Genomic DNA, 275,062 nt, shown 5'->3' on the forward strand with positions numbered 1-275,062 from the left:
TCGATAACTGGTGCTACCTTTATATTCCACTTTGATAACGAGTTCTAACTCGACTAAGCGCTCGAGTATCGACTCCGTTTCCGAACGATTCAGGCCGTAGCGACGCTGAACCATGTGCGAGATATGATCCAAATCGGGTCGCGCTTTTCGGTTCCTCAACTGGTCGATAACGCCTAGAATCGTATCCTTATGCTTGACCGCCGGCATGATCGTCGAGTTTGTGCACTTTGTAGCTTTTTCGGCGGCGAAGAACTGCGAGATATTCGGTAGATTTTTGCGCTCGCCGGCGTGCATCACAATACGCACATATCTAATGAGACGCGCTATCGAAATTCACAGAGCGCATGCGCATCGATCGAGTTCGTCTGCTAGCTCAAGATGGCGACAACAACAAAACGCACGCAATGCGAAATACCGGCCTCTTAAAGCGCGGCGCATACAATCCGAAGGTATGTTTTGTGCTGGTTGAACGCGTTTCAATACGCACAAAAACCTGTTCTATAGTCGGTGAATAGAACACAGCGGATTATACCGGGCGAATTTTTAGCTCAGGTGGACTTAAATACACATGCAGCATTCGGCGCGCCTTTGAAAGTTCTTTGTCCGCTTATACTCACACTCAACACACACATGCGCGACTTGTTTTATTTATAGGTTTGCGTGTGTAAATCCTCGCCAGCTTGCTCGAGCCTAACCGTGTAGCCGTGCCGTTAATATCGATTCGAAGGTCCGTCGTAATATGCGACGCCGCGCCGATCTGGATGCGATGGCGAAACACGGGTTGCGGCGGCGGCGGCGCGCGGATATTTACGAATTATTGATTACGATCGGCAAACGAATATAAACCCGATGAGGGGTGCGCGGAAACAACCGTCTTCCAGCGTTGTCGATAACGCGAAACGCTTTTCTTTTCGCTGGGACACGGCACAAACTTTCTAATGATGTAAACTATTTAATTATTGAAACAGTCCGTAGAAAATCGCCAGTCGAAAATAAAAGGTTTCGTGCTTCTTTTTGGCAATATAAAAATCCAGGGCGGATCTAGTTCAAGGGGGTGCCCTGCGGCCAGAAAGTCTTGATTTTCATGCATTAATAAGAGTGTTTTTATAGGCACTGCATGATCGTCTCGTAATGTACCTTGTGCTTCGATGAAAGCGTTGAAAAAATGAAAATGGCGCTTTTAAACTGTAAAAAGGCTTATTATCAATACGAAGCAAATTTTCCAAGGGGTTGCTTTGGCACCCAAAGCATCACCCCTGGGTTCACCCCTGAAATTATGATATGCGAAAATGATCATACATAACCTTGATGAATTGTGACATCCATGAATTCATATTGATCTTTTTGGACTCTTGTCTTGGCGTATTTGATCGAATGCTTTTGAAGATAAAATTTTACGTTAATCTTATTCCCTAAAAAGTTACTCTGATGTCCGGCTTTCGAACGGGGGATAAGCGGATCGAAAACGACCGTTAGTAGTTTACTCAAAAATGCACCTAAAGCTTCCTTTTAGTATGAATGGAGATTTTTTTCCCCAACGAGGCGCATGCAAAATGCGAACGAGCTAACTAGGTGAGTCAGACCAAAGGGAATTCGATTAGTAGGCCTAGCCGGGTGAAGCATAGCTATCGCGTGTGTACGTGTCTACACAATTTGATACCCGAGTTATTCTGATTCGGCGGCCAGCAGATATTTCACCGACGGATTTACAACGAAAATAGCGGATTCCATAGATCGACACCGACTCATATTTTACATAATTAACGAAGTAATTTGATGCCCGTTTAAATCACAATGACTCGATAATGCGACCGCGCGCGCGCGCATCTCGCGATCTCTTTAAAACCTGTTGCTAAGGTGATCGCGTTTTCCGACAAATTTTGTAATTGCAAATGACACTTTCTAACGCTTCTTTTTCTGGGAACTTCATGAATGAAAAATTGTCGCTGAATTTCTCGAGTCAGACGATCATCAGGCCCGCATTTATCGAGTTTGGGTCGTCTCCGTTTGCGGATTCGGTTACAGTCAGTTACATTTCGGATTTGAAATAAATATGGACGACTCGGGGAACATTACTGGAAGACCGATATTAATCTCAGCTACGAGCAATCATCTCAACGTTGTTGCTCGTAGATCTCAGTAATCAGAGTTAACATGTAAAAACCCACAATAACCGTCAGCCAATAGACGCTTTCATATCAACTGCACTTTAAGAACGTAAGGAAAGTTTATTTAAACGACGACAGACGCTAGCGGGTGTTACATTTTTGACGTCACGCGCAAGCAGCTAACCGTGACCGGCATTAGATGTCCAATGTGATGCGCGTGATATATATGTATATATATATATATATATATATATATATATATATATATATATATATATATATATATATATATATATATATATATATATATATTGCCTGATGAGTATAGGCTACTACAACACAGCGGTATATATATATATATATATATATATATATATATATATATATATATATATATATATATATATATATATAGGCTACTACAACACAGCGGTATATATATATATATATATATATATATATATATATATATATATATATATATATATATATATATATATATATATATATATATATATACCGCTGTGTTGTAGTAGCCTATACTCATCAGGCAAACGAAGGCGCGCGCCTATTCTAACGAGATTCTTCGATTATTGACAAAGACTATACGGCGGCTTTTTTCATACAGCCGACAGACGCGTTGGCGCAATAGAGTCGCGGGCGGAATATTTGTCCACGTCAAAATTTCGACAACGCTTTTCGAACCGAATCTCGCGTCGGAACAACAACGCTGTCACGTCATCGCTGTGACGCAAACGTAGAGAAGGACGTCGCCGACAACGAGATTTTTCTCATCGATCGTCACCGCATCCGCTGGCGTGTAATGGGATACGCGGCGCGGTTATGTCGTTGATGTGTTGCCATAGTGGTGTATTCCTAATTCATGTGTATAAAGTACCAGGCCGTAAAACCATCGGCCTCAATTCGCTCGGAAATACGCCGTTCGAGTAGGCACGTACTACAAACCGTAGAGTCCACGCTCGCGCTCGTCACACGGATTGTTACGATGCGTCATATCGGCCGTCATTTAAGAGTCAACAATGACTTTCTACTTCGGTTAACTTCTTGCGCTTGACGTACGATATGACGGCGGTGCATTATGTATACGGGCTATTCATGTGACACAACCGCGCGTCGTATTTTGATCAAACTCAGAAACTGCAATAAAATGTTACAATATTCAGCCATCGTGCTCACTAGTTCTATAGTCTACTTACTCTACCCACCTGCTATTGTAGGTCAGATCAAAATAATTTCAAATCCCCGTGTTTGTTACTGTATATCATTCTTATGTTATTTTGGTTTCTCTGAAACTATCCGCGAAAACTATCAGAGAAAAATTGTTGAATCATCAACTGTGGGTTTATACTTATCAACTCTAAACACCGAGATTGATATCAGTCTACCGGTTTTGTTACTGTATTCACATTCCCTCGACCTTTTGTACCCGTGAACTCATGTGGAATTTATTTAGGAAGTTAGATGCGAATTTATCTTTTTCAAATTTCGTCTTCGAATTCCGGATTAGAAAGGAAAGTTAGGAATGACGATATACAGACAACCCCAGATATACCGCCCTCCCATTTACCGCGACCCCGTCTATACCGTCAGGTTTTCTCAAAGTACATCTCCATACAAATACATAGTAAAACACCCCCGATATACCGCCATACTCTCTATACCTTGAAATAACAGGACTCAAATTGCAATGGATTTTCGCAAAGTTTTGTATTTATTACATCATTAAATAACATTTCGTTTATCAAAAATATCAACTTTCTGGATGATAAACTCTCACGTATAAGATATTTGATTTTATTCGGCAAAGTATTACATTACTTGTATGACATTCACATACATAATGACAGTATATGAAAGACGGCTGAATAATACACGAAATTAAAGGTGTCGTTACTCGTCATGAAGAAACCGTTTTCTTTCACTAAACATCCTAATTAGGTTTTTCCCTTATAAATATAAGGAATTGCCAATCAATAGCGACAGCAGTGCGCGAATTTCTTTAATTACATCATAACTCGATTGAATACTTTTCATATTGAAATATGCCTTGTCCTAAAGCTCGTGTTCGTAGCGTTAGCCGATGATGCGTGATACATGTTCGACGGTGTTCGCGCTCCGACGCGAGATACACTCGAGCGTGGTCGCGAAACGCCCGATTGCGGTCGTAGGCATCGATTTTTCGGGCCTGAAAATACGATTTAAGCATTACATTTCGAGGAAGGCTGATTCTTATCATATGGTGGCTGATTCAGGCCACGCTGAGATATTTTTCAAGCACGAGAAATCTAAAAAAGATTCATTAAAGATTTTATAGCGAGAACAAAACATTTCGGGCGAGAAAACAAAATTTGTGTTTTGTCGCGCTAAATATTTGTTTTCTCGCGCTAAACATTAGTTTTCTCGCTATCAAATTTGTTTTCCGAATTTTCGTGTTCGAAAAAATCACGGGGTGGCCCGAATTAGCCACCATATGATTCCGAATCCGAAATGGGTATTTTAATCTAGGCCACTTCGCCTTCATTTTACGAATTCTTTGGATAGTAACTCAAACTTAACGAAAGTAATCTTTATATCGATTCAAACGTCTTGTTTTGCGGCGTATTTGGAAAATAATTGATATGATATTTTTTATTGAAATTCTATATAACTAATACGGACTTCTTCATACCTTTCGAAGACGGTGGTCGACTATTGTTTGCGGCTGGTTGCTCATAGGCTACTTTGGGCATCGGGTTTCGGATAGAGCCGATGCAATCGGTACCGCGTTTGAAATAGTTCTTAATGCGTCGGTTGGCCACGTCTGCGTCCGGCTCGGTGGTCCGGCGCAGCTGGCGACGCTGCAGCTCGACCATGTCCTGCCGAAACAGATTCCAGACGTTGTTGCGTAAAAACTTGCTGCACAACTCGACGTCGGTCGGGTAGAACTTCTCGAGTTTTTTCACTTTCTCTTTCGTCGCCTCATCGCTCAGGGCAATGAACTTGGACATGGGGACGCGGATGACTTCAGCTCCTTTGCTCACCAGTGAGAAATGTGTGCCGTGCGACATCAACGACGATATTCCCTAATCAAAAACAATATTGCTTTTTTATCGCGATGACAATGCAAATAACCGCAAAACAGCGATTTCAGATTACTGCAGATAACTAAAATCCGAATAAAAGATGAATGTAGCGAACGAATCAGTTGGGCTTAAGTAAAATGGTACCTTGTTTCTCTTTAATTGGCCGGGTCATATTTTATACCGCGATAAAATTTGTAATCAGTGTATTTCAGTTACTGCCGCGCCAGTTAGGGTTAGCTTGGTCATGATTTTAAAACAGTAATTTACAGGGTAGATAGGTGGCTTGCCGGGTCAACTAGCATTATTAAAGCCCAGCAGAAATGAGAAACAAGGTATCAATTTTTCGGCCCCTAAACAAGCATGTAAATAACTATTTCTGTCACCGCTCTACGGTTCGTAGAATTAGATCAATCACGACGTTAGAAAATTGAAATAACACCTACGAACACGTGACCAGGGATGCAGTGGTCGACCTTGACATAAACGCCGATTCCCACGTAGTCCTCCTTTTCGTCATCGTCGAGCATAAACGGTTCGGTGGCCACGGGCTTCTTGCGTTCTTTGGCCGAACACCTTACGGTAGGGGGTAGTAGTTTACTGATGCGCTCGAAAGGTGCCGGATGGGCGTTCGTTAAGCTGACCCGCGGTCTCGACGTCTGGGGACGTTTGCTCAAAATCGGCGTCGTCGGTACTTCATCGGTCGGGGTTTGCGGCTTCGATAGAGAACGCGTGGTCGAGAATACGAGATCGGCATCGGTGAGCGGTGTCCGCGGTTCGACGATAGCCACCTTTCGCCTGGGAGTAATTTCTGCATCCGTAGTAGTAGTAGTTTCCTGTTCATCCGTTGTATCAGGTGTATCACTCGCGAATGTTCGATTGGCCATCATTATGTTGCGCACGGTACGCCGAAGATGTAGCCTTAATTGTTGCGGGTTCGTTATCCGGACCGGTGGAACGGGTACTTCCTCCTGCTTCGGAGTTTCGCTTTTTGTAGCCGTCAACACGGTATTCCAAGCGTTTCGTCGCAGAAAATTTACGGACGTCTCCATGTCCAAAATGACGCGTTGAAGGCCGTTTTGTGGCGTGGGATGAAGCGGTTTCGGGACGAATTTGTGGAACTCTGGACATTTAGTGAGATCTACCAAACGCAGTATATCGCAACCACCCTGAAAATAGTAAAAGGTTTTGTTTGTACGCATGCGGGCGATAACAACATTCTAAGATAGCAAGTCGTCAAGCATACAGTGTAACCTCGTACGAATTTTGCGGGCAAAGGCGGAATTGTCGTATTAAACGAGTTTCATCTTAAACAGAATCGTATTAACCCATTAGCACTCGTGAATTTCACTATGTACTGCTAAGTGTCTCTTACTCCCGCAGAATATTCAAGGGAAAATCCATCATTAATCACAAAACAGAATAGCTCATTTCCAGTTAATGTTTACATGTATTACAAGTTTATGTTATTTTGTAGTAAATAGTCAAGGCTTTCATTATGATATGAGATTCGATGAGGGGGACCACCAAATGTGACTTTTTGGCCCACCGAAATTCATCCAAACTTACTTGGATATAAGCGAACGCTCAGATCTGTAATGTTCACACTCAAAATACACGAGATATTTCAAGAAGGAATTTCGAGGACACGGGTGTTATTTGTTATTAGCGGTGGGGTTCGAATCCCACTAGAACCGTTTCGCGTATAGCAGACGAAAGACTCAGGGCGGATTCGGGCGGCTTGAGATAGGCAGGACGATACGGGCAGCTGGAGTGTTAATGGGTTAATGAGGTTCAACTGTAGTTAAAAACTTGTTCGATGCATCTCTCCTCAGTGTCTCAAACAATACGAATGATATCAGGTTACACCACGCACGTGCACGCATACCTTACTGACGAAATAAAGCCATTCGTTTACTTTCGTGCTTTCGACGATCAGCTTATTATAGCGGAATTCCTCGATTCTGCTGACGAAACACAGGTCCTCGATCAGCCCCGGTGGCCATGTACTGAACAAATCTAAAGATCTGTAATAGTCAAACACGAAACACTTAGATCGTGAGAGACAAACTTCGCTTTGTCTTAATTTGGCGAGGGAAATTTTAATCCGTCTCCCTCAGCCTAGACGGCTATCCCGCAGCGGTGATTATCTGTTCGTCTTAAGAGTAGAGAAAATGCGCGTGTAAACACGGAGAAAATTTCAGTAGTGGATTTTCGTGCTCTTACCGTAAAAACTCCTTCCTGTATTGTAATTCTCCCATCATGACGTCATACAGCCCGTGCTCCATGAAGTCCTCTCTATCGACGGCTAGCAATTCGGTGTCTTCGAAACAAACTATGGAAGCGTTCCTGGTGGTATTTTTCAGCAACGCGATTTCCTAGAAACATTAAATCAGAGAATGATCATCGTTTACTGCGATTCGTAGGTGGAGATTTGAAACTTATCTTTCGAGAAAATTGTCGCGGCCTATACCCCGAATACTTCTCCTTTGCGTAGTATCGACACTTCCGGTCGGACGAAGATGCTGTCACTGTCGGTATCGAACACGACCGACACTGCTCCGGAGAATATGAAGTAGAAACTGTGGCCCACGTGACCTTTCCGCACGATAACTCGCTTCTTGTTAAAACTATATAGATAGATGATTTAAAAAAAGGTCCGGATTAAAGGGGAATGATTTGAGGAGATATTTTCTCCCATTACAGAGAAAAGAAACATCGGTTATTCCGGATTCCAACGTCCGAAATTTCGTCACCAAATTATTCCTATTTTGGGTTCAATGATATCATTATTATTTTTTTTCGTTACATGGTTTTCTGTGGGTGGAAAATTCTTGATTCTCGAATTTAGAAAAGAAAAACTATTCTTTTTACTACAGTGGAACCTCGATAATACGAATGTTGAGGGCAAAAGTGAAATTGTCGTTTTAAATGGGTTTCGTATCATCTTAATCTTGATTGATATAAATATGTTAACCGGGGCCAATCATCGTGATAAACGGGTTTCGTCTTTAACAGAATCGTATTCACGAGACTCCACTTTACAGATCTTCTAAACGTTATCACGCTGCAGTTTTCAGAGAGACAGCCAGGGAAGGTTTTTTCAAATTTTGCAATTCGCAGCTATGGAGAAGCACATTCACATTCATAGATATCTTACTTGCAGTAGCGCACAACGCGACACAGTAGATATTGCATACGTTGCGTGTATTTACGGAAACTGTGTAGTCCTCGCATGAGACTGGCGATCGATGCGAGTTCGTCGTCCGTTCTTTTGTCGGGTCGTTTTTCGACCACTCGCTTCGCATAATCCGGCCAAGTCAACTGGAAGTCGAAACGAACGGTCAAGCGAATCGGTAGATTCACCAGGAAAAGAAGAACTCAAAATGCATATTACTATTGCATCGATGAAAATGATTCACATTTAGTTCAATTTGAAGCATGATCTAAATAACAGAACTGATTTTAATTTTTTTAAATTTTGTACATTTTTCTGCTCTCCTTTGACAGTAGATTCATACTTGCACTTGAATCTCATTTTTCACGTTAAATCTCTTAAATAAATAGTTGTTTTCATAACTGATACCACATGATCGGACAACAAACACCTCATAAACAGGAATTTTCCATTTCTTGAAAACGCTTTCAAAATACGCTTTAGAAGAAATATATGACCAATTCTTAATGTGCGGACTCGTCTCATCGATCCGGGGTTTGTGGGTTCGAATCCTGGTGGTGACGGGTTCGCAGTCGATGTCACTTCTCTGGCCTCTTACCCCCACTAAAAAGGGTTAAAGAAAAAGTGAAGCCCTAATACCGCCATGCGTTACGTCCAGATGGTTGAAAAAATATTCTACCTCAGCTTTGCGTTTGAAATCCCTCGGGTTGAACGAAACTTCTTCTAAATTACCATCTTCGTTTTGTGTGACACCTAATTTCCTTTTCGTGGGGATGTCGATGTGCATGCTTTCTAAGTCGATGTAACCAGACCTGCTGTACTTTCTCAAGGCCGAACACACGGCGCACATCATTCGCACAACGCGAGCCCATTTTCGCCATATCAGTATTGGCTGTTGATGTATACGGAAAGTCGTTTGTTGTATGCGATTTCAAATCTTCTAGATTCAAACGTTTCGTAATGGGGTATCGGCACAAACCAGACTCAATTATACGTAGTTCTTTTTCAATTAACTTTTATTTTTAGGCTCCGTAATGGAAATGTTGTCAAATAAGTCATCAAATAGATATAAGATTGACATTTCCAATAAGTGTATGGTATGGTTTTATTAGAAATTTACTAATGAGATTTAATTTAGAATTTACTAATGAGAAACGATTGATAGAACACTATATCCGTGTTGACGCGATGTAGAGAGAATACCACAATTATAACGAAAAATTCCGAAAATGAAACTTCGAGATATTAGTTTATTTCAACGTTTCGACTATATCCTAATAGTCATCTTCAGGAATAATGAAGATGACTATTAGGATATAGTCGAAACGTTGCAATAAACTACTATCTCGAAGTTTCATTTTCGGACTTTTTCGTTATAATTGTGGGATTCTCTCTACTAATGAGAAAAGTTGACTCGAATTCAATTGAAATGTAGAAGAAATTGAAGCGCGGTTACCGAGTAACTACTAGCGAACCTGGTGGATCCTTACCTGCCACACGTGGAATCCTCGATTGCCACAGTAGCGGTGTCGGTACCGAACTGAAGTAAAATTCAATACTTACCCGTGGTTTGTTACGTATGTCTATTTTATCTGCCGCTTTCTGAAAAATTATGGAATCAAAACTTTTTTTCAGAAAATTCGAAACATGATATATATGCAGAACTTTAAAAGTCATAATCTATGGTTAGAAAATAAAAGCAGACTTATGTTTCGCTTAGCTGTTTATGTTTCTTCTGAAAATAGGAAATATAGCTGAAATAGATATTTTCAAAATGAATGAATTCACGATTTTTTTTTCAACGTGCGGTTGAAATATGCCGTCCTCGGTTTCACGTCGTCACTGCTATCAAATGTTGCGTTCGAAAAGGCCGAACATCGCCATAAAAAATCTGCATTTCATTTCCTTAACAATGATGAATTAAGTTTTTCAAGCAAGTGACTATATCATCCCACAAACGGAGTGTAATCGTAATTTGTAAATTTCTGTAATTTTTTGCTGTCGACAATTTTTGTATCCTGCGCTCGAAAAGATTGTAAAATTTCTGGAGCAATGAATTTATATCTGAATCGAAATCGGGGGACCGCTCCAAAGTGGGCGCCTAGAGAACCTGGAAACTTATACCGTAGATATGTGAGTGAATGATGGCATTCATTGCGGGGTTAGTGATATAATGGATTAAAGGCTGTGTATATCTATATACCTTCGATTTGTTTTGTATTCCGTCGGTGAATACATCGTCGTCTTCTTCTACCAGGGTTATCAGAGTGCTGGTCGATTTCGCGTGCTTAAGACTGGGCTGTCGCTTTTTCGGAGTCGGAATGTTCGTACCGCGAAGGGCGAAGTGCACTTTGGTCGCCGCCTTCACGGCTGCCTTTCGGTCGCGGTCACTTCTTTTTATATCGGACATTTCGGTGAACGAAAATACTGATTAGTATTTGTGTATATGATTTACAGGGTATATATGTTATATACAGGATTGTTCACGATTTCTCATCTACATAGCATATCAGTAACATTTCTCAGAATCTTATTCCGTGATTTTACGTTTTTCGATCAATGTTCGAAACTTAAGAACTACGAAACACACAGATTATCAGAGCTTTATTCCACATGCCGCTATCATCATCATTATCATCGATGTCCTGTTTTTCTTTCGATTATTTTTTTCAATCCAGAAATTTCGCCTATCTAGTGTTCAAAACTTACGTACCAACTCGCGTTAAAGGTATACAAATCCGATCACGCCGTTCGTGTTAAGGTGATATAATAAAGCAAAAAAAAACTGTCAAATAAAGAAACTGTTAATAATTTACGCTATTTAAAACACTCTCTGGAAACACCCGTAGCGCGTACGTACGCATATATAATACAGTAAATATATGCATATCTGAGGCAAGTGTAGTTTCTTACTTTACCTTATTGTAAGAAATAACCAATAGACAGTACCACGTCACGGTATCATGTTTATTGGGGGTACTTAGTCTGTTTTGTTCGTGACTAATTTGCTGTCGAGCGCCGGCCAACCCAAACGAAAAATTCAATGCGCGGATTACCGAAACTGAACGAGGCCCTCGGGTCGTGCGCTAATCTAATATATATATAATGCTTTACAAAATCGTCGTTTACCGAAAAACGACCCGCGGGGAAAGTTTTTTTTCTCCGGTTTTCGACGTCAGTAAGTTAATAAGCCGGCGCGTACGATGAAAATGACGACGAAAATCGAAATCGTGTTGTAAATAGCCAACACAGTAAAACAAAACATGAAGAATCATCAGGGAAAGAAAAAATTTATTCAATATTTCTCTTCGGAAGATAGCCGACTTTGTTTTCTTTTTAATTCCCCGCATAATCTATTGCTTCAATGATTGTGATCATATTTTTTCACAAAAATATTCATAGACGATGATGGTCTCCCAATAGATGCCTCTGTGACCTGGCTGCTTTATCCAAGAAATGCTCTTTCTTTTCTTCTGGACGCAGGCCTTACGATTTTCCTAGATCCGCCCCTGTCTGAATACATTTAGCAGAACTGTTGCGTTAACTTCGATTGTATTAATGGTTCAATTAATAAAATGGAATGTTGCTGCTCGGCTCAAATAGCGCATGATTGCCAGATCAAGGTGAAAGGTCATTTTCTCGTTATGAATACATCAATAAGTATAGTGTTGAAAAGTATTTTAGTTGAAAGAACTTGGCGATAGTGGTAAATACATCACCATCTATCCACGCCACTATGAACAAATCGTAGATAACAGGTAGTTCGATCGAGTCGTTCATAAACTAGCTCGCCACCTATTGAAATAATACAACATTCACCGGAGTCGATATGAGCTTAAAGCCACGGAGCTTTTGGACAATGCTCGTATCTGAAATATTGGTTGAACCATGACGTAGTTCAACGTTTAAGTTTCGGTTTTATTGCAATCATTAGAATACGATCGTCACAAAGGTCAACATAGATAGTGCGAAAAGAAACAAAACAACAGAGAAATAATGTATACGAAGCTATATGAAAAGGAATTCAATCAATAAGTTGTCTATTGAATTTGGACTTTGGGTTGCCATTTGGGGGGCTTTAGAGGTATAAAACTTGAAGATATAAGAAGTAACTTTTAGCCACTTTTAGAAATTTCTGCAACAAACCCAACATCCGAATTGTTAAATTCTACAAACGATGGTATCATTTCTGAAACTGCTAAATTCATACATGCCGGTCTCAAAAGGCTTAAAAGTTCAAGTTTGCATCTATTTTCTTTTTAGATGACGATTTTATTTTTGTAGATCCGCTATGTACCGAAAGTTTTGGTTGAAGTGTAATAAACTATCGTATGGGGTTTTATACACCGGAATTCGAGCTAAATTCGGTCCAATAAAAGTATCATCCTGTTCCAGGTGACATAAGTTTTAAAACATTTAAGTAATGTTGATAACAATAAAGTCATAGTTAAAGACTCATAATAATCGTCAAGTAAAACCATGGGCTATAGAAAAGTTTGACCCGAGTGGGAGTTGACTCAGAATTCAAAATTAGACCGTTTTCAAAAGTTGAATTTCAACACAAATAACTTCTGAAAAGGACCTGTTTGGTGTTGTGGTAATAAATTACTAATCTTCTTCTTCGACATGACCGTATACTATCGGCAAAAAGATATTCACGATTATTTCTAGGCAGCCTTGCGAAGCATGATCTATTAAGACGTACTGAATAGCGGCGCACGATTTTTAAGCCTCGGGAACAATAGGCCGGATCGTCGTCAAACAGTACTGTCCTATTATGGCGCTGAACACGTTCGTCGATTGGTAGTTAGACTAATTTCCAAATATTTGTGTTGCGAACGAGCGAGTTTCGACGAACGCGGCACGGCGCTCAAAGCGAGATAAACATCCCACATCGGCAGCAAAATCGACAGAAATAACGACGCCGGGTACCGCGGTCAGCAAACGTTTCATGGACATTATCCGTATATGACTGACTCGTAAGAAATTTAATCTAGGTAAGGACATTTTCGCTTCTAAATGAAGTAACAAGTCCATAGGGTAATAATCCAGGTATGTGGTAAATGGATATCTACTTAGTTTATGGTTTATGTATTTATGTTTGTTCGAATTCTTTTCGAGAACTTAAAAAGAAATTTCAATGAAATGCGTGGAATGTGCATATAGTTCACTGCTTACCAATTGACTCCAAAAGGGGATTATCTACAGAAATGTGTTAGTATGCGTATGAGTATTTTGTGAATGATTTGATTCTTGTTGATAAACACGATGAATTCTTGTCCATATAAACACGACGTATTTAAACATTTTCTTTGGTATGCAATTGAGACAGTTTATTCTACGTCGAGTACTTTTTCTACAAAAAACGTGATGTCTACCGAAAGATCTACTTCATTCCTTATCGATAAAATATATATTTTAGACTGATTGTCGAAATACATATCATTATTGATTCTATCGTTTTTATTGGCCAATGCACGATTGTCTAAATTTTGTGTATTTCTGGTCATATTCCGCCTACAACGCTGGAATGAAAAGCATTTGAACGGACTGTTCACACTTTGTAATTACGATGCCCAACACTAAAAACTGAATTGATACGATTGGGTTTGAATTCCGACAATGTTGCCGATTGAAAATGGGAGATACGAAAGCCCAAAGAACTAAATCGATACAATCTGTGTTCCGACCACATGTTGCCGATTGAAACTGGGAGAAACGAAAGCAACCCCCCCCCCCAAATGATCGACTTTGTACCCTAAATGTTACCTAGAAAACCTACACCTATTTTTGTAACGGAGTGTGCTTTCTTTGGAGATTTAACAAGACGGAACAAAACAATTTGTAAACCTACTCCGAAATTCAAGAAGGTTTACCATGTCATTTAGTTCATATAACCCAAATACCTCCAAGAAGCTAGCAGTATTCATTTGAAGAGGCAGATAGCCTCATCACCTACGAGTAATCACCTTAAGATATTCGCCGTAGGTCTCATATAATCAGCGTTGGGTACATCTATTTGTGCATCTATCGATACATACTTATGTGATGTGTAATGTAAACGTTTTATAAAAGGAAATATTGTACAATTTCTGTGTTTATGAATCTCATTCGCTGGCGTTGTCACTTCTGAATCGGAATCTGTACCAGTAATTGATATTTGTTTACGATTTGTCTTCTGACATGCACGCGTGAAACTGTAATAACTTTCTATCGGTTGTTTCGTTTTGTCAGTGATCCATTGTATTCTTCTATACATGAGTCATCGCGAACTGATATTTGTCGCGCTCAAACACCGCGCGCGAGTTTTACGCGAATCCCATTCCATGACACTTCAAAGTGTTTGGCTATTCCGCTCGTTACTATGCGCACTACACGTAGAATTACCTGCGTCATACTACGTGCCATAGTCTCTCTCAGCTAGATTCCGTACATGGTTTTGTCGATCATGATTATTACTACTATCATTATCATTCTTATTATCATCATCGTCATTACATCCAAAAAGGGCATTCGAATCGCCGCCAATGATTTTCTTTTTTTCTATAATTAATTATATTCTATTTCTATAATTCCCTTCAATCCGAATGTGAAAGGCGCAGAAAACCCATTATCATTGCTAAACAGCTATATTTAAGATGATAATTATCACTATCATTTCTTTATCCAATAATTGTACGTACGTGACGTCAACAATATATACATGCATAAAGCGTTAAGTTTTTTCCTTGTATTGTATCATAAAAAAGTACTTGTTGAAAAGCTAATAATAATCTATAAATAGTTTAGTTTATTATTCTTTATCAAAGTGTGTACTAGACTAGTACGACGGATAATCAAGAAAAACTCATTTTAACAAAATAATTCAATACAGCATTTCATATTGAAAACATAGAAATATTGTTGATGCGGTAGCTATATTTTACTCTTTTTCGTCGCCTTTTCGTCGACGTATACACGTGCCATGAGAAAAGTTAGTTTTTAAAATGTTGTCGTTTCGAATAAGATTCGTGTAGATTTTGTATTATTGGCGTTCGCCGCAGTATATGTTGTTCTCACGTTCCCGTCAATATATACCGTTAAATATCATTGACGCAAGTTCAGCGTTTTGTATGGGCCAAATTTCTGCATTAAATTCTTTTTCTTTTCCCCACCGTAGTCTACAGTAAAAGAAGAAGACCCATTCGTCGTTCGTGATATTATTCTGTGCACAGAATGAGGCCAATGGAACAATGTGTACAAACGACAGCTAACTTAATATCTGGGCAGTAAATTCTTTGATTTTTTGACGCCGTTCATAAGCCGTTACAATAATATTTATATACATTGATACCTGGTAGGCGTTTTACAAGGGGTTCTGTTTGAGTCGATGTGCACTACGTTGTCGATATTGACGTTTTGAAATAACAAAGTGAATTGTATCGTTTATTTTGTAGTTGAATATATTTCATAACTCTATTTATTTTTTGATAACTTTTGATAATAATTTTTCGAGGATGTGCACTGGGTGCAACTGCTTCATCAATATAGCGGGCGAGACTGGTTGCCGGTAAATTCAATTCAATTATCGATATTTAAATTCAAAATAACATTATTCATCCTTAATTCTTTTTTAGATGTATTTTTCAGTTTACGCATTTTTTCATTAATCATTATAATAATTATTATTATTATCATTATTATTATTATTATTAAGCAACATACGTGTGTTATTTTTCAAGGCGTCAATAAACTTTCTCAAGTTAGTCTTCTTGCTAATAACAATTAACGCAAGCGATGCGCCGAATATTACCTAGCTACGCCAATCCATGGATACTTCATATTTTGAAGTCGAATATGACGCTTGTGAGCTTTATGTGACGTTTCTGCACTACCCTCCACACCTAGGGAGTTGCCCTTTCGAACGGTCTACTTTGGACGTGATTCTGGGACAATCTTCCACTATTCAACTTAGCTCTAATGTGTTTGTTTATGAATTAGCTATAACTAATAGCGGCTATTATAGGCATATACATATAACGATCAAATATACGTTCGCTTCAATACATTGAACCGCAAAACTAATATGCTTTTGCGGTCTGCAAACTCATCGTATATCCGTGCGACCGCAATAGATCTGGTTCGTTAAGGTTCATTAAACCCTATCATTTTTTGTGCCGTTGCAATTTTCTCAGTCGTTTCGTATGTTTATTCTCTATTTTGATATGTTAAGCCCTCAATGATAAGCATATCAATTGCGGTTAAGACGTCACACGTCGGTGACGTAAATCACGTTCAACTCAACTATCGTAACGCGATGTAGATTGGGAATTTCTCGCGAACGGAATAGCGAAAACGCTGACGCACGCGCATGCTTGGTTCAAACAAAATTTGACCAATTGTATCGTCATTCATATTAGAACTTTTTGTTGCCGATACGAAATACTAATTCAAGAAATCATATTTATCTATCTAAGTGCATTATCAGATTTATTACTAAGGCCAGTCGGATGTGATTTGTGATCAGCCAGAACTACAAAATAATGAATTCAGTTGAGCATAACAATCGTTTGTATCGTAGATTTCTACGAAATAGTACAATCGAGAAGAAAGACAGATGTGTCTATTACAAAAATATATTAAAAAAGCTTTTAAAACGCGCAGAGAACGATTATTATGCAGATAGGTTACTGGCAACAGAACATAAATTGAAACAATTTTGGAGAATAATAACAATATTGTGGGCAAAACAATAAAATGCTGATAGACTACCTGATGCATTTGAAAAAAGTATATGTATATGTGTGCGTGGCCGGGTGCGTGGGTTGCGAGTGACTCTGTAAGGGGGCTCTGATTCAGATCAGTCATATTTCGACAAAACTGGCACTCTCTTGTATATCATTATTACTATATATTGTTAAAAAGGTTCATACGCAACCTTGCAAACTTTTCAATCATAAACTGTTTTAAATTGAAATGCAAAATAAATTCATTCATTCGACAACTAGAAAATTTGCGCTGTGTCAAATTCGACAAAAATCATCGATTCGTGGAGTATATTCGCTTTCGGACTGTCACGGGCTCAAGCGAAACCTCTCTCATCAGGTGACGGCATTTCCGGGAAACTAATGCATTATTTCCACGAGTGAAAAGTCTCATTTCTAACCCCGCATATCCGTGTTCGGCCCGTGCTTCCGGAACTCGTTAGTTGACGTACGCGTAACGCTTGTAACAGATAAATGTCTTCGCCTTTTTACGCCCGCGGTTGGATTCGGGAGACCCAGGCTGAAATCGGTTATCGGAGTTAGTCGACTATTTTACGAACTACAGGAAATTGATTGTCAGTAAGTCGGAACTATGGTCCGGAAATAGTCGACCACGTGACCGAGCACCGGTCGCTGTAGTTGGGACATAGTTCCAAGATTGCCGACAACGTGTAATGCGTTGTGACCGAACCATAGCGCGTTTGGTTATTAGTTCCGCAACTTCTAGTCGAGTGTCGACAAAAACCGTAGTTCGCCCAGGTTTACACATATTTAGCGTACCAGATTTAAGATGAATAAGACTTGGACCTTCGATTTTTAGACTCATTGTATTTTTAGATTTAGACTGTGCTCTGGGCCCGATTTCACGAATAAGTTTAAGCCTAAAACGGTTAAGTTTGAATTGTTGTCCTCATTGAAAACATGAAGTAACCAATCAGCAATTACACCAAAAATTTGAGTTAACTTCTTTTGTGAAACTGGGCCCTGGAAATATCTTTGAATTTTGACTAGGACGGGTTCTGTATAATTTGATTGAGAGTTTATCAAGATGTAACTGATAAAGATTATTAAGACATCTGGCCTTCCGTAAAGGGGTATCAAACAAAATATATAATCATTTTATGTTATTTTCGGCGTGTAAAGCCACGTAGAAATATATTCGATTGGTATTGTTCGTTCCCAAAAATGAACATTTCCAAAAATCGTACGTGCCCGATAAAACGTTATCGGTCGTAATCATTTCTACGTAAACAGTTTATATTTTTCTCTAAATCGTCGCAGGTATTTCGACTGAAAACCATATAATATTCCTTTTTCTAGATTCATCGGTTCATTTTTTTCTATTCACATCGGTATGCGTATATAACGCTTCTTTTTCGAAGTAACTGGTTAACGTAACAATCAAAAGCTTTTTCAATTACGGTTTTCGATAGAACGATATTTCGATGGGCCACATTCGTCGACGATTCCCCATTATGTCGTCGATCTTTTACGTCAAAGCCACGGCATGACATTCTGTCACAGTCACAGTGGTTCTTTTGTGTTAGATTTCGTCAGAAAACTGGATTGAAAAAATACAATTGTTACACATGTTCACGTCGTTTTATGTATATAAAGTGATTATTTTTGTAATTCGAAAGAAAAATAACCACTAGATATACCTAGCGCCATATAGATCTGTCAGTCATTCCTCTGAACGAGTTTCAGTTTTCTAGTATTTTTGCGCGTTAAGATCCGCCGATTCATTCAAATAGCTGATGGAAGAGGTCAGGGTTAAACAATAAACACGTGACCTAAAACAGCACTACACTACAATCCGAATTCGAATCCACATGCTCCAATCCAATGAGTATCCACACTTGAATTGCTGATATCGACGCTTGTCGAAAATAATACACACAGGGTCGGAGTCGGTCTAGGTGGGTCTATCACGAAAGAAGGCAAGCCCATACTTTTGTCTTAAGCAATCGCCACGCTTCAACGGTACCAGTAGTGTCCAAAAGGTAATAGATTAAATTTATAGTGTATGTCTATATACGTATGTTTATGTAATTTGCCCATCTATGTATGTATTCACACATGAATTATAATTTTGTAAAACTTTAAGATTCCTGAATCCTCCAAACAACCAAGATCAATCCGCAAAGAGACACGTTAGTTTACGAGTATGATGATGATTCCAGTTTATTGACGATAGTGAAAGTGTCGAATCGAGAGTCAGATCGAGAGTGACCCCGAAAACATATTACAAATCCATTTTATACATTTCAATGAAGTATAAACAAATACTGTGTAGTCATGGAGTTGGTCAACGACTGCCTGATCATGCTAATCGCGCATAATCTGTTTGACCATCTCCATGACTATAATACTAAGACTATAAGAAGCTTAACAAATATATAGTAAATACGGCTTATGCCTAACATAGCCCTCCCCTTTCTTAAAAGTTCGACTCGAACTTACAAATAAAAAAATTACATTAAAATGAAAGCATTATACAAGTTTTATAGTTGAGGAAAGGGGGGTTAAAAAAAAAGAATTTTAAATACAAAAAAAAAACAATTTACATAAACAAAAAAAAAGGTAATAATATAAAATACATATGTAGATAAAGATAACGAATATGCCAAATATAAAAGAAACTGAGTACCCAAAGACGGATGAAGTAAATTAACGAAATAAGTAAACGTTAGTTTACGAGTATGATGATGATTCCAGTTTATTGACGATAGTGAAAGTGTCGAATCGAGAGTCAGATCGAGAGTGACCCCGAAAACATATTACAAATCCATTTTATACATTTCAATGAAGTATAAACAAATACTGTGTAGTCATGGAGTTGGTCAACGACTGCCTGATCATGCTAATCGCGCATAATCTGTTTGACCATCTCCATGACTATAATACTAAGACTATAAGAAGCTTAACAAATATATAGTAAATACGGCTTATGCCTAACAATTTTGTAATTTGTTTCTGCGCTCTAAGCAAATGTCTTTTTGTTGAGCAAAATAAACTAAACTAAAACTAAACTAAGGAAAATCGGGAGGCCGGCGTACGTGTAAGAAAAGGTTTTTTTCAGATAAAGCAGATCTGATGATATCGGTGAACTGATATCAATCTCATAAAAACCCACATTATATGTGTAGAAAAGTTTATTTTCTAACAGTTGCGGGATTATTTCTAAACTCCATCATCATCAGGTTGAAACGGTCTTTGTCGTGACGAGAAGAGCAACCCGAATGGGAAGGCCGGGGTCAGGAACCCCGAGACCGCCCCCCCCCAAAAAAATCCGTCCCTGTACGCAATCACACGATTTTCATCGCATGCAATTAATTCCCAGAACAAGAACACGTTTTGAGAAGTTGAGAGCAACATACAAAAATGCACCAGCCTCGTCAACACCGATAACTAACAACAGTGGGATTGAATTCACCTTTGTTTTACTTTCTGTTCTGTATCGCGGCGGCTCAGTTTATGTATCCCGTCGCTCGGGACGACATTCTCCTGGATAGTAAATGCCGTCGTTGTTAATAAAGGGTCTGTATTGACCCGGCTCATGTCATAGGCTACGTTACACGACGATTACACGGCATCCTATTGCAACCGTTGGAGAAACCTACTGAGGATAAACGTCGAAACTTCGAGGGTATGGACTGTAGATGTGTTTTTGCGTGTAGCGACTGCTGATGTACTTTTGAAGATTATCAGGGCGATGGGATAATTAAGGTAATGAAGTATACCTATCAACTCGTATGCTTTAGGTTATACAGTGCGAGCATTGTTTGCAAATACTTATCTCCAAATTGAAGGGTGTTTCAGGCACTCGAAGTTTTATAGCGAATCGTAATCATCGTTTGTAACTAACTGTAACTTTATTTCTTCGGGGATTGAAGTGCGTCAATTTTGCGAAGGAAATACTTTACTGTTATTCCCTTTGATTAAAATGTAATTTGCGTCGACGATATTCGCGAGCTCGATGAAGTTCGGGTTCGTCGTAAGGTTAATCGCTTTCCAGAGCGCATTTTTCATTTCGTAGCTATCACGGCTATAGCCAGCTATTTGACATTAATTGATTTACATCATTATCACGATATGATATCATATCCGATCTTTATTCGTCGATGTATTATGATTACTCGTAATATGGCGTGCATAACGGTAATATCACGGACGGCATAACGATGTACAAATATTGAATGTTTCGTTTCTCGTCAACGAGAAACCGCTGCCTTTCCCTTAACGTCCTTATGATATATTTCCCTGTTTCTCATGATTAGATTGTGAGATCTAGTGCCCAATAAATCTGTGAATTTGAATAGGGATAGATTTTGACTAAGATGTTGTTGGAGCAAAACGTACTTGCTGAGTCGTTCGCATACAGCATGATACAACGTGGTATTCATCCTCAATTTGGTTATTCTTACACAAAGCACTGATACCTTTCTTGGGGTCACTCGCCTGGCCCTTCTGCAACATAACTATAAGTAATGGTTTCTGCAGCGGAATTTACCGAGAAAATTGACCATTTGCCTGTTATGCAAATCGAGCTAATTTTCATATTGGAAAGTTTGTTTAAATGTTTTTGATAAAGGTAACACTTGGGGCTATTTCCCGTTGTTTGTACCCGTTTGTCACAACCGATAAATCAGTTGTTCTACGCTTTCTAAAATCATATGAACACGTTATCAACTCACGTCAGAAATCACCCCAAGGGTTAAGAGTTTTTGTTGAGATGAAATAGATTTACACGAGAATTTTGCGGCCCATAGGTAAAGCTTGTACTCAATATATTGAAACTGCGTAAGATCAAGAAAAAAGTTCCCCACAGTGATAATAATACGTATTCATAATTTCACCATTTCCACCTACGCATGTAGATTAAGTGGCTACGCTCGTGATGCAAACATTCCTGCCACTGTACTACCATATTGTCTTACGCACATTGAGTTCTAGTCAATTTTTGCATCCGTAGAACAATAACTTTATTCTATGAAAGAAAAGGCTCGACGTAAAATGGGCATGTTTTTAGACTATAACTTTCGTCTCTCGAAACGCGGGTCAAATTGCAGCCAACAAGATCTATTCGGCCCCAAACTGCCACTGTTTTTATATTTGGTTTTTAATACGCGGAAAGCCACAATAGTAATATCTTTATCTACGAAAACCCGCGGGCGCTCTAGCGTAATGTCGAAATCTTGGCTCGCTCTGAGCGATCATTGACGGACGCGTAAATGAACGGGACGCGCGCTCGAGAGCATAGATCTTTCTGAACGTAGCGCGGACTTCGGAATTACATCGTAGACTTAGCAACTGCGTGAAGTTAGTTTCATTTTTCGAGTGATGGAAAAAGCTCAATAAGATGGTGAGTTTTACTCGGCTTCCGGCTTATTTTCCATCGCCAGATGAGATTTCTCCTAAAATTCCTCCAATAAATTTCCGAATAATTTCCAAACCGCGACTCAGTTATTTTGGAAAAAAAGAATATTATTTGAATATCAAAGCGAAGCGTAAAATGGAACCGTATCTTTCGTTGCTGCTTTATGACTATTTTCTAAGGTGGTCAGAAGTATATCTTCGATATTCAACATTCGGAGAATACTTTCGAATTTTGGTAATATAGTTTCGGATATGATTTACTTTACGAGTTAGTATATGATTAACAAAAATGTACACGGTATATCATACGCAATTTCTTAATTCTAAACTATTGTCTTTTTGTACTTTGAAATGTTCGAAATTATTATAGGCATAACGGTATCATAGCAAAGTCAAAATGCCCTATGTCGTCCACTAGTCGTACGCTATGTTAATTGCTTTATTGACAAAGATAATTTCAATACTACTAAAAGGCCCTCATGAGCGAAATCCATTAGGCGTCAAGTGCGTTTATTTTGCAATTTACCCGAGTCCTAAGAAACGGCAACTGTTTTCAGTGTATAGATTTCTTCATGCGAGAAGATCTCCAGTGTTTATTTCCTCTTACGAAGCCCCCGACGAGTGTGCCTTGCCAATGGTCTCGAGGTGATGCGTAGGTCGGCTCGCCCGTTTACGATTATTGTCCGAATATTTTAGAGCACCGACGCACCCCGGGTGGGAATGGGTCTTGTGAGAAATAGCAGGGTATTCATTTGTGTTGAGGGTTTTGTCGGTTTACCGATTAATACGATATTTCTTGATTTAGATAGAATGCACCGAAATGTATATCTACATTATATGTTGATTTTATTCGAATATCTTCTTTCGACACATATATGTATTTCGACCTATAAGCAAAAACCGGCGGTATTAATTCACACAATATTTGATACAATATCTATAAAAAGAAAAACCGTCAATGTACGTCTCTATTGTGGCCATTTAAGCAAATCGTACCGATTAAATTGGAATGTTCCAATTTCGCTGAAGGGAAGTTGTTTTTTTTAATGAGATAACGAACTTTTTAATGGTATAATGCGCGCGCTAGTTCGTGCTTTGATTCATCGTCGTTGTCGTTCATTATACAGGTGTGGGTATTCAAGACTCGTTCGGGGAACATATTCTTCGATGTTTCTTTTTCAATAGCTTTGAATACCCGCCATATTCGACGCGATGATCGCGTCTACACAAATAAATCATGCGAATTAATGCATCGATGACAAACATTTTTTCCTATTACGTATTATACATTTACCATTTAACCAGATCCTAATCACAAAACCTGCCCTAACCATCTGTATAGTTCCCAAAACCGCATTCCTTTCAATGAAATGGCGTTCGAGTCTTGTTATCAATTCCGGATATCGTTTCTTTCTCGTTGCAGGCTAATCCTTCATCGACGAACCCGAATCCGATCGTAATGACACAGGAAAAAGACCAGAAAGAGCCGAAGGCGCCTTCGCCGGCTATGGAGGAAAAATCGAAGTAGGTTAAGATTACTAACGTTCGAACGTTGGAGTAAGCAGACTGATAACTCCTTGGAGTAATAATTTCAAATGATTACTGCAAATTCTTATTTACTATTTATTTTTTTCAATCATTTCAAATGATTACTCCAAGATTACTCCAAGCTCTAACATACAAGCACGCATAACGTTTAGACGAATAACATGGAATGACTCTTCAAACAACGTAGGATTCGTATATTCGATGTAATAAGACATAATTTAGATACGGAGATTCTACTTCAATGATTGCATTTTCCACCTGATGATAGAATCCAGTAACTCATTCGAAAAGACATTCTCACAATTAAGACTTTTTTGATATGAACATTTTAGTCCAAATCGGGGTATAGGACTTCTTCAGTAACCATAATTGTGTTTTCGTTACACTCTTGGTGCTCTGATTTCATTCGTCAGTTTATTAATTGTGTGCTTGATGTGTGAGTGCGATGAATGTAATATGGATGATTTGGGTGAGGCCCAGATAGACTGTTTCAGTCGCTCCGTATAGCCTCCATTATTCTGCTTCATTTTTCTTCCTTATTCTATATGTATAACATCATCCAATAATGTGACACTTTTATGAAAATGAATTTCAATTTCAATGTTATTCTCACGGATTAAGCGAAAATCAGGAATACGTTCTAGAAGGAACGCTATCTTACAACATAGGATTGATAGGTAATGGAACATATTGTTATAGTTTACACTACAAAGCCTAGTAAATGTATTGAACACAAGACGCATAACATCATGTCCCATTAATCAACATTATTATGCCGTTCGGCCGGTGAAAAAATACTCGCGTCGTGGCTTTGACTTCGTGGCGCATATTAAAAGCGTTTTGAAGTCAAGTTTTGCCTACGCAGATCAAAGATATAAATGCCTTATATCAAAGTATTTTTACATGTGTGTGTTCCTTCGTTCTGATTCTGCTGTATAGAAAGAACGTTTTTAAGAAAAACGGCTGAAACATTCTCTTGTTGACCGATATTCCTAATTTCCATACACCTTGAGCTATTGTTCATACAAATGGTATGTTCTATTCAATTCTTCTCTTTTTTTCTAGGGCTGCTTATTCTCGTTTGTACACGCTAACTGTTGCTTCAAAGCAGTCCTTCATTTAATACTATAACAGCCTTAATGTATATTGTTTATTCATTAATCCTGTTGGAATTTCATATAGAAAAAATCATATCGTATCAAACCAATGTGTAGGGACTCGGTTAGCGGCGTGATGTAGGATAAGGCCACATAAAATCCTAAATCAATTCAGTTTTTTTTGCTCCATTCATACGTATTCTATACTTCGTTATCTAAAGACTATTAGAAATACATCGATTGGGCTTCCACAGCAATACACTCGTAGTAGAATCTAATCGATTCGCCACGCAGTTGCCGTCGGTAATTCTTTTTTACTCAGTAGACAATATCGATTTTTGACAGACATTTCATGTCGTGAATCTTCGGCGTGTGACATATTTCGGTTGGTCTTTTTAATTATTCGGATTAGCGGGTAGCTGTGGGGGTAAATAAAATCTCTGCCGCGCAGACCGTGCGCTGTTTTGCGGGCATTTCCTACGTCGGTGTGTTGATCGCATTAGTTTCGGATTAATCGGTTGACGACGTGCCCCCGAAGCCGGTAATGGCGTCGCGTTAGCGGCGTAATTCCGCTGTATCAACAGTTGCAGGAGATACAGCCGATCGATTCGAGATTATGCGCCGATGAAACGAACGCTAGCGCAGGTCTCGTATATTCGACCGGTCGTGACGAGCGCATTTCCGGAGCAATTATCGTTCGAATTACGAGACGTCATTTTCTCGATGATTAGCACCAGTCTGAGTGTGTTCGTCGTCGTGGCGGACTTCTTAAAATAGATCTAACGAAACGAATATTTCATGAACTTACACGTCTCAAGATGTACTCCAAAATGGACGAGTTTCCTTAGATTGGTCTACCGACAAGATAGAGCCAGGTACACGTACACGGTTCAACATGCGTTGCAGCGATGAAAGGAAGACGTGTCTTTGTATTTGGTTACTTTGTTTACTTATGCCTATGGCTCATCCTAGAGCATAGGCCATCAAATAAGTCAACTCTGGTTTCTTCTGTCTCTACCTGTGTTTTCTACTTGGTGGTTCCACGTGAGGCCCATGTTTTTCAGGTTTTTAAGAAGATCTCGTCATCACGTCGGTATCGGTATTTTTTTCCATTTTGGAGGGTAACACCCCTTCAAGATATAAGCTGCGATCACACGAGAGTATCTTTGGCCCGACCAAAACCGCCGAACCAGGCCCGAGCAAAATTTTAGTGAGTTACAATTGAAAATTTGCGTTGATCTACTTCCCTAACGTCTCCGAGATATACCGTTATTATTGATCAGTGACGCTTTAGGTGACATACCTTCCAGTGATAAGTGATAAGAGCTCATTGGTTCCCCGACCGCATAGCGAGATTCTCTAGATAAGTCATGTAATTCGTAAATTCCCTTATTCGTTAGTTCGCGTACTGGATATATGGATATTCTATGTAATGGCTGACGAGTTTTCAAAATTGATGACAAGTCTAGGAACACGAACATTAGATGGTTTGTCGTAAGTAGGCAGTCGTGAATATATATATTGCATGGCACACGCTAAACGATTGCGTCATAGTTTTTCCAAATTTCGGAAAAAGACTTAAAACGAAAAATGTGCTCGGCAAAAAATCTGCCACGAAACCGCTGCAATAGGTGAACATTTGAACCGTAGACGTAAATACGTAAATGTGACCGAAGCAAGTTTTAGAAGTTGACACGCTAGCCGGTGGAATCAATATTCGTTAAGTCGAGACTGATTTATCAAATATTGATTCTCAACTCTGTCGGCGTTAATCAAAAGTCAATATGCAGAGCTAACCGAATACGATGTTAGTAGATGGAAAGTCTAAATGGGAAAATTCAATAACGATCGTTTCTCTGACATCGTCGCCTGACCACGAGGAAAGCAATTATCATCGGAGTTCAAAATATCGAATCTTAATCGTTGAAGGCAACAGTCATTTTGTATTATTCAGACGTACACGTCGCTCTGGCAGCAGCCACAACTAATTAAACTTACATCATCGCTTCTCGAACTTCATTATCTTAATGCGTCTCCTGGTATCAATATATGATAACGTAATTCGTTCATTCTCTAACGTTTTCTTTGTAACGCATATTTTGTTCTATATAGATGCTCCACCTCTGTAGCGGACGAAGAAATCACCGACGAAACCCAGCAGATGTCACGCATGGACTTGTACATAGACATACCTAGTCCTGAAAACATTTTACCCCATATTGATCTAATAAAAAGGTTAACTCACTAACCACTCACTCAAATTTAGAATCTCTACTTCACTTACGACTTCTCAAAAATGGAATTCTTAATTTCCAGCACGCACTTAATGAACACATTAATTGGCATTGTTTTTAACTACTTATGCACATATCGTTACGTCACGCGTTCGTGTGTAAACAAATACCAAAGCGTTTAGCGTGATCTATATGTGAGTGATAAAAATGTCTCGCCTTCTTGTCATGCATGTCCTATCAGCATTTACGTACGCGTTATCCTTTGCAAATGGATTGATCTACATTACTTTCAGGGCACGTCGTCATATAATGCAAATTTGAATAGTTTGTAAATACATGTATATATCATACCATCGTGTTGCTACGCATTTGAACCCATGGTCTTATTTTGAAATATTCCGTATAAGGTTTAATATGTATAGTTATCATTTTATGGTAAAATACTCATTATACTACTTGTAGGCAATAGCCTTACATGCCTATTTACACAGTTTAACATATCGTCGATGATAGAGTTGGAACACGAAAATTTCATTTATAATGTTGCAATATTGTTAAGGTCATAGACGGACAATTTCAAACTTTGGAAATGATTTTGATAACGACGCTACAAGTTGATTACACCGTCAACACGGTGTTTGTCGCATGGCTTTGGTTAGCAAAGTAAAGTATTCGACACTCAAAGTTCTTCTTATCTATTTCATTCGTTGATGAATTCAAATGTTGGCGCGGATCGTGTATGGCTGATCGATTTCATAATGAATTACAATTGATGAACCTTTCCGTATTTTTTTACAGAATGATTATGGAAGTAACACCGCAGAAGAAAGGCGGCACCTTTCACTTCCCATGGGGAGGCGGTATTGTAGTGCCGTTCGGGCTGTTCGGGAAGAAAGAGAGCATCGTAGCTAAGATGATCGCTCCCTCGGAACGCCACTTGCATATTCCAAAAATGAGACCAGACGAGAAACTCCTTAGCGAGGTTAGATTGACAAATTTACATAAAAGTAGTTGAACACTTAAAACCTATTTTCCCTGGGTAATATAGTTCTCTAGACTGGTGATCAACAACTCGGGTTTTCTCTAATGACATCATTCTGGGATTCCGATCGGGTGTTGGTGCCTGCCCTTGACTCGGTTCAGCAGGTTATTCCAAACATCAGAGGAAACCCCAGTTGGTGAACAAGTCTAGATAACTAGATGAATGCTCCAGTAGGTTAAGCTTTAGCATCCATTAAAAATTAATTTAAATGGTTCAACTATAACAAGAAACCGGGATAGAAGAATCTGCACAATTCTATGTTTAATATAATATGCTTTAAATATATTATGTAATGCTTTTGCATTCTTGAAATTGGATATACGTAATGATGTACGCGCGCAAATTCTCTGCATTCTGCTCTTAAAGTACGCATGATCAGCATAAATAAGACTTTGTTTTGTGTCACTGGGTTATTCATAGATGAAATATCAATGATTTATTCATCCAATGCGATTTATGTCATTATGCCATCTGTATCGATCATGTAACCGCGCGACATCCGCCTCCGACAGTGCCACACTACGGCACAATACTCACCCGCAATACCACACGTACGCACGTTCATAGAGTCTTTTTTAAATCATTTCAAAAATAAATTTCATATTGCAATATGCTTAGTTGCTATGCTATGCTCATTAGCTGTTATTGCTATGATGCTACGAAATCATAGTGACTTTTCATGCTGTCATCGAAATACAAACCAATGCATACGGGATATAAAAGCAGGGTGGATCCGGGATTAGACATAGCGGGATTCCGAGGTAAATGTTAATCAGCTATGTAGCAACTTTTCGGGAGATTTCTTTTTTGGGGGTTAGGAATTTGAAAAATAAAAGCCTCCAGATGCATTTTCCTGCATTAAACCAGTTAACGAGATTAACATTTAGTGACGGAGGCGTTACTACTGATTTGGAATAGCAGTGTTAAAAGAAAAATAATTTTTTTCAGAGGGGAGGGGATTCCACCTGACACCCGGAATCCCCTCCTGGATATATCCTGCATATGAATGACGTAGCATTTCGAATTCGTTTTGTAGGTTTATCTGATCGCTTCAAAGAACTACACGTTCAAGAAAGGCCTGACGATCGAAATTCCCGTGTATGACGAAGATCTGACACTTTTCGAAATGAGACTCATGTTTAAAAAGAATGGATCTGAAGAGGATTGGACACAATTGGATTTCACCTTTAACGTAAGCTCCTAAAAAACGTACCTAGTCGCGTAACTACTTTCAACTGATTAAACTGGTTTTTTCCGAGTTGGCTATCTCGGAGTAAAACTCTAGAACTTTTTTTGACGCCATGAAAACCGTAACAATAATGTTTATATACATTGATGGAATGAGTTATCTAAGGGGTACTGTTTGAGTCGATGTGCACTGCATCATCAATATTATCGTAATAATTACGATTGTGAATTTTGGTAGGTTATTTTGTAATTGAAAATAATTCATAGTATCTAACTTTGATAATCCTTTTTGAGAAGATGTGTACTACGTCATCAATATATTGGGGCTAGACTGGTTGCCGATCAATGCAATTCAATTAGATATATCCAAGCTCTGAATAACTTTATTGATCCTAAATGTTATATGATGTTCTATCATATGAAATGAAATTCCATTCAATTTTTTTCTAGAGTCGGTGAGATAATCAGTTTGAATAGATCAATTGATTTAAAGCCCATTTCATCGGAATTTAACACCTAGATTATTATGCCTTGATGGATGATTGGTTATAAAATCCGATAGAAAGAGCGAAAAACTGGTACTGTTACGCGGTTCATTCCTTTTGTCTTATATCCGCATTCTCATCGACAGGCTAATTCGAAAAACGTCAGTTTGATCACCGATAGCCTGGGGATGTTTGTCGTGACGTCACGGCCAAAAGCTGAACGATTCGAAGTGTCGCCGAACGGAATACTGTACAACGCCAAAATCAACCATCTGATCACTGTCCGATTCCCGAAAAAGACCGTCGACAAGCCGATGAACTGCGAAATACAAGTAAGTATAGAGATCTCGCACGTGTGAAGCAAAGTCGCTTCATACATGAAGGAGTTGCTGATAACTTATTGATTATCACTACAAGTATATATGACTTAAAAACTCTCTAGTGGGCGAATGTTTTTTGAATGGTGTTGAAGCATTTTTTGCTTTTTGTTCACTTTTATCAAAGTTCTTAAGCGAGCGCTACTTTCAAACGACTGTATGACCGCTTCCTTTCAACACAGTAAGACATCTCTAGAGCGTACTGATGCAGGTTGAGCAGTCAGCAGGTTTGACTTGTGGAAATCGAAGTTATGAGTCTGGCACCTGTCAGGCGACCACCCTTGAAAAATCATCGATTACATCGTCCAGCCCCATTTGACAACGACAGTGAAAGAGTTTTTTAATATCGATATTTCTATCACGCACCGATTGTGTTTGACCAATGAATTATATCAATTGACGATACTTTAATCATGAATTAAGATACTTCCTCAATGTACTAAATTTGACAACAAAACTACCAATGCAGCAAACAAAAGTCGAAAATATTTACAATAAGTGAATGACCCCCGCACGGTTCCCACTTATGAAACTCTGAAAAAAATGCTCATTGATGATGAAAAGTCCATTAAAACACAATTTCGACCTAAATACATATTGTACACTCAATATAGATAAGAATATGAAGAATACCTATGATAGCAACATAATTTGGATACAAATATCAAACACATGCTCGGGTATGATTGAAAGGACAACCCCAAGCCGAAGGGTGAACTAACCAGATATAAATGTTTTGTTTGTATGCATTTACTCTCTTATATATAGCCTGTCGTATGCATTCGGTGAAATGAATTTGAACATTATGATGAAAATGCATTTTTTGCTAAATAAAATGATATCGCATTTTTTAGATTCACAAAATACCACACGAAAAGATCGAACTCGCTAAACAGTTGTACGGTAGCGAATGCAACGACGTGCTTTCGATATCCGAGTTTTACGACGTGCAATGCCCCGACGAGTTCTATCGGGAATTTCGTCGAGCCGTGTCCATCAAGATACCACTCCTACGACACAGCGACAGCGCCGATATCGAACAGGCGACGACGCTAGATGGCGAATGCGTCGACCGACCGGGAACCGGGCAGACGGAAGAAGACCTTGAGGGAATGGCGGTTATGCAGAAAAAGAAGGACGGATGGGAACTCGTCGAAAGCAATTTGAAATTCACACGGTCGACGATTACCTTCGATACAAAAGCACTGGGCCGGTAAGCGAATGTATACCTTTTAGATATAGAATATAACAGTGGAACCTCGTTACAGCGAACCTCAAGGGACGAGAAAATAAGTTCGTCATTGGAACAATTGCATTATCTTTTTTTTTTCATATGAAGTTTATGATCAAAAATACCAATACACGAATACAGTATACACACTAGCAAAGCGTCAATCTGACATTTTATGCCGTGTTGAATAAAAATAGTTTTACATAATATATTGTCACGATGTTTTGAAATATAAAAATACAACAGAGTGTTAGTTGTGTCATTTACGGGTTAAGGTGGTTGTTTTCTGTGCTCATATTTCCAGGGACGGGGTAAATATTCATTACATATTATTCAGATTTTTCCGAATGAAATTGGCAGTATTTGATTTTTACTTATTGTTCGACATTGTTCGAAGTTGAGATATTTGTCGCCATGAAGAAGAAAAAAGCATTTTGATTTGATATTAAGGGTGTCAGATATACTGAAAAGATTGTTCTGTTCAAAAAAGAGATAGAGTTGGAGAATTGCAGTTATTGCATGATTGCGTTTGTATTGTTCGGTAAAAGCGACAGTTTGTTTTAAGAAATCCTTAAAATTGTCCTTTTGGAATGAAATCCTATGTTCGTAATAACCGATGAATGCTAGTCTATCCAAGGCCGTATTAACGAGGTTCCACTATACGAATGTCGATATACTTTATGGATGTAATTTGTCATGTATATTCAATTTAGATTCTGTATCGTGCGATGCAAGCCCGGTCGCAAACCCAGACTGAAATTTGCGCTACCGCATATAGAAAGCCTACAAGAGAAAATACGAGGGGAAATACTGACTTTCGTGCATATACAACCGAAACTATGGCGAATGCTGTTCGAAGTTGTCGATTCCGAACTAGAGGACATTATCACTACCGAACGAACAGAAGCCGGTTGGAAGCGCGTCCCGAAAATACAAAGACCGCCGGAAATCAACGACGAACCCGAATTCCAATCGAGACGAATGCGACGACACCGCGCATCGATCGCTTCGAATTCGGACTCGCAATCGAACGAAACCGACGCGTTGGCGTTGGTGAACGGTTCCACGTTCATGGTGGCCCTCGGCAACGGTATACAGATACGCGAGAATACCCCCGATGAGCGGAAACTTCTTCAATTTCACCAAAAAATGACCGACAACTATACGTACTTCGAGGTCGTACCGGATGCGCCGAAGCCGAAGCCAAAACGCGTCGAGTTCGCCGACGAGCTCGCCAACGAAAACAAGGAGAACAATAACCTCGACCCGCTTGCCGCTGCTACGACGAGCCAGAAACACTGCAGCGGCCAGCTGGCGGTGATAAATATCTATCAATACGACGCCGAGGAAGAGCAGAAAAAATTCCCCAATCGCAACGTGATTCGGACTTACAATCTGAGCATGAACGACGCCGATATCGCCGAATACCATCGGCCGCCGACCCCCGAACCGGAGCCGCAACAAGAGGTGAAAGCCCTCAACGAGGTTATACACATGCCTCAGACGAAGACAATCGAAAACGAGACGGCGACAGTCACCAATAATAAAGTGAGGAACTTCAACACGCCGTCATTCGCTAGATTGACCAAGACACAACGTCCAGTTCAAAAGGGTATGTATCTTCATTGGCAATATCATCAGCACATCATGAGGGTGTATGCCGAGTAGGAGATATGTGAGAAATGTCGTTATATTACAGATATTACAGCGAATATACCTATATACAATGTTCCTCCCAATCGACATTGTCGGTTACTTCGTGGAACAAAGATTAGAAATTCAAATCACATTTCTAGATATTTTGATATTGATTCCCGTTCAACGATATCCGGCATTCTTCACCTCTAATTACATATTGTGTAATCTCGTTTCGTATTTTCAGTTTCCAAAGAATCGAAAGTTCTCACTAGCAGAAGTATGCAGATCTTGGCGCGGGAAATCGAGCAGGGCCTGACGTTAGCCGTCCACCTTGACCTTCCCGATTCGGCTATCACGGGGATCGGGTTCGATTCGCTTTCGAATGGACACAGTCTTGTAGACGTTACGTACAAGGTGTTGTTGCGCTGGAAACGCTCTTTCAAAAGCAAAGACAGAGACCAACAGGTCGATAACCTTGTTCTCGCGCTGAAAGAGATGGGCCGATTCGACATCGCGGCAGTCGTAATGGACCGACACCGACAAAACGCTGAGCTTTCTCCCGATTGCTTCAAATATTAAAAGATCGGACCTGTTTGTGATGGGGTGACAGTTTAAATAGTTCTCAAACATTAGTGATATACGTCTCACGTCGAGGATTTGTCAATTGCAAAATATCAAACGAACAAACGTGCTCATCGAAATGGATTCATTTTCCGATTCGAGACGACCGTCGTATAAGGCAGGATGATACGAGTTATTGTGATGATAGTTGAATATCAAGTGACGCTCAGCGCGATAGTATTCATAAATTTCCGGAGTAGAACCTATACGCAGATTTATCTTTAATGTAACTTGTAAACCGATTTAAGAGGAAATAAGCACAAATAAGACGTCGATTCGTCGTGTGATAAACTACTGAAATAAAAGCATGCCTATTGTGATTACCATTGAATTATTATTACGCTTTTTATTAATGATCCATCCTCGCTTGCCAGGGTTTGATTGTCTCCCGCCGGAAGCTCACGCTAACACAAACCCTTCATTGGTCTATTACACTGCCAAAAGATTGAGCGGATAGGTTCCCGCTCAGCACCCACCAGTCTATGTATCTATCCAATTGGATCGTGGTATTTATAGAGCAAACGTCGTGTCGGTAAAACGCATCTAATTGGCGAGATATATATAGACTGGTGGGCGCTAAGCGGTAACCTGTCCGCCCAAATCGTGGGCGATGTGATAGACCAATGAAGGATTTGCGGTCGGGTTTGTGTAGGTGTGAGCTCCAGCGGGCGGCAATCAAACCCTGGCAAGCGAAGATATTGTTGATCTTAAAATAGGGATTGACCCTCCTATTTATTTAATTGGTAGACTTCGTTTGATTTTTTTGGTGTTCCTTTCAGCATTTTTCTCTTTAAATCGATAATTGGACATTTCGGTTCCGGTTCATTCAAACGATCTCCCAACCAGCCTGAACCGGCAAGCGACTGATTGGGCGTATCTTCTCGTTAACGATAGTAACGGATTCGACAGACCCGGAAGCAGTTTCTTTCGACGTTTCTTGGTTAAATTAAGCTTGAGACAGAGTGAAACGATTTTTTTTACCTAGCCAAATCTTAACTCATGGCCGTCGAACTCGGTTCACGACGCTGCGTATATGACAATCTCGTAGTCCATACATATGACACTCACTAACAGTAGCGTCATTTTCGTAATATCTTGAGCTATGATAATCTATATTCAACTTCATTGACGTAAGTGAGCGGAACTGTTGTTGGAAATTGCGCATTTTTCGAAGTCACCATCTTCCCGTTGTTATCTATGTTTATCAAGGAAATGCCACCTAGACCACTTATATATGATTCTAAATTACTGTTTGTGCAAAACCAGGTAAGTGCGATATGTACCCCACACCTACACAAATGAGGATTGCATACCACACGTGAGAGGGGTGATTTTGAAGTGAGAATTGAATGTACTGTTATCACTGACGTGCATTCTATTAAATTATCACCCCAAAGTCGAATACCATTTCAACTATCAATCATCGATTAGGGGAAGATGCTATGAGAAGGGTACATACGAACTTTGTTTATTATCTACTCAAAATGTCCTCCTAAGTAGCTGTACTAACCCGCGAAGGGCCATGGACCTTAGGGACGCTTCTTGCTGGATGGGAATAGCTGGTAAACTAGAGAATGAATAAAATTACCCATTTGCGTTTCATCGACACAGTGAGGTAATATCATAATCAAAGAATCAAGACACACAACGTTTAGTCCAGAATTCAATTCAATATCCGCTAGAAATCATTCTCAGAATAAAATGAATTCGCCCAAGAATAAAGATAATGAATCTATTTATCCGTAAGAAAAACCGAACTCGCAAAAATGGCGATAGTATTTTTTTCATCATATTACAGAAGGTTTTTTGACGCCGTAAAAACCGTTATGATGACGTTTATAATTTTCATGGCCATTAAAACACGGAAGCGCTCAGATACATGATGATTTATGATTACATTTCAATATTCCACCCTTGAGCACTGACCTTAACCCACAAAAGATTGATTTAATTCATAGATGATGAATAATCAGTCATACACCAGGTAACATATTTTCTGAGACACTTACATATGTATTATTTTTCAAGGGGTCAATAAATTTTCAAGTTAGTTTTCTTGTAAAACTAATTAGAAATTTGCGCGCTTATTATTTGTTTTTGCGTGGTAAGATTTGTTTGTGATCGTTCTAGTGGAGGATGAAAAAAAAGAATACTAATATCTACCAAATCAGCCACCATAATATTCAGAAGGCATCGCATCGCAAGCGCAATCCCTGCGTATCGGTGAACACGAGCCACCAAAAATGCATTCGATTTTCATGAAAGTGGAACTTTCTGTAAGGTGCCCAAGCAAACGTCGGGTCGTGAGAGTACTCACGCAGGAAATTTTTGAAAAAAACACCTTAAGTGCAACAATTTCACTAATTCTATATGTTTTGGGGAGAAGGTTTTCCTTATTTTCGTACAATTTTTCCAAAAATCAAGTTTTGAAGTATGCGCATATTTCGAGCTTGTACGAATGAAAAAGTTTTATCAATGAGTAAATCTTTTCAAATCGATGCTCAAATTTTCAGATGTTTTGATCGGTGACCCTTACAGTCCCACCTGCCGGGGACGAAACATGGGGTTTGATTTTGAAATATTAATGATAGTAATTAATAATAGTGTAGATATATAGTTGTGTGATCGGCTGTCGAATTTTGTTTAAATCGAAGTACATAATTGGAAGATGCTAATGCAAGTTATTATGGTGTGTTTGAAATGAAATGAATCCTCAAACGAAATGAATTCAACAACTAAACTATTGTTCAAACTTGGCCTCTTTATTCAAGACTATTAACAAACTAGTGCCGCGAAACAAAACCGTAATAATGTCGCATAGTGCCGGTTTGCCAGAAAAATTGGAAAGGAACAATCAAGTAATTCATCTACTTAAAGCGAGGAAAACTGACAAATTTCAAATCAATTAAAAGTGAAGCTACTGTACACTGGTAGCGAAAGTTCGTGCGTCAAATATACTAGTTAACATCTGAAGTACTACTCCAGGGGCGGATCTAGGATTTTCCATGGGGGGGGGGGGGGGTGTCCAATGAGAGAAAGGGGCACTTTTTACGAAACACCACATAATCTGAATACTTCCACAACATTTTAGGGGGTGCTTTCGGTCATTTCATGCGTTGAAAAAATATTATAGCTGGAAAACCTTGGTCAAAAAAAATTTTGTGGGGTGACATTTTGAGGGCACTTCAAAGTTGAGGGGGGTCTGGACACCCCAACATCCCCCCTAGATCCGCCCCTGTACTCGTCCTGTTGTATTGAACATTTACCAAAACTATCGCTCCTAATAGCAAGAATGTATTCCTCCACAAACTCAACTGCGAGTGAAACTCTATGTATGGTGTGAAACACCATCAGGTACTTAATAACGATTAAGCGTGAATGAGTTCGAAATGAAGAGCTATAAATCCTACAGCGCAGGGGCGGATCTAGGGGGTCCAGAATATTAAATAAATTCTTCTAATTTTGTTTCAGATATCAGATTAAGCAACCATATCATAGGCTTCTAGCGAGGTTTTAGATATTTTCATAGAAATGCATCGGAAAACATGCAATTTCCGAAGGTTTGCAGGTGTTTTAACGAACTATATGTTTTGATGAAAAGAGCAAGGGCCCGGGCCCCCCTTGCAGGATCATCCCCAAAATCCATCTCTTAAAGTGCTAATCTAAATCAAAGATATTAACCAAATTCTAAAGGAAACCGTAGCAAACCGGACTTCAACTTACAACATGGTGCCGGGACATCGTGTAACAATATTCGTCGGCGTATTCACCAACACGTTTCATTTCATAAAGATAACCATTGGCACCGAAGACTTTCAAAATCAGTATTCTCTTTATTAACGAATAATCTTAACGAAGCTTTTACAAGATAAATGGCATGGTACGCGTTTGGGTGGAGATATCTAACCTTCATTATGCGCCTGTTTAAAGTAATAATGGAGTACTTTGATGAATAGATATTAAATATCAAGGCTACAAGTTCGATATTAAACATTTATTCACCGAAGTACTACAATTAACTGTACAGCCGCACAATATCGATTTTAACAATATCTCTCGCTACCTTTCGCTTATATAATACCGCTTATAAGGCATTTCCCTGTTCTCACGATTAGAATGTGGGAGCTAGTACTCAATAAATCTGTAAATTTGAATACAGCCGGATTCGGATTCTAGCTAAAATATCGCAAGACAATACGTTCCTTTCTAAGTCGGATCGCATATATTCAGTTACAGCGTAGTATTTTCAGTTACTTTGGTTGTTCACGCATTCGGTTATAGATACGGCCTTTGTGTGCGGTTAGTGGCGTAGTTCATTTGCCACTTTCTTAAGTTGTGGCTTCAGAATTGACTGCGACAATTGACAATTTTTTCATCGTGAAAAACGTGATCATTTTCATGGAGAGATTGTTTACGTTTTAATAAGGTAACACTTTGGGCCATATTTCATTGGCTGTACTCATATTTGCATGTACTAATCTTTGATCCTTCGTTCTACAGTTTCTAAGGTATATATTCAATTTGCTGTAACAACCAGATATTGCCGAGGTTCACATTATTAAACTCTTCGCAATTCAGGAACCCAGTTCACGATAATTGAACTGGTTTGCATTTCATCAAATAGAAGTTAATTCACTCACCGCTGCGATGTCCGGTGAAGTGACTTCAAAATCAATATAAGTTATTGAAAAAAGTCAACTACTTGCAGTTGGGCATCAACGCTAATGGAAAACGACCAATTCACAGTACAAAATTGCGTACATTAATCGGTACTTACTAAATCATTATTTTAGAATAGATTATATCTACTGACATCTAATTTCATCATATTACTATGGTCATGAAGGATACTCTGTACGACGAGAATATAGGATGACGGTTTCACATATATATATATATATATATATATATATATATATATATATATATATATATATATATATATATATATATATATATATATATATATATATATATATATATATATATATATATATATATATATATATATATATATATATATATATGTATATATATGTATACAGCGATTGTTACAACAAAAATGCTTCCTGCCGAATATCCTATCCAATGCACCAGTCAGCGAACATTTTAGCGAACATGGTAGTATTTCGCAAGTTTGACAAATCATCCCATGTCTTTGTTATGTCAATCTTGCGCAAAAACGGGGGCTGGTGAAAGCGAGTTCGTGAGCGATACTGGACCCCTGGTAAGCGAGGAAGGACACATTGAGGACGCATGTAGAAGTAAACGTGCACAACTGAAACGACATTCAGAATTCCATCAAAATCAATGGAAAAAGTTCCTAAAAGCCTGAAATAATGTCCGAAATTATGTCTAAACCTGCAGGTGAATGTATTCTTTCAATCCATACCAAGAACACCCATTTCCAGTGTCATTCACCGGGATCATTCGCGTTTCACAGAAAGCGAATAACTCACTTTCTACGATATATAGATATAAATCCTATAATCTTGTATTGGACGAAATTTGCGTAAACAAATCGACCCGTCGTGGGACATTTCTTTAGAGATTAGTGGACATAGTGGACAGGAACGTGGTCACCAGGAAAGTCTTCAAGGCTGCCCATTCGACTGTTGCAGTCACCGCACAATAGGACTTTTCCGCGTTATCCAATCTAGTTGTATGATCTATCAAATCGTCAAAGGTTCGTGCTGAACGGGATATTGTCCGGACAACCTCATCCGCCGTATCTAATATATGCTGGCCCAGGTATATGCTTGCCAGGTCATAAAGGTTTCGATAGCGTTAGATGTTCGTATTATCATAACACGTACTTTTCCTTGCAGAATTGACTCGAACCTTCGTTATCTGTTTGCTAGATGACGATTCACCACTGTCGCGTAACTGACTCGCGGAAGGCGTCGTCGTTGCGAAACGATCGACCCCTGGAGATATCACGTTACTCGCCGAAAAATACATCGTCGGATTTCTCGGGACGAGCGTTTGACTCGTCTGCGCCGACGTCAACGCGACTACACCATTCGACAGCTGAGGTGACGTTTCGTTCCTCATTAAACATTTGAAGGCGTCTCGAAATGCTTGGTGATAATTCTTGTTACAGAAAACGTATATGATCGGGTTGATGAAAGAGTTCGAGTAAATGATCAACATAACGCTATGCCTTGCAGCGAGGTCAAGGTTTTTACCTTCGCTTTTGGTCATGGCCTTCCAATACAACGCCAAAAACGGCGTCCAGCATATTATCGAAGCGAACACTAACGCGCACGTAGTTATAAGAGTCCTTTTCAGATAAGCGTTCGATTCTCTATGACTCGGTATATTCATACCCGTATTTCCTGCTATTACTCGATTCTGTTTGTACAATATGCGTATCATGTCCGCGTTAAGGGTCAAAAGACCCAGAATCGGCACGGTTAGCGCTAACGTATTAGTCACGTGATTTGCCACGTTGCTTACCGCTATGTAGTGACAACATTTCGGGGCCGGGTCTGCTGATGTCATACGCCCCATCACGTACACCGTCGGAATGAGCCAACCAATAACGATTGTCATGGTCGTTATTCTATCGGCGTGTTTTCTGTAGAAAGTCGAACCTCTGACTGCTATGTATCTGTTAACGGTAATGCATAGCACGTTACAACACGAGGCCATTAACGAGAAAGTTACTAACGTGTGCATCGCCAAGCACAATCTGATACTCGCGTTTCCCGGTTCTGATGTAAATAGCTGGACGAGCGGAAATATGACGATACCGACGATCGTGTCCGCAAGGGAGAGACTCACCAGAAGGCGATCGAAGCGCGTTCGTAGGTTCTTATACGCTATAGCAAACGCCAAGACTAACATGTTGCCCGTCAACACGAAAAAGGCCATGAAAAACATGGTGAGCAAAACGATGTGTTTCATTCCCGACCCGGGCGGTAAGATGTATCTGGAACAATTCACTCGGCTGCCATTTCTTACCTCGTCAACGTACATCAGACTTCCCATCGTGAACTAGTGTAGATTTACGATGAAATCCCGATATATTCGTGTATTCCTGCAATGTACGAAACATGAATGAAGGAATCGTTGCTTTTTTCGTTACTATTTTCTGTCGTTACTTAACCCTCTAGTGCCTGGGCCTGAAAAATGTACGATATCTCTTATTGAACTTATGTTTTCCGCATCGTCTAGCAGCATACGGCACGAATTCAGTATCAATTTGGAAACATTCACAAATTTCCTCATAATTTCAAAGAACTATGAGGACATAAAAGTGTAGGTAAAAGCTTTAATTTATGAAGTAAGTTAGTATAAGTGAAGTTTATTCTGACCTTGAATTAAGTACAAGAATGCTATTAAAATATGTTAATGCAGCATATACAATTGACGCTTTTTCACATTTGTCTCAGTGCTTAAAAACAGGAATCCCTTAGTAATCTGGATATAGACGAATGGAAGTGCAATCTTTGCAATTCTGGTGACATCAATGATGAAATGCATTATCTCCTGTGAAAAATCCTCAATGACGAGTATGGCCACACAAACCTGGCGCCATCTATCATGAAAACTATGTACAAAGTGTCGAGGAGCTTCCCAGGCAATTACTTTGGATACTTTGATAACTTGAATGGCAGCTAATATTAGACATATTTTTGTCCACGTGTGTGGACCGGAGGTCAAATTATCAAATTATTCACAGTTCATTTTTCTTCTGTTCAGACTTTTTTTCAAAAACCAATTTGTCTTATGCATTTACGTCATCGCGGTTAAGTCGACGAAAGTATATGCAATTTTCATGCAATCCTATGATTATGTCGTCTCGGAGTCAATACGGTTGTATATCATATCGACGATTGAGGTTGAAATGACGTTTTGTTTCGACAGTGTATGTTTATTCTTAAAATTCTAAAATTTCGGACGAATCGATCTAGGAAATTTGGAAGGCCGGGGTACGAAGAAAATAAAAAGATTTTCTCGAATAAAGCAGCCATTTCATAGGGCTACTAACTGGGTCCCGACCTCGTTATTTGATATTCTGGTCCACTACCTTGGAATTCACTCGATCCAACTTTAAAGGAGTCGAAGAGTATCTACGTTTTTAAAAAGAATTTCAAACATCATCTGTTAATGGGTCACTCTGTTTAATGTATATTGATCTGAATTTATTGTGCCTTGTCATGATTTCCATGCGTGTGCTTGCCCAAGTGTGATAGTTTGGCGAAAGGTTGTGTGCATGTGTGTGCGTGTGTGCGTGTGTGATTTTCATGGGTACCAGGGCCCTGTTTTATGGTTACAAGTGTTTTACTTCTCCTGGTATCCATCGACTTATAATTACCATATTATTTTGTGTAATTTCCTAATGTAATTTAATTTGTAAATAAAGAATAATAATGATGATAATATTTTAGAAGAAATGTGCGCGGAAAGATGAAATTTCCGAAAGGATGTGTTTCAAATAAGCAGGTTTTTACGATCTTTGGCCTGGCGAAAAGGGCAACCTCAATGGAAAGGCATGGGTCCGGACCCCCAAGACCACCTCCTAAATCCGGCTGGCTATATTATACGGATGAAATAGGACAGTAGACATATGGTAGGCAACAGCGGAATAATTAAAGCAAGCAACATTTAGTTCAAGAAGTGAATAACATCCTTGGATAAACACTATTGTGTTCAAAACGCGGATTTCATTTTTAAGAAATCGACAACCTGCCAATACGCAAAATCTAATCCTGGACCTAGTATTCGCGTGATCGCTTCAATAACCACACGACCACGCAGAATATGCTGACTTCATCCCGATAGGCAAGACTGGGTTTGGTCTCAAGTCCCACATATCCTGATGCCATCACGTGACTCGCCGCTGCGCCCGTGCAGTGCCATGACGTCATTATCGGCCAATCATATTGGAAATCACGTTTTATTCCAGCGCAGGTTATTCTACAGAATACATACGTGAATTTTCCTCAGCGATTGCCAGACTAATAGGTTAAGCTTCGTCCACACTTGCTTCTAATATCGGAATTACGCGTGTACGCTACGATCGAAAAACGGGATCAATACATAGTTTTCCGCAAAACCCGGGTTTTAGAAAAAGAAAAAGAAGGGTACACTCCTCATTGAACCCGCGTCCGCCTACTATTAGGACTGTATTTTGTATAGTGTAGACGGTAAACCCACGTTCAATGCAGCGTTCGGGCGCTACAATTGACATTGAATGCGAACTTCGTGGATTCGTACTACCGAAGGCGGGTTAACGTGTAGATGCTACTCACTACGAGTACATTACACGGCGCCACTCACCCGGGTACATTGAAACCCGGGTACAGTGAAACCTGGGTTCAACGAGCTAGTGTAGACGTGGTTTATGTGATGTCATCAGGTTCAAATCCCTGAGACGCATTTCCCAAGTACTGCCGCGTTTTGAAGGATCTCATCTTTGAATCGAATTTACGTATATTATAATCTCTATCTGGACACTTGAAACCAGGGCACTCCAACCAGGCTTTACGCACGCGTGAAATCACGCATCGAAGATCAATTTTGCCGGGAAACATGGGATTCGAAACCACGCCCAGGTGTTTGTATTGTGATTACGTCATGATTTCCCGTAGACATGTGATTCGTGAATTTTCCGTCGTTGATGAGATCTAAAGTCTCGGATGGTACCTATATTGCTTGAACGAAATCTTATGCCTAGAACGAAATGTCACTTCTTGGAAGGTTTCAAACCTAAAATCCGCGTTTTGGACAGAATATCCTATATCTTGAAATGAAACAATCATTCTTCCTTGAATTATGGATATAACGTCAAGCATTATTTCTGCTTTTGTGGCGTAAAATACAAACATCACATGGAAATATCAAAGCGATTTTAAGTTCCATAGGTTTAATTGCGGGAGAGTTTAATACTAAATTGTTAAATACTAAATAATAGCAAAACGCAACTATCAAAAATTGATTTTAAATTTTAAAAAAAACCATGATTTTACTTACATGATTCGGTCAATCGATTTCGACGCATCTCTTCGAGTCCTTTTCGAGTCCTTTTCACGAAATGAATAGATACAAACTAGCAACACTACTGTGGCAAGCGGAATTCCACCATAATCCACCAGGTGTCGCTAGTGTACAATACGACGTCATTCAAAAATTTAATCAGGCAATGAATATCGATCCAACACCTTAAACAAGCTAGCGTATTTCTTTGGAGTTTTGATTAAAAATGAAAATACAGGGTGTCCCATTAATTACTATACATAAAGAACTGCCTGTCATTTTCAAACCGCTTGAGATAAATCAGCCAAATCGTCAGGAGAGATGGACTATAATAATACTTTTCACCACAAAAATTACTTAACTAAAATCAAATTACTTTACAAAATATGCTGGATGGGAGAACCTTTCAATTTTATCACATGATTCAGTCTATTGTTGAAATTTCTCAGTACATTGACAATCATCTGTGTTATTGCAGTTGTTTCTCTTTAAATCATCAATAGTTTCTGGCTTGTTTTGGTACACTGTGTCCTTCAGCTAGCCCCACATGTATCCAGTGGATTTAAGTCAGGCGAGTATGGGGCCCAGTCGTTTACAGTTTGGAGCGCTAAGATTCTGTCACCGAAATGCCTATGCAGAACATCAATTGTTTTGTGTGCTGAAAGACATTGCACACCATTCTGTCGGGACCACACAGGATTGAAACATCCTCTAGACATCTACGAATTTTGTAATGGAGTACTGAATCAGCATCTTATGATAGCTGGCTCCATTCATAGTCAGCATTTCCTTTTTTGTCAAAAAGGTATGGCCCGATTATAGGCCCACTGGATGACCTACTGTATGGCAAATCCAAAGATCACACCTCGTAGACAACAGACAGCTCACTTGATGACATTGATAAAGTGGCTTCTCTGCAATCAAATAGGGATTCTTGACACCAAAATCTATGGTTCAGACTGACAGAAAGATTTGGTTTCCTAAAACCAGCATACCATCTAGGCTTTTTGTTTCAGATACATAGATATGATTTAACAGTGATATATTCTTAATCACAATTATACAAAATCACTACAACAATTTAATCACTTGCTAGGAAATCACTAAGCAAATTACCATAGCAACCACGATAATAATCAAAAAGTACTGTTACATCTATCATTTGGTGGAAAATCGAAACATTTCATTAAGAAATGTGGAGGATACAGGCAGTTCTTTATGTATAGTAATTAATGGGACACCCTGTAACTATGATAATAAATTTAGTTTATTTCACTTTGTACTGAAGTTTATTTTGTTAGTCAACTGGGCCAATGCCCACACGTAGTATTATGTATATTATGTTAGCTTGGATGTGCTCCAAGATACTAGTTATTGTTAAGAGTATCTCCTTTTTGATTTAGACTTGTCATAGAAAGAGTTCCTCAGGAACTCCTGTTTTCTTTTAAGTAAAAAGACAAATGTAAAAAGTGTCTTAGATATTTCCTCAACCTTCAGTTTAAAGTCGGAGTGTGAACAATATTCAACATTCTAGGAAGTAAAGAATTTTAACAGAAAACAAAACTATCGAGCAAATGATGTCGTCCCGAAATTTTGACATTCGAGAAATTACTGCTGACCTTACGTTAACGTAATTTTTTGTACTTACTCGTTCGGTTCCGGATCTAGGAGCTCGATAAATCGCTTTACTGCCGCCTGACGAATGAACAAACGCGCATCTTCACGTCTCCGATAATTGAGATTGTATCACCCGTAAGTTACGGCTTTAGTGAACCCGGCGCTGCTGCAGTTGCCTTAGAATAGCGCGATGAGACAACGCTTCTGTAAGTGACGAATATTGTTGATACATTAATGTCGCGAGGTTTGCGTGTGAATGTGTCGAATGCGCCATAACCAGCCTTTTCTTATTTCTATGGAAATCCTTCTCAGCGCGAGAAATGATAAATTAACAAGTTTACCCGGTCTGATTACGAAAGTCATGACGTTTAGTCACGCTCATCGGTGCACAGAGACTCACGTTTCTAGGATCAGAGGCTCACGTTTCTATCACCGTGCTTATATTTAAGAGAACCAGAATAGCCTAGTTAGCCGAACCCCATAGTCGAAATCCATGAAAATAGATAATCCGTTTTTAGTCCGGCGTATGTAAACCAGAAGGGCTCACGAATTATGGAATATCGTTTGCGAGGAATTTGATAAATGGCTGAAATATTCACAGGGAGTTGAATACGTTCTGGGGTGTACAAATTAGTCTTTACCATGGGCAACAATTGCACTTTTGCTAGAATCTGTTGTCAAAGTTTTACTACGTTGATGATTCCAGGACCTTTTCCATCCTGTAAATAAGTTTGATTTATCTTTTAAGCGAGTTCGGGAGCGATACTAGCCCCTGGCAAGCGAGGATGGATAAATATGAGGACGCATATAGAAGTAAACGCGCACATGTAGAAGCGACCGTTAGAATTCCATCAAAATTAAATGGAAAAAGTTCCCAAAAATCAGAAGAATATAGAAGCCAGCCCGAAATCCTGTTTAAACCTGCAGGTGGGCGTATTCCTTCAATCCATACCAAGAAACATCGGCCTTCACCGAGATCGCTCGCGTTTCACAGAAAGCGAAGAACTCTCTCACATAAATGATATTTAGATCGATGAATCTAAATCTTGTATTGGACGAACTTTATCGTAAAATCAACCCAGTTTATTTCTGTCATATTGGACATACCCCTTTTAAATCGTATGGAAATTCCGTCGATATATAGGTACCCATTCTCGTGGACGGGCTAAGATAATGATACAATATATAGTCATTTTCGAACGAGCCATCTTCGTCAAAAGTGAGATTTTTTTTGACGCCTTATAAAACGTTACCATTATGAAATCTAAACAATGCTAACCATTCAGCGTCATTTTACAAACGACAACCGTAAATCGATGTGCAAAACGTCACAGGTTTATGTGTACACATACAAGCCATTTGGCAAAATATTATTGATAAAGATGTAGAATGGCTCCCTGTGATTATATAATGACCTATATTTTAACGTCGAAATGTTATATTGTATTGAATATCATGAGAAGACGTATTGTAATAGTAAAGGATGTATGATTATATCAGGAGCGTCAGGCATAATAGAAATGATAAGTAAATCGGATTATTCGGTTAAATGGCGGATGTATACACGATTTGGAAGTCTGATATAAAAGTCAGACCCTGACATGGGGATGCTAGTGGAATGACGAAGCTATCTACGATCTGAGTAGGGCCGGCGTGAATTTCATCGGCGGCTACAAGCGGTCTATATAAAAACGTGTAAACATATAATTTCAATATTCAAATGTTTTAGAAAATATGTTCGATATTAGAGGTATGCAGGTTTCATGAGATTAGCAATTTATAATAGCATAACTGTCATATCTCATTCGCGGGGGATATATTTTTCATTATCCATTCAATCTGGGGGAATTAATTTTTTCTTCATATTTCAATGTAAAGGTCGATACATTTCCAGTGTAGAGACCCTCCTAAAACCAATATCTGTTATGAAGCTAATAGGTATCTCTACCAGAAAATGTTAGTTATAAAAAGTTTGGACCTACGGGTGCAAGGTAGGACCCCCCAAAACCTGAGGTCAAGTTGAGGTCACGCAACAAAAAAAAGTCGCCGACAACCAGTACATACTGCCTGTGTGTGTAGAGTATATACAATCGCTTGTGAGCTCTCTATAGAGCATGCTGACTCAGTGTAAGCAGCCAGACTCGACTAGTTTGCCATCTATCGGGGGTAATAGGAACCGTCACTTGAGACGTGACCACGCCCCAGTCTCTTTGTTTTAGCTGTCACCTGAGGCGTGACGACGCCAACCGTAGAGATATACGGCTCCGCGTCCACTGATGGCATGTGTATAAGGTGACAATTCAATTCAATACTTTATTGATCCTTATTTCATTGAAATTCCGGGATAAAATTCCCAAATTCAATAAAGTTACAAATTTTAAACTAAGAAAATACAAAATACAAGACACACGGGTAATTCATACAGAATAACATGAATAAGTTATTTAAATGACAACTTCAACCCAGACTCAAGTCTAGGATATCGAGTGACAGCCAAACCGGGATCCCGGTCGACCGGGCCGGCTGGCTACACGATATGCTCGAAGTCATGATGAAGCAGACATCAGAAGAGCTCTTTCTTCAACCATGGAGGCAATGAAGTTGCAGACCAGCTTAGAGGCAAAAATGAATCGAAATCGGTCACAAGTTGACAATTTTTTTTAAAAATTAGACCAGTCGAAGACTGTATCATCTACCCAATCGCCAAATCTCATAATTCCCCAAATTTCTTAAAACTTCGATTTCAAGTTTGCAATTCCACATTAGCTTATCCCAGAAATTTTTCGCAGGCGTCAAATAATTTATTAAAGTTAATTTTCTTGTTAATACTTTTTGGCACTTCTGTTCCAACTCACTAAATTTGATAAGGACGTTATGAAAATATATATGCAATGAATGTTAAACAACATATATATAATTATGAAGCATGATAGGGGCAGTGCCCAACCTAATCTGTATTGCTCTAGTCCTATCGTTAACCGCTCATTGTAATGATACTATTACTAATTATATTAAAGGCTTTATGCAGAGTTAGAACGAATAAATGATTTAGAAGATTTATTCCTTAAGATAGAAAGTGTTTTCCCTAATTTGCAAAAATTTGTTGAAATTTTTTTCATCCGACCTCCCAAATTAGCGTGAGGGCCATAGCAACGCGCTTAACAACGAAATTACGCAATTCGTAAATCGCACGTAAGCGTATCCCTTCTAAAAATCTCAGCCATATATTATGTCTGGCAAACGAAATTCCAAATTTCGAAAAAGCAGCCGTGCTGAACGAAAGTATTATGGGCAACTTCGCAGAAAGTTGTATAAAACTCCGACCTGCGATTGTGACAAATTATGGTTCAAACTTAACGTGAAAAAACATTAAACTTTATCAGGGTACATGTCACAACGTCGGATACCGCACAACGTTCAAGTCGCAAGTTGTTGGCATCTGTGTGAGTGGAGTTTTTTGCACCCTTTATCCATGGACATGTACACATGGTGATCATAAGTGATCTTAGTGCCTAAAAATGAAACACGAGTGAGTCTATATATTGTCAAAGTTTCCTCCAACGTTTTCAATTGTGAAATGAAATGATGTCGACGATGTATAATCTGCTTATAATATACACCATCTGCGGACCATATGGCGCTGTTAAAAAAAAATAAAATCGGACCCCGGCTCGGAAACAACACATTTCCATTTTACGTCGAGTTACCCATCGTATATAAACGTAATCGGATACAGACTATGCCATAGTTCAATCGAGGTGCACGCGGGACGACTGGGATTGTGGATATTAAGTCCTATTTTCTTGCTTGCTGCTACAAGGAAAAGAAAAAACGCAAAAAAGTAAATATTGAAACACCATTGATGAGACTATATCCGCATTGTGAAGATATTATTGCGGAAAATCCCACAATATAGACGTATTCCTGAAGATGACTATTTCTAGTAGTCGAAACGTTGAATAAACTACAGTCCAGCTCAAGGAAACATTTTCGAACTTTATTTTCGTCAATATTGTAGGATTTTCGTAATACTAAATTTCATAGAATATTTTTTGCAGAATCTTTTATTGATATTCGCTTAAGCGCATGGTGTATATACATTAGCCCTGAATAGACCGGAGTCAATCGTTCGGCTACGCAAACTTAGTGACACAGTACAGCGTGAGTATAGTTCAGACTACATCTCTTTGGGCTCCACGAAGAGTCACCGCGTCTCTCCTTGTTATCGTAACCATCATGGTCTACAAAAAGCCACCCCTTCTCTTTCGATAAAATAATCTAAAATAACCCAAGCTTCCTCGATAATTTTTACGTAAACGCAAAGGTTTCAAGATGAAACCATACATAAACGAGACGGATTTCTAAGAAAGTATTCTCTAAAGTAGTACTGTTATACGAGGTCCCGGGAGCTATATTTGGGATGTCCCAGGGGATTAAAACTTCACAGTGAGCCGATATTTCCACTAAAGCACCTGAGCGAGAATAACAAAGGACTTGCCTGGACAATGCTTTATTCACAAGAGAACGAACGTTTACACAAATATACGAATTCCAGATCCGGACCCACTTACCAGGGGAGTCTCATCACAGTACTATAATCTTATATAATAATACCTAATTGTCGAAACCGACTGCTCGGTCGTTACTGCATGTATCGCCCTGAAAATTTGCCCGGTGGTAGTGGGCCCCTACTCAATTCACGTGCATTGAATTTATGAGTCGAAAATTCTACGTTTAAAAATCACCCTTGTTTCCACGAGCTTTCCACCAGTAAAAATGAATAAACTGTGATAATTAAAGTGGATTTTAGTAGGCGTTCCGTTCCGCAAACTACAGTTACCCCTCGTGAAACTGTATTTCCCGGAACGGAGCGGAACAAGAAAAATTGAATCATGTTGATATGGTACTCTGTGTAACAAAAACGAATAAATCAGCGCAATATACGCTAATGAAAGTGGATTTTAGTAGTGTTCCGTTCCGTTCCACAAATTACAGTTACCCCGTAGTGAAACTGTATTTTACAGATTTAAGGTCACCGGCTGCTTGAAATACAACTGTAGAGCTGCCACAAAGCCATATTTTTTGCTGATCACACAAAGGGGTGGGAGGGGGATGGGACGACCCCCTTTTTGAACCAAATTGCCCTTTTAGAAATGGTAATGACGTAATTTGTCCACTATGACGAAAATCGTTTCGTTCCGTTCCGGTAATTACAGTAAGCCCATGTTACAGTACAATGTAGGTACGTAACATACGAGTTGTAAACATCTTAATGCTTAATCTAGCTGTTACATGACGTTTATTTTAAATCGAGTTGTAAACATCTTAATGCTTAATCTAGCTGTTACATGACATTTAGTTTAAATTTATTAGCATGTCTGTGCGTACACATTAGCTCTGTCCTCATGAAATCACAGGACTATGAATCCTTATTAATAGATTTAGTAAAAGAAAATCATAAGAAAGTACAAAAAATCATCAGCCATTTTGGGAGATATCTCCCTCTGTGAGCATCTTCCTCCGCAGCTTAGATGATCTCATTATCAGCCCATCAGATAGCTATCCCGTTTTATTTTAGCCTGGGGTTAATTCCCATTTATAGCTCTGCCGTGAAATTTATTTACCTCAGCGATTATACGATGAGCAATGTGATTGGTGCCGTAAGTTTTCGTGCACCAAAGCTGCGCGTGTACCTGCGCACCCTGTCTGCTGTGGCAGAGGTTCGTGCCGTGGCTGAGTGTAGCGATGCCATTAGGTTCGAATCCCTGCCGTGGGAGGATGCTCATCGAGGGCGGGTCTAGGATTTTTGTAGGGACGGTGTCCTCAAAGTAAAAATGGACCATATGAAATGTTGCTGTATAAGGACGACGCAAGCTGCGTAGTTGCATAGCCCTTACGGCCAATGGCCGTGAGAGGGTACTCAAGGGGATCTCCTGTACTCGCCAAAAGAAATTTTTAAGAAATTTTGAGGAGAATTCCGTTAGATTTCCACGAGGTTGAACAATGAAATCCATGAAATTAATCATGAAATACACAAAACCACATTGTATACCATTGTATATTCATCATTTTCCACTTCTTTTTGTTTCATACTTACCTCAATTGAAAAGGTCACTTTCAATCCACCCCTGTGTAATATTTGGCAAAATTCCGCTTAGAATTCGGTGTTTCGGCGTTTCCCTAGATAATTTTAAGCAGGGGGATACATCTACCGAGAAACTGAGTGTTAAATACAGTCTACATAGTAGTTTTTGAAAGTGATTTTTAAAGATGCTTTTCCTGATGCTTTATTCACTGAAATACGGTTTCAGTGCTTATACACAATCCCAGAAAGTATACTTTGTTTCTCATCACATTCCTTATGCAATCCAAGACGATCGGTGAGAAGTATTCATTTTCAAGAAGTTAAAAAACCCGATATAAGGGCACAAAAAGACTACCTAGTTTCTCAAGAAAGTCAAATGCCACCCGCGTCAGGAAATCCCTAATTGAAATTTAAAAGACAAATGCGCTCGCCCGCATCGGCAAAGCATCGGTCGTCTTTTTTTTAATAAGAATTAAAACCCGCTCGCCCGCATAGCTGAATGGTATAGTGTAAATCAGTGGTTTATTTCTGCGGGCGTTTGTATGCTCATCCTCGACGTACTGGTAATCCACATCTAGTGAAAATGATTGTCTCAGTTTCGATTAAATGAGTCGATATAGTTTGATTTTATAGGTTTTGAGGAGCTACTTAATTCTGAATTACTCGCATAACTGGCATTTTTTGGCATTAGTAAAAAAACTTCCCTCTCGCGGCTGTTCTATAAGTCTCGGGTTGAGCCTTTTACTTGAACCTTTTTATTAAAAAAAAGCAATAAAAATAAAATTCGCCCACCTTCGTCACTTTCCAGAAAAAAAAATCTGATGAGAAACTAGGGTATTTCTTTGTGTGGCCTAAAATCTTCGCTTGCTCATGCATTTCAAGATGCGCGAGCTGTCCCATAATACATTATTAGCACTGAAAACAAAATCATAGCTTTTCTCCTGTAAATACCTCTTAATAATCGAATGACACAGATTTATTCACAACGAGAAAATTCCATCAACAATGAAATAGACAACAAAATAACCATCAATTCAAACCAGACATACGTTTCTCTCAATGTCTTAAAACATATATATTTCTTACTGCTTTTAACTGAATGCTGATGTCTGTATAATTGATGAGAAACTAAGATATATTTTTTTTGCCTATGAATCTACAGTACTGTATTTCAATTTACAGAAGGAAATGTTGGCTAGAGCCTTGTTTCGGCCATTCGCTCGCTATGTTGCCGTGTTTGTTCTTGGAGCAGTAATGGGATTATACTTCGGTGTCATGATGGGCGCGCAAGATCGAATATTCAGTTGGAAACGCTACCGAAGATCAAATTCAAATGTAACTGTACTCACAGTTGAAAGTATACCAGGTATTCCCGGTGATCAAAACACTATCGACAATAATGGTAACAACTCAGTATTAAGACGAGCACAAACATGGGACGATTATCGCGAGAACCATTCCAAAGGTATTGTTCTTGGATTTTGCTATCGTGTCAAACAATTGCACTCAAAAGTTAGTTACGAGGATTGGAAAGCCCGCCGCACACGGCACCGAAAAAACGGGGAAGTCATTACACAAAACACCGAACAGAAAAACGTTTTTCGCGAAACAAGCACTGCTTGATTTGCGAAAAACGTTTTGTGTAGTCGAAAACGTATTTCGTCCCGTGTGCGGTGGATGTTTTGTGTTTGCAAAATATCCACGGCTGAATAACCAATCTGCGAGCAATAATGTATAACATGGCACTACAAAAGTTGATGTGAATAACTGCCGTGTCCGTTGAACGTTTTATCGTTTGCGGGCAAAACGTTTTACGAAAAGCGTTTTGTGAAAACGGTGAAAAACGTTATTTTCCGTTTTGGCAAAACAAATGCTATACCGTGTGCGTTAGGGTTTAGGCTCCATCTAAATATCATAACGATCTCGATTAATAAAACACTATATCCGAGTTGTGACGATAATGTAGAGAGAATCCCACAATAATAACGAAAAACAGTCCGAAAATAATTCTGGAGCTAGTCGAATAAACTAATAGCTGCAGTTACATTTTCGGACTGTTTTTCATTATTATTGTGGCCATGGTCTCCGATCCATCGGTCCCAATAGTGGCATTATAAGGTAAATTCATCACGCCACCATTAAAACCGTATGCCTTGCAGTCATATTCTTGCATCTTACGTTTTAGACGATCGAACTGTCGCCGACACTTTGTTCGAAAAAGTGCGTGTCTTCTGTTGGGTCATGACTTCGCCGATGAATAGGGACAAGAAAGCCGTGCACGTGAAAGCAACGTGGCTCAAACGATGCAACGGCTACGTTTTCATCAGCAGTGAAGATGACCTATCTTTACCAGCTGTCAAATTGCCAGGGGTGAAAGAAGGTCGCAGGTATTTGTGGGGTAAGACTAAGGCGGCATTTAGGTACATCTACCAGCAACACTTGAACGACTACGACTGGTTTCTGAAGGCTGATGACGACACGTACGTTATCATGGAAAACCTTCGCCATTTGTTGAGTTTCCACAACAATTCAGAGCCTGTCCATTTCGGCCGCCAATTACGTTCACCTAGGGAAAGGACCAAACAGCCGTATATGAGCGGAGGTGCCGGGTATGTGTTAAGTCGTGAAGCAGTTAGAAGACTAGCCGAACACGGACTTGGCGCCAGTAACAAATGCGAGTCAATCGAAAGCATTCCAGAGGATTTCAATATGGGCAAATGTTTGGGGCTTATCGGTGTAGTTGACATTGATACGAGGGACGAGTTTCAACGAGACCGCTTTCATCCTTTTCGACCAGAGGTCCATTTGTTTAAAGGTTATTTGCCAAAAGACTTCTGGTTCTGGAAATACATCGTTCATCCTTCAGAAATAGTGAGTATGCCTAACCTACACCCATGGAAAGAGAATACATAACTAACTGATAAATAGTCAAAATTTAACGTTTACGATAGATATAATGCTACGTTATACTCGGTTGTTTTCTAAAATGAATGGTCGGATAATGTTGTGAAATCCAAATCTTCTTGCAATTCCACCCAGTAACTATTTTATCCTCGGCCTTATTCGTTCTACGAATGTTCCGAATGTTTCACACTTCTATCTTTTGTGATCTCTCTTTTAGTGTTATTGTCTTTACAGCTACATTTCGTTCCACTCTTCGTCTTAGAACCGTCGATACATTCATTTTGTTTTTCCTCGAAGTCAAAACCTGAAACTTATATTCTGATTTCCTACATTCACAAAATTCCAAAGCTAGTAGTCCATTCCCATTTTAGTAATATTTATAGTTACCAGGGCCGTACCCCGAATTTTAATCATTTTTGGGAAAGGCAGAGATACCCGGAAAAATGCAGTTCTATGGGATATAACAATATAACATATATTTGCAAAAAGGACACATTTACAAAATTTCTCGGGGTAGGCAACTGCCCTCTGTCTTCCGCTAAACAAGGCCCTGCGTCCAGTTTTATAGACTGGTACCATCTCAAACCCAGGAGTTAACTCAACTGAAATTGAAATGAGTTGGCCCCTGGGTTAAAGTCAACACCAGTCTGTAAAACCGGGGTTACTAATAGCTCTTATTATTTCCGCACAAACGCCCAACTTGAGCCACTTCTTAGTGTGCGCAACACGGTGTGGGTACAGTGCAGTTACCTCTGACCAACCCATTCCACTATTGGCCCAACAGTATAAACTTGCAGCATTGAATGTATCCTACCTATATCATTTCAGGGACCAGGATGCTGCAGCGATTTCACTATCAGTTTTCACTACATCCAACCGAGCAACATGTACGTCATCGAATTTTTCATATACCACTTGCGGCCGTTCGGAATTTCGAAACATTATTCTCTTCCCCCGAACTTCGAAAGCAAACGTGAAACGACGATGGGAGTGAACGGCGAGTTTCGTAAAACGCCATGAAAACGGCAACAACGTTAATAATACGATTGACTTGTTCGGCAATATTGAGCAATAATTTGTATATTCTATTTCATTTGTTTTTTTAATCTCAAGCTATCAATAAAGTTTCCAATTAGTTTTCTCGTTACTAATCGCCTTCCAACTTCTTATCCTTACATCGTTCAACATATTCATCGTTTAACATTTTCATGTTTCACGTGTCCATCTTTAACAATTACGTCATCGTAGCACACCCGTTAGTCTTACGATTATATTTTCTTTATCTGTTAATCACCTTTCGAATCAATCATTCCGGAGGTTTTCACCCGCCACCATAATCTCATGTCTGGAGTAGACGGCGGCACACGTGATCTGCACGCCCTTTGTTCGTGGTTGAACACATCTGTCGCGATGCTCAATCATGTCTTATGTCCCACATATGCATCAGTATATACAGCACACAGGCGTTATTACATACGTATCATAACGTACCAGATTCATAGGAATGTACGTATTACTTGCGTATGTATCATATTACGTACGTATCATGCTCAAACCTCATCCTCTACCGCGTTCATTGCTATATACACGACATTAGTCATTAGATCATTGGTAGCTTGTTTCGCCTTCATTCACCGACAACCAGTTCCAGGATCCTGGTTCCGTAGTTCTAGGTTCTATTTTTGACATTAGAAAGTTTGAAATAAATTCGATCCTAACTGGGGTGCATGATATAAGGCTGAAAAATGGATTGATACCTTGTTTCTCCTTTCCGATGAGCTTAAAAGTTGACCCGGCCGGCCGCCTATCTACCATGTACATGTCATACCATAACATACGATAAAAGACCCGGCAGTTAAATGAACTGATTACAAACTTTCTTGCAGTTTACAAAATGATCCGGTCGATTAGGGAAAACAAGGTATCATTTTTAGTCTAATTGTATAGCTTGATCTATCCCATCGTCTTCATCAAACCAGCAATTTAAGTACATATTCGTACTCCGTCTAATGGATATAATAATATATTTACAGATACCCTAAACATGTAGGCCTACATGGCCAAATGGACCAAACGGAAAAAAATGTCGCGTAATATGAAATATCTGATATTGCTGGTAGTAATCAACGTAGTAATAATCATTACGATAGTATGTCGGTTTCAAAACATTCAATCCATAAACAACACCCAACGAGGACAGCCGTTACTAACCTTGTTTACGTCGATGGGTAACGAGAGATTCTACGCTCTGAAGTATCAGAACGCGTTGCATTTATGGCCAAAAATCGACCCGAAGATTGTACCAGTACTATTTACGGACAATGACATTCTAACGGAAACCGCCATTGAGAACGGGTGGAAGGTACTTCCGATTCCCCGCAAAGCTTCAAACCGCCAACCGTATCTGAAAGACATGTTCGTCAAGGTCACGGAGGAATTCGATTCATTGTTTTACGGGTTTGCCAACGCCGACATGCTGTTTGACGGCACTCTGGTGGATACGCTGATATGCGTAGGCAACAAAATTGTCGAAAACAGTGAATTAATGTACAACAACCTGATTATTGGACAACGCCGCAACCTGGTCGTCACCGTTCAGAAGATCAGTACAATCGGTGAGGTCGAGCGACTGTTCATCTCCGACTCGACGGAGTTCGCTACAAACACTCAGGATTACTTTATCACGACTCGTACCGGCTATCCGTGGAAAAGTTTGCCCTATCTCGTGCTGGGAAGGCCGGGAATCGATAACTGGATAGTATACGACGCGAACGCAAAAAGCGTCGTCGTCATCGACGCGTCTAAAACCGTACACGCGTTACACCAGTCCAGCCCCGAGGGTCATTACAACGGATTCGCGCAGGCCGACGCCGACGTCAATCGGATGAAATTCTATAACTTAGGATTCAACGCCAACATGGGAACTACCGATTGCGCCGAGTTGGAAACTGAATCGCAACTCGGCATTGTGGCGCTTATACCGAAGAGAAATAAGATATGTAATTAATCCACGACCAGATGTCTATGAAGAACAATTTCAGCATAATCTATAGACCATTGCCGCGTATATATCGATTGTCCAGTCATTTGTTAAATAAAACTATAGGAAGCTAGGAAAACCTTCCAAGCAGAGAAGGGAGATCTATGTACAGCTCTCTGCGTCCAATGTTTATAAAGAACAATTTTTAGCATAATTCATAGACCATTGCCGGTTATATTTTGATTTTCCAGTCCTTTGTTAAACAAAGTACAGAAAACCGTTCAAACAGAGAAGGAAGATCTATGTACATGTACAAATTTCTTCGTCAAGTGGTTAATAAGAATTTCAGCACAATCAAGAGATCATTGTAGACTTTTTTGTCCTGTGTTAAACAAAACTATTGACAGCTAGGAAAACCTTTCAAACAGAGGGGGAAGACCTATGTACATGTACATCTTTTTACGTCCAATCATTTTGATTCGGGTCCTAGTGCGCACAGCGCTTTTCATCATTAAAGCTATAGTGTATGGTTTTAATATTTCGTTTCAAAACGGAACAATTCTAGAGCAACTGAAGGGTATCTACATGTACATATAGCATTCATCGCATTTCATACAAAACACAGAATACGTACACGGATCGAATTCAAATTGCGCTGCGAAATATACAATGGATCGGATTCATTGTAACAAAAGAAACACCCAACTGATCTCGCGCGAAGCGACTACATGTACGAAAACCCCGATGAAACAAACACCAAAATCTAATCCAAAATTTATTTTTACTGTCCTAGAAATATGGAATATTCAAGTCGTGCCTATTTCGGATCAAACGATTAATCAAAGGAACCGATAAACCAGTATATAATAGTTTTAAAAACACCAATTATCTTTATGATATTATTGTTATCATTATCATATACATAAACAACTATTTCGGAATAGTAGCAGTTTCTAGTAACACCTAGCGTAAGTCGGATTTTTTTGGACCAAGAAAAATCCTGTGACTTAGGACAAGTCACATTTTTAGCCTATTTCCGAAAACTACGACTTGAGAATTAATTTCTGTTAACGGAAAAATTATATCAATATCTACAAGAAATGATTTAAAAACGATGAAACATTTTGGGTTTATTTTTCTATTCTAATACGCTAACCGCAACTGAAATAACGACTGGTTGACATGTATCGTCGATTTCGAGCCAGAAACAACAGGATAATATGGTATCTCTGTCGAACAAAGTTTCTTAATTTCTAGAGGAATTTCTTTACTTTTGCGCATGTCTATAGGGGTCCGAACAAGGAAGCAATCAATCAGCAATGGGAAGAAAAAAGTCATCTGACTTATGACGGGAGATTTAGTGATATTTTATTCAGGTATTAGAAGTACTTCGACTAACATTATCCGCCTTTGGAATATAAATGTCTTTGGAAACGAGAAGGAAAAATCGGGACGATCTTTAAACATTGATTAGGATATAAGCGATTATCCGACTTTCGCCGATCTGACTTACGCAAGGTCTACTGTAGTCAGCTAGCAAAGATTGGGGGCCGGGAACCCCCTAACTCTGTCCTGACTCCGAGTAAACGTTAGTAAGTTTATTCATTGTTATTTTAGGGATTTACTCTTCGGAGATCTTCCGCCGAAATATTTGACCTCTTTATCATTTTCTCTTTATCTTCGTCGCTGATAGGATTCACGTCGAAAGGCGAGTCCTTCCATTTTTTGATCAGGCGGCAACGTTTTCCCGATTCCGAATTCTCCAGGACGAAAACGCTTATCTTGAAGAATGGGTAGACTCGTTCGCGATAGATGTTCAAAGTGCCCCAGTGTGAATTACATTTGACGCATGCAATTTTTCCTCGTTCGTCAATCTCATCGTAGCGCTGCGCTTCTCCCTTTCTATGACGGTAACGGGCATCGATTTCATCCGTCAATATGGTGAAACCGGAGCAGACCTTGCGAAAATCACTCGAGTCGCAAACGTACATGTCACAATAGCTACAGTAAACGCGATAGAGGCCCGTGTCCTTTTTTGACTTCTTTTCAATGCTTAATTTTCTCAGCCGTAACTCCTCTATCTGTAGATTTCTCAAATCCAATTTAAAACGTGCATTATCCTCTCGATATTTCCTCGTTATTTCTTGAATTGCTTTACGCATTATCTGTTCCCTCATTTCATTGACTTCTTCTTTACGAGTCACCTTTTCTGCCAAAGCGATCACGACATATCGGCTGCCTTCTTTCCTCGCACGGCCTGAAAATATTTTTTTCATATTTTCAATGTTATTTTTCTTGATTATCTAAGTTAAAGTACAAAAGTTTATTACGTGAACATAACGACCTACCTCTAGTCTGAACCATGGCGATCTCGTTTGTAACGTGATTATAGCGAATCACCAAACTACACTGTTTGACGTCTAAACCCTCTTCAGCGACAGTCGTGGCAACGAGAACTTTGTGATCACCGTCGCTGAAGTACTTCAACACATCTTCCTGTTTGGATTTAGTCATTTCTGAAAAGTAAATAATACGAGTAAATTTCCAACACTTTGCAACTACCGACAACTTACGCCCGCCGTTCTCACCCTGTCCGACCAGAAACTTAGCATTCAACTGCTTTAGCTGTTCGTCTTCATTCATCCAGTCCTCCAGAATTCTGGCTAACTCTCTCGTCTTAACGAATACGATCACGCGACATTCCGACTGATATTTGTGATAGCTCCACGTCAGCAAATCTTTGAGTTTTGTCATCAACGGATTTGTATAGCGTTCGTCATCGACTCTCGTCGACAATGCTTCATATACACCTAAAAACAGACCCATCGACATGATAACTTTATCAAACGTTGGTTTTCATTTTTCATGTTAGGCTGACTTACGTCCATAGGATTGCTGCAAGAACTTATCCAATTTACACGGTCTACCTTGAACATTTATCGTCGGTATAGTTGCGGCAAGAAAACCCAGTGCATCTCTCGACCGGGATTCAAGATTCAACAACAATGATTGGTGATAGTACTGGAAGCGTAAAATAGTGTTCCTTTATGTACGTTATATCTTAATAGGTCTGCTTCTAATTCAGCCAGAATTTGATAACGTGAATAATAACTGTAATACATTACCAATACCTTAAGGTACTTGATGCACGCGTTCAATTGTTTCCGAACCTTTTGCTCATAGATTGTGGGAAAAATTTTCTCCATTTCGCTAACCCATTGCGTGTACTGGCATTCTTCTTTGCCTGCGGGGCAACTGTGAAGCCGCTTGCAAAATCCCGGTATCTCTCGATCCATGTCATCGTCGATACCTTCACGAATGAAATGATAATGCTAAATGAATCTGCGGACAATTTTTGCGCAATTCTAAAGAACTATGATATGATCTTTTCGACCGTAAGTAGATTCATTGCATAATTATGCAAGGATGAAATTACAGAAAGTGAATCAAATTGTATGTGTCGACAATGATACGCTGACTGGGATATCACATTCGAGATCAAGCAGTTGGAAATGGACCGTTTATACGATTACCTTTGATTTTTTTCATCTTTCCTTCAATCGCAGTCATGACTTCCAATACGCATCGTTGAAAAATATCTTCCGCTCGCGGCTCGATCCTTCTCAGCTCTATAAAATAGTCATACCTTTCGTCTAAACACCAAAAGTCATTATTATATCGAAGCAGTTTCATTTTTTTTTAAATCAGCTATATCAACGACCCCTTTTCCATATAATAGTTGACTCCTCCTGAGCGCCTGGTAATTGCTCGAATGTTACTTTTCCCCAGGGAGAGATGACTGATACATGGATAGAGATATAGGCTGGGGGTAATATAATACCAAGTTTGGAGCGCATTTGAACATACTCTAGTTTCGATACCTGCGCTATATAAATGACAATTATTATCAATTATGATAGTTGGTTCTAATGCTCCCGTTGATACGTAACCCTTATGTTCGTACTGTGCTCGTCCATAGTAAGTCGATCTTGATGACACTTGGGTACGATGTTAGTGTATGTCTAGCTGTGCAGTGCAAAAATGGGCACAGCTGCATGATCTTGAAGATGACCTCGTAACAGAGGAACGGGGTTGAAATTCAAAAAGTTGTCAAGGCAAATCACCATTGATAAAACACTTAGTGTTTTATCAATGGTGATTTGCCTTGACAACTTTTTGTAGTGACTACATCCGTGTTGTGACGATTCTCCATTCCTGAAGATGACTACTAGAATATAGTCGAAACGTCGAATAAACTCCTAGCTCTAGGAAACATTTTCGGACTGTATCGTTATCATTGTGGGATTCTCTGTAATGCCTAGGAAAAATCATTGTGGGATTCTCTTTATACTGTACTAAAGCATGGGAATTTCGGAGTAACAGATTTGAGCCTAAGCCCGAGAACCTTTTGTCACCTGTGGCTCGTCTCTATGCAACCCCACCCCTTGAAAATTAGAATAACCATCGATCCCGCCCTTTCTGAGCAAAGATTAACCTGATTTGATTTTGTTGAGGTCGCTGGTATTGTTCGGATCCAACGGTGGACACACCATGAGTGAATCGAGATTTGCACACATCCTCATGATGTGCTCGACTGCTTTCTCCAATGTATTCGATTTGTTGGCACCGGGAGAAGCGGTGAGTCCAATTATCTAAATCATAAATCATACATCAAGCGCCAGAATTCAAGTTTCAGGAGGCAGAGAGTGAGAGAGAGACAATGAATAAATACCTGCGGCAGATATTTGGATTTCTTCTCCAGTTTTTCTGTCATATACAGACACATAATTTCATTGTAAGGGTGGCCCTTGTCCGTGTGGTGACACTCGTCGAATACGAACATAGAAAACATATCGATAGATACCCTCGTTTCGTTTTCGCTTTCCATCATTGCGTTCAGAAGAACTTGTGCGGTCATGACGAGAATACGGTAATTTTGCACGAGTAAATGAAACGGCCCGTGGTCTCTGGTCTCACCGCTAATACCGAGGCTTTTGAATTCACCTAAGTATTCCTCAAAACGTTTGTGCTGTTGCAAAATCAGCGAAACGCTCGGCACAAAGAATATAAGTTTGTTTTGTTCATTTCTTTCCAAATGTTTCTGAAAGTAACAATTACGCGTAGTTTTTAACATTCTTTCCATGCGCAATATCACCTGTATGCTTGACCAGCTCCTTATCAGTTTACGTAATTAAACGTGGAAGTACAGCATTAAGTGGTTTGTGTCCTCAGTGTGAACTTATTCATATTTTAACGCGTCTCTTCTTATACATCTTTCTATTCTTCTCATATACTCATTTGACAGGGTGTATAACGAGTTCGAAACTCGGGAAGGACAGATATATCTTCCTGTTACATACATTCTATAAACAGGGCCGGCAAAAGAAAGTTGGCGGCGCTAGCGTTAACCCTGCAAAAATAGGTGCCTATTTTGTTTAAGGGCTTCATGTACTGGAGAAATATTCGTAAATGGTTGCATTTCTAAGGCTTATGGGCTATTTCAGACAATACTTTTCTGGTATAATGATTCAGGTTACTTTGTTTAAGACGCTGCGGCTGTTTTAGAGTCGATCACAAATACGTTGACACAAAAAATTCATCATCGGCAAAATTATTGGCCTGGCCAAAGCCCCCGCTGCGCCACCCCTGATAGACTAAATCAAAAACTTTCAGGAAAAAAATTAGATTCATATAAAAACAGCGAAATTCGTTGTAACGTTTACCTTGCAAATGTCCAAAGCCACGAACGTTTTACCGTAGTTAGTTGGAGCTACGATGATCGTATTTTCCCCGCTGTTCCCCTTTTCGGCTAGAGCCATCTGATGCGAACGCAACTGCAATTTCTTTTGCGTGGGCTTACTTTCGTTCCCTGTAAAACGTTGATGAAATGAATGAAAAAATTACAATCAGAAAGATGTTTGTTGTGCTAACGTGAATTCTATTAATAGGTCGCGTAACACGATTCACCTTCGTTAAATTGACCGCCAACGGCGTTTGAGAAACTCGGGATTGCCTCGTCATCGTCATCATCGCTGCCATAATCGGTGCTAGAATCATCTGGAATGAACGACGTCAACGGTTTCTTAAACTACAAATGCAATCGAAGCTATTAAAAAAACAATAGGCTAAACAATTATAGCTTGTTTCTCCAAATCGGCCGGATCTTTTTGTGAAAATGCAACGAAATTTGTAATCCCCTCAGTTTACCTATATAGCTTGCGCGGGTCTGTTATGGAAAAATTGAATGATGAACTTAAAGTAATGTACAGGGTAGAAAGGTGGCCGCTCGGGTCAACATTTAAGCAGAAAAGGGAAAAAAGGTATCAATCTTTTTAACCTAATTCCAGAACAAAATATGCGACATCTTACCATCACCCGCGTCATCGTCAGACAGTTGGAGTTGAGAGAGATTCAACGTTAGTGAACCACTGCCGAGACCATTAGGCTGAGGTTGGGTAACGCCGCGTTCACGTTCATTTTCATTATTAACCTGGGGATCATCACTTCTGCGCTCGCATGTTTCGTCTAAACGTTCGCCTTGGACCCTTTCGATGTCTTTGTTACCGGATTTAGCTATACACGTGCAAACAATGAAAGAAACTGATTTTGGTATCGGACAGAACAACCGACCATTCACAGATTTCCCATCTTCACTCGCCAGGGTTTGATTGCCGAAGTTCACACCAACACAAACCCTGTCCGCAAACCCTTCATTGGTCTATTGCATTTCCCGATATTTCTTCGGCGGACGGGTTGCCACTGAGCGGCTACCAGTCTATACCCTAGCCAATCTGAAGCGTAGAGAATCTACCGGTGAAAAAAGAACGCATCTGATTGTTTTAATACATGGACTGGTGGCCGCTGAAAATTTTGGGCAATGATTTAGACCAATGAAGTGTTTGTGAGGGGCCAGTGAAGGGCCAGTGTGTGAGCTTCAGAGGGTGGCAATCAAACCCTGGCAAGCGAGAACGCAAATTTGATTTGAACACTTTATTTTTCAAATATAATTTACAGCATAGTGTACAAAGCATGATACAAAATACAGTAAATTAGACCTGGAGGGGCCTGTAGAAACTAAGGAATAGTTTGTATAAAACAGGTCCCTCAAAAGAGAAAAGAAAAAAAAGAGAAATGCAATAAAGAAAATAATATGCTCACAGTCAACCCTTAACACACAAAATGCAATCAAAGTAAACTATGATAACAGCTTGATTAAGATATAATCATTTAATAAGCCAGTTATTTTCTGAAATATTCCAAAAACAATAATTTTAGTTCGAATAACTGTATGATAAAATCAAGCACAAAGTTGCTTTCTATAATTTCTTAGGAACAGTTTAGAATTTTCCATGTTTTTTAGATTTTCACTGATGTTATTCCAAAGTAAAGGGCCGGATACTTTTACTGAAAATTTTCTTCTTAGACTATTGAAAGAAAGTGTTTGTAAATCTTGACGTCGCCGAGTATTGTGACTGTGGATTTGAAAATTTTGGTTCCAATAATTTTCGAATGATTTCGGTAATTCGGAGTGGACAGATCTGTAGATAAAAGTACCTAGCCGAAGTTTATTAATATCTTTGAGCTAGAGGATATTAAGAGCTTTGAATATAGGGTCAGTGTGCGCCAAATAATAGGAATTAGAAATTAGCCTGATAGCTCTTTTTTGCAATACAATTAATGGCTGAAGTTTATTTTCAAAATTTCGTCCCCAAACTAAGTTACAATACTGGAGGTAAGGATCAATAAGCGACAAATAAAGGGTACGAAGAGAACTCACTGGCAGCTTATGTCTTACTCTATTTATTATACCAATGCTTCGAGAAACTTTTTTTTAACTGATTTTATTTGATCGTCCCAGGTTAAATTTCTGTCAATAAAAACTCCAAGAAAATTTGTGACATTGACTTGTTTGATCTCTATATTGTTAATTGATATTCTCAAGTTATGTTTCAATAGTTTACCGAACACCATAAATGACGTCTTCTTTACATTCAATGACAGCTTGTTTGTTTGAAACCAGGTATACAATTTTGATAATTCAATGTTTACTGTACGTACTAATCTGTCTAAATTAATGTCACTATAAAAGGCATTTGTGTCATCGGCAAACAATATAAGTTTTAACACATTAGAAAATTTAATACAGTCGTTTACATATAATAAAACAAGCAAGGGACCTAAAATTGAGCCTTGGGGTACTCCAGTTTTAACGGTACATAACGAGGATTTATAATTTTGAATTTGAACAAATTGTTTTCTATTCTTCAAATAGTTTTCAAACCAGTTGTTAGAGATGCCTCTTATTCCATAAAAACATAATTTTCTTAATAAGATTTCGTGATCAACGGTGTCAAAGGCTTTTGATAAATCTAAGAATACCCCAATAGTTGATTTGTTTTCTTCTAAATTTTGTGAAATTTCATCAGTTATCAATGTTAAGGCCATGGCAGTTGAATGGTTCTTTCGAAAGCCGAACTGGTTTGGTTGAATGATATGAAACTTGTTACAATATTCGGTTAATCGATTATACACTATCTTTTCGAGAATTTTAGAAAAGCAAGGCAGTACGGATATCGGTCTGTAATTATCAAAAGAGTCATTATTGCCAGCTTTATAGAGTGGACGTATTCGCGCTACCTTCAGTTCAGCCGGCACTATACCGGAATTTAAGCTACAGTTAAATATATGAGTTAGCGGGTATTTTACAGAATCAATTATTTTCTTAACTACTTTTACAGAGAAACCATCAGCACCAGCGCCTTTGCTGGGTGAGAAATCATTTACAATCTGACTGATTTCATCAGGGTGGGTCGGGAAAAAGAAAAAGTTTTCATTTACTGGATCTGTCAGATATTTACTGAAGTGGACACCTGTATCTGGTATTTGATTGGCTAGGTTGCTACCAATATTTACAAAGAAAGAATTAAATTCATTAGCGATATTTTCATAGCCGTTTACAACGATACCGTTCCTTTTGAAAGAGCAAGGTAATCTACACCGATCATTGGAAGATTTTCCAATTAGACTGTTTAAGATATTCCATGATTTTTTCATGTCGGATTTGGCTGCAAGTAATTTAGTCTCATAATACTTTTTCTCAGCATATTTGAGTGTACGAGACAAGGTACGTTTGTAATTCAAATAATTTTTCAAATGTGATCTATTACGCAAAGATTTTCTGTACAAGCGATTTTTGTGTTTAATACATTTCAATAATCCAGATGATAACCACGGTTTATGTAATTTATTTTCGTTTATTTTACGGGGAGTTGAAAAAGGAAAACATTCATTATATAATTCCATGAATTTAGTGTTAAATGCGCTGTATGAGAGTTGCGGGTCTGCGTTACTATAGATATCCGACCAATCAGTGGCCAGAAGAGCTCTATTGAATTTTGAAATGTTACGTTCACAATAGTTTCTGTTCGAAGTCACCTCTTGGTCAATTTTGGGCTCAACGTGATTTTAGACAGTAAAAATAGGAAAATGATCCGAAATATCCCTGCTCTTTTCGATGACTACACGCCTTTTGAATTAATACGTGAAGCATTCGTGATTTATACATAATTTGCATTATCAAGAGCGCGAAACCAACTGTACGCACTACAATACTTACCTGCCATAGTTTGTTGGACATTTAAACGATTGTAAGCTCCATCGGGTGCTCGGCACTTTCTTTGCGTTTCTTCATTACTACTCACCGAATGATTAGCGGCGAGTTCTACAGAGAAAGATCCAATTAGAGCGCAGTAGAAACAATTGTGAATAGCTTTGTTAAAATACGTTTTTCTAAGTAGGCCTAAATACAATTATATTTTGAAAACAGGCCGGGACATGTTGAAATGGAGATAATGTGCAAGCCAAAATTCAATAGACACTGAAATTGCTTCTTGGGAATTGCTTCTTAGGGATTCGAACCCGATGGTATCGCCACGGCATGAACCCCTGTCACACTAGACCGAGTACACAGGCTCATGCGCAGGTTGGCTGCATGAAAACTTATGCACCAATCAGATTGCTTGTTGTATAAGCACGGAAAGAACTATAAATGGGAAAACCCGGGCTGAAATGGGACAAGCTGTGCATGCAGGGTTTCGTACCGTGGCAAATTTCGATGCCACCGGGTTCGAATCCCTGCCGGGGGAGGAGAGGATGGGGTAAGTATAAAGGAGCCAGATGATTCAGTGCAAAGGTTAACAGTGCAACCTTATACTGGATTCTAGCAGAAACGGGTAGCCAGTGAAAGTCCCGATGTGATCAAATTTCTGAGTCCTCGATATCAAAGCTGAATTTTGGAGAATTTGAACTCGTTAAGTCTGCAGATAATCCTATCAATAAGCTGTTGCGATAGTCAATGCGAGATAGGTGCCTGGACAAGAGATTCATTTGCTTCAGTACTCCAGCATTTGACTGTCAGTGGTCATTGTTGCTTTTAATACGGAATGAAGAATGCAGTGTAACGTAACACACGGACTAGTGACACAGTGACTTAGATTTTCTTTTGAGATATTTAAACCGTTTACCTTGGTCGTTGTTCATGTTATTCGTGTTTCGGTCATTTTTATTTTGAGCACCAGTAACGACATTGGAAGCACTGGGAACCGACGTCGCATCTCTCTCGCCAGATTCGGAAACTAGGTAAAAGTAGTATATATCATTTGCATTATCTGAATAATGTAATGGTATATTTTCAATGGCTTGTCGCTTGTCATCTACGACGATAATTGGAAACAAACAAAACAGTTATACTGTCAAAAAACGTGGGTACTTACAACAAACAAAGTCTTCACGAATGCTCCCCAACTCGCTATCGTCTAAACTCGTGCCTGCTTAAAAAAGTGATGTACATGTAATATTGTATATCGCCAAACAGCGAATTAAATGATTGAAACCGGTTTTCATTGAGTTTTGGTGAAAATTATCTAAAAATAAAACTAGTCCTGAAGTATTATAAATACCACGTTGTAATACGGAAGCTGCTTCTGCTTGTTCTTTATGCCACTGTTGCAATGTGTCGGAATTCGCAATGTCTAGATCAGTATTACCATCTTCAAAAACCAATGATTACAATCGAATGAAGGTAAACTCGCACCCGCCGAATATATATCTAGTAGACATGAAAAGACGTTTTTAAATACCTTTTCGCATGAATCCCGCTAATTTGTCGTACAGCGAATTGCAGCCATGCTTTTCGAGGATTCTCAGAAACGAAACCGGCCAATCTGACTTCGTTCGCGCTACAAACGCCAACAGAACATCCATGGCTGAAATTCATATATGATTCCATTGAATAGTTATATCTAAATATCAATTTCAAAGTTCGTGACGATACGTTCATCAAAATAACTCACGGATACCTGAAGTGTTTCCATCGTTCTCCAAAGTTCTTTTAACTTTCTCGTATTGGGTTCTGTTTAGACACTCGTTCTTTAAGTCCAACAAAAGGCCACAATTTGCATCCAATTGAATTGTATCGCAAGCTTCATCGAAATTCAAACGAAGCAAACCTTGGAAACAGTCGTAACAATACACATCTTCATTCAATAACAATTTCCGAATGGTTTCATACTCTGAAATATGACCACTTGTAAATAAAACCACTAGAAGTTCATCATCTATGATCTCATACGTAAAAGTGTACGAGTAATAAATGGTCAGAAATTCGAATTTTTGCCATGCCGTGTCAACCTGTTTCCTTTAACGCATCGATTAGGGCGGCAAAAGAGCCCTTATCCCAACAATCCAACAGTCCATCCACAAATGATTCAGCGGCATCTTCATTTCGGCCCGCTCGTTCATGTGACTGGATCTTACGTACCCATTCTGTTAGAGGAATAAATGCATTGAAATACCAAAATGATACTGATGGACCTAATTTTGCAGGACAGAACTCATTTTCAACATATGCGGTTCCATACTCCCAAATCAGCAGTCTAACATTTCTCCTCCCTATCAAGCATACCATACCCAAAGCGGGGAACAATGTATGCGTTCTTTTTCAAGCTTTCAAGTACATAGCCTACCTTTGCTTAAATGATGCGGCATGTAGCAAGTAAGGTGACTAGGTAAATGGATATCCCGAAACCGATCTCTGAACAATTCTATCATCAATTTCTGCTCTAAAATTAGATTCTATAAGCGTATTTATATTATCAATGATTGATATCATATCAGATGGTTCAGTTAGACGAGGTCATTGTCCGTTGATGCCTAATGTATTATACGTTTTACATGGTTTATACGAACCCCTTTCGAGTCGAGTGTTGTCTATGTTCGGAACGCTGTTATTTTCGAGACCCGCAGCGCTATTCATCTTCGTGTCCAGTCCTGATCCGCCACTCAAGGAGAGTATACTTTTTTAAAAGATATTCACTACAATGAATATAGCAAAGATGCGACTCCTAGAAAGTGAAACAAGGCGCGGTCCAAGAACTTTGTGGCCCAAAACTGCTAAGATGATTGTTTATAAGCCGACTTACGAATAGTTTCCAATGAAAACCAGGAACACGAATGCGCACCTGGTGAAATGCTTGACAATCTGGCAATTTCAATATTCAACACCCTCTGGTGATTGTGGGTTTCAAAAATGCCTAGGCACCAGTATCACGGAAATACTACCATGTCATTCTTCAACACCCCCTGGTAAAACTCCCCACAATCATAGAACATGTCACGAGCTACGAATTTGAAATTCTATTCATGTACCGTATATATTTGAAGTTCCTCTAAAATTGATAAACTCACTGCTGTTTTGGTTTAACGTCGTAGCCTATTGGTTGCGCTTATTTAAGATCACCGAGCTGCGTGAGGATATTGCGGCACCGATTGGGGCTCAGGACTACGACTTTCAGCTAATCATAACCCCAACGCCTTAATGCGCCTCCTTAGAATTCCAAGTTCTAATTTGTCGGCCTCCGCCACCACCATGTGAACCCAGCTAAATTTATGGATCCGCCCCTGACTACAAGTCCTCAGTACATGAACAATCAATTAATATTCACTTATATTATAGGCTTACAAGTGGAATTATTTGATTGCAATTTTACACTAAATGGTTCTAGTTCTTATAGGCCTATATGCCATTGATAGGCCTCGTTAATATGATTAGGAATGCCTGATGACCCAGCCATGTAACTGCTTACCTTGTCTCGTGTGTACGGTACTGCGTCTCGCGTTATGCTGAGAGGCGTCGCAATACACAGTATAAGGTTATGCGCGGTTTACAGTACTTGGTAATCGGTTTTCCCCAGTCGTATTTTAACGACACGAGTTCCCAGCAATCGATTGTACGCATTGAAAAATTGTGTAGATACAGGCCTATATCAGTAGGAAATGATAGCGCTACCTAACAGGACATTTTGATGATCTCATTTATTGTGTTAACATCCATCGGTTTGGCGAGTATTCCACATCTGCAAGTAGAAACCTACATATCACGCTGACTCTAAGAGGTAGGCCTTATTTTTTAACAATTCCAGGTAATGATAGGGCACCTTGTCAAACGAACCTTGATTTCTAAATTTAAATGATAACGCATATAACGTAGGCTAGATTTGGTTGGCTTAATCAGAATATAAGCTGGGTAAAAGCAATAACTAAAAGACCCAATTTAGTCCTAATACAAAGGCCTTTTGTTAAGGTGAGAAAAAGCGAATTTCTACCAACATCGGTCTGGTGTCTCTTGTCATTTTCTATTGTCAAAGCGATTGAATTATGTGGAAATGTTAAATTCATTTTTTTAAGTTTGTATTGGTGGTATTACCTACAGTATGACTTGCGCCGGTGAAACGAGAACCCAGCTGGGAAAAGATGGCGAAGAAAGCTGTTGTACGTATATTCGAATATTCTCCCCAAATAATCGACTCCGTTGTTGCATTGGGAGGTGCTGGCATACATTGATTTTTCTGCCCCTGATAGTGAGTCATGGGAAAAACCCATTACCATGTCATCGTAGAACCTTCATATATAGGCCTACTACAGTGGCGTGTAGCTAACTCGCTCGTGTGTGGAGATAGATATGTAACCCATAAATTACGACTCGTCTCTTTGTAAAGATTACATCACGTACCTATATCGCAAAGAACAAATTGATTTTTTGTACTCAGTTATCCTACTGGACCCATGGTCTTTATTTGCTGATATTTGGTATTTCTCATAGTATTTCGGATAAAAACCAAGCACCTGGGCGCTTGGTCTTTTCGCATTGCACCTTATTTTCTGTTGCGAGGTTTTTTTGAAGAAAATATAAATCAACAGGTTCTAACTTAAAAGTCTCGATATTTAATTATTGTTCATATCACGCTTGCTAGGGTTTGGTTGGCAACCCCAACACAAACTCTGGCCGCAAACCCTTCATTGGTCTATTACATCACCTTAAATTTATTGGGTGGACAGGTTGCCGCTAAGTGGCCAAGTCTATCAGATGCGTTGTACCGATAGAGCGAATCAACCAGTAAAAAACAACGCATCTGATTGGTTTAATACATGACTGGTGGTCGTTTAGCCGCAAAGCAGCCACCTGTCTGCCCAAGAAATCCTAGACAATGTAAAAGACCAATGAAGGGTTTGCGGCCATGGTTTATGTTGACGTGAGCTCGGCGGACGACAACCAAACACTGGCAACCGTACATGATTATTGCTAGGCTTACACTGTCATAGTCTCCTTACATGAAATTGCGAATCCCCAGTTTTTGTTCTCGCCATCGGAAAATGGATATAGAATATTTAATTGACTAACCACAATCAATTGCGCAAATGTAACTAATGACGTGTTCCGAACCGTTCGATGATTGTGGTGAGTTTCACGGTTTTGATTACTGCAATTTTGAATATTGAAATTATGCATTTTCCCTGGACCACTAAATGTACTTCAAAGGTTACTGCTAAATTGTCACGAATGTTATCGCTAATTTCTATACAAAATCTGAAATATGTTTGAACGTACTATGATATATAGATTTTCTTATCGCTAAATCATTCAGGGCAAAAATATCTGATAGACCATGTGTACAGAGATCGATTTCAAGATATACCTATCCCTAGCTTCGTTACCCACTTCATGCCGCATCATATAACCGAAGGTACGTACGCCTACGTCGGATTGTCGTCCGTTGAAAAAATGTGTGTTTAAAACTATTTGTGGGGTGATAAATACCAAAACTTTTGGTATCCTTTTGGCAAAATAGCTGTCTGCCCAAAGAATTTTTTTCAGCATTCTGTTGTTTAGATTATAAATTGATTGTAGAATGGATATTGAAGATATTTAAATCTGAAGAGGCAGGCAATCACGAGGCTGCTGCGAAGCTATTTGTGGATGGAGTGCTAGAATGCTGGAAGGAAGGGTCGTTTGTTGCCCTTATCGGCGCGTTGGAACAAGCAGGTATAATTTCGGCTATTGAATGATCCGAACATCTTGATAAGCTCTGAATGTAGGCGGATTTACATTTCTTGTTTCAGAAAACGAAGTACTTTGTCAATTGCTCAAGAATGATGACGTTTTCAATTATGATTGTTTCCGAATATTGGTCAGCTTGAACATGAAGCAAATCTGCGAAACCGTGCAGCTAGACGTTAATGCTGGTTTGATGTTAGATCTGAAGCAGCTGTGTCTAACTGAAAGCCAATACGAGAGAGTTAGAAAGGTGTGCGAGAAACAGGGAAACACTGCAGGTATGACAGTCTGGTCCTTAATAGCGGGCACCATCCTCGGCCCATTACGATTGTCATTTGCCACACATGTACATTCGATATAATTGAATTTCAGCGGTGAACGTACTCGTGACAGATTTGTTTATATCTAGAACAAAACCGAATTCGCCAATGAAATTTCTTGACATACTCAAAAAGAATGGCTGCGACTTGATGTATGACGAATTGACAAAGTTCATCGGAAAAGGTAGCTTATAATTTAGCTGTAGTTGACGGTATTCATGATATTCCCACTCCGCGAGAAATGGGAAACGACGAGCTTCGTTTGAAGCAAAACAAATAAGACATGTAGTTGATTGATGAAACTCTAGTGAGTATAGATTTTTTGGTACTGAAACATTTTTAACGAAAAGTTTGGCCAAAAATCGCCAGATATAGTATGAACATATGATATCCACAACTTAAGTATTGTACGTATTTACATAAATACGGTCGGTCCCTGGAGGGAAATCCTTTTTGAAATCGCAAGGGAATGCTTGTCTTCGATGTCGGAAGGAGCGGAGGCAAAGCGTTACTGACAATCGATAAGTATCACGAGGCTCCACGTGATCTCGGAAAACATTTGATCAGTTCTCTACAATAATAGAATTACATATGCATTTTTTTACAGACGATACCGATCACTCGGCCAAGTTGGACAAGTGGGAAATGTTGCAAACAGAAAAATCTCGGAACGCCGAACCTGAATCAGATCAACATATAGACACCAGTGAGTTTTCTCGTTTGAATTTAAAGTTATGATTTATATATAATTCGTTTTTGAATCAATACTAATTCAAGAATAACAATGTTATCAAATATCTATATATCAGGTTGCGGTGAAACATTATCTGTGGACGTGGCTGGTGAGAATTCAGAAGAAACGCAACGCAAGTCCCTCTATGATTCTCCGTATGAGGCGGAGGCAACTCATATCGATACGCCACAAAATGCTAACAACGTAGCGACGCCTGGTCAGCATAAATATCCAATCGTTTATCAGTGATCTTAACTTGCCAAATATTTTTCCAAAGGCTCATGAATTTATATTTTCTGGCAGGGATTAGGGGACGGTCTCGGGGGTTCGGACCATTCAGGTTGCTATTTTCATCAATTTAAAGATCGTTAGAAGCTTCAAATTTGATGCTCATCCTTTCGGAGATGGCATATTTTCGGGGTTTTTTCTTGAGTATCTATCTACCACTGTAGTAGTAGCATATGACATGGCTGCTTTATTCGAAACATGCCTCTCCTGTTCTTCTGAACCCGGCCTTCCAATTTTCCTTATATAGATCCATCCTTAAATATTGTATTTTACTCGTTGCTTATCGGTTTATATTCCACTATCTTATACTCATTGACCTGATAAAATTGCTATGGTTAGTTAATATCAACATATCGAATAAAACATAGAGCTAGGTAGGAGTCGTCGATATTGTTAAAATGAAAAACATAATATGAATGAAATACATTTTACAGACGAAGAAGAAGATCCAGTGCAGATTAAACAACTAGAATTGCGTGCTCAACAAACACGCCTCGCTGAGTACGGTAACAGTGGCAAAAATGTTATCATCGTTGCTCCAACTAACTTCGGTAAAACGTATGTTGCTTTGGATATGTGTAAGGTAAAAAGTTGTTTTTCGTAATAAGACGCATTTACACGGCTGTACGTGTTAAGGTCTCTGTAATATTTCATTCGAATACCTCGTTTTTATTTTAAGAAACATCTGAAACGAAATGAACAAAACAAGCTGATATTCTTTGTGCCTAGAGTTCCCTTGATTTCGCAACAGCACAAACGTTTTCGTGAATACCTAAGTGAATTCAAAAGCATTGGAATGTGTGGTGAGGCGGGAGATCACGGGCCGTTTCATTTACTTCTGCCAAAATACAGAATTCTCGTGATGACTCCCCAAATTCTACTCAATGCAATGAAGGACGAAAATAGAATGGAAACAAAGGTGTCGATCGATATGTTTTCTATGCTCGTATTCGACGAGTGTCACCACACAGACAAGGGCCATGCTTACAATGAAATTATGTCGTTGTATATGCACGAGAAATTGATCAAGCAAGCGAATTATTTACCTCAGGTAAAATTTACATAATCGAATGGCAGATGTTTTAGCCTTTTTTTTTCAAAAGTGAAGGCCTTGAAAATCATTTTGGTAATAAACTTTGTTTATTTGACTAGATAATCGGACTCACTGCTTCTCCCGGTACCAACAAATCGAATACAATGGAGAAAGCAGTCGAGCACATTATGAGGATGTGTGCGAACCTCGATTCGATCATGGTCTGTCCAAATTCGAATGCGGAGAACTTGCAAAACGATGAAATAAAAACAGGTACGTCATAATTCTACATATAACGCTGGTCGAAAAGGTGTTAGGTTGGATAGCAAATAGTTAATGAGTTTAAACTGTAGTGCTATCACATGGCGAAGTGTAACTGGATTTCGGGTTGAAGATCCGAACACAAATATAGTGTCGTCGTGTATTATCCAATATCGTGTATTGCCTCACCACCCAAGAACATATTAAACATGTACCTGGCCTGATCAATGCCTCCTGAGTGCCGAGTACTGTAGCCAATGATGTAGCATCTCCTCGTGGAGAGACAAGGATATATCAAACAAGGGAGGGGTAATGATACCCGTATGAATGTCACTGGTCACAGGCGCTTCGGGTATATCGGTACTTGCGCTTAATTTTGTATACACGTATTATCAATTTATCTTTGAAAATGCGGTGAAATCTTCAGAACTAAGAACAGTCACTCCCCGTAAGCATGATATTTTTCAACAACGCATAACTGATGTCATGATCCGGATCGAGTCGAAAATTAACACCTTCGCCGGTAATGCACATTTTAATAAATCTTTTTAAACAATTCGACCGTTAGTTATTCCGTGTGCTCCTAACAGCATTCGTGTCGATTATTTGCTCAGGTGTCAATAACGAAACGGCATCAAAGATTCCCGAATACATCAATTTGCTTCGGAGTTGTCCTGCCGCAAAGAACGACTGCCAATACACGGGATGGATCAGTCAAATGAAGAAAATCATTCCCAAGCTCCAAAATCCACTTTTGAACGATTGCGTCCAGTATTTGATGGTATGAATTTAGTATTTGCGTGGCTGCACTACTTTCTATTATTTGAATTGCATTTTCGAGTACATGTTTTAAGTAGATTTCAGTAGCGGTGTTTGTTCCTTGTAGCATTATCATGATTCGTTGTTACTGAATGATAAATGCCGTTCAAGAGACGCGCTAAACGACCTCGAGAAACATTTACCTTTAAAGCTGTTGGACATGCCGATGGAAACCCATCGGTTTCTGGAGCAGTCCTATAAAGGTAAGTTTTAATATTAAATTCGTACGTAGATGAAAAATGGTTGATCGAACAACGAATAATGGGATCTTACGTGCGCGTTATTATGTGCTATTTAGGATTACACGAAGAATTACACTCTAAAGTCGATGAGGAATGTTACACGAACCCATTGATGAAACTTCTTAAAGATTTGTTGACGAAGAGCTATTCCCAATATCAGTCGGAATGTCGCGCAATCGTATTCGTCAAGACGAGAGAGTTAGCCAGAATTCTGGAGGAATGGATGAATGAAGACGGACAACTAAAACAGCTGAACGCCGCGTTTATGGTTGGACAGGGTAGGTACAACTATTGGAGTGATAAATTAGTTAACAAGTAGTTTGCATAACAGGGAGGGAAGCCAGAGTTCAGGGCAGTGGCTGAAGTTAGTAAACAACCTACGTAGATGCTTACGTCGCACATAAGACACTGAATAGAAGATAGGTGAAAGTATCGGATTAATCGGAACCCACAACGACAACACGAGGGGAGAACGCAACGTGGCCCCCACAACACAACGACCAGGATAGTGCCAAACTATGCACAAGCCGCTGGAAACTTACTCGCTTATATACCTTTTCAGAAATGACCAAGACAAAACAGGAAGAGGTATTGAATAATTTCAGCAACGGTGATCACAAAGTTCTTATAGCCACGACTGTCGCTGAAGAGGGTTTAGACGTCAAACAGTGCAGTTTGGTGATTTGCTACAATCACGTTACAAACGAGATCGCCATGGTTCAAACTAGAGGTAGAACTATAGGAACTATATATATCTTTTCCATATTCCGAGACATGAGATAATCGTAAATATTATCATAATATTTACGATTATCTCAAACATCATAATGATGACCTATGATCTATATATTTAAGGCCGCGCAAGGAAAGAAGGAAGCAAGTACATAGTCATTGCCGTGGAAGATAAGATCACGGCCAAAGGGGAACTCAATGAACTGAGGGAACAGATAATGCATGTAGCGATTAAATTCATCACGAGAAAGTACGAACGAAATGAGGAGCAATTCAAAACTGATTTAGAACGCTTGCAGACGAGGGAATTAAAGCAGAAGCAGCTTAGCCTCGAGAAAAAGCCGAAAAAGCAAGAAGATCCGTTCAAAGTTACATGCATCAATTGCTTCACGGATGTCTGTGAATCGGTTGATTTTCGGAAGATTGCTTCTGGTTTCACGATAATATCCGATCACATCAATAAGCGTTACAAACGCAGAGCTGCAAAATCAAAGACGTATTGCAACATCGAAGAGCGGGGAAAGATCGAGTGTGCCGCCTGCGGACTATTGTGGGGATCTTTGAACATCTATTGCGAACGGGTGTATCCCTTCTTCAAGATAGAAAATTTCGCCCTCACGAATTTGCGAACTGGCGAGACCTCCCCCCGCATAAAGAAATGGAAAGACTCCCCGTTCGCTGTGGAACCCGTCGGCGATGAAGATATAGACAACATGATAAATAAGTCTACTATTTCGCCCGAAGAACTCCGTCGACTAAATCCCTGAGCGTCGACGTCTGGATGTTTAACAGTTGTGCCGTTAGTCCCTAATTCCTCGATAACTTGCGCTGACCGAATGAATGAACAAATTATCATAATCATCATTAGCAATTCAGTGCCTTTCAATTCGATCCAATTTTAGGTACCAGGTACCAGTATAGCAACGCATGAAAATTATAGCGATCTGTGTGTATCAAATATGTTTTCCAATTGGAACAAGGTTTTTATGAATTATGTCACCGCGTCCGGTTCAGTGATCGGAGAGGCTATCGTTAGGTGTGGTACAGGTTTGTTCGAAATAGAAAAGACCCGTCTGACTTGAATACTTCGGTACTGGAAAAAAAGTATCTTAGCTTGGCGGCTTAGGATGACATACTAATGTCGCCTAGAGGATGTTATTATCATTCATCAGGCAAACATATTTTTCAGTACGTGTAACCCGGTTTGCTTCTCTTTTGATTTGCAGCGTTTCGAGTCCTAACTTTATTTTGAAAAAATACCTCGTGTGCAATAATCACAATAATCACAATAATCGTGGACAATTATTTTGAATTTAAACGCTTCAATAAAAACATGTATCCGAATTCATCGTTTAGTACATTTATTTCAATTGACATAGAATTGCATGTGGACCGACCGAATTCAATCTTTGCAAGGTCGTCGGAACATTTGACCGGCTTCGTGTATCCATTTGTTGGCCACTGAAAATGAAAGAGAAGCTTATAATTTGACGTTAAAGTTGAATTCATTCCTGACTGCAATTGCTGCGAATAAACCATTTTACAGTTGCTAGCCGCCATTTTGTTAGGGTACTTTTGTCCTGTATTGTTGGGTCATTATTTTCTCCATTTTAGAAACTATTTGTGATGCGTGTTTTATCATATCTCATCTGTCCCTGGATGGATTTTGACAGTTTTAGCAACATTTAAACCGTGTGAATCTCTAGTTTTTTTTTTTGCAAAGATCATTTTTCAAATTTGCAACAATGCGACATGAGAGCGATATAAAAACCCTTTACCCCATTTTGTCCCCATTAATATTGGACATCCGCCGTGTGTTGTACTGAAATCTGGTGTCCCGTCGTCGAAAAGGTCGTACCAGAAGGCGGCCGCTCCTTTCGTCGCTGGTACGTATAAGTCGATATCTGTGAAAACAGTGGCGCCCCCTGCAGTGACATCGTTCAGCTAGAAAATACGATTGATCGATAAAGTCAAATGAATTGGTAGATTCGATCAACTATCCGGCTAATATGGTGGCTGCAGTAACGTAACATTCCGGGTATGCAAATGGGGGCACCAGAACGCCAAAAACACGAAAAGGAACGGCGAATTTTCTCTAAAACTCCGCAAAACCTACGTAAAACATCCAAGTTGCCATTCTGTTTCCGGAACCGCCGAAAAATCGTGTTTCACCGCCAGTGTCCTAGGAGAAACATATACGTATTAATATTGCAATATGCAAACGCAATGATGGAATATAATATTGCATGGGAACTTGAAATAACGATATTTAAGTCGATAGTTACGAAGAAATCGTGATGGGGCGTGAATAGGCCACCGATGCCATAGTTTACGACCTGAAACGTACGTTGTCGAATGTTAGCAAAATCGCGTTTCAAAATATTATCGAAACAAGTTTACTTAATCGTTATCACCTCAATCATAACTTAAATATAACTTTTAATCGACCCAAGTACATATAGGCTTACAACCTCTAGAGGGTTGGCATCCCTTTACGGTACGCATGTATTCACCGAAGAATCGTCTGGCAATTTTGTTACGCAGGATCTCCATTAAGGAATATTCTTTATCTTTCGATAGGGATTAACATTTTTATTCATTTGATTGATAGACTTCTTAGATACAGTACAGATACAGTCGAGTGTGATCGGCGGTCGAAATTACACGAATGTTTTTGAGATCAAACAATCTTCCATCAGCCCAACCGGCAGGCGACTGATTGGGTAGGCTGCTTATTTGATACATTAAAATTTTAGCGATAAATATACTACATGCAAGGTTGAAGATCATGTCAAATGTGACTCGGATTGCGGTTTTACGACATTCAAAAATTAGCATTAGTGCACAACTGATGTTTTATTAATAGCAATCGGTATCCTTTAATAGTGAGAATCTTCACGAAAGTGTGCTATAAATGTGGAATGAATGAAATAAACTTTATAAATAATACATGTAATAAAAAACAGATTTGTAGACCGCACTATAGGCTACAAAACAGATTAACATCGCTAAAACAATGTGCTTATCCTTTACATATTTCAGAAAGTCCTATCCGATATTTTTATTATTCGAAGTTTTAGGATGCCAACCCCCTTCGTCTGTTCATCCAAATGATTTTGTGTTGCAATAAATCAAGATACGAACCTGCAATGGCTCTGCGTGTGGAATTCCGGGGCTCAGCGCTACGCTTAGTCCGGTAACTAGCATTATTCTGTTGGAAAGTTTTGCAATGAGACCGCTATCCGCTAACCAAGCCCTAAGACAAAACGAGCGAATATGAATATCATGAGAAACCATCTTTTTAGACTTCGCCGAGTTCGATTAGATTCACCGATTTTGACCGATAACGACAGGACGTGTTCCTGCCCGTACAGGGGCGGATCCAGGGGGTTCGCTAGTTGCCGGTGATGCAGTAGATTTTTAAGATCTGCCTTCTCTGGACTAAAGGGTAGAACGAAATTATGAATTTACTAATTATGTAAGCTTAGTGACCCGCTGTAATTACTTCAACCAATTAGGCCCATGACCCAATCAATACATAATATCAGAAAGCATCTCGCAAAGCTAATTCTTAAGGGCTTTCAGTCAACTGCCATTTGAATCAGTGTGAACCCCTGGAACTGCTCCTGCCATGACTTAATTAGATAGAACATGTTTTGTTAACTCACGTTTGGCTGATCCTGTAGTCAACGTCGACATGTATATTAGTACCCTGGCGAACTGTGGATTGTTCAAACTGGAAAAAAACCAATGTATATTTATCAACTATTGACTCGGATTTATGCTGTAGATGCAAACCATCTACTTCTGGTGTTGATAGTGGTGGTTATCGAGCGGTATCTAACGGTTGACTAGGTAAGATCCCCCGGTAATCCCCGGCAAAAAATCCCTATTCCCCGTTGAAAATTTCCACTGGGTCCTCTAGATGGTAAGAATTCGAATTATTTTGCGGTACGTGTGCGCGTGCGTGAGATAGAACTGGCTACATTCATTCAGAGACAGTTTTGACGAAGTTAAAACCGTTACATACGATGGCGTCATGGGGACATTAATTTATTTTTATTTTCATTTTTCCATCTACGTATTTATCTGCGCGTTTACAAAGCCAAAATTACTTCATTAATCCTTGATACGTGTATTAATTGATCATATTGTATTTTATTCATTGTCGACAATATCTAACGCAATATCTGTTAGTTTTCAACGCGCCAATAAACTTTCAGTTCGTTTTCTCGTTGTACCATGCGGAGGGTATGTCTATATCACTACTAATCCGTCCAGATGTCAACAATGGATTTAGTTTTTAAAAACAACACAAAAGCTAAAGGATTTTTGTTCGCAGCCAGGGATTATACCGTTCGTAGTTGGAGCAATATGCGAGTGTATAAGCTATTGAAGAAAAATTCGATAGTTGAACTGTGTATTCACATGTGTATGTATTTTAACAAATAGACATAGACTATTGAACAAATTAGTACACATAAGAAATATACGTGCTAAACAAATCCGATAAAAAAGTTTTGAAAACATCGAGAAATTGCGCTAACGCATAACACATTATTTCGTAACTATAAGTGTTAGATCTAAGGAGGAGCTAACCATTTTAAATGGATAATGGATGCAACTGAATATGCATTCCTTATCTTCTAACGGCGTAAAGACACAATAAATAAATTGCAAGGTGCTTCAGACAGCAGTAAGAAGCATTTCAGGCGTACGCTATTGTGTAAGAATGGACCACAATGAGTTATAATGCATCGTCACCTGGCTGAAATAAGATCGAAAAGCGATTTATGTGTGCGCGTGCATTTTCATCGGTTCATTTTGAATAATGTTATTACCGATTCGATAGAGTATGATATAAACTCATGTCGGCCATTTGTATGAGTAAGCACGAAAAGTAACCGAGATTTCGAAACGTTTTATGCGTCGAAAGATTTGGACTTAATGGCGCTTGAACATACGATTTGCATCTTTCAGATGCGCGTTTTAAGATAGCTATATACTTTTCGACGAAATACAAACAGGTTACAAACCTGTGGACCGGCTAGTTTCTGCACTTGCTCTATTTCTTCGTCTGATATGACATCGTGGTAGAGAAGAACTTCAGGATCTGTGGACAACCGCTCAATTTTGGCTTTGTAATACGGGATGCGCGTATCTTGGTAAAAACACCGATGTCTAGATAGCCCATTTGAAGTCTTGTATGAAATATCAAGTGTATGAGATAAAACGTATTAGATTCAAGTGGAATATGAAATTAAGTCGTTGAAAAGTGCTTGTGACACATTTTCTTTAACATGCCCTTATACGTAAGAGGCACTTATCCATGCGCTTGATTTTTCGGGGGAAATACATGTATTATTGATAAAATACGTACATTAAAAACGCTAGTTTTCAAAATATCATAGGTTTTATTTCATTTTTTCGGTGATCCGGATCAATGGCCACCTACTATAAGTGGAACGTATTGAGAAATATTGGGAATAGTAACACCCCTATACGTAACTTTATTTGGTTCATTCCTACACAGCGATTCATAGTGCTCTCTCCTCCTGTTGGCCTGAATTCCGAATGTTGCTGACATATTGAACTTTTCCTTCAATTCACTCTTCTTTTCTTTCAATTTCTGTAGCATCCGAGGACTATTTTCGCCAGCTGTTATATACACACATCAGTATTATATAGACAGTAGGCAAATCTTCGAAACTCGATGCGATTAAGATTAGAATGGGGAACCCGCAACACCAGCTATGCCACGAGATGCAGTAGCGTTGTCAAAATTAGTTCATGTTCAATTTGAACTGACTCCCGAATCCATATATTATCACAGCACCCACCAAATATACAATAAATTCACCTGTTGGATCCTCGCCTGCCATAAGTGGAATCCTCAATTGCCACAGTAGCGGTGCGGGTACCCCATTAAGAAAGCTGTTCTTACCCAGGGCTCGATCTAAAATTTCAAGCGCCTTTTCGAGACCACCATACTACAATTCAAGGTAGGAAAATTTATCCAAAATATATGAATCCAATAATCAATATCCATTTGATCTAGTCAGTTTCGAATTGCAAGATACTTCTCAAACAAGTTTAAGACCCACTATATACGAACTTGAAAAGATTAAAAGTGGATTTTATCCATCAAAAATTAATATCAATAAACACGATGTCTCGAACTCTCGCTAGCGGTCATCGACAGCTACTAACTTGTTCTCCCTTGAACATATACCCCTCGTTTCTTTAGTTATTCCCTCACACCTGGCGATGATCCCTAGCGAGAGTTCGAGAATTGTCTTGAAAAGTCTTCAAGAAATTACAAAACCCTTCCAAGGATTCGGTCTAGAAAAAAACGAAAGCGTAAAAAAAAACAATTTCCAAATACGCTTGGAGTCAATATTTCAATACCTGATCGTATGCATCGGCAACTGCTGCGAAAATACGCGTGTTGCCTATTGAGGATTCTTCACCATTTTCGAGCATTTCCAACAATTCGCCATACCACGTCAAACCAACCGAATACATTTGCAAGTCAATAGCCTTCGTACCGATGGCAAAAACGTCATCGGCGTCCAATGGATCGGCTTCTGCCGGCGTCAAACTGTCGGTAACCAAGTGTCCAGCGATTAGTTGCTTGATAGGGATGTCGTACGCTCGTCGGAGACGAATCAACGTGGCTATGGTGAAGGATATGTCACCGTCTGTGACGTTGGCCACCGATAAGCGGTCCCGGGCTAATTCCGTGAAATCTGTAATAATTAAGACCCGGTTAAAATGGAATGAATCCCCATAAAAACAGCAGGCAAAAATTTGAAACATTGAACGCGCAGTCATCGATGGTATCGTTTTTATAAAACGGTTAGTGTAGGTCATACGTGGGGAGAATGTGCTCATCGTTTACAAGAATAAAGCGTTTAAGAGTTCGAACAAATTTTGCGATCAAAGGAATTACCTAACATAGCCTGGCTTGAATCTATTCTCGGATATCTTGTCAATGATTCTACGTAATGAGGCCAGTATTTCCCTAGTCGTACTGCACTGTGGTAAAGTTGTATCGGATTATCGGTAAGATGATCCCCGGTCGCTATCCGTGATGTTTCGATCGATTCATGAAATCTGAAAGAGGACCAGAGGATTTTTGCTGCTGCTTCGTACTATCACGCGCCTCGTGGTTTAAGATTTAGTTTAAAATGTGACGTATATACATTGAAGAATCATTTAAAAATGTTGTTTTTGTCCAACAAGATACGCGTATTACGCAGAGACCACTTAGAGCAACTTAACCCTAACGAATAGATCTGTACAGGGACTGCATAAAAAGATCTACGGTGATTTTGTGCAAATCTTAAACAGAGTAATGTTCAGGGCCGGGTGATCTTTTGAGCTCAGCAGAAATGAGAAACAAGGTATCAATTCTTTAGGCTAAATTTTACGAATGGATGACGCCTTCGTATCGATAACTGATAGGGTGACAAAAATGTTTCCTGATAAATAAATAGTTCTGTAAGTAGAAATAATCCATCACAAAAACAAAACTCCATCGAAATATTTTCCTATAACTAAGGATACCTTGTTGACTAAGGCTAGGAAAATTCTCTTAATCGGCCTGGTCACACTTAAGAAAACTGCAATAAAATCTGTAATCAGTTCATCTCTATAACTGGTCTGTTATTGTTACTCGACTACGATTTTAAAAAAGAGCAAGGTAGAGGGCTGGGCCATCTATCGAGCTCAGCGGAAATGAGAAACAAAATATATCAATTCTTGAGATTAGATTATCTTTTCTGTGATAACGAATGGATGACGCCTTCGTATAGTGGCTACTAGGTAATGCACTAAGGGTATTGTCGATCTCGCTTCCCCAAAAAATATGGTTCGGGAGAAAATGACCCACGAGTTAACGAAGCATCAATTCTTTAACCTAAATCATCTTTTCTGTTATATGGATGACGCCTTCGTATCGTGACTCTACGGATGTAGTCAATCTCTCCCCGAAAAATATGGTTCGGGAGAAAATGACACGATATATTTACATATGGAAGTACGTATCCCGTGAGTTATTGATATCCGATCATATTTGATTATTCGAATTAAATCTTCATGTCTAATATTTCTATCCCGTTTATGAATCTTGTTTCCTCACCTGTTAAAATCTCGTAGAGTCGGCGAAGTCATCGCGTCCAAATCCGCGTTGTCCAACATTTCCCTGGCCGCTAAAATCAATTCGTTTTCGATATCTACGAATATTCGAGCTCCGTTGGGCGTCGAAAAATTACTGATAAGTGCCCGGACATTGAACGCGCTGAAGTAAATCACTAAGTTGACCACTAGAATATTCGGGGCCGGAAGCATTTTCCACCGGCAATATCGTCTCAAAACGAATGATAATAATCCCGAATAGAAATACCGTTGTAATACTGATTCAAATATTTGTTCGATTGTTAATATCAGAATAAAGGTTTGACGTTTGCAATCGGTAATGTTGGCCGAGGTAAAGAGATAGCCGAGATAAAGTATTGCCGAGAAGCTCTTCGCGTGATTCAAGATTTACGACTCGCATCTGAACACGCATTTATTTGAACTGAACAAAGACTGTGCGACAGGTTTCCTTAAACGGATATGTAAACGGATATGCGGTTAGGGATATACGCCGAATAAGACAAAAGTCAGGCAACGTAGATTTTTTCAAATGATACTACGAAGTCTTTTTTAACCATCAGCTAATATTAAGAATCTCGAATGAGCCGGAACCGAATTTTTCCAATTATCTACTTCGATTTATACAAAAGATTCTGTAAACTCGACCGCCGATCACATTCTGTACTTCGATTTCCAATTTCAAAATAAAACTCCCCGTTACGCTCTCGGCAGGTGTGGTGGGTTTGTAAGGGACAACAAATCAAAAAAAAAAATTCAAACGAAATCTACTAATGAAATTAATAAAAGGGGCAGGGGCAATCCCTGTTTTAAGATCAAATATTTAGAATCTCAGCTATAGAGATTTATCAAATGATATGTGAATTACAGGTCAGATTGTGCAACAGAATATCGACCATTTTATTTCATTGTCCACAGAAATTTTTGATTACATTGGTCGAATAGTTTCCGCTCAGTTACAAAATTCTTTCGCCATCGAAAAATCGAGTACTCTAATTGATAGACAATTGTGCATTCAAGCACGAAGTTTAATAAATCCTTATAACTGAGACCTTCTTCTTTCGAATGCTATCTTACCGTTTTTGTTCATCTTAATTATCTCAAATTTGATTATGCGGGGAGTTTGTATGTTCGGACTACCTCGAATATCCTCGCTTGCCAGGGTTTGATTACCTATGCCGGAGCCCACGCCAACACAAACTCTGGCCGCGAACCCTTCATTATTACACCGCCCAAGATTTCTTGGACAGACGAGGAGTCGCTCAGTGGCCACCAATCTCTGTATTCAGCCAATAAGACGCGTTATTTTTCATCGGATGATCTGCTCTATCAATACCACGCATCTGATTAGCTAGATACATAGACTGGTACCCGCTGAGCGGCAACCTGTCCGCCCGATAAATCTTGGGAGCATTAACAGACATTAACAGATTGCGAGCATCGGCGGGCGGCAAATAACTTCTGGCAAGCAAGGATGACCTCGATGCGATCAACTTTTGTTTATTTGAAAAGAACCTTGTCTTACAATCGTTTTATTAATCGTAAAATCGGGGTCCGTTTCATCCTTTAAGGGGTAGTGGGACAAATTACCTTTCTTTATACACCAAAGAGCAAAACACCTGGGGCCAGTTGCTCACAATTAGTTAGAGTTGACCAGTGGCCGGTTGTATTTAACCAACCGTTGATAAACTGGCCCCAGAAAGTGAACGAAAGTATATAACACGTATTTAGCGTAAAGAGATCTCAGCAATGATTCTTTTTTATTATTGCAAGGAAATATTACATAATTCAACGGTTATCAAACTGTACAGTTTTATACATATAATATATGTGTACGGAGAAGAATATAGTCACGCCATGTTTTCGATTAGTAGAATGGCACATGAAATACAGACCAATACATACATAGATTTGTGTACATCATCAAAATAGAAATTTTCAGCTTGTGTTCTAGATACTCAGAGTGCTTGATATTGTTTTTGTTTTTGCTTGAAAAAATACATACTCTTTGGCAATTTAGCAAACGCGTGAAGAACAGCGACCAGTGAGCCACGCAGGAAAGTATTTGATAAATGTAAAATAGTTTCGCAATCGCAATAAATGACCCGTATTATTTATAGATAATAATGGTAACAATAATAATGTTTATCTTTGAATGTCGTTATTCCCTTAACAGACTCATAACGCTATACAATGAGAGGGAATGACACGGAAGATCGACCTATCGATACGTAACAACCAAAGAGACCAGTTGCTGAAAGGTTGGTTATCCAGCAGATAAATACTATAGTAGCAATGAAGTCACTGTCACCTCTCCGCTGCTTTACTCTAACCAACTTTTCAGCAACTGGTTCCAAATGTCTATACAAATGCATAAATAAATTAAGGACAACAAAAATATCCAAGTCGTTTAACTAAACGTGTGATTAGATGCCTTTTGATTTCGGTAATTGTTTCCAAAATACCCCGAATGACTAAGTTTCATGAAACGTTAAATGTCGAAATGCTTAGCAAATTTACACAGACAAATATCATTCACGAAGAATTTCAGAACCTTGAGCGTCAGATATTAGGCAGTTTCAGAGAAGTGAATGGACAAAATATCATGTATAATATCAAGGCAACTGAGATCTATTGGGGCCGGACAGGCAAGAAAATGGGAGTTTCTGTTCTCGAGACGTTCGTAATGGCGTATGCATTTTGAATATATCATAATAAAACATTACTATACGATCATGGCAATTTCTGAAGGCGTCCAAAACGAACATTTTGAAATTTCAGCATCGTTATTTTCATTTAGCTGGGAAATACATTTCCACGTGCAATATTAATTCAAAAATGTCAACATCGTAAGTAAACTTTTTCAATCGGGGGATTACAACGCACCTGAAGGTCACACACGAACCAAAAAGTGCGTGGCACACGCAATCAAAGTCACCCCGTGTGCCAATCAAAGTCACCCCGATTTTCTTTCATCGCGTGTTGCCGTTCGGCAAAATATCTATATCGTAGTTGATGCTTTTTGCCGCAGCGCTTAGTTCGCTCACAAGGATGCGGCAAACATCTTTGCCGATGCGTGAGCGTTTTTCCTCGAAAACTGATGATAGTGGCTATTAGAAAGCACCTTCGGAAAAGAAAATCGTTCATTTGATAAAAATGGGTATGATTTTGCGATTTGAGCACGCAACTTTTGCTCGTGTGCGGAGGGCGCGGCATCTATTGTTCTTTGTTACAGCAGCAACAAGCGTGTTATTCTTTTCGTTGTACCAAGCTATCGATTAAGCTCGGATGCAAGGTTGTAAAAAAAGCAGTCGAATTTTCCAGGATTAAGTGGGTCGGCTATCATTCATTGGGTTTGGATCTATTGGATATCGAACACCTTTTTTGAAAATACGTTCAGAAAAAGTTCGGTATACGATGATTAAAAAATGGCATCCAAATTGCCAGAAATAACATCGTCGCAATAATAGGATCTGCGAAATCACAAAGTATGGCGTCGTCGATAAATTCAAACTGGTGCGCGACCGTTAGATATCGCGCGACAAATCCGTAAAATGTCATTTCTGAAAAGAACTTTCCTGCGACAGGTCGATATGCTTTTATTCGAATAATTTCTCAAGTACGAGATTACGATTCATGCAATTCTATATTTTTGAAGTTGGGTTGTATAATCGAGAGATCTGATTATTCGTCCAGTCGTCATTCGTCCAATCGATTCTTTTTTCGACGAGACGGATAGTACTTTATAGGTTAACTAGTTTATAAAGTCTATAAAGTACTATTCGTCTCGTTGTTTTTATTCTACACCAGGTTAACACACGGCTCCTCCGCGAATCTTTTAGTAAGTCAATCCGCCAGGTGGTAGTGTTGGTCAAGACCGCGCGAGTCTTCCCCATCTTGATATGCTCCAGCGCCGAGACGCCGGCGCAGAAAGGAATATTCTCTATCGAAACGTTTTGCTAAACCCACCATTTGTGGCGCTTAGTTTTCTGAAGCCGTTGCTCATCGTTGACGCTCGCAACGAGAACGACACTTTTCCGCAACGGGACTCGTGTATCTGAATACTATCCTTAGCGCAATGGCGACAGAACAGCGTCACGAACTGTTTCCTGAACAACGTATTGAATATGAAATACAGAATGAAATTCACAGCCGAATTGACGAGAAGCAACAGGTCGGTAAACTCGCGTATTCCGCGTATCAGATAGTCCTCTTCGTAGTAGCCGAAGCCGAAGAATGTCGACATGATGGCGTCCGGAGTGACGCAGATAAGGAACACGACGATAACGCAGACGAGCATGATAGTGATACGGTGGCGCGAGAACACGGTCCGGTTTGCGCGCGTCCGGCGCACGGCGTAAATGATTAAGAAGTTTAGAATACAAAGTACGACGAGCGGTATGATAGAACGAAGTAGGTTCTGTATCCAAGTGTAAATAGTGCTGAATTGGTAATTTTGCCATAAAGTCGTCACGTTCAATTCGACCTCGTGGGCGGTGACGCTGTTATTGTTGTTCGGCATCGTGCAGTTCTTCACCGTGTGAACGGTCTCGTAACGTAAAGCAAACGGAATGCACAGCACCGACATACTGACGTACACTATCACCGTGTTAATCCGCGCGCGACTCAACGTGCACAGTCGTTTAGCGTGCGCCGGATGGCACACAAGGATGTAGCGTTCGATGGCGACCGACACGGTCAGCCAGGCCGTCACGCACGCGGTCGTATTGAACACGTAATGCGCGTACGGATACAAGTACGCGTACCCTATTTTCCCGTTGACCGAATTAATCCTTAACGTCAAAATCACGGCGAAATAGCACAAATCGGCGAGCAATTTGATCGTGTCCGAAACGGCTAACGCCAGCAGATAGACGTTCGTTGAGTTGAGCAACTTACCCCGACTTATCACTAGGATACTTATCACATTGCCGGTAATCCCGAAAAAGCAGATTATCGGATAGCAGACTAATCCGGTTATGAATTGCGCAGTGGCGTAGAACTCTTGGTGAGGGTGGCCTCCACCTTCGGTTAGAAGACGCATCGTTCCGGTCGTGGAGTTTCCTAAGTTACCATCGGGTACCAAGGCGTCTGCAAATGTAGAAGATGTCATCGTGATAAAGAATTACCGAAATTAATTTAAATACGTTTCTGGTGAAGTAAGACCCTTAAAACTAATATATGTCATGAGGCTAAGTATAAAACCTGACAGGAAATGTTTGGTATACGAAGTTTGGACATCGGGTACTAATGCGTACCTCAAATCTAGAGGTCAAATTATGGTCACGAACATAAGTTTGTTTACGTGAACCAGTTTGCTTATCATCCGAATACAATTGTTATTTATATCAAAGATTGCTAGCGCTTGCTGCGAATAGCAGCGCATTTAAACGACTGTAAGACAACACTTGAGTATGCTAATACAGTTTGAGCAACCGGATTTGACTAGTTCGCCATCTAGCGGAAATTTAGGTTAGTAGGTCATGTCACCTATCGGGTAGCTGCGCCCGAATCTATCGGATAACATCGACATCGCCCAATTTGGTAACGACGGTGAAAGATACGAGGACACTGTCGGCGTCGTCGCGTACCACATTTTCGGCGTAGACGTTTTTCGTTAACGCGGTTTTCATTAATCGTACGGGCACATAAACCGATATTCTAGGGCCACGGCATATAAAGAAAAAGATTCATTTATTCGCAAATGGGATTATTCGACTGAATACACATGTAAATATTCGCCGAGCAATTTGTTTTTCCCGATTTGAATACATAAACCCCCTTTTAACTTGATCTCATATATCATTATCGGCAGAGAGAGAGCAATACAACGTCGCCGCGTGCCTAGCTGTTAAATGCTTCTAATACATCTCATCGCTCATATTAATCCACCTTCCGAGCTTTTATTGAGATGGGGTATTTTATGCGGTGTCCGAGATGCTGGTCAGGAATGCAAACATCAGCAATATAGCGGCGTTAATAAAAGATCAAGTATACATATATTATATGAGACCATTGCCGTTAGGTATAAATCAGTGATCGCGTGAGTGCTTCGCATGTGTCCGAATATATCTATGGTCTTGATATCGATGTCGGCCATCTTGGCCTCTCTTTTCGCTGCATATTATACCTTGGGATATACTTACCGCCACTGATATTGATGAAGTTTCTTAGATAACTTTTTTCTAGTAACTCAGGGCCGTACTAAGCATTTGAATTTTAGGGGGGCAGAGAAACCCGAAAAGGGCAGTTCTAAAGGATATAACAACAATGGTTGCAAAAAGGGAAATTTTCCAGCATTTCTGGGGGAGCGACTATCCCTCTCGCCGCCTGCTAAATACGACCTTGTAACTTGACGCCGCGACTACTCGACGTTCAGTCGGAGCTAAATGAAAATATCATGCGAAAAACCGTTTAACCTTTACCACTCCTGTATTCGCAGTCCTAGTCGCCGATTTATCGGCCAATCTACGCATAAAATATACACTTTAAAAAGATCTTTGCCGCAAATAATGCTTTATTCAGCGCTAATGGCCGTTCGTTCGCGCAACAGCCTCGGCGAAAACAGCCCTGGTCTTGAACACGGTGCATAACATCGTCTCCATCACCTCCATCGCTCTTTAAATGCACTCGGTAATGCACACTGCCGGACAATGAAATTCACCATAGAATATAAAGATAGCCATACTACCCAGAGAATCCACTTTACTATTCATATTTACATCATATGCAACAAGTAGTAATGTGATTTTATGAGGATTACGCATATGAATCAGAACACATTTCAGAGCCGGTAGATTTTGCAGTTTCGTCATGTAATATTCACTTAATGAAAGATAATAATAATAATAATAATAATAATAATAATAATAATGATGATGATAATGATGATGATAATGATAATAATAATAATAATTAATAATTATAATAATTAATAATAATAATTAATAATAATAATAATAATAATAATAATAATAATAATAATAATAATAATAATAATAATAATAATAATAATAATAATAATAATAATAATAATAATAATAATAATAAATAATAATAATTAATAATAATAATAATAATAATAATAATGATGATAACGATAACGATAACGATAACGATAACGATAACGATAACGATAACGATAACGATAACGATAACGATAACGATAACGATAACGATAACGATAATGATACTGATAATGATAATAATGATGATAATAATTATAATCATAATTATAATTATAGTTATAATTATATATATAATAATTATTATAATAATTATAATCATGACAATCTTTATTTTCAGTGAAATTATAACATAATATAACACTTAGTTTTATGGGTACATAATCTAATAGATATGTAAATATGTTACAGAAGTTATTGTATCAACGAAGGCGCTCGAAAAGCAAAATGCTTGTAAAAAGGGTCACCTCAACGCACCCCTACAATCACACATTAAAGATAAATATGTCTAAATGATACTGGAATGACGAATAAGACTTTAAGAGGAACGATTCATTAGTTTATTCATCGAAATCAAAACTAGAAATCAAATCTTCGATTGCGGGGTCTTCGCTTCTACAGCAGGTCAAGACTGGCGTTCATAGTCTAATATAATCTCAACGAGCTAATGTAGTAGATAAGGTCGAGATGCCCCCGTAGGCAAACTAAAACTTTCCGCAGGATTGAGAGAGAAGTGCTCTTGTGGACTCGATTAATGACAACGAGTGGGCAAGCTTCGCCAAGGGTCGAAAGGATGGCTGCTTAGAGAAATGATACTCCAACAGTAAGAGCTCGACAATTTATCATACGCGTCGCTCGGCGAACTTCAGTTGAACCGCTCCATGGCAAAACGAATCCTTTAGCTCATGAATATGCAGATATGAAAATGAGCGTGATTTTATGAGAAAAGTTCGTTCGAATGAGGTATTCACAAAACTAGCTATCCCGACAGATGACCTGACGAGCAGTGAGTCATCCGTTGTCAAAATTAGTTCATTTCCAATGATTTTGAACCGGATTTTTTTTTTTACTCCTGAATCCATATATTATCACAGCACCCACCAAATATACAATACTTGCATTCTTCCACTCAGATATCGATATAGTTTTCTCTTAGATAATTGACTCATTTAATAGAAAAGTTCATTTAGGTTTGATTGAAATGTAGAAGAAATCGAACGCGGACGACCAATCTAATGGCATAACTGGCGGATCCTCGCCTGCCAAACGCGGAATCCTCGATTACCACAGTAGCACTGCGGAAACCCCATTGTTCTTCGATGAGCTGTGTCTCCGCCGCAAATATCATCGGTCATAACACCACCGACTGTAACTAGGATTTACGATAATTTTTCCTTCAAGACCAATAACGATTTAGACAATACGATCCTAGTTTTTTCATATATCGAAATCAGCATCCTTTTTATACCACAATGTCACCTTCAAAATTATGGAAGTTTTCGCCAATGATCTTGTTTCTACCTTTTCGGATAGACTTTGCTGAAAATCCGGACATCTTAATAGCTGCGATGTTATCACTGTTTCTGGTGGAATGGTCTGTCGAACTTTGATTTTATAGAATCGTATGCCTCGCCGATCAATTGCCTTAGATATCTAACTACAGCCTATTGGCTCGCGCTGTATCCCTCGGAACCAACATCATGTATAGATATTTAAAAAAAAAATTGTATCGATTATCATTTATATTGTATGTACGGTTTACAAAAGACAAATATCTATCTATCAATAATCAATACAAATCATCGCTCATCATTAGGATAATCAATTGTTTTTTTTCGCGGCTTCGAGGGTTTAAATTAATCGTAGAAACCTATATAGGCGTAGTCTGATCGAAATACGTGTTTGTCAATATTCAAGGACACTAGAAATGGTGCCGTACAAATGCTAACGTCTATCTATGATAATCCCCTTTTCGAAACCAGGAAATGATCAGTGGGTCGTTGAACTGATGATGTGATTTTCTTCCAACGAAATAAAAGAAAAAAATTCAATGCAATAAACGAGTCGATGATATGTGGAAAATGTTTGAATTTCTCGGAATATAAAAACTTCGCCCTCCATCTGTGTTTTACAAATGTAGGCAGTATTTGCCTGCATGTAACTTTACACACACGCATATGTATCATGTATTTCTCCCCGATACTTGTCGCACATGTGGTACCTAACTGGTAGTCAATCGGCCTACACCACAGGCACTCGAGGCTAACGGCTTGCCGGAATTTTTCTATAGTGTATAATTCCTGTTTTAAAAATTGCTGGGATAGCATCTGAGAGCACCTAAAATTCAAAATTTTTGCAAGGAAGGAGCGCCAACAACACCCTACCCCCACACCAGGGCGTCGGCATTTAGCTACTCTGGCGGATCAATATTACTTTGAACATTTCTCGAATTTGACCCCTTGATCCGCCACCGATTTACGAGATCAAGTCGCAAGATCTCTCATCTCTGAGATGCTTGACTACTGGCTGTTTACTCCTCCTCGGCGACAACAACAGTCGACTATAACTGCGGGCGCTAATGAATCGAGTCTCCTGTTAATCAGAGTTAATTGTGCTCTTCGCAAATGAACGACCCTTTGAACGTTCGTCTTGGCGTAAAGAGCGAATGCTTTATGGCAATAATGCTTATCCCAGATATGACATAAAAATGACGAAGCTGAGCTCACAAAGCATAATGCGATTGTTGAATCTATGAATATTGTCGTGTTTGATATCGGAATATATCGACGAAGCAACGCCCTGAGTGGAAATGTCAGGTCATAATTGAATTTCTTGTCTAGACTGTCATTTAAGACGACGGTTACACGCCTTCCCATATTGGCGGACAACGCAATGTTACGAAATGTCCACCGATGTCCGGATATACAAAGCCTGCAACTCGTGTTAATCATCTGGTAAATGTGGCCAGTCGAGGTAATTACTCATGCTTACCCTTCTACATCCGCCTAAACATACGATGCGTAATGTATTATGCATTATAGGTATTGAATTCAAGATACGGTCACAAAACTTAAAACCATGCAGTTGATTTTTTTTGCAGTTGATCTATTACTTATATTTTGTTTGATTTACGATTTAAGAAATAACGAGTTTGACTCTTAATTCCAACTGCGGTGATCGCTATTAGTTTATATACAAAACTAAAATGAGAAAGGTTTTCCTATAAAAAAAAGAAAATAATCGTGGATTCGACATTGATTGCCAAAGTGTTAAGAAGCACGTGGTGGATTTCCCAAGATAGTGACGGAGATGAACGTGGAGGTTCATTCAGCGTACCACGTTTACGAAGTTTCACACCGGATATCGATTTCAAGGGGAGGTACCCCATTTTCGAGATATTTGTCATCATAGTATAGATTATTGCAGTTCCCTGCTAAAATGAGTCGACGAGGCTAAAAAATGATACCTTGCTTCTCCCAATTGGCCGGGCTATTTTATAAATGGTAATCAAATTTGTCATATAGCTGGCGGTTGTGGCTAGTTTGATCACGATTTCAAGAAGAAAGATTAATGTACAGGGTAGATAAGAGATCGGTCGGATCAACATTTAAGCTCAGCAGAAAGGAGAAAAAAGATGATAATAATAACATTTATTTACATACCGCATTCCGCTGCGTATTAGAGCGGTTTACATATACACATCATCGACATTTCAATGAAATGTTGAAAAAAAGGTAACCTTTCACACCGGACTTAAATTCTTCAAAATTTGTACGGGTATTTTTAGCCTATCATGATGTCCCGAAATTAGTTCATTTTCAAGTAACTTTGATCTCAATTATCGGTCTTCTAATCCAAAAATTGGGCAAATCACGCATCGAAATGAACTTTGATTAGTCTTGAAAGTTCATACGTGCCACGATTTAGCATAGAATTTGAGAAATTATTGTTAGATTGTTATTGGGTTTGGGTTTCATTGTACACTAGCGAACCCGGGCAGATTATGGCTTCTGCTTGCCACTGCAGCATTGCCGGATGGGAAACGCGCGTGTACATTCCACTCGGCTACGTTCGGATAGGCAATTATTACGAAGACCGATACGTCATCAAGATTTATCGTGTCGAAGCCAAAAGTCGAATTCGGTGTGCCAGCGATAATCCACACGGCCGAGCTTAATTCGGGGGCGCGCGGGGCGTCGCTGCACTATTTAATTGCGAATCAACTTCGATAAACTCAATTTCAATTTCACCACCGCGGCTATGCGCGCGATATCACGGGCAGTCTGCGCGATAGCAACCGATTCGTGTGTGAAGAAGTGAATGTACAATATGTAATCAGAATTGGACGCGGAACTAATTCTCGGATTTAACGCTATGCGCATATTCGCCCAAGTTAACAGGGAATGATACTGACGCTAGACTGATATTTCCCTTAATATTAGATGTGATATTATTACATTTATTGATACGATATATCTAGTTTTTTTTTTGCTGAGAAATTCGAGATTTTCGAAAATGGCTACGATAACGGCGTCGTCGGCATGGTCTTGTCGGAATTTCGAAATTTTTTAGCAAGAAAACTAGATATTGAATTGACATCGTTTGTCAAACTTTTTTGCCAGACTTTTTCGCCAGGGATAGAAAAAGTCAACTACTCGAAATGGGAGTTGAAAATATCATACCCATCATAAGATTTCATACCCTTTTACAGAAGGTCATGCTTTGTCTTTTTGCAACTTCATAATATATGATACATATATATTGTACTTTAAAACAAAGCCCGTTGGAAGGCCACTACACACTCGCGAAACTGGTCAACGTATGCGGGTCTGAGAGATTTATCGTCGTAAATGACAATGTAAATATCTCTCGTTTGCACCAGACGCATTACGACTTAGCCTCCAGTTATAGATTGAGCATTACGGTGGTCTATCATTGTAAAGGGTCACATATAAAAATGTAGATCCCCTAAGGTCACGACGGAATGGAATCGATTGTGATAACCGCCGAGCCTGGTCATCGGGGATGAAGAACGCGATCTAAAAGGCAAGTGTGTCACAGTTCGGACTAGTCTTCGTTCTTCTTGGTGTTTTTAGAGGCCGGTAGCGTTTCTTTGATTGAAGGATTGAATCAGGTTGGCCTCTTTAGGCTCTGCCGCGGCGAAAACGGCCCCGGTTCGCATCTTAATAATAATGGTAACCTTGATAATTGTGTGACGTACAGGATGCCGTATCATTCGCAGGCGTAGTGCGAGTTCGTAAATTTCTGATTTATCATTTTTTCACGCCGTAAAAACCGTTACAACAACGTTTTTATACAATGACTATGCGTTGCATAAGGGGATCTGTGCGAGCCGGCGTACGCCACGTCAATGTTGACACTTCAAAAGTAACCAATGACAATTGTGAATTTTAATCGTAGCGTTCATTTTGTTATCAGAATCTATTTCATGACTTATATTTTTATGCAATAGATTTGCATATGTCTTTATAATGATGAATTTTGGGCGGACGTACACTACATCATCAATGTTGGGGTTAGACTGGTTACCGGTCAATTCAATTCAATCGTCGATATATTCAAATTCAATTAATTAACTAATTGATACTAAACACTTTATCATATCATTCATTGTCGATAATTAATTGATAAATTAATATCAAACACTATATTATATTATTCATTGTCGATGATATAAGGCAATAAGTGTGTATCATTATTCTCCTAGACGTCAATTAATGTTCAAGTTAGTTTCCTTGTTTAGGTTGGGCATAATAAACCGCGATACTATTTGCGAAAATGCATTTCCAGGTACCTGCGCATTGGCTGTGTTTGACTGTTGAACAACTGACAATCAAGTGAAGCAAGGACGACGAAACGCTTTCGCTAATAAAACAAAATGACGAGCTGTCAGTAATTAAGTCAAGTGCACCGAGAGGCCGTAAAAAGATACCGTTAATGACGACGAAGATCGTTGTTCGTTGATGCTTTCAGAGACTCGATAAATCGACCCCGGCTGCACTGGCGAATATAAGAGATTTTTACGACGTACCGAACTTGTAAGGACTAATTTCTGATGTTGCTGTTGTTAAAAGCAATCTACTACACGCCACCTTCACCGTCCAGTGCCCTCAATTGAAGACACATATAAGTAGGTTCGACTTCTTGCTCTTGCCTTTTTTAATCTTCTTATTCTTAAAGCTCGCTCGTGTATATGCACGCGTGTAAGCGCTTTTTCGACACCACAAGCGCTTTTTCGACACCACCAGAGGACGACTCCCCTTCTTTGAGTTCCGCATGTTCCCAAGTTCCGCATTTTTGTTCTAAATTTTGTTTTTTTCACATCCAAGAAATGTCAAGAATAGTTTGCCTTGAAGATCCAGACACCTCCCCGCCCAGCTTCAAATTAAGACTTTTAAGAACATTCAACCAATTTCAAGGATTCAGAAATGCTCGTTTGCCTTCGGCGCTCGGCGGATACGGTTCACGGCATTTCAGACCCCCTTAAAAGAATCCTAGTGTCGACGCCCGTGGAAATACAAATCGGAAAAGGGAACATGGAATTCGATTGTTTTGAGCACCCACTCACTTTTATTAAGCAAAGCGATGATAGCAGAATACGCGAGTTATCACTTTGCCGCTAGTGTGCGGGGGCTTTGCATCTATCTCGCAAAATAATAGTGCAATTCGCAAAAAGCGGATAAGTACTCGCGCGCAGGAATTGAAGGCACACTTGAAACGAAATGCGGGAGGGACAGCGAAGTACATAGTTTCACGGCGAAACTGCCAATTCGTTCGCAATAACACATTTCAACGGCAGATTTTTATGTTCGAGTACTAACGAAACGAGGCGTTTATTGTGTTTCCCATAAATATTTCATTTGGTTGATATTACGTTTTTTCTTTCTTCTAAAAGGTCGTTAAGGTCTGCGGACAGATCCCTCGTTAATCTAAGTCGTGCGTTAATCGGCGTGTTGATTGCCAGTTACTACATGACGCGTCTATTAGGAATTTGTTCTTAAATTCGAAGTTGTATCGATCACTTTTATATTCGAGAGCGTCGAAATAAATCGGAGGAACGACCAAGGCAGTAAGTTTATATAATCGTGGACTCTAGTTATAAACCATGGTTTAATTGTTGCGATGAATTTCTATCACGAATTATCGATGTTTGATTAGGTTCCAATTGGATGAATGAATGAATGATTATAAACCTGAATTCCTCATTTATCCTGACTATATAGCAGGTATCGTTTGGGGGAAATGGCGTTGATTCCACAGAGGGTGGAAGTGATATAATTTAGGAGTGGCAGAGGAACGATTTTAAGTGACTCTTCTCCATCAGTTAAATGCGTTCACAAGATACTCGGTGTTAATTAATATTGCTTTCACTCGCTTAGTCAAACATACATGGAAAACGGTGACGCAACTATAGTCGTGTTAATTATCGGGTTAATGGGTAATTTTGAAAATAGATATGGTAGAGAAATACCATCCTCGCTTTGCCAGGGGTCCGGTATCGCTCCCGAACTCGCTTCAACCAGCTCCAGTCTAGCCTCACTACGCGTGATTTCGTTACTGGCGCATGACGTAATATATCGCTAAAACGTTCGTTGATCGGTCCATTAAACGGGAAATCAGACAGAAGCCCAAAGTCGTTTGTAACAAGCCCTGCGATTGGTACGACCGGATTCTGGTCGGCTAGTAACGACTCCAACGACTCGCGAGGTCAAGGGGTCCGGGGACGGCTTGACGGGTGAAGATTAAAACTATCATTCCCTCGTTGAGTTCGCCACAAAATTTAAATAAAATCGAAAATGCAGATTTCATGTTCAAATTTGTCAATTATCGGAACCATATCTACCAAAAGAAATCTTCAGAATCCGTGAATTGTGTATTCAAAATGATATCAAAGAAATACGAAAACTGTTTTTCGTTTTGTTGCGCGATGCTGGTGTGAACCACACCTGTTTATTTGATTAAACGTCTACTGCTGGCATATTAGGCCTAAAAGTTCAAGTGTCAACCGGTGCGATGTTGGGGTGAACCTCAGCCTTTTGAGTGCACTGTCGTAGGAAACTTCGTCCGTAGTAAGTCAACTTGGTCTGATCCCTTACGCTAAAAAGTCAAGCATAGAGGAAAATATCAATAAAAAATCGAGACAACAAAATGTGATAATCGAGTCTCACTCAGTCGCGACACGACTGGATGGTTGCAAAGCAAACGCCCGCACCGAGACAACTTGCCGAAAATAATCCCTCGGTGTCCAGTGGCATCCTTTGCGTATAAAGTAGGCGAATTCGACGTCCAATTCAAAACATTAGGCTTAAAGATGGTACCATATTAGTCCTTATCGGCTGGGTCACTTTTGTAAACCGCAATGAAATTTGTAATCAGTTAATTTCTAAAGCTGCCGGGTATCATAATGTTAGCCGTGTCGTGATGTATCAATTTTCAGCCTTATTGCTGTGTGTATCGAATATCGGATCGTATATACGTCGACATGTTGACTTTCAATCATTACCGAGTTCTATCGTGATTGAGGTTGGTGTACGCGCGATCTAGCGTTCCGCATTCGACCGCATTTAGTGGCTCGTCGACATCTCAAAATCACTTAGAGAATCTTGTCTTGCAAGTAATGCGTGTCAACAGCAAAGCCTGCCAACGACTTACGAGTGCATGACGTGTGAGCCACGGAATGCATCGACGAAGTCTATGCATGCGCAACATGTTTAGACGCCTCGATCGAATGTGACGTTTTTCGCCCGGCCTTTGTTACTGACACTCCTTTCTTAAAGAATCTTCTGCAACGGTCGATTTGCTTACGAATAATTCGTCGAACGCAAGATCAAAAATCGTAAACTTCTATCATTTTCATCAAGTTGGTTTTCAATCGAGGGATCTATGATCCGAAAACTCTGGACGTCGGTTCAGTAATGGATTCTTTTGTTCGGTCAATTTACCCGCCAGGTGGTGTCGTTGGTCAAGTCCAGGGGTCTTTACATTCTAAATATGCTCCAACGCTGTGGCGCTGTCGCTAAGAAATAACTCCGAAGTACGCAAGCGTATTTGGCGTCAAATTGTTCAACATTATGATGACTTGATCGTTAAAGTATGGCAGGGCCTTGACGAAGACGATGACGAAGAACGCCTGATGATCAATATTGTATCTCGTATTATAGCCTGTATTTTCATAGTTCGATTGACGAATATCCAGTTTGTGCAAAAAGTACGATAAAAGTATGATTTTAGATCATATCATTACGCAATGAAAAGCATCTAACAGAAATCCGATTATCAAATATAATGTAGAGCACAGTAGAATGGACCAACTGTTACCTTTTGGTTTCATATTCGCATAATTCAATCTAACGACGAAACACATGTACTCAACCCGGCACGTAGTTAACATCATAAACAAACTCAACATGGTTCCCGCTATCCACTGCGCTGACCAAGCCGCCCAGTTTCACGGGGCATTGATTACAATGGATTCTATAATGAAGTCATAAGCAAATCGGGCTCCGGGAAAGAACGACCAGACACACGTTTATAGTGGTGGCAAAACACCGCTGTATATCAGCGGTAATAAAATATATTTTCCTCGAAGATATAGACACACCTGTCGATATTAGTATTTATGTTCCGACGGTTTATACAACAAAGCCTGACGTAAAGGAAACAATTAGTTTAAAGGAAAAACAGCTGCCTAGCTATGCTTCAACATGTCGAAGGGCTTTTGTTCTCTCGTTCGAGAACAGCCCGCTAAACAATTATCTCCAGCTCGTGCGGTGTTTGTTTTCGGTAGCAAACGATCTAAAAATACGATCAGTTTGAACTTGTTGAAAAAGATATTCAAATCAGGGCCGATGGGATACAGGTCGCTTGAACAACGATGGATCTCAAGAAGTCGGCCAATGTTTAAAGAACAACACACATTAGTGTGGAGTAATAATGTGATATTTTTAATCTTACTGATGTTGCTTGTGAAGTCGCTGTAAATTTTAAAGCTTCCCCTTCCGCTGGTGGTGTAATCCCTTTTCGTACTCACGTCAATTGAAAATATAGAGGGGAGCAGAAAAAATGAGATCAAGATCATTAAAATATCGCAAAGGCTTAGAAAGGAGCGCTATTTCGTCTCGTATCATCGCAAAGTGAAATAATCCCCTGAATGACGATGTAAAGAGCCGATTGTATGCTGCAAACGTAGATGAAAATTACTATGTTCCTCGTCGTCATAATCATCTTCGAGAAACAACCTTCGACATCCAAGAAGCGCATCTCTAAACTGTATAGCTTTGCTAGATATCCAAGCTAATGCAGGAACGTTAAACGATAAATTGATATATGAAAACTACTACATTCTCTAGAAGTACCTAATGTGCGCAGTATTAAGGAAAACGAGTCGTTTTTCAAAATCATTTTTGTTTTTACGGGAGGACCCCTAACCGCCTTTAATGAGCTGATCATTGAGCTATGATTTCTAGGAATATAGTCAAATTCACCCCTGGATTTTTTTCATGGTTTAAAACTTCAGATTTCGACAAGAAAATGTGTGAGCGTGTGCGCGCGCGATGTAGAGTACTAAGACATGATACATTTTACGCTTAAACATTTACACGCCGTTGTGTTTATAAGTGTACTTTTTTTCCTGTATACCTGAAAAACCTTTATTCACTATTAGCTTCCACCATTAAACAACAATTCCCCGTTTCATCGGGAATGCGTATACCTCTGATGACAATTAGGGAAAAGAGGATGATGAAGATGATATTAATTGTCGGGGAAGGTCACCAGCGAATGAATTCTTAATGGCGCCATATTTTCCTCTACGGCAAGAATCTTTTTAATGTTCGCTAATTGCAGTCGAAGCGCCGGGCATATCGTATTACATTTCGGCCGCACTTACCTATACTCCGTCGGCGTAATTGAGATTCGACGACGCACTCTTCAGTATAAAACCGTATAGTAATAGTTCGAGGAAAAATTACGACGGATTTTTTTATTGTTTTACTCACACGCAAGGTCGGGCGAATAATTGTTACATGGAATTTTGTGTAAGGGTTGAAAATGATACCTCGTTTATCCGAATCGGTCGGGTCATCTTGTAAATCGCAGTAATATTTGTAAAGCCCGAAAACGGCACCGAAAAATACGTTTTTTTTTAAACGTGTGTTATGTTTTGGCGAAACAAATGTTATTCTGTGTGCGGCGGGCTTAATCAGTTCATTTCTATGATCGTGATAGATAAACAAATAATTTACAGGATAAGTAATATATGTACGGGTCAACACCTAAGGTCATCGGAAAGGAGGAACACTGGGTATCAATTTTTGGCTCAATCACGTTTAACGTTAGACAACGCAAGCGATTTTATGCAAATTATTCATTGTACAATCCATCTATCTATTTACACGCGATATTAACTCGCTCGATGCAATAATGAAAACAGCGTCAATTTACAGTGCTAAGTTGATCGAATTGTTGACAATCGAGAGCAATCGAATTTAGGTGATTGAGTCAATTACTATATGCCGTTGAAGTTCGATCAAAACCCGATAGCCCTAACCTCGAATACAATGATTAAAAGCCTATAATGCGGCAACTTTGAATCGCTTATCACCCAACGCGTGTGCTTCCGCATTTTATGATTTCGATTTATGATTTACGATTTCGAATACGGCAGCATCGATGGAAAATGGCTTGATAAGCCACGATCAAACGTGGTGAGTTGACGATAAAAATCCACTTTTTACAGATTTTAAAAATGTCAAAAACCGCTAATCTATTGAATGAAAAATTATATCAAAAGACACGACGAGATCCATCGCAAAGTGCGAGGGATAACTTAAGATAACTTAAGAACACGGAATGTTTTATATACAGGGGAGGATTCTAGGACAATTGCCCCCGGACAACTAACCCCCGGACAATTGCCCCTCGATAATTGCCCCCCGAATAAAATCCTTTTTTGATTTAGATTAACACCACCTAAATTCTTTACTTAGAAATTCATTTGTATATTATTGAATATAGATTTATAAGATATAGAATTACCGATGTTGTGTGCAGATCAAAAACTTTAAATCAGTTCTTGTGTATTTATAATTCACTTACTAAATTAAAGGAAACTTAATAAGTCCACTTATAATTGCATTAGTTAATGTTGGCTGAATTATTGGAATTAGTTTTAGTGTTACTTTAGCCAATCAAAAACTTTAAAGCAGTCCAAGAGTAATTAGCTAGAATTAGTTTACTTTGTCTAATTAATTTGAAGTAAAATATCCGTGCTACATTAAAAAGATTAAATTTGGGGGGGGGGGGCGATTGTCCGGGGGCAATTGTCCTGATACCCATGGGGAGAACAGGTAAGTTTCTGAATAAGTAGGAAGGAAAACTGCCTTAAAAGTACGGAATATTGACCCAATAATAAGATGAAAATCTACTTTGATACAGTATTACAGGGTTGGAAATCGAGAATGTATTCAAATAGAAATAGAAGACACAACGATGTTTCGAACTCACACCAGAGATCATCGTCAGGTGTGTCTCAGGTGCGCGATCGAAACGTCGTGTCGTGTCTTTTTTATTTTTGTTTGAATAAATCATTGATTTTTAAAAACTTTTAATCTGTATATAACGGGATTTAATCCCATTATCTGCTCTCCACGCTTGAGGGTGTTCATTCCATTATTGACCCGTTGAAACGGTGGACTAGTAGCAGTAAGGTACGGAGTTCGAGATGGCAAAACGGCAACGCCAACGCGTACGTTTAAATCGATACGGAAGCCCATTTGGGCAACAAAAGATATTCCTTGATGTATTCATATTTCGGGGTCTAAGAAATATATCTATAGGTAACATACTACAGAATAAAGCCTAATAAGAAAACGACCTCATCGGCCGAGGCCGACGTTTTACTCATACTATAGAATTTAACTAACCTTCGTCAATCAGGTATTCCGATTCCATTTCGATTTTGACTAAACGCTGTTCGCTATTTCGACATGAATTCCGCACAGTCAAACAATCAACACGGCGCGTATGTATAAATCCGCGCGAAGGAAAAAAGGTGATAATAATCTTCCCGACTATGATAGAATAAAGAAATAAGCCGCGCTAACGCGGGCATTATCACGTATCATCGGCGCGATAATCAATCTTAATCGAAGCGCTTTCGTATCGAAAAATCCGCGCCCGTCATACGACGACGGAGCATTCGTTTAATTGCGGTTAAACCCGCATCGGATCGGCGTTACCGCGCGGTATCGCGCCGTTCTGTGGAGTCGATCGGCAGTAGCCTACGCCGTATCTGATGCGTCGATCAAAAGCCGATTTCTGGAACAAGAGGACGATACCCCGCGGCGCTATCAGCTCTTCGCTCGAAATCTGCCGTTGACATGAATATAACGAATTATATAGTTATCGTTACGTCACTCGTTGTTAATCAGTTCTTACGTGTGTAATATTGGTTTTAGTGCGCGGTGTATATCGCGTCGTTTAGATGGCGTGAATTGGCGGCCAACGCGATTACGTATAAATCCTGCGACAAAAGGTCAACTGAAAGTCGTGGTTGCGCAGCGTCCGATGGAATCCGATTATTATTCAATTGTTCATCGATGTAACACTATTTATTAAGCGTTCGCAGTCGATGGCGTGATAGATATTGTTTTGTAGAAGGGTCAATGGTTTCAACAAATGACATGTGCGCTTTAACGCTTTCATTTAACTCGCGAACGCCCGACTTCCGGTCTAATTAATTACCTAGGTTACGTTGTACCGTACTGTTAATGCGTGGCTAATTGTATCGTGATGAAATTGATTGATACTAAAAGCATTTAAGCTTTGGCGCTTTGCGGTCATTGCACAATCAATAGAAGTCAATTGAAAAAATACGTTATAGTACATTACATAAAAAACTCGGTCTTTTAGTTTACGAGCAAAACGTGATCTTATTTTGCGGTAACAGCCTAGTGTTTCACTAATGCAACATCTTCGCAAGACACACTGAGCGACACGAAAATGGGGAACCCGTAAACCAGCGCACTGAGCGGCACAAAGCTATACTACCAGATCAACATGAATGACTGATTCATTTAAAAGAAAGGTTAATTCAGATTTAACTGAAATGAAGTAGAAATCTACTAGCGAACCTGGCGGATCCTCGCCTGCCATACGTGGAATCATCGATTGCCACAGTAGCACTGCGTAATCACGAAACATCGAATCGCAAACATCGAATCTGAGAAGCAAGCTACGGCCATATTATCACTGTACCTGAAAATATGTGTTTGTAAACATAGACCTAACACTTCGTAGCGTGAAGTCTACCGTATGATGATGTCCATTGGGTTTTGACTAATGAAATGATTTCTATCGGACAAAGAAAACTCCTGATGTTACAGCTGTACTAAATGAGAAGAAATCCTACGTGACTTTCCACTATGTACGTCACCAACTGTATTTCTATTTTTCAGCATTTGATCAGAATTATCTAACCGAACTAGTTCTTATATTGTAAATTGATTTATTGAGTTTCACGGTCGTATGTTTTCCTATTCTTACGATTACTAGTGTTTTGCACGCGGAGGCTTTTCTCGCTCGTCCAACACCGATGAACAATAACGTTTCAGAATATGACTCTCAGATTGTTACATTCCGCGCAATATTCTGCTCGCTTTCAACAACCACTCCTGAAACCGAGTTTGATTTTGATACGAACTACACGTTCGTCTAAAAAGTAGCCGGTTACAGAAACGCCGAGTAATTACGACGTACTCGAAATTGATATTTCCCCCACAGAGTTATCGTTGCATTAAAAGCATTTTCTAAATTTTACAAGCTGTCGTTCCATTAACTTATCGAAAACTAGTGATTGTAATCACGCTTACATCTGTACAGATAATTGGGCTCCCACAGTATAGGACCAGAACGAAGAGGGCTGTCGGCTCTGTGTTTAGAGCAACATCGAATAAATATTAAATGTCATGGATGTATTATATAGGCCCAGAAAATGCCCCTAGATGATAAACATTTGTTGACAAATATTTAGGCTTTTCTTTCCAAATTCACGACGGCTATGCGTGTTTGGCGACTGCAACAGTCATGGGGGGAAATGGTCGTCAATATGCTTAATTCCTTATTACTTTTACTGATGATAATTACTCCCACTGTGGCAATCGCCATTGATGGGATGGTGAGTTGATCATCAAAGCTCAGATTGACTTTCGGCCTGTTCAAACAAACGAGCCAGTCATGCATATGCAGTGGTCGACAATGTAAGGCGGCAGTTGGTGCGTGGAAAAATACATGTATTAATTGCCGGATGAATCGTGTATGTTTATAAGGCAGGGTATTCGAGGATACCATAGAATTATAAGCGAACGGGAAAGCCGACTCCTTACAAATCCGCTAGACAGCTAGTAATCCTGTGTTTTGTTCAGCGCCCTCACAGAATGCCAACGAATCACGAATCGTTTGGACTAATGACAAGAAAACTAACTTGAAAGTTTATTGACACAAATACGTATATATCGCTTTTATCATCGACAATGGAAAATCTGGTATAATATTAAGGATCAATAACGTAACTTTGAATTTGAATATGTGGACCATTGAATTGACTCGACCAGCAACCAGTGTAATGGGGCAAGCCCAATGTAGGGGGTTTGACAATTTCAAATGGCTCAGGATGAACTTAAAAAACGGCGGCTTTTTCAATCGGATTTATGTTGGGTCTAGAGGGTCCAGAGGGTTAGGATGTAGAAGTCCCAGGGGGTTAGGGTAAGGCTACAAGTAGTTAAACAGAAGCGATTCCGAAAATTCACAATTTAAAACGCCAATACTCGATGACGTAGTGCAAACAGGGAACCCCTTGAATAACGCATACTAGGTATCGATGTTATATAAAAAATATTATTCTCACGGTTTTTACGGCGTCAAAAAATCTAAAAACGAATGCAAATATCGTCTGTGCAGGCTGCAGGCTTTGCATTCATTACTGACACCGACGTGTTCGTATTGTTTGTTCAAGGTTGTTGGTAAGCGATGTACGAAAAATTAAACGCCTGACTAGCGTCGCACGTCCATATTTTGATGTTATTCGGTGCGGATTATTTTTGACGGCAGGTGCCACGCGATTGCGTTTATTTTGCAGAGAAATCCCGCATGGCGCATTTAACTACAGGCGTGGCAATATCTACATTGATTCAGCGGGCGAATCTCGTGGTTTATGGCAGAAATCTCCCTCCCCCATTCGTCGTTTGGTCGTCTTTGCTGACGCCACTTTCCCACTCGAAACTTACTAGACGCCTAGAACGGACTCGTAAATCTACGTACGTGTGAAATGATACGCGGCAAAATTACTAGCCAGCGAGCCTCACCAGGAACTGCCACCTGGGTCACTACACAATGGATATTTCTTTAAAGTTAGCACGTTGGAAGATCGAAGAAGAAATAGCCAAAACGATAGACTCGTTTACTGATGACGAGTCCATTCTAACGCCACCGGATCAGTGGAGATACTTTACTTTATTGATTATATCTTAATGTCTCAATTTCGCTTTTCGACCCATTTTGTCTGTGCAAATATCGGCGCCCGTTGTATGCATAGACTATGTCAAATACTGAATTTGATAACCGTGTGGTATAAACCTAATTGAGCATGGTTTCTGTCTAACTGTCTCGGGTTAACACGTTGAAAACAAAATCCTTAATTAACCACCTTTCACGATTCCCCACGGTGTGATGACTTACTGCGTTTTCTCAGCGCAGTTGGGATCGAAACTAAGAAAAGCTGAGAAAGCCGATATTCAAAGATCGGTGAATTGAACAACCCCTAAGTCGAACGTTTTCCACGCGCTGAGTGGTGTATGTACGTATATACTGTTTACCCACAGAGTCGAGTCGTTCAATCCATGATTTTCATTCGGGCGCTATAAGCCTACTCAGCTGTGAATTGTGCGCAGCTGCCGGGGTTTTTTCATTAATCTCCGCAATAAATGTGTTCAATAATGCCGTCTAAGCCCAATCGAGAAAACATTCGACGCACGGTATTACAAGTTTTATCGCCAGATTAAAACCACTTAACTGTGCGAAACTGCTGTAATAACATATTTATGGATATACGCTTGAATTTACGCGACCACGGGCGGGCGTATATCCCTTCGGGAAGGTTTCCGGGCGGTCGGTTTCCACTTCCGCTGAATGATATCTTTTGATGAATAAGGAACACGAGTTTTCTTTGCATTTTTTATTAGAGTGTTGATACCTTTTGTCGAGTGATGTTTAAAACAAGAAAATTGTCTTGGAAGTCTATTGACGCCTTGAAGAAAAATAACACACATATTGCTTTATATCGTCGACAAGAAATAGTATGATACAAATTTAAACCATATAACATAAAAGATCACTATCACTGAATTAATTTTGGATTTGAAAATCAATAAATGAATTTACCGGCAACCAGTCTACCCTCGATATACTGATTACGTAGTGACCATCCCCTCAAAAAGTATTTATCAAAATTGATCAAAAATGAAATAATACTTATCAAATATATTCAATTATGAAATAAACACCAAAGTTCACAATTGTAATAGTTATTTTGAAACGCCAATATTGATGACGTACATCGACCCACAGAGAACCCTTTAATGGAGCATACTGGACATCAATATACGTATATAAACATTATTGTAACGGTTACTACGTCGTCAAAAGTGCATTCGCTATTCAGTGTAATGGACAATCACTGACTATTTCGGAAACATCTCGGTCAATGCAATTGACATCACAAGCTTTACCTTAAAAACCACGATTCGCGTTGTGGGTGCAGCAATTCGGGGAAAATTGGTAAATGACGATGAGAAACAGAATATACGCCGAGGAGGTTTATGTCACTTAAACGAGCATAATTATCTATAGGGACTCCGAAGTTATACTATCATAGTGACGTTAGCCACGAAGATAGATGTCGTAAGTTCTCAGATGATCAGTTTCCTTAGTACTAATGCGGCTTTAACTGTCGGCCAAGTGGTTAGTTGTTTATGTGTTTCCTCGCTGACGTCCATCAGACGGCAGTCCGGGGAAGTTCTTGCGTCTCCATTAGGATCTGTTGATAGCGCAAAGGAAAAAGGAAACGATAAATTATTCCCCATATTCCGATGACCACCGCTGCGACGACGTAGACATGTGTGACCATGTGTGGCGTAATCGAGAATACAACCTCCGCATTCTGTTACTGAATCGATAGGAGCACGTGACCTTGATCTTTTAGCGATGAAAGCGTATCGCCCGAATGGCCCCCGAATACTGAAACTGATGAAGCGAATTGACACAAAGAACGTCGGAAATTCAACACTGTCTCGATGAAAAAGCTGCGTATATAAACAGTTTCTGGGTCAATTATGTACGTATCCTTGGTTTGATACGATCTCTAAATAGACATTAAGATACTAGCGAACACTCCCCTGAGAGATTTGGGCATTTTTTCATCTAAATAGAATGCTCGATTTATGTCCATTGAACGACAAAACATCCGACACGGATGAGACGGGATTGCCTCTCGAGGGACTTTGTTTATCTTAAAACGCGCCGATATAGAAGCTGTGAAAATTTGAGCAAATTTATTTCCTTATTTCTTCAGCTACATTAAGCAAGTGTTGACAGTAGTTTAGTAGCCCTAAAGCATCTGGCATCAGGACATGTATAATCATAACTTCTTCTTCTATGTCTGACTTCTTTCTTGTGCCCTAGTACAGTCCAGGATACCGATATTTGACCTGGCGCTTATTACGTTGCTATCAGAGAATTCCAAAACCGAACCGTAACACACTGGAACCACACGTTGGTACGATGCCTTCCAACATAAGTCCCAGACATACACTATATACATATTATATACCACTATTCGAAATGTCCGGACTTACTTAAAGTGGGTCATTAGTAAGCCAAAGAGTTTGGACATTACGATAAACGAAATCCATTACTGTTGCCCACATGATTTGTATAAAGATTGTACTGGCGCTAATTTTTGCTACTTTCCACTCATCTCACGATAGTCACCCTCGACCGTCTCTTCACCTCGGTGCGATGATTTTTCCAATTGGCCACCTTTTCGTTTATCTCGAACACAGGCGCGGTAGCGATTTCGTCGTAATGGCATTCGCGTGTGATTTGTCGTGATACGACCTCAATTGTGGAATTCTTCAAATTCACCGAAATGAAAAGAGTTCGATTAATTAATTCGATTCCGTAGACACAATTTATTACAGTTCCACAAGATCCATGCCTGATTCAAAGAAATGCCATACGCATCAAATCTATTGAGCTCTGTGAAATCGTTCTGCGCAACGAGCGAATACACTATACACTTTTTCGCGTATTGCTTCCAGTCCGATTATTTACGGTGGAGAGCGGATTTAAAAAAAACTGCTCTAACAAGCAGCCAATCCCGTTTCAAAGTTGTCAGGCTTGCTGTGACGATATTTGCACCGCCACACGAGCCCTGTGTAACAGATAATACGGCGCGCAGTGGGCAAACGAACATCGGGAAAATTATTCGCCTAAAAACCGATATTACAGATCGATGTATCTCGTATACAAGAGCGAGATAGTTTGTTTAGTTAGACGTGTTCGATGCAGGTCTGTTGCGTACTGACCGCTTCCTTGTATAACTTGCAAAGATTTTTGCGCCGGCCAGTCTTCAGAATCGTAGCCGAGCGATCAGTTTAGCTCACGAGGACTTAAGGCATTTAATTTACTTTCTACGAGTGTAGTTTAATCATTTCTACACGGAACAATTTCATCAAAGACGTTCACCAAGCCTTATATCGGCACACTCGAAATTTTCGAGGACCTGGGCTAGCGAAATTCTGCCATCGCTTATGACGTGCAGCCCGACATCAGTTCTGGTTTTCGCTCACTAGATTCCACATTGTTTTCATGATTTCAAAAAAAACAGTCAAATCCGTACCTGACCTATTAGGATCGATCTTGGTTTATCTAGAGACGTGCTTCTCATTTTTGGATGTGGGGGCTAAGACCTATGTCAATCTCATTCGAATAAACTTGTTATATTCAAGTATTTGTCTGACATTTTAGTGGTGCCATCTGGTGGGATAGCTCGTGGGCCGGCGGGCAGTCATTCGCATACTATTTTGCATTAATCAATCACTAGAGCTTGGAGATAGATATTGTGTGATAGCATACCCAGTTAGTTGCCTGTCTAATATAAACTTTAAAGTCACAAAATACAGAATATAGCTCAACAAACTACAAAGTGTGTACCCTGAATCTTTAAACGTGCAGCAAGAATTATGCGTTTTTCATAAAGCTTCCATCTCATGATACTCATGTCGCAGTGTTGCAGATTTATGGGATGAATTTGACGTGATAGAAAACTAGAGATTCGTGCAGTTTAAGCGTCGTCAGAGTTAAAAATGGTTTAACATACGGCCTTCGACATTTAATGGATGACGTATATCATATAGATACTTGGACCATAACTCTCAACGATGTTGAAAAATTCATTACTCGCGAATAGTATCGGATTCGGAGAGGCTGTTCTGCTTCTTGTTTCAGGCGAAGTCTCATTACTCGCGATATCGTTATGGTAATACGAGTACTCTGTCGTTAGTTTGAAGGGCGCGTAAGAGCGACTGATCTGTTTGCGGTTTGTTGCGGAGATTTGCTCTTTCGAGTACGCCATCGCGGGAAATCGTCGTGACCGTAATGATTACATAATATACGCCGGCGAAGACGCTAACTCGAGATAATAGTCGTATGGAAACAAATTCTTTGATATGGCTAGTATATCGGGATTTTCTAATGTTACTGATCCGTTTTTATCAACGCACACCGCGATCGATAAGCAGATCGCGACGGCGATGGTTTCAAACACGCAGAATTAGATAACGCTCGAAAGAAAAACGAAGCGAAACGCACAAAAAGCGTGAATGGTTCTTACGCAGACACGACTACGTAATTTGATGACACGACGCGTTGTACGTAAGAATATCACTCCAACCAGAATAAAAAATCGACCGTTTCTCGCGCCCTTAATGAAAATGTGATGTCATTCTTTGATAGAAAAAGAGCTTAGCGCACCTAGCACGAAATGAACATGACACAACACTTTTTTGACGCCGTAAAAATCGTTATTTGAATACATCGAAATCTTGTGTGCACTATATAAGGGGTTCAGTGTGAGTCGATGTGCACTACGTCATCGACTGGGTGCGCAGGTACGTGCGCAGGTTTGCCACAGGAAAACTTGCGGCACCAATCAGATCGCCCGCTCGTAATACAGCGTTATTGCATTTACCGCTACAGCGCACCGTCTTGGAAGCAGTTAACACTGTCGGTGGACACCCGAATAATACGTATGACGTCCGAGTGTGCCATATCGGACGCAATTAAAACTCTCATTGAACGACCAAATGGCATTTCGCAACAATACTTGTGACGTCCGTACACAGTGCATCGTAAGAATTCAGTTCAAAACCAATCTAGCCACGGTTTAAAAGCGTTTAAAACCTGACTCCCATGTATCGCTAGAATGACAAACCGGGTCGGTCACCCAAAATAGGGCACTCCTCTTTGTTACCGGTTTCATTAAGTGCCCTAGCATGCTGCCTAGCCATGGTTTTCACTGTATTGACGTAAAAAGCCGTCGAGAATCGTCGGTGAAGGAATAGGTTACCGTCACTCACCAGATGGCGCCACAAAACACTGGGTCATTCGTAATGAGAATCAGTTCATTTTCGATGAAACATGATTTTTAGGCTTCCGAATTCGGTGTGAGGTAAAGATTTCGCTAAAAATTGATGAACTAATAAAAAAAGTTGACTCAAATGTAGAGTGAATCGATACGCGGTAACCCGCAGTGCCACTAGTGAACCTGGTGGAATTCTCACTTGCCACAGTAGCGTTTCGGGTATCCCATTGTATAACTAACGAGGACGACACCGAAATGAAACACTTAGATCGCGTTTCACGTACGTAGCGTCTGGAGTAAATTCGATTTTAACGTTCGATAGAATAACCCATTCCGCTGCCTAAAAAGTGCTCATTTGCGGAATTAAGTAAACGCGTGTACGTAGAAATCAGATTTATTTCGTTGTGTCTCCCAGCTAACAACGCAGAATTAGGACATTCGCCGTATTTCGAAATGGACAGCCTGTTGTGGCAAGCATTGTTGCGGTGACGTACACAGCGCGTCAATCTGGAAGCGGTTGATAGATCACCAGGGGCCCCGTCATTCGGATAATACCTGGTCGCACTGAATGCGGTTCCCGTAATTCCCCCAGTAATAACGCTTTATGAGAAAGCCGGCAGCTTCCTGACGGCCGCAAAGGCTGCGAGTTGATTGCATCGGACACCGCAAATTAAAAAGCAGCTGGCCGCGGAAAATTGCTATCGGTAATACGAAAATGAAAAAGATTATTTCCAGAACGAGCTCGATTTCATTTGGTTATCCGGTAGAGAGATCTTCCATGAAATAGAAGCCCGCGTATAGAGCATTGATTTGAATGAAAGGAAAGGTTCGTTATAGCCGTTGTCCTCCACCACCAACCAGCAAATATAGTACATACCCAGCGAGTTTAAGAGAGTATTAACTATACTTCAAGCCCTTAAAATACCTAAGATGTAAACATTTTCTATTTCGAATATTCAAGGGCGGATCCAGGGACCCCTGTCGAGGGTAGCACAGGGCATTCCGAATTTTATAAAATCACCTTTATGCTGCAATGACGTGAAGAGCTTTCTAGCAAATTAACCTGCATTGAGATGCAGTTTCCAGGCAATAAAGACACAATCTTGAAGAATTGTGTTTTTGGTTAAAATTATCTACCACGTCTGGTAAAAATGTGCCCTTTACTTTATGGGCATGAGAAAAAAGGCACAAGATTTTCGCGACGGTACCACGTGCATACGGTGCTACCGTATGAATCCGCGCCTGTTATTAAATACCCGAGTGAACGGCGTGTGAGTGCAATGCATGTCGTATGGATTCTTCTGGGTGTTACGGACTAGATAAACTGTGTCAGTCTCTCCGTGTAGCCCCATTATCCTGTTACATTTTTCTCCTTACGTTATATTTGTAACAACGTCCATTCGCAACATTTTCACGAACATAATTACCAATTACAATTTCGATGAAGAACTGTTACTCCAACTACCCGGTAATATTTTCCCCCATTAAAACCAATATTCGCCGTGTTCTAATATGCCTCGGTGTATACGGAAATTGCAGGTACGTACGTATAGGCATGATTACCCCCGGATAAGACTAAAGCGGCCGGAAAATTACTGATTCAACGACGACTATAATCATCTCATGTTGCGCAATATTTCAACGGCAGCAGTCAGCCGGGGGAAATGTCGACGGAGATATCGATGGCCAAAGCCGTCGTGAACAATATGGGAATAAAAATAACTAGCGTGAATGTCATTCTACCATCCATTAATAAATCTCAAGTATACTCATCGACTCGCTGTAAACGCAAAATTGAATATAAACACGTGGCGATGCCGTTATCACCAAGTCAAAATTGACATGAGAAAATACGACACCTTCATTGATAAGGGAAATGCGTGGCATTTTTTTCCTCGAGTAAATTCCATACAATCATCGGATAGTTTTAACAGTTTCATCTTAGACTAATTTTTTTGTGGGAGCAAAACAGTAAAATATATGGTCCCGTAATAGCATTTGTTTTGATGAAATGTCACCCGAATCCAGTTAAACAGTTGTGAGTTAGAGTTAACTCTGAGTTAAAGTTAGTTCATTTTCAATGAGTTAACTCTGAGTTAAATCTTAACTCTGAATTGTTGAACTAGACCCCGAGGCCTGCATTTTAGTTGGATTCTGATAATATTATTCGTCATTGCCAAATCTAATTCCCGGCTTTTCTTATACCATTTTCCTATATAGAAGTGTTTGCTCAGCACGATCACGTTAACACGAAACTACCGGTACTACGATGTAAAATTCTACGATCTCCTATTCATTTCTATAGTAATTCTATAGTAAATATACACGCTAAGTACGATAGTCCATAATGACTTCACCCATGTTTTAAAGTTTGACTTTTCCGCATTATTTATTGCGTCGTCCGACGGACGTCAAGCGTGTTGGTATTTTCTGGCAGTTAAAGCGACTACCAGCAAGCAGTACGGTCTTTTCAGGTAATCATGGAATCGAGGTAATCAAGGATATGTTTTTATCAAAAGGGTTAAATACGAATTCGGTTTTTTCGATGATTTTTTATTTTCCCACGGGCGTCGTTCTAACGACGTTCGACCTTATATGATTCCACTATAGGACCTCGGCGAAGTCAGTCGGGTGCGGACAGAACCTGTGTCGTTGTTTTTTATGGTCAACTGTTAATTACACGGCTGGCTCGTGCCGAGTACGATTTATCACGACTGGAACCATCTGTTACGGCAAAATGACCTACGATTCGATTACACCTAAGGACCCCGGGGACTCACTGGTGGCGTTGTGACTAGTGGTTATAAAACCATTTCGAGATGTTAGCTACGCCAGTGGTGGTTCTTGACTAAACGTCAGTGTTCGAGATTCATTTTCTTCTTCAACGGTAAATCTAGACCGATTCAATGAGCGTCAACCCTAGAGTAACAGTTTGGCTATAAACATGCCGTATCATTTCACGTGTCTCCAGCATAGCGCGGATAAAACACCGCGTCACGTAGGCTCATATAGGAAAATATATTACCAATTTCGTCTCGACGTCTTAGAGTTTAGGCGACTTGATAATAATACGTCATGTACGTGGTTTACAGGCGGACGGCCGGGCCAACATTAAAAGCTCAGCAGAAACGAGGTGTAAAATTGTTTTCCTACTAGTCACATTTTTCGGTGCACTTTACAAGAACTAACGTTCTTTTTGTTAAACAACCACTTATTTTGATTTTCGGAAGAATACAGTAAAACGAATCGAAACTAGAAATATATTTCATCGGCTTAAGACGTCAAATTCGAGCTTATTCAACAGTCGCACATTTTTCGCAAATGAAAAATAAATCGTTAAAGAAAAATCTTTAAAGGATAAATGTCGTCGACGACGACGAACATTATAATGTTCCGATAAACAACGTTATTAACTCAATTAGTTTTTTCACACGATCAATCATCGATGTTTATAATTTTCGCCGCTTCGTTGCATTCGGGATTTTATCAAAATACGACTCGAAATAAGCCCACAATATGAGTGACGGGTAAAATTGATTGCGTTTCTTTTGATCGCTCTAGCGTTGAAAAACATTTCCGTCCTTTTTCATTCTACATTACATATGTATATGCTTAATACAATATTATATAGATTACAGTAAATACAAATATCTTCTGGGTTTCAGATAAGCTCAAATATCGATCAACAAGCCCGGTGGTTACCGTTTCAAGTTACATCGAGGAATTCAGTTCGATAATTGTTCAGAACCCCGCGAGGAAAGAAAAATTAAATTTCAGAATTATCAATAGATAGAACCTCATCCCGTTCGATTCGGCCGAAAATCAGATTAGATTTTCAATTATTTCCCCTATCTATCGGTTTATCGGGTATCTCAGATTAGCCTTTATACAAAATTCCGACGCGTGACAAACCGCTTAGCAACATCGCCATACACACACATCTATATACACGGTATTTTGACGCGGAATACGGACGTGTTGCGCCGTTTCTGAAATCGATAATGCTCTGGCGGCTTCGGCGGCGATCCCCCCTCCTCTTACCGCACGGGTCCATTAAATTCTCGTGCGTTTTTACAGTTAACTTTTACGAGTGCTCGTTATTTCCGGCATGAACGCTATAATAATAACTTCGCTGACTTCGCCGAGTGAGTTTTGTGGCCGCACTTCTGTTTCAATAACGTCAAACGTGTCATAAATTCCAATGAATGAATCCGTTTTCCACGCTGTGACTTTCCCTCCGCTTGAAATTTCGTAACGCATCAATCACACGACAAATCGCTTATAGCGTGTGTAGTGGAGTGACGTGTCGACACAACGCGATGGATGTGTTCGATTATGCGTTCCGCACACGATTTTACGTCCGGGGTGTTTGAAACTGTACAACTCCGGCAGACTAGAAAGCGGTCGGACAGACGACCGCGTGGTCCCGGAGCCGAGTCGACTATGATGTATACAACATAAGGAATGTCTAAATTAGATTTCATGCGACAGGTCGATTATCAATCGCTTCCGAATCAGACCCGCGCCGAGTGGGGGTTCGAGGGTAGCGAACGAACCCCTAAAACTTTCAAAGTACCCCTCAAAAAGTCAGTGTCAAAAAGTGTGGGTCAAGATTTTTGGAAATTTATCGCGCATACAATTTTCATAGTTTTTTTGGAAAATGAAAAGTAATTCCTTCTCGATGATTTGTTCACTTACGCGCGCACTTCAAATTCAAGATCTGTCCTTTTTCAATAGGAACGTGCCCATTTTCAAGGTGAAAAGTGCCCTTTTTCTTGAAATAGAACATTTTGTTAACAGTGTCGTTGCGATAGATAAGTAAGCTTTTACGTTACAGCTACTCTCAAAAAATATCGTTTTACAAGTGGACGATAAGAAAGTAACCCATTTTAAGATCGCTTGTCAGATTCCCTGTTGTAGATTTATTAGCCACACGTGCTTCAGATTTGCAGTGATATGTGACAATATAATCACACATGAGAGTTAACCAGGATTCGATAGTTGTATGTACCAGCTCGACCTTTTGTCGACCCAGTTCGGGCAATCTTCTGTCCACACGTCATTACCGTTTAGACACATTGCTATCGCCTCATAAATATTTGAAACTCTTTGTTTTCAGAGATTCTGGTGACGATCTGAACGCATTTAACACAGTCTTAAACATCGGGGGCCGGTTGCATAGTCATGGCTTAGACTTAAGACCAGTCTAAGACCAACTTAGTTCTATAGCCAATCCAACAGTTTAAGACCAGTCTTAAGATTTAAGACCACTTTTGGACTTAAGTCACGACTGTGCAACTGGCCCCTGGGCCCAGTTCCATAGTCTCGAGTTAAGATTTGACTCCCAGTTAAAACATTGAAAATGAACTAATTTCAACTCAGAGTTAAATCTATTTCACAACTGTGGAACTGGATCCTGAGTTTCTGTAAAGCGTACGTATTGCGGTCTAGTTCCAATGACACTCATAAAGCCTATACTTCAAGTTATTCAAACCCGTCGCGTGTCTTCGTGTGATATTTGTCATCTGCATTACTTATCTAATTATTGGTAATATCGACTGATACTCGAACTTAATATCGCGATATCCGAGTTATGCGGAATGTGGGTTCAAGACCCAGTTATAGAACACAACACTGTGACAACTTCTTTCCGCTGGGAAAAAAATCAGTTTCCGTTCGGTTTGAAGATGCTTGATTTCAACGATCGAGATCCTGCCAAATGATTATTACAGATTCGGAACAGAAATGCATAGTTCTGATCATTAAAAATCTAAAGCTGGTTAATTTGATATTTCTTTACACGGAATTTTCTTGGGAGACATGCTAATAAAAGGTTATCGGCACGACCTAAATGTCATATCAATTACGACCACACGGAGGCTATTGAATTCGAGGTTTAAAAGGATTTGCAAAGATTTCACCAAAGAAACCGCACAAAAAGAAACCTTTTTTGGATGTCCATTATAACTGGAGAGTCGCACGGAAGTATCACAATCATATCTAGTTTCAAATAAAGTGGAAGACTTATACAACCTATAGCGCTGGTAACGTGAAAGTCAATTGGATTGAAATGAAGTCCTTATGTATTCAGTGTCTACGTACACAACAGTGAACATTTGAGTTCACAAGGAAATAATTTGGAAAAAAATGATGAAGTTCAAAGGATACATTCAAGGGTGTATCGAAGTGGGCCAAAGCTACCCTTCTTTTTTGCGGATAGAATTTTTCATAACCTAGCTTAAGAAAGTAACACATATACGGTGGCAAATCATTGCCAGTCGTCTAGTTACTCTAGATGTTCGGAAAACGACCAAAACTTTTGAAAATTGTCTTTTGTCTTTGGGGAGGGCCCCTAAAACCTTTACCTTAAGGACTTCGCGCCTACGGTCACGCATCTAGTACGTGTATGCAACAAGGCTTTGGATTTGTTTAGCCCCCCACCCCATTCAAAATCCGTGGATCCGCCTACGATATTGGTATTCCTATCCATCATCACGTCGTCTAGATTGTAGCTTATCGCTATCGCAAAGGTTGGCGTCGAAAAAGTGTCACCGTTTTCCCACTAATGAATACCGGAAGAAATCCTATATGATAATAGCGGATTACCCACTGAGTGCTACTACACTCGTCGAGCTTGTCTTATCATTCAACGTATTGTCGCCAGTTCATGAGCGCTGTATGACGCTCGCAGCGAAATTTCATTATTATTTACTACCGTTCTCGATAGCTGCATGTCGTGTAATTATGTGAATGCCTTTTTTGAATTTATCCGATAACAAGAAACCTGGCGGCGAGGCTCAATTTTTCAGATGTCAACTCCGTCTGTAAACACGGTAATTGTAACCGTTCTCGTGGAGCGGCATGGTTTTCTGGAGGATAATTGGCGTCGAAAATGTGTGTTCTTTGTTTCGCCGAAGCTCATTCCCCGAGGGTGCGCTTCGCTCTTTTCTCTTAACCGTTTCGACAACAACGTGATGGTTTTTCTGGGTTTTCTTAAATCGAAATTAGAAATGCAGTTCTCGTTGCGTTCCGATGGGTTCATATCACTACCACGTAAGTCGATTAAGGGATCAGCACTGTTCTTGATACGATGGACTATGCAACGGGCCCGCATCTCCGCAGTGTAATGTGACCTCCATAGGACCGCATGCATCGTCTCGTGGAGGGTTAACGCGTTCGCCCGTCAGTCAACTCGACAAGAAATTCTGTTTCACGCAGATGGGGAAACTGCGACCTCCTGTGGCATTCGAGGATTCCACTCATGGCAGGCGAAGATCCGTCAGGTTCGCTAGTAGTAACTCGGTCTTCCGCGTTCGATTTCTTCTACATTGCTATTAAAACTGAATCAGCTGTTTCGTGAAAATCAATAATCAATGAAAACTATTCCGATATCTTAGAAGAAAAATGAATTCATGTATATATTGGTAGGTCATGTGATAATGTATTGATTCGGGAGCCTAAGAATTCAGTCAAAAGTTCTGAGAAAATGAACTAATTTCGTCAACGTATGACTGAGCGCTCGTCACGCTAACCGGTAAGATAGTTGGTGTTGCGGTTCCCCATTCCATAATTCATGTCATATGCGATATGAAATACGACCGCTGCAGCAGATAAGATGACGTACAAAATCAGAGTCGACTTGAAAGTCACTTTAAAACAGCTGGCTATTTCCTACGAATCGAGTAATATTCACTCTATTGATATCCCCCCGGAATTTCACTTCAAAAACAGCCGACCAAAGACCAGAACGAATTTCTACGGTCGGATTTTACACATCGTCTCGATTTCGTTTGGAATGAGTTTCTTCGGCTTTCGAAACGAAAATTGGATTAGATATCGCAGTTCTGCGCAATGCTATCCGCCTTACGCCAGACTTCGTTCGTTCGATCTGATCTAGCCCGATCCAGAAAACAGCGCACAATTCATTTCATCTATAGAAACAAACGAACACAACGCGAAAAAGAATATTCATCGATCATGATAGAACAGATGAAGAATACGATGTGCGTTGCACGCTTCGGTAATTTCAGCCATCATAGCGTCACACAATATATACACAAATTGCCCGTCTGGGCTGTCTATCGTTTTATGTCACCAGCAACCAAAGGCAATACCGGTATCTTAATATACGTCCATTGTCCGTAGAAAGAGAGATGTATTGCTCGGACGGAATAAGTGACAGATCATCTAGTTTCTATACGTACCCGTATAGTTATGTTTCATTCGCCATATACCAACCCATGGTTTCCATAAACGAATTAAGAGTCCATGTTACGACTATTACTTTTCTCGTCCCCGTGCTTAGACCCACTAGAGCACACCCCAGTACATGTCTACATCATACTCGGATTTGTGGTAACTTTACAGGGCCACGAATTTTCATTTTCCTGTGAGCTTTATATAATGTAGCTTGGTTTACGGGGTAGACCTATTCAATTATCACTTAGAGGAGGAAATGAAAGTAGAAAATCCCTTTGTGAGATAAAATCACTTTTTGAAGGAAGAGGAACTATCGATAGAGCAATATAAATATGCCCAAAATGATTCTTGGAACATTCGAATTCTGCACACTGCGATCAAAAAAGAACCTCGCATTTTTCAATTCTTATTCAAGCCCGGATTCTCATTCGGCGGAGGCGAAAAATATTTTTTTGCTCATTTTGTCACCGAATTCGTTCCACGGACGGGAATAAAACAAAAAATTCTTTTTTTTTACTTTTCTTCAAATTTCGGTGGCGGTTCCAGTAAACCAAGCTATTAAAAAGCATTTATGTTTGTGTGTATTTTGTTTCATGTATGATGTGTGTATCGGTTTCTTTTTGTGTTGTTTTGTTTTTGTCTTAGTTAGGTATTGTAAATGTTCTTGTAATGTAATGTATTGTATTGTATTGTATTGTATTGTATTGTATTGTATTGTATTGTGTAGTCTCTTTTTATTAACATGTCTTGTCTTAGAAAGTTTGTTCTTTATAGAGTTGGTAAAGATTAATTGAACTGAATTGATTATTCATACGAAATATGAGTATGCAATCAATAACGACGACCTATATTCACCATGTCTGGCGGTCCAACAAAACTACGTCCCCGGATTCCCGGTTCGATTACACAATACGATCCCGTGGTGGTACTGGTGCCGGTCGATTCTTTGAAAAAAAAGATGTTCTAGAAATCTATATCCGGGCGAACCATCATGAGAAAACAATCAAAACGAAACGTATGGAGCAACCGATATATTGATCGAAGATACGGCTAACCTTTGTCTCAGACGATATTGTCATGTGAAATGACCAAGGTCAATGTGATATTCGTGGGAAGCTTTATCTTAGCGGCTCATTGCGCGGCAGACCATGAATATCGGAGAAAAGTGTTACATATCTTGGATAAACATTGCGCACAGACGACCACTGAGTGAAAGAAACAGACTCGATACATGAACTGCTAATTTCTCTAACGATCATCAGATTTCATAGGATGTTAATGTATTGGGATCAAGTCCGATATACGGCATTATTGTGCAATGTGTAGAGTTATTTTTTGAGAAAATCGGGGAATTTGGAAATATACTACTGCGCAGGCTGAAATTATGAAAGAGTGAAACTAATAGAAGTTGACAGGTCGCCACCCATTCCCATCGTTTACACAAACTGTCGACTGTCAACGGTCATTTGCTGTGTTGATGCTGACCGAAGAATGCAGTATGACTCTACACACTCACTATAATGCCATATACTGGACTAGCTCCGTATACATCGAATACAAAACAAGTCGAATTTTCAAGCCGAAAAGCGGCATGTGACTTTGGTAACACTCATTCCCCCTTAGGTCGCCTCGTCCCTGCGGTTCCATTTGCTGACATTTTGTATAGATTGACATTTAAGAATATTCGATAGGTTTTGTTTGTCGGAACGTAAGAAAGGCCAACCGGAAACCCATCTCAAAGATTGGAAAAGCTTCGCGTGACGCGGCGCTGGTGAAAATATATACGACATTCCATTTTAATCTAAAAACTTTCCGACGAATCGATATCGGCGCAGTAAGCGAATATGTTTTTAATCGAGTGGCATCGTCGCCAGCACATCAGAAGCAGACGGAGAGAGACTTAAATCTTTTGTTCGAAAATCTCCGTCCATCGTCTCAGTTTCCTTGTTTTGTATACACGTATACATTGAGAGAATTAATATTCGAGCCAGTGCAAAAAACGGCTATGGTTTTGTGGTTTTGAAGAGATCTTCTTCAAGATCGCAAAACCACATCAAAATCGGATGTACTGTTGTCTCCCTTCCTTTCTTTCTCCCTCCCTCCCTCCCTCCCTCCCTCCCTCCATCCCTCTCTTTCTCCCTTTCTCTCTCTCTCTCTCTCTCTCTCTCTCTCTCTCTCTCTCTCTCTCTCTCTCTCTCTCTCTCTCTCTCTCTCTCTCTCTCTCTCTCTCTCTCCCTCCCTCCCTCCCTCCCTCCCTCCCTCCCTCCCTCCCTCCCTCCCTCCCTCCCTCTCTCTCTCGCTGCGGCTAAATTGTTAGCGGCTTCCTAAACTCTGTAAATAAATATTGACAGTGAAACGTTGTTTCGAAGAATATGATCCATCATCTCAGGGATAGTTCCATAGTCATTGCTTAGACTTAAAACAGAATCGAAAAGTCTCGACTATGGAATCGGCCCGTCAGGAGAAAAACCAATTCGGCTGATGACAGACACATCAACCAGCATAAATACAATAGACCTTTCAATCATTCAGTATATATATCGCGGTGTTTTAAAACTGCGCAGATGTGAAATATCTCTTTCCTAACAACTATCGATTCGACGTTCGTTTTTCGTGCACTCGCGTAACCTTGTCTGTTTTGTCGCTCAGAAGTCATTTCAAATTGTCGTTGTTCGTTAAATCACATGTATGCCGATCAGCCAGTCGGAAAGCAAATACATCATCGCCAACTGACTGGAAGTGGAGCTTCTGTGTAGGCGATGATTTGTAGACCGAGAAAAAGAAAAGATGCAAAAGGCTATGATGAACTTACTGCGATTCGCCCTATCGTGTTCAAACAAAACTCAGCGACAACTTCCCCACAACAATACCATAATCCGGAATACATAAGCCACTATTACTCCGTACTAACAGATGTTTTGTATAAAAAAAAAACATCATACATATGATATATATGTAAAGACTAATTTCATGTGACACCTGGGGCTGATATACAACTGTAGTTACAAGCTGTCTGCGAACCTCGGGACGTTTGTCATGACAAAACAAATTTGGTGCAAGACCTGATTAACTGTGATTTATTATGAATTGCGTTGCGATTTAAAAAACCGATCCGACTTCGTGGAATTGGCGACGATTTTATTGCGAAATACGTAAGATCCATAACGGTTATTGGGTTTCCTTAAAAAGAAATATTTCGAATATTGATAATGTCATTTATATAACGCAGGTATCCTAAGCGGAGTCTGGAGTTCAAACGCGCTCTAAATTGGTATTATCAACCCCAGCTTAAAACTTTAAGCATATTGCCTATAGGACACTCGGTAATGTACGGGGTTCGAACCCACGACCTAGCTTCGAAAGCTCTAACCACTCATCCATACCGCACGAATTCGGTACTGGTATTCTACAATGGGACAACGATTCATCCACGATTACAAAAAGATCGTTATCGCAATCGCAATCTGGAGGTATCGTGAAGCAGAAACAGATGGTCGGCCAGTTGCGAAGTCCAGTGGCAATTGAATCATGGGTGTCACCAGAGGGATTTCAGCAAATTCGAATTTACTATCTGGTCAACTCGGTACCATGCACCGATTCGCCGGTCAGGCCTCCATACGCTAAGTCCAAGAAAGCAACGGTAGAATTGAAGGCAAATAACATGATGTTTAAACGATCAGCTGAACTGTTACTTTTGATGCGAAAATTAAGCATGGAAACTTGATTCTGCTTTCTATCAATGTAAATATGCCTAGCTACAACTCAATGACAAACTCTGTGCATCAATATTGGATTTTTCAACGAAAAATTCAAATATAATTCACATATGAATGGGTAGTTTTTTTATAGATATTTCAGACATACAGAATATTTTTTTGGATGATCCATACTAGAATTCTGAAGCATTGATAGATACAGATAAATTCGCGGTCTATGCTGCATTTACGTTTCATAACTAGATGATTACGTCCGATGATTGGATGAGTTTAACAGCAATGAGAATTAGGCCGTGAAATTGAAGAATCATTTCATTCGATGTTTAACCCGCAATGGCGTTTAGTGTTTCGGTGACGATGGAAAATACATCAACGGTCTTGCTTCACCTCAATGCATCAGACGTCACGACGGAAAGAGGAGGGTTTGAACCTCATCCGCGATGTAAATACATACACCACGCAGATTATAAGCCGTTTCACGAAAACCTTTATATACGAGTCATGACTTATATCATTTTTAGTGTGTCTGTTTCTGGAGTCTTTTCAAATTTGTTTTCTTTTATAATTCTAACCAAAGAACGTTCGACTAACACGAGTATATTCTATTTGAGATGTTTGGCCGTTGCCGATCTGTCAACAAGTCTGTCTTACGTGTTCATAGAATTTCAGTATCATCTATATGGTCACACTTTGTTACTGGACATGACCGCTAAATTCAACCACGATATGAAACGTCTTTATTCGTACACACAAAATCTTAAATTCATATTCGGATCGTTTTCTAGTCTGATAACAGTGCTAATAGCTTTAGACAGATATATCGTAGTTTGTTGGCCTCTTAAAGCGGTAAGAATTATAACCAGTAAGAGAAGTTATATCAACGTCTCTTCGATTGCGATAATTTCTGCAACTGACATCATTTTCAGAAATATGTTTCGGTATAAAACTCGTCGTTACCGTAATCCATGCACTGGACACGAGAGATGGACTCAGAAGTATACAGCGTTTGGCAAAAATATCTATCTGAGATATTATGCGACGTTTGTTCGGGCTCCTTTATTTCTCTTCGTCCCCACAGTGATAATGGTTCTGCTAACTATCCGATTGATTTTCACGTTGAGGCGCGCAGGAGCAAAGAGAAAAACCATGTCTACAAATATTCAAACCTCAAACAGCAGCGACCGTAGTTTAACTCTGACGTTAGTTATCGTTGCCAGTTTCGACTTAATCAAGCGGACACTCAGTTTGAGAGGCGCAATTAGCAATTTAATACGCATCATTGGAGGCCGATATAGGAAATCGACATATATTTATCCGGTGCAAAATTTGTTACGAATGATCGTAGCATCTTGTAATTTCTATATTTACTGCGCTTCGAGGCGTCACTTTAGAAATCGACTTCGAACAATGTTTAGCTGTTCCAAAACTAAACATTTTCAGTGAATGCAAGTGAATGTGGTTTTTTGAACTACAACCCCAAGTTTTTGATCCTGACATCATGGCGATTTTTCTCGGTGAGCTCTTCACCCCGGAAATTGATAGTTTGATTCGTCTCAACTCCAGAACAGGTAAAAGTAGATCTGCGGGCTCATATTTCACCGTGAAAAAAATTACTACGCGCTGATCGATAGAAGGTGAAGTAAATTTCAGAAATCGACAATCGGCAATCAGAAACAACCCAACCTGATAGTCGACCATTTATCGAGTCGACAATCGGCAATCAGAAACCTGAGTTTAAGACTAACAATCCGAAGAGCAGGCCAGTTCTATCAAACAATAAATAAACTATTTCTGAGAATGGCTGGAAATATTGGGCCATGGTGTTCGTGTTTTCGCATTATAAAGTACCTTCAGACTTACACTATCTGTTTACCTTGTAATTTTCTAGCCAATATAACGTCGATCGATAACGGTTATTGGATTCTTTGAAAAAATTATTTCGAATAATAACAATGTCATTTATATAGCGCAAGTGTCCTAAACGGAGTCTGGAGTTCAAACGCGCTCTAAATTGGTATTATTATCCCCAGCTTATAACTCTATTCCATGTACAGCCATCTCTCCCTGGGGAGAAGTAACATCCGAGCAACAACTATAGGCGCTCAGGAGTCATCTATCAGGCCAGGTACCCATTTACTCCTGGGTGGATAGAGGCAACGAGGATAAGCGTCTTGTCCGAGGGCGCTGCGGTAATGTACGGGGTTCACGCAATACTATACATCAACTTCGAGCAATGTTTTGCTGCTCCAAAACTAAATACATTCAGTGAATACAAGTGTTGATTGTGTTTTATGAGCTACAAGGTTTGGATCCTGGCATAATGACGAATTTTCTTAGGTGAGCTCTCCACCCCAGTAGTTGATACATGTACTTTGAATCCTTCCAGTTACAGAGTTTCTTTCTGTAGTTCTTCTCCCAGCTCTCCAACCCCGAAAATTGATAGATTCAATCCTGACAGTAACAGAGTTTCCTCCCTGAGCTCTCCAACCCCGCCAATAATTGATGCGCGGTTGTGCAGAAAACCCGTGATCGCCGCCGGACCTACGAGTTTAAGATTAAAAATCCGCAGAGCAGGCCAGTTCTTTCAAAATATGAAACTATTTCTCGGAATCGTCGGAAATATTGGGCCAGTTTTCGCGTTTTCGCATTACAAAGAACCTTCAAACTTACATTATCCTATTTACCCGCTCATTTTCTGGCCAAGATAAACGATATTTGAATGTAACGATTTTTCAAATGTGAACTTTTTGAAGACACTTAATAGAGTAATTTCCTGTGTGCTGATAATGAAATAAAGAGAGTCGTATGCTGAATCGAGAAACACGAAAATCATGGAATTGCTAGGAAGCCGAAAAGATTTTTATTTGGCAATCAGATACAATTTGAAGTAAAAAGGGCCGATGGTATCTCTCGTGCCTAATGGCAGTGTGAAGATGTCAACGTTTCGAGACGCGATAATTCGCCAGCCGATATTCCATAATATATTCCGCGTAACATCGTAAGTGTTTATAGTTCACTGGGTCGTAAACCGTCTAGGAAATTGCGGCGCACGCGCGCGCATACCCGCCGTCTCATTATTGCCTACTGGTGTTTTTCTTTAATTTGGCGAATTTGTTCCCGAGTTCAGGAAACGTGTTCGGAAACGGCGGAAAATAATCAACGACGCACGATGCCGAGTTACCGGAAGCGCTTCGAGAGCGGGCTGAGCAGAGTGGCCGGTGGTCATTCTTCCGGCTTACGTTCTGGTCATACACAGCTGTGCTCATCCCGTTTCCGCGTTTACGCGTGCAAACGTAACTAACTTGCGCCGTAAACCTCAATCCTACAGCGATTATGACGTAAATCCCGAATACCGTACGTTCATATACATAAAACAACGTGTTGTATAGAGCAGGATGAAACAAGCTGGTTTTAGATAATGCTGGATTTCGGAGGGGCAGGGTTTTTTCATGCACAAAAAATGGAAAAATACAGTAATAGTAACTCGTATGCTAGCGTTTTAGAGAAATTTTGATGCGTCGGTTTAGCCCGTAATATCCTAAATCTTCATGATGTGACAAGATCGGTACGTATTGACGGAATTCTAAGCGATTAAGTACGGTTTTTATTAAACTCTGCGACGATCGAGTACATATGTTTTAATAGACTTGAGAATCTTAGGTTTAATTTACGAGGTTTCGCCGTTAAGCCAACTGGAGAAATCTTTTTCCGATAAGAAAACGTGCTTTTCCTACTAAAAAATACGTCGCATGCTCGCTGATGAAATATCACAATTCCCTCGATGGTCTTAAAAATAATCTTTAACAACCCAAATCACGCGCGAATTAAATTGAAAAATTGCAATTGCTGCATTTGGAAAAAATCATTCGGAAACTATATTCGTCGGGAAAAATTGGGTAAAAACAACGCGATAAAAATGAAATCAATTGCCAAGATTGATACTGAAATCAATAGAAAAATGGGTTTGCTCTGAATTTTGTCGATGCGTTTGAAGATAAGATAGCGTTTCAACCTGTTTTTCTGTTCTCTTAATTAGAATCAATGAAACCAATTCGAATTCATCTTAAAGGAATTAAAAAGGTCCATCAATAGATTTCCAGGTTAGTCCCGATTGTTAAGCGAACGGAGCTGTGTAATTTTGGCTATTGAATTAATCTAAGGCCCATGACGCGCACGGCAGCAACATGAAAAACTCAACATGCGTCGTTTATGCATTTTCCAGCGCATCCTAACGCGGTGCGCTTTAACCAGAAACATCATTTTGTGAAAAGTTGTATATATTTCGAAGTAAGATATTCCGAGCCGGACACCAACAGCGGTCGAAAAACACGTTCAGTTTCAACAGAAAAAAATCATAGGTTTCGTGCCGGCATAAGAAAACAGAAAGGAAGTTTACTCTCCTGTAAACATGTTTTTGCTGCACCGAACAGCCGTGTTATCTCGAGAACCCGGTTGTAGGTGCTGGCCGTCTACAGGCGGCACCTATCGGAGAGTATAATTGGTTTCACGCCGTAGCTCCACAGACATTAACTGAGCAATCGATAAAAATTTGATTTCCGGGGGACAAAGGCCAAAACAATCGGCTTGGTAATTGCCGGGACTCCAGTGAAATTAAGCCACAAACGCAGCTTCAGCCCAGCCGAACAGGTGGTGGCAGCATAAAAAACTTGGTTTCTCTTGTATCAGCCTTAAGACTACATCAGTTCGTCTTTTCGTCCGAACTGGCTCCAGCTGATGTATCGTGTTCGTACTATTCATAAACATTCACCAAAACGTCTATTAAAACTACGGAATTTACTGACCGGCATAATACAATTTTGATTGTTTCCGAGTAAGCGGCATTCGAAATCTATAACCTTATTCAACTGTTATATATTGCGCTGAATCCAGTTCCACGGTTCTGAATCAAATTTGACTCCAGAGCTAAAACATTGAAAACGAACTGATTTTAGCCTTGAGTTATCTCTTACTCACAACGCGGAACCGCACCCTGTAGGTTACAAGGTCGTCTGAGATCGTAAGAAGTGGTTTTCTATGTAACGTATACGCATCACAGATCGATAGAATTCAAATCGGCGTCTGAACGACGCCTATCGCTGCGCAACCGTTTCGCCATCTGGTAATTCGTAGTCGGATGAGACACCAAACCGACAGCTATTCCGCGGCAGAATGAGTTTTTTAGTCACCGCCCTCCGTTTATTCGCCACTCCCGGCTACCGCCAAGTAAAAGCTTAGTCCCGAATTAATCAATGCTTTCAGCTTCCGGTTTTCCGCCAAATTCCACATCCGCCATCCACGTGCGTAAATCTGAACAAATCTTATAATGGTACACGCAAGTTACAGTTAAATTATGATCGGTTAACCGCCACCAGAGATACTTAAAACATGGAGATTACGAAGCACAACTTTACTTTTCGGTAGCAATCGGTCTACGTATAATATAACACTGAATACTGTAATTAATCACCTCCAATTCAACCCCCAGCTAGACTACAATTAAACTCTCGTCACAGTACAATTAGTGAATATCATAAATGATAGAGTAAACTTCTCACTACTTTATTACAAGGCATACTTTCAATAAAACAGAGTTCGTGTGTTTATAGAAAACAGAAATAATACAATAAATACGTTTTGAGTTAATTTCGGATGTTTTGAAAGAAATGCAATTTCTTAAATTCGCTTATCAGCCAAAATTGCCGTGGTCCCGATAGTAGCGGATTACAGAGATTTGACATTTTGCAAGCGAGATGGTTCCAATAAATAAAGTATTATTCGCATCGCATCTATTGCTAGTATCCTCACTGATTTTCGATTTCTACTCGTGGGTGATCAATACAAAGCCAGGTTTCTAGTCAGTTTGGAAGCGTCCCGGGGATCTATCTGATTTAAAGAAAAAAGTTTGCAAGGAATAACGTAGTTTTTTCTGAGTTACGAAATCCAAACTAACCTAGACAATTTTTGTTAATAGATATGTCCCCGGGACTCTTCTGTAGATCCCGAAGATGATTTAAGAATTTTTGACTGTGTTTGCTTCAAAATAAAAGGACGGTAAAATCATATTCTTGTACATGATAACAATATCAACGAAGAACTTTGCGTGATATTATATACAAGACTGGAGACTGAGGTTAAACAAATCTAGTGCCTCAATTGATCAGCCGCTTCTATGGACTCGAAAAAAGTAACCGAAAAATCACGATTGTCGCAATGTCTGGCGATTCCGTGCCCGAATTTACACGATGATGTAGAGCGATCATTTTTACGAACCGCGTTGCCAAAAAGTGTCGACTTTTTGCATCACGCCGGATATTTGATTATACCCACGAATGCGCGATTAGGTAAATGCAAAAAGCGGCTGTAAAATGCACGACAAGCCAATCTCGAGGCATCGTTTTCGTGACAGCCATCCGGCGAGTAATTACGCGGAAAAGCGCTTCGTTCTACGCGCAATTAACGAGTTCTTTGTACACAAGATATACACGGCGACGATGTTCTGTTGTTAATCGGTCGGAATCGGTGGCTCCGTCATACGTTGTAGAGAGAATCCCACAATTATAACGCAAAAGTCCGAAAATGAAACTTCAAGATAGTAGTTTCTTTCAACGTTTCGACTATATCCTAATAGTCATCTTCAGGAATAATTCCTTTTTTCCTGAAGATGATTATTCCTGAAGATGACTATTAGGATATAGTCGAAACGTTGAAATAAACTACTATCTCGAAGTTTCATTTTCGGACTTTTTCGTTATAATTGTGGGAATCTCTCTACATCACGGATATAGTGCTCTATCAATCGTGCTCCGTCATACGTTGTTTGTCTATACACCCTCTCGCTACACGCGAGCGCAATCCAGTTGTTGGACAACGAAAAATGACGCGTTTTTCCTGCGTTGTTGTGTCGGCGTTCTTTGTTGACGTAAAAAGTTCCCCTTTACAGACAACGTGACACAACCCACGCGTCTTACAGGTCGTGACCACCATCTCCGTTTTGTGACTACAAGGGAAACACTTGATTGATAAGAGTACTCATTTTTTTCCAAGAACAATCGTAGCTCAGTGGAGTGATACTCTTCCGGCATCTGTTGTCCAAACCCAATCACCTGAATCCTTTAGGAGGCTGGTATATGTGGCACACAACTATAACTTCTGAAATCCCGTTTCGTGTTTTCGGAAATTTATGCTATCTCTTTTATTGATAATGATTAATGTCATTAATATAACGCAGGTATCGGAGTATAGTTCAAATGCGCTGCAAATTGGTATTACATGTATTACCCCCAGCCTATAACTCTATCCCAGGTATCAGCCGTCCGGGGAGAAATAATATTCGAGCAACTACTGGCGCTCGGGAGTCTTATCAGACCGGGTGCCCATTTACTCCTGGGTGGGAAGAGGCAATGAGGATAAGCGTCTTGTCCGAGGACATTACGGCAATGTATGGGATACGTTTTTCATCGTCTTAACACATACACGCACGCATTTGAATATGTGATTTTGTTACGCACAGTGAATGGTTAATCGTTGAATCCGTGTACGTTATCTGTACTGTCCGTCATGCGTTTCATCTTTGTCGTTTGTAGGAAATCCGTAAATTCGAAGGCAAAGCAAGATCAGGTGGATTGACAACCCAACAAACTGGTTATGGATACCCCGATATTTCTCACGCCCGTCCAACGAATTCATCTTCTTAATTAACCCAGTATGGCAATAATTGAAAGACGATCATTTTGTATATGTTTGGTAGTATTACGTATCAAATAAAGGAAGGTCGTCAACGCGCCATACAACCAGAAAACCGTCTCTGTTGGGTAATGTGATTGAAGATGAAGAACATTTTCTGTTTCATTTAAGAAAATTCGACTCAAATAGACCTATTAATGGTATTGATAAATTGGATATTTCATCTCTTGCAATTAGTTTTTATAATGATAAAGCTGATATTCTAAATCTGCTAAAATATGCTAGAGAATGTGTTTCCAACACCAGTATCATTGTGAATAGGTATATGTACCGGGGTATTAATGTATTACGTACTGTTAATCAATCTTGATAACTGCTGCGGTAACTCTGAGTGTAATTTTGTGACTCTCACGTGTTTGTTCTTTTTTAGACTTTTGTAAATTTGATGTGGGGCATAAGCGTTGTACACGTTTTTACCGAATAAAGTTTGAATTTGAATAAAAGCTCTCTTTACATTTCAACCACGATGAAACATACGAAAGTCAAAACCTTCAATTTTGTTTCCGTAATGATTAAGATTTCATTATGCGGGCGATGACCAACACGGAGACGATAGAAGGATCCAGTCTAACCACTACGTGCCTAAGTCAAAAAGGCAACGAATGGCTATTTTCAGACAGGCTTTCCTGGGAAATGGCTAAATCCGATAAAAGCTCGTAGTCGCCGCTAACTATTTGCCAAATTAAGCATCGTGCGATCGTTTGAGATCATAATAGCGATACATACTTGGATGTATGAAAAGAAGAACTTAATGATCGCATGATTATTAGATCGATTTCTACATACTTTAGATAAAATTGTATCTCATCGACTGATTAGACCTTTCGGTATATCTAGGCCTACAGATATCGGTGTAGATAAAGCCGCGCATTAGATTCGTTCCCGCGTGGTATTTACGTACAGTATTATAGCTCTAACCGTATTTCGTCCATCGTGCGGATATGTCGTCTGTTCGCGTTCTTCGCTCAGTGTCGGTCCCCTGGGTATTTTTCGGTGAACTATATACGCCATCGATCAGCAGCGGCTGTACACGACGTTTGTATCGATCTGATCACACACTCTTCGTGCAGTCGAAACGCGCCGGATGATCAGTTTATCCGACGACTAAATGCCCTTTAAGGAGGGATAGCAAAACTTCGAAAGCACTTAACGTCGTTCGTGATAAAAAGAACGCCGATGTCGTCAGCTTTTGAAGGTATAAGGGAACTTGGCGACTGGTACACCGAAGACTATAGACTTATGGAGTATAGCCCTAAGCATGCATATACGTATAAAGGTGGTATAATATCTAGTAATGGAAGGGGGTAACTTAAAATACGAGTTACATCGATCCGGAATTCAGTTTCATAGGTGAATTCACACAGCCGCTGCGGGATACTGATGCTTTTATAAAGGATCAATGTCGTCGTAATCCAATCCGCAATCTCGACTTGGTTGATGCCGCGTATTCTTTCTGTTTTTGATGTTCTTTCCGATCAATTTTCTGGATGAGACCTTGAGAGATCACAAAGCCATTATGATATCTCATTTTCGTCGAAGTCGAAACGATTTCTAACACTAAAGAGGTGGTGCGACGTCGAAATTGTAGAAGTTATTTTATTGTTTGGTTCGACTGCTACCAGGTTCAAGCGCCAAGTTACAATTCTCAGATGTTAGTCATGTCCAGCTTGGAAACTCTTTCACATAGAAGTATAAGAAAAACTACAAATCAGTATGACTATCGTCGCTATCATTATTTCATTTTTACCAGTGATTTCGGTAATCTGTCTTGAAAATGGCTCGTAAATTCTGAGTCGAAATGTCGAAGAACTTTCAAAAAGTCCTCGTTTTATAATTGTGGGATTCTGTTCTATATCTAACTCATTTGATTGGAAAGGGCCTTGTTATTTTAACCAAATAAACTTGCAATAGTTTTCACAGCTTTCAGACGCAGGGGCGGATCGAAGAAAATTTGAAGCGTGGGTTCCAGAAGAAAAAAAGGTATTTCTCGAATAAAGCAGCCAATTCAAAGGTCTCAATTGGGGCTGCGCGTGGTTCAGCCCTCGGGTTTAGATATACTTGATGAAATACATCCGAAAAATTGCAGTTTCCTAGGGGATGAGTGTCAAAGGTTTCAACGATCTCTATATTGACGAAAGTGGCCATCTCACTGGGACGGCAGGGGTCCGGTTCCCCGAGTCAACACCCTAAATCCGCCCCTGTGACTGTGAGATATTGTGATGATGCGAGTCATACGTGTGGCACACCGTATTGTGTAAGATGAAATCATGAATATTCAAACGGGAAACTGCGTTGCTTATCCAACGCTTCGGTTTTCATCGATATCGCTGTAAACGCGCAATGGCCACGGTGCTCGAAAGCGACAACCGCGGCTATACATTCAGCGGTGCAACGACCGATTTCAGTACGATCAGATAAACGCGAATTTGGATGCACTCTTAGAATCCGGCAACGGATACGTATACGCCGTTATCGAAATTGGCTGACAGAAATGCCGTGCAAAATCCGATCCATCAATTACACAGTTACAAAAATGACGAAATGATAAAACAGTCATGAATGAATTACGCTGCCAAAAGCGATGGGACGTTCTTCCCGAATTGAACTGTTAATTAGACAATAATCTATAAGCTGACCGTAGATTGGCCTTGCGACTACAAGCGACTTGTTGCGACTGGCAGCAACGATTCAAATGACCGTCCCTCGAGGTCGCAACTGACCGACCTACGCGCTCTGGCGACTGACGAGCCGCTAACCGTCGCTGACCAAGGCGCACGGGCGACCCAAGAGCGCCCTTTTTGCGACCAACTGCGACTGCAAGTCAATAACAAATGTGTATGGTCGAAACTGAAAGGTTACACCAGAATTCCGTAAAAATAGCGGCCATATTAAAAAATGAAAAATTACATCGCGTCTGGGTTTCCTATTTTGTCGTAATTTGGATATTTCAATCCAGGGGCCTCAATGGGCTAGGGTCAGCAAAGAAACCATCCGATGCATTTGTTTCTGGTTAAGCCTTTCTGAGCGTATCTTTACTGGTGGACTACTACGCCAATCCGTATACAGACTTAGGTTTGTTTCTCGACATTTCATATACTAAAACGAATAAAACGGCCGGCTAGGCGTAGTTTGCGCAAAAGTACAGATTGAGCTGAAAAATAGAACACCTGCGCAAAAGTAATCATCGCTGACGATCACGGCGCTTATACTAGAGCATTATAATCCGTATATCGAAATTCACATGTTACGCGAGCTTTAAGCGCGATTGTAGTGAAACCGTCGGCAAAATTGCGTATATCAGAACCCAAGCCGCTGTATAGATAGCCGATAAATTGTGTTCAATGAAAGAAACGCTGTTTCAAGTTGTATGTGAAATCCTCGTATAGTCGGGTTAATAGTCATTGGCAATTTTAGATTATTAGGGAATAAATATTATAGCTGTATTTGACCAGTGTTACAACAATCGCTCTTGGGTGATATCGAAGACGACGAAATATTAGGGGGAAAAGGGTTTCTTGCTATCTATGAACATTGACATCTATGAACATTTTGTTACATGAAGACAAATTCAGATGAAAGAGGTTTCCTACAAATTTACTTTCTGTTACATGCAAACACAATATCGGGCGAAAAGAGGTTTCCTATATGCTATCTATGTACATTGACTTTTTGTTACATCTTATTTTGTACATGATTCAATCTAGTATTCGCTTTTATTCTCGTTTAGTTTAATGAAATCGGTGCACGGAATCGCTTTGATGGTCGAATATTACTTTTTTCCCGCGCACTTTCTTCGACGGACGGGAACGCTTTAAATCGTAGGCTTTTTTCGAGACGGATGTCGGTCCCCAAGCCCGGGAACATAAATCTAATTATCAATATAATGTATCGGTATCAACGCCGTGCATTTGGCTAAGTGCATCCCCCCATAACGTCGATGCGGAAAATAACACAGACGACTAGTCGCGATAAAATGAAGATAATCAGAATTACGAAACAAATATAAAAATGTTGAATTTATTATTCTACAGATAAATTGCGAAAGTGAACCCCAAAGTTGATAGGGAATCCGAAAGAGGTCTTACACCGGCCGTTACTTTAAAATTCAACAACAAATTCATACCGACCCATCTTCTACGATACATTCTTCCGGGGAAATTCCTGATCAAACAATCGAAGATATGGCTTTAAAAAAACCCTAAATTTTGGCATACCAGTGCCGGACCTAGGAAAAAGAAAAAAAAGGAATTTCTCGAGTGTAGCAGCCAAGTCAAAGGCCAAGTCAATTTCTGAAGAAAAACAGACGGAAGGTTGCAATTTTCGAGGCGATGACTGTCAAATTTACAGGTTTTAACGATCCTTGTCTTGACGAAAAGGATCACCTCACTGGGAAGGCAGATGACCGGACCCCTGAGTCCACTCCATATATCCATGGCATGATGCAAAGCCCTAGGTCAATTTCATGTAGCGTTCTGTTCGAAAAGTGTCCTCGTTGACTTGACGTCCCGATGGTAAATAATTGTAATATAATCATGATAATCTGCTTAATACTGTCTATAATAACGGTTGTATCGGGTTGTCAACGCCTGGTTTGAATTACACGAATAGCCCGGTGTTTGAGCCGTTCGTCGACATTGTATCTCCATTAGTTGCCAGGGCGTAAATCGTCGCATCGGTTTACGCAAATCAGTTTGCCGATTGATCGACTCGCCTCGGCCGCGCGCTTAGTTTTATCGCAAGCAATATAGAGATATGATATACACGACCGCGTTCGAACTGCACCCGGGCGACCGGTTGTAAAATGCGACGAATGACGTCGGCGAGCAGACGATATGTGCCGACATCAGAAATAAAAATCGAAACCATTTCGGAGTTTTTTCTCGGCAAAACAGATCATTTTCCGCGAATATCTTTATTATGGATTATTTCGTGACAAAATCGGACAATTCAGAGCAAATTTTCTCTGAGAACAATATATGAAATGAAATGAATGAATATAGGATCACTGGCTATTCTCGTGGTCTATTCAAAACTGAAGAGTAATTCTATATTACATGCACTAATGATCATATCGTCAACGCTAAACTCTGTATCAGCTAGTTGACAATACGAACACCGTTTAATAATGATAATGATAACGTGATTTATATGGCGTTAAATCTAGCGAAGCTGCTCAAAGCGCTTTAACGCACAGACTCTTCTGATTGAAATGAATTCATCCTACTCAGTCAAGCATTATATCTATTCTCTTTGTTCTTGTAACTGATATGTTGAATTAATAAAATTGCTCGCTTCGACTCGAGGCATTAGCTATTCAGGCAATTTCAGCTCCAGTATGCATATACAACACGCGAAGTCGACGCGACGGATAACTTTCCAATTTCAATCGGTTAACGAAAATAAAAATGCGACACTGCGCATAACGCCGAACTAACGAAGATGAAAAAGTCTATTTGTCTCCGCGTATTTACCCAGGCTATCGTATTTCTGAAATATCCTATTACGTCCTTTATTCGCGCGCGCGGAGGAAAATAAATATGTTATTACTGTTTTTGCATCGGCGACAATGATAAATGTCATATTGTGTTATTGATGATAGCGCGCGAGCGCTGTTTTCGTTTCGTCAACGGAGCGCCGATTTCCGAGAAAGGATTTCAGGTGGAATGTATACACGGCGCATATAATGCGCGTTCGCGGCGTCTTCATTAGTCATGTTAACTCATATTTTATCAAATCTCTCTCGGGGACCGCGGCGAAATTTCATCGTTGTGCCGACTAGTCCGCCGTCGAGCACATTAACCGCTCACGTCACGTAGAAAATGAACGCGTAATTAATCGGACGTCCTCGCCACCGCAAGACGCGTCCCAATACGGCCGGGGCTTAACCTGTCTAACCCGCCAACTAGCCGCGTTTGGTAGATGGATGGATGGATGGATGGATGGATGGATGGATGGATGGATGGATGGATGGATGGATGGATAGCGGTATTATATTGGTATGCATCAGTTATAAGTGCACATGCAATATCGAAACACGATGGGAAGATTCGTAGACGAGCCGTCTTAACCGGGTGAAGAATAAATACAACGAGACAAGTAGTACTATATAGGCTGACTATTTTATTTGACGCACGAGCTTTAGCTTCTAATGTATAGTAGCTTCGTCAGGTGAATGACTTGTTTGTTTGACGCACGAGCTTTCGCTACTAATATATAGTAACTTCATCAGGTGAATCTATATATAGCTACTATACATTAGTAGCGAAAGCTCGTGCGTCAAATAAACAAGTCGTTCACCTGATGATGAAGCTACTATACATTAGTTGCAGAAGCTCGAGCATCGAATAAACAAGTTAACCTTACTCGTGGCGTTATATTTGATTTCGAAACAAGAAACACCTATGTCGTAGTAATGCGTTTCGATGATGAGAAACGTACTGAAACTTAAAAATCACAAGCGCAAGTAGCGAGGAGAAAAGTGGTAATATTGTGTCGTCAAAATGGTGATGATTTTGAACAGTGTTTCTTGTTTCGGAGAAACGTACGCAGCCACGTAACGCGCTGGAAATCGTGTCCGTTACGTTTTTATTTTGTGCTTAGCTTTGGGATATTCAGTCTTTACTTAGAACCGCCGTATAACCACCAGAAATTAAAGACATCGAAAGTACATTTCGCTCCAAGCCCTATACGGAAGTAACCAGAAACATTTCCAAACCGGCGACCTCCTTCAAGACCAATAGAGAATTTTTGAGAATGATAATCTCAGGAGACCAATTTTGCAAAACGTGCTTTCGAAATGCGAAACGCGTGAATCGCAAGAAAGATTAAGTGAAACTACGGACTAAACTGTTTTATATTAGAACGTTTAGATTCTCGATAATGCAAACTTAAAAATCGAGTCTCCGAACCATTTATCGAGAATATCGTTCGCATTTATTGTCAACACGCAGTCGCTTTGGTTATCGGCAAGATCAAAAACCCAACCGGATTATTTCCGGCGAAACGTCAAAACACATTCGGACGCATTAACCCCACACTGTGTATATTGGATTCATAAAACACGATCAGCTTCTATTACGGTTTTACGCCGATTCGTACAGCGAGGAAAAGTCACAGAGATTAAGCGCGCGTTCAAGGTGCGGAAAAAAGACGGAACTATACGTGGATTTATCGTAAGCACTAAACGTTGCTTTAGGGACATGGAGTTAAATATGCACGCAATGTCTTGACAGCTTCGAAACGCCAAAACAAACCCTCCCACGCGACTGATGACGAAATAGCCGAGGAGAAAAATGGCAACGTCAATTACGTTTTTTACAGTTTTCTGTAAACTATTTCTTCAGAAAAAAAACCTTCAATTTATCTGTTGTTTGTAAACTATTTCTTCTAAAAAACCCTTCGTTTTTTCTACGGAAACATTTTGTTCTGGCGAACCTTTCATATCAACAAATCGTGTTCCTTCTTGGAATTCATCCTGGACAGCATTTCTTTCCTATCAATGGAAACATATTCGATTTGATTTGTTCACCTATTGTGAATTCGGCAATCGACCCTTTCGTATTTTCTAACATGGTGATAACAAGAAAGAACTTGGGAGTTTATTGACGCCTTAAAAAAATAACACACATATCGCTTGATATTGTCGAAAATAGATAATAACCTTATTTGTATGATATCAAGGGTCGATATAGATATTTTGGATTTGCACTTGATTATTGAATTGAATTGACCGGCAACCAGTCTAGCGCAGATATATTAATGACGTAGTGCACATCCTCTCGAAATACTTAGATAATAGAATACGTAAGAGTCATGAAATGTATCCAAATTACAAAATAACGCCACAATTCACAAAATGTAATATTATTACTTCTAAGCGACAATATTGATGACGTAGGTAGGCGACATCAACTCACACAAAATCCCTTAAATAACGCATCCTAGGTATCAGCGTTTGTAAACATTATTGTAACGGTTTTACGGCGTCAAAAAAATGTAAATCTTAAGTTTTTTTCAAAAGTTCTAACCCTACCCTACCATTCTCGACGCCTACTGTTTCGAATCCCTCCCATTGTTATTCCAACATACTTCTCCCTATTCAAATGATAAAATTGGCTCCTTGTCTAACGGCTATATCGTATTTCAAAAATATCTTGCCAAACAAACAAAAGCCTTGTGGGTGCTTTTCAACAAGACAAAGTGTTGCACTTAATCCGCGAAAACGATTGCTGGCTCACGCGATGTGTTTAATCTCTAAACAGCAACCGCTTTGGTTTCAATTTCATAAATTGAAAGGATTTTTGATTCGAGGGGAAATTAAATCTAGCATAGTAAATAACCACTCCCGGTAATATATCGTTGCTCGCGGAAATTGGATTCCGCGGAAAAGCCCAGAGAAAACGACGATCTCTTGTTGTTGCTGGTTACGTCGAAATATTTTTCTTGTCCGCTTCTTTTTCATCCTCGCAACACGCACAGACGACCGACTCTCGATGAGAACAGCGCATTATAGCCCAAGTGTTACGTACCGCAGACGATAACGATCGAAAAGAGAAGCCCCGATCTAAAGTAAAATAACAGATTGCTTTAATCGTCGGTCGATTCATGAATAAAGTATATGTTGTGCAATAGTTCGTGATCAAAACGTTGCAAACGCCGTGTCTGAGGTTCGTATATGAAAAGGAATCGACGCTGTGTTCTCTGTTTTTTTCTTTATTCATGTTGTCGGCAGCTTCGGGAATGAAGATGTGTGGTAGCTAGTGTGCTGTAGAAGAAACGCGATTTGGATCTGGCACTTGTGAAGCGTACTTCAATCCTTTTTGATATCGGAAAATCTTTCTCAAGTCACTTCTAGATTTTCGAAAAAATGAATCAACTGTATGGCACATCGTGGGCCAGTCTCCAGAATGTTGATTCACTTGTTCATTTTTTGTTTTTGTTTTCATTTTCTAATGCCGGCCCTTTTTGGATTACTTTAACCGAAATCCTGTTGGCGTCAAAGTTCGAGTGATATTCTAAATGTCGACGCAGATCCAACCACTTTTCAAGGGAGAGCGCTGGGTGGTAAATCTTCGCCCAGTATTACGTAGGTATAGATCCCCCATATTCAGTTTTCTATCAAACTAGAATCTAAAACTCAGATGAAAACCTGGATAATTCTTTTTACAACAAAATTTAGGAATACTTTCCCAGACATTTTATTATTACTTTCAACATATGATTTTCTTCATAGACATTTTCAAAACTACCATGATGTCATTTTTAATGCATGTAGCTTGAATGTAACTTGCTAAAAGTCACAGAATAATGTCATTTTTATGCGCGTAGCTTGCTGAAAGTCACAGATTATCCAAGGTGAAAATTGTGACGACCACCAAATCATGGAGAATTTGAAATTTTTTAAATCAATCAATGTTTTTCAACATAACAATATTGATTTTGTTGGATTTTGTTATAAAATCACATTTGGAGTTTTTTACCATGGGGGATTTTTACCAAGGGGGTTAGTTACCCAGGGGGGATTTTACTGGTGGGATATTTACCGGGGGGGATTTTTACTCTTCATCTTACGTTTCGGCAATGCGTGCATTCTTCCCGACGCTGCATTTTTACTATCGGAATACATTGGTCGTAACGGCAACATGCCGAGTCCCCCTGTCAAAGCGCTGGACATGTCTTAACCTGGCATAATCGAAATGAACAAATCCCGAACTTATCGGGAAAATTGTGCGTAATAAGACGCCTAGCGGACAAAATAGGAACCACCGAACCCGTATAGATATTTCAGCATCGGATAGAATCAGAACGGTTAAGAGCAGTTGCATTACTAGATACTCAATTCGAGTTGGTCTCCATTGAAAACTCTCTCGTATAAATACTCAAATCCGCGCTAATGCACCCTCCGCATTTGACAAGGCGATTGAAAACAATATCTCATCTCGCGTCTTACGGCATTTCCATAAATCACAATACAAAAAAAACCTACGCCGATCATCGATTGTAAATGCGGTACTTACCCTGTCACCGAGTGACGCATCCCGGCTTTACACGCCAAGCGAAGCGACTCGACCGTCGTTTACGGCGCGGTTAATGACCGCGTAAAGCTACCGTTAACGGGTCGTCGAGTTCCAATAATTGCCTCTTGATGAGGAACGGTTGCGTCGTCGTCTGGCTAGTTGTAGTCTCTCAATTGTCGGTTGATCCTATTACACCTGTTCACCGGCGGTAGAAGACGAACGACGGCGATCCCCGTGTGTGTCACCGCTGTCAACGGCGGCGTTACCGACGACGTCGTCGATCAGCGTTGCGAGCGCGAAAACGAGCGGACCCGTCATTCGCTGCCGGTTCGGTAATGAACGATCGACAACATTTCTCCATCCGAACGGTAACCAGATCTAATCTGCGACAGCTGCGTTTTAAACACCTCCTGATAGGCTTATGTGTAGGAGAGAGCACATGGTCATAATGTGAAAACGAAAAATATACACAACGTGAAAAATCCTGCAATAGATTCAGCCAAATAAAGAAAGTTCTATAGTGGAATGGTTTATGCATATTTCGAGCAACGTTTCGACTAAATACTATTTGCCATTACCATTTTACTATAGAACTTGTTTTCTCTTTTGGCTGAATACTATTAGCCATCATCAAGACCCAGTTCCACAGTTCTGTGTTTAGACTCAGAGTCAACTTACTGAAAATTAACTTATTTGAACTCAGACTTAAATCTAATCACAAAAGTGGAACTGGATCCCGGCGTACAGATACGCCTGATGATGGCTAATAGTAATTAGGCGAAATTTTGCTCGAATCATAAACCATTTTACTATAGAACTTTTGTGGCTGAATCTATTGTGGGATTTCTCTCGTTATTCGTATCTTACACGCGGATATTATGGTTTCTTCTCGACTCTGCAAAATATACATATATCAATGACCGCTCTACGCCCTTTACGATAACCTAATCTTAAAGTTTTGAAGTGAAAATTCCGTGATAAAAGTCATTGACCGGAGATTTCCCGCCGCGTTTTGCCTACGTAATCTGTCGTAATAATCGGATATTAGTAACAAATTAAACACAGTTTAGGATCCTAGTTTTATAAGCAAATATGTCAACGGTTAGTTGTACGTGCGCGTGAATAAAGCTGACTCGGGTGATTATCTTGAAATAAGTATACTACAGCCGCCAATCGGCTGGAATACGTGCAGCGCACAAATCACCTCGATCGCGGCGACCAGTGCGTATAAGATGTGCTGATTCTATTATCCAAACTTGATGAGGAAACGCTCTGTTCTGCGCATCCATCGCCTATTATGTGGCAATTGAATGACGAAATGGCGACGGTTCAAAGTTGACTGTTGATTTATCACTCGGTTACCGTCCATCCGTTGACAGCCAACCGCACAGAACATACGGACGCCATTTCCCGTCGACGTGTCAGTCGTATCTGTATACGTTGTTGCGATTGCTTGAAAAATATGCATATTTAACCTTCAGTAAGTTATCAATGATAGCGAAATCTAAGCAAAAACCGATGCATCTCACGAACAGTCAGTGGAGCGTCTGAAATGACGCTCATTAGCAAAAGAATTATGAAGGCGACGACACTTCAGATGACTTTCCGAACAGGCTTAATGATACGGATTGATGCAGAGTACATTGAAATGAGAATGAGTTTTTAATAGCAGATGAGTTAACGGGAATATTAACCATATATCAGATACACAACAGTTATGAATAAAAAAAAGATATAAATTGATCAATACGGGAACGGTCGATTCTAGGAGCGCCGCTTTGACAAGGGAGCATCTCAAAATGTCGATAGCTGTTTCAAAAGTAACTCGAAAAAGTGAGTTGAAGAATACACGAATGCCGAACTATCGATCATTGCTGCATGATTCGAACATTAATCAAAAAAGATGTTTTTTTGAGAAAACACGCACTCTTTACGAGAAATTTGTCGAGGCCTATTTTTTTATAAAGTCTCTTAGAGTTTTAGGTTTTTTTCACATGTTTTTAATGGTTCTTCTATTTTATTTTCAATTAAAAGTTGTTGAGAACTTAACTCTTGAGAACTTATCTTTGTCTGCAGTCTCTCATTAGAAAATCAATAGTTCCAACTTTGGCATGCGTCTGATCAAAGGTCAGGTTTGGAGTACGAAAGAATGGGGTACCAGCACACACCAGATGGAGCAACAATGCACTCAGTTTTATAGATAGTGAAATTAGTTCATTTTCAAGAACTTTAAAAACTGGATTCTTAGGCTCCGAAATGGTTTCAAAACAAGTCATCAAATAATATTGGCGTCCCCAATGAGTGTATGGTTATAGTTTTACTGATTTGCCGATGAGAAAAGTTGATTCGAATTAAATTGAAATGTCGAAGAAATTGAAGCGCGGTAACCGAGTAACCACTAGCGAGCCTGGTACGATAGCCACACTCAAACGTGGTGAACAGATGATAAGATAAAAACCCACTACTTACAAATTAAAAGAAATCTAAAATCGAGAATTTATTTATTGAAACAATCTAAAATATAAGAACACGATGATCTCTAGTGAGAGATCGAAACGTCGTGTTCTTATATTTTTGATTGTTTCAATAAATAAATTCTCGATTTTAGATTTCTTTTAATTTGTAAATAGTGGGGTTTTATCTCACCTTAATAGCGAACCTGGCGGACCCTCACCTGCCATAATCGATGTCCTCGATTGCCACAGTAGCGGTACCGGTACCCCATTCTTATTGACATCTTGATATGCTCCCTAAAGTAGGCCTACGTGTATATATGTATGTACACATGCGGTGGTAAGTCGAGTGAATTGTAAGCCAATGACCAAGCTAATACCGCGCGTAGTAATGAATGTAACGTGAGAATGGTCGATTTTCCGATACAGGTACCTTGATAAATGAAACTCGATCAAAAGCCCAATCCCATCGTCGTCGAGATTGGCATACGATGTTCTTGTCCAGCGTAATTCGAATCATCTATCGCGTCTTCGCTCGCGGTCGACCGGATTGCGCGATGCTTTTTTGCGGCCGTGTTGTTGTTGACGTGTAGTCGGAGTCGCCCCGATCGCTTTAATCATCGAATGCTACGACGGTTCCCAAGAGGAATGCCGACAAACGAATTCCCTTCCGTGCGCGGGCGTTCTCTGCAGAGTATCGTACGTTGTTAATGCCTTTTTAAAGACAATGTCGGGAGTGCATCAGACTATACGCGGGCGGTAGTTGTCGGGGACGCTGTCTAAATTAACGAAGAGATTTCCATTTTCGAGGTACGGTCTGTCCGCTCTCTCTCTCTCTCTCTTGACTCGTTATTAAGATCAGCTCGAATGATTAATTGATCTTCGAATATTTATCTCAGAAAATCGATCATCCCAATCAGCGCTATACGTTACAATAAGCGTCCCAGTAGTTTTATGAGCGACGATGACAAGAAGTTGGAATTATAAGTGATTTGTTCCCCTTCATTTCCATACCCCGATTCAAGAAATGTATGTTGACTCGACATATTATATATAACCAACAAAAAAATTGTAGGCCTACATCGAATGCGCAAGGCGAAAATGGACATGTTGACGCTGTATGAAGATTTAATTAAGACGTATTGCAGAGAATGATGATCTTTTGTACGGCATCAATGCAACTTGTAGCTCGTGTCCGGAAGTTGGCCAATTTCCTGCCATGGTTTCATTCAGCTGCGGAAACAACCAAGATAAGACCAGACGCTACCAACGGGAAAACAAAATACCGTCAACGTCGCCTTCGAGCCGAACGTTTTTCCCCCGTTCGAATCGAGTTACTTTATTCACTTCGATAGCTCGAAATGGGAAATTGGCTTTTCAGTCGTCCACACATGGTTCAGGCAAACATAGAGCGTTCAGTCTTTTCTTCGACTTAAACCCCGACTTTACACGTAATTCCAAAGTACGTTAGAAGTATGTTGCCGTTTTTTTCTCGAGATTTTGGCGTTATAGGGAATTCGATGAAATGGCTAGTACAGAATTCGGAATGAAGGAATTTGTACTGAGATACAATTCTGGTCTGGATCACTGATCGTACAGAGCTTCTGGTTACAGCAGAGGCCAACACGATGATAACTGAAGTCTGGCCTCCTAGAATAAGACAGTGTTTTCATTCACCAAGAAACAATATGGTGGTGTGATCATCATAAAATGAGTAATAATTAATGGTCGCTGTTGTGAATATCAATTTCGCCTATTCGATTTAGTAGTAGGTTTACAAAGAACCTGCATGAGTCAAAGCCTTGTCGTCTATAAGTTACTTTGTGTTACTTTACTTCTTATTGCGTAGGAGAAAATATCTCCTGTTACAACGGCGTTGAATAAGAAACCTAACACCACATTGTACATCCGTAATGCGACACTTCTGTGTAAAGTGAGCACCATCCCCCGTACAGTCGGAAGAAAAGCTCATTCGCCCCAGGTTCACCCCGGATTCTGGTTTCATATAGTCAAGGTGTCGAAGCTGACGGCGGGTGTCAAAGAGTTGGGGGGTTGTTTTTCGTCACTGTATACAACGCCGTCATAAGTGCGTTTATTCAGGTGGTAATTGCCTACGCGACGATTCGTTCCTGCCGAGGCTTTCGTCATATCACGTCGGAACAATACGGCTAGGAAATTCCTAATTTAGCGATTTCAATGTTTGAAAAATGTCGATTGAATATTTTGCCCTTTCGCCACCGATGTACATATGTGGCCTTGTCGGAGGCAAGTACACGTATTCATGATTAAACCATCGCCTCTCCCCGTTCGGATCCATTTCTAATCACCGTCCAGCGATGCATCGCAATCAATCATTTAATGTCGTTCTTATTTCACGTGAAATCAATGATTATCTGCGTCTGACACTTTTCACTAATAGAACGTACGTTCCGATGACATGGCGACGGCGCCTGGTATTCGTTCCCGTGCGTCGAGATCGTGTTTTCCGCACTCAAATAATCAAGTCTTCTTGTATCGATAGCTCGGTGGCAAACAACCGAAAGTATAATCTTTTATACACACAGCGAAACACGGTTTACACGCGTCGCGATTATTATGAAGCCGTCGAGTGTCTTCGGATTTCATTCGACGAACGAATTTTGACACAATCCAAACGACGGAGTCTGACTTTCCGAAGAAAGTGAAAGGCATCGCATTAACGCCGATTGTGTGTAATGCGACCTCATAGGAAATATCAAATCAATTTCTGCTCAAACGTTTTACATTTGATTAATGAATCTGAGTGCAGTAGATTTTAGAATAAGAATTCCAGTTGCTACGACTGTTAAACGTGGTGGTGATTTAATGGACATCTTACTATATGACTTCTCATGGGCGGAACGTACCAGAGCTTTGAGCAAAGGTCAAGCGCTGTGTTTCCCCAGATATATTTCTAAATGGAAAATGCATTCATAAAAATGTGTAAAATAATTTCTGGCAGACGCCGAAACAGCAATCGAGATAGATTTGAATTGTAATTAGTTCCAGCGTTATATGATTGATATCGCTATTTTAGAACACGGAGCTGGTGGTTGAGACTCCCTAAACCTCCCTCTCCTTGTATCCGTCCCTGCATCTTCGTCGTATCGATAATTCGTTTGTTTACTCTTGTTCAGCGTACTTCTATAGGTAATTCGAAAGCAATGGGTTACCGCAGTGCTACTGTGGCAATCGAGGATTCCACGTATGGCAGGTGAGGATCCACCAGGTTTGCTAGTAGATAGTTGATCGTCCGCGTTCGATTTCCTCTACATTTCAATGAAATCCGAATGAATTTTTCTCTCAAATGAATCGATTATTCATATATCTACACCGATATCCGAGTAGAAGAATGAAAGTATTTTATATTTTGGTGGGCGCTGTGATGGTGTATGGATTGTGGAGCCTAGAAATCTAGTTCAAAGTTCATTGAAAATTTGACACCGGACGACCTACTGTTCGTCATGCCATCTGGCGGGATAGATGTTTTTGCGGGTCACCCCATTGATGCATCGTGTAATTTTATCGGTTTTGTTATTTCTCGTAGTACGATGAAGTTTTTGGCCATGAATATAGGGAACGAAACGTCCGGCCAATGAAGCTTTTCACAGCGGGCTATTATACCTTCTACTTTGCGCTATAGGCAATATCACGGGTTTGATGTTTCCTAATTTCTTAAAAACAAAGTCAACGCGAGTCAATTGTTTTTCTTCGGAATCTTGACGATAATCACAAGTCGACGACGAAACTGATGGCGAATGATTACGGGTTGCTATTCGTAAAGGATGGTATGGAGCCGGAGTAGGTCGTTATCGCCGTGAGCTATAGCGAGATCCGAATAATGGTTGAGTTTTAGGATAGACACGAGCAGGGGTGAAAACCGCTGATTTCCGCGCGAAATGTCAACTCAGATTTGAAGTCGGTTCGTCGGTTAATCGGGTGCCATGAATAATTAAGTACAACGTCATCGTTTTGCCTACCACCATCAAAACAACGCCATTTTCGCAAATAAACACATAACAGTCATCTTTTCCATTTAGTCGTTTTCGTCGAACGTCCCCGAGCGACAGGGAATAATTGCCTTGATCAATCCCGCAAGGGAATTTAATCGAGGCAGAATTTGCTTTTATTTCTTTGAAAAGATCGCTGCTGCTTACAAACGAATCAAAAACGTGTTTGAAAGTCCGTTTCTTGCTTAATTAAATGAAGGTGAAATTGAATTGACTATTCGAACGCGCTTCTCGAGCGTGCGATCGTCAAATTGCGACGGTATCATAATATAGTCGGGGAATATGATGATAATGTATTTTTTTCAATCGAATAATATTTTCGATATAGAATGGCTATACCAGTGTTATGGCTCCGACAGAAATTATAAGTACAGATCTACAGCAAAGTATATCTCAAAGACCCAGTTCCATAGTTGTGAGTTAGAGTGAACTCTGGGTTAAAGTTAGTTTATTTTCCAATGAGTTAACTCAAGAGTTCTATCTTAACTCGGAACTATGGAACTGAACCCGGAGTAAAAACATTCGTCTATGCTTTATTCATTTTTTAACCATGCATGGACTCCAGAACTTGAGAGTCGATGGATGTATATATTCCTTGGTTCCAAAATCTAAGAAGGGAGGCTATAATTATTGGTGACATCTAGCTCACTAACCTCGACTTTTGAAACCGAATCGTTGTCGTCACCCCTTAGAAATTGTTAAATCATGCAACATGATATCTATGCCTATATTCATTGCACGCTGCCCTTTTTACAATGGATCTTTGGAGATATCTATAGCGTCAGTGCCTAATCCTAATTTCCTTGTTAATTCGTGTCTGTTCTTTACCTGTTCCCTGCGTCTTTTTCTTCTATATTACTTGCCTACACTGTCTCGCAATTACACGAACACCCATCTCTAAGACAATAATAGAGCAATCCTTTTACGCAAATTTAATCCCCGTCTGCGCAAATTACCTATACACTATTCCGGGTGGTATGCGACAGCAAGCGTTTACGTAAAAACACCTCTATCGGAGTTCTTTCTTTAAAGTCCCGTCTACATTCAGTGCTTCGTTGATTATTCTATTTACGCTGGAACGTGTTCGAAAAAAACCTACGTCGTTGTATATTAATTAAACATCTTTAGGCGGAACCATTTAACGGAAAGTTGGGCGCTAGTCCCTATATGGCATTATAGTGCGTGTGTAGAGTAACTGTGCGTTATTCGGTCATTGTTCGTAGCAGTTGACCGTTGACAATCGACAGCTAGAGTAAACTACGAAAAGAGGTGGAAACCTATCAACCTAGCAACCAGAACTGAAGTATGACAGTTATTCCACCCCTTTTACTGCTATTTCGTTCCTGATTTTCATTGTTTCTCATAAATCCATTGCGTATAATGAAGTTGCGGATGATTTGGATGATATTGGCATTTCGAAATGCTAAACAAAGATGCGCGAATGCAAAGTTGCTCATGGACATTTTGTAACGGAAAATAAAAGCGGTTCCCGGTTGCCCGGCTGGTGGCGCCCCCTTTGGCTCAAGGACAACCAGCCAATCAGAACCACGGAGTCACGTTCTTTCATTTCCGGAGCTCAGGCGTAAAGTTAACAGCGTAGAGTAAACGTTTTACTCATGTATACATAACATTCAAATATGCCCTATATATCTAGATAACTAGGGTTGGGGGTTTATGTTTTTGAATAAGTAGCTAATTAATCACACGCAAAACGTAACTGCTATATAGACGAGTATCTTTAAGAATTCAGAGTATAAGAAGGCGATAAATCATCGCATACAGAAACTGATTGTGTATATGTATACATATACGTATTCATGTCTGGCCGACACTTCAGAATGATGACATAGACACAGCGCGGAGACAAGCGTGTAAAATTCACGAGGCAAGGCGGCAAATGTAGTTTGAAAATAAATTGAAGCAAAAACGTCGTCTTGCCTACGATAAATTATTAATATCTGAAACATCCCATTCAAGTCGGATCATATCACCGTTCTGTCTGCGGATGGTTCCTCTAAGATTTATGATTCTGTGAGATTTTATGAAGTCTCAATTGACGCTTTGCGATTCGTGGTTTGCGGCGGTATAATGGATTCGCGTCGCAAAAATCATTACGCATTTTAAAGGTGTCTGATGCATCGGCCGTATATTGATACGTCTTTGTTTTTTTGAAGCGAAGTAAACATCGTCGGCCACGATTGTACAGTCGAAGCTCGTCATTACGATTCGGATTACGACAAAAACCTCAGTAATACGATGAATGCAAGAATTCCCAGCTTTTCTTGTGGAAATGTGTCCTTAGTACGCTCAAGTAAATACGGAAATTCCGGGTAATACGATAGCAGATTTTACGATCTTCTATTCATTTCTATAGTAAATAAACACACTTATAGTACAATGGTCCTGAATGAATTTGCCTTTTTTTATAAAGTTTCACTTTTCCGCAGTATTTATGAGAGTCGTCTGAGCTATCTATTGTGTGGTGGCGCTGACCACACCCAGAATAAATCTCTATGGGGTGTCCGTTGAGGTATGGAATCGTTTTTATCAAATTAATGGTCAATCCAAAATTCGGTTAGCACGATAATTTTCTTAAGTTTCTAACGGACATCGTAACAAGGTTCGGAAAAATTATCGCCCCGAACAGAAAGGTAAACAAAAGCTTAAAACATTAGATACAGATTTCATTGAAGCACTACACGAACATCGTTCTTCATCACAGCTGCAAGTTTTACTCGTCTAACATTTTTTCTAACGTTTTTTTTTTAATGTTGGGTTTCTTCTGGGTGACTAGTTCATTCGCGAGAAACCAAGGATGGGGCCAAGACGCGAGATAAGCGATATGTTATGTAAATGACCATCTGTTATTTCTGTATATGTATATAAGCAGCTATTAACAGAAATATAACTGTCCTTATGCCAGTTTCCGTAAGCTCTTAAACTGACAGCTAAGCGGGGAACTGTAGTTATCATCTCTTTATATCATCCGACTATCTCTGTGTGATCACTATTATATCATAAGCTGACGGGATGACAATCTAATCGTCCTCGTTGTTTCCCAGGCTTTATCCGTACCGTCGAACGCGCGTATAGAAAAAAGACCACCAGTCTAGAAAAACATACGTCCCCAGTTTCCTGCGCTGCAGACAAGACACTTTTAAGCCATAGGATATACGTTTTTCGTTTGCGGGGAAATTGCTCGCTCACTAATAGCTGCTTCTACCGCAATCGGAATTAGTCGCGGGTGACACCGGGTCGCTTCAAAGACGGTGGCGCACGCAGTTTCGCTATTCGAACATAATTGTTTCAAATTAGTATCTGGCGAAACTCTTAGTCGACAAACTTATAAGCGACTCGGCTCCTACAATTAAGTTTACCTGTTCGTACCAAAGAAATAGCCCCGGATAAAACTGCTGAACGCTGCCAAATTCGATCGATCGTGATTGCGCCACGTGATGACTACCGCGAATTAATCGTTTCAAAATGAGATGAACCAATTCGCCTGCAGTGCGCGTCGAGTTTCCAATATCGTGTTCGCGCAAGGTCGCCGTCAGTGTTGAAAGTTGCGTACGTGCGTCCTCGATTGATGACGATATTGATGTATACAAAATTATATAGCTTTTAGTCATTTTGTATTTTCGATACTCATCGGGCCAAACATCATTTCTTATCCTCGCCCAGCGCCAACCGGTAGGATTAGAAAAACAAACAATGCGCGAATTTGATTAAACAAAAAAATACATTTTAAAGACTATTCGTTTGCGGGCTATTTGCCACCAAAGATGGGTGGTTTACGGGGCCCGGTTCCTAGGTTTTGAGTTACAGTTATCTCAGAGTTGAATCAGTTCGTTTTCAATGTTTTAATTCTAGAGTCAAATTTAACTCAGAATTGTGAACCTGGGTCCAGGCTTTTATAAGTTGTGCACTTTATGTATATTTGATGATTATATCAGGTGCGCGGACTGACGGCCGTTCGGGGAAGAAGCACGCAATCAGGGTCAACAAATCTCTCAGCCTTAGCGTAATATGCCAACGACATATCGTATTACACTTCCATCATAAACGGTTAACCACTTTGCTTAATATGATGTATGTGTAGTTGGTGTGTGAAGAGCTGCAGAGATAATGTATCAAGTTTCACCTAAAAAAACGTGTTTGTCCGCTGAAGTCTACGCATCGATGCACCGCTTTCAGAATCCTAATTCATTGCTCGCTCAAATCCGATTCTGCGAAGTATTTCGTTATAAGGCCGAAAGATGAAATTGCGAAATAATGATCGTTCGTTCCCCGAACCGGAGGAAAAGGATCGGTCACATCGATTTTGCAGCAATGGCCGATTGATTCCGTTGATTACCGTTGAATAGACGCGTTGTGCCCGTGTTGTGACGACTACGAGAATTCTACAATATCCCATTATCCCACTTACTTATAGTCATCTTACGACTATTAGTATATAGTTGAAACGTTGGATAAACTACACTCTAGCTCAAGAAAAACGTTTTCGGACTTTTTCGTCTTTATTGTGAGATTCTCGTAATATGATTTCGTTGATGTTAGGGAGATTGGATCGAAGTAATGTATAAACAACAGATCACATTACGAATGACTGTCTAGTCTGGGGTGTGGCATGTGACAGAATATTTTTTATCATATTTGCATCGAAAGACATGCCAAAACGTGTTGCATTAAGGGGCATTCGAATGATTGGAATTTTCTTACATGGTTCCAAGTCATCCATTAGGAAATTGAACATAAAGCTCGGCTCGTGATGCTTTGTACCTATTTCAAAAAGTTATATGTTACAAGAAATCGCGTGTGTAATTTATCTAATAGCTCAGAATATCCATCATGCTTGATACGATATTCCGACTCCAACGCAATAAAGCCTCCTTATACTCTTCAAAGCCTTCAGTTCGAATCTAGAGACATTCAACAATTAGATCCTTGCCATGATGTCGAATTAGAAAATTGCAGAACTACCCCGATTGAATGTATAGATTGTCATTGTTATTATCATTATTATCGTAATTATTATCAGCATAAGGAGACGGATAGAACTTTATAGGTTAACTTATCTACGAGAAGTCTGATGTTTCGTTGCTTATGTGTAGTTCGACACCTGATGAAGTTGGATTTCTCCTGCCAAAGCTAGGCGGAATAAATAAACCGAGACGGATAGCACTTTTTATAGGGTAACATGTTTATTCGAAGTGCGGAATTTCGCGCTGATCTGTTGCTATTATTGATGAATATGGCTGATGATAGTTATTAGCCTTTTTACGAAGATGGATCGTTAAGTCGCACTTGTTACGTATGCAAATCATCTTCAAATCATGAAATTCAATTGACTGAGCCGGTAAATTTGTATAATATCGGCGTATAGATTCGCTCGTCAAAACTGAAACATCAAAAGCGCGAATCGGGTGTATTTTCGAGACACTGCCGAACACACACAAACAGATTTCCCTTGGAATCGTGGACTAACTATGACCTATTTCAAAAACGAGATTGGCGGCGAAGTATTCAACACTACGGTGAAATGAACGCCAAACATCTTCTCGGTGTTGACATCGCGTGCGACATGAAATGAACGATTCACAAGTCGTAATAATTACCTGCGCATCGAAATTCACTTCCGTTCTATGCTCTATTACGTATGACGTCATCGACACGCCGCGCCATCGCCGTAGATTTCTAATTGAATGTCTCTTTGTCGTTCGTTTCCGTTTTGGTAAAGTGATTTGCTGGTGGCGCGCGGCGAAGTTCGTAATTTCTGAAATCCGATTGTTTATGGATGTATAGCGCGGTCGCGCTGTATGTTTTTACTGTTGAAAGATGTCCTTGAATGTAATTAATTAACGCGGGTAAACACCACTAGGAAAACGGCCTACGAAATATTTGATTTGTCGTTATACTGGTTGTTTTAATGTTTGAATAAATCGGGCGTTCTGCTGAAGAGATGAGTTGTTAACACGCTATTATCTATTTACTCATGCGGATAGTAAATTAGAATGAAAGAAAAAACCAGTCACGACGCCTCATTAAAACGTAACATGATTAGTTAACCAAACAACCCGAGTAATATAATGTGTTTTCCATGCGCCAGTTTGCATGAGTGATGGATTGGTTATGTATAAAGCAACAATAACTGTCCCTTTTTTCAACTAGAATATCCGGCACTTATCCTGTTTAGATAATTTTGATTCGACCATGGACTCCAAAATACGAAAGTCCGTTAATCAACGAACAGTATACGCGGTGGTGTTGTAAATTGAAATCGGGATGTTCTGAAATAACGAAATTCCACACCTCTTCCAGCTTGAGGCAACATCTGACAAATGGATCTGGCGGAAACCGAATCAACAAGGTGAACCCATCAGCCGGCGGTCGCGCCGCGCCTCATTTACCTTTCGGCTCGATCTCGTAAAGCTTGATCTCATACGATCGTGGCGCTATAGTGCTCTCTGGAACTGGCACCGGAAGCCCGCGCGCCGTTATGGCCAATCTATATCGCGGATCTGTTATTTCGGTATGCGTCGTAGGTAGCCACGACCATAGCTATGCATTAAAGGTATTTACATGATACTTATTTGTATTCATATGACCGCTTATATACACATGTAGATATGATTGTATCGAACGGCCAAATAATGGAGAATTTTGATTCTTACGTTACAAAGTGTAATAACGAGGTTAATATGGCACGTATTATGTATCACGATTATTGAATATATATACCTATACGCCTATCTTTATCGCGAATAAATTATGATCGAACGAAAACAAAAAGTCAACCGCAGGGAGTTGATTTCTATCGCTCGACGAAAACGTTTTTAAGCGATAAGAAAAATAAATACATGTTTCAAGCCGGTATCAAAGGCTTCTTAAAAGTCAACAAAACGTCAGCGAAAGAGTCAGTGAAGAAATCCCACAATTCAAATTTTATATGAGATGATTTATTAGAATGAAACCACAACTTTCGGCTGTTGACTAACAGCCATCATCAGGTGGACTGACGGGAAAACAGGAAGTAACGCTGCACAAAAACTTACAGGACATAAACAAAAGCGATGTGTAAGAATAAATGTAAACAGAATAAGAGACATATGGAAACAACCAGGGGTACCTTAGAAACCACGAAATCTGTAAACATTCTTACACATCGCTTTTGTTTATGTCCTGTAAGTTTGTATGCTACGTTACTTCTGTTTTCTGGTCATTCCAGCTGATGATGGCTGTTAGTCAACAGCCGAAACGTGGGTTTCATTCTAATAAATCATATGATAATTCGACGACGTTAGTGAAAGAGATTACACTTACCGGGTGAATGCGACAATCGTTACTTAAATGTAATCAGCGTTCGTCGAGCGGCTTTTTATTGAAACATACATCGTCGTCGTATCATTTAAGTATTTCCACGGCCGTTTAACGGAATAGTCCCGTCGAAACAATCTCAGACTCGACGATAATGATCTCGGGAGACATCTCCGTTCAGCGACGATGAAAATTACATAATGAACGATAACGCTTTTAAAAGAAAGCGAAGTAGTGACGGTCGGACACGGTGCTGCGTAGCCGCTAGTTGAACAGCGGTTTCATAACGACTGTCGCAACGCGCTCGCCAATTCGATTTATAGCCATGCACGTGTGCGCGTTAATGAAACGGATACCATAGCCATGAAAAATGCGAACCGAGAAATCCAATTTATTAAAAAGAATCTTATTATCTTGTAAGTCGTATCGGCCATTAGTTCTAGGCGATTGCAGTCATGATGTCGACGGTATTTTAGAATACTGAACGAGTGTAAAAAACAACACCGGGTGATACTGCCGAACTAATGGCTTATCGTCTATCGTTAACTACCTGATGTCTTCTATCTAGAAGGATTATCAACAATTTCCTTTGCAAATAAAATCTTAAAAGGACAAAATATAAATCCAAATGTGTTGTTATGAGGGTTAGAAAAGCTCCGTTTTGTCCAGTGTTTTCTCTGTGGGAGGGTCACCAGAAGACACGCAAAATTTCGTGCTCCCAGCCCTCACATTGCCGTCACATTGTAAGTAAGCCCTATTCAAATTAAGTGCCCATTCCAATTTTCAGGTCCATCCCCTTCTAGACCTCTAGATTTCTAGAATTCTAGATCCATCCGGTGCGCGTCATATTTTCAGAGTAGACCCGGAAAGTATCATCAGGTTATCGGAAGGGCACTGGATACGTTATCATCATCCGGAAATTTCCTCTTCCGACGCCCTAAAAGCAAGGAATTCTTTTTTGCGCGCCAAACGGAGAAAACTAGTAGTTTTTGGCGTTCGAGGCTTCTAGCGCCCTCATTTGCATGTGTATCAGGAATTTCAGGTAATGGCCCGAATCAGTCACCATATTCCCCGCCAAGCAATATTCATAAACAACTACTCCCCGCAGACGTTTGGGGGCGTATCTTGATCTGATCCACTTCCTTTGTTTTCGACTATACCAGCGCTAGAAACTGCCTTAAAGAAGTATGTAAGTTTGTGATGTTATAAGGCGTTAACAATCTTCAACGTATACAGATTTTGTTATGCATAACATGAACACTTTCCATTTGTTTGTTCGTGCAAAACGTAAAAATATATACATATATCAAGAATGATAATAATCATAATAGTAATCTATTTCCACAATAAATTACAACATGCCACGAGGAGATATAAAAATATACAATTACAAGATATTCTAATGTAATGTGGATGAGATTAGTTGAAGCCAACAAAGGCTTATAAAAGTTTCAAATCCGCCAGCGCACATTGATTCAAACTAACTGACATACACATATATAATACGTGCACAAGCATGTCACGCACACACTCACACGAACATATCCAAGAAATATGATTGTAAAAAAATCAAAAAATTTCTGTGCTTTTACTTTGAAAGAAGTGGTGATATCCGACGAAGTTTACGGAAAAAAGTTTTTCTGTGAATGTTCGTCATTTATATTTCATCCCGTGCCTAAAAAAGGATGTCCCTTTTTTGCACCAATGATTTTACTGTGCAGTTGAATGTTGGGAATGGAAAATTCTTCGTTTAAACGGATTGCTGAAGGTAATTCAGCGATTATTCGTTTCGGCGTTCTGGCACCTTCGTCATTTGCATATCAGGGATGTTCCGTTATAGCCAGAATCAGCCACCATAGATAAAACGGAGACCAGTGAAATGGATTTTCTATCCCAAATAAGTATTCGGGTTAATCGATGTGGTACGAATGAAGTAGTTAGTACTTGACTCGTTTGAGAGACATACAAAAATGAATCGATCAAATAAAAGCAGTAACAAGCGGAAATTGATACGCTCAAAACTATCATAAATCAGGTTAAGAGCGTCTGGCGTGGTTTGGTCGCTGCTCCGTAACGCGTATCTGTTTCACGGTATAGTGTATATGCATCAAATGCGTAATGTGCACACTCGAAGCTATGGCTATGCCAATGTCATCGGAAACACTTCATAAATTCATATGGCTAAAAACGATATTTCTTGTTTTTTCTCTAAATGTATATGCGTATCTATTTTCAATCGGTCATTACGCAAAATATGTCAAGGCGTATCCTATTTCAAGTATATCTATATATAATTGACCGACCTTCCATCGCGTTCAAAAAAGATGTGCGTAAATTGCTGGCGACGCAATAGCCAGAAATGTCATAATCGTGCGATCAAATCTAAATCAATTCGAATGCAGTTTTCTATTCAGTTTGATTTTTCAGTTCAATATATTTGATTAAATCTGAAACCCCACTTCGGGTGTAACAAGCAAGACAGTTACTAAATACGAATTATCTAGTGGACGTTCTCGAATGGACATATTAAGATGAATCGTCGGTGTTGTATTTTAGAATCGACACAGCGGCGGATCCGGCTTATCTTCCATGGCTTCCGGAAGGCAATATAGATTTCCAAAATGCCCTTTTAAATTCAAAGTAGTAGATTTTCATGAAAAAAATCTATCTTTCTTTTGAGAAGATAGGTGAAGACGGATAAAAAGGCGCACCATTTCCAATTGAAAAGCCACATAAACTAATAAGAACAAAGAAAGGGGCACTTTTTCTGGGCCAATATTGTGACAAAATTTTTTAAAAGGGCAAAAAACTTTCAGAAAATCTTATCTTAAAATTCCACTTTGATTTTCTTTGTGTTTTGAGCCAATTAGAACCTCTTAAATTGCATCTCAGGGCCCTCAAACCCCCGATATTGCCTTCACGCCTATGCCACTCGCATGGCATGGATCGTCGCGTTGTGTTACACCCTTGCCCTTTTATTTAATATTAAATAGTGCCCTTTTAAATTTGGAAGGTATAGTTTAATATAGCCCATCGATCCGCCCCTGCAAATCGAAGTTTGTCAAGTCTCAGCCTTAGATGAATCGACTGTCTGGAACGAAGACTGTGATCTATCTGCCCAATGGTTTATAATCAATAGTTCGTGTATGCCGCATACGTCCTCTCGATAAGAAAATATTGAAATTTGTGCCATTGTGTCGTCGTATAAGCCGATTGGAATATGTGAAACGAAAGGAATCCTCTTTCTTCAAAACCTTCTTCCTTTGCACCTGTGTATATAAACTGGCTGCAAAGTAATGGCCGATGTGATCCTGTCACCACAAAAATACCGAACGCTTTTACGACAATCTTAATTAATATCGATACGATCACATCGCTGAGCCATCTATGAGAACCTGTCAGCGTCACGACGCATGGTAAACATCTTACAGCGTTTCCCACGTATCGATTCGGCGATGGACTTAGGCCGCGTTTGACGTTGATCCTTATTACCTTGTCAAAGTATATTTTCTAATCAGCGAACAATACGAAGAATATCAATTTATAGCCATTACATTCGTAAAGTACGTTCGGTACGCGCACGAACTGTCGGTTGAATTTTAAAAAATGAAAAAAAAATAGGCGCAGAGCAATTCGAAGCGTAATGAGAAATCGCTGGAAAAAAATGAAAACCGTGAATCTACACTTCGATAGAGTGATAGATTGAATATTTACCTAGGAAAACTTTGACGATTACCGCAAATCAAAGACACTCGAAGGGGAACACGGAAATTCAATTTCCAGTGAATGACGCTTAAGCTGTTTGAAAAAGTTTACCACGCAACGATGTTGGCGAAACCTCTTCGTACCATAAATCATTAGTTGGCATATTTTCAAGTACGAGACGGAGCTCGGTGAAAATGAGTATAGAGTCTACTAGATGCTCGCTTTACAGCAGCAACATGGATGGACAAAACGCTTTTGCATATTCTTCTTAGGAGATGGTATTATCGAGCTTCGATGGGGAACCAGTAACACCAGTTATCCCACCAGGTGGTCGTCTCGTTGTGAAATTAGTTCATTTTCAATGCATATGAACTGGATTTTTAGACTCCCTAATCCATATATCACCATAGAACCAAATATTACAGATAATTAATTTTTCTACTCAAATGTTGGTATAGTTTCATTACTGAGTGATTTATTTAAGAGAAAAGTTCATTCTGATTTTAAGTAGAAGAAATCGAATGCGGACGACCAACTATCTACTAGCGACACTTTGCGGATCCTCGCCTGCCATACGAGGAATCCTCGATCTCACAGTAGCGGTGCGAGTACCCCATAATCTGTCGGAAAACCTCATCAAAAAGAATGCATTTCAAAACGTCTAATAGACACCGAAATAGGTACTGATTTTCGCGTGTTACAAAGTAACGATTGTTGGCCCTTCATTTCATCCTCCCTCGGCAGGGATTCGAACCTGATGGCATCGCTACACTCAGCCATGGCACGAATTCCTGCCACACTAGACTGGGTGCGCAGGTACATGCGCTACATGAGCAGTTTTGCCGCACGAAAACTTGCGGCACCAATTAGATTGCTTGTGGTATTATCGCTGAGGTAAATTTCACGGAAGAACTATAAATGGGAAAACCCGGGCTGAAGTTAAACGGGATATCTGATTGGCTAATAATGACATCACCAAAGCTGCGCGTGTAGCTGCACACTCGGTCTATTGTGGCAGGGTTTCGTACCGTGGCAATCTCGATGCCATCAGGTTCGAATCCATGCCGGGAGGATGCTTCAAAAATACACCAAACATGATCAGGCGAGCCAATGAAATTATGATCTTTCGACACCCAAATCTTACTGTCTTTTCATGAGTCCAAAATATGCTCTGCAGATATTTTTTTTCAATTTTCAGCATTCTGTGTAGCGAGTCGGAGTTATCTCTACGCAAAACACACTGAACGTTCATTTGACGCTCCATAATTGTCAATTTGATTGATTGATTCGATCAGCCACTAGCGCTTACATTGAAGTTATCATTATGGACTCCTTCGGGTTTATCAATAGCAATCTCGGATTTGAAGCAAGATTTCTGACAAAGATTTCAAATGGTAACAATATCAGTACTACATTTCATTTTACTAACAAGGGATGATGAATTGAGATGTCGATGCGCATTGCTGCTTCATGACGGGTCTTGAAAATTAAGTGGTATAGAATCAACAGGGACCCATTTCACAGACATACTTAAAAGTCTCATCGGTCATGACTGAAATATTGATGATATTTTAATGAAATAGATAGTGAGCGAGCCCATGGAAGGGAATCTTCTGAGTAAAGCCGGTCGTGGGTCGGCCTTGCGACTCACTGCGATGCGATTCACTGTGACCCAACGCCGACCTACGCCCGGCATTAGACACTTATGACGACCGGTGCTTTGACGGAATTGCTCGTCAAAAAAATAATGGAACCTCGAACACAAAGACTTATTCGAAAGAAATGAATGCTTTTGTTACGAACGGTAATATCCGGTATGCTCGGGGTTTAGTTTCCCTGATACGTCGCCAACAACGCGGGAGATCGGTGACCCCTGAGCCGCGCAGACTGTACAGAAATTTCCCGTCTATCGATATTCGCTTGCAGTGTCAGACGACGCCTGACGTTTTGACACGACGATGTTTTGTGCGATATGGAACCGATGTTGATAAACATGACAATCAATCATATGCACTTGTTCGAAGATAATCTCCAGTTTCCTTATTCGCAGATGATTGAGCAGGTAGATAGAATCGAATTGATAAAAACGCGTATATAAGTTCCGCGCGCTACATCGACTATTTATCCAGTTTGGTCATATCTTCAGCTTCTGCCATATCACATATTCGCAATAAAACCGATGTACTTTCATTTGCGTTTCGAAATGTGATTCCGTTCGAGCAAGCCAACACGCGGGACAAATCAACTACTTCTACATCAACTTGTACCCGAGAAAAAACATAAAAAACATAATCATAAACTTTCGGTCTATTTACACGTAGGAAACGACCAAAAAACATTTAGAATGGACAAAATGTTCTTCAACCTTGTAATATAGTGTTATTTCCGAAATATCGATGTATTAAATTGGCAGCCAACAAACTTAACCACAATCGCCCGCCTGCCGGTTCAGACTGGTTGGAAGATTGTTTGAATGCTCTTACTATATCTGTACTTCGATTTCCGATTAAAAAATCAAACCCCCTGTTTCGATCCCGGCAGGTGTGGTGGGTTTGTAAGGGACACGAAATCAAACGAAATCTACCAATCAGACGAATAACAGGGTCTCTATTCTGAGATAGAAAAAATACTGAAGTACTTATTGAAAAAGAAAAACCCAATACAGTCCGATTGCTCACGATTGGTAGAACACTATATCCGTGTTGACGCGATGAGGAGAGAATCCCACAATGATAATAAAATTTTCACCCCATAATAAACTTATATCAAAATTCCTCTGTAAACTGGTTAAACTCAACACTTGATTTCCCCTTTGATTATTTGTTATTTGTTCTCTCATCAATTTCGTCTCTGACTTAACTTGTATTCACCTTTGTTTTAATTTAAGTGCCCCCTAGTTTGTCTTTCTTTTTACTGCTGACTTTAAGTTTCATTTATATTTATACTCACTATTGTTGTTTATAATTACCCCTTAGTTTGCTTCCCTTTAATCTATTTTAGCGTGTAACTGTTTCTACGTTAATTTTCCTTTAGTTTGTATCATCTCTGATTACTTGAATTAGTCTCTTTGTCTCTGGATTGTATATATATATCTCATAATTTCTGTAGTATCTCATTATTCCTGAAGATGACTATTAGGATAAAGTCGAAACGTTGAAATAAACTACTATCTCGAAGTTTCATTTTCGGACTTTTTATTATCATTGTGGGATTCTCTCCTCAGTCCGATTGATATTTTCCTATAAGTAAGTATTTAGATAAAGATATATATCCTGATTGGCATGATGGCCGTTTTGGGATTTTGTTTTTAGTCAAATCTAAAGTTAGTTTATATTTTGAGTTTTGTTTATAATTATTTGTAGCCAATATTTCTAGTATGTCTTTTATATACATATGAATTTGCTTATAATGTACTATTACTGTACCTCAGCGAATTCTATACTGTAAATCTTTATTTAAAAATAAAACGCTATATTTAAGTTAAAAAAGTCAAATTCTAATACTGTCCGATGATAATCTAATCTAGGTATAGTTAGTTTTTAGAGGTTATGATTGAATCATCATCGTCGTCATAGTCATCACCGCCGCCGTCTTCACCGTCACCGCCGTCGTCGTCACCGTCACAGCGGCCGCCGCCGCCGCCGCCGTAGTCGTCACCGCCGCTGCCACCGTCGTCGTCGTCGTAGTCGTCACCGCTGTCGTTGTCGCCTCTACAGGAGCGGATAATCTCGCCATTGTCGCTAAATGCGTCCCCTTTCGCGTCCCTTCGACTTTTCCACGTATAGTAGTGTTATTGAGTGTTCGCTTAGAGCGAACTTCGCCAAAGTTTCTTGCTCAACGCCTAATCGATTTGTGAAGTGGAATCCAGGGCGTCGATATGAAAAAGAATTTCTTCTTGACTTTGAAAGACTTGTGAGCTGCGTTTGCTGTACGTATTTCCGGTCTGTAAGAATATCGAATTTGGTTAGCTATCGACCTTCTCTCTTGTTGAAAAGAAGGCCCCAGAACTAGATATCAGAGTCGCTAGGGCCCAAACGAAACCGGCCTGAAAACCGATTGTCTAAAACAGAACTTTAAAAGTAGCCGAGATATTGACCGATACAGACGTATTTTGAATATCAAATCGAGCCGTTTATCGGTGGGAATATTTTTAGCCGACGGCATATCTTCAAATCTTTTGCGTGTCGATACGGCAGCGCTGTGAGTAAAAAAGGGGCGGTCTGATTCCACCGCAAGACCTGCATGTTTGTTCGCATTTCATCCATTTATTGCCGGGAAACGACGCGTGTTCAGCCTTGATCAGATTGTTTTGATCAAGACACACGTCGACGTATAATCATGTCTACATTCCGTATGTATTTTTGGTTCGGTGGACGCGCTAGACCGTCGTTTTCGATACTCGGCAGCCGATCAGTCTTTGACACGGTTAGGAGGCAGCAGTCCGGGGTTCAGCTGCGCGAAAAGGTTTAAACGGTAAACCGAAGTCCGAAAAACAAATCAAAATCAACATAAACCTTTTTGTTAAAAAGGGCGGTGCGCTAGGTCTTCGTCGATATCGAAAGAGGAAGAAAATCAGTTTTAAAATGACTGCGCTAACTAGACAAAATGCAGAAAATTGAGCACAGCTTAATCAAAGTACTTCTTAAAACATCCCCTCATCGAATGAATGGGATCTGAGCAGAAACGATTAATCAATAAGTTTGAAATGACCTTTTTGGAATCAAAAAAGTAGCGATCCCCGGCTTGATAGGAAAATCAAGCAGAGTTGACCTGAACCCTGATCGAACTCCAGTCTCATCAGTCATTCTACATCATTACTGCGTTTACGACTTATTTCAATTTCGATACATCTTTTTAATGTTTTTCATCGTCGTAAAATCTGGAAACCGGTGACATTTCAAAAGCACGCGATGTAAACATTAAAAAGACCTCCTGCATTCACGTTAATCGTGATAGCAGTGTACACACGTATTGAGCGTTGCAGGTGCGTATTTCAAAAGTAGAACGAAAACGGCGGCGTCTCCATCGTTATCGAAACAGTTGAAATCGACTAGCTTCGATTTTATCTCTCGAATTCGAATCTATCGAATTCATAACGCAAGGGAAAATCTTAACGAGGATTATAGCGTATAGCAGTTCTAAATCCGTAATGATAAAAGCGTCGGTAATTATGATGTTTGTATCAAGAAGGTGTTTTACGCTACGGTGTTCACCGGTATAAAAAGAAACCTTGGGAAACGCTATATCTTCACGCAAATTAGAATTTGGTTGAATACGATTCTTTGATGTAAATGCTTTAGTCGGGCCAGCACTATACTGACTTATAAAATCTAAATCAGGGCTAGGCATCTTTCTCTTTAATTCTATTTATTATTTAGACATAACGTGTATGTGACGATAATAAATAAATGAATAGCAGACGCATCCCTATTAATAATAACAAATGAATGTATAATGAAACTGAATTCCACTGTCAACGAGAACAACAACTTAAGAATTTACGAATTAAGATGTTCTACAATAAAATATTATACGATGAAATTTATGAAATGGAAACCAGTTTCGGCCGTTGCTCCATTCCACCTGATGATGGCTGTGAGTCAAAGAATTAAGATGTCCCGCAATAGAATTTTGAATGATGAAATTTTGAGAAAAAATTTCATCATTCGCAAAATTTGTGGTTTCGATTTCATAAATTTCATCGTATAATTTCAGATTTTCTGGCAACATTTGGGTCCTGAAGATGCTGCAAGTAATCTTAGTAAAAATGTCTGGCTGTGCTGAACTGATTTCCAATAGATGGGTAGAAAGATCCAGAATCTTCTGGGTTTCATCATAAAATCCATTGTGGGACTTCTTAATTCATCTACAGTTTAGGCGGAGTGTTTTATTCGACTTACTAACAATTAGAAGGTTTATTGACACAGGTATATATTGCTTATACTATCGACAATGAATACTGTAATATGACATTTAGGATTTCTTAGTTTAGTTTATCGACAATTAGATTAGGTTTGCCGGCAACCAGGCTAACCAGGCTAGCCCAAATATTGATGATGGAGGGCACATCAGCTCAACGCTGATTATCAAAGATATGCATTAAGAAATTTATCAAATTGAAAATAAGAGATCAGTAATATACATTCCAATCATTTTTAGGATGACCAACACGTACACTGTTATAAAACGTAGTAATAAACTTCCTGTTCAACCTACCTTGACAGCGTGATCCGTGCGGTACTTCCCACATAACGATACCGCGGTTATGAATTCGTAAATACGATTGGAATAAGTTTTCAACAGCTAAAAAAGATGATAAACGCACTTGTAATAATCCGACGATTATGTTCGCATTCGTAGATCAAAGGAATAAAGCGACGCGCGTGCGCGAGTGACTATTTTTGCTTTCACATCGAACGTGCAAAACGTGGCGCGTAACGTCCACGGCGCGAAATGCGATGAAATGTTCAATTTTCCAGAGCGCTGAAGCAAACGTTGAGACAACGCTTGAAAATTGAATTCGTAATATAGATGAATGCGACCAGCCCAGACGGCGTCGGCTTCGGCGGCGCAACTGTCATTCGGCCGCGAATCGATTTTACCCGGTTAGCAACGGTCAGTAACTTCCGCTCTTGATCGCCCGCTTTTTTCCGCTGTGACGTATAACTTAGTTAACTGATTCCGTGCTTTTCCGGTGTTCTTTAAATCACCATCGCGTCGCGAAGGGAATTCGATTTTTACTTCACGTAAATATACTCTATGGAATCTGTAACGAAAAGCAGCGACCAAGACTGAAACAAACCTTGAAAGCAATCAAGCAAACAAACTGATTCTTCTCTGTGAGCTGCAATTCGAAATGTATAGTTCGACCAAAAAATTAATTAAAATTTGCCAGGTGCTTCCTAGCGCAGTTGTGCCTTGAAATCTCTTTATCGAGAAAAATCCACTAAAGTGTATTTGTCTGTATGAATGTATGTAAGTTATTGCTGGTCCGTGTTTCTCGGAACTCCGATCAATATAGGAGGACAGAGCGCACGATTGCGACGATCAATCGCGAAAGAAAACTCGACCGACAACAACGTACAGCGTGTCGTCGGTATTTCATCGCCTTGTATAGTTTATACCTCGAATCGGAGACGACTCGATCGTGAATGCGGGAAGCAAAAATTGATGACACTTTATTACGGCGCATATTCACGCCGGGTGACATTTCACTAGACCCATTGTCATGTAGATTTATTGGCGCTATAGCTTAAGTGTTATCATCACGTCCGCCGCGCGTGAAGTACGCGCAATTCATATTTTGCATAACGTTTGCAGCCTTTCTAGTGTTATTATCATTAATGTTGTATAATTTTGAGCGAAATTGTGTATAATGGGCTCAATAAGAAGTTTGATAATCGTGATCGTCTGCCGGCAACGGAAACTGTGAAATCTGCTGTGAGGAAGCTTTGCGAAAGATGCACTCTTTCTATTCGAACGTTATACGGATGTAGTTCATTTCGATTATCATTTCGATAATACGCAATATTGACCGGAACTATTCCAGAACGAAGCCCGGGCGATTTCGCCTGAATGATTTACAAGTTGCAGCTCTGTACATGCGTTGAAATTCAATGTTGGATAACGTCACAATAATCAGTTATCAAACGAAGATAAACCGGTAATAATTCATGTTTTGTTACGCGAGCTGTCTGTTTACGATGGGCGGCTTTGTCGCATGATTTGTGGGCAACAAGAATATATCGATCCGTTGTTCGGGACGTTTAAACCATTTTCTCCGCGTCGTCAATATAGTTTAATAGTTAATATTCACTTCGAGTGTTCGGGTAGTGTTCGGGTATTGTGCGGAGTTTATGAGGGCGAACTTCGGTTTTCGTAGCTAGCCGACTAGTGGTCGGAACTGATAAACATAACGCGCTTAGTTCGGTCGTAACGTATTTCAGTGTCGGCCATCTTGGAAGTATAGGTCGGAATTACAAGTTCGCCCTATGGGTGTAAGTCTAAGGGCAAATACAGGATTTTGTGGGGTTACTCTGCTAGTCATCGCCCAGAAAATTTTGAAATATTAGTCCTGTTTTCATGTATTTTGAGCATTTAAGCCCTGTTTTAACCAACCATGTAGTTAGTAGCGTCGGCAAACTGAAAATAGATAATTCGATGGAAATTTTATTTGATGGGCTGCTCTTGCACCCAAAGCGTGTTCTGTCCCAAATCAGCCATCGCTGTTGTTTGAATTTTAGTGATCATCGCAACGACCCTTGCGTTTGTGCCTCTCTCGTGGAAACACGACGCCCACGCCCACAGCTGCGCCCATCACAGCGTCCGCGTGATCAATTAAAAATCAATTAAGTTTCTTTGGTATCTGAATATTGACCGGTATCATGTGTAGCCCCGATACATTGATAACGAAGTGCATCCTCTCAAAAATAAAAATTCAAATTTTTCAAAAATAAGATAGGAGTTAGGAAATATATCTGATTACAAAATAAACGCCGAAATTCACAATTGTAACTGTTATTTTGAAACACCAATATTGATGACGTAGTGCACATCGACTCTCGGAGGACCCCTCAACGCATTCTATGTATCAATGTATATAAACATCATTATAACGGTTTTTACGGCGCCTAAAAGAAAATGAATACCATGTGGCTGCAAAGCAGTCCCTGTAAGATTTCGTGAATACGCTTTTAATGAATATAAAATCACCAAGAATTCTTCCTCTATCGCAATTTCCTCGGAAAACTAAGGGAACTATCTTTTATTTCGAAATAATTTAATTCATTTGAGTTAATCCGCGAGATTATTTTAGAGAAAATTGATGATTGAGGAAATGCTGTTAATCAAAACGTGACCCGCCATAAGACTGAAAAGTTTTAATCCGACTTTTGTGTCGATTCATTTGTACAGAATCACGTAAAATCGTCGTTTCGCGTCGGTTTTTGTGGCGATTTCCCGTGACACGGGCTGCTATAGAAAACAGCTCGACCTCTCGACGCGACCTCAAAACCGGTGGCATTAGTGGCCACAGGCGTATGCAATCGGCAAGGATAATCTCCTCTCTGTAGACGAGAACGCGTAGCCCATTAATTGAGCGAGACATGCCTAATGCAAACCCCTTTTTCTAAAGCCACATCTCCCAAGCGTGTTCGCCATAATGCACCGTTGGCATTCTTATTACCAATTCGCACAATCGGCGAGTTCTCTACTCGTCGCTAAGAAGTATATGACATATACAATGATTATGACGGTCGTAATGGGCTACATATTTCTTGCATGCACTCGATGACAGTGATTGAGATACGTTATCTTATAGTATTTTGGTTATCTGCTATTTGTAATCACGATCTTATTCAGCGGAAGATTCTCCACCGCATACTATTTCGTTTGAAATTCGTACATTGCGAAGACACGCTGCCTTTAAAAGCCGGATCTATTTGATATGAGATTCGTAAACAGTTTCAAACTCACGCATGAACCCATGTTGTATTTTGTTCAGGAAAACGGGTGTTATGAAATGGGGTTTTTAATATAATATAAAGAGAATAAATATTCACTTCCCATCGCATGGTATCGGAAGATCGCAGTTACGTTCTCCTCATCTGGATTATCAAAGAAACGTTCGACACGGGATCGCTTCCGCTAGAAAGGCCAGCTTTCTATAAAGTCTCTTCAACATTGGCACGGTATTAACGGGTCGACCAGCACGAAAGTACAACTTTCTCCTGATCGTGGAATCGAGGCAGACAAAATTTCAGCCAATCAGTGAGCAGGAATTCTAATCATGGACTCTTACTGCACCCAAAACAATTCTTCAGTACTGTATCACTATGCTGTTTCAATGGCCAGTACCAGTACAAGACTGGCGCCTGTTGGGTCAGAAGTTCGAGTCCTGCGCAACACCATACATACTGGCCCCTGTCACCTGACGATGATCTCTAGGGTGAGATCGAAACGTCGTGTCTTAAATATATTTTAGATTAAATAATAAATTCTTGTTTTTAATTTTTTTAAATCTGTAGATAGTGGGTTTTTATCTTATTATAACACCGTACATACTTTGTTTACGTCCGATAGTTCCCGGTCTCCACGGGTACAGGTCATCAAAGCTCATAGGGTCTCCACGGGCATGGACACATAGATTTTAAATGGCCCGGACTTAATTCCATTGCGAATAGATTGAACAGTTTGAAGTTCTGGGCCAAAGGAAATCACACGTGGTTTCCACGGGTATAACTCTAGTAACATATAAATGGCGGCTGACATGTTGTGTACACGAACGGCGTTTTCTCCGTAAAAACTATGGCCAGCCTTCTCGCTCGAGCTCTAACGTGGTTTCCCGCGACGAAACCGCGGCCACCAGTCAGCACAGTTTCCGGTATGAGTCTAGTTAGGGGTAATCTGTTCATTAAAGGCCCGGGGTTGACTTGTCAACTGTCGAAACGCGTTTCCGTCGGTGCCTGATCAAAGAATACCGAACACTAGTAATTTTCTTCGACGACGCGATTCGGAGTTCGTCATATCGACGCATCGCGTGATTTAGGGAAGAAAAAAAGCTCGATGCATTTTTAGTTACGCCATGGAAGTATAGAATAACAATGAAGATTCCTCCAGCGAGGAGCGCTTTAACAGCGATCTGTTAAACGTATCGTTGTTCCTCGTAACCTAATTAGGAAACAAGAAACAAAAATACCAGAACACTGATAATTTATGTACGGTAATTAGAAGATTCGTAGAATAGCCGTGTTAACCGGGTGTAGAATAGATACAACGAGCAAGTAATACTTATATAGGTTAGCTATTTCACTCTTGACGCACGAGCTTTCGCTACTAATGTATAGTAGCTTAGGTGAATCTATATAGCTACTTTACATCCGTAGACTAAGCTCGCGCGTCGAAGTTAACCAGTTAGAACTACTCGTCTTGTACGGTAATTGGGCGTTATTCTCTACCCACGATGTACTCTATTCGATAGTGTGCATTGGATTAGATACTCATCTTCAAACTTCAAACAGTCATCATATTAAAGACGATAGACAGATCCATATACCTACACAGAACCAGGTGTCAGAACCAGAAGTCAGGTGTCCGAAAACTTTGGAAACGTTTTAAGCTACCGTCGTGAATGTTGCGTCAAAAATACAAACTTTACTTCTTAACTGAACCCCCAATCTGTATAGTATCACAGCACCAACCAAATATACGTCAACACTTTCATCCTTGAGACGAGAAAACACACAATACCCGTGTACGATGAATAACGAGAGAAATCCCACCAATAAATTCAGCCAAAAATCAGTACGCCTGACGATGGCTGATAGTATTTACCCGAAACGTTGCATGAAATATATACATATATCATTTTACTATAGAAGTTTTCATTTTTGGCTGAATTTATGGTGGAATTTCTCTCGACTTTCATTCAGATTCAATTGAAATTTAGAAAAAAATCTAACGGTGACCATCCTACGGATCCTTGCCTGCCATTACGTCGAATCCTCGATTGCCAAAGTAGAACTGCGGGTACCCTATTCGACGAAAAACCCTAACTCAATGGTGAAAACTCGACACTTTGATGAAGCGGGGAGATAGCTATTAGACGGATTCAGCGCGGACAGAATGGACGACTTCTCAACGACGATGAAATTATCGAACAGCAAAAAAATGTTTTGAATGGAAATTCTGATGATCATATACAATAAAACTCCAGCATTTTACAGGAAGGATGAATCGACACAAGATACTAGATTTAGTTAAAAAGTTTGCGTGATAATCCTGGATGACAGATTAGTCAGATCCCAGTAGACAAAACTGGATATTTTGATTGCAGTATGTTCAATTTGTATTCATTAGATACTTATTCCGGTGAAGAATAAAATAGATATATATCATGTAGAAAAACTGAATCGTAGCCGGATGACTAAGAATTAATGTCGTCGATAAGTTTACTTTTTCTTCCTTCCAAGGGTCACTGAAAAAGAAAATCAGCCACAAGTAAATATTCAAGCGAATAATGCTGGTAACTCGATAAAAGATTTGTATATTTTCTGCGGCCTGCTTACTCAAATGGTTTGATCCACCAGAAAATTGCTTCGTGCACGTCGCACCCGACACCGTGTATCCGTCTGGACAAGTCAGAATCGGTTCTGCAATAAAACCAATCAACTATTTAAAACCGATTAAAAAAACATATATATCGTCTACGAAATGTCAAAGACTTTTATTTGACTTAAAAGATGACTACAGATGACTAGATAGAAAAATTAACCTTTGAGGGTTAAATTACCGGGTTCTGGAACTTACCCCCAGCAGAATTGATACAGTACGGGGTGTCTTTTGCCCATTCCGATCCGGCCGCACATGTGACCTTTATACCGTCGGGTACACTACCGCCGAACATAGCCTCCAACGTCCCCAAACATCGTAACCCGTTTTGCACCGTTCCGTTTGGACATTGGCTTGTTTGGCCTTAAAGATTAGAACGATTAATTTTTCCGTTCATTTCATTTCAATAAAGAAAGATTTAAGTATTAAGATAAAAAAGACTATCATCCACTCGCAAACCTCTGACTATTCCGCCGTAATTAGAATCACATCAAAGTATAGCAAAGGCTTTACGAAAAAAATACCAGTGCATTTTGAGCTGTACTTACTCGCACCAAGAGACCCGCTAGAATGCGTCGATGAACCGCCAGACTGGACCCCGCCCTGTTCCGTAGCTTTCTGCATGCACAATGAGTCCGACGACATTGAAAATCCATCCGGACACGTTAGGACCGGTTCTGCAAACACGTCCCGAATATAACGTTTACAATGGTGGCCGATTCGAGCCGCATACGTATCTTTCCATCCCCCACGAGAACGCTCAAAAAATTCTAACCGTCCAAAAACAAATCTAACCGTCCAAAAACAAATCTAACTGCCAAAAAAACAAAGCGCGCAGAAATGAAATTGTTTGCTTTTGATCGGTTTATAATGGAACACCGGCACCTACCAGATGGCGCCACATAACACTGGGTCATTCGTAGTGAAAATCGGTCCATTTTCAATGAAAGTGGAACGTGATTTTTAGGCTTCCAAGTTCGCCAATTTTTAAACAAGTCATTGAATGCATATATAAGATTCGCGGGGTGTGGTATTGATTTTGCTAAAAATCTATTTACTTATGAGAAACGTTGAATCGAATGTAATTGAAATTGAGAATGAACTGTAACCCAGTGCCACTAACGACACCTGGCGGAATCCTCGCTGCTGACACAAGAAGCGTTGCCATTGATTTTGCGTTTTGCAAAAAAAACGGTTTTTTTTCACATTTTCTGGGAAAATGGAAAAATGTGGATGTGGCTCGAATCAGCTAGTTTACAGAACGTTGCAGCTTGAAAATTCATTATAACGCAAAAGATATCGCGCAAGCTCTTTATTCACACTCACTCACCCCCGGCATGGTTGATGCAATACGGAGTGTCTTTCACCCATTCCGATCCGGCCGCACATGTGACCTTTATACCGTCGGGTACACTACCGTTGAACATAGTCTCCAACGTTCCCAAACATAGTAACCCATTTCGCACCGTAACCTGTTTTCTACCGGCTCGACACGGGCTTGATTGGCCTTTAAAAGATGTAAACGATACATGTTTCTATTCAGCTTATTTCGAAACGAAAGAATCGGATCGAAGAAAAGGAATTTTAGAATCTTCGAATTCTATATACATATAGAATATGAGGCAATATCGATCATCTCTACCGGTAATCACTAAACCAACTGATCGTCACTGCTTATTATATCAACGAATACGAAGACTTGAAAAATGAATTTGTACCAAGAGATCCACCAGAATGCATCGCGGAGCCTCCAGACTGGACACTGCCCTGTTCCGTGACTTTCTGCATACATGATGAGCTACCAATCTGTGAGTATCCTTCGGGACAAGTGAGGATCGGTTCTGCAAATAGAACACCAAGCAAAGCATCTGAGGCCGGTTCCTATAGTCGAGACTTAATAGCATAAGTTGTCATAAATCTGAAGACTGAGCTGACGTTTTTCTAGATTAGCAACGTCATATCCTACTATGGTAATCTTAGAGTGGTCTTAAAGTCTAAGCGACGACTATGGAAACGGTCCAAGCAGAATAACGAAGCTTGAAATGCATCGTAAGGAAAAAATATCGCATGGTTTTACGCTCACTCACCCCCTGCCGAATTGATGCAATAAGGTGTCTGCTCCACCAATTTTGTGCCGGCCGGACATGTGACCTTCGCGCCCTTGACCGCCAATTTTTCCAAACAATAACGCCCTGCTTGTACCATGTCCGCTGCACAGTGATGAGTTTGACCTTTGATATTGAAAATAGTTACTTAAGAGTTCTACTACATTCTCTTATGTAACTTAATGCGTTATTTAAGGGGTTCTGCGTTCGAGTCGATGTGCACTACGTCATCAGCCGTTTAAAAAGTAGCAATTTCAATTGTGAATTTCGGATGTGATGGATTTTAGAGATGATGTGCACCACGTCATCAATATATCGGGGCTACATTGGTTGATATATTGAAATCCGAAATAACCATCTTGATCCTTATGATTTATATTTAATTTATATATTACTTATCGTTTGTTTTCTTGTTCATCGGGGATTCAATGGCTATTAGATATTGGATTTACATGTTTCCAAGGTTATTTTGCAAACTATCCATTTTAAATCGATATCGTTTCAACATAACTTCACCTGGTTTAACGAACGTTCTAGTCATATGTTTCACGTATCCTTCCATTGAGTTGAATTGGGTGAAATATTCCACTAACCAACTTGCGCTCCACCTTTCGCTCCCAGACAGAATGCGGAAGAAGCCGAATTTTTTGGCTTTGAGTTTGAAGAAATACGGTTTCATCTGGTGTTGCACAGGCGTTGGAGGGCTGTAGTACCCGACGACAACGATGCTTCTGTCGAAACCATCTCGTAGTCTAAAATGGAGAATAACTGGTTACAATCTCAGCTGGAAGTTGTTAAAAATTCAAATAATCAAAGCACACAGCCCAGGGAATCGGGAAACAGTGCAACAGAGAAATACAGAATCAGACATGTTCAATCCCGAAACCACGTTTCTCGTTTTACGTAAACGCACGTGACCAGGGAAACGCTCGTAAGCATTGATATTTGATTCCGTGTTTCTGCGTTTGCTGCCTGTTATCCTGTGCCGGGTTCGTTGGGCTTAAGATTATCACATCGAATCTTACGTACTCGATATTGGAGGCCATTTTCCATTGGTTGACGTAATCGGGTTGACCAGGTTCCCGCCTCAACTGCATCAACTGCATCACGTAGAAATGCTTCTTCGTTTCGTCGGTAAACTCGAGCTTCACGTTCGGGCTCGATTTCATTCCTGATGAAAATGGTGACCACTATCAATTAACACTTTGTTAACATGATACACCAAAAACAAATACGAACGGGACTTTGATTTCATTTTGATACTATGCACTAACAATGGGATACTGGGGCCGTAATCACGAAGCACCCGTAATCCCACGTGTCACGTAACTCTGCCCGTAAGTTCGCCCGTATATCTTACGTGACACGTAACATACGGGTGCTTCCTGAATACGGTCCCTCGCAACACCAGATGGCACTACAAAACACTAGCTTAAATTGTTGTAAATAGTGTATATATATTATTAATAACTTTGTTATATTATATCAAGACAAGCTTATATTTTCTGTCGAACGTAAATATTGTATACTTTACAGTCTCCCTCCATGTACCACAGAAAAGATTGTAGTGTAATAAAATCTTTATCCTTATCCTTATCCGTAGTGAAAATTGGTTCATTTTCAATGAAATTTGCACCTGAATTTTGGGCTTCCAAATCCGAAAATTATCGAACGATTAATCGGATAGATATAACATTGACATTCTTACTCAGTGTATGGTATAGATTTTACTGAAAATTGATTTACTAATCGAAATAGTTCACTCGAATTTAAATGAAATGTAGAAGAAATTGAAGTGCGGTAGCCTAGTGCCACTAGCGATCACCGAATCCTCGCTTCCCTCGGTAGCCTTGCCGGTATTCCATTGATAGCTTTTCTAATATGAATAGTTTGATTACGACTTTCGCGTACTACACTGACCTGTGATAATTACATACATCCGTGTGTACTTTGGCCCTAATCGGAATAACTGGACGAGGAATTGCAGGAATTGCACGGCGATTTGGAATTCGCCTTCACCGACCGATGCATCGACCATGAAAATCATATCCATTCGCATTTCCAGCATCAAACCTGTTATAAAATCAAGTGGATTGAACGAGGGATATGTGTTACGTTACGTTGTTAAGAAGACAATAAGGAAAATGATAAACAATAAGCATAGAAAAGTTACCGGTAAATTCGAACTGAGCTTCGCTTGGCGCCAACGATTGCATCATTTGTGCTGACGTGCTGACGCTGCTTATCACCTCGAAATTTGTAACCTTTTTCAAGAATTCCGAATCTACGCTTTGTCCAATGGGGACGATGTATCCTCGCGCGTTGTTTCGACTCAAAGTGTTTTTGTAAGTTTCGGAGAACAACGTTTTGAACTGCGGTTTATCTTGTTTGTCCGGGTTGAAGGCCCCGATCAGAATCGTAATTACACCAGCCGATGGCTCTGGTCGTTTGAATTGCCTTAAATGAATATGTAATCACCTGAATTTTACTTCAAATTATGATTTCTGTATTAGTATTAGTATTTGAAAATAACTCAATCGCGAGACATGTTGCGCCATTAGTGAATTCAATCGCAGCAATCGATGGCAGGCGAGGATCCACCAGGTTCGCTAGTAGTCGCTCTGTCTTGCGCGATTGATTTCATCTTCATTTCAAATGAAACTGAATGGATTTTTTCTTAAATGAATCAATAATTAATGAAAACAATACCGATATCTGAGAAAGAAAAATGACGAAGATAATATATAGATTCGGGAACCTCAAAATTCATATCAAAGTTCATGGAAAATGAACTAATTTTTACAACGTAAGACTGAGTGCTCGTCCCGCCATCTGGTGGCCAGTTCCCCATTCAAAGGCCCTTTTTACCAGCACAATCGGAACAGATTAGCAATTTGGATTATGTAGCCCATTAGTTTCATTTAATAACCGGGTATGTTGGTTGATGTGTAAGGAAACGTACTTGGAATTAATCAAATTGATTGCAGTTTTCACCAGTGACGTGTAGTCCGGTTTGTTGCCAGTGTACTTAATATTCTCAATCGACGTGACGTAACCCGTGATGTCATCCGCCGTCGGAGACTGCTGCTTTTCAGCCCGCGGGAATCTAGACGTTAAAACCTTTTCGGAAACACCTGTGACGGAATAATCAAGAATCATACGAGCAAGGCAATAAGCGAGGTAGAAAAAATAGCGACCTCCTTCATACGCAGATGACTGGAAGGTCAGTTTGTACGGGCTACTTCATCAAGGCGAGTTCGATTAGTCTCTGCCTTAACCGGAATTCTCTTCTCGCCGACCAGAATACGCTCCATACACCTTTCCGTAATATCATCAATCTGTTAACATGGCATAACGTGGCTGATTTGGGCCATTTTTTCTGTATAGGCACGATGACAAATTTTTAGACAAATGTTTTCTGGCGCAAGAACTCAAAAAGGTTTCCAAACGAAAAAAAAACCTTTTTGTGAGAATTCTCGCGCGAGAAAACAAAAAAGGACCAGCGAGAAAAGTTTTCTATCGTGCCTAATGCCGTACAGAAAACAATTTTAGTATCTTAGTATGGGCCAAATTAACCACATGTCTAACCTGGTATGTCTAAGTCCGGTAATCCGGCATAGCCATTCATAAAATGGAATACGTTCATTCGAAACCAGACCAACTCGCTATTCTGCGTGAAAAACTCGATCACGATAGCATTCGATATGGATATATTGAATTTCATTCTTTAATGATTAGGTTCACGTTTACCTGTGATGAAGACAAATATCCGTGTATTTCGTGGTAACTGTTTTATAGTTCGTAAAAAGCCGATCAGCATAGTTTTCGCTTTCTTGAAACCATCCAGTCCAGTTTTTCTCGAGGCGTCGACGAATAATATGAAATCTAGCGGTTTATCGACAGCAGCTACAGCGAGATATTAAGAAACAAATACGTAATGTACATTATGTAGATCGCGTTAGAAGTCGTCATTTCGGAAATCGTTCCGGGGCTTTTTCAGCGAATGATTCCGAAGGCGCAGTTTAAACTCAAATTGAGACGTATTACAGTGCAGCCGCGTGTGTCAACAAAATGGTGTCGAATCCGTTCAAATTTTCAGACAAAAAGAGGGCTACTTTGATGGTTAACAAGGTTTCATCTTGAGCGCGAGTTTCCACTACCATAGCGCGGGTTACCTGGTGAAGCCACTATACACTAGCGAAAGCCCGTACTTTACAATAACATTACAGTTACCCTTCAAACTATTGTCCTATTTGTCTTCACGTTTGCAACGTAGACAACCAGATCGGTTTCGCCGTTACGTAGTTTGGCGATATCTATCCGAATCCTTTGCTCGTTTTCCGTGTATAAAAGAAACGTTTTATTCCGAACGGAATGTTCACATACCTCCTGAGGGATATGGAATTCCGACATTATTTGCATGTAGATTTCGTAGTCCCGTTTCTTTTAGGGCTCCTACTAAGAGAAGAGAATGACAGCAAATTGAACAAATTGAACTACGAGACCTAGCTATGCTCACTGGCTTACTCGTGGACATACATCAAGTTTATTTAGTTTGTAAGTTCGTGGTTTTATAATAGAAGACATTGGTTGATTTGCTTCTTCACTGAAAATATAAGTTTGGTGGACTAAATATTAGATAGGATGAAGGAAACGAAAAAATATGTCCTTCTCTTACAGAGCTTGTATCATCAGGAAGGTGAATAACTAAGAATACTAATATTTCCGCTCACCTGGTTTTCTTCCAGTTGGTGCCCCTCCAGTTGGTGCCTTTCCAGGTGGTTTCACTCCTGTTGGTGTCTCTCCAGACGGTGTCTCTCCGGATGGTATCTCTCCATGTGGATTCCCTCCAGTTGGTGTCTCTCCAGATGGCGTCTCTCCAGCTGGATTCCCTCCATTTGGTGTCTCTCCATGTGGATTCCCTCCAGTTGGTGTCTCTCCAGATGGCGTCTCTCCAGCTGGATTCCCTCCATTTGGTGTCTCTCCATGTGGATTCCCTCCAGTTGGTGCCTCTCCAGATGGCGTCTCTCCAGCTGGATTCCCTCCGTTTGGTGTCTCTCCAGATGGTGTCTCTCCAGGTGGATTCCCTCCAGTTGGTGTCTCTCCGGATGGTGTCTCCCCATGCGGATTCCCTCCAGTTGGTGTCTCTCCAGATGGTATCTCTCCATGTGGATTCCCTCCAGTTGGTGCCTCTCCAGATGGCGTCTCTCCAGCTGGATTCCCTCCGTTTGGTGTCTCTCCAGATGGTGTCTCTCCAGGTGGATTCCCTCCAGTTGGTGTCTTTCCATGTGGATTCCCTCCAGTTGGTGCCTCTCCAGATGGCGTCTCTCCAGGTGGATTCCCTCCAGTTGGTGTCTCTCCGGATGGTGTCTCCCCATGCGGATTCCCTCCAGTTGGTGTCTCTCCGGATGGTATCTCTCCATGTGGATTCCCTCCAGTTGGTGTCTCTCCAGATGGTGTCTCTCCAGGTGGATTCCCTCCAGTTGGTGTCTTTCCATGTGGATTCCCTCCAGTTGGTGCCTCTCCAGATGGCGTCTCTCCAGCTGGATTCCCTCCATTTGGTGTCTCTCCATGTGGATTCCCTCCAGTTGGTGTCTCTCCAGATGGCGTCTCTCCAGCTGGATTCCCTCCATTTGGTGTCTCTCCATGTGGATTCCCTCCAGTTGGTGTCTCTCCAGATGGTGTCTCTCCAGGTGGATTCCCTCCAGTTGGTGTCTCTCCGGATGGTGTCTCCCCATGCGGATTCCCTCCAGTTGGTGTCTCTCCAGATGGTATCTCTCCAGCTGGATTCCCTCCGTTTGGTGTCTCTCCATGTGGATTCCCTCCAGTTGGTGTCTCTCCAGATGGTGTCTCTCCAGGTGGATTCCCTCCAGTTGGTGTCTCTCCGGATGGTGTCTCTCCATGTGGATTCCCTCCAGTTGGTGTCTCTCCAGATGGTGTCTCTCCAGGTGGATTCCCTCCAGTTGGTGTCTCTCCGGATGGTGTCTCCCCATGCGGATTCCCTCCAGTTGGTGTCTCTCCAGATGGTATCTCTCCATGTGGATTCCCTCCAGTTGGTGTCTCTCCAGATGGTGTCTCTCCATGTGGATTCCCTCCAGTTGGTGTCTCTCCGGATGGTGTCTCTCCAGGTGGATTCCCTCCAGTTGGTGTCTCTCCGGATGGTGTCTCTCCAGGTGGATTCCCTCCAGTTGGTGTCTCTCCGGATGGTGTCTCCCCATGCGGATTCCCTCCAGTTGGTGTCTCTCCAGATGGTATCTCTCCATGTGGATTCCCTCCAGTTGGTGTCTCTCCAGATGGTGTCTCTCCAGGTGGATTCCCTCCAGTTGGTGTCTCTCCGGATGGTGTCTCCCCATGCGGATTCCCTCCAGTTGGTGTCTCTCCAGATGGTATCTCTCCATGTGGATTCCCTCCAGTTGGTGTCTCTCCAGATGGTGTCTCTCCAGGTGGATTCCCTCCAGTTGGTGCCTCTCCAGATGGTGTCTCTCCAGGTGGATTCCCTCCAGTTGGTGTCTTTCCATGTGGATTCCCTCCAGTTGGTGCCTCTCCAGATGGCGTCTCTCCAGCTGGATTCCCTCCATTTGGTGTCTCTCCATGTGGATTCCCTCCAGTTGGTGTCTCTCCAGCTGGATTCCCTCCATTTGGTGTCTCTCCATGTGGATTCCCTCCAGTTGGTGCCTCTCCAGATGGCGTCTCTCCAGCTGGATTCCCTCCGTTTGGTGTCTCTCCATGTGGATTCCCTCCAGTTGGTGTCTCTCCAGATGGTGTCTCTCCAGGTGGATTCCCTCCAGTTGGTGTCTCTCCGGATGGTGTCTCCCCATGCGGATTCCCTCCAGTTGGTCTCTCTCCAGATGGTATCTCTCCAGCTGGATTCCCTCCGTTTGGTGTCTCTCCATGTGGATTCTCTCCAGTTGGTGTCTCTCCAGATGGTGTCTCTCCAGGTGGATTCCCTCCAGTTGGTGTCTCTCCGGATGGTGTCTCTCCATGTGGATTCCCTCCAGTTGGTGTCTCTCCAGATGGTGTCTCTCCAGGTGGATTCCCTCCAGTTGGTGTCTCTCCGGATGGTGTCTCCCCATGCGGATTCCCTCCAGTTGGTGTCTCTCCAGATGGTATCTCTCCATGTGGATTCCCTCCAGTTGGTGTCTCTCCAGATGGTGTCTCTCCAGGTGGATTCCCTCCAGTTGGTGTCTCTCCAGATGGTGTCTCTCCAGGTGGATTCCCTCCAGTTGGTGTCTCTCCAGATGGTGTCTCTCCAGGTGGATTCCCTCCAGTTGGTGTCTCTCCAGATGGCGTCTCCCCATGCGGATTCCCTCCAGTTGGTGTCTCTCCAGATGGTATCTCTCCATGTGGATTCCCTCCAGTTGGTGTCTCTCCGGATGGTGTCTCTCCAGGTGGATTCCCTCCAGTTGGTGTCTCTCCAGATGGTGTCTCTCCAGGTGGATTCCCTCCAGTTGGTGCCTCTCCATGCGGATTCCCTCCAGTTGGCGCCTCTCCAGATGGCGTCTCTCCAGTTGGATTCCCTCCATTTGGTGTCTCTCCATGTGGATTCCCTCCAGTTGGTGTCTCTCCAGATGGTGTCTCTCCAGGTGGATTCCCTCCAGTTTGTGTCTCTCCGGATGGTGTCTCCCCATGCGGATTCCCTCCAGTTGGTGTCTCTCCAGATGGTATCTCTCCATGTGGATTCCCTCCAGTTGGTGTCTCTCCAGATGGTGTCTCTCCAGGTGGATTCCCTCCAGTTGGTGCTTCTCCAGATGGTATCTCTCCATGTGGATTCCCTCCAGTTGGTGTCTCTCCGGATGGTGTCTCTCCATGTGGATTCCCTCCAGCTGGATTCCCTCCAGTTGGTGTCTCTCCATGCGGATTCCCTCCAGTTGGCGCCTCTCCAGATGGCGTCTCTCCAGTTGGATTCCCTCCAGTTGGTGTCTCTCCGGATGGTGTCTCTCCAGGTTGATTCCCTCCAGTTGGTGTCTCTCCAGGTGGATTCCCTCCAGATGGTGTCTCTCCAGTTGGTGTCTCTCCGGAAGATTTCTCTTTTGTTGGTTTCTCTCCAGACTGAGTGTCTCTGTTGGATGGCCCCCCTTCAGCTGGTTTCCCTCCGGTTGGCTTTTGTTTACCTGGCGTCTCCTCGCTCGATTTCTCTTCACTGGAATTTTCTTCACCCGATTTCCGTCGACTCGTAATTGACATGATCATTTTTCGGACCGAAATGAATTTGATAATGTTGTATTTCATCAGCCATCCCGGAATTCTAGCCCTCCCCAATGGAACACGAGCAAATTTGAATTTTTCCTTAACGAGTTTAGAAAAATATGGTATCATTTGCTTTGACATCGTCTCAGCAGGATTGTAACGGCCGACGAATACGATGGCTCTCTTAGGGACATTTCGAGGTCTGTAAGTGAACATAAATGAATGATTTCATCTGCACTGAAAATTCGAAGATTTGTCCTCACTCCATGGCGGGACAATAAGGGACGACGTGCATGGTTATATATCGCAGCCGATTCGTGCGTAGCGTAAAACGATGATATACGCACGTCGAAAAGATTTTTTTTTTAATATCGTACTTTGAAGATGTATATTTTTATTCGAATCGGCTAAGAAGATAATGCACAACGTCCACGATAAGCCGCCATACTTACTGAATGTCGGTAGCCGTTTTCAATTGGGTGACGTAGTCGGGTCGTCCAACCTCGTACTTCAAGCTTGCCAACTGGGTTAGATAAGATTGCTTGTCCTTTTCATCGGTAAACTCTAGTTTTACGTTGGGGCTCGATTTGATTCCTGTTAAGATGGTGATGGTGCACAAGTGATAACAGAAGTTAGTGATTCCTGGTTAGATGGTAATGATGGAATATTTTACGGAAATTTTAGCAGAGAGGGCCAAGTGCAATGTTTTCCCAGATAACTGCTTTATATAACGATGAAAAATGCATTCATAAAAGTTTATGGACTACATACAGCAATTACCAACAGATTGATATCGCTATAAAAAAATCGAGAATGGAATGGGGTCAAGACTACCTAAACCTTCCGCCTTGGATCCGACCTGGGCCCTGGTGACCACTGAAATCTACTCACCTGTAATTATAACGTAAAGCCGCGCGTATTTGGGTCCCAATCTAAATGTTCGGACAACGATTTTCACGAAGTTCACGGCATCTCGGAATTTTCGTTCGTCGACCGATGCGTCGATCAGGAAAATCAAATCCATGTGTATCTTCACTCTTGGTAGAGCTGGTTATCAATGTTGCGTTAGGAAATTTGAAAAAGAAATTAAAAACAGCGGATAAAAAACGAGAAAAAAAGATTTTTCGTTCGCTTGAAAAAATGTGGACCGGTTTTCAGAGCTGCCATCTGTTCCTAATTTTCAGTATTTGTTACTATTTCATTATGAAAAACTGATTTATTTAATGCGTACAGAAATATGAAAGATGTTACTGAAGGTCTGACTGTTGATTACTGATCAACTTTAACATTTCCTTCGATATTTCAACGGAATGTTACTGAAAAGAATTCAATTTGTTACTGATAGCACATTTTTGGAGGTTGGCGGCCCCGAGTTTTGCTCGAGCAGTCGACTAACAGATCTAGACGCTGTTAGTAATGAGTTACAGATAGGGAAAAGAAACCCCTAAGAAATCGAAAAGTGTGCTTCAACGTGGACAAACAATACACAGCTCCCGTGCAGATGTAGTGTCCGTTTTGGGTTTGGTATTGATTAAAGTGGAGACAAGGTCTGGAAACTAGAAAATGCCTGGGCCCATTGTCTAGAGACGGTACGATACGTCCCCCCCCCCAAAAAAAGTCTGTATACAAATCCTGAATTCATCGAAAACGAAAATCTTTATCAATGATTTAGATTCTGAATCAACCGCAAGTGCGTGAGTCGATAAAACTGATACATACTGCAAGGCAATGTCATTGATAGTTCGGTTCATACCTTGATTTGACTTTTCTCTACTTATTTCTTCACTCGATTTCTTTCTTTTCGATTTATTCCTATTCGCTTTTCGTTTGTTTGTTTTTTCTTTGCTTGGTTTTTCTTCACTACTTGAACTCTCTTCACTTGAACTTTCTTCACTTGAATTTTCTTCATTCGAATTACTTGTTTGGTCTGCGACGTAAAATTAAAAAGGTTGCCAACTGAAGTTCATTTTCTACGCGAGTTTACCGTAAAGTTGATTAGCTCAAAACAGTTGAAGATACGTAGATAAGAAAAGTTACCGGTATTGAGTGACGTTGATCGTAGAAATTTTCGAATTTCACTGCTAGGAATAACCCGGAAATCTGTGATCGTTCTCAAGGATTTTGAATCGACGCTGACTCCCATTGGCACGATGTACCCTCGTACGTTTTTCAGACCCAAGGTTTTAAAGAACGTCATAAAATATGGTTTATCTTCGTCTTCCAGGTTGAAAGCGCCGATCAGAATGGTCGATACACTCACCGGTGGTTCTGGTCGTTGGAACTGCCTTAAATATAAAGAATAAGCTCCACACTTTATACGACTGATCGTCCTTTCTATACTGATAACTCAAAATCGCTAAATCACAAGGCGATTTCGTGCTGCCATTGGTGAATGCCTGGGGCTGGTTTTATAGGCTGGTAATCTGAACCCTGGGTTTAACTCAATGAAATTATATCGCATTTACCCGCGGATTTAAGATACTACCAGTCTATAAAACTAGGGCCTGGTCATGGCACATCGAAATGGTCACATTAACCGATGCCCGTTATCGTAATTCAAGTATTTTAACGTACTTCGATGTGATAAAATTGACTGCAGTTTTCACCAGTAATGTGTAACCCGGTTTGTCACCCGTGTACTCAACAGTTTCGATAGATTTGACAAAACGTGTGACGTCATCCGCAGTCGGAGACCGTTCATCAGTTGGTGGAAATCTTAGCTGTATAACTTGATTCGTAACACCTGCAAAAAATCAAATTCAGAATTTACACGAATCATTGATATTTGAATTGATGATTATTTTATGAATATTCAACTTGATTGGCATCCTCGTGCAGGAGGAATTCGAACCTCGCTACTTCGATGATGTCATTCTAAGCCAATCGTAAATCCTGTTTTATTCTAACCCGGGTTTTTCCATCTACAGTTATACAACAAGCAATCTGATTGGTGCCGCAAGTTTTCTTGCATGTACCCACGCACCCGGTCAAGTGAGGCGAGGGTTCGTACCGTGGTTCGTTCGTGGGGTTCGTTCGTGGCTGAATGTAGCGATGCCAGAAGGTTCTAATCCCTGCCGAATGAGAATGCTCGATCGGTCACTGAAGCCCCAAGTATAATGATTATCAAATGGCTAAGTATTGTTTATTGTATGTCATTGAATGTCCAGAAAATGACGCTATGGAATAACTAACTTTTCAAATCAAAATGTTTATCAGTTAGGCCTTCTGCAAGGGGACTTAACAGAAATATATGTTGTATATTGATGGGCGCTTAACAACAATATATGTATTACATAAGAATATCGCAACTTTGATCAAATAAGGCGAGTCGTGAACCGCAGAATCGAGTAATCATTCCGTCCCAATGAAAGCCATTTGAAAGGCCGACTTCAGGGTTCACTCACCTGTTATAAAAACGAATATCCGTATATTTTGCGGCACCTGGGTTCCGCGACGTAACCAGTCGACTAAGATCGTTTTCGCTCGCTTGAAATAAATCGGACCGGTTTTGCTGGAGCCGTCGATGAATATGATGAAGTCTAGACGCCGCTTACCATGCTGAACTATAACAAATAACCAAATAACGAATGGCGTGTACCTAGATAGGCCTCGATTGCAATGAATGTTGTAAGATGCACACGCCAAATGGGCATCATTTTAGCCAGGTGTCCTATGAGTACTCCCCAGGAACAAATTCGAAAATTGAATGCAAAGAGAGGAACTATTTCACTTCCTCTGATTTTGGGGTGAAATCTATGGTGGCTGGTAACGGCCACGTGCATCATTTTTCTATGCCCTCGATTACTTATAAAGACCGAAACTTATAAAGTAAAGACGAAGTTTTCATTTTTGCTATCGGATGAACATCTTTCTTCGAAAAAAAAGTTGAAGAAAATTCGGCGAAAAAGTGATCGTAGGATACATTTCTATCAGAAAACAACCACGCGATAAGTCAGCGGAACAGTAACTCATACGTTGGCGATTACTTTTTTGCGTGGAAAAGTGAGTCGTCCTTGACTTATGTCCCCAAGACGCCACGGTAATCGGATTTTTTTTGCAAAACGAAAATTTTCTGCGAGAAGAATTTCCAAAACAAATGATTTATCTCAATGACTTGAATCCAAAAATTCCACAAGAAATCATTTATCTCCCAGGACTCTTTGTTACTAAACAGCCACCATAAATGGCCAATAGCATGCAAACCACAGAACCACAGAAGTCTTTTCTACTTACTGTCTATACTCGGCAAATGAACTGCAAAATTTAGAAAAAAAATGAATATCAAAACGTAGTCCTTATTTGGTCCATGGACCTACGTGCGTTGTCCTAATTTTTACAATGACGACAAAGTAGAACAAGCTTACTTACCAGAATAGCCCTTCGCGTATTCGGTCAGTCTTGGGAAACTCGATGGAAACTGAATTTGATTTCCTAAATATTGAGAGATTTAAAATGTTCAGTCGTGACTGCACGGTAAATTCTCAACCGCAACAAATTTGGAAGCGAGCGTGAAATCAACAAAAAGAAATATTTTTCAAAAGATTTTGTTAAGTAAGTGACGTGCAAACGATGATGATATCGTACCAATTTTGGGAAGATTCTTCGCGATCTGGATTCCGATAGATTGTGGATCTTTCTGCGATATTATCGGAACCTGCGATGGCAGCGCACCTGGTTCTATGGTCGCCGAGAAAGGTATGACATAAACGGAGACGTATTTCGTCAGCGTCAACCAGACGAAGTCGAACATCATTTTCGTCTGCGTGGTCGTACCCTTTAAAACGCCGCCAAAATATAGAACCATTCGAGGATTGGCGTCGGGCGAGCGAAAAAAGTAACCGGTTCTCAGGACGTAATTTATGTACGCTAGTCGAAGATCCATTTTCATAGGCGCATACTGATGATAGCTTCTGCCGATAGCTTTCAGTAAAGCCGGTACCCGTTTTGGTCTTCTCAAAACAGCGTGAGTTACCTTTGCGCCCCTGCCATTCAAAACTAATACCATCAGGTAGATTATCTTGGTTTGTCGTAACATTTGAGGGAGTGCAGCTAGGAGGGTTCGCTGGGTTTTATCGATAGTCGGTTTCGAAGATTCGTCGATGACGACCATTAGTTTCAACGCAGAGCTTGATTTCTTTTCATGCGATTTTCCCTTTTTGCGTCGCTCTTTGCTCGAAGAACCAGAACTTTCTTCGCTTGATGTTCCCGTATTGCAGCCCATTCTCCCTTTACGGTATCGGCGTCGTTGGTCCATTGAATCAGGAATGTCTTGCTCGTCGCTCATTTGACCATGCCTTAAAATCGTCGATGAAAAAAATGTTCATGCGTAACGTGTTTGACTGTACTATACGGAAGCGCCCTGGCGACACGATTTAAAGAAAATATAATTTTTCTAATGAGTTTTTTCTGACCACGAAATCATTTACGATTAATAAAAACGGTTTCTTCGATTTAAATCGGGTTAAAAACTCGCCAACGAAGGTTTTGCCGATTTCGCGACGAGTTATCGATGCGAATACTCGAATTTAGAATCGACAAAACCTTTTACTGATCGTAAATGAATTTGCGTTGAGTCAGGAACTCAACATTAAATCTGAAAAAAAAGATTCTATAATCGAAAATAATTTACGTTGAGATATGACTCGAATTTCTATTTTTCCTAAATGATCTCCACGGGATGCTTCCGCACTTTACATTCAAATATACTGAGATAAGTTCGATTCCATATTTTTGTTCCCTTAATTATCAAGTATTACAAAATACAGAATCAGCACGTACATGTACCTACAACGATATCACTAGCGTTATTAGGCCGTTATCTTTTTAAGTTATAAGAATTATTGAATCGGACGTACAAGTTGGGGATTATAGATGGCTTAAACATTGTGAGACGACTTAAGCAAGTTTGACTTTTAGTAACGACGCAGCATTAGACCGTTTTTCTATTTTTTAGATAACGGATCAGCCACCGAACATTTCCTATTTCTAGGTGTGAAAAAATACAATTTCTAGGGGTGAAAAAACTTCATTTTCATTTTTCCCACCGCCCCCGTATTTTCAAGCATAGATATGAAAATAGAAATAAACATTTATAATTTTTTCCACTGTCACATCATCCTTTGACATTACACACAAAAAATCAAAGTGGACGATGGTGTTCTAATGGATATTTTGTCGGTTTCGTTCAGTAAATAGCCTGACTTGCAAAAAGGCGGCATAGTAATAATATAGGCCATAAATAGACAATATTCGGGTATCATTATCCAAAACGACCTCCAAAATAAAGCAATCTGTTTCCAAATTCTATTTTCTAATTCACCCCCTCCCCAATCATGTCAAGTCTATCAAACCAGTAATTCAACTTACAATAAAAACGGGCTTACTCCCATAAAAATATTTCTAGCTATATTGAAATAAGAATATTTGTTACCATCGGTTTGATATCGAGTTTTTCTTAACAAAATAAATATTCAAGATATCAACTCAGATTTAATGATTCATATTTCAAGTTATGAGTTGCCTTACCGTTCATTGTGTCGCGAGATGACCTTCTTTATCTTCAGACATTTTACGCTGCCGAAATCTTTAAAATTTGAAGAAAAATAGTGGAAAAAATGTTCACGTGAATCTCTCGAAAGCGACTAAACAGCTTAGAAGTTTATGACAGTCGTCTCTTCGTATATTGCTGAATAGCGCGTGAGATATAACTCCGGATATCAATAATAGACTATAAGGCCTTGTATTCCATAGATAAATTTGCATAAAAAGATACTAGCTGGCAGAATTCATTTTTCAATTGTTCAAAAGATGATTTATGCGCGTAACTTACTTGAAAGATTGACAGCGATGTACAGAATAAGGATCGCCAATGTCCAAACCCTCATGACTATGCAACGTCCACTAACTATTCGCTGCTACTCACTGAAATCGACGAATATATCCCAAGTTTATCACCAGATTCTTACAAAGCTTACCTTGCGAGGTGAAGCGAAAAGAACAACAAGAAACATACCCACTAACAGAGTAAAAACAACGACCAGATGAACAGTAGAGGAGTTTCGAAGTTTCAATGCGTTTTGTGATATTGAATGTAACGCGTAACTCCTTTGCTAATCGCCTCTTTTTATAGCATGGAATTATCGAGGAGTGTTGTTAATTAGCGATTTGCTCAAAATTATTGGCTAGAATTTCTTAAAACACAATAGAACACTTAAACATTTGAAAACGTTTGCCAGATGGTCGAGTGTCACGAATCGCTGGCTCGTCTTGACGTGTTTTATCCAACCACTTACAGATAATACTCTCGAAAAGGTAATGAATTGATTAGCTGAAACCCTTCAACGGGAAGTTACATCGTAATGTCAGCTGTCGGTCATTGAATTTCCCCACTCTAGAATAAGATCTTATTCGATAAAACGGATAAAGTTCTGAATAGTGTGAAATTAATTGCTAGCAAACACGACCTCTTCAAGTCTATGTGAGTGGTTTGAACGCATGGTTTTCTTGGGTGTGACCATATCGAATCGATTCGGGTTATAAAGCTCTGCATTTCTGCTAAGAATGGACGTGGTAGGTCCTACAGTTAATTTCGTTCTTTATTTGTATTGTCTATGGTTTTCTTGATTGAAGAAAGTCGAATGATAACTTGTAGAGCGATTAGAGTATCTTTGTGATACTACCATAGCGAATGAGTCACAAACGATGATCGGCAAGATTTACATCTTTTTTGAATAATGAAATCGTTTCTACCTTGAGCAAAGCATTCTGTAACCTTAACTTGCACTTTTTATCAGAAAGTTTACCCAATCTGCGGTCCAATTCTCTCCAGGAAAAAAAATGATAAGTATAGTTTATTAGAAATGTACAAATTTATTATAGTACGTCACTGCATAACAACATCTGGGGCCAGTTCCATAGCCAAGACTTAAATCCAAAAAGTGGTCTTGAGTCTTAAGAATTGTCTTAGGTTGCTAGATCGCCTATAGGATTGTCTTGGACTTGTCTTAAGTCTTTGACAAAACTAAAATGATGTATTTGATGAGCTTCAAAATGGCTGATAGAATTGAATCGAGACGTCACTTCTCGTAGAATCTTATCGTGGGTTTTTCTATATTTTCTATAATGTTCGTTCGTGTGTCGTCACGACGGCAATAACTACTTATTCGGGAGTGTCTTTAATTGATTGTCGAAGAACTACTTTCTCGCCTATTTGAGACGTTAATCAACGTGCTCTCCAGATTTTTCCATCGAGGATCGTCGACCATGTTCATTCGACTGATCGTTTTCGCCTCGTCCAACATTTTCTGTTTTCGGGCGTACAAAAGCCTGTTCAGGTTTTCGTTCGCTTTCACCATCATCCTCGACGGCAACGTCTTCGTCAAACGCACGATCACTTCGTCGTCGCATATAGGATGTCGTTTGTCGCGGACCGTCGGATATCTTCTCGACGAAGATTCTCGGCTGCGAGGAATGTCGTGATCGACCTTCTCCTTTTCGAACGCGTCACATGTATCGCAACTATCGCCGATCGAAGTATCTTTGAAAACGCCATCGTCGTGCAGCTGCGGTCGAAGGTCTCCAGCCCTTTCCCGGTCAGTTCTTTTGCTAGCGATCAACCATTCGTGAATTTCTTTCGACATATCGGTTTCCGCGGTGTGAAAAACGTTGTCGCAATTTTCTTCGATTTTTTCATGCTCTGGCGGTGCCTGATTACTAGTTCCATTGTACATTTTTCCAACCCTACACCGACCGGCCTCTTTTTCTGGAATGGCTGGGAATTCGGCCGCTATTTGTATCTTAGTTAGGCTCGCCAAATCCTTCATGCTACAGAACGATAACCGTCGCAACTTCGATAAAGGATCGTCTATTTCGCCGATGATTTCATCGTTACTTAAAGTCTCCCCGCGGGTGGTGGGAACGATATCCTTAGCGCGGTCATTGAATGCGGCCAGCTTTTTCTTTCTTTGAACTTGAAGCGAATTGGCGAATATCCCGAAAGCTTTTGTTTTGATCAACGGTAACCGGAAGCGATTTTGTCCAGCCCCGGCTGAATCTCTTTTCTCACAAATGGGTCGGTCCGGTGTCACGTCTGTAAGACACTCGACAGATTTATCACCTCTCCTATTTTCTATATCTTTCCAGATGTTACCTGTGGAGAAAAAAGAAAAAATACGACTCAAAAAGTAATACTTTTTGGAAATCGAACGAGTGTTTGAGAAATCTGTAGCCGGTATGCGAACTTTCGAACACTGTGGTATACACACGAAGAAAAAATACAAGTTGCTCGCATTCGTTTCCATTTTGTTTCTACAACCATATATTGTCGGGATCAATCGCCAACTTAAAGAATATCCGTTAACTTGCCTGCAAATCTAAGTCTGAGATCTTGGTCGAATATTTGATTCATGAAGAATTGTCGTTGAAACCAGTTCATCGTGTTCTCGCGGCGCCTCTTTTCGATGCGAATCTGGCGCAGTTTTTTGTCGAGTTCCCTTTCTTGCCACGGGTTGCTGTTGAGGATAACGGTGGATATGGACGCCTTGCCGGCTGGCGTACGCTCCATGGGAACCTTGATTCCGCGCTCGAACGAGCCGGACAGCTCGGCCTCGAGGTCCGGTGATTCCAATACACAGCGCTTTCTTTCTATTCGGTGTCTACCTGTAATAAGAATGTTTCTAGGAAATTGTTTTCGGATAGAAATGTCTCGATATTTGGGAACCCAAAATGCGAACAAAGTTGATCGTATGACATCTATGAAATTTTGTTGTACGAGTGACAGGGTGGAAAAAGTCATTTCAATTTATTTCTGCTCTGAAGTCAAAAAGGCTGAAAATACTGCTTCTTACCATTCAGGTAGGCTCCGAAAGCGGCCATCGTTTTCAAAATTCGGCTTCGCGTCTGTTATCCTAAAATGAACGTTCGCACGCGACGCGAGCCGTCGAAAAATCCGTCTGCGGCAATGACATTGCTCGACATGTTCATGTCAGTAACAGTTTACATCTACACCGGACGCGCAGACGTCACAAACAATCAAACAATTTAACACAGCGTTACCCTAGGTAACCACGTTACATATATGACCATTTAGTATACGTATGTATATATATATATAAGGTAAATGCATCCCACCATCGATATTAATTGAAAAGTTTCGATTAATAATTGATTTGTAAGGGCGACGTTGTCGAAGAACCCATTGTTTTGTTGTACAGCCCGACGGTGAACTGCAGTACCGATCGAACAGCTCATGAAATGGAATCCCACCTGCCAGGTTTGCCGCTTGTAATCGTTCCAGGTTACTTCTGTTTTTCTCCTCGATATATCATTCTAGTTTCGGTGATATGTTGTGGGTCTCGCGATTCATAATGGAAAATAAGATTTATTCATTCTTTTCAGATATTTCAGAACCAGATTTTTTTCTCCATCTTGAAATAGGGATTGACCCAGTTATTCATTTGATTGGTATAGATTTCGTTTTGTTCTGCCAGGAGCGAAATAGGAAGTTGTATTTTTAAATTGGAAATTGAAGCACATATTGTATAGTTGTGTGATCTGCGGACGAATTCACATATCTTTTGTTTAAATCTGAGTACAAAAACTAGTTCATTTTCGATAAATTTTGAAATTAATTTTTAGACTCCCGAATCCATATGTTATCACAGCGCCCACCAAATACATACTTTATTCATTTTTCTCCTCAAATATGGGTATAATTTTCGTTATAAATCGATCCATTTAAGAGAAAAGTGCATTCAGTTTTAATTGAAATACAGAAGAAATCGAGCACCAAAGACCGCCGACTATCTACTAGCGAACCTGGTGGATCCTCGCCTGCCACACGTGGAATCCTCGATAGCCACGAGCACTACGGGTACCCCATTATTGTACCATACTTATCACAAGATGATAGAAGATAAGACGTTATTTTCATATCGATGATTATTTTTTTATTTTTACATTTTGTGTACAAAGTATCGTATTGAATTTACAAAATGAATACTCGAAGCATGATTACATCATTATTCATACACGTTATTTATCAAAAAGCACATCTTATATCACACGTCATGCATGCACACTTTTACCACTTATACTTGGAAGGCTCGTAGTTTCACTAAATATATACATAAACTCTATTTTCTGAATCCCCACTGGATCGTTATAAATACATAAATATTTCTTCAGTGATTTTGAGCGATTATAGGAAAACAAAGTTCGTTGATCTTACAAAAATTTGACCCAAGCGCTGTTGTGAAAACATCCATTTTAATGACTAGTTCCATTTCAACGTTTGTAAATTTGATTTTGCTTTATAGTCTAAATTGTCGTCATAGGTAAACGGAAACAAATGCCACCAGAAGATATGCCACCGGAAAAAAACTGACTCAACTATGCAGCATAGAAATGCCAATTTTGCGTAGTAGCCGAAGAAGTGCCTTCGGGAAAATAAAATCATACTAAATTCAAGTTCATCTGCTACGCTACAATCTACAAGTTATGTGTCCTGTCAGTCAGTGGGATGTTTTGATGCCGTAAAAACCGTTACAATAATGTTTATATACATTGATACCAAGTAGGCGTTAAGTAAAGGGTTCTGTGTGAGTCGACACGCACTACGTCATCAATACTGGCCGTCATCAATACTACTTCAAAATAGCAATTACAATTGAGAATTTCTCGGTGTTTATGTTGTAATTGAATATATTTCATATCTCTTATCTCGAGTCGGGAAGATACACAACATCCGTGTAAGATGAATATACGAGAAAAATCCCACAATAAATCAAAGATGATTTTGGCTGAATATCTTATCTTATTTCCGATAAATTCTAATAAGTATTTTTGAGAGGATGTGCAATGTACATCATTAATGTATCGAGGCTAGACTGATACATGTTATTGTTCAAGGCGTCAATAGACTTTAAAGTTGGTTTTCTTGTTAAAAACAGTAATGGCGGCCATAATATCCGACTGACATTATCACACAGACTGTGACAAACATAAAGATGACATGTCTATTGTTATTTCAAATGAAATTCATAATTAGTAGTCGATCATACTATGAACGTGTATAGAGTCTGCAAGTAGTCTGAAAGTAAACTGTACCATTTTCATATCGCAATTTGTTTGTAAATTGATGACAAAATCATTGGTACCAATTTTACGGTGGCATTTTCTCCCGGTAACATTTTTCGTCTTACCGATTCTAACTGAATGATTTTCTCTTCTAACTAAGCGATTTTGTATCGCTAGTAATTATCAGTGTCGGTATCCCTATAAATCGCTTGCAAATATCGAAATCTCGAAAGTAACGGCGTACGAACACGCATCGTTGTTTTTTAGAGACTTGAAAAACGATTTTAAATTATGAAATTTGCAGAATATGCACGGAATGTTATCAGAAAAAAATACAAATTAAAAACATTATCACTATTATTACCAAATGCGATGAAACTCGTATCAGCGTTCTGGGAAAGTTTATTTTCGAATTACTCTAGCAAATTGAGGATTGTTGCAGCAACCAAAAAGCACAATAATATCATAATGGTTTAAAATTCCAGCACTCAGTTCAACAGTTCTGAGTTCTGAGTAATTTGACTACAGTTACTAGCCGCGATCACACAGACACAAAGCGAAGCGGATCATTTCCGGTTCCAGTTGCAATTTAAACGCAATCATTTGTCTGGTGCTAAAATTTTGCTCGGGCCTGGTCCGACCTTTTTGGTCGGGCCAAATTTGGTACCCGTGTGAACAGTTTTTCCGGGTCAAATTTGCTCGTGTTATCGCGGCTTCTATCTGCCCAGGGCGCTTGTTAAATCAACATTACGACATTTACATCTGGCTCAATGCCTTCGTCAATTTTTGAATCGATTACGTTTCTCTGACGACCAGAATCATTTTCATTAAGTGTCAGGTTATTCAGTTCTTCGTATGGGCCACTTCTGGTTGAGTCGCCCCTTTGCACGGGATGTGTCGGTAGTTCGGACGCGTCCTCACTCGGCACGGGCGGTAACGCCGACGTCCGCCTATCCGTACCGGAGACGCCCATTTTCGGGCGCCTTTTGCGTCCCGGTGAGTCTGATTTCCCGTTAATTTCGTCGGGCTTCAGGTAGTCGGACGACGCAGACTCGCCGCCGGTAGCCGCCTGCTGGCCGTGCAAGTTGTGAATCTGCGAATACCGAGGCGGGCGCGGAGACTGGTCGTAGTCTACGTATAGAGGATCGTTCACGTCCGGTGAGTCGCAACCACTGCTGCTGTCCGAACTGACGTCACGCGGTTCTAGATAATCCGGGTCGTATGCCTGACGTTTTAGATACGACGGTTGTTTGCCTTGGGGAGAGACGAGCGGACTCCTGCCGGGCAGCACTTGTCCCGGTACCGGTTTGAGTTTTTCGTATTTTCTTTCCTTAGCCGCTGCCTCTTCTAGCGAACTCAACGAAGTGTAATCCGTCTGTTGAGATATACCGTCACCTACGCGCGCGGTATGGATATCGGGACTGACGGAGGCGCCCTCTATTACTTGCAGATACGGCTGGTTGTGTATAGACGAACGAGGGGACGTAGAATTCGAATTCACGTCCGTGCTCCTCATGGAATCGTCGTGTTTCGCGTACGCGCCGTTCACTCGCCCGTTGGCGATAACGACCAGCGACGACTGACTGGTCCCTAAATCGGGCGCCATTTTCATATCACGTGGTACGCGTCTGAAGACGGTATAGTAGAATTTGTCGGATGTTCTCGTCAGGGCGATGAACCCTCCGAGAAACAGTGCGACGAGGAAAACGGTTACTACTATTCCAATTGTGAGATTTCGGGATGAATCGTCGGGCGAGCTTTGGCCAGACGGCCGTGACGTCATGACGAACATGGTCGTCTGGTAATCGTCGCCGATAGTTCGAAAAACCGAACACGATTCGTAATTGCAGACGGGCAGTTTGATGCATATCGCGTAATACGTGTTCGGCGCCAATTCGAATAACGGGAACGTACGTCTTGCTACGTCGACGCCTCGCGCCACCGTTTCTACGGTACTTTTTCCAGCGTCGATGTTTCTCAAGTTGATATCCACGTCGGCGCCACCTATTGTACAATCCGAACGCCATTTGAGAACGGTACTGACGTTCGTGATATTTGATGTGCTCAATTCGTACGGACGTAGGCGCTTGCAGTCGGCTGGGGACAGGGTTGGCAGAGTGGTCATTCTGGGCTCGGGTTCCGCCGACGGTGAGCTAATTGGTCCCGTTGTGGTTGCCAAGGAAGGGCAGAACTGCGACAGATCCGTAGATTGAACGTCGAATGGCCTTTCGTTTTTCGGCACGTAGCACGCGGCTGCTGCGGCAAAAATGATACTTCGACTAGCGAACGTATCCTTCAAATCGTTCAGCGTGCAATCGCACAAAAACTTATTTCCTTCGAGATTAATTTGCCACAAACTCGACAAAGGTCGCACCACGCCCGGATTTATCGTGCTCAGTTCGTTGTTAGATAGGTCTATGCGCTGCAACGCTGTCAAGCCGTCGAACGCCCGAATGTCGATAGTTTTCGTACCCATCCGCGACAATGAAAACGTCACTAAACCAGTCAACGTGGTAAAATCGCTCGGCAACAGTTTGACGATCCTATTCCCCGATATATCCAAACTGCGCAAAGCACTCGACCCTTGAACCGATCTTATCAGCGATTTCGGGTCTATTTTGTTGTCGGAAAGGTCTAGCACGGATAGATGGCTACAGAATGAGAAAATGCCTCCGAGTAAAATTTTGATAGCGTTATGACTAATGACGAGTTCTTGTAGCCTAGGTGTACTGGACGTGCATAGGTCATCGGGTAATGTCGTGAGCGCGTTGAAGCTTACATCCAACGTGACTAGATATCGGAGTTTACCGACGAAATCTGGAAAACAATACAAAACATTCTAACGATTAACATCTTAAAGTTGGTGAAAGGGACACTTGAATTTAATTTTGAACTCAAAACACTGCGATATCAGGCCCGTATCAACTGGGGGTAGCGAACGAACCCATAGAATTTTTTAAGTGCCCTTCAAAAAGTCAGTATGAAAAAAATCGGGTCAAGAACTTTCGAAATTTGGATTAAACTTTTATGTTTTCTTTGGAAAACGAAAACTAATCAATTCTCAAATTATCTATTCAGGTAGTCCCGAAAAATCGCGTTTAGGATCCGTTCTTTTTTCGATAGGAAAAAGCCCCTTTTCGTTGTGAAAAAGGGCCCTTTTCTTGAGATAGAATTGCCCCTCAAAAAAGCTAGGCACCGGTCTGGATGTATCATAGCCGGCTTCTTTAACTCAAACGTTTTATTTATCTTTTTTTTTTCTCCTAGGTTAGTCTGAGCATACTTGGTATTTTTCACTGATCTCTGGTGGCTTTATCACCGTATTACGCCTAGAAACTTACCTAACGAAGGGATTGAGTTGTTGGACAAGTTTAACGCGACAACGTGTCCACCGATTCCAGCGGGGACGCTTGTCAGACGACGGCTACTGCAGTCTATCGTATTGTCCGTCGGGCACACGCACTCGGGCGGACAGGCCGCCGAAGCCCGATGAGCGACAACTGTGTATGCGACGATCCACAATACTGTACAACTCGTCTGAAATTAAAAGAAACCTTATCAGAAACGTGTTAGAAACTCAATTGGATGTGTAGTATGTGTTGACGTGAATCGAAGTTTAAGCAATTCCTATAATTCCAAAGTGATGAGGAAATTCGAAATATTGTATACAGTAGACTTCGCTCAAGTCGGATCTTTTGGGACCGTAAAAATGTGTCCGACTTGAGCGATATCCGAGTTGGATGTTATGTATTTCATAAATACAGTAAACCTCGCCTTGCTCGGACGTGGCCAACTCGGATTTTCGACGAACTCTAACGTGAACCTCGCCCTTTACTAACTTCCAAACTCATTTTCCTATCCTCAACTCTGACGGTTTGAACGGTTATCCGAGTTGGTCGGATCCGACTCGGGCGGAGAGTCTACTGTATACCAGTAGACTCCGTATGATCATTGATGATAACAACCATGTATAGGAATTTGAAATGCATTTGGTATCAACATCTACTTTCGAGCGATGTTACTGATTGACCCAGGAACATGTAGAACAACGACGCTCAGAAATCTTGACTGTATGAATTTCATTCCGTAACCGTACTATGTAATTTGTTAAAAAGTATTAACTGTTCGTGTGATTATATGCATCATGGTTTACGAAAAAGAAAAAGGAAATAAAAAATAAAAAGTCATCGATAAAGATACGTAGAATAGTCCAATACATATGTATTACCATTTTTGGATTGCAGTGTCACATTGAAATCGCTCGTTCTATACACCTACCAGCCTTCAAAGAAGGTCAAACAAATATTGGATTTATCATTCGTCAACCGGTACTAATTAAACGCCCTTATTACCGTATTACCAACATTCGCAAAGCAAATATATATATATATATATATACTTATAGAAAAATGTATCAAAATGTCGGAAGCTGGAAAAGGTCAACGACAATCAACGCTTCCTGTCGTTAACGATTAAATGGGTGACTAGAAATACAACGAAGCAAAGTAATTGTTTCTATGTTCTAATAAGAAAAGTGTATCCATTTTAAGTTTTTGCCACGACGTTCACGTTGCGCATTTTTTGTATCAATCATGAACGTTTTCGGGAGATCGAAATCTGAGACCACAGTCGCACAGTCTATGAAAGGTATCTATATACAGATTAACGTTATCCTGGGACTAGACATCGATCTATTATCTAATGTCGACAAAATGGGATTTCTGCTACTGAATAACAGTTGTGTCACAATTAGTGTATGTGGATTTATATCAGCTGCAATGAAACTTCACAATTCAATAGGGAAGTTTCCAGTTACCAGGCGCCATTTGAGGCGGTCCCACAGGTCCCGCATTGTTTGACAGATTTAAACTTTTTTTGAACTAAAACCTCTACCGCAATAAATTGTCGTCCATCCCCCTGTAAGCACAATATTTAGTGAGAAAGGTGACAATTTCTATTTTCCGATGGTGTTTATTCCATTTTTCTCGGTTGCAACAATCGAGCATAGTTACAGTTTAAAAAGATACGACACTTTTAAAAGGCGCCTCAAAAAAATGGTTATTTTTTGTCATTCGCTGTCATTTTTTGAGATACAATTTAGAATTTTTCACGGAAGATATAGTTTTATCTAAGGATTTTGTTGATACTGCACTCGTAAAAATATCTTCTTAAAAACGCGTGTGGCCACCGGTTGACCGCGGGACCTGTGGAACCGCCTCGAAATGGCGCCTGGTAACTGGAAACTTCCCTATTTTATCCATTTACTACGCTACTTTAAACTTAAAATCGGAATTAGTTGTATATGTCACATGTTTGTTGTGTAACTTGTAAAGTGTGTCTTGCAAGCCGGCCTTATTATAGGCGGTAATAAGATTACACAATACAATGATCCAACAACCAAAATCTGTTATCCTGACATTTCGGAAAAAAATCCCTCCCAAATATACACTAATCTATACAACTTTCAATCAACAAACAACATCGTGAAGGATTTTATATAGAATTATATTGAAGAATCTATAGGTTTAGTGGTACCGTTCTGTGACTTCAATTTGAGCCATTCCAGATTCATCAGAAGCTTTTATTTACCGAATAAAATGATAGCAAAATAGTAGAAAGTTACATCATACAAATATTGACGAACCGATCCAAATATAAGCACAAAGAATAGCGGAAATAATTGCAAAACGCTAATAGAAAATGTAATCTTTTCCGCACAAACTGAATATGTTATGATTACATATATTGCTAAAAAGGTATGTCGATCGAACCTTTATGTAAATGCAAAACAAAATAATATTATTCCATTCGCTTGTTATTATTTTTACTGTATTTATTCAACGCTGAGTCAGCCGTCGTTCGCGTATTGGTGCAGCCGGAAGTGTTGATTCACGTGCAGCGCTGTGGAGTGCGCGAGATAACACAAGACTATTTTTCGGAAATGTGCCCTTCAAAATCGACGATATCAATTCGTGATACGATAGATTTTTCGCGACACGAGCACAGGAAACGTCGTCTCGACCGAAATGAAAGAATGTCACCAGGGCCGTTGCGGCGGCGGTGGCAGTGGCACTTATATTCAAATATTGACGACGGACAATTCCTTGAAATATGCCGAATATTTGCCTATATCACACACTAAACAAGAAGGACTTGTCATTTTTTCTGCCTGATTGTATACCAAGAATAGGCTGACATTCATTTGATATCTATTCATATTTCTATATTTATATAAATAGATAAACGTCCGTTTACTATATTTCGGTTAGTGTCATTTAATTTAATAGGATGAATACGAAGTGAGACGATTGATTGGGATGACGCCTTGGCCAAATTATCACGAACTCATTTGATTGATAAAAACGAATGATAGTATATCTTTCTGATGCACTTTACTTAAAATGAAAAATATCAATAAATCGACCAATAGGAATTAATCGGGAAAATAGTCATAACGTATTCGCAATACTAAGCTTATAAATCACATCTATGGTGGCTGATTCGGGACAGGTCAATAGCCACCATACTATGGTGGCTGATTCGGGACATGTCAATATTTTTTTCATCCTCCACGAAAACGCGCAGAAACAAATATACCCGCGCAAAAACGCATATTTAGTTTTTGCGGATTAAAATCAGCCACCATACATATCATATCATCATATCATTCTCAAAAAAGAATTTTATACTGATATGGCGTCATTTTATGATATTAGATTTGTTTATCAATTGTTATAAACAAAGGCAAACTGCCGGGTAGCAAATAATGCATATTTGTACCGTGATAATATCCTTCTTTATGAGGCCTGCCTTGAAACTCACACCGCAGATAACTCATAACTCATTATCTTAAGAGTCAAGCGGAAATTTCTAGACTCCTCATGTCGAAAGAGGCTACACACAACTTTATAAATTAATCATGTCAGGAGGTCAGAAAATATCTGGACTAATCTCGAATGTTGAAAAAATGGCGAACGCGTTTTGGCAGGAAGCAGATAGAATAGTGACACTTGACCCTCGATAAACCGTTAAACTATAGAATGTATTTACGCGGAAATTATGCGTATAATTTTCGCTGGAGAGCGCATTACGTCAAAGCGACATTTTCGACAAAAATAGTGGCCGATGCCTCAAACGCGGAAAATATTCTTTTAACTATTCCCCGCTGGTTCAGGTTTGTTTACCAATGCCAATTTGTTAACCTTCTATCACGCCAAACGTTCTTATGAAGAGAATTATTCATTTTACAAAACTATACCGTAGAACTGTCGGTTATAGTACAACTTTAACCATTTTAGCTCAAACTCTTTTATACGACCCGATGACAGTGAATCGACTTGTATCATTAAAAAGGTACACCTCATTGGTTTCATAGATGCTATAAAGGCTAAACAAAAATGATACCTTGCGTCTCCGCCGGGTCATTTTTGTGAAATACAATAAGATTTGTCAGTCCATTTCTATAGCTGCCGGGTCTCTTATGGCAAAATTGATCACGATGTTGAAAAACCGTAACATACAGGGTAGATAGGCGACCGGCCGGGCCAAATTTTAAGCTCAGCAGAGCGGAGAAACAAGGTATCAATTCTTTAGGCTAAGCATTAATGTATAAGCCAAAACTTCTTTAAGTGTAGTAATGCGTATTTTTCGAGAGATTTATATCGTCGAAAAGAAAAGGATGACCGATGACGTTACTTCCAACGAACGTGAATTAAACCAACATTTTATTTAACAAAGGCGAATCAAGCGTTCAAACTGCATTTTTAACTTTTGACTAAATCTATTTCTTCATAAAAGCAACACGAATCCACCTGAAAGATCGTACGCGTATGATATCGTTCACGCGTAATTTTCCATAACAATGGGATCACCAATATCACGCCGTCGTATTCATAAGTGAATTTCGTAAATATATATTTGTTTAAAACAACTAGACTCGATCTATTTTTTGATAAAAGGAACACCAATTCACCTGAAAAACTTATGATCTTGTTCACGTTGATTTTTTCATGACACAATGAGATCACCGCTGGAGTTTGGAAAGTTTACAATAAACTTCATTACAAGCATATGTCAACGTGCGTGAAATCTAAGATGGTATTATATCATCATATCGTATTTTAGCGGATTTCGTAAATATATTTATCTATTCAAAACAAGGAGTATATACGTTTTTCGTTAATTATTAACGAAATGCGTCTATAATCCTCATTACATATTAGATGTATTCATGTTCTTTTTTATGATAAGGGGTGTATACGTATGTTTCCTAAAAGAAGGTACTCACTTTAAATTCCATTACGGTTTTCACAAATTTTCGAATCAATCGTTAATATATTCTAGCCCGAACTAACATCCGATATGTGTATATGCACACGATGTACGTTAATAATAATGAGAATATTGGTCCAGCGTTATCAGTCAGAATATATCTGTGTCACCTGTGTTATTATCGCTAAATACACACGAATACTCAATGTTTACCTCTGACCAAACCGGCGCTTTAAATCAGAGAATCGCTGACACCGGCGCGATACCGGGAAGTCATAAGTAATGAAAATTCCACGGTTACCCCCGCGTGTATAATATACGTAAACCACTCGCCGCCCGATCGGGGCATGTATCACAGGTGCGTCTATGGGTCTATAATATGTACGCTCTTCCAGCCGGCCCGGTGTAGACACTGGAAAAAAACACTCCGCAATATATCGACTATACCCCTCTACGGATACGCGGTGTCAAGTGGCCTGGGCTTCCTAGAAAATAATGCAAGAGTACAAGCACGCACACATACCGGCGAGGCGCTGAAGCACCCTTGAAACAAAACACAAATTGCTCGTGCATCACCTACCCAAATCTAACCCGCCATTGTTTGGTTAGTAACACGATGAACGTGGAAAATATGGTAATAATCTTCTTCGTATGATATTGCGTACGGACGATCGAACGTTCATTTGTGTTGTCATCACACTTATAATCTGCCCGCCAGAATTCTGCAAAAATCATCAAAATCAAAAGGGTAAAATTCAAAATACTCAGTTGATAAGAAAAATTTGTTTTTATTGTTTTTACTGACTGCGTGTACCAGAGCTCGCGTGCGACAGCGATACGCCACTGACATTAAGGTTCTCGGTGAAGTACAAAGGGGAAGGTTGGACAGAACAGACCCCTTAATTTTGAATAGGTGTAGCATGTGCCTCGCAAATGTACCGGCCTCCCTTCGATTTTCGAGGCAGAAAAACTCCGAACCTTCACATTTTCAAAGAAGCCATCTCAACTACACAATGCTATGTTGCGCCATTGTGTATGACGAAAAGGCGTATCGAAGATGTCAGCACTATCTGGTTGGTAGAATAGAGAAATTCCGTTTTGCCACGCGGGTCCATTTTGCCCCGCATCTTTCTCTGAATCCGCATCGGACGAGATCCAAAAGACAGCTAGCCTCAATAGATCAAGACAATCAATCCACATTAGTCCGGACGCAAATAGTTAGAAGCGTTTCTTTGTGAAAATAAAAAGAACTCGCCTGTCAGTATATGCTAGTAATTGTTTCCGACCATTCGATTCGAACGCTTCCAGTTTTGTCCCAGAAAGGATAAAGATTTGAAATCTAGTGAGCTAAAATCTAGGGAAGTTTATCCTTTCTTTACTTTCTTTAGGAATTAGGAAACCCATGTTTACTGGCCGCGTGCTTGCATTGTTCAAGCATTGAAAACGACAACCCCAATAAATGAGTTAATTGCCCGTTCAGACTGGTTGGAAGATTGTTTGAATGAACCAAAACCGAATTTCTCAATACTGTACTTCGATTAAACAAAAAATTATATAATTTCGACCACCGATCACACGCAACTATATCTGTTATCTGCATTTTATTTCCTTTAAAATGCTGTATAAATTAAGTTCATCGAGCAAGGGGCTGCAGAACTATATGATATTCAATCTAAACTTATGTTTTAAAAATGAGCGCAAATCATCGCAACAATCGGGACCTCGAGGGACCGCCACAAAATGGCGCCTAGAAACTGGAAACTTCTTTATTGCCCGTTCAGACTGGATGGAAGTTTTTTTGAATGAACCAAAACCGAATTTCCCAATACTGTACTTCGATTAAACAAAAAATTATATAATTTCGACCACCGATCACAGGCAACTATATCTGTACTTCGATTTCCGATTTCAAAACAAACCCTTTGTTTCGCTCCCGGCAGGTGTGGTGGGTATATAAGGGACACCAAAACAAAAACAAAAATCAAACGAAATCTACCAATCAAATAGAGGGCGAATCCACAAACATCTGTCGCTGTTGCACTGCATTAGTTATCGAAATAAACATTATAAATTCAATCTAATGCGTTGTTCGAGTACGTTGTAAGTTGTGTTTTATCAAATGTTGAAAATCAATAGCAGGGTCAATCCCTATTATAAGATCGAAAAGATCAAAAAGAAAACGATATGACAAAATTGCGCCCTTAGTACGCACTATCTAGGAGCCCCAAGACTAGTATATCAGAAGATACGTACCGCGGTACTAATCACGCGAATAACGGCAAGAATCATAATAATATGATCGCAGTTCTGCACGCGCAAGCGCACCTTTACTCAGCTCAACAAACTGCAACTCGCCAGCAAATTAGCGCCGAAACTTCTGCCACACAGACGGCGACTCACCATCCAGTATCCAGTATCCAGTAAGTATCCAGTTATTTTCCACTTTTTGATCATTTTAACTTCATATTTCATTAAATTTACTTATAGTGGCCCGTCATTCAATCGCTAATTGATTATTTCAGTTAAATGTTGCGTTTGATAGAATTCGTGAAACATCGTAAATCTCAGCCGCTTTTTCTCGTTCGATTGTTCGCGTCAGGCTCGGCTGAAAATCGGTTTTCGCGATCTCTTAGTGAATTTAAGAAATAGATTTCAATGGATCAAAAGTTTGTTAATAAAACCAGTCTCAATTAATTGTAGAACAGTTTAATAGTCCCTATTTCCTATTTTGATAATTCTAGAGGTTGCGTACACGCAATATGTGTTAACTGTTTCCATGTTCATTACACGCGGTACATCTTTTAATTTACGCTGTAAATCATGAATTCGTTCCTGTTTGATTTGATAACGAGTTTTAACGATAGATTCAATATTTGTCTTCGTTCTAATGAACGAAACGATGTCTGAAAGAACTCCGTGTAGTGATACGGCATGAGATATTATATGAAGACACGAAATGTACAGGGGCGGGCGAAAACCATGTTAGTGCTAACCGTGGCAAGTAAACTGTGGCTAGGTGTAAATGGGTGAAGGAAAACTCTGTTAGTTAACTATATTGTCTTCGTGCGATCGACCTCTTAGCCTAACGACGGATAAGCCACCATGAATCACGGTTAGACTGACAGGGTTTCCCTGCGCCCGCCCCAGGATTTCGAACGGCAACACATTTCTCAATTGACTGGTCGCGTGATGATGAAACGAGACACGACTAGATCTGCTGCAATCATTTTGAATACTTTCTACTCATTTCAATATTGTTCTCTTGTTTGCATATATTCCCGCCGCTGCCTTTTCTCTCATGCTTATCTTAGATAACTAGAGAAATAATCGCGATAGTTCGGAACATTTTTACGAAGAAATAACGTGTATTATACCAGACAACCTGCAATATACCCAAGCAGCGTAAGAGTATAAAAAGCGCGTGTAGGAAACCGTATTTGGATGGCTGTGCACTTCTGCCAGCAAATATCAATAAAGTTTCATATATAGCACCAACTTTATTGTTGCTTTGTGCCTTGCGCACATGTGAGATTTATCGTCATCTGTGGAGTGATAGCGTGGAAAATATTGTGAGCGAAAATTCAATATTGGCTCCATTTCGCAAAAACTGATGCAACATGCCTAATTCATGACATCGATGTTCGACGTGACCTGTACCTTACGATCTTTATCTAGTTTAGCGGGTTATCTAAACTATTAAAAGTTTGGTCAAAACAGCTTTCAATACGACTGAATCGTGATTCTAATTGTGAATTATGAAAACCTTTAGTTGGTTTCCACATCTGTGCGTTAGATTTGACTTTTGCGACATTATAATTTAGTTCATCATGCAGTGCTCCCAGTGTGAACTCCTACGCACGTATCAAATCTATCACGCAATCAAAATGAATGACATTTTAAGATTGACGTGACGTTTAAGTTGGTGTTTAAAGTGCTAGGTGTTAGGTCCGAGGTTAAGACTGAATGGTTATTATTAGAACATGACGTGTTATGTACGATACCCATTCCAGTTCCATATAAGAGGTGCGCGCATGTTTATGTTTTATGTGAAACCTTGCCGTACCCCTGTTGCTGTGAACATATGATATTCAGCAAACGATAGACAATTTTCAACCTCTACGGTTCTTTATGTCTTCCTTAAAATCAGCCGGATAATCTCCAATTTGTGACGCACTCGTCAAACTTGAAACTACCGACTTGAAAATCGAAAAAAATTTTTCTCCCAAAAGTCTTAAAATGTGGACTCTACTTCGATGACACGACGTTTGTTCGAAAATGCCAATAAATCGTCAGTGTTTACGACTCAGTCGGGCATAATAATAATAATAATAATAATAATGATAATAATAATAATAATAATAATTTATTTACTTATAAAGCGCATTTCTATAAAACATAATCATTCCACTTCACATTATTAAAACATATAAGACAGAAGCAGATTAAAACACTAATTGTACAGGTTTCTAAAATCGAATAAACAATATCGCAAGGTCTTATACGTGCGTTTTTCTTTGATGTTGACTATCAACGTGATCAGAGCACGAATTCGGGGAACAGTAAATCATGCTGTCAATGATGTACGATGGAACCAACACCATCATTATGAAATTCTGACCTCGATGCTTTTACGCGGGCACACCGTGGCACCTGTTACCGTGACGGTTCGATGCGCTCACTCTTAGAACAAAGGGTTCTAACGAAGAACCTTTAGGGGTTCTTGGGCTTGCCTCCAAGGGAGAACTCGTAAATAGTTCTTCGATGTTCCTTAAAGAACCCCTGGAAAAGGTTCTTCGAAAACCATTTCGTACAAAGGGTTCTTGTAAGAACCCCTTTCGATATCATCAGATGGTTCTTGACAAGGTTCTTTCGAGAACCATTAAACTTAATTCATTTTTAGGGTTCCTCGTTCATTCGTAGACTGCTCAAACCATTCAGTATTTTCAATACGGCTCAAAAAATGCTCTATTACTCTAAAACCCCGTAAATGCGATTCTGATAAAGACGAAACCCGAAAATCTCCATATCAATCAGGATTTGGATGATACGAAACCCGTTTAATACGATAATTTCACTTTTGCCCACAAGATTCGTATTAACGAGGTTCCGCTGTATAAAGCCATGAATGAATATCAATTGACGGAACACAATCCGTGTTGTGGTCATAATAGAATCTCACGCTTATAACGAAAAGAACTATCATTAACTCGAGGAAACATTTCAGACTCATTTTTTCGTTATAAGTGTGTTATTTCTATATATATATATATATTTATAATGGCCATGGATGATTGAATGTGTGGTGAATGGTTAAGGGACATCGAGATGCATTCTCGACAAAAATATTTCGCCTCCATGAAAAACAAATTTGGCGTTTTTCTTTTTTGGCCACGAAATCCGAGCTGATCTTATTCTTCATATAGTGTAATAGTGTGCCTTATCAGACACCATAAATATAACGATATCATTGGGTAGCGTTATAAACTCGAAAGTAATACGGAAATAAGGAAATAAACTTGAACAGTCAAACGAAACTTAATGCCAGATAATCAGACTGGGATTTTCTTTCTAATGATTTATCATACTGAGACTCGTAGACAATTTTAGAGGAAATTTAACCGTGACCATTAAAGCTGTTTATTGCCGATAAATTTGATATGTATGCAATAACATCGATGATAACGGTGACTTCGTTTGTTCAAAGCAGCTGATATGCCCCGTTTATTCAAAAATTCAATGGAGCCGAATGGCACGCGTGGCGGTTTCAGAAATGGCGAGGAAGTTAATAATGATAATAGTAATAATAATAATTATTGTTATTATAATTTTGATAGTGATAATGATATCTCGTCGTCAAAGTAATTAATACTTGTACAATCTTACATCGATTTTACAGTTGGCGTTTTACCCTCAATGTACATATAAATCGTTTACATGTTAAGTAACCGTAAGAAGCAATTTCAAAAGATTGTTAGATGTTGTATTCATCCAATCTATGAATTTATAAATGCTCGGATTATTCCAATAAGTATTGGAGGATAAAATTGCGTCTTCTCGTGTTATATAGTGGATACGGTATAGTAAAACATGGTATTCGTCTTCGATTTGAATCGAGTTACAGCTAAACAAACGTAAATATAACTCGATATTTTGTGTTCGCGGACACCGGTCATTTTTCGTCAACATTCGAGTTCACACGAACACGATCGCCGGCATACTTTAGCCTGCTTTCATGTTTATGGAAGAAAAATGGTCCCTGGGAACATTTCGAAATTTGTCAGTTATAACCATGGTTTCTCATTGTTACTATGGTGATTGTCAACCAGATTAAGGATTTACTCCTACTAAAAAAGAAATCCATCCTGAACCAAAAATGATTCATCTACAATAGAAAAAAAGAAACACGTTTCCGACATTCCGAACCAAAATAATATATCTAGAATAGAAATCTAAACACAGCCTTCACAAAGGATAGAGAAACCATCCAAACCTATATGTAGCCTATACACATTCATCGGTGTGATTTTGACGAAAAATCCCGTTTGCACTACATGTATACATGTATATGTATGTGAACGATATCATTCCCATCTAACCATTGATAATTGCTCTTTCGATTCAAGGAACGTCAATATGAAGGCACATCTCTTAATTCTGGTGACTTTGTTGACAATTTTGCATTGCGTAAAAGGTGGTCTAGTTACGTTGAAGCGGAGTCCGAAGTCTAAACGATCTGCTAATTTCTTGTCCTTGTGTCAGTCATTTTGCAGGTAAGTAGTCACGCTGTGATCATTGACTGTGCGAAACAATCGATGCTTTATTGTTACGAGCTTCAATTTCTACGACCGAAGAAAGTTTTTTACGGTACAATGTGTGCATTTTTGTATATACGTCACATTTTGTATTTTTCAGAATCCAAAAGTTGTGCCCTCCGGCATGCTCACCGAATAGGACGGCAATGAACAAAAGATTTCAAGATTCGCCTTCGTTAAGCGAATATAAGTAAGATCATGTCTTGATGGTGCAATATACTGTTTTGATATCTATTTTACTTTCAAAAAATAGTTGAATTAAACTGGGGCTCTTGTATAGCCGCGTTCACACTACCACTAGTTAAACCGTTTATTTTGCTGGTTGCAGTTTGTATCAATCTATGGAAAATTTGGTACAGCGGTTCATACGTGTGCCAGATGGGCACGAGACTAAAAACGTCGGACCAGGCCTGTGCCAAATTTTAACACCAGACAAATGATTGCGTTTGCATTGCAACTGGTACTGTAAATGTCTCACTTCGCTTTGTTTAAGCATTGTCTAATAGAATTGGCCCGGGCCAAAAAAACACTGAGTGGGATCGCGGCTATAGGCACGGGCCAAATTTTGCTCGGACCTGATCCGTGCCAATTTGCCCCGGGCCAAATCGTCTCCGTGTGATCGCGGCTATGGACTCTAGGGCTGATTCGCATGTCTTATCAACAGACGCATTCAAAGGCGTATAAAGTAAAATAAGAATTATCATCCTCTATGACATGATATTCGACCCTGCTTCCACTGTTGTGTGCACCTTTCTGCTACTCATTGTTTATATTGTTAACGAAACTAATAATATGCGATCTGCGTATTTGTAGTTTTGACGATTACGTGCTGTACAAGTTGCTAGGCAGCACTTTTAGATAAAGTTGTACCGGTGAGTATAATTCCTCGGAAATTTCTCCTTCGATCTCGAAATAGGTTTCTTCCCGCTTAGTTATAATCCGTCGTCAATGATAGGCAGCGTGCGATGATGATGATGATGGTTTTAATCGGATTTCGTAGAGAACGATCGATCGATGAGCAGAACGGTCTAGTGAGACCTATATTTAGTAACAGACACGGTGTGATGCATAGAATTGTTTTCTCGAAATCGATTTCATTCATTTGAATATCGTATTGAAAAATCTCAGCAGACGACGTTTCGTGTTGGGACTTTTCTGGGCTGTCCATAAAATACGTCCAAAGTCGAGGGGGAGTGGCTGGTGAACTTTGGAATTTCGTGGACAAGGGTCTTTTAATTCCTGTAATAAGCCAGAACAAATAATTTAGTGCATTACATGAATTATTACTTCTTCGAATTAGGAGGGGTGAGTGCAATTTGGACATATGGGAGAGGGAGTCAGAATTTTGCAATTCTGTGTGGACGTCTTTGATGGCGAGCCCCTTTTGGGAATCTCGACTAAGAGTCAAGGAGTGCTTTCCCATGAGTGTATTAGTGTTAGAACCAGAATTTTTGAATATTCATTGGTGAAAATGCATTGTTTTATTGAAATGATTTTCTTCCATTTTCAGAAAGCTTCCAGCAGCCGCACAATAATTCCAGATCGTCTAATTTTCAGCATCCACCAGAAGCTAGGCCGCAAACCGAAGCATTCCGGATCACAAGTATCACAAGTCCAGTAGTAGCCTAGAGATATCCAACCATCTAATTCAAACAACAATATGGAAGCAAGTTGAAGAATATCTTACGAGTACGAGAATGAGGCAGGTTTCGATAGGTCTCAGTAGCGATTTTGGAATGCATCCTTCTGGCGCGACCGTTTCGACCAGAATAGACTCTTCTGGAATAGCCTATATCATCTGTAAATATGATTGAAGGTCGTGTTTTAATCTGGATTATCGCTATACTTAAATCTAAATATACGTACAGCCCCTTTTATGAACATTAATTACATAATATTAATGACGACTCATTAATATGTCCAGCAAAGACCCTTGCTTTATTAGGGAGCGTTCAAATAGTACGTACGTACGGGGGTAAAAATTATGTGCTAACTTCGTTTGGGGAAGGGGGGTAATGAAAAAATGTACGTACCTTTCTGGTAGGGGGGTCTCCCAAACATGTACGTACTTAATGGACGAGAGATATCCAAAATTACGTCAAACATATGTCTGAGACAAAATAAATTACAGTAAACCGATCCTTATCTCATGAAATCCTACTTCTTAGTTAATACTAGCCTTATATAGTAGGCCTAAGTGACGGTAGGTCAAAAGTTCTATTAAGTTGGATTAAGTGTCATGTTATGTCTAATTTGTTGATTTGGGGGGTCTTTCAAAATGTACGTGCGGGTGGGAGGGGGTCAATGAAATAGGTACCAAGATCATACAAGGGGTAGGGGGTCTAAAAAACGGATAAACTGGCCGTACGTACTTTTTTAGCGCTCCCTTATTTGAAATAAGATCGAGCAGGGGTGGATCTAGGAAAATTGATAGGGCGGAGTCCAGAAGAACAAAAAAGGGCATCATGTCAAAGACCACTAGCGGGGTCTCACCCACGGTATTGATGACATTCTCGAAGAAATACGTCCTAAAAAATTTTAACTGCGAGAGGATGAGTGACAGATTTACTTACGGGTTTACTTATCTCTGTCTTGGCCAAAAGGGCAACCTCAATGGGAAGGCTGGGGCCCGGTTCCTCGAGACCATCCCGTAAATCCGCACCTATGGTAATTCGCTCGATCGATCCACTTCAAAGTCTATATATATATATACATATATATTGGAATGAATTATATCCGATTGTCGAAAAGAGCATTTTCAGAACTGCTGATTTTCAATGGTAAGACGGTGTAATGTATAATGTATGAATAGCCAGTTATCTAAGATATAAAAATTATTTTCAATAGGCAAAAACACAAAATACATCATGTAAATTAGTATTCAAATAAAATGATTTCGTTCGTCTTCGTAGGTAAAACAGGGAGCTAAGGCTTGCACGTGTGTGTTAAGAAGGTATGTTATCCGCTTCATGCAGGGACGACCAATATAGGGCCGTACCTAGAGGGGCAGATTTTAGAAAAGCGCCCTTTTGCCAATATTGTCATCCAATAGAAGCGCCTTTTTTCGGGATTTTCTGCAACAACGAATTTGACAAGCCATAAATGAAATAAGATGACATGATTAAAAGACCCATGGCTTCCATTTTGTCCAAATTAGAACACGACACATTAGATGTATATCCACGCCGCCACCGAATCATAATCTCCGACGAAACGACCTCGACCTCAACATCGTCCCTCTCAATTGCATTTACAGATTCAACTACATAATTCTAGGTTCATCACGATTTCATTCCGCGAATCTATGAAAAGCAGTAGCTCGCAAGATAGAATGATCGTAATTATGTATTATCAAACAAACGAAGAAAGAAAAATTGGGAGGCGCAGAGATGGAGATATTACGAATCTACGTCTGCGCTGATAGTTCAGATGTGTTGGTTACGATTCAATTACGCTCCGCTCCGTTCGTTCAAACGAGCGAAATATCACAAATACGCTGTAATTTCCTTTCCCTCGCAGGTGCGAGTCGGTACAGTTGATTCCTGGCTAATTCTCGACACTTTCATGCCTGTCTAACAAGACGAAGATTGACCACGTCGGCACATTTTTTTCAAAACGAGCGACTCGGATAAATAGGTTTTATGAATGTAGATTTCGTCATTTGATTAAGGAGACCAATTTGTGCCGCAGAGTCGACACTATTTTTTTTTTCGCTAAGTATTGTTCGGGTAACTTTTTTTTCAAAGGACACCCGAGAACAGCTCGAACAGGCAAACTCTCCATTTACTTCGTGTTTTCATGTTACAGTCGAACTTAGTACGATTCGGCTTACAACGAAAACCTCAATACGATGAATTTAAGAATTCCCGGCTTTCCGTTTAGCGTTTACCTATAAAAAATGTTTGCTCACTACGATTACGTTAATACGAAATTCCCGGTAATACATTCAGTAAAATCTACGAACTCCCGTTTAAAACGATCGTCCACAATGAGTTCCCACTTTTTAAAGATGAACTCGTCCGATGCGTCGTCTTAGCTTGTCAGTTACCTTATCGTTGGTGGTAAGCTTTTATAATCGGATGGGCTTCTGCCAACCAAATTTATGGTTTGTGAAAATATCCGATGGTGGTGAAACTAAACCACAGACAGGTTACCGACTACGTCTGAGCTGTCTATTGTGTGGTGGCACTGACCGCATGTGCAATAAATTCTTTATGGTTTGTCTGTTACATGTGGTATGTTTAAGGTAATATGGAATATTGTTTTGATTAACAAAATTCGATTAGTACGATGATTTCTCATTTCCCAACGGGCGTCGTACTAACGAGGTTCGAATGTGTTCAACTGCCAAACTTACAATTAACTATTCTAAAGCTATGATGATACATTATCACTTATCGATACTACTAATGTGTCAAATATCTTTCTCCAAAGGTGCTAATTGCTTGATCTCAATAGTGTCTATACAAACCATCTCACGTACTGCTTGAATATATACCCTTATTTCATATCTACGACAACAAACGATCATCGCATGATCGCGTGCGGGTTTTAGAAAGTAGCTTAGAAGCTTCAACTTGCAGTCACTTAACTATGATGCTAAAACAATTTGTCGATCAAGGCAAGATCAACGTGATTATCTCCACGATAGCGATTAACGCATCAAAGCCACTGCTAGTTACAACTGTAATAAACCATTTTACAGTTGCTAGCCGCCATTTTGTTAGGGTACTTTTGTCCCGTATTGTTGGGTCATTTTTTTCTCTTTTTTAAAAACTATCCGTGATGTGTATTGTATCATATTTCATCTGTCGATGGATAGATTTTGACAACTTCAGCAACATTCAAACCGCGTGAATCTCAAGTTTTCAGTTTTGTAAAAATAATTTCTCAAATTTACAACAATGCAACATGAGAGCGATATAAAAATCGGTGGTCAGTTTTTGCCGAGCGCATAGAAATCCAGGGTACTGAACTTTGAAGTTCGTTATTTTCAGAAATAATTTTCTAAAAAATCCAAACATTTCAAGCACTGTGCGCATAAACAGCCCCTTTTAGGTGAACTTTGAAATTTTAAGATATCTTGCCTAGTTTATTTCCTATGGCACTTTAACTGCAGCGCGTGTATTGTCATTCCGAGATTCGGCGCTGTTTTCTTTGCGTGTATTTCAGTATATGGGTGTTATTTCTTCATTTTCACTACACTTGTCTCTACGGAAAATGGTTTTAATTGTTGGTACGAGTATCAGGTTTAAATATCACGTCGTTTATGCAATATAATAGATCGAAGACATTAGAGATGTTGGGGTTTAAGGGATTTTTCTGACCAGTTTTAGCAGCGAGACTGAACGGCATTTTGATCACGCATTCGAAGTTGCGCACGGGAAGAGAATATATGGGCCTATATTGAGATGGAAGAAGAAAAGAAATATAACACTCAAAATCGAGTATGATGACCATTTAAATCAGTAGTCTATCAATAAATTTACATAAAAATCTACTGAAATTAGATGGATGGAGAAGTGGTCAAAAAGCTGGACAAATGGGGTGGGGCAAATATTCAGCTACTTTCTATGAATACTTTCTATTAAGTACACTCAAGATTGATTAGATTGGGAAGAAGATATAGGAAAACGTTTTCTTGTTTTGGTGGTGAAATATCAAGTATCAAGTTCGAATGTCAGACGCAGGTGATAAAAAGTAAAAAGTGACATCTACCATCACAAAAACGCAAGAAGTGTGTGGATTGCATTTACAACAAAAGAGTGATATTTTGGGTTTTCTTGGGTGCATGTACGTAAGCCTCTGCCTATATTGTATTGTGAAAACGTAATGCCATCTACATTTATAATTTTGTTCAGTTTATTATTATTGTCATACAAGTGTAAACACTTTGACGAAATAAACATTATATCAGTTTTGTTCCCGACAATAAAATCAACGTGTTTAGACTTCTTTCGCGACATTTGATTTAGAGTATCGTAACAACATTAGAATTTTCCCTAAAACGTAATGGAAATAAACTGAAAACGTATTTTTGAGCACCCACTCGTAACACCGTAATTTACGTAGTTGGCAGGACTGCAAAGTATGCTCGAATTGAAAAAAATGTAAAATGCCCCCATACACACTGTGTAACAGTGAATTGAATTTTGCGGTTGTAGGTAAACATCCCCTGGGTAAAAATCCCTTAGGTAAAAATATCCTAGGTAAAAATCCCCAAATCTTGAAAGTAGGTAAAAATCTCCACTTAGCGAATTTCCAAGAACATTTCAAAGCAAGATATTTCTTCAATTCTATTCATTTGCAATAAAACTGCAACGTACAATGAACTCTTTCGTTGCAATAAATTTGTAAATAAATTCTTAGAAGTAATGGAATTAATGAACTTTTTATTTGTAACTTTTTTTAATTCGAACTGAATAACTCTTTTTAACGTGGTATAGGCCTATTTCACTGTGCGATGCGATAAATTATGAGAAATGATTAACTTTTAATTTGGAATATTTCATATTAAAGCTAGTGTAAATTTTAACTGTGCGATGAACTCTTTTTTAACTTGCGATATACTTGAACTGTGCGATAACTTTTATTATTAATTTAGTATTAATGAACTGTGTAGTATTTTCTAATTTCAATTGTACAATAATTAATATGCTCATGATATTCTTTTGCTATACCATACAATAGAATATGAATAAATTGGATATATCAATTTGAATTAATTCACCTTATGATTGAATCTAGTTGCACACTGTAAGTCAAAAGGTGGGGGATTTTTACCCACTTGAAAGAATTAGGAATTTTTACTGAGGGGATTTTAACCTTGGGAATTTTTATCTAGGGGATTTTTACCGCATACTGAATTTTTAAACTAAACCTCAACAATAGAAAATCAGATATTGAAATCCTAAAACAAATTACTACAGATCGTGAGCATTGGAGAAGTAAAGTACACAACATCTTGGCGCAGCGGCGCTTGCTGTGATGATGAACCCGCCAGAACTTTCTGGCTAATCATTCCTTTAGGTTTATGTTTGATACTCTGTTCAATCATTCCAGTTTCAAACTTATGGAAATGTTATTGAAAATCTTTACAATGCTGCCATATTAGATGTTTTAGATGTAATAGGCGTCCTGAAAGTTAATTTATCTAACAAAAACTAAATTATGAGTTGGAACAATATGGATTAAAAGCTTTGAGCAATTTAACTTTGGACCTTATAAGTGATTTAGACCATTACAGATTATCAGTGAAATCTGTAGTAGCAGGACCTTTCTATATATAACAATGTAGCCTCATCCACACTTACAAATACAGAACAGTTATTCTATTAAGCAAAAATCGTCGTCAATTATAACTACAGTCCGTTTCCGCAGCGATGAGTGAAAATTGAATTAATATTATATATGAAGCTAAAAAAAATGCGCGATCCAAAGATACAATTCCACTATAAATGGCTAACACCCATCAATGGTGACTGCACTGGTATAATACCAGTGTATTTCTGATCGGAAATATGTTTATGCTTGCGGAATAAAATCGATTTGAAATAAGTTCTGCGGAATTCAGCTTTGCAGTATAGTACAGACCAGCGGAAACCACTTTAGGTGTCTGTGTAGACCGGTATGCAACATTCAAAACTTTTCTGACGCACACTGAAATTAATATAAGATGTACCAGTACCAAATAGTTCAGGCTCAATCATAACACAAATAGACTACGATCTGTTTAATACACTATTGGAGCTTGCCACGTCAAGAAATCTAAGGCGGCATAAAACGAACGTAGATAAAAGTCGCAGATAATCAAAGGTGCACGAATATTGTAAAAACACTTTGAAATTTTTAAGTTTTTCAACATAAGAATATTAGAAGTATTCTATTGAATTTTGCTGTGAAATCAAATTTGGGGGATTTTTACCTGGGGGATCTTTACCGGGAGGAGGGGGGAGGGTATTTTTACCTGGTGGAATCCCTCCCCGTTGCTTGCAAAAAAATCAAAGTCAAAATGTGAGAGAAATTAGGCCAAAAGCTTTCAACCGGCCAAGCCATTCGCCAAATTTGCATTCAATAACCAGTCGTTTAGCTTAACGACTGGTTAGAATTAAACAACCTTTAAGCAACCGGCCCCAGCAATATAAGTCAGAATTTTATCAACATTAGACCCGAAATTGCCTGACTTAGAACATTCGCATTTCATATATTCGGCACAGTAAACTAACAGGGGAGTAGCAACCAAAAGATTATTGGTCAAACATATAATATAAATAAATCATTGCCTCGGAGCGTGGAACCGGGGGAAGAAACTTTCGAAAATTGACTATGTAATTTAGTGCATTCTGAGGATTTTTCAGACCTGCAAAGAAGAACCACCTTGGTAATTATTGGTCCGACATATTTCGGACCAACCGCACCGGTAGCTACGCCGCTGACTAAACACAATTACCTGCCTCACATTCATCAAAATTGCGACGCCGTCCTTGTTCAGCTTTAATCGTAGCGATATCACCGTAGCAAGCTTGAACCGAAGGACGCAAAAATAGACCCATGCCCACCGACTTTTTTCACTTAAAATATGTCGTTTTTTTAAATACGATGTGCCACTCTCTGGACAAACAGTCTCAGGATCTGATTTTCAGGAAGTTAGCATGGAAAGAGTTAAAATGATGTCGTAAACTGATGACCTATAGCAATGCTATAATTCTCAAGTGCAGAATCATACGAGCATGTCCGATTCATTCCCTGAAATGTAGGCATCCATCAAGGGAACATATTAAGCCCTTTACTTTTCAATATTTCAATTAATCATATAATTTACATTTTTTACGACTGCGATACACCTCCTCTTAATGATATTTTAATCCCCTGTTTAATGTATGCTGATGACCTGGCAATTTTCTCGCAGACGAAAGTTGGTCTACAGAAAGTTTGAATAAACTTAGTGAATACTGTAGTTCCTGGGGTATCGAAGTAAACTCCAAAAATTCTGCTGCGATGGTACAGAGCCGGGGTGGTACCCAATGGTGGTACCTTCCTTGATGATGATATCGGTGGTGACGATATTATCATCAAGACGATATTACAGTTTTTTCATTTGATTTGATTTGACAAAAAGATGTACAAAAGAAAAAGAAAACATAATCTAACTAGAAAAGCAGAACGCAGACCTGACGGTTTCACCTACGGGATTTTTACCTAGGGGATTTTTACCACATACCGAATTTTGCCAACCGTCACTATTCTTATTACAGAGAAACAGCAGCTGTTATAACATCATCATCTACTCTAACCATATAACAAGAGGCCTATCGATATTGAAGCGTCGGTTATGATGTTATGCATTGATATATTCATAACCAGGGGACATCATCAATATCGGAAAACTTCGCATCGTTAAATGATGGTAACCAATTGTTTCAAAACAGTATTTCTATGCGTTTAGGACCGGAGTTACTTTTTGACGAGGCGTAGTTGATTTTTACCGGTATGCTTTTGTCCTTCCTTATAGAATGGCTCACAGTAAGAATTATGTGTTTCGACCAAACAGTAAACAAAAAAAAAACAGTCCCAAATTATTTTTTGGGGGACAAATAACCCGCCAGAACTTTCTGGCTAATCATTCCTTTAGGTTTATGTTGTACAGTTCGCTGTACAGTTTCCTGTGATACATCAGACACTAAAAGGCTCTTAGTGAATGTCACACAAGATTGAATTTCCTATTCCCATCACCTATTTTCCTATCACCGTTCCTAGAAAATCTCACAGAAGTCCGTGCATACTTTTTAAAGTTGTTTAGCTTACGATGCAATTTTGATTGGATACACAATTAAACAAACAGAAAAATAGGCGGCGGAAAACCTCCTTGGTAGAGTAACAGAACTACCTGTTTATTCACGTATCGAATACAAACTATTGCTAGGCCTTTAGGGCCTTAACATGGAGATTCTAATGGTGACGGATTCGGGTTATAACCTAAAATTCCACGCACGCAAAAAACAAAGCGTTTTAGCGAGCGTTTTTTTGCGCAAGTGGTACCTCGCGTATGGAATGCGTATGGCTTATGTCGAGTTAATTTCAAATGTGCATTTAAGAATCATCTTTTCGGCAAGCTTTTTACCTGTTTGCTCTATTACTGGTTTTTTTAATGGCTATTTCTATTCCGTATGATATTTTGATTGTTTCCTAATTGTAGTTCTCTTTAAAATTTGGTAAAGCGCTTTAAAGCCTTCGGGAATGAGGCTCTGTAGATGAATGCCGCGTCTGTCATTTGTGCATAAACGTTTCAAGTTAGTTGAGTCGTTTTCGTTTAGTAACGAAATTTGTTAGCAAAACCCGAGTACTCTAAATGTACATTCAACCGTGATTATTCAGTTTTTGTCTCGTAAATCCGCGTACCTGAGATTCTTCCATATGCTTTTTGCGTTTACAACAACAAGAACATTTTCGATGTTTAATCTGTGTTTGCTATGTCGGAATAAAAGTTTTTTTTATTTTTCGAGTTTAAACAATTTATAATTACCTTTATTTTTAGACTTGAATCGCTTGTATTTCGAAAGAGATGAAAAATGACTATTATCCCTACTACTGGAACTGCAAACAACCACACTTTGCGCAACATTTTTTCAAAATGATTTGAACATTGTAATGAAAGCAGATCATGTAGATTCATTTAGTCAGCAGGTATAAATACCACCACAGCTGTTACTATAGTGTACGGATAGACCGAATAAAAAAAACAAATGTTTCAGCACCTGCTGAAAACGACCATTTGATTTTAGCCACACTCTGAAAACCATTAGGCGAGAAGAACGCCAGAGAAGAACGCTAGAGAAAGAACTGGGCGTCATGCTCAAGTAAGGGGCCGTAGAAGAAGTCGATCATCTTCAGGTCAATTTTAAGACATTGCTTCCATTATAGGCCCCTGTTTACAATACCTACGTATCGGTCGGTCGGTCGGTCGGTCGGTCGGTCGGTCGGTCGGTCGGTCGGTCGGTCGGTCGGTCGGTCGGTCGGTCGGTCGGTCGGTCGGTCGGTCGGTCGGTCGGTCGGTCGGTCGGTCGGTCGGTCGGTCGGTCGGTCGGTCGGTCGGTCGGTCGGTCGGTCGGTCGGTCGGTCGGTCGGTCGGTCGGTCGGTCGGTCGGTCGGTCGGTCGGTCGGTCGGTCGGTCGGTCGGTCGGTCGGTCGGTCGGTCGGTCGGTCGGTCGGTCGGTTTGACAATCACACGTGGGGTGTTTTTGGCCCAGAACAACTGTTCACACGGGCGCCAAATGGGCCCGTACCTGTTTGGCCCGACCACGATAACTTTATTCAAAATAAATTACTATTTCTGCAAGAAATTTAAATCGTAATCAAACAATATGAAATCGGCTTTGTATTCTTCATACAAATCATCGATCAATTTTTGAGGAAGGTCTTTGTAATATTTGTTCAACTTTTCTGAGGAATATGTATGAGGGAGTGTGGCCGTTTTTGCCAGTTCCGGTTCCAGGTGGAAACGATTTTGAACAAGTTTGAAATCATTTTCGACCGTATCTCCGTATTTCCCGATGAAACTGTAAGCAATATCGCATGGACGACAAAGCCTTTCGTATGATGCCCAATGTATATCATCAACATAATGAAGAAGGATGAACTCAGCGAATTCTTTAAACGTTGCTCTGTCTCCAGGTTTGACATCATTTCGGGCTGACCGAATAATCATTGGCTCGAGGTCTGCGTATCCTTTATCGTATTTACGCACAATTTTATCCAAATACGCAGATAACAGTCTCTCAAAAGGATGTCGTACGAACAGAAATTTGAAGTAGGTTTTTAAGCGTTCGGTTTTTTCATCTTGAGAATAACTCGATAGTGGCCTGATTAAATCTAACGACGTTAAGTAGATACTTTGTTTCGTGTCAAGGTTATTTATGAGGGATAGGTTTGTCGTGCGAAGTTTTCCGGTCGTGTGTAGTAACGTGTATCTCCATATCGACGTGCCCACTTTGGGAATTTCGCAATAAAGGATCTTGTGTACGTCATCGACCGTAAATCTCTTGTACGTGTACGTGTATGGACCTAGAAAAGATAGCGAGATATGTTTCGAAATTAAACACTCGAGACTTAATGACACGATGGAGAGTCCCAGGCCACAAACATTCATCCCACCTGTCGATGTATTGGTTAGTTTTTCACATCCTGATTTTACATGCGCGAGTCTCTGATGATAGGTAGCATTCCAATCACGAATTTTACTGTTCTGTGTCTGAAATATACATGTACGTATATAGATTTTACCAGCGAAGCGATCGACTTTTATTGTTTAATGTAGATTTCCACCGTCACATTCAAGTCGCCTGCAGCGGTTTATATCGTAGTAGTGGAGAGGTTGGACGCGCTGGCCTTTCCATTATGGACAGAACTATATTCGTCTAAAAGTTGGACCATACCACAATGCACAATGCATATTTGAAATATTGCAAATGTTCATTAGGTTTATTCCGGAAAATTTACGAAATATCACAACGATGAAATTGAATGGGATTTGAATTTGGTGGAATTGAATTACAGTATTGCCAGATTTGAAATGCTGGTTAATCTAAAACAAAACTCCTGTTGTGACATTCTAGGATCTGAAAACAACCTGGAAATTTCGTGAAGGTCCGTTAAGAAACTTTTTAAGATATTCTTGAGGAAGAAAAGAACATGGGAATGAGAAACAATGGAGTTTCTGCAGAAACCGACACGCTTTGTGTAGCAGTGAATTGAATGTCGTGGCGTGTGGCGAGATAAAGATCAACCAACGTGTATAATTTTTTTTGGGAAAAATATAGAAAAGAGATTGTACTGATACTGATTTCACTGATCTGATCACAGAGCCACCACAGCTGATACAACATTAATATCTACTCTTTCTTGGCAGCTTTTTTTTTCATTTGAACATAAAGGAGTGCATTAGTATGGATCTAACGTGGCGTTACACCGTGTTATGTAAAACAATTTAATTGGTACAGTCTCATATATTTCAATACAGAAATATCAGTCAGAAACTTAGTGTTAAAGGCTGATATGCGCTTTGTGAGAAGAAGAAGTCGGTGAAACGTACTCTTTATTGGTAATGTACAAAACTGAGACTAATCACCCATTTTTAAGTAACTAAGCTTGGTATGGTTTTATGAATCTCGTTATATACGCCGGGTCGATCCGTTAGATCTGTTATACAGGTCCAGTCAGGCCACGCAAAGATAATGGCTTGTTTCCCACCAGTTTCATTTTCCCCGCGCGTCAAAAAAGGTTCGTCAGTAGGTAATAGAAATAAAAATGAAAGTGAAAAAAAGTAAAAATAAAGAATAGTCGCCCTCGTCACTTTCGGAATTTGGAAAAAAGGCTTTCTACATCTCTCTTCTTTCAAAGAGGGAGGTAAAAATAAAAACCTGCTGTATTTTTTTGCGTGGCTTTCACTGTGCCACGAACACAACAACCTAGGTTTTGGTGACCGTTCTTTTGCGCAAGGTGCAAGGCGTACCTCGTATGAAGAATGCGCAGGCCAGGTCATTTAATGCTTTCAAATGTGCATTGAAGATTCATCTTTTACCTTATTGCTCTAATTCTGGTTTTTGTATGGCCAGATTCTATTTCGTATTACATTTTAATTGTATCTTAATTGTATTTCTCTTTTAGATTCTATAAAGCGCTTTGGAGCCTTTATAAGAATGAGGCGCTGTAGATAAATGCCGCGTCTATCATCATTTGTGTACAAAAGTTCTTAGTTAATAAGTCGAATAGTTTTCAGTTACAAGATTTTCAATATTCAAAATTCGAGTACTCCAATTCGTGCATTCTAGTGTGAAATAATCCACGTTTTGTTTCGTCTATCCGCACACCTTGTTATGATTATTTTCTTCCATATGTTTTCTTTTGCAGTTTATACACAACAAGAACATTTTTGAGAATATCATTCCGAGTTAGCTGTGTCGGAATACAAACTATAGTTTCTCAAATGTAGTGTCCTATTCGAGAGTTAACAATCTATATTTACCTTTATTTTTGCACCTACATCGATTACATTTCGAAAGAGATAAAGAATGACCAGTGTCACTACTGTTGGAATTGCCAGCGACCACGCTTTAATGCGCAACATAATTTCAAAATGAATTGAATAATGTCATGTCTGCAGATAGTTATATCTAGTTCGCATGAATAGCAGCCGCCACAGCTGTTACATAAGTGATAATCAAACAAGACGGATGCTTTCAGGAATTGCAGAAAACGTCCAGTTGTTTTCAACAATTCATTTAGAACAAAATCAGTTCCAGAAAACAATTTTACTAAGGTTTATATCCCTTTGGGAAAACAACGCCAAATGTCTAAATGCACTAACTGAGAATAACGCCCTACAGAAGAAAACTGAGAACTGTTATCCACAATGGGTATACATGCAAAATACATGCAAAATAAATTCGTTGGTTCGTTGGTTGGTTCGTTGGTTGGTTCGTTCTTTGGTTCGTTGGTTCGTTGGTTCATTCATTCATTCAAACGATGGGCATCGTTTTGACCGATGATGCACCTTTAACGACGATTCCCGAAGGGGTCATGTGGTTATGTTTGTAACTGAATAACTGTAGGGTCAAATGTAAGTTGAGAATTGTGAAGGCGGGTTCTTGACGTGTGTCACCCTAACAACCGTAATGTAGAGAACACTCTGGGCCCAGTTTCACAAAGATTTAGGCCTAAATCGATTTAAGATTAATGAACTGAATTAATTAAGACTGAATTAATGAAGAAATTAAATCGATTTAAGAGTTAAACTTTTTTGTGAGACTGGGCCCTGCCGCTGTTTCTAGCATTACAATCCAGCAGCTATTTTCACAAAGTTGCACCTTTGAACCCTTGAAACTTTTATCAAAAGAAATTAACAATGAACTTTGAACTACCCACTGGTTAACTCTAACCAAATTTTGAGCAAAAGGTGTACATAACAGTCCACGGAGCTGTTACCACGTTACAATATCGTGACCTTTTGTCGTATATGCCAAACTGGTTTGGTACCATAAAAATACAACAATACCATATTTTAAAATTCTCAAGATTTCTCACGAGTGGTCTTCTGATTATTGTTCACCAAGAACCAAGGCCGGAGTAGAACATGGGCAACTAGCCGGATACGGCCTGCGACGAGTCGGTAGGCGTCGGGTTGCCGTCGCAAGCCGGCTTATGTCGAACCGATAGAGCAGCAACTGGCGGCCTCTCGTAGGCCGCTAGTTGCCGCTAATCGGCGATAAACCCAGTTGCGTCGGTAGGCGTCGCCTTGCTTGTCGACATAAGCCAGCCTTTAAATTCTGATTACGCTAGGATCGTAGAGCGACAGAGATCTCTGCGGAGACAAACACATTGCCATGACTGGGCGAAGATTATCGTCGCATTGAGCGTGAACAAATTAAGGTTAGATGGTCACCTAAAATGATTATTGCAATTATATTACAGGTAATATTAGGAATCATTTCTCATCCTCTATACGAGACCACTTTAGAGACAGATGAGCATAATTCTGTAGATGCTATCGACCACTGGTGTCTTTGTTGTGTAACTTCTGTCTCGATCCGTAGATATCCTCAGGCCGTTTCTATACCTGTCACTTTGTGAAGTAGTAAAGGATATAAAAACATTAATCATATACATGATTGGATTCATTTTAGACCTAAGAAACAGTAATTACCTAATTTTAGCAATTCGTACTCGTTCTGTGTACTCAATAATTGAGTAAATTTATGTACAGATGGGTATCTATAATAATAATGTTTTATAAATTTCTGTCGTAAATCATGAAATCTAGGGCATTTTAGAATAAAATGGTATTCATCTTCAAGATCAGTTCCATCGCAAAATCTACAGTTCCTCTGTTGTCTCTCCAGTAGTGGTCTTTGCCACCTCCCCGTTTCGATTAATAAGATATGGCTATTCATTCGTATTTTAGCTATACTTTTACAGTAATTCGTATAAATCAGTCTTAAATATGTTTCTTTTTCAAAAATTGAATTTGATTCTCTGTCGAATGTAACTTTTCTGTATTCGTTTAGTTTCCCATGCCAGGTTTGAATGAACTGATCTTGAAGACGACGTTTTACAGTATTAATAAAGGTTGTCACATTATTTACATAACCATTAATCCATGCGTATTGCAGACCTAAACCATACAATATATTTTTAATATTTGATGCCCAGTTATTTTCATTATTATTTATAACTTCATGCCTCATAATGAGGTAGAGTCGTCTGTTTAAAAAGGAGGTGTTATTGTCTGTAAGTTTTGGCCAGTATTTTATAGCTCTTAGCTGAAAATGAAAATAAAGGGGGAATCTCCCCAAATCACCATATATACGTCCTATAGGTGTACTTTTCTTTACCCCTAATATATCTCGGCAGTAGTCTAAGTGTATCTTCTCGATCAAAGATATTTCTTTTGTTCCCAATATCTCACACCCATAACTTACGATGGGCACTACTAGTGAGTCAAAAAGATACATAATAGTTTCTATTTTTAGATATCTAAAATTGTCAGTGTATTGTTTTATCGCAAACAGCGCACGCTTTGCTTTATTAATTATATATTCATGATGTCTCCCAGTTTGACCGTTACTTTGCATGATATAGCCCAAATAGTTGTACTGGGTCACACTACTTCTATTTCTTTTCCATCGATATGGAATATATAATTTCTGCCGCCTTGCCTCTTAAAAATTACGATTTTGGTTTTCTCAACATTAATTTCCATTTGCCACTTTTTACAATACTCTAAAAAGTGGTAAAGACCGTTTTGTAGACCTTCAGCCGAGTCTGCAATAAGCACCGTATCATCGGCGTAAAGTAATACATACAGTTTTAGCATATAATAACTAACTTCGTTGTAGCCAGCGTTTATAAGTTCATCTTGTAAATCATTTAAAAACATAGTGAAAAGAAATGGCGAAAGGCTCTCTCCTTGCCTAACTCCACTATTACAGATAAAAGGGTTAGAGAAACCATTATGCTTTACTACTGACTTCACTAAAGAATACATACTTCTAATAATCTTATATCTTATAATAAGTATTTTACCATCTATACCTAAATGTATTGATTTAAACCATAATGCGTCTCGGTTAATGTCATCGAACGCCTTAGAAAAATCTATTTAAGCACAGTACAGTTTCCTGCTGTGGATAATAAAATTATTAATTACTGACTGTAAGGTAAAAATATTGTCCATAGTTCCACACTTGGGTCTTAACCCGGATTGAATATCAGAGAAGACATTGTAAGCTTCAGCCCAAGTTAGTTAGTAAGATGAGTTTGCCAACAATGCTAAGGATGGTTACCCCTCTACAATTATCAACTTTGTCACTGTCACCTTTTTTTAATATGGGTACAATAATCCCTTCCATCCATAGGGCCGGATAAATTCCAGTATCGAGTATTATGTTGAAAATTATGGTTAAATGTGAAGTCAGGATATCAATTCCATTCAACAAAAATTCAGAGATAACATCATCACATCCCGGAGATTTTCCTTTTTTAAACGTCTTATACCTAGATCAACCTCTTCCTTTGTAATTGGAAATTCTGTTTCCCATGACAACAACATCGACATGTGATTCTAACAAGTTATTAAATTGTTTGTGTAAATTCTGAGGCAGGAATATCTGGGTTATATAAACTTTGAAAATAATCTCGGAACTCGTCGGTTGCAATGGAATTATTTACGCCTGGTTTTCTATTAATCCTTTTTAACTGTTTCCAGAATTCCTTATTATTATCACTCCTTAAATTTGATATTTCTATAGATTTCCTCTTGTTGGCACCTAGACGTTTCCTTCTAAGTAATTTTTTATATTCCCTCCTTTTAATAACATACAAATACCTATTAATTTCTGATGGCAATAGTCTATAAGTTTCATACATATTACTCTTCGCATTTCAACACACTCACTATATAATCGATTATTCGTGAAATGATGCATTAACAAGCAAATTCTCGGAGGTTACTTGCAGTCCAATATATGAGATACGAAACATTGTGTGGCAAATGCCAATGGTCAAAATTTGATCGATTAACGCGAAAAGATAAAAAACCTAATTGAATTTGGTATGATAATCATTTTCACTGGAGGTTTAGCATTGACCCGCAACTCAGTCAATACAACGCTAATAAAACGTCTCCTCATTGGTGGTCCATTCAGTCTTTCCTATTCAGAATGGTCTTACGAATATAATATGATACAAAGCGCACAATAGAATAATGAAACTGTTTGTGCGGAGATTTAAGTTGGGCGGACGTAGAACAACGATTTGAAGAATCGCAGCCATTCGACACGATAAGTTGAGCGATTTTGTCTGAATTTCAAGTACTTAGGGTTTTCGTCGTGTTCTTTGACTTCGGTGCGTCTGGCTCCACGGCTTTTTCAATGTCTGATAACAACATCACTAGTACAAGCATTGCATTGACAACAACTCAGCTCATCACCTGGTGTTCAAAAAGAGAGAAAACACCAATCAAATGGATCAACAAATTCTGCGTATCAATATACTTAGGCTGGTATCTACCGGCGACTGTATTCGGTTTGATATTCAACGCATTCACGTTGTTAGTTCTAAAACGGTTTGAATATGATAATTATTTTCTCATCAAAATTCTGGCTTTTACTGATCTTTTGTTTATGATCGCTACGTTCATTCTGTATCCGCTGAGAACTGCGTACGTTTACACCGTTTTGGGTGATATGGTATTTCGCTGGAATGACTGGAATTTTGGTAAGAGTTTTATCACGGTCTCTTTGCCGTTTTTCTACGTGTCTCAGATGACACGCAACTGGTGCACTGTACTGCTCAGTCTAGAGCGGTTGATCGTAGTATTATTTCCACTGAAATCGCGTAAAATTCCCAAGAAGTTAATATCACAATGCGCAGTCATGTTCATTTCACTTTTGGGTTTTTGTGGCCATTTTATTCGCTTCATACCTGAGCGTGAACTAGTATTTATCAATTGCCCGGATGAGTGGCCATATATTATGGTACTCGGTAGGTATTATCACTATCCCCAGTGGTTTAACCACGCAAGATGGCGTTACACAATCTCTGGAATCTATCTATCGATGTATCTTACTGTTATGATTCCAATTTGCTTTTTAGTTTTCATCAATGTTATCATTATTGCGGTGATATTTTTGCGTCGTATTACTCGACGTTCAGAGCTCGGTGTAAGTGATAAATCGTCCAGAAGGGAAATTAGGGTTTTAAGGATGGTTTTATCGGTTGTGTTTTTGTTTATCATCTGTGAAGGTTTTGGTTTTTACGAACGTTTAATGCATCTAGGTTATGTCCCATTTGTGCACACCATGAACCAGATAGCGATGGGATTTTCTATCATCGATTCGTCAGGAAACTTCATCGTCTACTGCACGACGAATATTCAATTCAGGAAAGTAGCCATTGATATTTCAAGCAATGTCTGCCACAAACAACGGGCTCCGCTGAATCGAAAACAATAAAATGACTGAACAGGACAGTTGGCAGTAGACATCCTACAGTTTGGTGACGACTGTACCGGAAAGTTGAAGGTAGACACCCTACAACCTACGTACATAATTTTACAACAACAACTTTGGCGAAGGACTCTTCAAAATGGTCGACGCTCAACCCGACACCCTACATGTATCACTCGTCTGTGCGACGGAGGAGAAAAGCACCAGTTAGGAAATATCCTTGCCATCTTCTGTTCTAATGATAATTATAATGCGATCTTTTTCCCAAAAGCACTTTGCATAAAGATCACTCTCACAGCTCTTTTACAACGATAGAAAGAATTGGCACCAAGGAGTACATGTAAAATTGACACCAAGGAGTACATGTAAAATTAGTTAAGATAGCATTCTCTAAATAAAAATGTTTTTTTCCCAGTTTAAAAAAAGGATTGACCATGTTATCTGTTTGACTGTTAGATTTCGTCCGATTTGTTTTGATTTGGTGTCCCTTACAAACCAACCACACCTGCCAGAAGCGAAACAATAAACATTTTTAACCTATGATATTAAAGCCTCAAATGATGATGTAGCCGAATGGTGTTTTGGCGAACTATCTTAGACGAAAGGGCAGATACAGAAAATGATCTTATACCAAAAGACTCTGTGTGATAAGGTTCAAAGAATTGGATTTTTTACGAACGTCTGGTTACATTTGATCAAACACTAAATCCGTGTTGTGACGATAATGTAGAGAGAATTATGAAGTTAAACGATACTTACCTGTAAGTTGATGTTTGACCGGAATTCTCCTAATTATACCGATGTGAGTAATTACATGAGATAGTCGTCACTTCCTTTACGTCACTCTTCTAAGATTCTGACAATTCGGAAAAATAGTTGATTATCAATCTTACTAAACAAATCAAATATCTTAAAGATAAATCAATATGAATATGAATACATGAAATTCAAACATGTTATAGAACAGGGTGATGGGAAAAGGACGTATTATTCCCAAATAAAAAAAGAGGAGGGCATGTAATTATTCACATCGGTATGATTAGGAGAATTCCAGTCAAACATCAAACTTACATTCTTTAAACTTCATAATTATCCTGCATTACACCTAATGCTCGTAATTCCACGAGATTTCAAGTCTCCGAAGCGTCTGAATAATAAAAAAACTCAGTACATACATACCAAAACAAGCAATCTAATTAGTAGAATTCAACACAGCATTAGCAAATTGCTGAGCAGGATGAACTTGAATCGGCTTCTGATAGGTATGACGCAAAAGTTGTTTCACAATTCCAACTAACTGCAGTCATGATAGTAGATATGGGTATCGTTTTAGCCGCTGCCGAAGCTGAAGCTGATCTAGTCGAATGTGAAGAAAAACGATTAATGTCTATTCCAGCAGAACGAAGAACGTCTTTAATCCAATTAGATAAAGTTTGTGTCGATGCACAACTGAACGGTTTTCTCGTTATAATAAAAAATCCATCTGAATCATTCGAACGCAAATGTTTTGTTACATCGAGATAAGTTAAAATACAACGATAAACGCAGACATGATCATCATATGTATATTTAAAAAACGATATAGGTTTAATAACCTTCCCAGGCCGATCTTGTTTTTGTTTAATGAGGGTAAAACAAATATGGTCGGTGCACATTTTCATATTAGAATTTGTTAGTTGATGAAGTACTTTATACCTTTTCCCCGACGGCAAAGACATTAAACAAATGTCTTTTTAGTCAAATCCGACAAAAATAACTTATTTAAAGGTTCGACTGTCTTCAGGAAACGTAGAACTTGGCCAACATCCCAAGTCTCATCGTAACGCGGAGTTGGAGGACGATGTTCAAACACTCCTTTGAGTAACCTCGTAATAATTGGATGCGACCCAATATTTGCTTGATCAGAAGAAAAACAGAACGTTGAAACAGCTGATCTTGCAGTATTGATAGCACTGTATCAAAGTCCTCTTCGAAACGACGAGTTTAAAAATCAGCCAACGATTCAGGTGTAGGCGACATATAATTCTCTCCCATGTCAATCGCAAAATCAATCCATTGTAAATAGTACACTTCATATTGTCGTAATGTCGATTCTCGCAACGATGATAAAATCAAATCAATAGTCTGTTCTGACGAGCCTCTTGCTCGTAAATTAAAACTTAAACTCGACAAACCAGCAGATTCAGACGCTTGGAAATCGTATGAATTCGTTGCGAATCTTGTGGGAGAAACAATAGATTTTTCCTGCAAGACATAATGAACGAATCATTACTCATAGATACTTATCTTGGGTTAACTTTAGATATTTACGTTGAAATACTGATAAACTAGTAGAATTACGAATCGGTTTAGGGATAGTATTCCAGAGAAGAGGTCCAGAAATCTTTACAGTGAATTGTCTAGAATTAGTTCTATAATTTGGCGGTCAAAAATTATCCATCGTCCGGGTGTTTCGATTGTGAATGTGATGACCGAGTTGCCAGTTCTTTGAAAAACGGTAGGAAGTTTTGCATTTACGAAGTTATAAACAAAGGAAGCTAGTTGTAATTTGTTGATATGTCCTAATTTCAATATATTCAAACGGTTAAAAGTGGGGTCAGTATGAGCAAGGTACTCCGATTTACTGATTAAACGAATCGCTCTTTTTTGAAGAATAATTAAAGGGTTCAAGTTACATTCGTAGTTTCGACCCCAGACAATGTTACAGAAAAATTGTAGAAAAAATTTGTAGAAGAGACTCGGTCAATCTCTTGGCCATCAATAGAGATTTGCGTATTACCAATATACGACTTACTGAATATAATGTAACATGTCTTTTTTATATTAATAGATAGCTTATTGGCACGAAACAAGATTACAAGATATTTCAATTTGATAATTCACAGTTGACAGTATTAACAAGACGATTAATATTTTGATCGGAATAGAAACAATTCGTGTCATCTGCGAACAAAATGAAATTTGAAATATCAGATGAATTTGTACAGTCATTCATATTAGAAACAACAAAGGATCTAAGATAGAACCTTGGAGCACTCCAATACCAATACTAAGCGAAGTTGATTTAAATGCTTCAATTTGAACAATTTGACGACGGTTACTCAAGTATAGTTTTTGAACCACCAGTGCGTTACCTTTTATACCATAATGGTTTAATTTATGTAGTAAAATGCTGTGATTGACAGTATAAAAAGCTTTGGAGAGATCTAAAAATATCCCAATCGATGGTGTTTTTAGATTCAATATTAGCTGAAATTCTATCTATAATCTGAGTCAAAGCCATTGCTGTTGAGTGGTTTTTTTAAATCCAAACTGGTTGCTATTTAAGATTGAGAATTTATCACAAAATGAGGTTACTCTATTGTATACAATTTTTTCCAAAATCTTGAGAAAAAGGGTAGGATTGATATAGATCGATAATTATCAAAACAATGAGCGTCACCTTTCTTATAAAGTGGACGAACTCTGGCGATTTTTAGTTCAAACGGAACAATACCTGATTGTAGGCTGCAATTAAATATATGAGAAAGTGGGTCTTTGATTGTGTCAATAATTTTCTTAATGATTTTCATTGAGATTTCATTAAGTTAAATTCATTGGCAATATTATAAGAACCACTTACGGCAGACCCATTCAAATAAAAAACATCTGGTAACTTTGAGTTCCTAGACGATTTCCCAATAACCGAGTTAAGGACATTCCACATACCTTTCATGTTACCTTTGAAGAAATGCAATTTACGTTCATAATAATTTTTTTCTGCTAACCGTAGTAATCTACATAAGATGCGCTTATAGTCTTTATAACGTGTTTTTATCTCAGGGTCTGAATTACGCAAAGTTTTTCTAGACAAACTGTTCTTACATTTGATGGAATTAATTAAGCCGATTGAAAGCCATGGTTTCGACCATTTACTTTTTGATGTAGACCGTTGTTGGATGAACGGAAAACATTCATTTAAAGACTAGTAAATTTGGATAGAAGTAATGAGTATGACAATCGAGGATCCATATTATCATAAATACTAGACCAGTCCACGGCTAATAAACATCTATAAAATCTTTGTACATTATGATCACCCATATTTCTAGTGGGGGGTTGCGAACTATTATTATACACGATTTCGCATCCACTATACACAGTGAATACTGGGAAATGATCAGTGAAGTCACTACAAAGAATACCAGATTTAAACTGTTTATAAATATCATTACTAAAAATGTTATCTATAATGGTGGAAGAAGAATTGGTTATCCTTGTTGGTTTATCAATAAAAGGGATAAATGACAAGGCTACCATATTATCAAGAAATACTTCTGCTGGTTTATGGTTATCAGCTTTTAATAAATCAATATTAAAATCTCCAAGAATATAACAGATCTTATTCTCAGCATTGAGCTTATTCAACAAAGAATACAAATCATCATTAAAAGAACTAATATTAGATCCTGGCAGACGATATATTACACCAATAATTTTATTTTTTGCCTTGCCACCATCAATTTCAATAAAAAGAGACTCAAAACTATTGTAAGCAGTAATATCCAACTAAATATTTGGATGGATATATGAAAGCTGTGGGTACTGGAGTGTGTAATGGGTAGTGTAGTGTGATCTGTGTGCATTTGTGGCCAGCACACAGATCACATTGTTCATTGGGGTTTGGTCCAGGACTCGCGAGATTTTCAACAACACGGAAGTAACGTGTAATAAATGATGACTTGAATTGCTTGACTACTCACCACACCTCATTATTGTTGGAAAACTAAACGTTCCGCACTGACTAAAAATTAGTAATAACATTTTAGAAATGGCCAGAATTTTAACTTAGGTTCTATCTCATTTTTATTTTACAATTGCGATTGGTATAATTTTTTTTTTAAACGGCCGTTAAGGCTTCATGTTTCGTCTGCAATTCACTGCAAATAGTTACGCAAATACGCAAATTTCAGTGTTTTTGGCAGCTGTACACTCAATCGGCACCGTTCGTAACTAGCTTCACTGCGGAATTATCATTAATTAATATCGCCATATCACATCATCAACTTATATTGTGCCTTAAAACCCTAACATCCGAAATAATTGAAATGCACACACGATTTCTATAATTGAAAATTGAGAGAGTGGCCATGTTTGTGTTCTGCTGCTTCCAGGGGCGGATCCAGGGGGATGGGTAGACAGTATTGGAAGGAAATTTAAGGGCACCTTTCTGATCTTAGGGCACACCCAGTATCCAGGTCAATGCGAGCGCCGAAGGTGCGAAGTCCTTAGAGGGGGGTTTGGGGGCCCACCCCCAGAAAATTTTGAAAATATGGTACCATTTAAAGGCTTTTAGAGGGCTTCTAGAGGCTAGCAGAGCAATCCAGGATAAACGAATTCGAGACAAGATTTCAACACATGCGGATAAAAATGAAGCTGGTGAACCCATGAAAGAATGGTTGTCGCCAACTTCGCCTAGTGCCCCTATAATCTTTCAAAGTGCCCCTTAACAATTATACAGAATACGGCTAAGTGCCCCTTCATTGTTAACAATCGGCAAAAATTGCCTCGTCTTCACATTTATCCTTATGTCGTGCCATCTTCCAAACCAAAAATGCCCCTAAAATTTTAAAAATTAGGCAAAAAAGTGCCCTTTTCTTCAACATTTTCCGCATATAGTGCCCTCTTCTAAAGTACGAGTGCCCCTTTAGCCCTCCCTGAAAAGGCAAGGAAGGACAAGGTGCCCTCATCTAAAGAATGAGTGCCCCTTGCAAAAGGAAAGTGCCCTTTTTAATTTATCATGATTAAAGGCTTTACAAATATGATTATCTCTCCTCATTTTCTCGGCAGCAGTATATACCGATTAATTTTATAATTATGCCCGGATTACGGACACGGAATTAGCGGTTGCTGAAATAATGCCGTCAAAAATATTGCCGGTGAAATTTCGAAGGGCACTTAAAAATTCTAGACCGTATTGGGCAATACGGCTAATACGGTCTGGATCCGCCCCTGGCTTCGCGTAAATACCGCGCGGTGACGCAACCGCGCGGAGTGGGGCCGGTACGTCCAGAATACCAATTATTACTCCACAAACGCACGATAATGCCGTATACTGGACTAGCACCGAAGAGGGCAGTGCATTATGAATTGTTTGTCATCATCTATACAGAGCACTTTAGAGACAGCTGAGCATTATTAGATACTATCTCCAACTGACATAATTGGTTAAACTGCTAGTGAAATACGTAGTTTCATCTGTTATGGATGTTGGTTTTATGTATCATTGCAAAATATGCAATTTACATTATTTTCGCATCCATTTAGGCCTACCACGAATCATAGTAAAACATTAACATACGAAGCCTTCAATGAAATATATATCCAGTTGAATAATGAGATGGGAAAATTTGTGTGGCAACTATGAATGGTCAAAATTCTATTTGATCATATCAACGCGAAAAGATACAAAACATAATTGAATTTGATGCGGTAATTATTTTCACGGGTCGTTTTAACAAAGCAAAATGTGTTCAAGTTTAATATACAAAATGTCTCAACAGAGATTGCGCTTTACAGCTCACTGGATGTTCGATAACAGCATTAACTAGAACCGGTACCGCATTGACATTACCGCAAGTCCCAGTCACTATAGCGTTGATCAAACGTCTCCTCGTCGGTGTATCGACACAGTGTTTCGATAACGTATTCAGACTCATATAAAACGAATACCACGTTATTAATGAGCGCGCCATAGAATAAGCAAACTGTTTGTACGGAGGTTAAAGTCGGGCGCACGTAGACGTGCAAAAACACGAAACAAAAATAATTCGAAGTATCGCAACTATTCAACACGATTAGTGGAGCGATTTTGTGCCATTTTTAAGTACCGAGGGTTTTTCGGTTTGAAACGTGTTTTCCAACTGTTCTGGGCGTCCGGCTTTACAGCTTATGAGATGTTTGATAACAACATTACTAGTACAATTCCTGCATTGACAACAACTCAACTCATCACCTGGTGTTCGTACAGGAAAAGAACACCAATTCAGTGGATCAACAAATTCTGCGTATTAATATACTTAGGCTGGTATCTACCGGCAACTGTACTGGGTTTTATATTCAACGCATTCACGTTGTTAGTTCTAAAACGGTTCAAATCTGATAATTACTTTCTCATCAAACTTCTGGCTTTTACTGATCTTTTGTTTATGATCTTTGCGTTCATTCTGTATCCGCTGAGAACTGCGTACGTTTACGCCGTTTTGGGAGATATGGTGTTTCGCTGGAATGACTGGAATTTTGGTAAGAGTTTTATCACAGTCTCCTTGACGTTTTTCTACGTTTCTCAGATGACACGCAACTGGTGCACTGTACTGCTCAGTCTAGAGCGGTTGATCGTAGTATTATTTCCACTGAAATCGCGTAAAATTCCCAAGAAGTTAATATCACAATGCGCAGTCATGTTCATTTCACTTTTGGGTTTTTGTGGCCATTTTATTCGCTTCATACCTGAGCGTGAACTAGTATTTATCAATTGCCCGGATGAGTGGCCATATATTATGGTACTCGGTAGGTATTATCACTATCCTCAGTGGTTTAACCACGCAAGATGGCGTTACACAATCTCTGGAATCTATCTATTGATGTATCTTACTGTTATGATCCCAATTAATTTTTTAGTTGTCATCAATGTTATCATTATTGCGGTGATATTTTTGCGTCGTATTACTCGACGTTCAGAGCTCGGTGTAACTGATGAATCGTCCAGAAGGGAAATTAGGGTTTTAAGGATGGTTTTATCGGTTGTGTTTTTGTTTATCATCTGTGAAGGTTTTGGTTTTTACGAACGTTTAATGCATCTAGGTTATGTCCCATTTGTGCACACTATGAACCAGATAGCGATGGGATTTTCTATCATCGATTCGTCAGGAAACTTTATCGTGTATTGTGTGACAAATGATCAATTCAGAAAAGTAGCCATTGATATTTTAGGCAATGTCTGCCACAAACAACGGCTTTCGACAAAACAGAAACGATGAAATGCAGACAATAGAGCAACAATTGGATGCCTTGTCCTTGGTCTGATGTAGGGGTTTATAGTGCGATGTACAGGGTTACTTTTTGAGCAAATCGGGGAATCTAGGAATCTATTATTGCGCTAGTAATATGCGAATCTATGAAAAAAGATCCTTGATAGGTGACGTATCCTACAGCTGATGACAAGCGACTGGGGCGGATCCAGGGGCATATTTTGACTGCCTTCTAAAAGAAATGAGGGCACCCAAAGGGGGAGCGCGGGGTAACCCCCCTCGCCGGTGGGGGTTTGTGGGGTCTCCCCAAGAACATCTTTAATTTTCATGTCCTCAGATGCATTTTCCCAGCATCTAGGACATATCTTTCTCAATCCTCACAATCCAAAATAAAGCCTTAAACACTGATGTAAGCAAAGTCTCCAACCAAAAATCCAAAATGCAGAAAGACATATGTTCAAGATTTATATATATTTATTTTCAGTTTCATTTTCAGCATTTTTATGGTATGGTTACAACTTACATAATATTACAAGATTGCATAAAGTGAATATTTGTAATACATACTGGAAACAACATTTATGAAAATGGCAATTTAAACATTTCCTTATTTAATATAGCATTTTGAGATAATTATCTCAATTATATTATTATATGAGTACATTGCACTAGGATCATGTTATATAATGTACAATGTATCCATAAAATACTATTTTCAATACCGATTTATTGCTTAAATACATAATCAGTTAAAACACACAGACTCTCATAAATTTCAAATGAGACATACCCAGATACCAACAAATTGCACCATATTTCCACTATTTTTCAGTTAGCTCACACATTGCAAATGAGACATTTTCCATTGATACAGCAGCAAATTAAACAATATTTACAATTATTTTACAGTTAAAAATGACAGAATCTCACACATTGCAAATGAGGCATTTATGAAAGAAAATAAAACTACTATATACACTACAAAATAAACATTTATCTCATAAAGTTTTCAATATCCAATGTTATTTTTATCAAAATAACTTTAATCTACTGATACTGAACTATATTATACTATATAATAATACTGATTGATTCAGCTCTGAATTACAATGCTGAGTAGATCATTCCAGCAAATAAATTCCAAATAATACTTTTCATAATCTGACATAATCAACCATATATTTCAAAACATTTTACCACAAACAGCTATTAAAACTTGTAATTTCTGATATTTAATGGTTTATACTGTACACAAAACCACAATAAGAATAAATTCACTAGAAAATTCCCATTAATACATATTTTGTCCTGACAGCAGTAAACCAGTCACAAAGGCAAACAACAATATCTGCTGAACACAAAACTCAATCATGTCATGAATACCAGTTCTAGTTTATTATATCTAGCAGCACCATCTTTCTAGGATGAATTATTATTTTGAAAATAAAATTTTAATGTTTTTTTTACAATTCCAATAGAAAGATGTCTGTGCAAGTCACTTTTTTGAAGGATGATGTCGAAACGTCGAAAATAAATCATAAACTGAAGGAATGTCTATTAACAACCCTAAAAGTTTACATTTACAAGAAACTTAATGGTGGTAGCTGCCAGGTATAGGCACTGGTAGCTGATGGTTAGCGTAGTCGTACCTGGCAGCCATTGACGATACATATTTAGTAGCCTATGGCCTGAAAGCTACATTAGGAGCTCCTATCTTGTATTGGAATTGTAAAAAAAAAACATTAAAATTTTATTTTCAAAATATCACGGTGACCAACCGACTGCAAATACGGGTTTTAGTTGTATGAAGTGACAAGGCCAATATCATCCAAATCATCCGCAACTTCATAATACACAATGGATTTATGAGAAACAATGAAAATATGAACAAAATAGCAGTAAAAGGGATGGAATAACTGTCATAATTCCGTTCTGGTTGACAGGATTGTTCCAGCTCTACTTGTAGTTTACTCTCGCTGTCGACTGTCAACAGTCAACTGATGTGAACACTGACCGAATAACGCGGTGTAACTCTACACATCACGTACTATAATGCCATATACTGGACTAGCACCAAAACTCGAAATCAATAGTTATTTAAGTGAAGTTCTACAGCGGATTTTCATACAGAAATATTCACGAATTTCCCTTCCCAGTAAAAGATATATGTAAAAATTCACCACAAAATTGCAAACATGGAACTGAGTGAAAACGTCATATAGAAAATCTGCCAGTTCCGTTGGGATTGGTAAAAACGTAGTTATAGTGGATGGAAGATTAAATATTGCAAATGCGAATGAAACTGTTACAAGCATTATTGTTGTACGTTTTGATTTTGTAGTTTTCTGATCAGACGAAACAATTTTTGAACCTCTGAATAACTGAACTATTATAACAGAATTTGATGTTACAATCAAAATCAAGGGTATGATGTGGAGGTGGATGTCAATTATGGTAAAATATGTTATTTGGTCAGATAACGCATAGTAACATCCGAAAGACAGGTCTGTCAAATGAATCGATAAAGCAGGTAAAAGAAGCATGACCAGTACATTTACTGCAATGATCATCAATATAACGAATCTTGCGAATGTAGGTGTACATATCAAACGAGATGTGAACGGGAAGAGCACAACTGCCTCACGTTCAATAGTTATCGCTACTATTAACCACGAACTATTGCTGACCGCAAGCCCCATTATAAATTCGTGGATTTGACAACTGATTAGTGAATTCATGATAAATATAGGAGCATCTTTAACGTGGAAGAGAACAAACTGTAAAACAGGCATTAGCGTATAACTGATGCAGATCGTGAAATCGCTGATGGCCAAAGCGATCAGATAGTTAGCGTAAGATAAACAGCAGAATCGGCGACTTATCATTATCAGGAAAGTAGCTGAATTCCCGAAAACTCCAAGCATGAACAAGGTTGGTAAAACGACCAATGACACAGTACGGTAGGTTCCAGATCTGTTTACCACGGACATAGGAATGATGTTACTGCTATAAGTTCGACCGATCTGCATCCGAGTGGAATTCATGATTCATGATAACTACAAATAAATCGAAGGTATGTTTTCGGCTTGCTCAGCACAGACACAAACGCTATGAATTTAACCAATCTACATATAAGTTAATCTCTGGACAAAGAAAGCGCTGAGAGAATATACTGTTGAATGAGTGTACTGTCTGTATCAATAGTCTGACGCAAGTTGAAGCCATCTCCTGTTTAGTGAGGCCTAAAATATACTTTGTTTGCATCAAATGAAAAATCATTTCTCCAAAAATCTCACAATAGACTCAGACTGTGAAAATTGGACCATTGTCTAAAATATAAATGTAACTTAATCAAATATCAATATCGGTTGTAAGAGAAGTAGTCATTATATTTATCGTGAAAATATTTCATCGTATAACATCCGAACAGGTCGGGTACAATTCAAATCGTGTTAATAAGGTCAGAATGATCTCGCAATTATTTTCTTTTTGTAAGCAGGACGATCACACCTGACCCTCGGTTCATAGTGGGTTGGGCAAATATTTCGGATACTGAAGGTCCTGACTTTAAGTCTAGTACCCACACAACCTCAAGTAATTTTCTATTTTTGTGCAAAGATTAATAACCATATTTGATGGAGAATTTTAATTGTCCGAAGTTTTTAGATTTTTTGGAGTTGAACAAACCAAAAATGAAATAGAAAAGTAGTACCGTACACGTAACAAGTATCAATAAAAAATAAGTCGTAATAACTGAAATCGCTAGCACAACAGCTTGATTATCATTTGTTTTCTAGTGCTGATTTCCGAGCGCCTTTTAGAAGCTCAGTGCAATGAGATAACTCGAATAATATTTGCAAGACCTATACCAAAAAATACGCCTAATAAATGTATCAGACCGATTACTTCTGAAATTCGGGGTGGGGCGCGCACCAACACCCACAGGTTTCCTCTTGAGGGGCAATGAACATAGATTTGCTTTACATCTCTAGTGAAATACTGCCAGCCTCGAGTGCCAAAACTTATGATAAGTATAAACAACAAACAAATTTTACGTGCGCTTAGTGCATTTTAGATTTAAGATTTCAATGGAAAGAACTACTCCAGTAAATGTAACTTCTTGAGTGTATTCACAGATAGTTCATTGTTTCAAAGATTGATATTTTTGTTTTCATTTTTGTAAGTGACTGTCTAATTCAATGAATGAAAAAGCCCAAACGACGGATTTAAACTGATACAGGATTTAACGATTCTGATGAGCGACTTACAAAACAAATCTTTATCCCAAGAGCAGTTAAAACTACATTGAATACTAGAAATTGAATCATTTTGCTTGCAATGTATTGACAAAATTTGCTACTTTAGAATATGAATGTTTTGATAGAATCTTATAAAATAATTGTTGTTTTGAATTACATGTACCTATTGCTATTCTAGTATATCCCTTCAATAAACACACATTACAGGTCGTATTTAAACAAGAATTCTTGAGCTTGTTTTCATTCACGTATTTTTGAACCAGTTGATTGTATCGGGTTTGCGTTGATCATGAAAATGGAAAGAGAACACCAAATGAAGAGGAAGATATGCAGATTTATTCAGAGCTGCAAGGTCACTTTAAGCGGTGGCACGGACGATCCTGCTCCTTCTACTAGTTTTCAATATCTACTTCCATTCTGATTGGACTCGATCCCTCCCACTTTTGGACTATTCTGACGGGATACGAGGATGTTCTCTCAAACGAAGCGAAGGCTCCCTCTTCCTCGCAAACTTCACATAAAACTATTTACCACTCCAGTATTGAAAATTGTCTCGTTATATACTATGACTCTACTATACGAATACAAATACGAACATTTATTACACTCCAAACGCTTCCATGGTATATGGAGGAAAAACAGTATATAAAATCAATAACATAAACGGTACGAAAAGCTTTCAAAACTTGATAAACTGGGCACACACTTACATAATACACTATTTACAATACATATTTACATGTACAATACATATACTACAGGAGAGATTTAGATACATCTAGACCTATTTTGATAAATTGAGCCAAATTCAAAGTTGGATTTAATACATCTACGTAAGTTCCGAAAGGTATTTACATCAAATTAGTTTTCACGGAATTCGGCGAGTAAATTACAATCGAAAATGAAATGTAGTTCGTCACCTAAAGCGTTGCAGGCAGGGCATATTCTATAAAAAAATATCACGAAAGTCATAACTAACGTATTTACACACTTAAGTCCCACTGCTGCATAACAATTCAAGCCCAACATCTAACTGATTTCATGTCTACTTTCCGGTCGAATCAGTGAGGTGTGATACCTAACGGTTTTAGGCTCCATGCCTTGTCGTCTATATTCACGAACTTTGTTTCAATTTCTATTAAAGGGGAAGCACTTCACACAAAAATTAATCAAACTAATAAAAAACACGGTCTTATTGACAATGCACAAAGAACGGAGGGCTGAAACAGAACAGAATGAATTTCAACATCAACGCAAATAGTACATGTAAGTGTAAAATGTGACAATTTGTTACTGAATTGACGCTTATGTGTGTTCAGATGCGAAATATAACCAAGTATTCATTGACAATTGGACAAAATCTGCATACACATCCCCTTATGAGTATTGTGAATTAGTTAATGTTTCATGGAAATAATCATTCTTCCAGCTGATACAGTTTCATGGCTACTGGTTGTTCATAATCGCTTGATACATAGACTCACGGGTACAAACGTCACGCATGGGCATGGCGCAGTTTGGAATGATTAAAATTGCATCGCTTTCCGATTATATGACCACGCCGTGTCCTCTTTCTAACAATCGCAGTCAGTCGTCGCATATCAGAAATAGTTACGTAGATATTTCACTGTTTTATATTCATTAAGGAGTATACAATTGGCATCCTATGTGTTACAGATTTCGGATGTAAGTTTCCGGGGGCACATCTTTAACTGGCAGCGAGTTTGAATCGTTAAAAGCGCTACTACCAAAACTATTTTCAATAACCCGAAACGATGAGCGAAAAACAAGATGCGAAAGAGAAAGAGAATTTGAAAACGGCGGCTCTTGACTTCGCTAATGAAACGAACTTCCACGGAGTGAAATATATCGCCCACTCGCCAACCTACTTCACTAGGTAAGTAGCTCATTCACCAACCTAATTTCAGAACTAGGTAAGTTTTCTCAAATGAGGTAACTATTACGTCTAATTACCAGTTCGATGTTGATTAACAATCACTGTTGAGTTAACTCATCATTTACTCTATCGATGTAATTTTGTTCTAGATCAATGTATTTTCCTGTGATTCGTATTTTCAAAGCAGTTGAAATAAATAACATGCGCGATGCAAAAAAAGAACGTGAATACAAAACAACGGTTACAATGAAAATTGGGCACCGGTAATTTCGTGTTCAGGGAGGTGTACTGAACAGTCCCACATATGGTGCCAACATGCCATGCATAACAAACTAAAATTCCGAACATAAGCGAAATCCAGCGACTGCGAACCTACGGACTTCTGTGGCAATCGAGGATTCCTGAAATTCGGACGAGGATCCACCAGGTTCGCTAGTAGTAACTCAGTCTTTTGCGATCGATTTCTTCTACATTTTAGATAAAACTGAATGAACTTGTTCTTACATTAGTCCAAATCCGAGTCTGGTTGATATCTGAGTCGAAAAAAGAAGTCACTGTATATTTGGTGGGTCCTGTTTTATTTTGATTTGCGAGCCTAAAAATTTAGTTCAAAGCTGAGTGCTCGCCATTATCCATCTGGCATGGATAGCTGTTGTTGTGGGTTCTCGTTGTAATTTGAACTACCGGTAGTAAAAAGTTTAATAAAAGTAGAAATATTTCGGATGCTTGCTCCTTCTGTATAAAATGGTATAATGTGTAATAGAAATGAACCTTAAATTTTTTTTTCTTTTTGTTATACTTATCATTTTAGACTGGTGACGAAGGGTGGTGTCAGTATCTAACCGAAATATTTCTGCTTAGTTGAAATAGATTTGATGATTCTTTATTCAGTGTTGATGATGACATTGATACATAATTTGTGTACAGTGCATAATTCATGTCTAAAAAAAACTAATTTGAACACACACAACATTTGAACAACTGGTTATCAAAATCTTAAAATCTACCCTTGAACCTAAGAACGGTGGCTTTTTGTTTGTATGACTTTATAAAGTATTGTAATCCATTTCAGGTTGATTTGGTTGATATTATTTTTGGGGATGACCGCAGTACTATGTTATCAGATATATGATCGCACCACGTTTTATCTTTCGTGGCCTGTAACTTCTGTTATATCAATGGGAAAACCAGAAACCGGGGAAATCTCATTCCCCGCTGTCACTATCTGTAATACAAACACTTTCAGGTATCGTCTTGCTTTCAATTACAAATGTTGAATTCGTAAACTACTACTGGCAAACTGTACACTCACAATGAGCGAACAAGAAATAGTTTATAATTCATAACAATACCAGTACTCGAAATCATCCTCTGAACAAATGTGGATCATTGAATTTAATTGTTCAAAACGATACATTTATTTATTATTTAAAATATTTATTTGTTACAAGTTGATTTGATGATAACATTGTAAATGAAAATAGACTTAAGTTTTTCTCTCGATTTTGTAAGAAACTGTCTTCGTTTAAAGGTTGTCTGATGTAGAAGCGGCCGGGATTTATGAGCAGATATCGGGATTTTACAGCGACAAAGGACAGAACTCTTCATCAGCTTCTGTCGTACCAATTGATTTACACTATTTGATGTTAAACATGAGCCACAAAATAGAAGATTCAATCAAAGAAGCGTCGTTTCAATGCCAAGAATTGAGTACGAATAATTTCACTGCGATATTTACCGATTACGGCTTGTGTTATAGTTTCAACGTCGACCCATCGCGACAGGTTTCCTCACGAGGAACGGGTAGGTTTTAGAAAAACTAAGAATCATTAAGACGCCTATCAAACGCATGTCAAACACGAAAGGGCAGCACTTGTAGACAATGAAATAGTTAAGACCAATAGAATGTAATATAGAACTGTAAAGCTGTATCGGAATAAAGAAGTTTCAAGTTTCTATAGGCGCCATTTTGTGGCGGTCCCTCGAGATCCCCATTTTTGCGATAACTTCGTCCACGCTTTTTTGAAACATAAGTTTAGATTGAATTCCAAATAGCGCATAGAAACATGAAATTTCGTTATTCTACACAAATCGTTTGGATTATTTTCAAGGCCAAATAATTAGGAAAGTTCATGATCATGGTGTATTGCAAGTTTTTCGTATGTTACTTTATGTCAGAAGTCAGTCAGAATAGCAAATAAAGCAAATAAGCAAAATGAAAAACACTTATCACACTGATGTATGCTAATGAAGCTATATGAATATTCATTAGGTATCGCATTCGGATTGAGTCTATTGGTAAATCAGGAGACTTATCAGACAATGAGAGGTGAACACAAGGCATCGGGATTACGGGTTCTCGTTCACGATAAGAACGAAGTTCCTCGAGTAAAAGATCTGGGACTTTTTGTACCCGCAAAAATGACGGCCATTGTTGGTATCAATACGCTACAGGTAGGGGAAAACTGGACATTGACACTGCACAATTATTTGTTAAAAGCGATTGAAAATTAAATTGTCGAATTTTTGGTGATTCGTTTCGGGATGTTGTCTATACATTCGGGGCCCGTTGTACAGTCGTGACTTATACCCAACAGTGGTCTCCAAATCTCGAAACCGGTCTTTTGTTGTTAGATTGCCCATATTTAATTAAGGTCCTAAACTTACGCCATGACTGTTCAACAGACCCCTGAAATAGGAGAAAATTTGGTGGATTAAAATGTGAAAAACTGTATTGGAATATGCGTGAGCAATTGATTGATTTTTCAGACGACTGAACTACCTTATCCGCACGGTACCTGTAAGCATGGCGTCGCTTCGTTAGAAACGTGTTTGAGACAATGTCACATTAGAATAGCTGGCGATGTTTGTCGGTGTTTGCCTTATTACGCAGAACTAAATCAATTCGATGGAATGCCATACTGCAGCATGAAAAAACACCGCGATTGTATGCAACCAGAACTGTGTACGTTTTAATCATTTAAGCGTTTGTGAATATTTACTTAAACTCAATATTCTTTCTATGTGGTTAAACTACGCAAATCTGCTTTTGAATTTCCATAACGAATACCTCTCTGAATCACTAAATCACTATTACTGCTATGTTTAACAGGCGCCAGTTCAGTTGTTCAAAAGTTGGTTAGAGTTAACCAGCGGATAGTTGATTTAGTGACAATTAAAAGTTCTTTGTTACTATATGGTATTTATCCGCTGGTTATCTTTTAAGCATCTTTTTAGCAACTGACCCGGCTCCTGACTATATCATTTACAGAAAATGTGTACACATTACTTCGTACAAATTAACTATAACATTTGCATATTGTATGTAGTTACAGTAAAACAGAACGCGTTTTATTGAATGCTAAGTTTTTCAGAGTAAGTTTAATTAGATATTCTTAATTTATATTTCAGCCGAAGTAACACGGAATTCATCATCAATTTGTAATTCGGAATGTTCAATTCCTTGCGAGAAAATCTCGTACGATTCGCAAATTAGTTATTCGTCGCTATCGTCCTATATGGCTAAAACAATATCGGCCAAATACAGCAAAGAAGAAACTCTGGTCTCCGACTATCAGACTTCAATCGACGCTTTACATCGGGTCGACTCGAAAATAAAAACCAAAGACCTCGAGATAATCTCGAAATTCAACGACGATTTGGTCGACATCAAATCGCAAATAGATGATTTGGTGACGTTTCTGAAAGTCGAAACCGATACGGTCAGCGCTGCGTCGACGAATATGTACAACGCATTATGGATTATCGTGAAAGAACTGGAAAAAACAAAGAAAAACTATATAAAAGTATCGGCGGTTGATCGAGTGGAACCGATGATTTTAACTCCGTTAGCCGAATTCAGACAAGCGTTAAAGTTAGAGGTTCCACCGCTGTTAGGTATAATGGAAGACTATCTGTTATCACAGATAGGAACGAAAGATGAATATCTTGAAAGCTCCGAAAAAGTATTCGATATTTTCGATCGAATTTCCGACGTTCAATTTCGAGTCTATAATGAATTTCATGACGTCTATCTGAGTCTGAAAGAAGAGAGCGAAAAACCGAAAGACGCGGATCCCTTGAGGCGTTTTCCTGCTGTATTACTAGCCGACGAGCTGGGAAAGATTAAAGGAACTATAGACCAACTTGCGGATGGAACGAACGCTTTGATTGCGGTTTCGAACGAAACTGCTAAAAAAATCCGGGCTTTCGAAACCCAATCGCCGACTGCGTCCGAATGGGCGGAGTTTGAAAATTCGATTCAAAACTACACGAACTACGCTAGCGATATCGGCGATACCGCTTTGACACTTTCCGATAGACTCGAGTATATTCTAACGGCTGTACAAGACACGGTGGCTAAAATTAACACTCATCAATTAGCTATTGACTTCGCGTACACTAGATTAATGAATGCTCTTGACTACATTCAGCCAGATCCGTCGACAGATATCGATCTGCAAATAATCATAGACGAGGCGGACAAAAACTTTTCTCGACGTTTTCAAAATGTAACCAACAACGGTGAAGTCATCGGGAGGATGACGGACGTTCTAGAAGCGTGTGAGGAGATTTATCTCATCGAAGGCTTGCTATGGATATTGGACGATTTTTTGACGTATGAGATTCCATCAATCACATCGGCCTATCAAGAACTTAAAAAGTAACGTATCCAAGTGTGAACTGATTTGAATTTAATTTCTTTCCGTAATACTCTGTCGGCTTTCGGCAATGGTGGCCCTGGCAGCTGCCATAATAAAAAGATGTTAATCATAGGTTAAAAATCTAAAAGTTACGGAAGTGTCCTGGGGACATGAAATGAAAATATCTTCAGAATTAATTCTGATTAGATAAAACGTGTTTTTTAACTAGATTTACTCCCAGATGGTATCTCGGAATGAAATATCCAACATCGAATAAAAATCAAAATTTCCGAATCAAGTTATCCGAATGAAATGAAACTTGTAAGAGTAAAGAAAACGTTTTCCGTATTAATTCCAAGATGATATCTCGGAGTTATATCAAAAAACTATTTCATTCTAATATATAATACTTTATTCCGATATATTCTTGGATGTAATCGGAGCAAAATCAGTGGGCAGCCACGCGTGACGCCCGAGGCGGACAGATTACCGGATCGAACCCCGTCCGTTCGAAGTTTTCACGTAGTCGATCAACTTGATTTTAGGCTCCCGAATCCAGTTGTTCATTAAACGAATCATCGACTAGCAATAGATTTACTTTCCCCTATGTTTTTGGTATTGTTTTCACTGATTTTTATGTTTTAAGAGATACTAAATGTACATCTGATGCCCAAATTTTCAGAATTTTCTTTTGAGCAGGGCTTTTCAATCGGCTAATGAGTACTTGGATATGAAAGTAGTAGGGGTTTCAACATTTCCATCAACGAGTGAAATAGCAACTCGAATCATACCGACAATAGGAAGCTTTGTCAGCAACGCCGAAGAGCAAACTGAATTTATCAGCACGATGGCTCGCACTCTGAAGTCGGCGCACAGGAAAACAACTGAATCAAAAATCAAACTTGTTGAACACATGAGAAAATTTAATGAATCGATACAAATCGATGAAACCTTCATTCGGTAAGTGAGAGCCGGTGGTATTTTCAAAAAGCAACTAAAACACGAATCAAGTTTTTCATTCTATGAATCTTCTTGCATCGCAAACAACAGGTACAGACAGCAGGTCGTCTGAGAGGATACAGGGTACAGACAGCAGGTCGTCTGAGGGGGTGCAGGGTATACAGACAGCAGTTTGTCTGAGAGGATACAGGGTACAGACAGCAGGTCGTCTGAGAGGATACAGGGTATTGACAGCAGGTTGTCTGAGAGGGTGCAGGGTACAGACAGCAGATTGTCTAAGAGGGTGCAGGGTACAGGCAGCAGGTTGTCTGAGAGGGTGCAGGGGATACAGACAGCAGATTGTCTGCGAGGGTGCAGGATGTTTTGGAATACAGGCAGCGGATTTGCTAAGGGGTTTGGCGCATATAGCGGATTGTCTGAGGGGGAATTGAGGGCCAGACAGCTGTCTAAGCGGTCTCAATTCGAGCCTCTTTTGGGTCAAAAGAGCACACGTACTCTTTAAGATCTGTTTTTCTCATCTCAATTTTCAGAAATAACTTTGTTTATGTAAACGTTTTCTTTCGAACGATGGAAATTCAGAAATTGTCGAAATCGGAAGCGTACTCTTGGTTTTCATTAGTTTGTAAGTAACAACAAATTAGAAAATTTTTCCTTCCATTGTTGAACAATAACCATCGATGAAATGCTCTTAGTCCCTAATATAGAAAATCCCAAATTCAGAAAAGAAAAACGAGTTGGGTTTGTTTAGTAAACGATACATTTTCCGGGTTTTGACTATATCAATCATTTTGAGATTAGAAAGAATTCCATATTCCTGATGATGCAGTCAAAACTTCGAAAGTAGATCATTAGCTAAAGGAAACTTTTTCGGACTTTCATTTTTTTTTTCTTTTCTGAGTGTTTGATTTTCTATATCATAATTGAGTATATAAGGTTTTTCTTCATTTCTGACAAGAAGGCTTAACAAACGATCATACAACAGCAAACAGATCATCAAATCGATTGGAAACAGTTAACACTTTCGTAACTAATGTCATGATTGTATTGAACAGGTGATATTGGTGGAACCGCCGGATTATATCTCGGTGCGTCTTTACTGGCGCTTGTTGAGGTTTTATTTTTCGTCGGGAATCAAATGATCAATTCATTCGCGCGAAACAGAAACAAACCGAACGAAGTAAATCCACATCCGGATTATGTCGTCAGAAGGAGCCCGGTGACCACAATTATGTAAAACTCAACGGGATAAATCTATTCGAGTTAGACACGTATGAAGAATGAACCCCCAGCAAAGTGTACGTTCACTGCATTCGGTACCACGGGGCGGTAATTATTTCAACAAGTTGAGAATCAGGGATTTCAGTAGTGCTATGACTGCTATACATATTTCACCGAGATAATCAGGGAACTCGGTAGCGTTGAGCATGCTGTAAATATTTCATCGAGACCATCAGGGAACACGGTAGCGTTGAGCATGCTGTGAGTATTTCACCGAGACAATCAGGGAACACGGTAGCATTGAGCATGCTGTAAATATTTCACCGAGACAATCAGGGAACTCGGTAGCGTTGAGCATGCTGTAAATATTTCATCGAGACCATCAGGGAACACGGTAGCGTTGAGCATGCTGTGAGTATTTCACCGAGACAATCAGGGAACACGGTAGCATAGAGCATGCTGTAAATATTTCACCGAGACAATCAGGGAACTCGGTAGCGTTGAGCATGCTGTAAATATTTCACCGAGACAATCAGGGAACACGGTAGCATTGAGCATGCTGTAAATATTTCACCGAGACAATCAGGGAACTCGGTAGCGTTGATCATGCTGTGAATATTTCACCGAGACAATCAGGGAACTCGGTAGCGTTGATCATGCTGTGAATATTTCACCGAGATAATCAGGGAACACGGTAGCGTTGAGCATGCTGTAAATATTTCACCGAGACCATCAGGGAACACGGTAGCGTTGAGCATGCTGTGAGTTTTTCACCGAGACAATCAGGGAACACGGTAGCATTGAGCATGCTGTAAATATTTCACCGAGACAATCAGGGAACTCGGTAGCGTTGATCATGCTGTGAATATTTCACCGAGACAATCAGGGAACACGGTAGCGTTGAGCATGCTCTAAATATTTCACCGAGACCATCAGGGAACACGGTAGCGTTGAGCATGCTGTGAGTATTTCACCGAGACAATCAGGGAACTCGGTAGCGTTGAGCATGCTGTAAATATTTCACCGAGACAATCAGGGAACACGGTAGCGTTGAGCATGCTGTGAGTTTTTCATCGAGACAATCAGGGAACTCGGTAGCGTTGAGCATGCTGTGAGTATTTCACCGAGACAATCAGGGAACTCGGTAGCGTTGAGCATGCTGTGAGTTTTTCACCGAGACAATCAGGGAACTCGGTAGCGTTGAGCATGCTGTAAATATTTCGACGAGACAATCGGGGAACACGGTAGCGTTGAGCATGCTGTAAATATTTCACCGAGACAATCAGGGAACTCGGTAGCGTTGATCATGCTGTGAATATTTCACCGAGACAATCAGGGAACACGGTAGCGCTGAGCATGCTCTAAATATTTCACCGAGACCATCAGGGAACACGGTAGCGTTGAGCATGCTGTGAGTATTTCACCGAGACAATCAGGGAACTCGGTAGCGTTGAGCATGCTGTAAATATTTCACCGAGACAATCAGGGAACACGGTAGCGTTGAGCATGCTGTGAGTTTTTCATCGAGACAATCAGGGAACTCGGTAGCGTTGAGCATGCTGTGAGTTTTTCACCGAGACAATCAGGGAACTCGGTAGCGTTGAGCATGCTGTGAGTTTTTCACCGAGACAATCAGGGAACTCGGTAGCGTTGAGCATGCTGTAAATATTTCGACGAGACAATCGGGGAACACGGTAGCGTTGAGCATGCTGTGAGTATTTCACCGAGACCATCAGGGAACACGGTAGCGTTGAGCGTGCTGTAGATATTTCACCGAGACCATCAGGGAACTCGGTAGCGTTGAGCATGCTGTAAATATTTCACCGAGACAATCAGGGAACTCGGTAGCGTTGAGCATGCTGTAGATATTTCACTGAGACAATCAGGGAACACGGTAGCGTTAAGCATGCTGTGAGTATTTCACCGAGACCATCAGGGAACTCGGTAGCGTTGAGCATGCTGTGAATATTTCAGCGAGTTAACAATCAGTGAACTTTGTAGCGCTAAGACTGATGTCTATATCTCACCGAGTTGCCAATCGAGGGAATGGATTGAATATTGTTTTAACTGGACTGAATTCTAGAAACATTTGCGACTTGCGAACGAAGAATTGGAGCGACTTTCTGTAAAGTAAAAACGTCACGTTTGACGGTGAATTGATGTACAATATGACGCATGTTAACAATACGTGTGAAATCTATGAATAAGGTAAATTTTAAGTGGACTGTATTGACGATAGAGTGGTAAATTACTTTGAAATTGTCTGCTTTTAATATTTTCATATTTCGCTGTAAAGTTTAAATTGACCGAATAAAAACATAGCATAATAGAAATAGATTATTTTGGATTTTTTGTCTCCTCAGTGAGTCTGGACAGAACCCGTTCTCCGTTTGTGTTGGTGTTAGGGAGTCGATTAGGATTTCAGATGAAATGCACTGCCCAGTGTACCGTATGGTGCTGCCGCTATGGTCATCGTTAGCGGTTTTTCACGCACTAACACCGACAGATTCTGACAGGTTGATAACCGATTTCAGTTTTTCATTTCAAAACTATAATACATCATCAAGATCTTAGATTATCGAATGTGAAAGAATGTCACTATAGTCGTTCATAGTGGTTTATGAAAGTAGTGAGGCAGCATGATAACTGGGGTCTGTCCATCTTACGTAATAGTGCATGAGAAAATCCGGCGCTGTCGATAAGCATAGCGGCAGGACCCCAAGGCGAAGTGTGTGCCTGAAATAGTATTGCCTCTATCGTGTATGTGACAATAGAGCACAAATGAATCCTTTAAAGGAACCGATCGCGATAGATTGAACACGAACAATAGATAGTAATCGACTTTTTTATTTTATCCGATGATCGATTTTTTCTACCGGCCGCAGTCACCCGGAAGTAGTACAGGAATATAAACAAATTGGCGGCTTTTTGAATCGCGGGGATTACGGTTCAGGGTTTAGGGTCTACATGACACCTCTGACCACCGTCGATACCAGATCCTCTGATGCCCGATACCCCTGACACCTCTGACACCGTGACACCTCTGACCACCGTCGATACCAGATCCTCTGATGCCCGATACCCCTGACACCTCTGACACTGTGACACCAGAACCGTCGGAAGGAATTTTTCAGTGGCGAGGCTTATTTCTGAAGGCTTATTTTACGGCCTCATTCACAGAAGCATGAGAAGTCGTGAGCCAACCACCTAGTACAGAGAACGACGAGCTGCTACGCGGTACAGCGTGCTTTTGAAAAAATTTTTTGTTATGCAAAAAAATGGGGTGGCTTTGGCCGCCCCTGCCGCCCCTGTTCCGACGGCCCTGCAATCAATACTTCGATAAAAAATACATCAAATGATACACAAGATGCTGCATGATTGGAGTTTCCCATAGAAGCCATATATTATTATACATATACCATTACATTATCCTTGGCCGTGTCGGGTCTGCTCACAGAAAAAGCTACGAAAGTTCAATAATAGAATATCTTAATGAAATAAAATATTATGTTGTTTGGCACAGATTGAAGAGTTCTACGTCTTTATCGATTTTTCGGTTGAGTGTTTCATATTCTTACTCGATAAACAAATTTCGTTTGAAAAAAAAGAATCCGTCGATATTTCTTCGAGAATATATCATATTTCTGGTCATCTATCGAACCGAAAGTACGATCGATAAATCGATGCTACCAATCAGCCACCGGAGAATAGACGTGTCAATGCAACAGATTTTACCAACCATTTAAAAAACTGCTCTTCTCAGAAGAACAGAAAGACAGGCGTGCGCGCGATGGATAGTTTCGACGTATAGTAGATCAAATAGCTGTTACACAGTCAACTGTATGAAGAGGAGTAATCAATGGACACATTGGGAACGAAAGCAGCTGTCGTAGGAATTATTACGAATAAATACCATAATATAAAGTGGCTGGGATCGTAGGGCCGTGTGTAGAATCACCTAATATAAAGTGGCTGGGGATCATGGGGCCGTGTGTAGATTCACCTTATATAAAGTGGCTGGGATCGTGGGGCCGTGTGTAGATTCACCTAATATAAAGTGCCTGGGATCGTGGGGTTGTGACCTGGCCTGTCTATGGATTCTATAATATTTCATCTTCTTCCAGGGATCTAAACTGTCGCTGACATCAATCGTTGGCATCACTATGGGGATTTTCAATCGATATTCAAATTTATCAACTGGAACGAATGATCAACGTTTCGCAGCGCACTATAATTGAAACGCAGTCTCAAATGTTTTGTGACTTTCTCAAAATGTATCAAAAATTTAAGTAATTTTTAGTTCATAAGTCTTCAAATATTCAAATATGAACAGTTAAAAATTGTTGAAACATGTCGACTCAGCCGTAAAATCAACCCATTCACAGTCCCGAATGTGGGATAATGTCGGGCTTTAGAGAACATAATGCCCCCGAGGTCTTCACATTTACAGATATGATTATGTAAGCGTGTCGCGCGTTACACCGGATAGGCACACAATAGAAATGTGAGCCGCACGTTCATTGATCATCACCAATTAAGAGGACCGCTATTGTGAAAATTGACTGCGGGAGGAATATTCCTCCCAAAGTCAATCGATGGAAACTTGACCAAGGGGTCTGATATGTCCAGACGTAACTAAAGCCTAAATGGTCCAACAAGGATTTCAGATAGAAAGTTTCTTTGTCTATGATCCGTTTCAAGGTCTTGATTCATGATAGCCAAGGAAAATTTATGAGAACTACTGCCAATGTTAATAAAACATTAAGCTTTCAATTCAGTGACATCATACATTTTTCATGGGCTTAAAACAATTAAAATCGCTATTAATGAATTCAGAAAAGTGATTAATTTTAAGTTCATTTCATTACATATAATGAATATATCAAGAACTGTCATGAAAGAACTCATGCAAGTGGTCAATGAATAAACTTACTAGTGATGAATGGTTTGATAAAATGAGGGACGTCTGTACCGGTCAAATAAAGAAAAACCCTGTCGTAATGTCCGATTATAGCATTGACACACTGCAAGTTGGAATCGACGAATCTCTTTTTGGTAAGAAGAGAAAATACCACAGAGGAACTGGAAAAAAGATGTATGGGTTTTTGGTTTAGTAGAGAGAGGAACATATAACGTTCATCTGGAAGTTGTCTTAGATCGCCAAAAACAAACTCTGTTACCAATAATTAAGAACGTTGTTGTTCCAAATCCAAATGGCAAGTATATTGTCGGACATGTGGAGTTCCTATCACTGTTTGGAGCAAGAAGGCTATCAGCATAGCACTGTAAACTGTTGTGGGGTTGCTTTCGGTTCTCCAACAATGTTGTGGAGTTGAGTTTCTCAACCAATTGTTGTGGGGGCCACGTTGCGTTCTCCCCTCGTGTTGTCGTTGTTGGTTCCAATTAATCCGATAAGTGATATCCCTCTGACTCCGGAATAATAACAACTCTTCTCGTGGGTCTACGTTCTTTCTTTATTTCCCCGCACAATTCTTATTCCTTCCTACAGCTCGTATTTTTAGGCTTCTCCGCCACTCTAGCATCTCTCTCCCCCTTACTGTGCTGACCCTCCCCTTTTATCTTATTTCATGTTACTCGTGACGTATACTTCTACATATGTTATACGTCACGAGTTTATTACTTGTTTACTTCCTAGCCATACCAGAGCTCAAGGCTGCCACTATAACCAGCAACCTTACGCAGATACTCACGTCACTTTCACCTATCTTCTATTCAGTGTCTTGTGTGCGACGTAAGCATCTACGTAGGTTGTTTACTAACTTCAGCCACTGCCCTGAACTCTGGCTTCCCTCCCTCTATGCAAACTACTAATTTATCACCCCAATACTATCCTCCTCCCCAGACGATTGGTCCCCAATCGCCAAAAATTCGCAAGACCCTATTGTAGTTTCCCAAAAAAAAAAATCTTTTCAAAAGTGAACATCATTTATAAGCAACATCTCTTACAACTTAAAGCCAGCCGCAGGGTAATGAAAATTACACAAAACCTTCAGAACATCAAGACTAATGATACACAACCACCATTCCGTACATCAATTTACAACACCTGTAAAGTAGCCATAAATCACAATTTCTGACCCTTTCCCCTATTATCCCATCCCGCATAACTTCTACCTAAACTAAGCAACACACCCCACTCATCATCAGTTCATCTTATTCATCAACGAGACCTACATGGACCCCATAGAATTTTACGGTAAGCCAAAAAAATTCCTAAATACTTATAAACTTAACACACGAACTTTATCTAAGGGAAAGCAATCATCTACAAATATCAAATATGAGACTCTTTTCATCAGTAATATATAACAATTATGAGGCATGTACATCTGTATATTGATCTTACATTTAATGAGAACAAGCCCATACAATTGTAGTCATGCAAAAAAAACATATCAAACACAACTTCCCAAATAGCTTTCATAGACAATCACCCATTTCTCTATATCCACATTTATGTAGTCTAATAATTTAACAATATATGACCAACCACTTCAACTTTCTGACTCTTCTCGTTCTCGTTGTCTTTACCAAAAAAAAGTAATCAGTGTGTGCAGCCTAATTTGCCTTTAAAATTACCATTGCAAACACGTCAATTTCCCACTGTCCAAACTATCAGCCGTTACCTTAACCGATATCAGATGATTTGTCAAACCTGTCCCGACCCCAAACAACGACGTAAATTAATACAGATGCCAGATACATCATTTAGTTGATTATCGTGTGCCCAGCACATGTTGGCAACAGACAGCTTCAACAATTAATGAATAATTTCATAATAATTCTAAGTGCATTTTATAAAGATGAGCCGAAATTTATGCAAAAATGGATATACTGATCAGATACATCCGAATCGCCGAGATGTCAGCTGCTAGTCCCCACCCATTGCCTCAGAAAGCACATTTATCCGTAGTCTAGGCAGGGATAACATGAACTGCTATTTGCGGCTTGGAACCGTTGAAATAGACAGGCAGGCCGCCATATATTTATGGAAGGATGTCATAAAGTGACCACAAAACTCATTAAGATGCATCACCCAAAAGTTAGGGAAAATTCCTCTGGACACTACTCATTCAGTGCCATTCAAACAGCCGATTCTCAAAAATTAACTTTTACTCCTGGGCCTATGGTCTTCCAAACCACCCACATCTGATATTCGAATTGTTCTAATTCCTTCCCGCAAATCTGGGGATATAACCCCACATGTAAAACGGCTGACGCATCATCCTGTATATAAACCAGTCAAGACGGACTGAAAGTTCGGAAAAAAACATAGCGAGCACACATCCCTGCTATCTACGACCATTCAGTTAAGATACCCAATCCACCGAATAATACTTATCATACTTATTGTATTACGCAATGAGCAACCCTTTACTTCTAAAAAACCAATCCCCTGAATGGCCATTTCAGCATACCTAACAAATAGCTGTATCGTGACATTTCTCATTTCCGTATCATCCCCCATGTCACGCCTTACCGGAGTAAATAAAATCTATGGATAAATAGGGAACCGGCCGACGAATCACCCATTTGGTATTTCTTGATATTCGACCCTAATAATGCCCAACATATATATCCAATCTCTCCCCGAGGCCAGCCACTAAACATTATACTGTTTCAAAGGATCTTCAGAATTCATCCTTCGGGCTCTAATCCCCCGTATCATTCCGGACCATCCCTAGAGCATCCCTTACTCTTCATCCAGGTCCCTGGTCCACCTTAATTCATCTCATATAAACTACTCTATTCAAACCCCCTCCGGTAAGATTCACCACTGAGCGCCCAATCTAACCTTTGCACAATAAACATATTCTATACTAACTCGCGATACTCATTATATATCTTAAAACCACATAAACACCAAAGTAATTTGTTAGGTATATACAGGCAGTGAGCGCTTTCAACTATCGTTACACTGATAACCAAGTGGCTTACCTAGACTAATAAATCATTCTTTCGCGAAATACCATCCAGCAAATTTAGCAAACTATAAAAGATTTACGTAGTGCATATTTATATCTACGTAGATACAATAACCCAGCACACATGCAAAAAACGCTGAGCATTATTCTATAAAAGCAACCAAAACATGCAGAAATACATATCATATTATTTACAATTACTATAAGCCGCAATCGTAGTCCGTTGAACGTCTCCAAGGTCGATTTCCCGTAGCAGATCTATGAACTGTCCGATGATGAAATGCGTTTGTATAATGCCTCTAATACTCTACTGTTTTTCATTTATCGCGCTATGATCGCAGAATCACTTCGTTTCCGAACGCCATTATGTCCGCTAATTCACACGAATCTAAATTCGGAGTCGTAAATCCAATTTGCTGCCATGTAAAACGTAGTGTCCAAAACACGATCTTACGAAAACGCCACACCAAATCGGATAATTCAATTAATTTAAATATGGAAAGAAACAACTACTTTCCGCACTGGAAGCTCTATAATTCATTTCAACTGAATCTGACGATACGAAGATTACATATTTCTCGAATAAGACAAACAAGCAGCTATTAAATCCAGACGGGAATGATTTTTATACACAGATCGAGTTATCCGCAATATTTCAACTTAACCCGCGGTAGCGGCCCGTATTTCATGTAATTATAACGGTTACGGAACGTAACGTTCATCTTACACTTTTACTTCACCCCTGTTCACTCACCAAATATTCACGATCGCTTGGCAGCGAGAGGTGCAGGATACACCACTGTTCTCCACCAATGTTGTGGGGTTGCTTTCGGTTCTCCAACAATGTTGTGGAGTTGAGTTTCTCAACCAATTGTTGTGGGGGCCACGTTGCGTTCTCCCCTCGTGTTGTCGTTGTTGGTTCCGATTAATCCGATAAGTGATATCCCTCTGACTCCGGAATAATAACAACTCTTCTCGTGGGTCTACGTTCTTTCTTTATTTTCCCGCACAATTCTTATTCCTTCCTACAGCTCGTATTTTTAGGCTTCTCCGCCACTCTCGCATCTCTCTCCCCCTTACTGTGCTGACCCTCCCCTTTTATCTTATTTCATGTTACTCGTGACGTATACTTCTACATATGTTATACGTCACGAGTTTATTACTTGTTTACTTCCTAGCCATACCAGAGCTCAAGGCTGCCACTATAACCAGCAACCTTACGCAGATACTCATGTCACTTTCACCTATCTTCTATTCAGAGTCTTGTGTGCGACGTAAGCATCTACGTAGGTTCTTTACTAACTTCAGCCACTGCCCTGAACTCTGGCTTCCCTCCCTCTATGCAAACTACTAATTTATCACCCCAATAAAACCATTCAAAAGGGTTCAAAGCACCAGATGGGACACATACTAACTCAGTTGAAGGAATGTGGGGACAAATAAAAGGAAGAATCAAAATAATGAAGGAAGTGAGACATGAAAGGATTCCCAAGATATTAGATGAGTTCGCTTATCGATACAGATTTGGAAATGGCTGCAACGCTCACATATTTGCAGTAATACTTCGCGATTTAGCCGTAGTTTAGGCTATAATAGACATAGATTTGTTTCAAATTTCAACATTTTTTTTTTGTTTGAGAGCAGTGCGCTCTCTATTCCGTTATTCTTAAAGATTGAATGAATGATAATAAAACGAAAGAATAATTTTTGAATCTCTTTTAGGCTTATTTTCAAAAGGCCAATGAGTGCACCGGAACTGTCCCACCAGAAACAATTTTAATGGATATGGAGGATAAATCAAGCGTAAACAAATTATTCCAGTAATTTCTTGATTGCTAACGAATTAATTTATCTTGGTCCCATATGGTCGATGTTAACAGTAAATAATGTTCACAGTAGGCCCTATAGGACAAAAAGCCTTATGTGACATGATGTATTTTTTATCCACAAAAGGACGACATTCAGGAATTAGATATACCACTCTCACTGTCTGAACTGGAATCAGATCTGTACTCGTCACTTATATTGTGTAAATCGTCTCGTATATAGTGAAATGCGGAACGAATATTAACGTCAACATTGTCGACCAATAGCACTGGTCGACAGTAATTCGGAACGAATGTCGATGTCGACATTGTCGACCAGTAGTACTGGTTGACAGTACCAATAGACCTACCAATAGTAATAGTAAAATAGGTCGCAATTCTTAAATTTTTAAACTCTAACCGCATCACTCAGTTATGCAAGCACAGGGACTACAGTCCCCTATATTTCAGTTGATCTGAATGAGGACCGGCGGAAGGAGAAACACATTGGTCCGGCCACTTCTGCCAGTGAGGAGGTATTTCACTATGCGAACGCCCAAGGCGCGAAGCACTTGTGGGGGATGGGGGTGCTCTTACGGCCAGAGATTTTGATCAAATGACGCAGATTGAACCCCATTGTTCCCGATCACGATAACTTTATTCAAAATAGAATACTATTTCTGCAAGAAATTTACATCGTAATCAAACAATATGAAATCGGCTTTGTATTCTTCATACAAATCGTCGATCAATTTTTGAGGAAGGTCTTTGTAATATTTGTTTAACTTTTCCGAGGAATACGTATGAGGGAGTGTGGCCGTTTTTGCCAGTTCCGGTTCCAGGTGGAAACGATTTTGAACAAGTTTGAAATCATTTTCGATCGTATCTCCGTATTTCCCGATGAAACTGTAATCAATATCGCATGGACGACAAAGCTTTTCATATGGTGCCCAATGTTTATCATTATAACTATGAAGAAGGATGAACTCAGCGAATTCTTTAAAGGTTGCTCTGTCTCCAGGTTTGAAATGATTTCGGACTGACCGAATAATCATTGGCTCAAGTTTTGCGTATCCTTTATCGTATTTACGCACAACTTTATCCAAATACGCAGATAACAGTCTCTCAAAAGGATGTCGTACGAACAGAAATTTGAAGTAGGTTTTTAAACGCTCGGTTTTTTCATCTTGAGAATAACTCGATAGTGACCTGATTAATCCCAATGATTTGACGTAGATACTTAGTTTCGTGCCAAGGTCATTTATGAGGGATAGGTTTGTCGTGCGAAGTTTTCCGGTCGTGTGTAGTAAAGTGTATCTCCATATCGACGTGCCCACTTTGGGAATTTCGCAATAAAGGATCTTGTGTACGTCATCGACCGTAAATCTCTTGTACGTGTACATGTATGGACCTAGAAAAGATAGCGAGATTTGTTTCGAAATATAACACCCGAGACCTCATGACACGATAGCTGAGAGCCCCAGACCACAAACATGTCCCATCCGACGTATGTGTATTTTCATACCTGTCGATTTATTGGTAAGTTTCTCACATCCTAATTTTATATGAGTGAGTCTCTGATGATAGGTAGTATCCCAATCGCGGATTGGCGGACGATTTCTATCATTCTGTGCCTGAAATAAACATGTACGTAATATAGATTTTACCAATCGATCGAATCAATCGACTTTCATTGTTGATTTCTAGTGTCGCATTCAAGTCGACTGCTGCGGTATCTTACAAAAAAAGAGAAGTCGGACGTACTGGCCTTCGCATTATGAACACTACATATTTATCTAAAACCTCGACTGTACCGCAGACTTGGCATTCCAGTGCTCCGTAGTTTCGGAAGATTGACAATATTGACAAATGCTCATCGGGTCTATTCCAGTAAAATTACGAGACAATAAAATCGCACAGCAATGAAATGATTTTGGATTTTGGTGGAATTGTAAAATTCCAACTGAAATGCTGTTGTATTTAAGTGGCTGCATTGTCGAAAAATAACTAGAAAATTTGTATGCAAAGCATAACTGATTGTAGGCTTGTAGAAAATATGGATCTAGATACGAATTTTGGAAATGATAAGTTCAAGCATAATTGAGATACGGGCGAGCGCAACGAAGACTGATCTGATGGGGCATCAATCGAGTCTTATTTGATAAAAACTAATTTTAGTGATGATATCAGCGTGTAACAGAAATACATACGTTTTCACCCGATCGGAATATGAACTTATTCAATTTTATTGATTGCTATTTCATATATGGTAGAGGGTACACACGTTTTTACGGAGATGGCTGCATCTGTATTTCATAGTAGATAACGCCGATTAAAATGTGTTTTTCTTTTTCGCAGGTGTCACCCTGTGTTTTATGCCTTTACTAGGTCGACTGTATGGTAATATAGATTTCCGTGCGGTACTTGGCCTACTTATTGAAAATTTGGAAAATTGTGTTGATTTGAATAACATTGGTATTCTACTATATGTTTTCCGGTCTTTGTTTTGAATAACTTAATTCTCCTTTCAAATTTTCGATCACTCTCTCAGTCCCATTGTTTGATTCTCGTTTGAATATACGTGTATATGCAGTTATATCATTCGCTATTCAGCACGCCTGATGATGGTTAGTCTTAAGCCGTAACTCTGCTCGAAATATTCATTTTTCACCATGTCACCTCCGGGGCTCCGTATTCTTGAATAGAATTGTATGATTATATATTCTATTTTATTTATTTATCCATCATCATAGTCAATGTCTTTCATGGTGGATATATCCACGTACAAAAGAATATAATGTACATGTAAAACACCGATATCAGAAAATATAATGTCACAGACAGTACAAGTAGGTTTTTCAGACATAATATCGAAAGAATCTATATTTTTGATTTAAGTTTAGTAACTTCATTTGAAAAACATTTCATACAACCCTGGAGTTTAGAAGTTCTTAATGAAAGGAGTTCAATAAATCTAAAAACACTAAGCCTTTTCCAGTAAAATCTTGGTATGTTTCTTCCTAATAGAGCTGAAAAAAGGACAGATCATTGTATGATGATATTCATCTTCGATTTCTCGCAAGTTACAGTGTTCGCAATCTTTTATTCTTTGGTATGGGGAGGTTCGTCCATCTCTAATACCTCTTTTAAGTCATATGTTGAAGTTCCAATTCGGCAGAGCGATTCAACAGCATATGAGGAACAGTTTTCTGAATAGTTTTCTGGACCAAATGACAACTTTGTATGTTTATAGTAGTAACATTTTGAAGAATTCTCTAAATAAGACTGCCAGGATTGTATGAAATTGTCACGAAGTGTACTTTCTATAGATTTAATAAAAAGGTTCTCATTGGATACTTCTATACTAATGTATGCCAGACGTAACTAAAGCCTAAATGGTCTAACAAGGATTTCAGATAGAAAGTTTCTTTGTCTATGATCCGTTTCAAGGTCTTGATTCATGATAGCCAAGGAAAATTTATGAGAACTACTGCCAATGTTAATAAAACATTAAGCTTTCAATTCAGTGACATCATACATTTTTCATGGGCTTAAAACAATTAAAATCGCTATTAATGAATTCAGAAAAGTGATTAATTTTAAGTTCATTTCATTACATATAATGAATATATCAAGAACTGTCATGAAAGAACTCATATGCAAGTGGTCAATGAATAAACTTACTAGGGATGAACTTAAACTTAATAAAATATATAAGTTAATAATTCAAGACATCTAAGTAAGCTCAAAGGGAACAGATTGTCTTAAATCATCAAACGTAAATACATCGAAATTGTGAGGTAATTTTATTGCAAACTGGTGCAGTGTCTGATAACATCAAAGTCAGATATGATCATCGTAAATTTACCTAAACTAATTCCGGAATTGGTCTAATAATCTCAAAAAGTGACATGCCAAAACATCGGAAAACGTCAATGCATTTGATTTCATGTAGTTAATAAAATGACAGTCAGTTTTCCATTTGTTCTTCCTTGGCCTTTTTATTTCGTGGCCATTTTTTCCTTGGTCATTTTTTCCTAGGCAAATACCTTGGCCATTCTTTCCTTGGCCATTTTTTCCGTCCACCATGCAGGTTTCATGAGATTAGCAATTTATAATAGCATAGCCGTCATATACGGCTCCGCGTCCTCTGATGGCATGTGTATTAGGTGACAATTCAATTCAATTCTTTGTTGATCCTTATTACATATAAAATTCCGGGATAAAATTCCCTAATTCAATAAAGTTACAAATTGAAGAATAAGAAAATACAACATACAAGACACACGCGTGATTCATACAGAATAACATAATGAACATAACATAACATACAGAATAACATCTACATCGGAGAAACTGGACAAACATTACGTCAACGCTTGAACGGTCACAAATTTGATATCAGACACAAGAAAATGGATAAACCTATCGGCGAACATTTCGATCTTCCGAACCACACCATCAGTAACCTTAAAGTGACCGCGTTACATAAAATGAACACTTCTAATAAACATTTGTGCAAAATCATGGAACAAAAACTTACTCAACGCGGTGATACTGTTAATCTTGGCCTCAATCGCGATCTAGGATTCAATTTCGTTTGTTATTCGTTGTATCTGGACTTATCTCGGACTTCTATTTCTTGTTATTCGTTGCTCTTAGATACCATCTGTTAATTTTACTTTAATTTAGTTTCATTTTGATTTATTTCTCTTTGATTTGTTTCAGTTTGTTGTTCCTTAATTAATTAATTATCTACTCACTCACTTAGTTATTAATTATCATGTCATTAATCATAGCTGTCTCCGCAGGATCCTTCACATAAGATGGCAAGACAAAATTCCCAATACTGATGTCCTTGTCACAGCAGGTCTCCCAAGCATCGACACCCTGCTTCAGAAGGCACAAGTCCGGTGGGCTGGACACATAGTGCGCATGCCTGACAGCCGCATCCCAAAGCAACTTCTGTTCGGTGAACTTGCCTCCGGCAAAAGATCAACAGGTGGCCAGAAGAAACGCTACAAGGACACTCTAAAAATGTCCCTTGGTGCATTTGGCATTGATCCCAAAACCTGGGAAAATTCTGCCTCTGACAGAGCCAGCTTCAAAAGCTTGACCCGCACACAGTGGGCTTCAAAAATCTATCCAAACACATTGGATCGCTAAAAATTTGGTCCAAACACATTGGACGCCCGCACACAGTGGGCTTCAAAAATCTATCCAAACACATTGGATCTGACCACACACAGTATCCTAATTGTAGTTCTCTTTGAAATTTGGTAAAGCGCTTTAAAGCCTTCGGGAATGAGGCTCTGTATAGATGAATGCCGCGTCTGTCATTTGTGCATAAACATTTCAAGTTAGTTGAGTCGTTTTCGTTTAGTAAAGAAATTTGTTAGCAAAACCAGAGTACTCTAATTGTACATTCAATCGTGATTATTCAGTTTATGTCTCGTAAATCCGCGTACCTGAGATCATTTCATATGCTTTTTGCGTTTACCACAAAAAGAACATTTTCGATGTTTATTCTGTGTTTGGTATGTCGGAATAAACTCAAGTTTTTTTTTATTTTCGAGATTAAACAATCTATAATTACCTTTATTTTTAGACTTGAATCGCTTAGGCCTATATTTCGAAACAGATGAATAATGACTATTATCCCTACTACTGGAACTGCAAACAACCACACTTTGCGCAACATTATCTTAAAATGAATTGAACATTGTAATGCAGAAAGCAGACCACGTTGATTGATTAAGTCAGTAGGGAAAATATACCACCACAGCTGTTACTATAGTGTATGTATAGATCGAATAAAAAAACAAATGTTCATCTTAAGGTCAATTTTGAGACATTGCATCCATTAAGGCCCCTGTTTACAATACCTTCGTATTCGTTGGTTGGTTGGTTGGTTGGTTCGTTAGTTGGTCGGTCGGTCGGTTGGTTGGTCGGTTGGTTGGTCGGTTGGTCGGTCGGTCGGTCGGTCGGTTGGTCGGTCGGTCGGTTGGTCGGTCGGTTGGTCGATCGGTTGGTTGGTCTGTTGGTCGGTTGGATGGTTCGTTAGTTGGTTGGTTGGTTGGTTGGTTGGTTGGTTGGTTGGTTGGTTGGTTGGTTGGTTGGTTGGTTGGTTGGTTGGTTGGTTGGTTGGTTGGTTGGTTGGTTGGTTGGTTGGTTGGTTGGTTGGTTGGTTGGTTGGTTGGTTGGTTGGTTGGTTGGTTGGTTGGTTGGTTGGTTGGTTGGTCTAGCGGAGAACCCGTGGAAGCCACGGGCGTTTCTTAAACGTACAGTGGAACCTCGTTCGATAAATAATATGAGTACTTCGGCCAATAGAAAATCATTCGTATTCACGAAAATTCGTAACATGCAACCCGGTATCAAATTTCCCGCCAATACCTGCCTATCGAATCGTTGTACGCCCCCATGTTCTCTGTTTGACGTTACGTTTGACAATCACACGTGGGGCGTTTTTGGCCCAGAACAACTGTTCACACGGGTGCCAAATGGGCCCGTACCTGTTTGGACCGACCAAAGACGTCGAACCAGGCCCGAATCAAATTTTGCACGGACCAAAGCATTGCGTGCGGCAACTTGTTCCGGAAATGATCCACTTGGCTTTGTTTGAGCATCGTTTAGTATCGTGTGGGTGGTCTACGTGTGAACACACTCTCTAATTAGGCACGGGCGAAATCTTACTCGGGCCTGATCTGTCGCAATTTGGACCAGGCCGAATCGTCTCCGTGTGATCGCGGCTTATCTGTACACGATTCTGAAAATAAAGCCATCAAAATAAAACTTTTTATAATTCATTGATTTCTTGATCAATTAAAACCTTGACGCGATATCAGATAATGTATTTGTTATACTACACTACTACGACCGATACAGGTGATCGACTAGATCAGCAATTGTATTAACCTCATTGATTTACTTAGGAAATGAGACATAGGAACCGGAAATTGTCATTGTTTTAACGAATTTCGTATCATCGTGCTCGTATCAAACTGTTCTTTTACTAGTATTTGTACTACATTTGGTCGGAACAGACGAAAGTTATCGTTGTACCTTCGGGTTCCGTAATAGGCCGTTGTCTCGCTTTAAGGAGGTTGTCCTGTCGAATATCCAATTTTTCGATTCATTACACGTCGTTTACTTATTATATTCTATATAATGGCCTTTAATTTTATCAATATGTGCTCTCTGATCTCCTGCACCTATAAGGGCTGATTCAGACCATTAAAGAGGGCTAGAGGCACGATAATGAAAATTTTTACACTGTCCCATTTTTTTGTTTTCTCGCGCGAGAAAACAAAACATTTTGGTTTTCTCGCGCGAAAAAACAGAAGTTATTGATACAATAGAATGACCCGAATCAGCCACCGATTACGCACACGTAGAAAACGAACAAAAATATAAAAATGGACAAAATGATCTCCAACCTTGTAATAATGCTATTTCCAAAATCTCGATGTATTAAATTAGGCAGCCAAGAAAATTCACCCAATCAGTTGCTTGCTGGTTCATACTGAATGGAAGATTGTTTTAAATGAACCGGAACCAAATTTCCAATTATGTACTTCGATTTCAAAAAAATGACCGCCGATCACACAACTATATTTGTAATTCGATTTCCGATTTCAAAATCAAACCCCCAGTTTCGCTCCCGGCAGATGTGGTGGGTCCATAAGGGACACTCAATCAAAGAATCAAACGAAATTTACCAGCCAAATAAATAACAGGGAAATTCCCTATTCTAAGATCAAACACTGTGCATACATTGGTATATGTTATATTCGACCGTGGTTCATGCATCCGCGTGTGAGCCAATGTTGCAGCAGAGATGTGGTCAAGTAAGTCAGCCCAATGTTTTTGGAGCCCTCGCAGTCCTGGCGGATACGAATTCAAACGTCCGTTCGTCATACAATATGCATAGCGATCATGCTAAAAGGAATCGAGTATAAATTTCGTCTCCCCGTCGCGCCGTGGAGAGGAAAAACGCTAATTATGTAAATTAAAGTGAAAAATACAATATCGCTTAACTTACTGCCCCTGGAATCTAACAGCTGCACTCTGTGAGATATGATAACATTTTAGGCTGTTCGAATTTCACGGATACCGGACACCGGATACTCGAGATTGTGAAGGGGTTATAATTTTTGTGAAGGGGTTATGATTAGAGTTATGGGTTAGGGGACCAAACCGAAGGTTTGGAGACCCCACGGGCAGTGGGTTATCCCTGTAAAGAAAAGTGCGAATTGTCAAAATCCATCCATCGACAGATGAAATATGATACAATACACATCACGGATAGTTTTTAAAAAAGAGAAAAAAATGACCCAACAATACTGGACAAAAGTACCCTAACAAAATGGCGGCTAGCAACTGTAAAATGGTTTATTACATCATTTGTTGTAAATTCTGTGGAGAATGAAAATTTAGAACCATAGATTTGCAGATGTTTGGCTACGAAGACGAAGCCTTTGGTGAAGATAGCGTTTCTAAGAAGTAACAGTTGCATAAACAGTACCTGTAGGCGTGCATAAACAGTACCTATAGGCGTTAATACAATTGACAAAAAATGAAGAAACACGATGTGGAGGATCATATGGTCAAGATTCCACTAACGGCATTTGTGACTTTCTATGTGAATCGTCCGTTTGTACGTATCAAGGACAAGACTAAGGAAAAACTAAGACGAGACGAGTGGATAGAAGGTTAACTTATTTGAAGTACAAGCTTTCGATACTTATTTCATCAAGTGGTGAAGATACTTTAGATTACGGTACAGTAAACCTCGCCTTAAATCGGACGATTGCTACAAGGTCTAACAGCGTTTTTCTGCGCCCATTTACGCCGAAACATGGTTAGCACACAATATTTTCCTACGCTTACCCTCGCTTGCCAGGGGTCCGGTATCACTCCCGAACTCGCCGCTTCCGCCACCAGTTCGGGGAACAGCTTTAGCGTAGTAGGTTCGAATCCCTTAACCGGTGAACATGCGTTGGTATAAGCCCATCCGATTATAAAAAGCTTACAACCAACGATTAGGTAACTAACTAGGGTTAACACGGCTACGAACCTAAGACCGAGAAGAGAAACCACACGGCTTTTCCCGACAACTGGGATTCCAAAATCAAAATTCCAGGGCTGGGTTTCATAGATGTAGAGAAAAATAGTCCCTGGGAACATTTTGAAATTTGTCAGTTATAACCATGGTTTCTCATTGTTACTATGGTGGTTGTTACCCAGATTGAGGATTTACCTCTAGGGATAACTTTAATACTCAGTCTATGTAACCGGGCCCTGAAGTTTCAATACGGTGAAATTAAAAGGATTTTATAGGCTACTTAGGATGCTATACCATATTGAGGCTTTGATTTTGGATCGCCAGGCAGACCGGTACCGTGAAGTCGCCTGTGAAAGAAACACCATTTTTATTCCATGACATGAGTTTACTGCATGAAAAAAGTTTCTATCATATCTGTTGTTAATGGAATAGATAAAGACGAAATTAGACAATTAAACTACATGTAAATATTCAATTGGCTAATATTTGGCAATTCATAAATGCTTACAAAGACTATAACATTTCATTGTAGACCTACTTACGCATAGGACTTGAAGAAGCATATTATATTTACAAATTCTATGTGCAGTATAGTCGATCCATTTTATAATTCAAATTTTTGCTTGAGATTGTCTGACTGGTAAGAGTCTATCTGCTGTAGGAATTAACCCAGCATCACAATTAATTTGATCATTGGATTGCGGTTTCCTCAGTAGTTGCGTCTTAGTAAAAAAGTATCATCACCGATTTCACACCTTCAGAGAACACACTATTCTACCTCTTCAATTAGGTGTTCCCTGCTCAGTCCAAACCAAATAGAATAGATAGGTTCACTCCATCTTAGTTCTTGCACTGCAGCATACAAAGAAATCAATAATGATTAAGGAAGACGAATGGCAACGTTTTTTAATAAAATATCTTTTAAATAAAGTAATTTAGTCGGGAAATGTTTGCTATAAGCCATTATAAAGCAGTCGGTCTAAAGATTAGCTTTGAAGTTTGATGTGCGTGTCCAGAAGCTTTTTCTCGAGCCGGTCCTGTTTTTTCCTCAAGTATTTCGAACGGATCGAATGGATCTTGTAACCGACTGCTATCCCGGCGAGAAACGAGATGGCTGCCATCGTGTAGCAAACTGATATCGGAACTTTCGAGCCCATAATGATGACAAGAAATGTAGATCAATAGGGCCTAAATCCAATTTTTTGCAATTTCTTTACGCCGCCTGTTAGTGTTACTACAACATAATATTTTAGAAAATATGTTTCGGAACAGCTGTTCCGAATTCGGTTGCATGATTGGGCGAGTCCGAACGTACTTTGCGAGTTAAATCCAATTCAATTCCTATTTATTTACACTTTAGATTACAAGTTATATCAGTCGATTATTTTACTGTAACAACAAGACAACTTGAAAGAACCAACATAACAGCTGCACACACAAAGAAGCCACGCAGCAGTTGACGAAGAACTGACCGAGGCCGGCCGGGCGCCCTCGCTCCTCAGGAAATACAAATTTAGGCTTTGAGGACAAATTGTCAGCTCACGTAGTTTCATTGCTGTTTTTAAAAGTTCGAGAGTCTTCTCGGAATGCCCGCAACTTGCAGCGAGTGGACACTCTTGCGAGTGGAAGAGATCTGTCAGATAGCACGCCACTGTGGTTTACGCTATGTCCGACTCAATTTCTAATTTCGTTTAATGCAGACTATTTTTGTAAAAAAATATTCGCGAATTTCCTTTCCTAGAAAAAGATATATGTAAAAGTTAATTGAAAAGTTAAAAACCTGAAACTGAGTGAATATATCTAGAAGAAATACTTTTAGCGTTGCTGAGGCGATCGGGAGAAATGCCGTTATGGATGTCGGGAGCGTGAATATCGAAAACGCTAAAGAAACTGTTACGAGCATTATTGTTGTACGTTTTGTCGCCGTTTTTGTAGTTTTCTTATCAGACGAAATGAACTTCGAAGACACGAATAACTGAATGACTATGATCGAATTCGATGTAATTATCAATGATAAAGGTAAAAGAAAAACGTACGTAACGAAAATGGTTAAGAAAAGGTTCAATTGTTCAGACGCTATGTAGTAACACCCGAACGTCGGGTCGGAAAATTTCATTATCACAGTAGGATAGATGCAAAGTACCGATATATTCACTATGCAAATGATGACAATCACGCATCGGGCGAATCTCGGTGTACATACCAAACGAGATGTGATCGGGAAGAGCACAACTGCCGCACGTTCTAGAGATATCGCCACTATCAACCACGAACTACTGCCACCCATAAAATACAACACGAATTCATAGATCCGACAACTGACGAGCGAATTCATCATGAATATATGTCCGCTTTTCACGCGCAAAAGAACGAAATGTAAAATGGGCATCAGCGTGAAATTCGTGCAAACTAAGAAATCGGAGACGGATAAAACGACGAGATAGTTAGCGTAAGATAAACCGCGAAATCTGTCACTTATCATAATGAGAAACGTAGCCGAATTACCGAACGCTCCGAACAAGAACAATAAAGACAGAATGACCAACGTAAACGTACGAAAATTACCGGACTTGTTTTCAACATACATGAGGACTTTGTAACTCGTGAAAGGTCGATCGATCTGCGGCGTCTGCAGCGTAGAATTCATGATCCGCCGCGGATTGCGTTTTCTCACATAAATGAGTTCAACGACGTGAAAGGAGAGATCGATGTTGATTTCGTTGTCGTATTTACGAGGTTTGTCGTTCATTTGTTCGAGGCTTAACGTATGCAATGAAAATTCTCTCGGAAAAATTCTAACTTTAATCTAAAGGCCTTGCGAGGACACAATAGGAGGGAGATTTCGTAGAAGACTATTATACTAATAGACTCATCTAATCGTTTACTGTGCAACAAAAGCCATGGATGAAACTGGCGTATTTTGATTTTGTTTGTGATCACTGAGAGATGTTATGAAATGAGTATATCTAATTACATAAAAATTTACACAGCCCAAAAAACAGGTTCAGACATGATGGGCACGCATTCGTGCAGTTACAGAGTTCATACAATCACAATTTGATAGAGTCGAATCTCGGTGTGCATACCAAACGAGATTTGAACGGGAGGAGACAATACTTGTGAATCAATTAACAATAGTTTAAGGCGGACATTGGACAAAACATGTTGAATATAAATTAAAGAAACTTTGACCCTTGCTCTATAAAGCGGGCAGAAGGATTACGGAGCTGTTAGCCCTTGGATAACTATACCTCAAAAATATTTTTGAAGGGTTTTTGTACCGTATTTTCTTTCTCTATACTGGGTTTCTTGGTTTCCCATATGGGCAATGTAATAGACCAATGAAGGGTTCGCGGTGGCCAGTGCGGTTTCTGACATTTTCTCAATATCCGGAATCACTTAGAAATTTCCGGAAAAATCTAAGTAAGCAGGGGTCTTACAATTTAAACAAATAATTCCAAAATTTTCCGGAAAATTCTAGATATATCATTATCGCAGGGGGGGTCACTTGGAATTCCGGAAAATAAATTCCGGATTTTTCTGGAAATTTCCGGAAATCTCATTCCAAAAATCGTGGTGTTACAACTTATACAAATTGTTTTTTTGCTGGTTTTTTGGGGAGTTAGGGTTTAGTGTTTAAGGGGTTAGGGTTTAGTGTTTAGAGGGTTAGGTTTTAGAGGGTTAGGGTTTAGGGGTTAGTGTTTAGGGGGTAAGTGTTTAGGGTTTAGTGTTTAGAGGGTAAGGGTTTACGGGGTTAGGTTTTAGAGGTTTAGGTTTTAGAGGTTTAGGTTTGAGGGTTAGTTTTTGGAGGGTTAGGATTTAGTGTTTAAAGGGTTAGGTTGTTAGGGTTTAGGGGGTTAGGGTTTAGTGTTTAGAGGGTAAGGGTTTAGAGGGTTAGAGAGAAATTAGAGGGTTCAGGGTTAAGAGAGATAGAATTAAGAGGGTTTTAGTGTTCAGAGGGTTAGGTTTTAGATGGTTAGGGTTTAGTGTTTAGAGGGTTAGGTTTTAGAGGGTTAGGGTTTAGGGGTTAGTGTTGAGGTGTTAGTGTTTAGAGTGTAAGGATTTAGTTTTTAGAGGGTTAGGGTTTAGTGTTTAGAGGGTTAGGTTTTTAGGGTTTAGGGGGTTAGGGTTTAGTGTTTAGAGGGTAAGGGTATAGAGGGTTAGAGAGAAATTAGAGGGTTCAGGGTTAAGAGAGTTAGAATTAAGAGGGTTTTAGTGTTCAGAGGGTTAGGTTTTCGAGGGTTAGTGTTTAGGGGTTTAGAGGGTTAGGTTTTAGAGGGTTAGGGTATTGTTTAGGTTTTAGAGGGTTATGTTTTAGGGTTTTAGGGTAAATAGGCTTCAGAAGATTTGGGTTTAGTGTTTAGAGGGTTCAGGGTTTAGAGAATTAGAGAGAATTTAGAATTAATTGGAATGAGATTTCCGGAATACGAAAAAAACCAAATTAATTTTTAATTGTTGGAGTACGCGAAAAGACCGATGAACGGTGCAGTCTTGTTTTGCTCGCATTTTCGTGTTCTTCGTTGTAGAGTGCTTTGAAAGAGGCACCGAAATGATTTATCGAGACGGAAACATGTTCAAAATAATCAATGGAAAACGCGGTTTGAGATGTTGATAGAAAATAGGTTTTGTTTGGATTTTCAAAATAATAACGTTCGCCCTTCATTCCATTAATTGTGAAATATTGCGGATATCGTTAAAACTTTGTTATGGTAACCAGGTGACCCATTTATTCTGGAACGATCCGGAAATTTCTGGAAAAAGAATTCTGATTTTCCGGAATTCCGCGATACCCCCCCCCCCCCCCATCCGTGCCGCCGTTACGTGATCAGCTTTCTTGAAAGATCCGGAAATTTC

At 39.6% G+C, this 275,062-nt stretch overlaps 13 protein-coding genes across 18 annotated transcripts in view; 4 read left to right on the top strand and 9 right to left on the bottom strand.

The window, feature by feature from the left end:
* Positions 1-369, bottom strand: part of LOC141907040 (histone acetyltransferase KAT6B-like) — a 12,263-nt gene extending 11,894 nt beyond the window's left edge. Inside the window, exon 1 of the mRNA XM_074796588.1 lies at positions 1-369. This exon is cut by the window's left edge and continues 483 nt beyond it. Within this exon, the coding sequence (XP_074652689.1) occupies positions 1-294 (294 nt within the window). The 5' untranslated portion in view covers positions 295-369.
* Positions 370-6,232: 5,863 nt separating this feature from the next.
* Positions 6,233-10,776, bottom strand: LOC141907722 (cyclic nucleotide-binding domain-containing protein 2-like). The gene is made up of 7 exons (XM_074797460.1): positions 10,570-10,776; positions 9,930-9,968; positions 9,046-9,258; positions 8,349-8,512; positions 7,662-7,818; positions 7,415-7,566; positions 6,233-6,357 (listed from the first exon to the last, which is right to left on the bottom strand). Exons 1-7 carry the CDS (start codon positions 10,774-10,776, stop codon positions 6,330-6,332), a joined length of 960 nt encoding a protein of 319 aa, XP_074653561.1. The 3' UTR covers positions 6,233-6,329.
* A 2,413-nt stretch (positions 10,777-13,189) lies between these two features.
* LOC141907043 (uncharacterized) lies at positions 13,190-34,604 on the top strand. 2 transcript variants are annotated; one of them, XM_074796590.1, is made up of 8 exons: positions 13,190-13,363; positions 23,913-24,013; positions 28,167-28,350; positions 29,447-29,602; positions 30,230-30,415; positions 31,315-31,673; positions 32,405-33,303; positions 33,574-34,604. In XM_074796590.1, the coding sequence occupies exons 2-8, from the start codon at positions 23,949-23,951 to the stop codon at positions 33,906-33,908; spliced, it is 2,184 nt and encodes a 727-aa protein (XP_074652691.1). In that variant the 5' UTR covers positions 13,190-13,363; positions 23,913-23,948; the 3' UTR covers positions 33,909-34,604. The 2 variants fall into 2 exon arrangements, with proteins under 2 accessions (XP_074652691.1, XP_074652692.1); XM_074796591.1 differs by lacking the exons at positions 13,190-13,363; positions 23,913-24,013 and adding an exon at positions 26,486-26,628.
* Positions 34,605-39,737: 5,133 nt separating this feature from the next.
* LOC141907723 (adenosine receptor A3-like) lies at positions 39,738-40,943 on the bottom strand. The gene has a single exon (XM_074797461.1). It carries the CDS (start codon positions 40,941-40,943, stop codon positions 39,738-39,740), a length of 1,206 nt encoding a protein of 401 aa, XP_074653562.1.
* An 8,316-nt stretch (positions 40,944-49,259) lies between these two features.
* On the top strand, positions 49,260-55,682 carry LOC141907420 (glycoprotein-N-acetylgalactosamine 3-beta-galactosyltransferase 1-like). 2 transcript variants are annotated; one of them, XM_074797058.1, is made up of 5 exons: positions 49,261-49,392; positions 49,610-49,712; positions 52,819-53,101; positions 53,822-54,507; positions 55,369-55,682. In XM_074797058.1, the coding sequence occupies exons 3-5, from the start codon at positions 52,825-52,827 to the stop codon at positions 55,558-55,560; spliced, it is 1,155 nt and encodes a 384-aa protein (XP_074653159.1). In that variant the 5' UTR covers positions 49,261-49,392; positions 49,610-49,712; positions 52,819-52,824; the 3' UTR covers positions 55,561-55,682. The 2 variants fall into 2 exon arrangements, with proteins under 2 accessions (XP_074653160.1, XP_074653159.1); XM_074797059.1 differs by lacking the exon at positions 49,610-49,712 and having other exon boundaries at positions 49,260-49,392.
* Positions 55,683-56,764: 1,082 nt separating this feature from the next.
* Positions 56,765-57,681, top strand: LOC141907724 (uncharacterized). The gene has a single exon (XM_074797462.1). It carries the CDS (start codon positions 56,765-56,767, stop codon positions 57,545-57,547), a length of 783 nt encoding a protein of 260 aa, XP_074653563.1. The 3' UTR covers positions 57,548-57,681.
* A 35-nt stretch (positions 57,682-57,716) lies between these two features.
* On the bottom strand, positions 57,717-70,888 carry LOC141907418 (ATP-dependent RNA helicase DHX58-like). 4 transcript variants are annotated; one of them, XM_074797056.1, is made up of 21 exons: positions 70,663-70,888; positions 69,767-69,892; positions 69,544-69,639; positions 69,209-69,343; positions 68,878-69,090; positions 68,659-68,784; positions 68,479-68,568; positions 68,293-68,346; positions 68,044-68,154; positions 67,137-67,241; positions 63,890-64,093; positions 63,488-63,577; positions 63,244-63,389; positions 62,253-62,621; positions 62,016-62,172; positions 61,054-61,149; positions 60,652-60,830; positions 60,403-60,541; positions 60,109-60,330; positions 59,869-60,036; positions 57,717-59,777 (listed from the first exon to the last, which is right to left on the bottom strand). In XM_074797056.1, the coding sequence occupies exons 2-21, from the start codon at positions 69,831-69,833 to the stop codon at positions 59,134-59,136; spliced, it is 3,411 nt and encodes a 1,136-aa protein (XP_074653157.1). In that variant the 5' UTR covers positions 69,834-69,892; positions 70,663-70,888; the 3' UTR covers positions 57,717-59,133. The 4 variants fall into 4 exon arrangements, with proteins under 4 accessions (XP_074653157.1, XP_074653154.1, XP_074653155.1 ...); XM_074797053.1 differs by having other exon boundaries at positions 68,293-68,349; XM_074797054.1 differs by having other exon boundaries at positions 68,293-68,349; positions 69,767-69,921.
* LOC141907419 (ATP-dependent RNA helicase DHX58-like) lies at positions 70,780-78,676 on the top strand. The gene is made up of 17 exons (XM_074797057.1): positions 70,780-70,971; positions 71,264-71,347; positions 72,502-72,600; positions 72,765-72,899; positions 72,977-73,189; positions 73,284-73,415; positions 73,839-73,937; positions 74,041-74,181; positions 74,687-74,835; positions 74,932-75,303; positions 75,405-75,558; positions 75,974-76,069; positions 76,161-76,327; positions 76,433-76,568; positions 76,664-76,885; positions 77,170-77,337; positions 77,463-78,676. The coding sequence occupies exons 2-17, from the start codon at positions 71,290-71,292 to the stop codon at positions 78,104-78,106; spliced, it is 2,985 nt and encodes a 994-aa protein (XP_074653158.1). The 5' UTR covers positions 70,780-70,971; positions 71,264-71,289; the 3' UTR covers positions 78,107-78,676.
* Positions 78,677-78,741: 65 nt separating this feature from the next.
* On the bottom strand, positions 78,742-82,670 carry LOC141907725 (prolyl 4-hydroxylase subunit alpha-1-like). Its single transcript, XM_074797463.1, has 8 exons — positions 82,644-82,670; positions 82,376-82,540; positions 81,008-81,075; positions 80,484-80,595; positions 79,625-79,675; positions 79,456-79,521; positions 79,118-79,283; positions 78,742-78,800 (listed from the first exon to the last, which is right to left on the bottom strand). Exons 1-8 carry the CDS (start codon positions 82,668-82,670, stop codon positions 78,742-78,744), a joined length of 714 nt encoding a protein of 237 aa, XP_074653564.1.
* Positions 82,671-83,732: 1,062 nt separating this feature from the next.
* Positions 83,733-85,691, bottom strand: LOC141907726 (uncharacterized). Its single transcript, XM_074797464.1, has 3 exons — positions 85,483-85,691; positions 84,292-84,455; positions 83,733-84,088 (listed from the first exon to the last, which is right to left on the bottom strand). Exons 1-3 carry the CDS (start codon positions 85,689-85,691, stop codon positions 83,733-83,735), a joined length of 729 nt encoding a protein of 242 aa, XP_074653565.1.
* Positions 85,692-89,192: 3,501 nt separating this feature from the next.
* Positions 89,193-157,743, bottom strand: LOC141907529 (FMRFamide receptor-like). Its single transcript, XM_074797201.1, has 2 exons — positions 157,655-157,743; positions 89,193-90,587 (listed from the first exon to the last, which is right to left on the bottom strand). The coding sequence occupies exon 2, from the start codon at positions 90,538-90,540 to the stop codon at positions 89,440-89,442; it is 1,101 nt and encodes a 366-aa protein (XP_074653302.1). The 5' UTR covers positions 90,541-90,587; positions 157,655-157,743; the 3' UTR covers positions 89,193-89,439.
* Positions 157,744-194,768: 37,025 nt separating this feature from the next.
* LOC141907019 (uncharacterized) lies at positions 194,769-204,308 on the bottom strand. The gene is made up of 3 exons (XM_074796557.1): positions 204,113-204,308; positions 199,167-199,362; positions 194,769-198,645 (listed from the first exon to the last, which is right to left on the bottom strand). The coding sequence occupies exons 1-3, from the start codon at positions 204,122-204,124 to the stop codon at positions 196,565-196,567; spliced, it is 2,289 nt and encodes a 762-aa protein (XP_074652658.1). The 5' UTR covers positions 204,125-204,308; the 3' UTR covers positions 194,769-196,564.
* Positions 204,309-222,231: 17,923 nt separating this feature from the next.
* On the bottom strand, positions 222,232-231,494 carry LOC141907727 (carbohydrate sulfotransferase 10-like). The gene is made up of 2 exons (XM_074797466.1): positions 231,479-231,494; positions 222,232-222,968 (listed from the first exon to the last, which is right to left on the bottom strand). Exons 1-2 carry the CDS (start codon positions 231,492-231,494, stop codon positions 222,232-222,234), a joined length of 753 nt encoding a protein of 250 aa, XP_074653567.1.
* Positions 231,495-275,062: the final 43,568 nt, after the last annotated feature.

Source organism: Tubulanus polymorphus, chromosome 6 (assembly GCF_964204645.1).
Source record: "Tubulanus polymorphus chromosome 6, tnTubPoly1.2, whole genome shotgun sequence".
Lineage (NCBI taxonomy): Eukaryota > Metazoa > Nemertea > Palaeonemertea > Tubulaniformes > Tubulanidae > Tubulanus > Tubulanus polymorphus.

Coding starts and splice junctions, on each gene's coding strand:
- LOC141907723 (XM_074797461.1), bottom strand. CDS start 40,943: ATGGGAAGTCTGATGTACGTTGACGAGGTAAGAAATGGCAGCCGAGTG.
- LOC141907043 (XM_074796590.1), top strand. CDS start 23,949: ATGACACAGGAAAAAGACCAGAAAGAGCCGAAGGCGCCTTCGCCGGCT. Junction 29,603..30,229: donor AATTGGATTTCACCTTTAAC/GTAAGCTCCTAA, acceptor TCTCATCGACAG/GCTAATTCGAAAAACGTCAG. Junction 33,304..33,573: donor ACAACGTCCAGTTCAAAAGG/GTATGTATCTTC, acceptor TCGTATTTTCAG/TTTCCAAAGAATCGAAAGTT.
- LOC141907725 (XM_074797463.1), bottom strand. CDS start 82,670: ATGGATAAGTGCCTCTTACGTATAAGG. Junction 81,076..82,375: donor AGAAACTAGCCGGTCCACAG/GTTTGTAACCTG, acceptor GTTTTTTTCCAG/TTTGAACAATCCACAGTTCG. Junction 79,284..79,455: donor TGGCAACTTGGATGTTTTAC/GTAGGTTTTGCG, acceptor CGTATTTTCTAG/CTGAACGATGTCACTGCAGG.
- LOC141907019 (XM_074796557.1), bottom strand. Junction 198,646..199,166: donor CAACTCAATCCCTTCGTTAG/GTAAGTTTCTAG, acceptor ATTGTTTTCCAG/ATTTCGTCGGTAAACTCCGA.
- LOC141907724 (XM_074797462.1), top strand. CDS start 56,765: ATGGGTAACGAGAGATTCTACGCTCTGAAGTATCAGAACGCGTTGCAT.
- LOC141907419 (XM_074797057.1), top strand. CDS start 71,290: ATGACTTGCGCCGGTGAAACGAGAACCCAGCTGGGAAAAGATGGCGAA. Junction 74,836..74,931: donor TTGCTTTGGATATGTGTAAG/GTAAAAAGTTGT, acceptor TTTTATTTTAAG/AAACATCTGAAACGAAATGA. Junction 76,886..77,169: donor CGCGTTTATGGTTGGACAGG/GTAGGTACAACT, acceptor ATACCTTTTCAG/AAATGACCAAGACAAAACAG.
- LOC141907420 (XM_074797059.1), top strand. CDS start 52,825: ATGTTGGCTAGAGCCTTGTTTCGGCCATTCGCTCGCTATGTTGCCGTG. Junction 53,102..53,821: donor TCGCGAGAACCATTCCAAAG/GTATTGTTCTTG, acceptor CTTACGTTTTAG/ACGATCGAACTGTCGCCGAC. Junction 54,508..55,368: donor TCGTTCATCCTTCAGAAATA/GTGAGTATGCCT, acceptor ATATCATTTCAG/GGACCAGGATGCTGCAGCGA.
- LOC141907529 (XM_074797201.1), bottom strand. CDS start 90,540: ATGCGTCTTCTAACCGAAGGTGGAGGCCACCCTCACCAAGAGTTCTAC.
- LOC141907726 (XM_074797464.1), bottom strand. CDS start 85,691: ATGCTTCCGGCCCCGAATATTCTAGTGGTCAACTTAGTGATTTACTTC. Junction 84,456..85,482: donor ACTCTACGAGATTTTAACAG/GTGAGGAAACAA, acceptor GTCCTCTTTCAG/ATTTCATGAATCGATCGAAA. Junction 84,089..84,291: donor TTCAAGCCAGGCTATGTTAG/GTAATTCCTTTG, acceptor TAATTATTACAG/ATTTCACGGAATTAGCCCGG.
- LOC141907722 (XM_074797460.1), bottom strand. CDS start 10,776: ATGTCCGATATAAAAAGAAGTGACCGCGACCGAAAGGCAGCCGTGAAG. Junction 8,513..9,045: donor ATTTCAAACGCAAAGCTGAG/GTAGAATATTTT, acceptor TTCGACTTCCAG/TTGACTTGGCCGGATTATGC. Junction 7,819..8,348: donor CGCGTTGTGCGCTACTGCAA/GTAAGATATCTA, acceptor CTATCTATATAG/TTTTAACAAGAAGCGAGTTA.
- LOC141907418 (XM_074797053.1), bottom strand. CDS start 69,833: ATGAATAGCGCTGCGGGTCTCGAAAATAACAGCGTTCCGAACATAGAC. Junction 68,785..68,877: donor GAACGATGGAAACACTTCAG/GTATCCGTGAGT, acceptor TATGAATTTCAG/CCATGGATGTTCTGTTGGCG. Junction 63,578..63,889: donor TGACGATGACGCGGGTGATG/GTAAGATGTCGC, acceptor CGTTCATTCCAG/ATGATTCTAGCACCGATTAT.